The sequence below is a fragment of the Stegostoma tigrinum genome, chromosome 5 (genome assembly GCF_030684315.1).
Source record: "Stegostoma tigrinum isolate sSteTig4 chromosome 5, sSteTig4.hap1, whole genome shotgun sequence".
NCBI lineage: Eukaryota > Metazoa > Chordata > Chondrichthyes > Orectolobiformes > Stegostomatidae > Stegostoma > Stegostoma tigrinum.
The window spans coordinates 90,941,758-91,158,147 of record NC_081358.1 but is presented as its reverse complement, the minus strand read 5'-3'; the positions used below and the strand labels follow the sequence as shown (position 1 = coordinate 91,158,147).

General features: G+C 40.7%; 2 protein-coding genes and 1 long non-coding RNA gene across 4 annotated transcripts; 2 read left to right on the top strand and 1 right to left on the bottom strand.

Annotated features, from left to right (window-relative positions):
- The first annotated feature begins 1,412 nt into the window (after positions 1-1,412).
- On the top strand, positions 1,413-32,917 carry LOC125452001 (GTP-binding protein GEM). The gene is made up of 7 exons (XM_048529850.2): positions 1,413-1,429; positions 1,825-1,920; positions 2,238-2,446; positions 3,206-3,547; positions 17,856-17,932; positions 20,219-20,423; positions 29,455-32,917. Exons 4-7 carry the CDS (start codon positions 3,226-3,228, stop codon positions 29,730-29,732), a joined length of 882 nt encoding a protein of 293 aa, XP_048385807.1. The 5' UTR covers positions 1,413-1,429; positions 1,825-1,920; positions 2,238-2,446; positions 3,206-3,225; the 3' UTR covers positions 29,733-32,917.
- Positions 32,918-77,683: 44,766 nt separating this feature from the next.
- On the top strand, positions 77,684-189,442 carry cdh17 (cadherin 17, LI cadherin (liver-intestine)). Of its 2 annotated transcripts, none has more exons than XM_048529621.2 (18): positions 77,684-77,817; positions 83,314-83,383; positions 100,214-100,315; positions 104,057-104,191; positions 113,223-113,361; positions 122,817-122,975; positions 126,990-127,180; positions 148,231-148,368; positions 149,467-149,617; positions 152,747-152,965; positions 154,104-154,180; positions 155,843-156,034; positions 162,878-163,122; positions 166,719-166,846; positions 175,436-175,666; positions 177,634-177,753; positions 185,797-185,913; positions 186,035-189,442. In XM_048529621.2, exons 2-18 carry the CDS (start codon positions 83,327-83,329, stop codon positions 186,151-186,153), a joined length of 2,520 nt encoding a protein of 839 aa, XP_048385578.1. In that variant the 5' UTR covers positions 77,684-77,817; positions 83,314-83,326; the 3' UTR covers positions 186,154-189,442. The 2 variants fall into 2 exon arrangements, with proteins under 2 accessions (XP_048385578.1, XP_048385579.1); XM_048529622.1 differs by lacking the exon at positions 77,684-77,817 and adding an exon at positions 77,825-77,948.
- Positions 87,697-215,712, bottom strand: LOC132209591 (uncharacterized). Its single transcript, XR_009445778.1, has 3 exons — positions 215,583-215,712; positions 189,544-189,638; positions 87,697-88,087 (listed from the first exon to the last, which is right to left on the bottom strand). It is a non-coding gene; the product is annotated as an uncharacterized LOC132209591 (long non-coding RNA).
- Positions 215,713-216,390: the final 678 nt, after the last annotated feature.

The window sequence follows — 216,390 nt, the reverse complement described above, 5'->3', positions numbered from 1 at the left end:
CAGCTTGGAATATTGAGGAATTCCGCATCACCACGTGACTGGGTGTTGCATATCATTGAGGCTTATTTGCCAGAAGTGGAATGAGTCAGCTTTGTAAACAAGACAGCTGTGTCCAAGTTAATGAAGCCTCCCCGGGCAGGTTTCATGGCAGTTAGTCATGGATATCAGATGACTATAATATTTGGCTCTGAAAGTAGTGTTGACCGGTATTTCCAGAGTCCTACATGACCTCTGTGTTGTGTCACACGTATCCCAAGGCACTTTCAGAGAAAACTGTAGGAAAGACACCTGCTCTCCTCACTCAGGATGACAGCATGCATGCCTGGTCAATACTGCCCTTGTTAGGTGCCACATAGACAGCTGGAGTAAGCTGCACAGTAAAAGGCAAAATGCTGCAGTCAGCAAACAGGGCTTGAAGTCACCCACCATGTGACCTCACTGGAAGTTCCATCTTTTAATTCCCAAAAAGAATCAGTAGTAGCCCGTAGACTTACTCGGACACCAACACAGGTTTATTTTTTAGTAAAGACAATTCTAGATTGAGAGGAATGGCCGAAATTGTGAAATTTAGGGTTCCATGTCCAAATATTTTGGCTTTTTTATTTTTAGTTATTTTGATAATGTTAATTATAATTAAAACAGTCCATTAATGAATTTCAATTCAGTGCAAGTTCTGGAAGATATTGAACATTTTTTGATCACACATTGTCTTCTGGCATTGGTCGAAGATTAAATTTGACACTTTGTATTTCACTGACTTTATTTACAATTATTTCAAATTCGAGAATACCACAAAATATAAATTCTCACAAATGTTTTGCTATAAACGGACTCTACTACCTACAAAACAATTAAAATTGAACTCTACCATAACTATTACATTGCTGAGAATGCTTTGCTCTTTCGCCGTCTTGCACAAATGTACTTTTCCATGGATTAAAGTACCACTCAATGCCTCGCCCTAATTGGCCTTTCTTCTGTGAACGTAGAAGTCTATGTTCAACGTGGAGGGACCAATAATGGAAAGGAACCTGGTCCTGTCCTCCGCCAGGATTCGCATGTCCATGGATTAAAGGCAGGAACCTCAGCTCACCAATTCTTACAAGCATCAGATTGTTAAATCTGACCGTACAGCTCTCAACTTTATGTGTATTAATCCAGGTTCCTGCGGGATCAGCACGGGAGTCTATGGCGATACAATTTCCTATTAACAGAAAGGATAAAGATTTGGTTTTGTAGTAAGCGTTTGACGTTCTATTGACGCCTGTGGGGCGTTAAAAAAACGCTATGGGTTTGCTGATCAGAGATAACCTGAAGAAGTTACCCTCCTCCCTCCGGAGATGAAGGTCTAGGCCCGAAACGTCAGCCTTTGTGCTCCTGAGATGCTGCTTGGCCTGCTGTGTTCATCCAGCTCCACACTTTGCTATGGGTTTGCTTCCCAGTCGTTGTCTTTAAGCTGTTTTACATCTGGGTTTATACATTTCTAGATATGAAAGCTTTCGAAGAAAGATGTTTGATTTCGATTTCTAGTCTACACAACCACTGTATTTGTTCATTTAACACGAGTTTCGTTAAGTCTCAATTGTTGGTGAGCGTGGGGGGTGCATGTTGTTCAAACCGAGGGTTAACGTGAAATTTGGTTTCGTCAAAGCATAGAGCATATTTATAATTAGAAACACAAGTTAGATGTGGGTCTGCAATTTTCTGATCCCAGCTATTCCAGTCATTGCTAGCAGTGTCTTCCCAAACAAGTGTTTTAATGTAAATTTAAACAAGCTGTACTTGTGTAAAATAAGCATCTAACAAAGAGCCGATATCTTTCAGGAAGGCTGCCCGTTCAGCTACACAGCGCTTGCTGATTGGGAGGCAGGCTGCGCGCTGACCACGACTGCTGGTCAGGAAACCGCCTTGGAGACTGAGGTACAACTTTTGTAGACTTGTTCCGGACTTCATCAAAATCGTTGCTAACTACGTTGTCTAACTCCATCTGGCCACTTTCATCGTTAAACTGAACGTTTTGCTAAAATGTGCATTCATATCGTTTGAACGTTATAGGGTTATTTAAGGTTTAATCATACCACGAACTGCTTGCACCATTACTTTTTCTGTTCTGTTTCCATCGCACATCAGAACCATCTTACAACTTTTTCACATCCTTCTGAAAGGGGAGGGTGGGGGTATTGGACGAGGAGAAGGAGGAGACAATGGGATTTGTGGTCTGTTTTTAAAATCTCCAGAAGCTGTCAGGGGAGCTTTAGTGACATCACGGAAAAGCCCTGTTGTGATCTGATCTGCTTAATATAAACCAGAGGAGAGATCAGAAAGAATTAGAGCCAGAACGACAGCACCATCAGGGAGGATTACGTATAAATCAGCAGCTGCCCCCCAGACTTCGGCAACAAGAAGTAACCCAGAACGGCAGAGTGCACTGTAGAAATACTGCAAGGTAAATGTTTTACCCTCAAACTAGTGCCTTTATAATGTTCTTTGATTAGCTTTTTTCTTTAATAATGTATAACATATCTAAATGCAATTGTAAATCACTTAAGGGCTTTTTCTGTGAAGTTACGAATGTCGTTAAGTGCTGCCTTTCACCAATGCAGACAAGACTTAATATTTGTGAAATTTATAAACTTAAGGATATAAACTGTTTGCAAGATATTAGCGAGTCGTGAAAGACGGAGGTTTGGCTTTTCAGTGTTAGTCTCCTGACTTTTTATTCCCCAGTGGAGAAATGTTTTAGTTTTGACCTGTAGCAGTTAACGCTGTTTACCCAGAAGGCTAACCCCGGTGAATTTACTGAAACTTTCCTGAAGGCGTCCTGGAAAAAAAGTTTACGAACTGAGAACTTTAATCAGAGAGATCTGGAGAGAGGATAGCCAGTTCAATCAAATTGCAAATGTCATACTGGACTCGAAACGTGAATGCTGTTTCTTTCTCAACACAAAATCCTTGCTTAGTTTCTCCATCATTTTCTGCTTGTTCCCTGAGTAATTGGGTCTTTTTTTATTCCGTGGAGCCTGGGGTTTCCATTCTCGGTGTGTTAATGATAAATCCGCAGTGAAAAGAGCTCCTCAGTGAATTGTTAGTTGTCTGTCTCCCAGACACAACCGACTGCTTTTGTATCGTTCGCTCTGATCGGTAAAATTGAGCCGTTTATCTGTGGTCAGTGTATTAAATCGCTCTGATTTTTTTTTGTTGGCAGTGCTCGGTGTGGAGTGAATCATGACTTTAAACGACACCAGGCGGCGCAGTAGCTCGTCGCTGACGCCAGCGCCTGTGCAGCAGCGCTGGAGCATTCCAGCAGACGGCAAGCAGCTGTGGAGAGGGAGCACCCATGTGGTGCGATCGAAATCCTGCCTGAACCCTGGAGAACCCTGCAGGGGGAGCTGGTCCTCTGAGTCCTCCGACTCGGTCACCTCCACTGATTCCGGCAACAACCTGTACAGGGTGGTCTTAATCGGAGAAACAGGAGTCGGAAAGTCCACATTGACAAGTATATTTGCTGGATTGCAAAACAATCTGGAGAACTGGGGCATTTTAGGGGGTAAGAATTCTGATACTGTGCACCCTTCATCTTCGGTTAAAGAAATAATTTGCATTGGCTGTGAAACATTAAAGTGCAATGAAATAAGTCTAAATTATATTCGCTGTTGTAAAGTGGGAACACGCCACTTACGTTCAGTGCAGAGCGAAGTTCCACAGACTGCACTGAGATCAACCGACAGGCCTGTCAGGACTGTGGACCTTACATTTGATTAATTGACTGTGGGATAGTTTAGCTGTGTCAATGATATGCTGCTGTCCCTGCTCGGCATGTACCTTCACCAGGTTGACACCTCATTTTAGGTATGCCCTTCTGTTCTCTTCATTGAAACAGAGTGGATCTCCTGGCTTGGTGGTAATGTGAGATATGACTGTTCATGAGATTACAGACTTTGAATACAATTCTGCTGATGTTGATGGGCTTAACCACCTCACGGATGTCCAGTTATGATTTGCTAGGTTTGTTCGAAATTTATACCATTTAGCATGGTAATAGTTCAATGCAACATGATAGAGGGTATCCTAAATGTGAAGGTAGGACTTAGTCATTCCAACCAATACGACATGTGCAAATGCATCTACTGCAGATAAATTAGTGAGAATAAAGTCAAGAAAGCTTATTGCCCTTGTTGGTTCCTTCACTTCGTGCAGGCCCAGTTTAGCAGATATGACCTTTAGGACTTGGCCAGTTTAGTCCGCAAATGGTCTTAACAAGAAACTCCTGGCTGACATTAAAGTCCCCTACGCAGAATACATTCTGTACTCTTGCTGCCCTAAGTGCTTCCTCCAAGTGGTGTTCAACATAGAGAGTACTTACCTAAAAGCTGAGGGGGAGTGATAGATAGAAGCAGGCAGAAGGTTTCCTTGCACATGTGTGACCTGGTGCCTTGAGACTTCACGGTGGTCAGGGGTCATTGTATAGGACTCACAGGGCAGCTTCTTTCTACGTGTAACTATCGTGCTGCCACCTCTTATGAGTCTGACCTGCCAAAGGGAATGTAACCAGAGACAGTGATGGTGGTGTATGGGACATAGCCATTCTTATGGAATGATATCTGACAGACAGGGCCAGGTTTTTTTTTTAAACTTCCCTAGTCTGTGGATCAGCTCTCCCAGTTTTGGCATACACTCCTAGCTGCTATTAAGGCAGACTTTACAAGGTTGTCATTTGAGGTGAATTAGTCAATGCTAGGTGGCCCATGTATTATCATTCATTTTTTTCAGACTTTGTAACAGGTAGATATGACTGAGGGGCCTTCTAAGCTATTTCAATTAAAGTTAACCGCATCATTGTGGGTCTGGAGTCATGTGTAGATCAGACCAGGTGTGGATGGCACATCTTACTTCCCTAAAGAATATTCATGATGGGCTTTTATGATAATCAACAATTGTTTTATGGTCACTATTAACCTATTCAGATTTTATCAAGTAAAATTTCTCCATTGGCACCTACCGGGTAGCTGGCACAATTTCATGAAGGATTTTCTAGTTGGCCTCCAGATCCTTGCAGATGACACTCACCAGTTGGACTACTTGGTTGTCAGTGGCAGACACAGAGACTTGAAGTCCAGGTGCATCTAAAGGCAAAACTCTCTTGCCCGTGCAGAGGAGCTCTCTTCCCCTGCCTCTGATTTTGCCTTCCCATTAAAGAGCCCATTCACCTTACTTAATTTGACAGCAGGCCCAGTCTTTGGCCATTAATTAGCTGCCCAATTGAAAATCAAAAAAAAATGACTGTTTTCCACTCAACAGATGTATCTGATCCGCTTTTCAACCTGATGATGGGCTTCAGAAACTCTCAGGAAAAAATTCTGTCCAAAATATTATTTCATATCTGGACCTTACTTCCCATTATATTGTCAGATATTTCTGCCTCTAACAGGCCATGTTTGCTTTTATTGATCTCTTCCTTTTTAAGTAACTATAGAAAATTTGAAAATCTCTTTTTGTCTCTTACTTGTCTTCTCAATTCTTTCATTTTCTTTATCACTGTAATCCATTCTGAAATCTAAATTCTAAAACTCTCCAAACTATTGTGCTTACTTTTCTTTATGGCAACATTAACAATGTCTTAACAACATCTCTTAATTTTATTAACTTTAACTCTTTTTGTTAGCTACATTTGGGCCACAATTTTTGTGAAATATTTGTGGCTATGAGGAATGTATATTTCATGGAATCATAGAAACTATAATCTTGAAAATGTGGAAACAGGCCATTTGGCCCGTTGAGTCCACACTGACCATCTGAACAGCATCCCACCCAGACCCAGCCGCCTACCCTACCCCTGTACTGCTGCATTTCCCATGGAAGAAACCCAGCAGACAATGTGTAAACTCCACACAGACAATCACCCTTCAGTGGAATTGAGCCTGAGACCCTGGTGCTGTGAGGCAGCCGCGTTATTTATTTATTCTTTAAATGTGTACCATTATACCTTTTAACATAATTTCCCAATCAACCTAAGCAAAAATGATGGATACCGTCTCTAAGTTAAACCAAACTGCAAGTTAAACCAGCACCTCATTCACTGGCACAACATTCATTCTTTCAGTCCATGGGGCAGGCAATGGCTGCAATTTTCTGTTTACAGCGTGAGATCGTTAGAGCTTCTTTAGCAGTGCCTCCAAAACACTTACAGTACTGGTTTTGACATCTGTGCCCATTATTTTGTTGTCGCTGAATATAATCCCAGAAATCTCTACATATCAATATTGTGAAAAAAAATTACTGCGTGGAATTGTAGCAGCTTGTGAATAGGTTCGATCACCACATTCTCAAGGAGAATTAGGGGTGGCCACATGGTGCTGACCTTAACAATAATGCCAATTATCAATAATTAAACATTTAGACCTTCTTTCTGCCTCTGAAAAACCAGTAGTTTTTTTTTGCAAGACATTAGCACTATATCTGACAAATCTACAAGACATGTGAAAGTGTAGAAAATTCAAGCTTTCAAAGAAAATTGAATAGACTCTTGAGAGAAATGAACTTGCAGGATGAATAGTTAGTGCAGAGAAATTGGATTTGGTAGCTCAACAAAATGCTGACATGGACTCAGAGGGCTGAATGGCCTCCTCCTATGCCATCATGACATTTTTATATCCAACTAGCTCAAGGAGAACTTGCTATTGAATAAATAATCAGATCCATGAGTCTGTATTCCTATTGGGAGCTTCTTGCAATGTTATGGCCTCAGTCTGCGAGATCTGTATATAGGCGTAGCTGTTTTCTCAGCCGTCATTTTTCAGTGACAGTATACTATTATGGGATAACTTTTAAATCTGAGAGTTCAAAAATTCATTAATACAAATTCAGGAGGCTGAGATCAATATTCATATAGTTGTTTGTACTTATTTTAATCGTAGACTGTAACATTCTAACTAACACTTTAATCAATGTTTGAATGAACACATGTGAGTAAATTGACCACTTCGTTTAGTATAGTGTGTTTAAAAGCAACTTTTGAAAGCAGAGAGCATCTCTTAGTTTTTTTTTATTTGTGGGATATGGGTGTCGCTGGCTGGCCAGCATTTCTTGCTTATCCCTAATTGCCCTTGAGACGGTGGTGGTGAGCTGCCTTCTTGAGCCACTGCAGTCCACATACTGTGGGCTGACCCACAATGCTATTAGGGAGGAAATTCCAGGATTTTGACCCAGCGACAATAAAGGAATAGCAACATATTTCCAAGTCAGGATGGTGAGTGGCTTGGAAGGGAACTTGAAGCTGGTGGCGTTCCTGTACATTTGCTGCTTCTGACCTTCCAGATGGAAGTGGTCGTGGGTTTAGAAGGTACTGTCTGAGGATCTTTGAATCTCTGCAGTGAATTTTGTAGGTAGTGCAACTACTAAGGGTTGATGGTGGAATGAGTGGGTGCTAGTGGATGAAGTGCCAATCAAGTGGACTGCTTTGTCCTGGATATTTTGAGTGTTGTTGGGGCTACACTCATCCGGGGGAAAATGGGGGGTATTCCATCACATTCCTGAATTATGCCTTGTAGATGGTGGACTGGTTTTGAGTAGTCAAGAGGTGAGTTACTTGCTGCAGTATTCCTAGCTTCTGACCTGATCTCGTAGACACTCTGGTTATGTGGTGAGTTCAGTTGAGTTTCTCTTCAATAGTAACCCCCAAGATGTTGATAGTGGAGGATTCAGTGATGGTAACACCATTGAATGCCAAGGGTCAGTGGTTAGTTCGTCTCTTATTCATGATGGTTATAGTCTGCCATTTATGTGACATGAATGTTACTTGCCACTTGTCAGCCCAAGCCTGGATATTGTCCAGATCTTGCGGCATTTGAACATGGACTGCTTCAGTATCTAAGGAGTCGCGAATGTTGTGGAACATTGTGCAATCATGAGCTAACATCCCCACTTCTGGCCTTTTGATGGAGGGAAGGCCATTAATGAAGCAACTGAATGTTGTTGGGCCTAGGGCAGTACCCTGAGGGCCTCATGCAGAGATGCCCTGGAGCTGAGATGATTGACCTCCAACAGCCATGGCCATCTTCCTACGTGTCAGGCATGAATTCAACCACTGGAGAGTTTGCCCCCTGATACCCATTGATTTCAGTTTTGCTGAGCTGTCACTTACTCCTCACCACTGAAATTCAGCTCATTTGTCCATGTTTGAACCAAGGCTGTAACGAGGTAGGAACTGAGTGGTCTTGGTCAAACCCATACTAGGGCTCACTGAGCAGGTTATTGCTGAGCAGGTGCTGCTTGATAGCACTGTTGATGATATCTTCTATCACTTCCCTGATGATTGAGAGTGGACTGATGGGCAGTAATTGGCCAGTTTTTGGATTTGTGCTGCTTCTTATGTTCAGGATATACTTGGGCAATTTTTTGCATTGCCGGATAGATACCAGTGTTCTAACTGTACTCGAACAGTTTGGCTTAGGGGAGTAGCAAGTTCCGGAGCACAAGTCTTCAGTACTATTTGCCAGAATGTTGTCAGGTCCTGTAGCCTTTGCAATACCCAGTCTTTCCAACCGTTTCTTGATATGCCCCTTGAATTGATTTGGCTGGAGACTGGTATCTGTAATGCTGGGGATCACTGGAGGAGACCAAGATGGATTATCAGCACTTGTGGCTGAAGATTGCTGCAAAAGCTTCAGCCTAATCTTTTGTACTGATATGCTGGGCTCTTCTGTCATTGAGGATGGGTATACTTGTGGAGCTGCCTCTTCCAGTGAGTTGTTTAATCGTTCACCAGCACTTGGAACTGGATGTGGCAGGACTGCAGAGCTAAGATCTGTTGTTGTTGGGATCACTTAGCTCTGTCTATCACATGCTGCTTCTGCTGTTTGGCATGCTCGTAGTCCTGTTTGCTGGCTTCAACAGATTGACACCTCAACTTCAGGTGCTGCTCCTAGCATACCCTCCTGCACTCTCCAGGTTGATCACCTGGCTTGATGGTAATGGTTGAGTGCGGGATATGCCAGGCCTTGAGATTACAGACTGTGCTGGAGTATAATTCTGCCGCTGTTGATGGCCTGCAGTGTCTCCTGGATACTCAGCCTTGAGTTGCTAGATCTGTGGGTAGTCTGTCCCATTTAGCATGGTGATAGTGCCACACAACGCAATGAAGTTTATTCTTAATGTGAAGGCGGGACTTAGTCTCCACAAGGGCTGTGCATGGTCACTTTTACCGGTACTGTAATGGACAGACACAACTGCACCTAGCAGATTGGTAAGGATGAGGTCAAGTATGTTTTTCCCTCTGTTGTAACTAACATATTTTGCAATTGAAAACTGAAAATAACTAGATATTTTTAAATCAACTTGTTCACACGTGTTATAGTGCCAGAAGATTGGAAAGAGGCAAACGCCATTCCCTTGTTCAAAAAAGGGAACAGGGATACCCTCGGAAATTACAGACCAGTTAGTCTTACGTCTGTGGTGGGCAAATTATTGGAATGGGCTCTGAGAGACAGGATTTATGATCACTTGGAAAGGCACAGTTTGATTTGTGATGGGCAGCATGGATTTGTGAGGGGTAGATCATGCCTCGCAAACGTTATTGAATTCTTTGAAGAGGTGACCAAAGTTGGATGAAGGTGGAGCAGTGGATGTGGTATACGTAGACTTAAGTAAGGCGTTTGATAAGGTTCCCCATGGTAGAGTCATGCAGAAGTTAAGGAGGCATGGGATAGGGGGAAATGTGGCAGATTGGATTCAGAATTGGCTGACCCTTAGAAGATAAAGGGTAGTAGTAGATGGAAAATATTCAACATGGTGCTCAGTTATGAATGGTGTACGACAAGGATCTGTTCTAGGTCCTTTTTCTATTTGTAATTTTTGTAAATGATTTGGATGAAGGAGTGGAAGGGTGGATTAGCAAGTTCGTGGATGATATGAAGGTGGGTCACGTTATGAACAGTGCGTGAGGGCTGTTCTAGGTTACAAAGGGACTTTAATAGAATGCAGAGCTGGGCTGAAAAGTAGCAGATGGAATTTAACCCTGAAAAGTGTGAGGTGATTAATTTTGGAAGGACAAACTTGAAAGCAGAATACAGGGTTACCGGAAAGATTCTTGGCATTGTGGAGGAGCAGAGGGATCTTGGGGTTCACATCCACAGTTCCCTGAAAGCTGCCACCCAGGTGGATAGAGTTGTTAAGAAAGTGTGTGGTGTGTTAGCTTTCACTAATAGAGGGATTGAGTTCAAGAGCCGTGATGTTATGCTCCAGCTATACAAAAGCCTGGTTCGGCCACATCTGGAGTATTGTGTCCAGTTCTGGTCACTTCATTACAGGAAAGATGTGGAAGCGTTAGAAAAGGTGCAGAGGAGATTTACCAGGATGTTGCCTGGAATGGATGGAAGGCTTTACGAGGAAAGGTTGAGAGAGCTAGGGCTTTTCTCTTTAGAACAATGAACGATTAGAGGTGACTTGATGGAGATGTACAAAATGATCAGAGGTATAGATAGAGTAGACAGCCAGAGACTTTTTCCTAGGGTGGAAGTAGCTTTTATGAGCGGACAAAGTTTTAAAGTGAAAGGAGGTAGATATCGGGGAGACGTCAGAGGTGGGTTCTTTACTCAGGGTGTGGTAGGGATGTGGAATGCATTGCTGGAGAGGGTAGTGGAGTCGGCCTCATGAGGGGCATTTAAGCGGCTATTAGATAGGTATATGGATGATAGTTTAAGGTAGCGGTGGAGGGTAGATAGACCTTAGGTTTCAGGCAAAAGTTTGGCACAACACTGTGGGCTGAAGGGCCAGTTTTGTGCTGTACTGTTCTATGTTCTTAAATACCTCTAGATCGGGTGGGACTTGAACCTGGGCCTTATGGCTACTGTGCTACAAGAGCCATTGCCTGAAGATACATAGGTATTTTCTGATTAATCTATTCAGAGATGTTATTACTTTATATCTTTAAAGCAGTTGGGACTTGAACCCAGGTCTCTTCCATCAGAGGTAGAGACACTAGCCTTACAACTCAAGAGCCCTTTCACCTTGCAGGAAGTTTTGGAGTCCTCCACAGGTTTACCTGGTTTCTTCATAGACCACTTGTTGTTTTGAGTAACAGACGTACACCTGGATGTATTTGATTTAATACAGTTGCCATTGTTGAATGAAATCATTTTAAGAAACAATTTTTTTGACAGGCCTGAATAATTGAATATTGTGGGATATTGTATGGCCTGTGCAGATTACTGAAAGGGACATTAACATGCCCATTTTCATGTCTGATTTAGCAGACCCAACTTAAAATTTCCTAACCACTGTGAGTCATTGAATAATGCTTAGGAAACGGAAGCAAGACAGATTATTTCCTACCTATACTAATATTGGAACCCTGACTGAGCTAATTCAGCAGATAGAGGATGTAAATAAGAATCTTTGATTCAGCTGTACGATTCAGCTATAAATTGGTTTAATTCTAAGCCACTGAAAAAGTGTGATAAGGTCATTACTAGAAGTTGCAGTAGGAAACTGCAAGGTCATTGGGGTCATTTAAGAGATTGCTGGACATGCATATGGTCACAGAAATTTGAGGGTGCATCCATGAGGATCAATGGTCGGCACAACATTGTGGGCTGAAGGGCCTGTTCTGTGCTGTACTGTTCTATGTTCTATGTTCTATGTTCTATGAAACTGACTGATGGAGGGGATCAATGAGATCTTGTGGTGCTGTGCTCATGTTCCTGCCTCTGCGCCAGGAGGCTTGGGTTTAAGTCCCTCTTCCTTCAGAGGTGTGTCCTGACACACTCGGCATGACAAGTTAATTTATCCCCTTCTTTTCTTAAATTAACTTGCCATTTCAACTCATTAAAAGCACCCGAGGGACTAATACTGCTCAGTAACTATAGATTATCTATTTGACCCTGTACTGGGTATAAAATTTAAAATCTTTCTCATATGCTGTAATTCTGATTAGCATGACAAAAATAGAAGCTACAAGTAATAGGATGTGAATGTCACGGGCAAAAGCAGCATTTGTTTCCCATTCTTAATTGACATTGCAAAGATGTTGATGAGCCCTATTCTTGAACTGCTGCCGTCCATGTCGTGTAGGTGAACCTTCAGTGGAGAGTTCTTTGACTTTGACAGTGAATGAAGAGGTGATGTGGCTCTGAGTAAGGGTGGTTTGTGACTTGGAGAGGAAGTTTTCAGGTGGTAAAGTTCTTTTGCAGTTTTAACTTTGTCCTTTTGAGGTTTTAACTTTGTCCTTTTGAGATGATAGAAGTCGCACTTTAACAATTCTGTCAAAGGCATCTTGAAGAGTCACTGCAGTGCAAATTCCAGACAATATGTACAATTATGCGCCACTGGTGAAGTGAGTGAATATTTAAACTGGTGGATAGGATTATGATCCGATTGGCTACTTTTTCCTGAATAGTGTTGAACGTTTGTCATTCATGCTCACAATCATGACTTGGTGTATTGATGTGGGAAAATTCAGCGGTCAGGTGGTGAGCCTCAGAATTCCCAGCCTCTGACCTACTCTTGTTTTAGGGACATAGGTTCAAATCCCACCATTGTACATGGTGTAATTTGAACTTAATAAAAATCTGGAATTAAAAGCTAGCTTGTAGGTGACAGTGTAACTGTTGTTTGCTGTAAAAAAAGAAATGTCAAGTTTGCAAAGTGCCCTTTAGGAAAGGCAATGCATCATCCTTACCTGGTCTGGCCTACATATTCATCCAAAGCTGTATCAAAGTGTTTGATTTTTAACTGTCCACTGAAATAGCATTGTAAATTACTCAGTTGTAATCGAACTGCTAGAAAGTCAAAACAAAAGAATGAAAAAAAGACCACCCATCATTGACCTAAGTACCAGAAAGAACAATGGTAAGCTCAGTGCAGTCATTCCTGCACGATTTTTCTTCGTAATATCTCACATACTAGTCAAGCATCAGCCTAACACAGTCGTAATTACAGACAATGGCTAAGACACCATCATCACCGTCTCACTTGCAGGACAGAGCCACCAGAAGTGGATGTTCGATGGTATACAATCAGGAAGGAAGTGCGCAACATTGTCTTCAGACCACACAGTGTCTCATAGCAGCAAGTCAAATGGGACACGGAAACCTCCTGATTACAACTGCCTGCACTCTGTCTCTCTTTTTCTATCTGTCTGCCTGTCTCTTTTTTTCTCTCTCCCTCCCACCTCTTACCTGGCTGCCCTACCTCCCCACCACCTGGCTGATAAATCAGTGCTCCACCATTTTCCATGTAATTTGGAGGAAGCACGAAGAGATGAAGGGTATAGACTGTACTCTGGCTTCATTGTCCAAGCGTGGCTCACTGCACCAAGATGGACTGAGCTGGTCAAACCCTAGAGAGCAGCTGTGTTTGTGGTAGGTGATGAAGTAATCAACAAGAGGAAAACAAAATCTATTTATCCTCGTCCTTGCCAAGCTTTAAATTGAGGTTATTTTCCATTCCACTATTCTAAATGGACCAGCTTCAAACAGATCTAGCAACTCAAACATGGGTTTATATCAGGTACTGTGGGTCATCAACAGCAGCAGCATTGTATTCATCACCAATCTGTAACTTCCTGGTGAGATGCTGCCGTTACTATGAAGCCAAGTGATTAATCTTGGCTCAATTAGGAGTGCAGGAGGGAATGTCAGGAGCAGCACCACCATCAGGCACATCAAAAAATGAGGTATCAGCCTCATGAAGCACTACTTCCATGCCAAACAGCAGAGGCAGCGTGTAATAGGGCTTAATGATCCGAAAATCAATCGAGCAGATCTTAGTTCTGCAGTCCTGCTACATCCAGTCACAAGTGGTTGTGGGCAATTAAATAACTAACAGCAGGTGGGGCTTCACCAATATCTTCATATCCAACAGTGGAGGATCCCAGCAAATTGACACAAATGACAAGGCTGAGAACTTCAATCAGAAGTTCCAATAATGTATCTCAGCTTCTTTGTAAGGTCTCCAGAATCACGGTTGGCAGTTTTCAGCCAATTAGATTCACACCATGTGATATTAAGAATTGACTGAAGACACTAGATCGTGCAGCAACTATGGATCCTGATGACCTTTTCAGGAATAGTACTGAAGATCTATTTGCAAGAAAGAGCCACACCTCTGGACAAGCTGTTCCAACTACAATGTTGGCATCTAGCTGACAATGTGAAAAACTTCCTAGGTACATTCTGTGCACAAATATATTGGGATGGATTCAATCTGATTAATTAACACCCATCAGTCTATTCTCGATCACCAACAAAGTAATAAAAGGGACCATGAATAGTACCATTTCCAAAGTACTAATTTGCTGAGTTTCTGCCACCTCACTCCTTACTTCATTTGCAACCTTGTGACCAAACATGGACATAAAGAGCTGAACTCCAGAGTGAGTTGAGCGTGTGTACCCTTGACATCAAAACAGCATTTGAATAAGTGTGGCATCAAAGAACTTCAGTAAAACTGGAGTCAGTGGGATTTTGGGCAAGCCGAGGTCAATCACCTCGACCACCTCAAAAGACTGTCTGATGTCCAACTATTAACTGATTCAAAAATGACCTTGCCCTTTCACATCAGAAGGCCAAATTTTATGATGCTTGGTGTTGGTTGCATGATATTCAACACCATTCATAACTCCTCAGATACTGAAGTAGTCAGTGTCTACATGCAGCAAGACCTGGATGACATCCAGGCTTAAGCCATTAATTGAGGAAAATATTTATGCCGCACAAGTGCCGGTTAATGATCATCCCCATAGAAAGAGAATCTAACCATTCATCCCAAATCGTTTAATGACATTGCCATCACTGAATCCCCCATAATCAACATGCTTGAGGTTACCAATAACCAGAGGCTGAATTGAACTGACCGTATAAATGTTTTGACTATGGGAGCAGTACAGCGGAGTTGTCTGGCATTCAATAGAATTACCACTGTCAATTTCCTGGGACTACCAGTGACCAGAAAGAGAACTAGACTAGTCATTTAAGTACTGTGACTACAAGAGCAGGCCAGAGGTTAGAAATCCTGATGTGAGTAATTCTGATTCCCAAAAACAGTTCACTGTATACAAGGTCCAAGTCAGGAGTGTGAAGGAGTACTCCTCCACTTTCCTGATAGGTGCAGTTCCAACAACACTTAAGAAGCTTGACAGCATCAGGACAGGGTAGTAGATATTTGGCAGCACCATTAAGTTTCCCCCTAAGCCACAGGTCATCCTGATATGGAAATATGCATCATTGTTTCTTCACTGTTGCTGGGTCAGAATCCTGGAACTCTTTCCCCTACAGTGTTGTGGATGTTCCTGTGTGCTGAGGATAGCTGCTGTTTAGAATGCAGCCCATTATCCCCTTCTCAAAGGCATTTTGGGATATGCCAGAGATGCTGATCTAACTAGTGATCCCCACGTTGCACAAATAAATTTAAAAAAACACTCTTACAAAACTGATCTGGTTAATGGTGACCCTCAGAATATTAAGAGTGGGGGATTCAGAGAAGTCAATACTGTTGAATGTCAAGGGGAGATAGATTCTCTCTCTTAATGGTGGTGATTATTGACTGGCATGAAGTTATTCACCTAAGACTGAATGTTTCCCAGGACTTGCAGCATGTGAACACAGACTGCTTCACTAACTTGCGAGTCATGAATGTTCCTGAGTGTGTTGCAACCGTTAACTGACATGTCCCATTTTTGCCTTTACTTTGGAAATAAGATAATTGATGAAGCAGCAAAAGATGTCTGTACCTTAGACACTATCCTGAGGAACTCTTGTAGTGATGCCCTAAGACACAGATGAATGACTTTCATCAGTCACAACCATCTTCTTTTGATAGTATGACTCCAGTGGAGAGTTTGCCCCTGATTTTTATTGGTTTTAAGTATAGGAATAGGAGTAGACCATTCAACTTCTGGAACCTTTTCCGCCAGTCAATGAGATTGTGGCTGATCTGTGGCCTAAATCCATAATACCATTCTTAACCAAAATCCCTTAAATCCTTTGTTTAACAAAAAAAACCTATCTCAGATTCAAATTTAACAACGATCTAACGTCATCTGCCATTTATGGAAGAAAGTTCCAAATCTCTGTTGCCCCTTGTGCCTTAACATCTCTCTTGAGCAGTCTGGCCCTGATTTTTAGACTGTGCCCCTTAAACTCTTTCCACTGGTTGAAATTTCCAGAATTGTCTTTAGCTACTGTCTTTCCCTGATAATATCTTGAAGATTTTGATTAGACCACCTTTTAATCTTCTAAATGCAATACTTCATCAAATGCTGCCTTCCTGAAAAGATCAGATCAGGCAGGAATGAGATGTGGAACTGTGTGCTCGTTTGGATTCTAAACAGAGCATCAGTTATTGCTGAGTCAGTATTGCTAGATAATACTGTTGATGTCACCTTCCATCATATTGCTGATAGGGCTTTAATTTTATGGTTTGGATGTTGTCAGGTTCCATATTCTTTACTGTGTCCAATCTATTGTACTGCTTGGAGTTTTATCATACGGCTTCCACAGTGTACCTCTGTCTTGTACATTTCTTGCTGAAGCCAGATGTCAGAAATAGAGTTGTCCAAATGTATTTTTCAAAGCCTCTCCTAAAAAGTTATTTAATTATACCATCAGTATCCAGTGTTTGACAGTGTTTAAATGTAATTTCTTTTGAAATGGCATATTAGAACATTATAGTTTAGCTATAGGATGGATGAAATTGTGCCAGAGAGGGAGTAGAAGAGATTCACCAGGATGTTACAGAAACAGAAATTGCTGGTAAAGCTCAACAGGTCTGGTAGCATTTGTGGACAGAAATCTGATTCTCTCCACAGATGCTGCCAGACCTGCTGAGCTCATCCAGCAGTTTCTGTTTTACAGCATCCACAGTTCTTTTCGTTTTCACCAGGATGTTGCCTAGTCTGGAGAAAATCAGCTATGAAGACAGGCTGGATAGTCTGGGGCTGTAGTCCCCAGAACGCTGAGCGGGAACCTGATTGAGATGTACAAAGTAATGAGAACCATAAATTGGTAGATAGAGAGAAACCTTTCCCATTTGTGGCAGTGTCAGCTCCCAAGGGGCGTAGACTTAATGTAAGGAGCGGGACGTTTAGAGGGCATGTAAGAAAGACATTCTTCACTCGGAGATTAGTGGGTATCTGGAATTCACTGCCTGAAAGGCTGGTAGAGATGGGAGCCATCACAACATTTATGAAGTATTAGATGAACACTTGAAACACCATAGCATGCAGGGCTATGGGCCAAATGCTGGAAAATGAGACTAAAGTAGGTAGATGCTTGATGACTGGCATAGACATGATGGACCAAAGGGTCCTCTTGCAGTGTTTTGAAACACTTGTGACTCTAAATAACATGATGGAACCCTCTATATAGCTATACATTGTTGGCAATGTACCTTTAAGTATGACTTGTTTTTTTTCTAGTGCACTACAGGTAACTACTGAAACCTTACAGTGACTTAAACACATGCATAGTATCATAAAACAATCCCACGGTGTTGCTTAGCAAGACTTCCCAAAAATGTGTTGCCTGACCACATAAGGAAACATTAACGCAGGTGGCCAAAGCTCAGTCTGTAAGCTCGATTTCAAATTCTGACTTACAGCACAAAAAGAAGAGAAGGGGATTATTGACAGAGAGCTATTAATAGATGGCTGAAAGCACAACAAGTAACAAAGCAGCAACCAATTTTGGGAATGAATTGAAGACCAAATATGTCAAGGACATTTATAGTAGTTTGTCAGTGCTGTAAAGTATATCTCAGCAGCTATCTGTTAGTTAATTAATATTGATCCACGACATGGTTTTTTTAATTAAAATGCTGAATTTCCATAATATGTTCATTATCATTTTCCTCCCTCTTTGTAGAAGACACTTATGAGCGAACAATCACCGTAGATGGAGAGGGAGCTACCCTTATTGTGATGGACACGTGGGAAAATAAGGTAGCACAGCAATTTTTTTGATGCTTAGAATGCAAGTGTATGTGTTGAACACATAATATTCAACAGAGATAGTAGGAGCTGCCGATGCTGGAGAATCTGAGATAACACGGTGTGAAGCTGGATGAACACAGCGGGCCAAGCAGCATCAGAGGAGCAGGACCTGAAACGTCAAGCTTACCTGCTCCTCTGATGCTGCTTGGTCTGCTGTGTTCATCCATCTTCACAGCATTAGCTATGTAATATTCAATGGTGGATTTCTCCTATGCTAAGCCTGGAAAGCTACCTTCCTGCAAAAATTCTATCCCCTATTCCCAATTCCTTCACCTCCGCCGCATCTGCTCCCAGGATGAGGCATTCCACTCCCGCTTGTTCTTCAAGGACCGCAACCCCCCCCCCCCCCCCCCCCCCGCAGTGGTCGAGAACGCCCTCGACTGTGTCTCGTGCAACTCATCCCTCACACCCCGCCCCCGCAATAACCGCCAAAAGAGAATCCCCCTCATTCTCACACACCACCCCACTAACTCCGGATACAACACATCATCCTCCAACACTTCTGTCATCTACAATCCGACCCCACCACCCAAGACATTTTTCCATCCCCACCCTTGTCTGCTTTCCGGAGAGACCACTCTCTCCGCGACTCCCTTGTTCGCTCCACACTCCCCTCCAACCCCACCACACCCGGCACCTTCCCCTGCAACCGCAGGAAATGCTGCACTTGTTTCCACACCTCCTCCCTCACCCCCTATCCTAGGCCCCAAGATGACTTTCCACATCAAACAGATGTTCACTGCAAATCTGCCAATGTGGTATACTGCATCCGCTGTACAGTTGTGGCTTCCTCTACATTGGGGAAACCAAGCGGAGGCTTAGGGACCACTTTACAGAACACCTACGCTCATTTCTCACTAAACAACTGCACCTCCAGTCACGAACCATTTTAACTCCCCCTCCATTCCTTAGACGACATGTCCATCCTGAGCCTCCTGCAGTGCAATAATGATGCCACCGAAGGTTGCAGGAACAGCAACTCATATTCCGCTTGGGAACCCTACAGCCCAATGGTATCAATGTGGATTTTACAAGCTTCAAAATCCCCCCTCCCCCCACTGCATCCCAAAACCAGCCCAGCTCGTCCCTGCCTCCCTAACCTGTTCTTCCTCTCACCTATCCCCTCCTCCCACCTCAAGCCGCACCTCCATTTCCTACCTACTAACCTCATCCCACCCCTTTGCCCTGTCCGTCCTCCCCGGACTGAACTATCCGCTCCATACCTCCCCACCTATACTCTCCACCTATCTTCTCCTCTAACCATCTTCAGTCCGCCTCCCCCTCTCTCCCTATTTATTTCAGAACCCTCTCCCCATCCCCCCTTTTCTGATGAAGGGTCTAGGCCAGAAATGTCAGCTTTTGTGCTCCTAAGATGCTGCTTGGCCTGCTGTGTTCATCCAGCTCCACACTTTGTTATCTCGGATTCTCCAGCATCTGCAGTTCCCATTATCTCTTAGAGCTAAGCTGCATGTTTTATGTCCCTGGTAAAGTAACCTAACAATAAACGTTAACCCTGCTAACGTAACAGCCACCACATCTGGAGGTAAAAATTGCTTTGTAGAATATTGAGTTGCTGCAGCAAGAAAACTATATAAACACAAGAGGTGGCCATAAACTTCTCCAGAAAAGGAACCATTGATATAATTGTGGCAAATTCCTTCCAAAACCTCGCCGAGTTTTGTTTTGTTTAGAAGAAATTTCATATAATGCTGCCCACCCTCCATCAACTGCTGATGACTGTTGATGCTGATGACACACACAGTACGCAGATTTTAATTGTGTTTTCATAGATAATGATTACTTAAAAGAAAAGTGCAATTTGATCATGAATTTTCAAACCAAACACCCTAAAAGGATGCAGTATTTTGATGTTAATGACTGTGAGGAATCTGTGTACAGAAAATAATCCAGAAAAGCCACATGTTAGGGACAGGTGTGAAAGGGTTGAATATGTAGTACATTTTTGCGTCATGAGGATTCTGCCAACAATTTCTCGATCTAACGATAAATTAGTTGATCTGAGTAAATAATACCAGCTGCAGTTTCTGTACAGTTGTTTCCTTAACAGCTGGTTGCTCTTGCATTGTAATTCACAGCAGCCTCCAAACTGTAAAACATATTCTTTCAGTTGTTGCATCCAATATCTTTTCTAGAAATAGGGTTAGGGTTAGATTTTCTATTTCTAAAATTAGAAGAGAAGCTGATGTTTTAGTCTTTACTTTTGTCTGCTGGTAGGATGAAGATAACTGGAAACAGGATCACTGTATGCTGATAGGCGATGCATATCTCATTGTCTACTCCATCACTGACAGAGCAAGCTTTGAGAAAGCTTCTGAGCTTCGCATCCAGCTCCGGAGAACACGACAGGCTGAGGATATTCCAATTATATTAGTCGGGAATAAATGTGATCTTGTGCGATGTCGAGAAGTTTCTGTGGCAGGTATGTCTTCTATTTTACTCAGTACTCTAGAATGGGATGTGAATAAGTTGATTCTCATTTTTTTTTTAGGTGCAACATATTCCTCCTAGTACTTCTGGTGTCAATGACAAATATGGAGGCATAGACAGCACTCAGGTTCAGGCTTGGAACTTCATTGCCATATAGTGATAATTCTGGACGAGTAATCCAGAGATCTGGACCAATGCTCCAAATACATGACTTTCAAATCCCACCACAGCAGCAGGGGAAATTCAATTTTCTTTATTTTAATATTCTGGAATGTATAGCTGGTATCAGTAAATTAAACTACCAGATTGTCTTAAAAATCCCTTTGGTTCACTTCAGTCCTTCAGCAAAAGAAGTCTGCCAGCCAGACTCTATCTGGTCAAATGAGACTCCAGATCCCCAGTACTTTGGTTCTGAAATGACCTCGCAAACAAATTGTGTCAAACTGCTGCAGAAAAGCTGAATGAGAATTAAACTATCCAACATTGACTTAGATGTAAGTCACAACAAAGACACGTAGCCCAGTTGACCCTGCCAAATTTTCCTCACTAGCATCAGTGGACTTGTGCGTTCCACAGATTTGTCAAGCAACAGCCTGATGTATTAATTTAAGGCCAATGCAATAACGCCAAATGTCAGGGAGAAGTAGGAAGAGAAGGCAGGGAACAGTTAATCAGAATAGGTCCAGTAATGATTGAAGGCAGGTAATAGTCATTGGATGTTCATTTAAGAGCTTAGCTTATTTGTTGCCAGGCAGCAGGGTTCCCAAATGGAGGGCTCTGTACATCTGAAGCCTCCCTTTTTCCGTCGGAGACCCGCAATGGAGGGCATTTCGCGCAGCAGTCCCTTCCAACTGCACGTTGTGGCAGTTCATGGACTTCCAGTCCAACTGTTCATTTTGTGGCAATATGGAGTCTGTGGACCAGGTGTACATTGGTCGTGGGCATTTGCACTCACATTTTAGTTATTTGGGAAATCTTTTGTTGTGTTTTTGGCTGCACTTCAGCCCCATGCTCCTGATCTTTGGGCATCCAGTGTGGAGGAATGTGGGTAGATGGGAGGACCTCCTCATGAGTCTGCTCCTAGGCCTGGCCAGGTTGGCTATAAACGGATCCAGGCAGTGGGTTGTGGAGGGGTTCACATTTTCCAGCTGCCTGCCCCTCTTCTGCGGTTACATTTGTGCCCAGGTGTCCTTGGAGAGGGAGCATGCAGTATACATCAATGCTCTCACTGCCTTTACAGAAAGGTGGGCACCATGGGGGAATACAAAGCTTTATTTCCCCCCCCAACTCTATTTTGATTTAGTCCCTTCCTAATGTCCCTCACCTTTGATGGATTGCATTACCCATAATGGGCTTTGTTTGTAAATATTCAATTGGCTACACAGATGGTAATTACTAGTGTAGAAAAAAAAGCAATACAAGACATGGTGATATTGGTGATGGGATGGCCATTCAGTTGTGCATAATAGCACTTCTGGATAGGACAAAAAAGATCTGTCTTCTTTACTCCTCTTCCACAGTTACATATGTCCCCGGCTGTCCTTAGAGAAGGAGCATGCAGTGTCTATTAATGCTCTCAATGCCTTGAGGGATACAATGCTTTATTTTCCCCTCCACTTCCATTTTGAATTAGGCCCTCCCATCTCTCCCTCCCTCCCCCTCACTTTTTTGGTGGTCAGTAAGGGCTTTGCACATAAATTATTCAGTTAGAAACATGGATGATTTGCAGGTGGTGCTTAGTAGATAGAGAAAAATATTGTTGGTGATTTGGTGGTGGGAAAAAGCCATTTGATTGCGTGTGACAACACTTCGAAATAATGAACAAAAAGAAAAGGAGCTGACTTCTTAGTTAGATCAGTTTGTACATTGATATTTGGACACATTTTTGAAAAGGAACCTTATTCTTTATCAGTATGGATTTTGGCTTCTGGACAGAGAAGAGAAGGCAAAGATAGGCACTGGTTTTTGTACTAAAGTATAGGTTTACAATGAAACCATTGTAAAGGTCGAAAGCCTTTTGCTGCCTGATTTAACATATGAATATCAGGCTTTTAAACACTACCAATGTAAACACCAGTTAGAAGACATGTTGATAGTGGCAATGACACAAAATATACTCGGGGTGGGGAATTTCAGTGTCCATCACCAAGATGACTTGGACATTCCACTCCCGCACATCCCAGATGTCCAAGTTCTTCAAGGACCGCAACTTTCCCCCCACAGTGATCGAGAACGCCCTCGACCGCGTCTCCCGTATTTCCCGCAACACGTCCCTCACACCCCGCCCCCGCCACAACCGCCCCAAGAGGATCCCCCTCGTTCTCACACACCACGCCACCAACCTCCAGATACAACGCATCATCCTCCGACACTTCCGCCATCTACAATCCGACCCCACCACCCAAGACATTTTTCCATCCCCACCCCTGTCTGCTTTCCGGAGAGACCACTCTCTCCGTGACTTCCTTGTTCACTCCACACTGCCCTCCAACCCCACCACACCCGGCACCTTCCCCTGCAACCACAGGAAATGCTACACTTGCCCCCACACCTCCCCCCTCACCCCTATCCCAGGCCCCAAGATGACATTCCACATTAAGCAGAGGTTCACCTGCACATCTGCCAATGTGGTATACTGTATCCACTGTACCCGGTGCGGCTTCCTCTACATTGGGGAAACCAAGCGGAGGCTTGGAGACCGCTTTGCAGAACACCTCCGCTCAGTCCGCAAAAAACTACTGCACCTCGCAGTCGCAAACCATTTCCACTCCCCCTCCCATTCTTTAGATGACATATCCATCATGGGCCTCCTGCAGTGCCACGATGATGCCACCCGAAGGCTGCAGGAACAGCAACTCATATTCCGCCTGGGAACCCTGTAGCCTAATGGTATCAATGTGGACTTCACCAGTTTCAAAATCTCCCCTTCCCCAACTGCATCCCTAAACCAGCCCAGTTCGTCCCCTCCCCACACTGCACCACACAACCAGCCCAGCTCTTCCCCTCCACCCACTGCATCCCAAAACCAGTCCCACCTGTCTCCGCCTCCCTAACCGGCTCTTCCTCTCTCCCATCCCTTCCTCCCACCCCAAGCCGCATCCCCATCTACCTACTAACCTCATCCCACCTCCTTGACCTGTCCGTCTTCCCTGGACTGACCTATCCCCTCCCTACCTCCCCACCTATACTGTCTCCACCTATCTTCTTTTCTCTCCATCTTCGGTCCGCCTCCCCCTCTCTTCCTATTTATTCCAGAACTCTCACCCCATCCCCCTCTCTGATGAAGGGTCTAGGCCCGAAACGTCAGCTTTTGTGCTCCTGAGATGCTGCTTGGCCTGCTGTGTACATCCAGCCTCACATTTTGTTGACTTGGTAGTAGGACTGGTCAAGTTGATCAAATTCTGAACGACATATCTGACAGACTGGACCTGCATCAGGAGGTGAAGGAACCAAAAATGGGGGGCTGATTTAAAAAAAACTACTTCATTCTCATCAACCTACCTATTGCAAATTCATGTGTGCATGGCACTTCTGGTAAAAGATTCTGCTGCACAGTCCTTTTTGAGGCAAAGTCCAGTCTCACGTCATTGTGTGGCAGTACCTCTGTTGGACCTCTACACCATTTTGTTGACCCTACCAAAGCTTTTGATGCAGTCAGCAGTGAGGACCTTTGGAAAGTAATCGATAAATTTATTTGCTCTGAGAAATTCACCTAGATGATTTAAGAGACAACCTGTCTGTGCTTGTCTTGGATTATGGTGTCTTCTGACCCATTCGTAGTCACTAATGGAGTTAAACAGGGCTGCATGCTGGCACCAACCCTCTACAGTATGGACCTTTTGGCCATGATGGTCCAGTGCCTTCCATAACAATGAAATCATATGTCACATGGATGGGAAGACGCTCAATCTGAGAAGATCAGGCAAAGACTAAGATCTGCAAGAACATACGTTGCAATTTCCTGTTTGCCAGGAACTGTGATCAGTTGCTCATCCAGAATTAAACGTGCAATGTAATATGGATTTTTTTCTCCAATGCATGCAATAACTTCAATCTCAAAAAAAGGGAAAACTAAAGCAATATATCCCGCTCCAGGACTGCACTGTTACATGCACAACACTTCAATTCATGCCCAGACAATGATGTTAGGAAATGGCTGAGGACTCCCAGCAACCTGACAGTATCCCAGTTATTATTCTGAAGATTTATCCTTCAGAAGTAGCTGCTCCAGTAGCCAAATTGTTCCAGTACACCCATAGTGCTGGTAATAATTAACCTTGAAATCCAAAAAAATTTACCCTGGTGTGACATGCCCATGAGAAGCAGGTGAATGTATCCAGGCAATTATCACCCTGTAATCTATTCTCTAAACCAGCAAAGTGATGGAGGGTGGTGTTGTTAGGGTTAGCAAACAGTACAGTCAAATGCCAACCTGCTCATCAGTAGTCAGTTTGGATTCCTCCAATGCTACTGTTCGCCACACCTAATTTACAACATTGATTCAGACATTTGGAAACGAGCTAAATTCCAGAGGTGAGAAGGGAAGTCAGTGAGACTTTCTGTAACACCATGGCAGCATCTGATCCAAATGTGACATCAAGCATCTCCAGCAAATTTAGAATCAGTAGAAATCAGGGCTGGGAGGTGTTTGGTGCAATCTCTTAATTGGTTGGAAGTGACAGAATAGAATGGTTGTGTCTGTAGGAGGTCAGTCATCTCAGCTCCAGGACATAGCTTTACTACTGCAAGTAGTATCCTCTGATCAACGAAGTTTATGCTTTGTCAATGACCTTCCCTCCCACATGATGTCAGATATGTGCAGATGATGGCAGAACATTCAGTACTATTAAAACTTCTCAGAAACTGTAACAATCAATGTATACCAATGCGGATGGCTCATCACTCTGAAAGGAAATATAACAGTGAGCAGGCAGACTCCAAATAAGTCTGTTTCACAGCCCTAACATGCTGTGGGTGTCTGGGTTGGTGCATAGTGTGGGGGAAAGTTGCAGAGCTGGCAGTACCATAATGTAAACTGTTGGGGGTTGCAATCTGTCCCAGCATGAAGGCTGCATGAATCCTTGGACCTAGATAGACAGGGATCCTTGGGCAGATTGGTTTTGTTGAACCCAAAGTGGGATTCAAGAGTCTAACGGGCAAATTTGAAAGATAATGCAGGAAGAAAGGATACATGGGTACTATCTTCTGGGGATTCCTCTGATGTGCAAAGGGCACACTTCAAAAATAGTACCACCTCTCCTGCACTTTTATAAACTCAGAAAAACAGATTGCCCACTCCTGTCCGCTTGTCCATGCCAGCTGTATTAGGTAGGGTAATACTGGGTCAGCTGAAGTTTTAACAAACATAGTAGACCTTTACTTCTATGTGATGATGTTGCCTGCTGAGTTTGGCACCCACTCACCCTCTTTATAATGGTTGAGTTCTGGTGTAAATGGAAGGTGATGGGCTGGACACCTGCTTTATTGTATTTTATATGTTGCCTTCCACCCTCCCCTCACCCCCACCCCTTCACCAAAAACAAACCTGGCAGGTTGAGAGACCACAAGACCTTTTAGACTTGTGACGTTTCTCGTGGCCAGTGACAGGTAATGCTCAAGAAAGAATCCAACCATCTCCCCTTGGCATTTACCAATGCTGAATCCTCATTTAAAAAATGCTGGGGTTCACCATTGACCAGAAATCTAACTTAATCAACCATGTAAGTACAAATACAGTCACAAGCTGGAAATTCGATGAGGAGAAATTTACTTGCTGATTCTTATCCAGCATTTACAAGGTACTTGCGCAGACGATTGTAGCTCAAAGAACATTCAACAAAGCTCAAAACCGTACAGACAAAGCAGTTTGCTTAACTGGCTGTATGCACCAACTTCCTCCACCATTGGTGCACAGTGGCTGTAGTGTGTACCGTTTACGTGATAAACTGCAGCAATTTGTCTAGGCGTCCTCAACACTACCTTCCAAAGTTTCAAACAGCAAAGACAACCCAAATCGTTATCCCATCAAGGTAAAGATACCCAAGATCTGCAGAAAATTTCAAATCTACAAACCCATTCCAAGTTCAGCATGAAAATGACATTTTAAAATGTCAGTCATGTGAACAAGTCAAGCATTTTAAACCTCTTGCCGTGCTATGGTGACATGGTATTTTCTTTTCCTTTATTTGTTAACGGGACAAGGGCGTCGCTAGCTAGGCAGTATTTATTTCCCGTCCCTGATTGCCAGAGGACAGTTCAGAGTCAACCACATTCCTGTCGGTCAGGAGTCACATGTAGGCCAGATCGGGTAAGGATGGCAGTTTTCTTCCCTAAATGACGCTAGTGAACCAGATGGGTTTTTCCCGACAATTGGCAATGGATTCATGGCCATTGTTTGATTCTTAATTCCAGATATTTTTATTGAATTCAAATTCCACCATCTGCTGTGGTGGGATTCGAACCCAGATCACCAGAATGTTATCCAGGTCTCTGGATTAACAGCCCAGCAATAATACTACTACACCATTGCTTCCTCCTTTTGCTTATTAGGAAACAAAATTTGAAAATTGTGAAGATGTATAAGAATACTGGCAATTCTAATGCCAAGCAAAGACTCAGTCAGCTCTTAAGAACTTCAAGATAAATCTCTGCCACGGCTACAGCCTGTTGGAGAGATTCATCTTAAATTCCGTGCTCCTTTTTTTTAGCTGACTGTCTCATCCTGTGAACAACTGGGTTTCAGACCAGGGAAATCTTGTACAAGGTAACTTTTAAATCCCATCTGATGTATTGAGGAAGGTTGCCTGATAAAACTAATTACAGGCTCAGCTTTGGTGGATTCATCTGCTCACATAAAACAGTCAATAATCAGATCTTTGCACAAGGTCATTCCATATCATCGAAGAAACCAGATTGCCTGCACTGTTACGCAGCATACTAGCCAACAAATATTTCTCGTTGACCAAAATTACAAGGAAAGCAACTGGCACATATGGAAAAGTGGCTTATCTAAGATAGTGCTCTCACAACCTTATTGTTTGCTGTTTGTACCAGTGACTGACCCGTTCATCCACATGGTTATCTTTATGGTGATGATCTGCGAATAACATCTCAGAACCAATCATTAATGAGAGTAGAGAAATGCCTAGGTGATGCTCTATCTGACCTAACCAACTGCTATGCAATTATTCGTCTGCAGGCCAAACCTGAAAAGTCACATCAGTTCTTTTAATCTTGGGAATATGGGTGCAAAGCATGAACTTTATATGTGCCTGTATGAGAGAATGCCCCCTCACAAAATTAAGCCTATATAACTTGGCATAATGTTGCCTTGCATTCCAAGTTTCAAAGATCATGCCATCAAAGTGGTGACAACCAAAATCAAATTTTTATGGAAGTAACATTAAATGAAAAACTGACTTGAGAGCATTGCGAATAGCTACCCATGCTCTGTATTGCATAGTAGCTGAATAGGCTTGTCCAATGTGAGAATGCTCTCTCCATAAAAAGTTTGGATCCCTTAAGTATTGCAGCTTGCATACCTGTTAACTCTAAGCCTGAAAGCTGAAGTAAATCATCTGCATATGCTTGCTGGCATTGTTCAACAGACCCGGAGAAGGTAAGTCACTCCAAAGTAGCTAGGAAAAAGCAGGCTAGTTACCTTCATCATTGTTTCTTCCAGTGAAGCTCAACTACAGCTTCTTATTTAGTCTGTAGTCCCTAGACTGTAAGTTCCATTGCTCCAACGTTGCTGATTAGTGAACATGGCTGCAGATGAAGACACAGGAATTGTCTAATGATCTAGATCAATCCATTCGATCAAGAGACTGTGAGATATGTCTCAATCACTGCAATAAATAAACAATAAAAATTTGAAAGGGTTTTAAAAGCTATTCAGTACCTCTCTTACATATAAGAAGAGTCCTCTTTGCAAGACCCCTTACTCATTATCTCCAACCCCCCTCGTCCAATACCCATTAGCTAATCTTACCAACCATTTTAGAGAGAAGAGTACTCCAAGCTGGGTCTTAAACCACCAAAAACACATATATTGTTGGATTTCCCCTGACCCAGTAGAGTTTGGTTGAATCAGGATGAGTGTATTTCAGAACCTATGCTGAGCTTCCAATTTTTAAGCTCTGTTTTTGTTAGTTTACTTGGAGGAGTACTGTTATAGTAAACATTCATAGCCAGCATTTAAATTGTTATTATTGTTACTGTTTTTATTGCCTAGAGAGTCTGAACTCTAAAGTAATTTCAATCAAGGTCACAATAAGGAGTTGGATGGGAGTCCACGCCAGTTAAATGGCCTCCTGATGCCTGCCCTCAGGGGTCTTGAACCATTTGGGGAAATAACTAAGAAAATTTGGTGCTGGTCAGGAGTCAATACCTCAAAATTTACAGGAATGGTCAAGATTGGCCAATATTTAGACAAAAGACGAAACCAATTAAAGTGGGGGCTTTATAGCATGATGGATCTGCATTTTTCATGTCAGTTTTCAAACAAAAACCAACGACTTCTACTTTCCCCAACAAATACACTCAGAAGTTGAATTGATTCATCATTCCTCTCTTCAGATTGGCTGCTTTGTTTGTGTAACTGTTATTGTACTTCAGAAGTAATTTGTTGTGCATGACAATTTGAGATATTCTGACCTGATAAAACAGAACAGAAATGCAGGAATTACTTATTAATACACTGCCTATGCATGTTGCAGCAGTTGATGTATCAGTAAATGCAACATTCATTAATGTTGCAATAACCAATGCCGTGGTCACAGTTCACAGTCCATGACCGGTAAGTCCCAATTATTCCCAATTGCAGTTGCTTTATTTGGGGCAAAACCTAACTTCTAACCAAAACATCAAAGAGTTTGCAATTTATATAAAAAAATGCAAAGAATTCTGGCAGTATTTGTTAAGGTACAGATTGGCAAGAGCCAAAGAACAAGGTACAACTTATTTTGTTAAGCAGAAGGCAGATGTATGTCTTTTCTAAACAGTGAATTGTTTTTCATTTGCAGAGGGCAGATCTTGTGCTGTTGTTTTTGACTGCAAGTTCATCGAGACCTCTGCTGCAGTCCAGCACAATGTGCAAGAGCTCTTTGAAGGAATTGTGCGACAGGTACGGCTCAGGAGAGACAGTAAAGAAGTAAATGAACGAAGAATGGCACGGTACAAAAGAAGAGAGAGCTTCCCTAGGAAGGCCCGACGCTTTTTGGATAGAATAGTTGCAAAGAACAATAAAAAAATGGCTTATAAAGTGAGATCAAAATCTTGTCATGATCTTTCTGTACTATAAAATGTATAGATAGACATGATTAAAATAGTGACTGTTAATTGTTGACCTATTATTGTGAGGGATAAAAAACTGAAAATGCTGGAAATACTGGCAGTATGTATGGATAGAGATATACTTCAGATTGATGTCCTTTCATTAAAACTTCCTGCATTTGGATTATTGGAAGGTTATGGATTAATCAATCTATATTAGATGACAACGTATTGGAATCAGTACATTTACAATATGTTTGAATTAATAATGACACAACTTCCCGTGTTGGTGAATTTCCTCTATTTTCTGTCAGTAAGGCTTCTCCAATATAACATGCTATTGGACCTTAGTTACATGTTCCAAAAGAAATTGTGGCAGGGAAGTCTTAAACTGCAGGCATTTCTACTGTTGAAAAGAATGTTCAATCTTCTGATGAATGTCTGCTTTTTAAAAAAAAAGAGGGAAAGTTAATGGTAAGATTAAGTAGAGGTTGATTGTGCTTGTTCTATTCCATACTGCGCACTATTGTTGTTACCCAAAGGTCACAATTGTGTTCTGACATGACTTTCTATTGTCGCAGATGGTGGAACATGACAACTGCAGTTCCACTACATAACCATATTTATCACATTAAATTAATATTTTCTTCCACTAAGTGAAGAAATGTTGAGGCAGTGTTTGATTACTGTTAGAATGACAAAGCGCTTTACCAGACATATCAAAAATAGACGTATCATTTGGTGTGGTTGTGTAAATATCCTCCAAATGAATTGTGTTGAGTTTTTAACCAAAAAAAACCCTGTTGGACAATGATTTGCCATTGCTAGAAGATTGATAATTTCCATCAATTGTCCCACTGAAGAAAGTAGAAAAGAAATATGTTTCAAGATCTGATATCATTGGACTGTATCAGCCATTAGGAATCACGAGGGAAACATTTAGCAGTTTCTGTCTCCTTCCTTGACAAAACAAATGTTTTACTGCTCAAACTATCTTCAGTAGTTTACGTGGTATAGCTGGGAAGAGAGAAGGGATGAATCCTTGTATTTGGCACTTTTATAGCTCAAAATGCTGTGCCCTGATCATATTAGCTACCAGAATGGATGAAAAGAGCATGAGATCTAAAATTGAATCACCAACTTCATGTTATTGGAAATATTCAACAAACTTAAAAATTTTGTATCTTTGTTCCAGAGCCTGAAAGCTATTATTCATTTTTGATTTGTTTTAGATTTTGTAATGTTCCATCCTTTTTACTGTCACTATCAAGAGCATGCTGTATTTAAAATGCCATTGTTTATAAGAACAAACAAGATGAACAAACTAATGTCTTTCTGAACTGCATTATATCCTTTTTAAATAAGTTTAGTTTTTACTACATTGTATGTAGCCTTCTATATTTTTCCAAATAAGATGTGTATTTATTATGAACAATCCAATCAGACATCTTTTATAATGAAATGTTGACAATATTTTGTATTTATTTTGTAAGTTTCTACTTATCATATTCTACTTTTAAGCAAAACAATGTACTTTATTAATTTTACTACAAAATACTTCCATTACCTTCAAAGTATTACTTAGTGTAAAGTATGCTGGTTTGTACTTTGAACAACCTATGCGCTATTGTGAATGAAGATCTATTGAAACTGTAAGAATCTAATCATTAGAGTTAATAACCTTGTTTCTCACATTAAAACTATTTCTATATGTCCAGACAAACTAAATTTCAAAATTGCTCCAAATTGGTTGCAGAGAACCTTTTGCTCATGAAGTAAATGTATTATTTTTCTTTTTGCTCATTAATCAACAATTCCATCTTTTTGTTAATACAATATTAGCTCTTATGGATTCTTGACATTAAATGTTGTAGAACTGTTTAACTTATTTTCAAGGATGTGCAATTTACTCACAAGTACAAGCCGTAAAAAGCACCTTGATATGAGGTTCTGCAGCCTATGTCCCGTTTTGATAGAAAAGCTCTTATCTATTTCTTTTCCTGCTCTGATTGAACCTGTCTCAGAGGAATTGACTATTTCAGTCAGTCTACTCTTTGATGTTTGGCTAAATATGCTGTAAATGTGAGATGAATGTGAGTATTTCTGATTGGCTGGGAATGAGATAGAAGCTCGTCTCAGCTAGCGAATAAAAGGGCTGATTAATGATTCAGGTTATTGAGACAATCACTAACCAATGCATTCATGAATAAATGACTTGCGTGAATGGCAAATAATTTTTGGATTATTGATGATTTCCTTAACTATGTCATAAGTCAATAACTTATAGAGTACATGCACGGAGGACTACCGTAGAATACCTACACTGTGGAAGCAGGCCATTCAGCCCATTGAGTCCACACCGACCCTCTGAAAAGCATCCCACCCTGATCCACCCTATCCCTGTAACTGCACATTTCCCATGGCTAATCTACCTAGCCCGCACATCTCTGGACAGTATGGGTAATTTAGCATAGCCAGTTCACCTAACGTGCAACTTTGGACAGTGGGAGGAAACCGGAGCACCCAAGGGAAATCCACACAGACACAGGGACTTTGTGCAAACTTCACACAGTTCCCCAATGCTGGAATTAAGACCAGATCCCTGGCTTTGTGAGCCATCATGCTGTCCTAAATGAACAGTGACTTCCTCATTGATATTCAAAAACCTGGTTACCACTTTGAGAAACAAAGGGAGAAAACTATATTAGTCGTATCAAAGAAATCTCACGCAACTTAATGTGGCAGAAAAATAATGCATGGAGAATCAAGGAATGTGTTCAGAAAAACAATGCAATGATCAATTCCTTTTAGAAACCCTTAGGAAATCAAACAGAAGTTATTTTGATCCTGTTGAAAGTTTCTTTAAGTTTGTTATTTTATTTTGCAGTAATCCTCCTGCATGATGTTTTAATAAAGAGAGTGAGATATGAATGTGACTGAATGAGAACCATAATCCGGTCTTGAAATCAGTCCTTTATTACTTAGTTGTGTTTTGAAATTGCCACTTGTAACTGAACAAAATTAAATTGTTTCAGTATTATTTCCTCGGTTTCAAGATCTTCATTCAATTTGGTTTATTTCAATTTCATACTTTGTATCTACAACAATGGGGAAGTAATGTGGCTCCATATTTGTACTGGAACATTCTTGCTTTACATCATCATCGAAGTATACCATTCATATAACAACTTACAGATATTTAATAAATTTTTTTCAAGACAAATGTGCCCTTCTGTGGGTTTTATTATATGTTATTGTACATGCTGTTTATTTCTTCATTACTTGTGACAACTGAGCATGAGTGACTTCACACACCTTAAGTAAATTAAGGGGATGCTGAGTGGAGAAGTTTCCCACCTTGACAAATCTATCTTCTTTAAAAACAATTTGGATCTGGGCTGGTGGAAAGAAATGGGATCAGACTTGCTGCAAATGGAGGTGGCAAGACAGCTGGGCAAACAATGAAACCAACAGGTGAGATGACCCACCTCTGTTTACTTGGATATTGTCCAATTACAATTGCGACATGAATGTCTGGATGAATTTGAAGAATAGCTGTTATACTTAGAGAGATCAGTAAACTATACAGAGGGGACAGTTAAACATACAAGTCATGAACAGAAGTAGGGCATTCATCTCCTCAAGCCTGTTTCACCATTCAATAAGACATTGAATGATTTGATTGTCTTATGATTTCCACAGCTCCGATGTACTACCAATTATGCTTGACTCCCTTGCCTAACAATAATGTTAATACCCCTGCCCTAAAATTACTGAATGACTCCACTGCTACCAGCTTCTGAGGCAGATGGTTCGAAAATTAAACAACCTTCAGAGAAAAACATTTCTTCTCATCTTGGTACTAAAAGGTGACCCCCTCATTTTTAAACGGTGTTCCCTAATTCTGAACTAACCCACAACAAAAAACATCCTTTTCTGAAGAAGGGTCTAGGCCCGAAACGTCAGCTTTCCTGCTCCTATGATGCTGCTTGGCCTGCTGTGTTCATCCAGCTCTACACCTTGTTATCTCTTTCCACACCTACCTTGTTAAGACCAGTCAGGATCTTATATGCTTCAATCAAACCATGCGTCTCTCCTCTAATCTCCAATGGAAACAAGCCCACATAGCCCCTCCCTCATAAGTCAACCTGCTTATTCCATGTATCAATTTAGTAAACCCCTTAAAATGCCCCCAATATACTTAACATTCTTCTTCTAGTAAGGAAACCAAATGTGCACACATTATTCAAGATGTGGTCTCACCACTGCCCTGTATAACTAAAGCATAACATTTATTTCAGTAATGTCTTTGGGGAAGGAAATTTTACATCCTTATCTGATCTGGCCTACATGTGACTCCAGATCCACAGCAACATGGTTGGCCTAGCCTTCTCAGCAATTAGGGATGGGTAATAAATGCTGGCCTACACACTGATGCTCACATCCCACAAATTAATTTAAAAAAGAAACACTTATTTATCAAATTCTATTAAGAAGAGTTGAATTTGTTTTAATTCCTGCAAATAGTGCAATGAGTGCTGACAAAGCGGAATGATAGAAAAACATGCATGTATTGCACATTTTTAATCATTGTTAATGGCTTCACAAAATGAAATTTGCTATCCAACAAGAAATTATGAATGAGGATTTCCATACCATGATTTGCTTTAATGCTTTCAAGGAAATTTCTCCAGAAATGACTCAAGGATTCATTTGGTTTGATTTGGATGTTTTTATTGAAGTAGCAGTTGACCATGATACCCATACAGCAGGAACAATATGCTGGGATCGTGGAATTTAGAATATTAGAGAATACACAACGTTGTCCCTTGATTTCCACAAATCATATAAAATGCTTTTTTGACTTTTCTTCTGTCTTCCTTTTTCTTCAGGAAATGAAATATTGAAGTTGCAAAATATGACAGAATTTTAAATATTGAAATATTGAAGTATTCTGATTTTGTCTTCTTATGCCTTCATTTAGTTTTTGAAGCTCTGTCAAACGCCTGGAATCAAACTGAATACTTTTGACCAGAGCTATGACTCTGTGAGCTGGAACTGAAGGTATGGCTTGAGTATAAGCAATGCACTGAATTTATCAAGATGCTTTTGAAACTGTTTCAGGACATTGCATCCCAGCCTTTTTTTTTGTTTTTATTGCTTTTTCAGCTATTCTTTCAATAATCTTGAGAAAGACAGGAACTTATTTCAACATTTTATGAAGTAAACATTATATTAACTGTATATCTTATAAAAGAGAATTTGTGTGTGTGAAATGGAAAATTACAATTGGCAAATTTAGATTAATCTGCCCAAAGACCATTTTTTAAGTTTGGGCTGGCCATCTGTTTTAATTTTCTTTACAAAATAACAAAAATAATAAAAGCTCTTGCTGAAATCAGATAGATCAAACTATATTTCTATTTTTTTGTGGATTTCAGATAGGAGGGGAGTGAATATGGCAAACTATTGGAGACAGACAGGTTTCAACCCTGTTGCTGCCCTGCTGTCCACTCAGTACAATTAGTGTGAATAGAAATGATTTGTACAGAGCATTTCAGATGAGGTGAGCTGAAGTAGTGAAGGAGAAAAGAAGCCTAATGGTTTGGAAAATCATCCAAAGGTAAAATAGGGTCAGTGATGGGATGAAGATGAAGGACTAATGATAGAACGTGTAATGTTTCTGACAGAAATAACATTAGGGATTCATTAATCTTCACCTAGGATAGAACAGGGATTCGAGTGAAGAAAAAGGTCGAACAGCTTACTTTTTTGTGGAGTGAAGACCCATATTCCTGGACATCTTGGAGAAAACAGTTCTTACGATACAGAATTGTTTGCAAGCTGTAAACAATAAATCACAAACTGAACAAGGAAATACATTATTCGATTCAATAGAACCATGAGCTGTTCATATTATAGTTTATTAAGGCATAAAAGAACACAGAGATATCTTTGATAAAGCTCTCTGAGCTTCTAATAATTAAGTTAATCTGAACAGAAATAAAGTTCTCTATGGAACAAATTTTAACAGAACAGTTCAAGACCCAGTGACTCTGTAAATAATTAATTAACAATATTTATAAATCAGCCAAAAACTAGACCATGGAGCTTTAAAATCAGAATTTATAAGGTACAGAATTGTTTTAGTTTCCATTGAGTCTTTGTCAGATTTATTACCAAATAAAACTTAACTTTGGAGTAATCTATTCAGATAACGCAGGAAGCAGAAAGCAGGGAACATCACAGAAATCCTGAGGAGAAGGAAAACCACATCACAGGAAATCAACAAGATCCATTTAGTTTATGAGGTATGAAAACTCCAAAGACATGCATTATGTCAACACAAAGCAGGGGACACATAGCAGATACAAAGAGTCAGTGTTAGCACTGTGGGACAAAGCATCTCATAAGCAGTGTTCAGCTATGAAAATGAATGCCAAATCTGTAAATCTATTCCTTTCGAGGAGATGGGTAGAAGTAAGACAGTTATAGGGTAGCAAAAAGTCAGATAGCAATTTATGCAAAGATGCTAGTGGGATAGAGCCATTCACATTTGAAAAGTTATCCAATACACTCCTCGTGAAATTGGTGATCTTGTCAACCCTCAATTTTAAATATGATAAAGGGACAAGTATCACTGTCTTAGCAGACCTTTTCCATCGTTGAATAAACAGAAATTACTACTTACAAAATGAAATGATGTGGCCCATGTGGATCAGGTCTTAAGATTAAAGGCATACTACATAAACCTCTGCAACACAAAGAGATTATCTCCATTGAGATTAGCTGTGATGGCATTAAAAAATGTGTCGTAGTCAAGAATATGTCTATAATTCATAATTGAGAAACGTCAATCTGGAGCATGCATGTCTTGATCTCAATCCTCTTAAAGTAATAAAATGAGTTCAAACTAGTTACAATGGACAGCAAGTAGGCCTAGAGAGATAAAATTATACCAAACTTGTCCGAAGACAAGGCAATCAATGTTTTAATATAGGAATGCCAAGGCAAACCAAATTGGCTATGTTATCTCTAGATTTGCAACACAATGAAAGTAAAATATTTCAATGATCCTTGGAACCGTCTAATTGTTCCTAACCAAACTTTCTGAATAATAGACCTTGGGCACCAACTGTATAACTTGTTGAAAAATTAACAATTTATGAATAGTAATGTTACTTTAACAGAACATAGATAAACAACAAGATAATCTGATTAATATGTATGATCTAAGACTTTGATCATTACCCTTATTCACACATAGGTAGCCACAATTAAGGGATAAATTAATGAAAATAAAAAAGTTGTAATTTGCCAGTTCGATAAACAGTTTCCAGTGAATGATATTAGGCCTTTATGAAATCCTTAGACAATGGGTTATTCACAAGCAGTAGGAAGTGTACATCTTTCTTGTATTCTGAAGTCATAAGTTACTGTAAACAGTTTCAGCAGCCTCCTAGAAATGATTACTTATTTCCTTCAGACCAGGATTCTTTTCTCAGAGCTTTCAATAATTCAATGACTGGAGAAAAAAAGAGAACAGAGCAAAATATCTCTGTTTGTAGAAATTTTTTAAAAAATCATGCAGTCTCCTGTCAGCCAAGTCAGAACTGATTCTCTCTTGATTAACCAATTCAAAATCCGACCAGTCTTCAGCATAGCAACAGCTCAGTACTGATTCATCTGTACTGTTCTTGGATCAGCAAGTAAGTTGCACTATTTTTCCAGACCAGTTCCCAGCAAAAGACACCTGACTTTGTTCTGTTCTGTTTAAAAACAAACTAAAATTCGAAGTTCAATTCTTAACTTCAACTCACAGTTCCAAACCAAAAGATATTAACAATTGGTAAAGATACCATTGTTGGCAAATTTCATCAAGCTTCCTAAGTTTATAATGGGTCAAAAAAGGAAAGAGAATCCATTGAGATTATTTGTGATGGCATAAGAAATATTTGTTGTATTGCCAAGAGAAACTAATAGTCACTAGACCAAAATAGGCTCAGGTAATTTAATAAGAGCAAAGGATTGACTGAGATTTGCTGCCATTCATTGGTAGCGTGTTAAAGGATGGCCAGGCTAAAAGTTCATTCATTTGGCTGAGAACATATATTCTGACCACTAACAGCATTTCCCATTCTTGAATGACTTGGAATCGTATAGTACAGAAGCAGCCTTTTGGCCCATTGAGTCTGCACAGACAAAAATGTACTGTAAATCTACGCTGGTCACACTTGCAGCAGTTGGCCCATAGCCTTGTATGTCATGACATTTCATGTGCTTATTCAAGTAATCTTTAAAGATTGTGAGGTTTCTTGCCTCAACAACCCTCCCAGGCAGTGCATTCCAGATTCTCAACACCATCTGGCTGAAAAATATTTTCCTCAAATTCCCTACAAACATTCTGTCTTTCTCCTTTAAAAAGTGTCCCCTTGTTATCGATCCTCCAACTAAGGGGAACAGCTACTTCATATCCACCCTGTACAGCTCCAACATGGCCTTTTTGCACTTATAATCTGTGCCATAACTAACAATGGCAAATGTCCCATATGCCTTCTTAACTAGCCAATTAACCTGCCCTGTCTCTTTTGGGGATCTGTGAATAAGCATGTCAAGCTTCCTCTGTTCGTCTGAGTTCCCCAGCATCCTGCCTAGCATTGAGTACTGCCTTATCTTGTTACTTCTGCCAAATTGCATCACCTTATACTTTTGGAGTTAAATTCTATTTGCCACTTACCTGTCAATGTGATCAATCTGTCTATACCTCCTGTAACCTAAGATCTTCTTCCTCACTTCACTGGACACTGGCCTCCAGTCATACAAACAGCCTTCTACAACCACCCGCTGTTTCCTATCACTAAGCCAAAGTTACCAAAATTGGATCCAAATTGCCAAGTTACCATAGATCTCATGTGCTTTTACCTTCTTTTACAGTCAACCATGTGGCACTTCGTCAATGGTTTTGTCAACATCAACTACACTACCCTCATCTGCATATCTCCTTGAAAACTCCAATCAAATTTGTCAGGCATGACCTCCCTTTGACAAAGCCATTGCTGGTCAAGCCGTGGCTTCCTAGAGTATGATAGGAGACTAGATATTCCAGCTTGCTTCCGGAAAGCTGGCCTGGAAAGGATACTCCAGGCACAGTAGGAGCCTCCACATGGAGAGCCAGGAGTCAGTCAGCAGTGAGGTGGCCAGAAGGTTCAGGATAGTAACTCATTGTAGAATCTGCAACTGAACAGGATTATCATGATTGGAAAACAATCTATTATTCAGATGCCAGAAACAGAGAGGTTTGTATAGAGATGCAGATGAGGAGAGTATATATGAGCTGAACAATCTACTTGAGTTCATTGATTATGCTTTAAATGAAATGGTTCAGGAACCAACACAGCCTAGTGAACAAATAATAATAACATTCAAATTTAAAGTCAGATATTAAAATGACACAAAGTAGGAGGAATTTTTCCATTCTTCATCTAAAAGGAAATAGCAGTGATAGAACCAAGTCAACGACAATTTTCAAGTAGTATGGCTGAGGATATGATCATGTTGAATTTCTTCATAAGCAGGTCATAGAGAGTGAGTGAAAACCTTCAACCTAGTCTCTAAGTTGCTGTGAGAAGTTTACATATTTCAACACAGATGTGGCAATAAATTGAGGAATAAGATTGGCTTACATAGATTGAAGATGGGCTTCATGCAATGTCTAGAAAGCCAACAGTGAGGTGGAATGATTAATGTCCACAGATTTTTTAAAATTTCTATTGAAAAGGAGAAAGTAAAATATGAGAACTAGAGAGACTAAAAAGAAACCAGAAAACGACGAAAAACCAGAGCTTATGAGTTTCTTTAAGCATGTTAGTTGAAAAAAGAGGAGAGAGACAAAGAGAAGATTGGGCCCTTAGAGAATGAGGCTGAGAAAATAATTATGAGAAATGAGGAGATGGCTGAAGTGTTGAATAAATTATTTGCATCAGTCCTCATGGTAAAGAACACAAATAGTATTCCAAAAATACAAAATTGAAGTGTTACAGTCGACAAGGAAATAATTGCAATAACTATTGCTGGAGGAGAAGTGCTATGGAAATAATGGGGCTAAATGCTGATAATTCCCCTGGATTTGATGGCACTCATCCTAGGATATCTTTTAGCTTAATGTCTGTTATTAGAAAATGTTAGAGTCTATAAGTGAGTGTGTGGGCAGGGTTGGCAGAGGGAGGGACCTTATGGAAACATTTAAGAGCCTTAGGGGCCTTGACATGGTAGATGGGGAAAGGTTGTTTCCCCTTGTGGAGAGTCTAGGACCAGATGGCGTAATCTCAGAATAAAGGGTTGAAAACAGAGATGGAAATAATTTCTTCTCTCAGACGGTAATGAATCTGTGGAAACCTTTACTGTATGGGTTCATTAAAGGGAAGTCATGCCTGACAAATCTGTTAGAATTCTTTGAGGAGGTAATGAGCAATTTAGATGAAGGAGAGCCAGTAGACGTGAGCTATTTGAGCTTCCAGAAAGCCTTTGACAAGGTGCCGCACAGGAGGCTGCTCAATTAGATAAAAACTCATGGAGTTAGAAGCAAGATACTGGCCTAGATAGAGGATTGGCTGACTGACAGAAAGCAGAGAGTAGGGATAAAGGTGTCTTTTTCAGAATGGCAGCCAGAGTTAGTAGACCTTTGTAGGATCCCATGGGACTATAACTATTTATGTTATACATTAACAATGTAGACAAATAAACTGAGGGCATTTTTGCTAAGTTTGCAGATGACACAAAGCTAGGAGGAGGAACAGTTACTGTTAAGGGGGCAGAGAGGCTACAGAAGGACTTGAACAGACTAGAAAGAAATGGCAGATGGAATACAATGTGGGAAATTGTGATGCTATGCATTTTTTTGAAAAAATGAAGCTAGCTTATTTTCAAAACGGGGAAAAGATGAGGGAAACTGTGAAATTATGCATTTTTTAGGAAAAATAGAGATAGATTTTTTCTATATGGGGCAAGGATGAGGGAAGTTGTGAAATTATACATTTTTTAGGAAAAATGAAGATAGATTATTTTCTAAATGTGGAAAGGCTTCAGAAATCTGAAGCACCAAGGGACTTGGGAATCCCAGTTCAGGATTCTCTCAAGGTTAACATGCAAGTTCAGTTGCCGGTTAGGAAAGCAAATGCAATGTTAGCATTCATTTCAAGAGGGTTAGCATACAGGAGTGATATACTGCTGAGGCTGTATAAGGCTGTCTGCAGACAACATTTACTTTATGAGCTAAATAAACATTACAAGCAGTTTTGGATCCTGTGCTAAGTAAAGATGTGCTGGCATTGGAGGGGGCCCAATGGAAGCTTAGAAGAATAATCCCAGAGATGGAGGGTTTGTCTTATGAGGAATGGTTGAGAACTCTGGGTCTGTATTCAATGGAATTTAGAAGGTTAAGAGGCGATCTGAAGAAGGTCACAAAATACTGAGAGGCCTGGATAGAGTGGATTTGGGGAAGATGCTTGTACTAATAGGAGAGACTAGGACCCCAGGGCACGGCTTCAGACTCAAGGGATACTTTTGAATTGAGGTGAGAAGGAATTTGAACAGTTAGGACCCAAACTGGAAAAAAAAACAGAACTAGCAAAATAAAAATGTCAGGATTTGAGACGTGGACAAACTGGCTCAAGGTAAATAAAGTAAAGGAATTAAAGTATTGGTCAAAGATTGGAGTAGAAGACTTGGTTTCATTTCATGGGGTACTGACCTCAGCACTGGGGTAAAAGGGAGTTGTTCTGGTGGAACAGGCTTCAGTTGAACTGTGCTCACCTGGTGAATTGAATAACTGGAGCTATATAGAGGGCTTTTAGTTAACTAAACGGAACAGTGTTTGGGAGAAGGGCAATGTAGATTTGCAAGACAAAAGGATGTGGCAGGGCAGTTATTTTGATAACAAGCTGGTGGAACCTGAAGGAGGCAACCCTACCAATGCTTCCTCAGAAGTTTCTTTTCCTCAGAGGTTGAAGAGGTAGCTTCTGTTGGAGGATATGGATATCCTGTTGGTGCCTGCAAGACACAACAGAGAGAAGGCATTGCTGCCAATAACATACAGTGGTGTGCAATGATTGACACTGAGAGAAGGGCTACTGTGAGAGTTTCTGTGGAATCAGCAAGATTCTTACTTGGTTGGTTACACGTGGGTGTCTTGCCGCACTCCCCCCCCCCCCACCCCCCACCACCCCGTCCCCAGTGTGGACCCAGTCATCTCCTGCGCGGGCCAGCATTCCCTCCTCATAATGGATGAAGTGTCTGAAAGTAGACAACTCTTCAGCGATCCGACCTCTTCCTGCCTTATTGTGAGCTGTCTTCTCCTCCTGAAACGAGAGAAAAGGAGGGACTGAGTGAAATGAATATGGGTGGCATGGTGTTAGTGCTGGTGCAGGTGGCTGAAAGGTGGTGAGGTGTCTTGCGCAAGTGAATAGGCAGAGCAGAAACCATACAGAGTTATTCTTGTGGAAGGTTGAGGATGGGAAAAAAAGTGAGAAAAAGCAGGGGAAGATGTTGTAGGCAATAGTGAGACTGGAAGAGCATGAGCCTAGGTAGGAAGTGTGTACAGCAGCAGAGATAGAGTGAGTTGAGGTAGCATGTTGAAGAGCGTGGTACTTACCCTGGCACAGCAGAGAAGGTCGATGACCTTCTTACAACATTTCTTGCTGACCCATCGGACTGTACACAGTATACTGAACTCAGTGGTGACCTTAGTCCAGGTTGTGATAGGGTTAAGGTAAGGGTTAAGGTGAGGGTTAAGGTAAGGGTTAAGGTGAAGGTTAGGGTTAGGGTTAAGTTTAGGATTAGGTTTAAGTTTTGGATAAGGTTTAGTTTTAGGGCTACGATTAGGGCTAGGGTTAGGGCTAGGTTTAGGGTTAGGGTTAGTCTTAGGCTTAGGGTTAGAGTTAAGGTTAGGATTAGGTTTAAGTTTTGGATAAGGTTTAGGTTTAGGGTTAGGCTTAGGCTTAAGGTTAGGGTTAGGGTTAGGGTTAGGGTTAAGGATAGGGTTAGGGCTTGGTGTCATGGCCTCCTCTGCCAGTCCTCCAAGAAGAGGATGCCACTCCTCTGCACACCCCACCAATTCAGCAGGGACTTCAGGTCCCTGTCAGAGAATCACAGCTCAATTTTCCCCTTCTTAGATTTCTTTTGACTGAATTTTAACACTTGCCTAGTTACATAGCAGCCTTAGAAATGTAGCCTGAGTGCTAGGGTTGCTGGTTTTTAAAAATATATTTAAGTCAATTGCATGGTGAGTTCTGCTAGATGTGAAGACTTAGAATCAGAAACATAAGAACATAAGAACTAGTAGCAAGACTAGGCCATCTGGCTGATCTTTTTGAAACTCAGCTCCACTTAATTGCCCATTCACCATAACCCTTAATTTCTTTACTGTTCAAAAATTTATCTAGCCTTGCCTTAAAAGCATTCAGTGAGGTAGCTTCAACTGCTTCACTGGGCAGGGAATTCCACAGGTTCACAACCCTTTGGGTGAAGAAGTTCCTCCTGACCTCAGCCCTACATCTGCTTCCCTTTATTTTGAGGCAATACCCCCTCTTCCTAGTTTCACCTGCTAGTGGAAACAACCTCCCTGCCTCCACCTTATCTATTCCCTTCATAATCTTTTCTGTTTCTATAAGATTTCTTCTGAATTCCGAAGAGTATAATCCCAGTCTACTCAGTCTCCCCTCATAATCCAACCCTCTCAACTCTGGAATCAACTGAGTGAATCTCCTCTGCACCCCCTCCAGTGCTAGTACATCTCTTCTCAAGTAAGGAGACCAAAACTGAACACAGTACTCCAGGTGTGGCCTCACCAGGACCCTATGCAGTTGCAGCATAGCCTCCCTGTTTTTAAACTCCATCCCTCTAGCAATGACAGACAAAATTCCATTTGCCTTTTTAATTACCTGCTGCACCTGTAATCCTACTTTTAGTGAGTCATGCACAAGGGCGCCCAAGTCCCTCTGCACAGCAGCGTGCTGCAATTTTTTACCTCTTTTTCCTGTTATCCCTACCAAAATGGATGACCTCACACTTATCAACATCATAGGACTGGGGTGGGTAGAAAATAAGAAAGGTTTGGTCAGATACAGTGATTGATCTCATTAGGCCTCATGGCATTAAAAATTCTCCAAAAAACACAAAGTTGACATTTAGCCAAAAATAAGCAAGATTCAGTCTTTAGTTTATTTTTCATGTCCAACTCACAACTCTGATACTGCGGTTTCCTTATTGTAATTGAAGATATGTTTTGTGGGTCGTCACCTTAGCCTCCAATTGTTAACTTCAAAGAGTAAGAAAAAGATGTTTTATATTCTCATTTGGAAGGCATCGTGTAAGAAGTCCAACTTACTACGTTGTGCACTGATCTTGTTTTGAAAGTATCTAACCTTTTACGAAACCAGCAGCACAATGGAGCAGTTTATTTTTCTTTAGTAGTCTGGCTGATAATATTTTATTGACTGTTAACAACGAAGTGAAATTCTGGCATTTTTCTGAGATCAAGAAGAAAATGATTTTGTGATGGTACCTGTATGATTTGTTCATAGTGGGCCCTGACTTGTGAGATGTACAATCTTATCTGGTACTCAGTGGTATCCGATTTCCTCATTCACAATTATTGTGGCTCTGACCTTGGAGCCTCAAAGCATTTTTGGCTAATGTCACACCGTGTGTGATAGTAACAGATCTTTCAATATAGCAAAGATAAACAATGGGACTAAAGTTCAATCAGTGTGCATTGAGATAACAATTCTGATTCAGAGTCTCACTATGAGATTGATATGTGTGTGCGTATGCCATTTTACAACTGACTTTTGATCCCCAAGGTATAACAAAAAGTAGCAAAACAAAATTTAGCTGGTTTAATTTCTGCACTTTACTTCATTTTTTTACAAAATGATTTTCGATCTTTCATTTCCTATGCATTGCAGAATCACAGGATCTTCCAAGGAGAACAGGTCTAACCCATCCAATCTATCAAAGTAACTGAACTTCCGTTTTTCTGGAACCATTCTCAAGTATTATTTCTTAATTCTGATGTCTCCACATATTTCCTAAATTATAGCATCCAGTACTGCATGCAATACTCCAGGTGAGATGGAACCTGTGTTTAATATAAATTTAAGTCCACTGGGATCAGTGTCGTGACCACATTGTTTACAATACATATTAACAACTTGGAGGAAGGAATGTAATGTAGCCAGATTTGCTGACGACACAAATACAGGTAGAAAGGCAGGTTGTGAGAGGGATACTAACAGTTTACAGAGATATATTGATAGGTTAAGTAAGTAAGCAATCATTGGCAAATGAAGTAGAATGTGGGAAAACGTGAAGTCGTTCAGTTTGAAAGAATAACAAAAGAACAAAATATTATACACAAATGGTGAAAAGTTGCAGAAAGCTGCAACACAAAGGGACTTTGGGATACTTGTGCACAAAACACAGAAAGTTAACACACAGATGTAGCAGGCAATCAAGAACGCTGATGGAATGTTGGTTCTTATTTCAAGGGGTTTGGGAAGAGTAGGGAAGACTTATTACATATGTACAAGTTGCTGGTGTGAGAAGTTTTGGTTCCCTTATTTAAGGAAAGGTATCATTTCATTAGAGGCCATTCAGAGAAGGTTCACTAGGATGATCACTTATATGAAGGGATTGTCCGATGAACAAAGGCTAAATAGGTTGGAATTCTACTTACTGAAATTTAGAAAAATGATCCCATTGAAATATATAGGATTCTTAACGGACTTGACAGGGTAGATGTTGGGAGGATGCTTTCCCTCCTGGGAGGACCACAGGGCGGGGTCTCAGAATAACTGGGCACCAATTTAAGACTGAGATGAAGACGGATTTCTTCTCTCAGAGGGTTGTAATCTTTGAAACTCCTTGCTACAGAGAGCTATGGGGACACAGTCCGTACGTACATTAAGGCTGAGATAGATAGATTCTTGATCAGTAGGGGTATGAAATGTTCCAGGGAAAATGCAGAAAAATGGATGTAGAGAACGTCGGATCAGCCACGCTAATATTGGATGGTGGATAAAGCTCGAATAGCCAAAAGGTCTCTTCCTGTTCTTATTTCTTATGGTCTTATAGTCTTAATGAAACTTAGACTTTGAAAATCTACGTACAATACATTTATGGCAATACACTGATCAATCCCTACTTTTTCAAAAAACTTATGAAGTTACTTAAGGGCAATTTCTCTTAACCAATCCATGTTGGCTTTCCTTAACTACACTGTATTTGTTCAAATGATTATTAATTGTTAATTAATTGCTCTTAAAACCTTCAAACTGACAAAATTAAACTGTGGCCAGCAGTTGCTGGCCTGGCTTTGTGGAACAAGGCCATAATATATGCAACTTACCAGTCCTCTGGAACCACCCATGAGTCTAAGGGAACTGGAAAATTATGACCAGTACCTCCATAGTTCTCAGTCTCATCTACCTGAATGTCCTTTGAAACATCTCATCTGGTTTTGGTGCCCAAAAATGTAGATAGCCTATCTTATATGCATATTCATTATCAATTTGAAGCCCTTAAAATGAACTCTACCCTCTTTCACCATCATCTGTAAGGCATCTTTTCCTTGATAAAAAACAGATGCAATGTATTCATTACCTCAGCAATACCCTGGCTACCATATATAAATCCCTTTTTGGCCCCCAATCGGCCCAACTCCTCCTTGTATGGATATTTTACTATTTATTATTCTTTGGCAGACATTTCCCTTTCATCTTACTTGCTAGACCCTTTTCATACTCGCTATTTTTCTTATTTATTTTTCTATTTTCCCTCTGAACATTCTATATTCAGCTTGGTTCTCAGTTATATCATTTACCTGACTCCTGTCATGAGTACAACATTTTCTGTTTCATCTTAATTGCTTTCATCATGCAACGAACTGTGGATTTGTTTGCCTTATTTTGCAATTTGTGATTATATACTTTGTCTGTGCCTCACCATCTCTTCTTTCAAGGTTGCAAATTGATCCCAATTTATCTGATCGTCACCCATTCTTACTTTGTAAGAAGAATATTGTCCTTCATTGTTAGAGGGATAGAGTTTAAAAACAGGGAGGTTAAAACTGCTAGAGCTCATAATTAGAACTGAACTAATTATTATATCATAATAATTGATATAATTGTTATAATCATTATAATCATTAATTATTATATCATAAGATTTAGGCTGACTATGGAAATGTACAAAACAAAATCTAAGTAAGTAGAATTATTTGGAAGAAAGCTATCATGACATTTTCATAGTCAGCCTAAATCTTATGATATAATGACTGCTGCTCCCTAAAGTGTTCTTTTACTGACCCTCACTTGACCCATCTCAATTCTAATTATGAGCTCTAGCAGTTCTAACCTCCCTGTTTTTAAACTCTATCCCTCTAACAATGAAGGACAATATTCCATTTGCCTTCTTCTGCACCTGCAAACCAACTTTTTGTGATGGACGCACAAGGACACACAGGTCACTCTGCGCGGCAGCATGCCGCATTTTTTACCATTTAAAAAAATAGTGTATTTTGCTGCTATTCCTACCAAAATGGATAACTTCACATTTACCAACATTGTACTCCATCTGTCAGACCCTTGCTCACTCACCTAATGTACTCATATCCCTCTGGAGACTTTCAGAGCCCTCTGCATGCTTTGCTCTATCACTCATTTTAGTGTCATCTGCGAGCTTTGACACAGTACACTGGGTTCCCAACTCTAAATCATCTACATAAGTTGAAAATAAATTGTGGTCCCAACATTGATCCCTGAGGCACACCAGTAGCTAAGGATCTCCAACAAGAAAAACAAGCATTTTGCCCCACTCTTCGCATTCTGTTAGTTACCGAATCTTCCATCCACGCTAATATATCACCCCGAACAACATGCACTTTTAGCTTCATTAGCAGCCTTTTGTGTAGTACCTTGTTGAACGCCTTCTGTAATACAGAAACATCATATCCACCAGTTCCCTGTTGTCCACCATGCTTGTAGTGTTGACAAAGAATTCCTGTAGATTATAAATCCATAAGGCCATAAGACATAGGAGTGGAAGTAAGGTCATTCGGCCCATCGAGTCCACTCCGCCATTTAATCATGGCTGATGGGCATTTCGACTCCACTTACCCGCACTCTCCCCGTAGCCCTTAATTCCTTGCGAGATCAAGAAATTATCAGTTTCTGCCTTGAAGACATTTAACGTCCCGGCCTCCACTGCGCTCCATGGCAATGAATTCCACAGGCCCACCACCGTCTGGCTGAAGAAATGTCTCCTCATTTCCGTTCTAAATTTACCCCCTCTAATTTTAAGGCTGTGCCCACAGGTCCTAGTTTCCCCGCCTAACGGAAACAATTTCCCAGCATCCACCCTTTCTAAGCCATGCATTATCATGTATGTTTCTATTAGATCTCCCCTCAACCTGCTAAACTCTAATGAATACAATCCCAGGATCTTCAGACATTCATTGTATGTTAGGACTACCATTCCAGGGACCATTGTGTGAATCTCCACTGGACACGGTCCAGTGCCAGTATGTCCTTCCTGAGGTGTGGGGCCCAAATTGGACATAGTATTCTAAATGAGGCCTAACCAGAACTTTATAAAGCCTCAGAAGCACATTGCTGCCTCTTGCGTTAAGTAACAACATTACATTTGCTTTCTTAATCATGGACTCAACCTGCAAGTTAACCTTTAGAGAATCCTGGACCAACACTCCCAGATCCCTTTATACTTCGGCTTTATGAATTTTCTCACTGTTTAGAAACTAGTCTATGCCTGTATTTTTTTTTCCAAAGTGCAAGACCTCGCATTTGCTCACGTTGAATTTCATCAGCCATTTCCTGGACCACTCTCCTAAACTGTCTAAATCTTTCAGCAGCCTCCCCGCCTCCTCAGTACTACCTGCCTGTCCACCTATCTTCATATCATCGGCAAACTTCACCAGAATGCCCCCAGTCCCTTCATCCAGATCATTAATATATAAGGTGAACAGCTGTGGCCCTAACACTGAACCCCGCGGGACACCACTTGTCACTGGTTGCCATTCCGAAAAAGAGCCTTTTATCCCAACTGTCTGCTTTCTGTCAGACAGCCAATCCTCAATCCATGCCAGTAGCACACCTCGAACACCAAGGATCCTGACCTTGATCAGCAGCCTCCCATGAGGCACCTTATCAATTACCTTTTGGAAGTCTCGATCGATAACATTCACTGGGTTTCCCTGGCCTAACCTACTTGTTACCTCTTCAAAGAATTCTAACAGGTTTGTCAGGCACGACCTCCCCTTACTAAATCCTTGCTGATTTGTTCTAATCTGACCCTGCACTTCCAAGAATTTAGAAATCTCATCCTTAGCAATGGATTCTAGAATTTTACCAACAACCGAGGTTAGGCTAATCGGCCTATAATTTTCCATCTTTTGTCTTGATCCTTTCTTAAACAAGGGGATTACAACAGCGATTTTCCAATAATCTGGGACTTTCCCTGACTCCAGCGACTTTTGAAAGATCACAACCAACACCTCCACTATTTCCTCATCAAGGATGTAGCCCATCAGGGCCAGGAGATTTATCAATTTTTAGACCTTTTAGCTTTTCTAGCACTTTCTGCTTTGTAACGCCTACCATACTCAACTTTGCCCCCGACTCTCCTTAATTAATTAAATTAATTTAACATGACTTGCCTTTCATGAAGCATGCCAAGTTTGCACAATGGGACAATTTCCATCTAGATGCCTCACTATTCCTTCCTTGATTATAGATTAGAGCAATTCTCCCACTATAGACGCTAAACTAATGGGCCTTTAGTTTCCCCCTTTTGTGTACCTCATTTCTTCAACAGTGGTGTCATATTTGCTCTTTTCCAATCTGCCAGAACCACCCCAGGCTCCACCAAACTTCGGTAAATTACCACAAGTACATCTGTGATCTCACCTACCACCTCCTTTAGAACCCTGGATGCATTCCGTCCGGGCCAGGAGCCTTGTCTACCTTTAGCCATCTCCCCCGCACCCCCCCCCCCCCATTAGCTTGCCCACCACTGTCTCTTTAGTGATAATGATTGTTTCCAGGTCCTCACCTGCCGTAGCCTCCTTGTCATCAATAATTGGCATGTTATTTTTGTCTTCCATGGTGAAGGATGACACAAAATACCAATAAGCTCGCTCATTCTTCAGAACTGTAATGATTACTGACATAGATTGTTTAGTTTTGTTGGTTCACTCGTGCCCACCGCTGTCTCTAACCTCATCCACACCTAGAACAGATACTTTAAACTTATTGGGTAAGTGCATTGACTGAGACTCCTCCGAAGTTAAATTCTGGATCCCTGTACCTGCCTCACTCACAGTCACACCATTTTGCCCCTAAAAACAAACCAAATTTTGATGTAATTTATCTAGGCAATGTGACTCCCTCCTGAAGCATTGTTTCCAGGTATTTCTCCCCTCTCCCTGACGTGTGACTGTTTCCGCAGCTCATACTTCAACTCATCAATTCTAAGCTGAAGTTCTTCAAGCAGCTGCACTAGCTGTTTATTAGATTGTAAGAAATAGGAACTGGGAAAGGCCATTTCCCCCCTGAGCCTGCTGCATTATTCAATTGGGTTATGCCTGATCTGACGTTCTCACATCTGCATTCCTGCATTTTTACATAACCCTTGGCTCTTCTACCAATCAATAAACAGCCTTAAATATACACAAAGACACACCCCTACCTCTCTCTGGCAAGGAGTTCCAAAGGACACATAATCCACAGAGAGAAGAAATTCCTCCTCAATTCAGTTTTAAATTAGAATCTCTTTATTCTGAAAATATTCCCCCTGGACTTCCCATGAGGAAAAACATCCTGTCTGCATTTACCCTGTAAAGCCACTTAAGAATCCTAAGTTTCAATGAAATCATCTCTCATTCTTCTAAGATCCAGTGCGTAAGTCCCAAACTGTTTATCCTTCGCTCATAAGACAATCTCTCCATACCAGGAATCATCCTGGTAAACTCTCTCTGTGGTTTTATGTGGTCACCATGGATTGCACCTGCATCCACCAGCTTCTACATACTACAGCTGCAACACATCACCTGCCCAGTCACATCTATAATAGTTAATCTACAGTTTATAAGTAAATATAATGGCTGTACTCTTCAGCTGTAATAATATCTCCTAATTTTACCACATGGCCAATCAAAAGAAACACAGAAGAAATACCCACCGACATTATATCTGTTTTCCTGTTAAGTGGCACTTTAGTTTTGACAGCTAGAAACAGGTTGAAGGTGCTCTCTGGGGCTAGTTGTTATCCTGCTGTCCCAACTTCTCATTAGTTCTGCTCTTCTCTTTGTGAAGTTGCTGTCCACAGGCTCTCTCATGCTGTTTGACAAATTGCTGACCCTGCTTTCTCTCCCTGTGCCTGCTTCCTCAAATGCTGGTTCACAGCACAGTGCCTTCCCTCCTTTATCTTTTTTAAATGCTGGGATTGTATCCACAATCCTCCTCTCTCCTGCTGCAGATGCATGTGGATTCTATGTGAATTTGCTTGAAGTAAGAGAACAGGAAAGAGCTAACTTTGCTTTTATGTGCAGTCAGGAAAGCAAATAAAAATTTGAGTGGGTCATAAATTAATCTAAGTTGGTCATAAATACATCCAAGGCAGTCGCACCTGTTCTTTGCAAGGCTATATCAGGAGTAGGTTCTGTCTTTGATCTCTGTCTTAGTGTAAGGATATAGCACTGGCTTCCTGATCCTTCCTCCACTTGAACAAAGTTCATAAAAAATGGAAGATATTTTCCACTGAATCCCCACCCCTCGTCCATGCCCACGCCATCATCCGCACCTTCACTAGATTTCTGTGACTTTGTAGAGAAAGGATCAGGAAGCCAGTACTATATCTTTACACTAAGACAGAGATCAAAGATAGAACCTACTCCTCATATAGCCTTGCAAAGAACAGGTGCAACTGCCTTGGACGGATTTATGACCAACTTAGATTAATTTATGACCCACTCAAATTGGGCATGTATGAGAAGCAGACCTCAAAAACACTGCCTTGTCAAAAAAAGCCTAAATTACAAACTTGCAATAAGTCAAAACATGAAGTTATTATTAAATAAGTAAATGTGATACCCTTGGATAAATGAATGAAAAACAACTGCAGGAGCATTCTCACCTGAATTGTTAATTTACAAAGAATCCCTACAGTGTGGAAACAGGTCCTTTTGCCCAACAAGTCCACATTGACACTCAGAGCATCTCACCCAGACCCATTTTCCTATAACCCACATAATCTACACATCCCTGAACTCTATGGACAATTTTAGCACAGCCAATCCACCTAGCCTGCATGTCTTTGGACTGTGGAAGGAAGCTCCACACAGACAGTTGCCTGAAGCGGGAATTGAGCTACAGCCAATTTCCCATGGCCAATCAACCTAGCCTGCCCATCTTTGGGCTGTGGGAGGAAACTGGAGCACCCAGAGGGTACCCATGCTGACACAGAGAAAATGTGCAAACTCCACACAGACAGTTGCCTGAGGGTGGGATTGAACCCAGGTCCCTGGCGCTGTGAGGCAGCAGTGCTAACCACCGAGCCACTGTACTGTCCCTTTGGCAGCCTGTTTATAAATGCTGTCTTCCCTTCTGAATATTTCCAACAAGTTCTCTGGGTTCTCCTGGTCTTGTGTTGGATTAATAAATAAATGCAATATTGTGGAAAGTTTTAAGTGCAAAACGCAAACATTTCAAACGCAAATGGATGGTGTATTTTGAAGAAGTCCCAGAACAAAAGAAATTGGATAACAAGGTGTAGAGTGGATGAACACAGCAGACCAAGCAGCATCAGAGGAACAGGAAGGCTTATGTTTCAGCTGAGACCCTTCTTCAGAAAGGGTCTAGGCCTGAAACATCAGCCTTCCTGCTCCTCTGATGTTACTTGGCCTGCTGTGTTCATCCAGCTCTACACCTTGTTATCTTAGATTCTCCAGCATCTGCAGTTCCTACTATCTTTGAAACAAAAAAAAAATTGGTTTTGTTTTTAATTAGTTAATTTTTGCTTAAATGGAAGTTCTTTTACATTGATGAGTCTTCACATCAAGAAAGGAGAAAGAGTAACATTTAAATTTTAGTAGACTGGCCAGACTGAAATTCCATAAAATGTACTTCAACATTCTATCGACTAAAAGTGCTTTTCAAAAGAAACAAAGGTGGAGTGAAGATAAACATTTTCACTGAGTAGTTAGGCTACGGAATGCATTTCCTGGAAGGCACATTCAATTGAGGCATTCAAGAGGGTATTGAATGACTAGTCAGGTAAAAATAACCTACAATGGTTTGAAGAAATAATAGGAGAGTGGCACTAGATGATGATCAATTCTTATTTAATGAGCTCGTCCAGGCACAATGGGCTGGATAGCCTCATTATAGCATAACACTTCTGTGATTCTATAGCACTCAAATTCTGTGGATATAATCCATCAATTTCCCCACTATCCTACAGATAAATATTCCTCTGTTTCAACATAACTCAGTATTGAATTGCATTTTGTTCCCTCATCTTTTCCCATTCTTCTTTTTCTTTTACCCTTAGTCAATACCAGTCTGACTCTTGCTGCGGAAGGAATATTGCTGGTGGATGGAAAATATCCCTTCACAAGAAGATCTCTATTCACAACATGAGAATCATTTCACAACAGAATTTATTTAGGAAGAGTGTTCAAAAACAGAGGCAAGGCTCATGCTTGCATGTTTGTCATCAAGAACTGGTATGTGGGTCATCTATCAAAACATGAAATCCCAGAGCCAGTTACCATTGGCTTGTATATATATATTATATATATTATATATATATATATATGTACACCTTGTATATGAAGTCAAACACATGACCTTCTAAATTCCAGGACACAGTTCCTTCCCTTTCTTAAATAATGTGATCAAATAAGCCATTGGAGGAACTAACTCAAGTCCCCATTTGCTCCAGAGATGTGTCATCGGTGTCTGAACAGATTTATTTTTAAACATCTAATCCATGGCAACAACCTTCACAAATAAATATCCCACCTATAACTTCCATTTGCTCACTACTTGGCTTTAGGTTCAGCTTCACTGTCAGCTTTAAGCACATAATTGTAACCTAAGCTAAAACTATTCCTGTTTTTAATTCTTTTAGATTGGTTTTATCAGTATCATTGAAAATTGGAAATGTGCCATTCACTTCAGGACGATTTCAAAATATTTATTTAGCTTATCAGCATCTTCATTCCAGACCTGCCCAGGCAGATCTCTCAAAGGACTGGTGTATACCTTGATTATTCTCCAGCTAGTAACATATAAGTCTTGCCATTATGCCCTTTCCAAATTAGCTTGTCAGCATAAAGTTAGCTTTAGCTGTCCTTAGCTGTTTGGTTTATATTCCTAAGAACTGGTAAAACACAGTTTTTAAGGGGAATTTGGCAAGAATGGAGAACGAACGTCAGCTTTGATTTGGAGATCGTATTTGAAAAATGAGTGACATTCTTACTTTGATTGCTATTCCAAGGCAACAGCTGAAAACTGCTGGTCTTTAAATGCTGGTGCGTGCAAGAGTTGGAATCAGTCCTTGTATTTTTGATAATCAAGCAGCCAACCATTACACTAAGTTGACACAGGAAGAATGCTACTTCAGTGAGATAACAGAAGAATAGTTGACAACTGTGGAGTGCATTAACATTTTCAAGATAAAAATGCAGAAAACTGAGGTGGGTACAATTTTTGTTGCTGGCACAAATGCAATAAAACAGAGCTTCTGACCACCATACACTTAGTTAGGGAAAGCATCTTTTACATTGCTCACGTTAGCACAGTGTGCCTATCAGGGAACATCAATAAAGCCACCAAACACACTGACTAGAGTCTCAGAGCAGTTCTGGCACTAGAGACAAAGTTCTGCCATACAATCCAAAACTTTAGTTCTTCACTTCCTTTCAGCTGACCATGTGATCACCGGCCTAGTCCTGACACCCTGTCTTTTCCTCATCAACTCTCTTCACCTTTCCACTGCTCCACATCCTCAAAGTTCCTGTGTGGCAAAGAGGCCACAGGCCCAAAATTTGACACTCTAAATAGATCCACAGCCAGGGAAATTGGGTCTGACAGAAAATTGGCCAAACTAAATTAAACAGCAGCCAGTGGCTTTTGGCTACAGAGAACAGTTGAAGTTAAGGTCAAAAGCCAGTTAGCTTAACATCTGTCTTTGGGAAAATACTAAAAACCCATTATAAAGTATGATAAAGCAGAGCATTTAGAAAAGCTTAATGCAATCAGCAGAGTCAACATGGTAGTTTCAAAAAGTACTCAATAGGTTGCCACATGGAAGGTTATTGCACAAAATAGGAGTTTGTGGTATTAGGGATGACATGCTACCATGGACCGATGGTTAATTAACACACAGACAACAGTGTTAGGATTAATGGGCATTTTACTGGTTGGAAAGATGTAACGAGTCAACTGGCACAAGGAACAGTCCTAGGACCTCAATTATTTACAGCCTATACCCACAAGGAGGAGGCTGCAGAGTGTAATAAATCCAACTTTCTTATGATTCAGAAATGGGTGTGAAGACATGTTGTGATGAGGATCTCGGAATCCGTAAAGGGAGATAGATAGGTTGGGTGAGTGGGCAAAAACTTGTCAGTTACAGTTGAACGTGAGGTCATGCATATTGGTAGAAAAGGTGAAAAGTTAGGGTCTTATTTAAATGGAGAGAAAGAGGCTCCAAAAAAGTGCAGCACATGAGATCTGCGAGTAGATATGGGTGAAACACACAAAAAAAATAGAATGCAGGTTATGCATTTGACCTTAATTAGTAGGGGATAGAAAAATGGGGAAGCCTTATCTATGCAGAGTGTTGGTGAAGCCACACCTGGATTACTGTGTACTGCTTTGGTCCCCCTCTTGAAAAACACAAATGTACTGGCATTGATGGGCTTTTATGGCACGTTGATGGCGTCCCTACCTCTGAGCTAAGAGAATTGGTTTCAAGTACCACATGCTCCAGAGATGTATAATAACATTACTGACTAGCATTAGAGGCACATTAAAAGGGAATCTCTAGGCTGAGTTACGGGATGAAGGGATTAACTTGTCAAAAATGGCTAAAAGGGCTTAGCCTTTCTTTATTAGAATTTTGAAAATGATGCAGAATCTTAATGTAAAATTCTGAAGGGAATTGGTAGGCTATGTGTTGAGAAGATGTTTCTACCCAATGGGGGAATCTCAAACTTGGGGACATTAATTCAGAATAAGAGGACAGTTATTTAAAACTGAAATGCAAAGGAACTTCTTCTGACAGAAAGTAGTGAAAATATCTTCATTTCACTATTCCAGAGAGTTGTGGAGGCTAGATCACTCAAAATCTTTAAAGAGAGTTTGGTCAACCATGACCTTATTGAATGGTAGGCCATGGTTGATGGGCTGAATAGCCTACTCCTTCTCCTGCTTCTTATATTCTTGCCCAACTGCTACTTAATTTCAGGACTGCACATTTTAGATTATAATGCTTGATTTCACTGACTGCCACAATCAGTTTGGTACTATTTGCAAATTTAGACGTCTTGGATAATATTTCATCATACAACATTGCAACTACTTTTCCTTTTCCACATATCTTCCATGAAGAGAATCATCATGGCAGTACTCAGATGGTTTTAATAACCAGAGCTCATTTACAACCTGCCAGTCAACATTCTGCCTACTTACAGAGAAGCGCAGGTCAAAATCGTGGGATCCAATTGCGGTCTGCCAGCACTTAGGTAGGTTTGGAGGGAATGATAGGAGCAGCATGGACGAAACACACAGCTGTAGAGATTGAGACTTCTGCTTTGATGCCTTGAGGTGCACTCATCTGAGTTCTGTCTCCACTAAGGCAAGTGTTGGACTTTGATGACCTTCTCTTCTTCCCTGACAGGTTGTGAATCCATAAGACGCAGCATTCTCTTTAGGCGGTTATTATTCCATCAAAACTCTACCAATGTTATAGAAATCCAATCAGTGTAGGTTACTGAGAGTTCCAAATGTACCTTAATAGGTTAAGAAGTGAACTGTGTTGAATTTGCAGCAAGGGAAAAACCAAGCAGACATGCAGCCAGAAAGCCTTTGCGAAACTCTTGTCACCAGTCGTGGTGTGGTTTAAATTTCTTGTATGCTATCAGATATGAAGCTTCACAGGTCACAAGATGCAGACTTTTATCTGGAATATACATTTTACCGTTGGTTTCAAATAACAGTCCATCCAGTTGCAGGCAATCTGCCACTTTTGCTGACAGAATCCCAGCCATGCATGAGAGTTCCACAAAAGGTTAGTCTCAGAATAATTAGCGCTGTGTGAAAATTGTAATGTCATGCTCTTTGAGTGAGGCTGGGGGGGTGGGGGGGCGCTTCATGGAAAATGTGATCAAAACACTATTAAATACATGGAAGGAATGTTGTATGTAACCTTAATCTCACTCCGTTGAAATCTATATTGGCCAAAAATTCTTGGGCATTTGAGTGGGAAAGGTATATCCAGCTGTAGGTGGTGGAGTGCTTCTAATATAGACATCTAAGGCTGATTCTTACAGCATCTCAAAAATCTGGGTTATAATTTAAACTCCAGTGGTGGGATTTCCTACACTCCTTGCTGGCCTCTCCATGTTGGTCTGGCCTGAAAATTTCATGCCTTTGTTCCTCTTATCTAAGCCCTTCTTGTGAATTGAGGCCCTCGTTCAGACTCCATTCATCACAGCCTGCCATTTCGATTAAAACCTATTTATGCAAATACGCTGTTTTCTATCAACAGCTAATCTTCTATCCATGTTAATACATTACCTCCCACACTATGTCACTCGATAACTTTTGATGTGGCACCTTATAAAATGCCTACTGGGAGCTGTAATATGTCTACAGGCTCCCCTTTATCCAATTTGCATGTTACTCTTTCAAATAACTCCTACAAATTGGTTACATATGATTCTCTGTGGAACACACTGATATCATTCCTGAGGCTGATATGCTTTGCCCTTTTGCTGCATGAGAGCCTCTTATTATACTTTCCCAGGCTGAGAGTGTAAAATCTCCCAGGCAGTGTACTGACTCCCAAAGCGTTCACTTCGCTCATGCTAATTGCTTTTGTTTAGGGCAAACTAAGACATGCCCCTGGCAATAATAAGGGCGGGTTCTGAGCACTATAATTATCAATGCTTTTTATCGTAAGGATCATTGAATGTGTAACCCATGTGGTTTACAAAGAGTACACAATGTTGGTGGTCCTTTGTCGGGTGGTCAGGGCTTCAGGTGGGAGCCAGATCAGCTGAATTTCAATCTTCTTTAGAGTGTGTCATAAGCTTTACTGGCAATGGGGGAGAGGAGAAAATACAATCCCCTTCCCACAATAAACTGTTAAAAATCAAAAGGGGTACGTCACCATTCTAACCTTTTCTCCTTCTCCAGCGCACTTTTATTAAACACTGTCGGCTGCACCACTGCAAATGCAGAACTGTAGTCCCAAAGGCACTTGTTTTCTGATTTGATTTGATTTGATTTATTATTGCTATGTGTGCCTAAATACAGTGAACATTTTCATTTTGCATGCAGTGCAGGTGGATCATAACATACAAAGATCACAGGCTGATTGAATAGAGCAAGGAATACAAAGTTGCAGCTGCAGAGAAGGTGCACAAAAAACAAGATCAACATTAGATTTGAAATTTGAGAGATTCATTCAGAAATCTAATAACAGCAGGGAAGAAGCTGTTCTTGAACATGTTGGTGCACGTGTTTAAGCTTTTGTATCTTCTGCCCGATGGAAGAGGTTGGAAGGGATTATAACTGGGGTGGGAGGGGTCTTTGATGTTGGCTGCCTTTCTGTGAAACAAGAAATGTAGACGGAGTCAATGGATGGAAGGTTGGCTTGCTTGATGATCTGGGCGGTGTTCACAATTTTCTGTACTTTCTAATGGCCCTGGGCAGAGCAATTACTGTACCAAGCCGTGATACATCCAGATAGAATGCTTTCAAAGGTGCATCTGTGAAAGTTGGTGAGGGTTCTTATGGTCCATGCTGGTCCTGAAATTTTGCAGGGAGGAGGGCAAGGAGGACATGATGTGGGGGCTCAGACTTCAGCAGCCAAGAGCCCTGACAAGATGGCTCTCACAGACATCCAGCCAAAGAAATTGACTTGAAATTTTCTTTCAGGCCAGGCAGCCTGAGAGGGAGTTCGCAATTTTTAACAGGAAAGGATGGAAAGCCAGGCCATAGGCAATGTCACAGGCTGGGGGAAACAATGTGGCTTGGTGATGTTGTGAGGTGGGACTCCAGATCCAGGGACAGCTAACTTGTGGGGTAGACAATGTTGCGGAGGAATTTACAGATTTTGATAGCGTACTACTATCATGGATCTGCCTGGCAATCGGAGCAGAGGGAATTATCTTGCTCACTGTAATTAGACAGGGTGATAGGTCACTTCAGGGTAGTTTGAAGTCTGGGAAGACACACTCTTACCCCTCTGGCACACAACAATGCTGAAAAAGCACCTGTTTGCTGGATTCTGACTCATTTCCCTCCAAATAAATCTGTTTTTGTCCAACCTTGGGAAATAGGAACTGTAGAAATTACATGTAAAATGCTATTGAAATATGAAGCAAGCAGGCCCAATAGCATATTTAAATTATTGAATTGCCCCTCAAGGACCCTCAATCAGTGTACCCAATTTAAACCAGCACAGTCTCCCAACTGTCCTGAAGGTTTCAGTGTCCCCAGTGCCTCAGGTATACAGCTGCTCCTGTAAGTGGTCCAAATGTATCTTGCCATCCAATGTGTAATAATTTTGGGGTTTAGCTGTACAACTCTTTTGTTTTCTATGCTAGATCTTGCAATCTATGATTTCAGCTGTGCAGTGCTAGAGTTCTCGCCAACCGACAATGAATTGCAGGTTAATGAGATTCTCTATAATGTAGCTGGTCACATGCTTCTGACATCAAATAGGGAGAACAGAGCAGTTTAGAATGAGTACATTAAGAGAAAGATTTGAGAGACTACAGATGAGCTGTGTTTGAGACCCTACTAAGTACACATGTTGAAAAAGGAATGTAGCACTACATAAGGAGTCGAAGAGCACAATGCTTAGATTCCTTTTTTTGGAAAGGAAACCTCTAGAATGCAGCTGGGAATCCAAAGATTCTAGTTGTGACCACAAGATCTACTTGTATAAGCAGTACACATCCAGGACAGATGCAATATTCAGATCTGCCATTGAAATTCTACCAGTAGGCCACAGAAGATTGGCCAGAGCAGTGCCCCAGTAAGGCAGCGATGAAAATATTCTTTGAACACAACAGTCAATTTTCTATTGTGGTTGATTTGCTGACATGTGACAAGATGCTGATGATTCTGATCTCAATCCAAGCAACTATGAAAATACACGATTGGATATCACAAAATACTGAGCACAGGCTTAGTTGTTTGTGTGCTAATTGGAAATATTGAGACGTATGGAAGAAATCATTTTGGGTTGTCAGGTATGTACAATGCACAAACCAGAACAGAGGGAACTCTGTCAATTTCCAATCAGGTCTGGGAAATATCTCGTAACAGATTGATTTAGGTTTAAAGGAAAGTCCAATCTATTTTTCATTGTTTTTTTTCCACTTTCATCAAAATCAAATGTTTGTGCATAGTGACCACTGAGGCAGCCATTTGAGGTTTTTGACCTGATCAGCAGATCACTGATAATGATCTACAATTTGCATGTAAATACTTCATGTACTTTTTGGAAAGCGAGGGACTTTGACATTTTAAGAGTTCCCTAAAATAGCCCGAGTCCGTTGGTGAAGCTAAGAGAGAGGAGTGAGAGCTGTTAAAAACACTGTTAATAAGAAAAAAAATCTTACTAGACCTCAATCCTAAACTGTAGATCTACTCCATTGCTATGTGGATTAACAACATAGAACTACTATTGAAAAGAAAGCTCAGAACACAAATTCCCATCCTACTCAAAGATATTATTTCCAGTGGTAGAAGTACTGGATTATCTGCGAGTTCATACAGAGAAATGTCTTGTCAAAAGCAACTAACTTATAATTATAACAAGAAGTATTGCACCAACAACCTATCAAGTTGATGCAAAGAGAAAATGCATTAGTCTGTGATCAAGGCAGAGAAAAGTAACTGCCCAGTCTGATGATAATCAACAGAGATCATATTTAATTCATACTTCAAATAGTGCTAGAAAAATAAATAGAAGGAATATTATTTCTATTTATCAAAGACTTCAGCCCATCATCAAATTAGATGAACCAGATGCTGAACGTGAAATTTAGAGAGAATATGATTTACAAACCTCACTAAAGCCCATCCAAGTCAAGTAACCAGAGTTCAGAGAAAGACTACTGATCTTCAGAACTTGACTAGAAGATGGACAGGGAGAGTTGGACACTGCTTAAGAGATGGAGTTTGGAATGTCAGAGATTTGAGGAGCAATAGGGTAGTATGTAAAAGTAAAGAAAAAATGTTCAAAGCTGTAGATAAAGATTTGGGCGGTGATGTAAAGATTCAAAAGTGTTAATATCAGGGATATTGTGAGTAACACTTATGGTAATGTTCAGATCACATGAGAAACTTGAGAGACAATCATTGTGGGTTGAAGTGGAGTTAGCCGTACTTCCAATAAACTCTACACACGGATTGATTAACACCCCGGATTCATTTATTCAAAACAGAAAATTGCATTATACTATACAAAGCAGACATTACAGGAAGCAAGTTGACTTTGATATGTGCAGCATTCAGACCCACAGCAACTTAACTGCCAAGAAGAGTCACAACAATACAATCTGCAATTCACGGGCCAGCATACACCCACTCTATGTAACCATCCAATCAGGGGAACAACCCTGGTCCAATGAAGAGTGCAGGAGGGCATGCCAGGAGCAGCACTAGGCATACATAAAAATCAACTGTCAACCTGATGAAACTACAAAACTGGCTACTTGTGAGCCAAACAACATAAGCAGCAAATCATAGACTGAGCTAAGTGATCCCACAACCTTTCACATTCTATCATGAATGACAGTGCACAATTAAACAACCCACTGGAGGAGGCGGTTCCACAAATGTCCCCACCCTCAATGATGGAAGAGCCCAGCACAACAGTACAAAAGATAAGGTTGAAGTATTCGCTGCAATCTTCAGCCAAAAATGCTGAATGGAATATCCATTTCGGCCTCCTACGGAGATCTCCAGTATCACAGATACCAGTCTTCACTGAATTTGATTAACTCCAAATGATGTCAAGAAATGTCTGGAAGCACTGGAGGCTGAAAACACTATGGGGACAACTGGGGTGGCACGGTGGCTCAGTGGTTAGCACTGCAGCCTCACAGCGCCAGGGGCCAGGGTTCAATTCCAGCCTCGGGTAACTGTGTGTGCGCAGTTTGCACATTCTCCCCGTGTCTGCGTGGGTTTCCTCCGGATGCCCCGGTTTCCTCCCACAGTCCAAAGATGTGCAGGCTAGGTGGATCGGCCATGCTAAATTGCCTGTAGCGTTCAGGGGTGTGTGGGTTATAGGGGGGTGGGTCTGGTTGGGATGCTGCAACGGACGGTGTGGACTTATTGGGCCGAAGGGCCTGTTTCCACACTGTAGGGAATCTAATCTAATCTAACTCACGGACAACATTGAAGACTTATGCTCCAGTACTTCCCACTTCCTTTGCCAAGCTGTACCAGAACAGTTGCAACACTGGCATCTACCCGACAATGTGGAAAATTGCCTAGGTATGTCCTGTACATTAAAATCTGGCCAATTACTGCCCTATCAGCCTACTCTCGATCATCGGTAAAGTGATGGAAGGTATCATCAACAGTGCTATCAAGCAGCACCTGCTCAGCAATGACCTGCTCAGTGATGCCCAGTTTGGTTTCTGCCAGGGCCACTCAGCTCCTGACTTCATTACAGCGTTGGTTCAAATATGAACAAAACAGCTGAATTCCAGAGGTGAGGTGAGAGTGACAACCCTTGATATCAATGCTGCAGTTGAACAAGTGTGACATCAAGGACGCCCAGCAAAACTGGAATCAATGGGAATCAGGAAGAAAGACTTCTGCTGGTTGGAGTCATACCTGACACATAGATAGATGGTTGTGATTGTTGGAGGTCAGTCATCTTCTGCAGGAGTTCCTCAGGGTAGTGTCCTAGGCCCAATCATGTTTAGATTAGATTAGATTCCCTACAGTGTGGAAACAGGCCCCTCGGCCCAGCAAGTCCACACTGCCCCTTGAAGCATCTCACCTAGACCCATCCCCCTATAAACCACACACCCCTGAACACTATGGGAAATTTAGTATGGCCAATCCACATAGCCTGCACATCTTTGGACTGTGGAAGGAAACCGGAGCACCTAGAGGAAACCCACACAGACACGGGGAGAATGTGCAAACTCTGCACAGATAGTTATCCGAGGCTGGAATCGAACCCAGGTCCCTGGCGCTGTGAGGTTGCAGTGCTAACCACTGAGCCACGGTGCCACATCATTGTGAGCTGCTTCATCAATGACCTTCTCTCCATCATAAGGTCAGGAATGGGATGTTTGCTGATGATTGCACAATGTTCAGCATCATTTGTAATTTCACTGATACTGAGCAGTACATGTCCAAATGCAGCAAGACCTGGGCAATATCCAGGCTTGGCCTGAAAAGCGACAAGTAATCTTTATGCCTGGCAAATGTCAGGCAGTGAACCTCTCCAATAAGAGAGGATCTAATCACTCCTTGACACTCAATGGTGTTACCATCACCAAATGCACAATATGCACTGAAGACATTCACCAAAGATCCTTGAACACCTTCCATATCCACAGTTGTTATTATTTAGTAGGATCAGAACAGTAAATGTATTGGAAGAACATCACCCACAAGTTCCCCTCCAATCATCCACACTTGGAAATACATCACAATTTCTTCAGTGTCATTCTGTAAAAATCCTGGAATTCCATTCCTACTGGCATTTTGGGTTCATGTACAGAACATGGAATACAACAGTTCAAGTGGGCATCTAGGATGGGCAATAAATGCTGTTCTAGCCTGTGATGCTCACCTCCCATGGGTGTATTGAACAAAAGTATGCCCAGCCCATGCAGTCCTTAAATGTGAACTCACTTAAATACAAATGACATGTACAACAGCTTCTCCTTAGCCAAACATGTAACAGGAAGAGTCACAAAGACAGTTTATTTTGTCCAAGTTGTCACACTCAACTTTTGCGCATGAAGCAGTTTAAACAACCATCTTTTGTAAGACAATTTACTGAGTCACTGCTGTTTGACACATCTTTATGGCAGTTACAGGATTTCATAATGAATTGAGCAACACCACGCTCTTGCTGACAAAGCTCCTAAATGTCTGAACCGAAACTCCCACATGTTCTACAATTACGTCATAACAGGTACCCGCTCCATCATGTGACTGCAGAATCTGCTGGTAGCCGGTGTGATGCAACTTCCAAATCCATTCTTTCTGTTTTGCAATGGTGGGGTGGTGTTGGCACTGTTGGCACTAGGAATCCAGAGAGCCAGACTAATGCATTAATAAGTCCGTCTGTCATTAAGAGTTGGGGTAAATGTAGCCAGCTTTGATTATTATAAAAACCCATTTGGTTTCTTCATGCGTTTGGGTAAGGAAATCTACCTTCCTTATCTGGTCTGGCTCAAATGTGACCTCAGATCCATAACTGTGGTTCACTGTTAGTTAACCTCTGAAATGGCTCGGTAAGCTACTGAGTTCACTCAATTAGGGATGGTCAACAAATGCTGACCTTGCCAGGAGTGCTCAAAACTCATGAAAAGCTAAAACAAAGTCAACTAAATAAAGCAATAGGTTGCATTTATTAAGAATAATTTTGGAATGTTCAAAGTTGCTTCACGAATAATAAGTTAGGTCTTCATCTGTCACAAAAATCAAACTACTTCCTGGAATCCTTTCTTATCTCTGCAACAGTGTCACTCAGTAATCTTCTGTTTATCATGATCCTATCTATAGTTTAATTAATTTGCACACTTTACCCGCTGAGACCTTGGCAATCTAGGCCCTAGTGCCCATCCTGACCGTCCACTTTCCCATTATTGAGGTTACCTGGACTATCATCTTCCAAGACCTTCCCTTAGAGACAGTGTGCTCTCCAACTCCCACCTGACCAGGTCTACCTTACCCTTATGGCTGTGCGACTGACTAGCACCATGAGGCATCAGCACACAGGAACTTCCTACAGCAAGGACTACACTTTTGACAGGCATCTCGCTGTGACTGTCCTTTACTAGCCATCACCCAAATGTGCAGGACCAGGCAAGCAGCTGAGGGATCACTGTTCACCCTTGACCAGACTGTATCTCTTCCTGGAACAGACAGTTTCCTACCTTGTCCAGAACGTACCTCATCACTTGAGAGATAGTAGCCCACCCTCCCTAACTTTAGCAGATCCACAGTGACTTTAACTCTCCTTTCCCTCAGGTGCCTTTGATTCAGGCCACACCACCAATGAAGCCACTGTCCTCCCGTTCAACACTTTGACTATGTTTGGGGGATTTCAACACCGTTCAGCGCATGCATTAAAGAAACCCATGTCAGGATAAAGGCAAAGCAGAAAGTATTTACCCCAAAGTTCAGGAAGAAATTAAGCTCACCAAGTACAAATTTGCTATGGTTTTCAGGGCAAAAAATGTAGCTCTTAACAGCTCTGGTTCTCTCCTATACTCTAAAGATGTGCAGGTTAGGTGCATTGGCCATGCTAAATTGCTCTGGAGTGTTCAGGGGTGTGTAGACTTGTGGATTAACCATGGGAAATACAGGATTACATGGATGGGGTGAGTTTGGGTGGGATGTTATTTGGAGATTCAATGCAGAATTGGTGGGCTCAATGGCCTCTACCTGCACTGTGGGGATTCTATAGTTCTATACTAACTTTAACTAATTGATAAGAATGGGTCTTCTCATGCTAAGTCATAACATGTGCTGCTTTAGAAAGACAGGAGAATTATAATGCTTAATGCAAAACTTTCGTGATAATGATCAGGCATATGCATTGCTAAATTGTAATTGTTCGCATTCTTAAAATTAGTAATTAGCTGTCTACAGGTTAGACTGTCTCTCTTTCACTTTTTCCGCTTTTCTCTGCCTCTCTCTCTCCCTTTTTTAAGGTTGTAAAGGAATTATTATGAAATAAACGAAAGCAGACGTGACTCAAGAGCTTTCTCAGTGGACATATTGCGCAGGTTGGAATGCTTTAGCTGAGAAATATACAACCATCGTAAGTTGCTCTGAAGCTGGGGTAAAAATGCGCCAGACAAACCAATGTATCATATACAGCAGAAACAATAGGACTCTTTAAGGTGGTAAAATTTCCCATTGAAATTTACAAAATCATAGAGGTTTACAGCATAGAAACAGGCCCTAGTTTTCATAATTAATCTAGTCCTATTTGCCTGCACTGGGACCACATCCCTCCATACCTATCCCATCCATGTACCTAACCAAATGTTTCTTAAATGACAAGAATATATTTGCCTCCATCACAACACCTAGCTGCCTGTTCCAGACACTCACCACGCAATGCATGAAAAAATTGTCCCTCGAGACCCTATTTCTCATCTTGAACCTATGCCCTCAGGTTGTAGAATCCCCTACCGTGGAGAAAGGCTGTTGGCTACGTGCCTTATCTATGTCTCATGATTTTATAGTCCTATATAAGATCCTATGCTCCAGGGAAAATATACCAGCCTATCCAGCTTCTCCTTATAAATCAGACCTTCCAGTCCAGGTGGCATCCTAGTAAATCATTTCTGCACTCTTTCTAGTTTAATAATATCCTTTCTATGGTAGGGCAATCATAACTGCATGCTGTACTCCAAATGGGGCCTTATTAATGTCTTGTACAATTTCAGGGTAACCTCCCAACACCTATGCTCAGTGCTCTGACTGATGAATGCAAGCATGCAGAAAGCCTTTTACATGACCCTGTCTACCTGTGAATCCACATTTAAGGTGCTATGAATCTATACCCCTAGATCTCTTCGTTCTATAACACAAAGTCAGAAATCACATGACACCAGCTTATTGTCCTGTAGGTTTATTTGAAAGCACAAACTTTCAGAGCCTCAGTCCTTCTTCAGGTGTTAGCAAGAGATAGTATCAGACACAGAATTTATAAGAAGATCATGGATTCACACCATTGATGAGGATGTACTAAACAAGCCTATAATGCTATTAAATCTTTAATTAGTTAGAAGATTTTAATTGATTATTACGGATATGTAAATGCCCAAATTCATTTCAAGTCACAGTCCTGAAAGAATTAAATTTTTTATGAGCGTAAAGAAGAGGCAACATTTTAGGTCAGACAATGCATGTTAGGTGTGAGAACTTGTTTAGAATCTGTTTGTGTTTGGGTTTGGAGTCTGACTGGTTTTATTTCTAAAGCAGGAACTTGTAAAATGCCACATTGACTGACAGTCTGCAAATTGTGTGCTTTTTGAATGAAATAAAGTGCACCTGCAAATGCAAATTCACCCCGTAAATTTACATGTGCGTGTATGGTGAGAGAGAATGTGTATGTGTGTGCAGAAGAGAGAGTGTGTGCGCTTGAGGGCCTGTGTGTTTGTGTGGAAGAGACAGTGTGTGTGTGTGTCTGTGTGTGTGAGAGAGTGCGTATGTTTGAGTGTGTGTGTGTGTGTGCGTGTGTGTGTGTGTGTGTGTGTGTGTGTGTGTGTGTGTGTGTGTGCGTGTGTGTGTGTGTGTGTGTGTGTGTGTGTGTGTGTGTGTATGTGTGTGAGAGAGAGAGAGAGAGTGTAAAGTGTGGTGGGGTCACCTGTAATGTAACATGAGCCCAAGATCCTGGTTGAGGCCGTCCTCATGGGTACTGAAACTAGCTGTCAGCCTCTGCTTGGTGATGCTGTTTTGTTGTGTATCCTGAAGTCTGCACTGGAGGGTTTTTAATTGAAGATTGGAGGCTGAATGTCCTTGACTGCTGAAGTGTCCCCCCCTCTGAGAGAGAACATCCCTGCCTGGTAATTGTTGCATAGTGCCCATTCATCCATTGTTGTATTATCTGCACAATTTCACCAATATACTATGCCTCAGGGTATCCTCGCCTGCAACATACGAGGTAGACAATGTTGGACGAGCCACATGAGTATCTGTCGTGCACATGTGATGGTAGAGTCCTAGTCAAAGACCTCACATGTCTCGCAGAGGCTGCCATGACAGGGTTGTATCGTGTTGTTGTGAATGTTGTCCTGAAGTCTGGGTAGTTTGCTGCAAACAATGGTTCTGTTTAAGGTTTGGTGGTTGTTTGAAGGCAAGAAGTGAAGGCGTGGGGAAGATCTTGGTGAGGTCCTCATTGTCAACGATCATGTATGTGAAGAGCATGGTGTAGTTTCTCTATTCCCAGGAAGTACTGGATGACAAAGGGCACCCCATTGGTTATATCCAGTCTCTGTCTTCTGAGGAGGTCCTTACAGTTTTTCGCTGTGGCATGTTGGAACTGGTGATTGATGAGTTGAGCCTACCATTGACTGCGTAAGTCTTGCCCCTGTTTGACCCACCAAAATGCACACCTTGCATTTATCTAAATAAAACTCCATCTGTCATTCCACAGCCCACTGGCCCAGTTGATCAAGGGATCTCACTGTATTCCTAGATAGCCCTGTTCACTGCCCTCAATAGGTCAATCTTGGTGTCACTCACAAAAGTACTAACAATACCTCCTAAATTGTCAGCAAAACCATTTATATAAATAATGAATAACAGTGAGCCCAACAGCGATTTCCGTGGCACACCACTAGTCACAGACCTCCAGTTTGAAAAACAACCTTCTATCACTATCCTCTGTCTTCTATACTCAAGCCAATTTTGCATCCAAAATGGCTAACTCTCCCTGGACCCTGTGAGGACCCTTACTTAACAACCCACCATGTGGTACCTTGTCAAAGGTGCTATGTCCATGTAGTCAATGTCTACTGCCCTGGCCTCATCTACTTTCCTGGTCAGCCATTCAAAAAACTCAATCAAATCCAAGAGACACAATTTCCCATGCACAAAGCCAAGCTAACTATCCCAAATGAGTCTTTGCCTCTCCAAATGCCTGTAGATCCTGTCTCACAGAATCCCCTCCAACAATTTACCCACCATGGACGTTAGGCTTTACTGATCCATAGTTCTCAGGCATTTCCCTGCAGCCTGTCTTGAATAATGGCACAACATTAGCCACCCCTCAATCATTGGGCCCATAGCTGTCGATGACTCAAATATCTCCGCTGTGAGTCCTACAATTTGCTCCTTATGATCCACAAAGTCCTGCGACACATTTCATAAAGTCCCAGGGAGATTTCTATTTTAATCCATTTTAAGGCTTCCAGAATCTCCTCTTCTGTAATGCGGACTCTCTGCGAAACATCACTGTGGAACATTAAGTTCCCTAGAATCCTTGCCTTTCTCAAAGATAAATACTGATGAGAAATATTCATTTAGGATTTCATCTACCTCTTGTGGCTCCGTACATAGACGACCTTGTTGATCTTAAAGAGGCCCTTTTTCGCTGAGCTGCACCCCCTTTTTTAAAGAGACTACCATAAAAACATTTTCTGACCGCGTGATTTATCTGAGAGTCCCGGAGCAGAGGCTGGCACGGGGAAGAGAGTCCTGGAGTGGAGGCTGGCACAGGGAGGTGAGTCCTGGACTGGAGGCTGGCACAGGGAAGCAGTCCTGGAGCAGAGGCTGGCACGGGGAAGCGTATCCCAGAATGGAGGCTGGCACGGGGAAGAGAGTCCTGGAGTGGAAGTTGGCACGGGGAAGCGATTCCTAGAGTGGAGGCTGGCATGGAGATGCATGTCCCAGAGCAGAGGCTGGCATGGGGAAGCAATTCCCAGAGCAGAGGCTGGCACGGGAAAGCATATCCTGGAGCGGAGGCTGGAATGGGGAAGCTGGCCCCAGTGCGGAGGCTGGCAGGGGGAAGTGAATCCCAGAAAAAAAACTTACCTTGGAGCAGCTGAGAGCTGGTGTGGAGCAGACTTGAGGATTGGACCAGAGTGGGGACAATTGTTGGTCTGGTCTGGCACAGACTGTCAGACTGCATGTGGAAGTCCCTGAGCTACTGCAATGTAATGTTGATTTATAATTTGTTTATCTGACTTCAATGTCTATCCTCTTAATTACGTCATATTTCTAATTTATATAATGAATCACTGTAAAACAATACAAATACTTTTTCTTTTCTAATCCTCTTTTTTAGTCTAAGATTTGTGTCTAGATACTTTGTACCTAAGATGGTGCCAAAACAGGCAACATCATAAACTTTTCACTGTACTCCTGTACTTGAGTACTCATGACGCTGCCACTGCCGACATCTACTGGCATCAACGTTTCTGTTGCTGATGCTGTGGAGACTGATAACGTCACTGACTCCACCTCTAACACCCAGCTCCAGCTCTACAATCATCTCTACACTCAGCTCCAGCCCCAAGCCCAGCCAAGTCTTCACCATCCCCCAGGACCTTCCCCTCACTGAGGATGAATGGTCAGTCCTCAGTAAAGGACACACCTTCATTCCCCTGTGCCCACACATCAATTATTACTGTTCACGCTTGGACGTCGAACACTTTTTCTGCAATCTCTGCTCCTATTTCTTTAACCATGAGTCTAACCACCCTCTACAGGTCCCTTCTCCTCGCTCCAACATTCTCCTGGACACTACTCCAAGGCCTCCTACCTTCCCTCAAATTCTTCTTCTCCAAGGGCAATCGTAACATCAATTGTCTCAACCTCTCCACCCCTCTCACCCCCTCCAACCTCTCCCCCACAGGATGTGCAGCCTTCCACTCCAACCCTAACCTCACCATCAAACCTGTAGATAAGGGTGGGGCACAGTTGTGGTACAGCACACTGACTTCTACATCGCTGAGGCCAGGCACCAACTCTCCGACACCTCCTCCTACCGCCCCCTCGATCATGACCCCACCCCGACCACCAAAACATCATCTCCCTGACCATCTACAACCTCATTATTTCAGGTGACCTCCCACCCACAGCCTCCAACCTCATCATTCCCCAACCCCTCACCGCCCATTTCTACCTCCTTCCAAAATCCATAAACCTGGTTGCGCTGGCCGGCCCTTTGTCTCTGCCTGCTCCTGCCCCACTGAACTTATCTCCACTTACCTCGACGCTGTTTTTGGCTCCACCCAAGTATGGGACACCATCTACGCCCTCCACCTCCTCCAAGACTTCTAATTCCCTGGCACCCAACACCTCATCTTCACCACGGACATTCGATCCCCATACACTTGTATCCCCCACACAGATGGCCTAAAAGCCCTCCCCTTCTTCCTCTCCCGCAGGCCTGACCAGTCCCCCACCAATGATACTCTCATCTGCTTAACCAAACTCATCCTTACTCTAAACAACTACTCCTATAACTCCCCCGCCTCTCCCACAGACTAAAGAGGTGGTCATGGGCACCTGCACGGGTCCAAGCTATGCCTGCTGCTTTGTAGGGGACTTGGAACAGTCCCTTTTCTGTTGTTAAACTGGCATCATCCGTCACCTCTTCCTCCGCTACATCGATGACTGTATCGGTGCTGCCTCATGCTCCTAGAGAGAGTTTGAACCGTTCAACAACTTTACCAATACTTTTCACCCCAGTCTCAAATTCACCTGGATCATCTCTGATACCTCCTTCTCCTTCCTGGGCAATGAAAGATGCCAGTGTACTTCAAAGTTCAGGATTGAAGTGCAGAACTGCCCTGGAGATGTGCAATGATCATTAAGATAAGTTGGTAAGTATCCAATAACAGTGCCCTAAGATGATAGTGTCAGATGCTCAATCACACAGCTCAGCGATTGGACCAGGCTACATCTCAAGGTTGTTCACTCCTTCCCTTAGCTGTCATTCACTTTCTATTACCTGGATGCTTACAGCAACCATGCCTTGTTTTGCCTTGTCTTTTTGAGCTTTTGTCTCCCATCCAGACCCTTAAAGGTTCACAGTAGATAGTTTTATCTTGTCCTTTAATGCAGAGCCAGTTTGTTACATTTGCTAGCAGTGATCAGTCCAGGAGGTGGACAAGTTTCTGTCTGGCACCATGTTATGTCATGTCACACCTGCAGCATGAGCTAGTTGCACACATGGAAAACACATGTGCTTCAAGTGAAAGACTATGTCTCAATTTCAAAGAGGAGTAGTCCTCAGTCAAGTCCAGGGAGCTACTTTTCAGTCAGCCTCCAACATTAGCGCTTGGGAACAGTCAGTTGGCACTTGGGGCAACCAAATTCAGGTTCCTACCCTCATAGGGGGTGAGAAGTTCAATATGCGGCACTCTACCACTTAGCTGTTAGCACTGTAACAAAGAGAATACTTTGGTATTTACTTGGAGGAGCAGAGAAAGTTATTGGCTTTCATTTGGCATTGCTAGAGATCTCTCTGTTCCTTGGAGACTGTACTGAGCAGATGACAACCTCAGCCCAAGCTACGGGCTCTAAAGTTTTGACTTCCACTACCATTCCTCTGCACCAGCCCATCAACAGGGACCTCGTGGTTCTTGCCCATAAAGCTAGACTTCAATGTCTGTCATGTCTGGGGCAAATGTTTCCAGTCATGAAGGACAACTCCAGGTTGCCAGCTTTTGACTGGGTGCAAAACAGTAGCTGGTGATAGGGATCCTGGGATATCGCAGGATGTCCCAGCAATAGGGAGTCCTTTGGCCCATGGCAACTTAGAGAATTGAGCAAGCATTGGATGAAAGAGTGCTATGGGGGAGTATTACCTAATTAATAAGGTGAATTTGAGTTGATAGTGTGAGAAAACTTTCTAGGTCTGTGGAGAGAAATTCTCCAGGAAACTTGAGAAAAATGACACTTAGGAACATGGGAACTGAAGTAGACCCTTCGAGATCATCAAGCCTACCCCACTATTGATTGTGATCATGGTTGATTGAACACTTGAATGCCTTTTACCTAAACTACGCTCATAACCCTGTATGCCACTGATAATCAGAAATCACTACTATCAACTTTCCAAAGACTGTGATTCATTTGTATGTTCCAATAAGATCAACTCTCACTCTTTGAAAGCCTAAACAAGGTAGACCTAGTTGGCCCATATTTCTTCACAGCACAGTGCTACCTTCTAAGAATAAGTCTGGTGAGCTTTCATTGCAGTCACTCAATGAAAATAATAACTTTCCTGAGATAAGGAAACCAAAACTGTGCACTGTATTCCAGGTGTAGCTTAAAGCTCCTATATGATGGCAGCAAGACTTCACTTTTCCTGTACTCACATCCTCTTATTAGCCTTCCTAATAGCTTGTTGCAACTGAGTATCATTGACAAGGACACCCAGATCGCTTTGTACATTTACATTTTCCAATCTCTTACCATTTAAGAAATAATCTGCATTTTTGTTTCTCGCACCAAAATGAAAACCTCACATTCTTCCACATTATATTCCATCTACCATATTCTTGCCTGCTCACTTAACCCATCCAAATCCACTTGAAACTGGTTTACATCTTCCTCACAACAGACAATCCTACTAAGCTTTGTATCATCCAGAAATTTGGGAATATTACACTTGGTCCTCACCTTCAAATTATTGATCCATAATGTGAACAGCTGAGGCTCAACTGTTGATCCCTGTGGTACCCCACTAGTCACAACCTGCCAAGTGAGAATGACCCATTTATTCCTATTCTCTGCTTTCCGCCTGTTAGTCAGTCATTCATCAATGCATATTGCTTTCTACCCCATGTGTTTTAATCTTTTTAGTCAGCCTCTGTTGGGGGACTTTTTCAAAAGGCTTCAGAAAGTCAAAGTATATTATGCCTATCAGCGCTCCTTTATTCATTTTGTTAGAAGCATCTTAAAAAAAACTCCAACGTTTGTCAAACATGATTTTCTATTTGCAAATCTATGCTGGCAATGCTCAGGTAGATCATTATTATCAATTTTATAAATTTATCCCATCCTTTATAGTTGAAGCTAACATTTACCCTACCACTAATGTGAGACAAACAGACAAACAGGTCTTGTTTTCTATTTGCTTTATCTTTTGCTCGCTTTTATAAATGTTGGGATGATTATATTACATTCCAATCTGGAAGACTCATTCTGGAATCTATGGAATTTTGATGATAATCATCAATGCTTAGGCTATTTCTATAGCAACATGTAGAGAGTTTTGCAAAAATTGAGTCTTCAAACCTGAGTAGAAAGCAATAAATCAAATTTATTCAAGCTCCTTCAACACATGCAGGAGGTGTCTCTAAGCCTAGCTCAGAGATATTCTATCATTTATGGCTCAAAACAGCATGGTTATACATTTTCACTTCATGATGATTACATGCCACATTGGTATAAATTATGCACAATGTCAATTATTTGCTTCTCAGTTCCAGTTCATGTTTTCACCAGACCGTCTGTTTCACTGTTCCCGTACAAGGCAAATCTGATTTCACTGTTTGGCTTCCTCATACTGTACTCCTGTATACAGCTGACTGTATTGTGCTATGCCAATGATCCGTGATCTAGGGGTCATATAACATGACAATTTTGCCCAACACTGATAAAACTGCTCCTTCAGTAACTGCTGATTATTCCCTTCCAATGTTGCTGTGGTTAAATTGCCAATGTTGCACTAACTCTTCAATGAATGCATTTCGCCCTTAACCCTACTGTCTACTGCACAGCCAAGCTTATTTTCTACAGTGTTCATGTTTTACAGTATTCCACTTCTTTCCATGTGGATTTACCCTTTTGCTCCCTCCTACTCTCGCTACCCTTTTTCAGCCACCACTTTCAACACTCTGGGATATAGATTATTAATTCCTAGGGATTTATTAAGTTTTAGTTCTATTCATTTCTTAAGTATAATTTTCATCCTATTGCTAATTTCCGTCAACTCTTTAATCTCCCAAGACACTTGGGTTTCTAGTATTTAGAGATTTCTGGCATCTTCTTCAGTGAAAACAGACACAAAGTAATTATGTAGCTTCTCTGCACAGCTCTCTATTTCCCGTTATATATTCACCTGACACTACCTGTGATGGATCCACATTTGTTTTAGCTAAGTAATTCATTTTTATATACCCATAGAAGCTCCTTACAAACTTGTTTCCGTGTCTTTTGCAAGATTGCATTCATATTCTACTCTCCCTTTTTTTAAAATCAATTCCCCAGTCCTACCTTGCTGCATTCCAAAAGTCTCCTAATTCATAGAATTACTGCTGTTTCAGCCATCTTTATAGGTATCAATAGCTGAAAGAGAAATGGAGGAAGAAAATGATTGAAAAGGATGGGTAAGAATAGGACAAAATGGGTCTGCTCTGCTGCAGGCAAAGCCAGAATGATGCAAAGAAGACTTGGCTGGGGAGGGGGGTTGGTGGGGGCTTGTAATCAAAAATTCTTCATGACCAGTAGCACTTTGTCTCTCCACAGATGCTGCCTCTTCTGTTGAGTTTCTCCAGCATTTTCTCTTTTTATTTCAGATTCCCAGCATCCGCAGCATTTTGCTTTGATGTGATGAGTGGAGATCCACAGGGGTCTATGCTGAGGTCTCAATTATTTTACAATTCACATCAATGACTTACATAACAAGAGTGAAAGGAGAGAGCAAAATTCATGAGCAATACAAAGATAGCTGGTAAAGTATGCTGTGAAATCGTTAGATATAGATTGGTTGAGAAGGTGGGGACATACCTGGCAGAGGGATTATAATGTAAAGTCCTTCATTTTGGTAGGAAGAATAAAAGAAAGGGCATCACATAAATAGAGAACAACTGCAGAATTCCATGGTGCATAGGGACCTAGGTGTCACAAAATTTAGAATGTAGGTACGTGCATGTAATCATAGAATTGTTGTGGTGCAGAAGTAGGCCATTCAGCCCATTGCGCCTGTATTGATTCTATTCCCCAGTGCCAATTTACAGCCTTTTGTTCATATTCTTGCACACCATTTCTATCCAAATAATCATCCAATGTTCTTCTGAATGCCTCAATTGAACTTGCCTCCAGGTTATAAATTCCCCTGACCTTGCCTGTGATAAACCTAATTTTGTTTTAGTTCATTGTCTCTTTTTTATATACCTATAGAAACATTTATAGTCCATTTTTATTTTCCTTTGATAGACTGCTGCAATCAAGAACGTTAATGGGATAAGATCCTTCATTATGAGAGAAATTGAGGGTATTATGCTTTAGCTGTATAGTTCACTTATCAATATCACTCTCGAATACTGTGTGCATTTTGGCCTCCGTTTTTAATGAAAGATGTAAATTCATTGAAAGTATATCAGAGGAGGTTCACTACATTGGTATCTGGAATGAGAGGCTGTTGAATGGGAATAGAATGGTCAGGCTGGGCTTGTTTCACTGGAGTTTAGAAGCTTGAGTGTTGATTTGATTGAAATGTATAATGTTCTGAATAGTTTTGGCAAGGTGGACAGGAAAAGACTATTTCCTGTTATGGGCGTACAGATCAAGGGGACATTACTTTAAAGTTAAGAGTTGCCTTTTTAAGACAGAGGTGAGAAGAACCTTTCTCTCTGAGAGTTGTACAACTTTGGATCTCTGCCTCAGAAGGCCACGGAGGTAGGCTCAATGAATATCGTTAAGGGAGTGTTGGATAGTTTCTTGTTAGGTAAAGGAATCAAAGCTTATTGGGGATATATGTAATGTAAACATAAACAGATCAGCCATAATTCTATTGAATGGTGGAGCAGGTTCGAAAAGTCAAATGGCCTACCTCTGCTCCTATTTGGTAGGTTTGTATTTTCAAATCCCACTACAGCAGGTATTTTAATTCAGTTAATAAACCTGGAATATAAAGCAAGTTTCAGTGACCATTGATTATTACAAACTCCTATCTGGTTCACTAATGCCTTTTAGAGACGGAAGTCCAACATCTCTACTTGGTTGCATCTACACATGGATCTACAACAACAGCAATGTTTAATTCCTAATTGTCCTCTAAAATCAGTTCAAGGCATTTAAGGTTTGGCAACAAGCATGGGCCTTGCCAGAGATGCTCATATTGCACAAAAGAGTAAAGACATCAAAAATCAGGGAAATATAGTAGACCACACATTTCGACATTTATACTTAGAGTGCTCAGAAAGATCACTGTCTTGAGGTCACTTGCTAGAGTACTAATTGGGCAACAACATATCAAGATATCTCTTCACTGGAATAACCTGACGAAAAACCCATTTTCCAGTCTTCCAGCTGACACCATAAGGTATAATAATTAACTAGGATGCATTAAAATTTTCATTTGTTCCCCATTCAATCCCCCTACTAGAGACACTTTCAACTCAATAATGTTGCATTAAGATATAGCAGCAAGTTTTCTTCAACAGAAACTTTGTACTTCCTATCCAACTCAGGCCCCCAACAACTCCCTCTCAGATAGGCATGTGATGATGACTCATGTGCCTGCCCAAAGTATTTTGGTTTTGCTGATAACAAAGTGTGGAGCTGGATGAACACACCAGGCCAAGCAGCATCTAAGGAGCACAAAAGCTGACGTTTCTGGCCCAGACCCTTCCCCAGGATTGCAGATTAAGAAGGGACATTGACAGTTGGAATAGAGGCATCCCATTGTCACTGAAACTGCCCACTCGCCAAGACCACCAAAGACTACTGTGGGTAGATAGGAGACTATGTTTAAAATAGATTAAAGCAAGGTGTGTGCTTTTTCTGAAACAAAAGGCAAGCTAAAAAAGAAATGGGAAGATTTTGCACTCAAAAAAAAATAAACTGGCTTGGATGAAAAAACATGATAGGGATAATTTGTGTTGTTAATCGTGGGAGGAAAGGGATAGGGCAAATTGTGCAACTGTGTGAAGTTGTAAATTGTCAAGCAATACGGAAATTCAAATGATTATAGCAAAGGGGCGTGCCTTGATAGTTTTACTGTAGGGTTTGACAAAACTGTAGACTGCTGTTTGTTCACCTTTCTACATGACCGAAGCGATTTGAAGGAGGGATCTTTCCACTTTATTTGTTAAAAGTACACCAACTGTACTTTATGAGGTATGGATCATTAGCTGCAATAAAACGACGGTTAAAGTTTGCCAACATCTATTTCATATCAGATTTTATTTAGTTACTTTCAGTCTCTGGAACATAGGAAATAGAGCAAAAGTGAACAATCTGATTGACAGGTAACTGAATTTTTACTTTACAAGTTGCAGCTGCTGTTTGTGTGTGGTATGAAAGTTTAAGATTTTAAGTAAAGTAAAGACGAAACTTAGACTGCATTTGAAGCACAACCTTTTATCAAGGTGAAAACTTCAAAAGGGCCGTAGTTCTTGGTTAATATTATGCAACTGACAGTTGGTGGCAAGCTTAGACTACAACCTAAAATATATAGGAAAGTTTCTGTTTTGGGTTTAAGCAACATGTCCTAAAATAACTGCATTTAACAGTGTGGAAGCACACTGAAAAATGTAATCACTTCACAAGTTGTCTCGGTGATATCTTCAATAATCTGTGTAAGAAAAGAAAATTAGCTCCATACAGTCATGCAATCAATTTGTATTTTTATTCGGGAGCTGATTGAAATTTTCTTTATCTAACTGCCGACTAAGTGGCTGCTTTGAAAGAAAAAGAATTGCTAAATAGCTCTTGTTAATGTAAAAATGGTGACTGTCTCAGGTTGTTATTGAGACCCACCCGATTAATGCAGTCTGTTACAATCAGGTCCAACAGGTTTGCAGAAACTTGCTTGCTACGCTTCTGCATGGATTCATGCGTTTATAAATGATGACAGTTACTACTGCTATAGCAAGCACATTCTTTAAAAATGTACCTCATATTTAGAATTTAAAGTTATGGAAAGGTTGCTGTGCTTTTTAGATGTTTAAAAAACATATAAGCCTCGGTATGATTCTGTTTGGTATTGTATGATAAAGATAAACAAGGTTACTATCTCCTGTAAAAGAGCAGATGGAAGAGTTTGTACAAACATTGAACACAAAGCTACTCTGTGTTTGGATAATTTTGCAATATAATTTCCATGCTACAGATTATTTAGAATGATTTAATTTCTATGCTTTTGATCGCTGTTTTTAAGTACTTTTCAAAAAAGTCCTGGGTTTAAACATTAAGCAAATTTTCATGAATTTGTGTGGTTCCATTTGGAATTGTGTAAAACTTTGTCAATTGCGTACAAAATATGATTGATTTTATGAAAACGGAATGAAGTATGGCCTACTTCAGCAATGCATAGGCCTCTGAAATAGTGCAGGTGGAGGTGACATAAACTTGGGTTTTTTTTATGGAGAGTGCAGAGCTGCTACAGTCAGTGAAAAGACAATGAAAAAGGAAGGAACTTTAGTTTGAAAGAACACAAGTTACTCTTCTCGTTACAAGCAAATTGTCAATGAAACTGTGTGCTTTAATTCCATAAATTCTAGCCATTTCATATGTCAATTTGCAAAGACTCAAAACCAGCTTCCTCTCAGAGCAGATTTAAAAATGGAACTTCAGTCCCGCCCAAAGAAACCAACATGAGGCTACCCTCATAATAAATCACTTTGTAGTAATTAAAGGAGCAGTATTCCTGATAATTGAGACGTAAAGTCTCCAAACTGTCACAGCTATCTGGGAAATCATGTGCATCAAAAGTCTAAAGAAAAGGGAAAACTAACTGTAGAAATTAAAAGCAAAAAATAAAACAGGTTGTGTATTATTTATTTTCCAAAATTGAATCTCCACAAAATGCACACTCATGTGTTATGCTTTAACTCTGATAATGTAGAAATATTCAGATGTGAATTACTTTTGTTTACATGTGTATACTTTTGTGTATATCTCACTGCTACCATGTTTATGCAGCCCTAATTGAAAAATGAAGTCATTGGGCTATAATCCTATCTTCCTCTGTTTGGTGTATGCAGGAATCTGTCATGTTGTTGTTGAAGAGGCAAAAGAATATTTTGTTTAGCAGCCCTGCCAGTAGATCCTGTTCACCTATGGCATTACTACCAGTGCTGTATCCTGTTGCGTAAATATATCTTGAATAGTGCTGTGGAATCCATACCACAAAAGTGAATTTTTGCCGTCTGCTTTCCTTGGCTGTGATGGCCTAGCTGAAAGTTACCAGGCAGATACTTTAACATTGTCGTAACAAATAATAGTGAAAGATCAAGTAGTTCACAGAGTGTGGTAGTTCCTTGAAATAGGGTTACCACCGTTTAACACAATGCTAGTTGTTTAGAACATCTGATATCAATGTTAAGTGTAATATACCAGTGTTTTAATTGACTGTTTTTGATGGTAAACCACACATGGTTGATAAAATATAAGTGAAATTGTGGTGTTGATGGAAATGTGAGGCTTGAAGGTACATTGGTCTATCAGGTCAGTTGACAACCATTTACGGGAGCTAACTTGTACACTAACTCTCAAATATGGCAGGATTGAAATGTGTGTACATATTTTACTGGAATGTATAAGTTTCTGAGGGGATTTGATAGAGTGGAAACCGGTTGGATACTTCCCCTTGTGAGGCAATTAGAACTAAGGAACACAGTTGAAGGGATCTGCTTTTATGGAAAAAAAATGAGAATAATTGTTTTTCTATTAAATGGTTGTTGGCCTGTGGAATTTCCTTCTGCGGAGGCTGGCCATTGTATTTTCTCAAAACAGAGTTAGATTTCTGATCAAAACCAAGGGTTAAGATAGGCAGACAGCACAGTACTGTTGTGGCCACAACCAAATAATACCAAAGCAAGCTTGAAGGACCAAATTGTATCAGTGATAATGGGAACTGCAGATGCTGGAGAATCCAAGATAATAAAATGTGAGGCTGGATGAACGCAGCAGGCCCAGCAGCATCTCAGGAGCACAAAAGCTGACGTTTCGGGCCTAGACCCTTCATCAGAGAGGGGGATGGGGTGAGGGTTCTGGAATAAATAGGGAGAGAGGGGGAGGCGGAACGAAGATGGAGACAAAAGAAGATAGGTGGAGAGGAGAGTATAGGTAGGGAGGTAGGGAGGGGATAGGTCAGTCCAGGGAAGACGGACAGGTCAAGGAGTTGGGATGAGTTTAGTAGGTAGGAGATGGAGGTGCGGCTTGGGGTGGGAGGAAGGGATGGGTGAGAGGAAGAACAGGTTAGGGAGGCAGAGACAGGTTGGACTGGTTTTGGGATGCAGTGGGTGGAGGGGAAGAGCTGGGCTGGTTGTGTGGTGCAGTGGGGGAAGGGGACGAACTGGGCTGGTTTTGGGATGCAGTGGGGGAAGTGGAGATTTTGAAGCTGGTGAAGCCCACATTGATGCCATTGGGCTGCAAGGTTCCCAAGCGGAATATGAGTTGCTGTTCCTGCAACCTTTGGGTGGCATCATTGTGGCACTGCAGGAGGCCCATGATACACTTGCCCCCACACCTCCTCCCTCACCCCTATCCCTGGCCCCAAGATGACTTTCCACATTAAGCAGAGGTTCACCTGCACATCTGCCAATGTGGTATACTGCATCCACTGTACCCGGTGTGGCATCCTCTACATTGGGGAAACCAAGCGGAGGCTTGGGGACCGCTTTGCAGAACACCTCCGCTCGGTTCGCAATAAACAACTGCACCTCCCAGTCGCAAACCATTTCCACTCCCCCTCCCATTCTTTAGATGACATGTCCATCATGGGCCTCCTGCAGTGCCACAATGATGCCACCCGAAGGTTGCAGGAACAGCAACGCATATTCCGCTCGGGAACCCTGCAGCCCAATGGTATCAATGTGGACTTCACCAGCTTCAAAATCTCCCCTTCCCCCACCGCATCCCAAAACCAGCCCAGTTTGTCCCCTCCCCCCACTGCACCACACAACCAGCCCAGCTCTTCCCCTCCACCCGCTGCATCCCAAAACCAGTCCAACCTGTCTCTGCCTCCCTAACCTGTTCTTCCTCTCACCCATCCCTTCCTCCCACCCCAAGCTGCACCTCCATCTTCTACCTACTAACCTCATCCCACCTTCTTGACTTGTCCGTCTTCCCTGGGCTGACCTATACCCTCCCTACCTCCCCACCTATACTCTCCTACCCACCTATCTTCTTTTGTCTCCATCTTCGTTCCACCTCCCCCTCTCTCCCTATTTATTCCAGAACCCTCACCCCATCCCCCTCTCTGATGAAGGGTCTAGGCCCGAAACGTCAGCTTTTGTGCTCCTGAGATGCTGCTTGGCCTGCTGTGTTCATCCAGCCTCACATTTTATAATCTTGAAGGACCAAATTGCCTTGTTCTGCTCATAAGTCTACGTTCCACTATTCACTAGATTGGGAATTTGCAAAAAGTGACATACTTTATCTATAGCTTAAGCAAGCTTCTTGCCTTTTGCACATCTTGAGATTTTGTCTGCAGAGTCAGTTTACCATGAAGCAGCCAACGGTTATAGGTAGCATCACTGGTTGGGGAAAGATCCATTCAAATCCCTTGCCAGTCAGAAAGCTTGAGTTGATTGTAGAGCCTCTTTCAATCGTAGGTCAAGGCATCCTCTACCAACTTCAAAAAATGCCCCTGTGATTTCACAGATCCCCGTCTGCAGCCTAAACTTGATCCTGGGCATGAATCCCAGGCCAAAACCTCAGGCCCATTCATCTGAAACCCATCAACAGTAGCCTGAAATTGTCTTACAGTCTTCTTCCAAGGTTGCTTTTGCTCCAATATGAAGGTCTGAGCCCCAGAAATTACGGAGGCTAAGGCTTTGCCATTCAGGCATCAAGAATAGTCCTTGTGTCAAACACGTGCCCAAAAATTGGAACACCCACATTTCTGTGCCTTGACTCTATTCTAACTCTTGCTCATGCCCCTTTACGTATACTTCACCTGCATAATGGTCTTATTGTTCCACATTCCCATCTGTTGAACCCAAATGCTCGTCTTATTTAATAAAATATGATTTAATTCTAATTTATTTCTACAGTTTATTCAGATATATGTTTGAGCCCACACCCATGGCTAAGTAGCAGAGCCTTCGCCCTCATCAAATCCTCATGCTTCACATCTCTTCCTAAATGTTGTGACTTGTTGCATCTCTGTCCATCTTCAAAAGCCTTTCATTATCTTTACCCTCTCCTCTTGTAACTTTGTTTATCCTCTGAAGCACCTTCAGTACATGTTTGTTCACCCCTCAGTTGTAAAGCATCTTGTATTCGAGGAGTTTAAATTGTATATTGCTTAATTGATTTGTAGTTTAATAATAGGGTAGATATACTTTCTTCAGCACCTGGCTGGGAATCTGGCAGGATAATTATATACTCTTTGCGGAACATGCTTGATTTCCTTTCCATTTATTTCAGTGGAATGATAATCAGGTTAATTCTATAAAGAGGCTGTGATCCATCCTTTCAGATGAAAATGGAATCCATCCCTAATATTTTTTCAAGCAATGAAATACAAGCCAAAAAATCCTACATGGATTTAGCATCGACTACATGTAATGTAATCAAAATTTTCCTGATGAAATATGGGAGGTTCTTTTACCATGCAATTGTTGCAGTTAACAATTTTGTTAATAATTTGTGTCCACGTTACAGATACTGAGACATCATGAAGACATCCAATCACCAAAACTCTGATAAACCGATGTTACTTTTCTTTATAGTGGTAAGTTTTCATGCTGCATCAATTTTACTTCATAATTTATGTTATTAATGAACAATTAATGATGTCTTAATTTGAGTTGAAATATATAGTTCATTTGCAGAATGTTTTTTCATTGAGTAGAAGTGAAGTTGAATAGAGTTGTTTGAATGTTCTCCAGATCTTATTAGCAAAGTGAGATTGCCAATCCCCTGTTTCTAATGTCTATGTTTCTTGCACAAATATTTACCAAATTATCTTTTGCCACACCTTCAACACTAGAAGCCAGGAATAGATTGCTTAACTGGAATTTGAATTTGGAGACAGATCTCTTTGTTCAGTGATAGGAAGGCGGCAACTGAGAAACAGTTTGCCTGAGGGAATAATTTAAAATTTCAGTAATTTAGCAACTGGCAGTCAAAATATCTTATTGGACCACCAGCTACAAGTTGACACTAAATCTCTGTTAAGACTGCTTACGTCACTTTTAATTGTATTTAATGAAGCAAGGGCCAATAAGCATTTTATTAAGCATTGGATTTATTGGAAGGTGTAGAGATTATTGGAAAATTTGCTGTGCATTTGAAGCTGGAAGCTTACTTACATGAGCCACCTTAAAAAACAAGTATCCAAAGGGGTGACAAGTCTAAAAAACAATTTTAACGATATAGTTTATTATATTCAGAGACAAGTTTTTGCAAGTGGCTTTTTCACAAATTAATATCAATAAACTGTTAAGTAAAGATAAAACAATTAATCAATGAATAACACAGGACAACAGGTATTAATAGAGTGATATAGTCTTGAACCTACCAAGGAATTGATAATTTTGTATCTGGTAATGTGTGATAAGACAATATTTATTAAAGTCTTCATTGTAATGGATCCTCTGGGCAAATTTGATCATAGCTGAAAAGTTTGCATTCTGTTTGAGAGTGAGAAGTGCAGGTCCACAGCTAATGCCTTAAACTTAAATAAAAGAAATTATAAGAATATGAAGATAGAGTTGGCTAAAGTGTTCTGGGAAAATAGTTTAAAAAGGAAGCTCACAGAGAACCACATGGTAGATATTTAAAGAAACATTACTAACTCTCAAAACTATATATTCCATTAAGGAAGAAAGACTCTACCTGAGCAATAGGCCACTGACTCAAAAGCATTAAGAATGTGTCAAGTTGGAAGAAAATGCCATAAAGATTAATAGTAGCTCAGAAGATTAAGCTAGTTTAGAATCCAGCAAAGGATAAAAAATAATGCAGAAGGAAAACTTGGAAATGGGAGAAAATTATCAAGAAAAAGAAACAGTCAGAAATTACTTCCACTAACATAAAAAGAAATTGAGAGCAGCTAAACAGAGCATTGGTTCCTTAAAGGATGAAAATGGGTAATTAATAATGAGCAATGAAGAAATAGCAGAGGTTTTGAATAAGTACTTAGTATCTGTTTTCACAGAAGAAGGTGTAAAAAGGACACCAGGAATAGAGAAAATTAAGAGGCAAGGGAGATGAACTGAGAACAATGGGCAAACTAATGGAAATTAAAGTGACAAACACTTGATGGCCTGCATTGTAGAATCTTAAAACATAAAATAAGGGAAACATTCATTATAATCTTCCAATATTCCAGAGGTTCTGGGAAGGTCCCAGTGTATCAAAATGCAGCAAAATGTAAAACTGCTGTTCAAAGAAGGAAGAGACAGAATATAAGCCGGTTAGCCTTAAGTGTGTCAGAGATAATGGGAACTGTAGATGCTGGAGAATCCAAGATAATAAAGTGTGAAGCTGGATGAACACAGCAGGCTAAGCAGCATCTCAGGAGAACAAAAGCTGACGTTTCGGGCCTAGACCATTCATCAGAGAGGGGGATGGTGAGACGGTTCTGGAATAAATAGGGGGAGAGGGGGAGGTGGACCGAAGATGGAGAGAAAAGAAGATAGGTGGAGAGGAGAATATAGGTGGGGAGGTAGGGAGGGGATAGGTCAGTCCAGGGAAGATGGACAGATCAAGGAGGTGGGATGAGGTTAGTAGGTAGGAAACGGAGGTGTGGCTTGAGGTGGGAGGAAGGGATGGGTGAGAGGTGGAACAGGTTAGGGAGGCAGAGACAGGGTGGGCTGGTTTTGGGATGCAGTGGGTGGAGGGGATGAGCTGGGCTGGTTGTGTGATGCAGTGGGGTGAAGGGACGAACTGGGCTGGTTTTGGGATGTGGTGGGGGAAGGGTAGATTTTGAAACATCTAAAGAATGGGAGGGGGAGTTAAAATGCTTCGCGACTGGGAGGTGCAATTGTTTAATGTGAACCAAGCGGAGGTGTTCTGAAAAGCGGTCCCCAAGCCTCCGCTTGGTTTCCGCAATGTAGAGGAAGCCATACCGGGTACAGTGGATGCAGTATACCACATTGGCAGATGTGCAGGTGAACCTCTGCCTAATATGGAAAGTCATCTTGGGGCCTGGGATGGGGGTGAGGGAGGAGGTGTGGGGGTGATGACCAGTCCCTCTCCACCAACACCCTCATCCGCCCAGCTGAACTTGTCCTCACCCTCAACAACTTCTCTTTCGATTCCTCCTACTTCCTACAGACAAAGGGGGTGGCCATAGGTACCCACATGGGCCCCAGCTATGCCTGCCTCTTTGTAGCTTATGTGGAACAGTCCCTCTTCCGCACCTACACAGGCCCCAAACCCCACCTCTTCCTCCGTTACATTGATGACTGTATCGGCGCCGTCTCTTGCTCCTCAAAGGAGCTCGAACAGTTCACCCACTTCACCAACACCATCCACCCCAACCTCAAGTTGTTGAGGGTGAGGACGAGTTCAGTTGGGTGGATGAGGGTGTCGGTGGAGGGGGACTGGTTGGGCCTGCGGTTCACCTGGACCATCTCCCACACATCCCTCACCTTCCTGGACCTCTCAGTCTCCATCTCAGGTAACCGGCTAGAAACTGATGTCCAAATCAAGCCCACCGACTCCCACAGCTACCTAGAATACACCTCCTCCCACCCACCCTTCTGCAAAAATTCCATCCCCTATTCCCAATTCCTCCGCCTCCGCTGCATCTGCTCCCAGGATGAGGCATTGCACTCCCGCACATCCCAGATGTTCAAGTTCTTCAAGGACCGCAACTTTCCCCCCGCAGTGATCGAGAACGCCCTTGACCGCGTCTCCCGCATTTCCCGCAACACATCCCTCACACCCCGCCCCCGCCACAACTGCCCCAAGAGGATCCCCCTCATTCTCACACACCACCCCACCAACCTCTGGATACAACGCATCATCCTCCGACACTTCCGCCATCTACAATCTGACCCCACCACCCAAGACATTTTTCCATCCCCACCCTTGTCTGCCTTCCGGAGAGACCACTCTCTCCGTGACTCCCTTGTTGGCTCCACACTGCCCTCCAACCCCACCACACCCGGCACCTTCCCCTGCAACCGCAGGAAGTGCTACACTTGCCCCACGCCTCCTCCCTCACCCCATCCCAGGCCCCAAGATGACTTTCCATATTAGGCAGAGGTTCACCTGCACATCTGCCAATGTGGTATACTGTATCCATTGTACCCGGTGTGGCTTCCTCTACATTGGGGAAACCAAGCGGAGGCTTGGGGACCGCTTTGCAGAACACCTCAGCTCGGTTCACATTAAACAACTGCACCTCCCAGTCGCAAACCATTTTAACTCCCCCTCCCATTCTTTAGATGACATGTCCATCATGGGCCTCCTGCAGTGCCACAATGATGCCACCCAAAGGTTGCAGGAACAGCAACTCATAGTCCGCTTGGGAACCCTGCAGCCCAATGGTATCAATGTGGACTTCACCAGCCACAAAATCTCCCCATCCCCCACCACATCCCAAAACCAGCCCAGCTCGTCCCATTCCCTCACTGCATCACACAACCAGTCTAGTTCACCCCCTCCCCCCACTGCATCCCAAAACCAGCCCAGCCTGTCTCTGCCTCCCTAACCTGTTCCTCCTCTCACCCATCCCTTCCTCCCACCTCAAGCCACACCTCCTTTTCCTACCTACTAACCTCATCCCACCTCCTTGACCTGTCTGTCTTCCCTGGATTGACCAATCCCCTCGCTACCTCCCTACCTATACTCTCCTCTCCACCTATCTTCTTTTCTCTCCATCTTCGGTCTGCCTCCCCCTCTCTCCCTATTTGTCCCAGAACCCTCTCCCCATCCCCCTCTCTGATGAAGGGTCTAGGCCCAAAACGTCAGCTTTTGTTCTCCTGAGATGCTGCTTAGTCTGCTGTGTTCATCCAGCTTCACACTTTATTATCCTAGCCTTCATTGTGTCATTGGGAAAATGCCAGAAAACATTCTTAAAGAGGTAGTACCAAGACAGTTAGAAAATGCAACCAGGCAATATCAACATTGTTTTGTGAAAGGAAAATTGTGCTTGACACATTTAGAAGACTCTTTGAGGAATTAACAAATGGGGAGGATAATGAGGAGGTAGATATGGAGAATGCTGGATAACTCGTTAGTCAGGCATCATCTGTGGACAGGGAAACAGAATTAGTCTTACAAGTCTAGTATGACTGTTCTTCAGACCTCAGAAGGAGAGTCATTTTCACGATGGCAAACTGTGACCGGTGGAGTGCCACAGGGATTAGTGTTGGGCCCTCGATTATTTGTGATCCAATGATCTGGATGATGTGTGGTATCCATGTCTTCTGATGATATGAAGCTAGGCAAGGAGGCAGGTTGTGACGAGGATGCAAAGAACCTGCGGAGGAATAGAGGTAGATTCAACGAGTGTCCAGTAGCTGCCAGATAAATGTGGGGATGTGGGACCTGTCTTTTCATTTGATTTTGAAAACCCTAGGTTCCATCCCCACAATATCTGCGTTGCTGGTGGGACATAGCTTTTAAAGGTAAATGCTCTAACTGAGCTGGCAGTAAGCTTGGTGCCAGTTAGTAATACTAAGCATTATTGGGGGGGGGGGGGGGGGGGGGGGCGGGGGAAGGTGGGAGCAGGCATCTTAAAAGCAGTCAGCAGCCATGAAAGGACTGACATTGCTGCTTTGCAGAAGAGAGAAGGTAACACCTCAACGGTCAGCGATCGCACCATCAAATGAACAGTTGTGGGGCTTGGCACCTGATATGGAACAAAATCCTCTAGTTTCAATATAAACATGTCTTTATTTTCTGCTTGTATTAATACCATTGAGCACTGATTTATTCGGGTTTGGTGATTTACAAATTGAAAATTGCCTCCTAGCCCTTCCTGGCCCAGAAGCAACCTTTTAATGGAGCTTAACCTGAGGGTGAGCAGATTCCATACTCCCATCTCTTGGACTTCACTTCAAACATTGCAGCATGTGCTGCTGATGTTGGGACATAGCCATGCCGTCTGGGAATATGATTTGCAAAGTGTATCCAATCCTCTTTTTGCCCACACAAGCATCTGAAAATATTGAGAGAACCTGGGTAGTGCTGACCCTCCTGCCCTCACAAAGTGGAGCTATTCAATTAGTGCCTTAGGCTGCCAATCTTTTTCTCATTTAATTTCAAATGGCAGCACAAACTGTTGTGGCTTCCTCAGTCAGTCAGGGGTTAAAATTGTAATCAGGCCCCTGACATCATTGTATACCAATTCTCATACGAAAAGAGGAATATGTGCTGCTGCAGGTGGATGCTTTAATCATCCGCTTAGAAACCTGGTTAAAATTGAAGCTGTCAGGATCTGGGTGGGACACGGTGGGTAAATCAGCTGATTAAGTTGAACTGACCACCCTCCCAATTCCTGTTGTAAATTTGAAATTTCTCCCCAAAACTCAATATTTCCACTGTTAGAAACAAAAATTGTTTAATTCCTCAAACACAATATCAGAATCAAATCAAACAGAAACTGCATTATTATTCCTTTCTACTCAGTTTCAAAACTTGTCAAAATTTGAAACCTCTCCCTTGAGGATTGTCAACTCCAACTTTTACTGCAGTTATGTGAACAAAGGTTATTTCCATTTATGGTCAATAGATCAAACACTGGATTTATTAGTAGGTAGAAGATCTGTTGGAATGTTTGCTAAAGGTTTATCTTCCACCTAATCTGACTCATCTCTCTGTTATTCTCCTGTAATTAAAAGACTACCTCTCTGAGATAACAAGGTGCAGAGTTGGATGAACATAGCAGGCCAAGAAGCATCAGTGGAGCAGGAAGGCTGATGTTTCAGGCTGGACCCTTCTTCAGATAGGACTTCATTTTTGAAGAAGGGTCTAGCCTCGAAACGTCAGCTTTCCTGCTCCTCTGATGCTGCTTGGCCTGCTGTGTTCATCCAGCTCTACACCTTGTTATCTCAGATTCTCCAGCATCTGCAGTTCCTATTATCTCTGAAACTATCTCTCTGACTTAGTTTTGATATCTTTACAACCTGTTTAGATTATTTTTGTTTCAAGCATTACATTGAGATTCCCCTGTCAGTGCCATCCTGAATTTTGTTCCCAAGCCTTGTGTTTTCATTGGATGATTGTTCTGCATGCTTCAACTACCACATTCATCAAATTACTTGATTACAACTTCTGCATTTTTGTAGTATTTTTCAAAGTTTCAGAATGTTCTAAAATACTTTAGTGGTAATGATGTACTTTTGTGATGTAGTAACTAGGCGAATGTAGTAGTGTGTACATTGTTTCGATACACTGCAGTTTGACTTGTTTTCCTCATTGCATTTTTAATTTTTCAATATTATTGGAGGCTCAACCCATTGCTCACCATCATATCTTAGCTACAAGCCCTAAATGTGGGGTGGACTTTCTGCTTTAAGATCAGTTGGTATTATAAACCCCTTACAGCCAACATTTCCATTCTCTGCACAGGCTGAAGTTTTATAAGTCTATTTTAATGTTTTTTGTTAAATTTCATTGACATCCTATTCTTGTTTCTCTTTTCATTTCCTTGGTTGTCCTTTGCGAAAACCACCTAGTCTTCAGATTTATTATTACTTCTGGCGACTTTATAAATTTTTAAAATATTATGCAAATCTTAACTTCCTTTGTCAAACACTGTTAACTCAACTTTTTGAATATTTGCTCCTGAAAGGAATGTACAGTTGCTGTAAGCCATGCCAATTGCTTATATATAATCAAGCCCTTAATGTATTCTTCCTATTCAGTTCAATCAATTTGTGCCTCATGCCTTCATAATTTCCTTTGTGCAAATTTGACATCCTTAATTCAGAGTGAACTGCCTCACTTTCAAACGTAATGTAAAATTCTATCATATTCTGTAATTCATCCCTAAAGATTCTTTTATAACATTTTCTTTTGCCATAACAACACCAAATCTAAAATTGTGATCAGAGATAATGGGAACTGCAGATGCTGGAGAATCCGAGATAACAAAGTGTGGAGCTGGATGAACACAGCAGGCCAAGCAGCATCTTAGGAGCACAAAAGCTGACATTTCAGGCCGAGACCCTTCATTAGACCCTTTTGTGCTCCTAAGATACTGCTTGGCCTGCTGTGTTCATCCAGCTCCACACTTTGTTATACCAGATCTAAAATATCCTGTTTTCCAATCAGTTCCTCAACATGCTCCTCTGGTAACACAAACAAAACGCATTACAGGAACTCATCTTCCGCAGCTTTAGTTCTCATTTTATCCAGTCCAGATACAGAGTGAAGCCTCCATGATTATTGTGTTGCCCATGAAATGCCTTTGCGCAAAGTAATTGCAAATGTATCAAGAAATGTGAGAAAAAACATGTTTTCACTCAGTGAGTAGTTAAAGTATGAAGTGCATGGTCTGGAAAGGTTGTGGAGGCAAGTTTAATTGAGACATTCAATAGCCATTGGATGGAATTGATGTGCACGGCTATTGGGAAAAGTAAGGAGATTGGCAGCAGATAATATAACTGGTGCAGGCAAGATGGGCTGAATGGCCTCCTTTTGCTGTGTAGCAATTCTGTGAAGGACTGTTATGTATTTTTCAGGAGCACAGCACTAGGGTAAAAAGCCAAAATTGCCTATTGGACTGCAAATTGTGAATTAATGAAATTAGAAACAATATAGATATAATATTCATTAGCACTGGATTGATATCCATACACCATGCCAGCCCTTGTAAAATATTTCAAACTGTTCTAGTAATAAAAACAGAAAATGCTTGAAGTACATGGCAGAACTAGCAACATCTGTGGAATGAGAAACAGTTAACATTTGAGTCAAATATGATTTGTTTTCAGTTGAGCTCCCAGCCAAATCTTGATTACAAAGCAGCTGAGTAAGTAGCTTCTTGTTGAAGCGGCTCCAGCCTCTGTTTCATAGCTACCAACCCCATCTCTCTCCCTGGCAACAATCTGAGGTTAAACCACACTGCTGATAACCTTGGTGTCTCATCTGATCCTAAGGTGAGCTTTTTGACCTCATATCAGTGCCTATTTCTACCTCTGTAACATTGCCCAGCCTCCCCTTGTTCCAGTTCATCGGCAGCTGGAACCCTCACACCTGAAGATTATTCCAATATCTACTTCTACTTTTTTGCCACATTCTAGCCTATGGCAACTCGGGATCCTTCAAAATTCCGCTCTCTGTCTTAATTCACTGAAAGTTTCATTTTCCTACTGCCCTGGTACATGCGGTTTTATACCAGCTTCTTGTAAAGAAGCATCTTTAGTTTAAGCTTTTGTTCCTTATTTTGAAATCCCTCTCTATCCTAGCCCCTCCCCATCCCTCTAATTTCCTCCAGTCCCACCACCCTCCATGATATTTGTGCTTCTCCAATTCTGGACTCCTATGAATTCCCAATAATAAACCACTAGAAGTCATACATTGAAGTTGCCTTGGTTCTAAGTGCTGAAATTCTCTTCCCACACCTCTCTGTCTCGACATCATCTTCGTCCCCAAAGAGATTCCTTAAAACTTACATCTTTCACCAATTATTTGATCATCTGACCTGATATCTCCATGTGCAGCTTGTATCATACTTTGTTTTGTAATGTTTCAGTGAAGTTGCTTGGGATGGTTCATTACTTTTAAGGTACTATGTAAATATAAGTAGTTATTGTTGTTGGAAAGCCTCTAATTCACCCTCTGCCTTCATCGGCCTGCCTGCCACTCTGGTCTAGGAATCCATCTCCGTAGCAAATGGGGGACCACATGAATGACTTGATTTTCCCAATGAAATGGTGTCAGGATCTGAACAAAAGTCTTAACTCTTGCTTACTGTGTCCATGAAAGAAATTCATCCCGTGTTCACTCATTTAAACCACCCAAATTACACCAAGTGCATCTTTCTGGACCAGACAATGACAGCCTGAGCATGAAATAAGATATAGAAAATTTCTATCTTTAGAATTGACACCATTGCATAGTTATCTCTTTCTGTTTAATCTTGTCCTTTGCTGTTGTGGAAAGTAATGGACTGAGACATGTAATGATTTTCCTTAAATCTATGATTTCCTTACACTTTTCTTTGAAGCACATGTCTCAGAAAACAGAAAATCCTTCTTTGATTGTTGGTCACAAGCTCTTGTTCTGCACAGACCAACTGTAACTGCTTGCTTTCCTGGCAGGAAATTGGGCATGGTAATACTTGTTGCTTTGGTATCTATGGGTGCTATTTGAGGAGAAAAATAACATCTCATGTGCATGCACACTGGACTGGTGAAAGCATCAGCACATACAAAAGTAAGTAGAGGAAACAGATCATGTCAACATTATGGAAGTCTGAGTTGACACCACCATTGGTATTTTAGAGCTCCACACTCTAGGCACTCTCTTAATGTTGCACAACTGAACACATTAAACAGCGTGAAGAACCATTGATCATTGCTATTTAAAACAGTCTCTTAAAAGCGTTAATTGCCGCTTGATTTTTTTTCTCCACTGATGGTGAAATCCTACAACCGGTGATTTCCATAGTTTTTGAAAAAAATGTCCATGGGATGTAGCAAACAAACTAAAATCAACATAGACTAAACACTACTTTAGAGACAACTAATACATCAAAGAAAAGATAAAACTTATTTCTCCATTAACTAGCCAACATAACTGAAATACGTTCAGTTTATGCTCCCAGAACATATGCAGTCTTGAAGATTAAATGCCTCTCAGCATTTCAGTAGGCCCCATTCTCCCTGCTAGACCGGGGTGACTTTCCCAATGTTCTTTGAAAGGCAAAATGGCTTTGTTCTCTGCCGTGTCACATCTGTGATTCTGAAAGATGTCCTGTCAATCCTCCGAATATCTCCAGGGTTCATTTCCAATAACTCCTTGGTCCTTAGATCCTTACAAGTTCTATCTCTTTGAATAAAGAACCAGTTCTCACAGGCCCCTTGCTTGGTGACTAATAAAATATGGGACTTCTTTTTTCTACTTTTCACAGCAGCAGCTTTTCCTGTCTTCCTGTTTGTATCTCAGCATCTCCATGTTCAATATCCAGAAAGCTAACTGCCTTTCTTTTATGTCAGGTGTAAACTGTTTCTTTACATTTTTTCCATGAGTTTTTATTATAGATCTCTTAGGACTGTCTCTTGAAAAACAGAGTTGAGTGTGACTGCCATTACTTTCTTCAAAACATTCTACCTACCTTAACTAAGAAACTTTAAGAATATAATTATTCTGTACAATCTCACATTTGCAATAGCTTCAGCTCAAATCATTTGTTTCCAGAAATAGGTGGCCTAGTCAAGATTCCTCTTTATATTGAGCATCACTGAGGTAATGAAGCTTTGAAGAGGTGGTCAAATCTACAGAGTGTCTTTTTGGAACACATCTGTTGGAGAACAGAATGCAGAAGATTTGAGATGCTTTCAGAATGCCTTTACATTCTGGTATTTGGAAATGTGATGGAAGTGATGTATACTTCCACGTCAGCACTCAAATTCTACTCATTCTTCAAAGAAGCTGAGACGTTGATTTTCAACATCATTGTTGGGTACAGATGTCTGCTAACTTAGTCGGCCGTTTGGCTCATGGCATGCACGCCTTCATTTAGTAAGATCATGGCTGATCTAATTGTGACTTCACTTTTCTGCTTGCCTGCGATAGTCATCAATGACCATGTCTAATCTTATTGTGAATTCAGCTCCACTTACCCACCTGCTCACAATAACCCTTCATTCCTTTGTTGTTCAAAAATCTACCTATCTGTGCGTAAAGGCATTTAATAAGGTAGCCTTAACTGCTTCACTGGGCAGGGAATTCCACAGATTCACAACTCTTTTGGAGAAGAATTTCCTCCTCAAATCAGTCCTAAATCTGGTCCTCCTTATTTTGAGGCCATGCCCTCCAGTTCTAGTTTCACTCTCTATTGGAAACAACCTCCCTGCTTATGACTTACCTATCCCCTTCATAATGATTAATTTATTTTAAACTATGTCCCCTAGTTCTAGTCTCTCCCACAAAGGAAAGCACCCTTTCGGAATCCACCCTGGCAATTCCCTACAGGATCTTTTAAGTTTTAAAAAGATCACCTCTCGTTCACCTAAACACCAATGGCTACAGGCTCCAACATTTCCTCATAAGATAACTGGCTAATTCAAGAAATCAGTCGAGAGAACCTTTTCCTGAATAGTTCCTAATGCTACTGTATTTTGTTTGACGTAAGGAGGCCAAAATTGTATATGATACACTGGATGAGGTCTCAACCATGCCCAGTTCAATTGTAGCAAAACTTGCCAAGGGGTTTATATTTCATCCAACTTGTACAAACTGGCAATTTTCCATTTGGTTTCCTAATTGCTTGCTGTACTGTGTGCAAACATTTTGTGATGCATGTGCAGGGACACACATATTGCTCTGTACTGCAGCATCCTGCAACCTCTTTCCATTTACATGACGCTGAGCATCTTATTCTCCTCACAAACTGGCCAACCTCACATCTCCCCACATTATACCCAACCTGCTAATTTTTTGCTCCATCACTCAACCTTTCAATATCCCTTTACGGACTGAATAGTCTTGAGTTTTGCAACTTTGCAATGAAAACTCCTAGCGATGTAAAGAATCAAAGACCCAGCCTTGTATCCAGAATTTCTAGTTTCCACAGGGGCAAGATTGTGGCATGGGCCACAGTTTGGGTTTGCCCTATTTTTAGAGACAGCTAGCAACTTAAGTGACCATCTGTTTCCAAATTGGATTTTAGAGTGCCTGGTGTCTGGCAGACAGTGTGGAGATTAGACAAGATAAGAGCAGGGGTCTGGTCTCAGTTCATTTCTTTTGGATAACCAATGTATCCCTTTAGAGATTTGAGGTACTCCTGAAGATAATATCCCAGTATAACTTACAGGGGTTAGGGTTAGGGTGAGGGTGAGCGATCATTTGGCAGGGTGACCATCGAGTGTGCGCTGGGGGAGGGGCAGGGAAGTGAAACAAAGATCGTTTGGGGGATCTTTAGGTGTCTTTTGGAACTGTTAACTGTGGAGAAGATTGTGCATGTTAGGTGGATTGGCCACACTAAATTGTTCGTAGTGTCCAGGGATGTGTAAGTTAGGTGGATTAGCCATGGGAGGTGCAGGGTTACAGAGAAATGGTGGGTGATAGGTCTGGGTCGGAGGTTCTTTGGAGGGGCGGTGTGGACTTGTTGGGCTAAATGGCTTTTCTATGATTCTGTGACAAGCCACTAGTCACAGGTAGACAATTAGAAAATTATGCATTTATCTGGACTTTCTATTTCCTGCTGATTTGGCAATCATTTGTCCCTACTCCTATATCTACACCATTACCATAACCTCCTGCAGAGAAACCTTTTATGTGGCACTTAACAAATACCTTTTGGAAAATCAAATATACTACACCCACTGGTCCCTTTTGTTCTCTATGCTTTTTTTTAATCCTTATCAAGTTTGATTTCCCCTTCACAAAAATATGTTGACACTGTCTGATTGTACTATGATTTTCTAAATATTCTGCAACTACCCCGTTAACAATGATTCTAACATTTTCCCAGTGGCAAGATAGTATTTTAACTGTTCTATATTTTCCTGATTTCTGTCTCCATCCACTTTTTATTAGTGCTATTATACCTGCAGCTTTTCAAACCACTGAAATCTTTCTGGAATCTCAGTAACTTTGGAAGCTTTCAAAAGATACATCCATTATCTTAGCAACATTTTCCACTAAGGCACTAGAAAGTAGGCAATCAGATCCAGGGGGATTGGCAACTTTTAGCTCCAATAGCTTTTGACAAAGAAATGGTAGAGGCACAACGAGGGAAATAAGTACCAGGGGCACGCTAACATCACCTGTAGCTTGTAAGGCAGGAGAGATTGTGGGACCGGGCTAATTGGGAAGTGGGGAGGATTGGATAAGAGGAAATTGCCATTGTAAATGGTTTCAACTCTGCCATTAGTGACCTCTCTTCACCAACGGCTGTTCCTATAATGGACGCCATCTCCAGGATTTTCACGGGGTTTACGACATATAATTACACATGTCCTTCTGCCAACTCTATATGTGTATCGCATTGTCCTACCACAAAGAGAGAAATTTGTCAGTGAGTGTTGTGAATGCGGCTGCCATTTTTGAATAGCTAGGAGCATGAAACCCTGTGAGGTATGTGTGTGAGAGATTTGCAGCTGCTCTAAATGCATGGGGATGCATTGGAGTACGTGAATATTGAGTGTGAATTGTGATTAGTAGAGATTGTTGATAGATGAGTGTTGAGGGTGTGCTGAATTAAGAAATGGCCAATGCAGGCCAAGCACTTGATAGGATATGACATATGAAGATCCATTGACTGGCCTTGTCCACTCATTTGAGCCCATTTCACTTCTTGCAGCGGCACCTCCAAATCTTTGGGGCTTGGCTGCTAGCAGTAAGCTCCACAGCTATCTGCTCTCACTCACTGCCTTTCAATAATGTGTTTTGAGGCTCTCTCCCTCTCTGAGCACCTCCATTATAGGGGAAGAAAGTCTTGAAGCTCCTTTGGTCTCTTTTGTACCTCTTGGTTCTTCTTTATTATGTGGCTCTTCGTTTCTCGTGTCTGACTCACCACCTGTTAGATTTCTACACTTGTGGAATGACACAATGCACATGCCCTTTAATAGGTGCAGGGTAACTTTGTGTTGTGCTGAAAGTAGCGATTTTGAGCCCCCTGCAAATTTATGCTACCAATGAACAATGCAACTAGGAATCATAAAAGCAGACAGCAGGAAGATGGTGTTTTCAGCAGATGTACAATTAGGTCCCTGTGTCTCTTCCCTTACTCCCCTGCACTGAATAGGATCCCAGCATCTCTATCACATCTTCTCCTACTTTATCAATAAATGAATGGATTGGTGAACGTGAAAATCTGCTCAATCTTCTCCCACAAAGTTCATCACAGTCACTTAACTACTTTAGATGTTTCAAAGGCAAATAAATTGCAATGAAATGAGTAACAATTTAATATGCTTTTTTTTATATTGGTCATAAATGTGTTGCTTCATGAATAAACCCAGGGGATTTTTATATTGAACAGGCATTTGGCCTGAATACCAATCTTGGTTCAGTGTCTGTCGTTTCACTCTTGTGTCATAAATGCAAGCCTCACACTAGCACTGAAGCCTAAAGTTCAAGATGGCATTGCAATGCGAATAAAGTGCTGCACTGCTGGAATTGCCATCTTTCACAAGAAATGCTGAACTGAGACTATCAGCCCACTCAGGTGGAATTAAAATTTTATGGCTTGATAACATTAGTTATTCAAAGACAGGGTGGTGGGTATGTTCATGAAGCCATAGCCAATATCTGCTTCAACAGATAGACAGGTCAGTTTTTCCATTATTATTTATGAGATCTTCAGTATAAGTGGTTGACCCTATTGTCTTTTAATTAAGAAAGCTACATCTAAATCAAGTCTGAAACTGGGCTCAATGATACCAATTGTAATTTTCCCTGAAACTTGTCATTAGCGGGAATTATGCATCAGCTTGTCATTTTCAAGCACAGACATGTTTATTTCACAACGATTGGAAGCTTCGTTACTTCCCTCATAGAGTATCCATAGCCATAAATGTTGCCTGGAGGAGTTTATTTGCATTACAGGATTTTACAGGCCCATACTTTACTGTTAATGTGTGAAGAAGTTTCTAAACTTAATTTACATTGGGTCTATCAACATATTTATTGTTACCATATAGATTTTGAATGTTAACAATAGATGCTTAGCAGCTTACTGCCATCATATTTAACTCTACCGACCTTGTGAGTCATTAAATTTCTTCATGCACAAAATAGGTTTTCAATGTTAGCAGTTATCCATGTACTGCCTTGATAATTTTCAACTGATTATAATTGTCATAATATTTAGGAGACCTCCAGAAATAGTTGTTCAATTCTTAACTCCCCATCTAAAGCCTTGGTAGTAACAATTAATGATGGCTACTTATTGAGCATTCAGTCATGGGCAGGCCACAGTTTCCTCCAATGTTTTCAAGATAAGACAGTAAACTGAGATCCTGTCTCTGGTAGGTGTAAATATCCAAGCACATTACACAAAGTTGAGCAGGAAAGTTACTCTTTGAGTTTAGGCTAATATTTATCCATAAACCACAAGCATAAAAAGAAATTGTATCAGTGATAATGGGAACTGCAGATGCTGGAGAATCCAAGATAATAAAATGTGAGGCTGGATGAACACAGCAGGCCCAGCAGCATCTCAGGAGCACAAAAGCTGACGTTTCGGACCTAGACCCTTCATCAGAGAGGGGGATGGGGTGAGGGTTCTGGAATAAATAGGGAGAGAGGGGGAGGCGGACCGAAGATGGAGAGAAAAGAAGATAGGTGGAGAGGAGAGTATAGGTGGGAGGTAGGGAGGGGATAGGTCAGTCCAGGGAAGATGGACAGGCCAAGGAGGTGGGATGAGGTTGGTAGGTAGGAGATGGAGGTGCGGCTTGGGGTGGGAGGAAGGGATGGGTGAGAGGTGGAACAGGTTAGGGAGGCAGAGACAGGTTGGACTGGTTTTGGGGTGCAGTGGGTGGAGGGGAAGAGCTGGGCTGGTTGTGTGGTGCAGTGGGGGGAGGGGAAGAACTGGGCTGGTTTTGGGATGCAGTGGGGGAAGGGGAGATTTTGAAGCTGGTGAAGTCCACAGCTTCACCACTTCAAAATCTCCCCTTCCCCCACCGCATCCCAAAACCAGCCCAGTTCGTCCCCTCCCCCCACTGCACCACACAACCAGCCCAGCTCTTCCCCTCCACCCACTGCATCCCAAAACCAGTCCAACCTGTCTCTGCCTCCCTAACCTGTTCTTCCTCTCACCCATCCCTTCCTCCCACCCCAAGCCGCACCTCCATCTCCTACCTACCAACCTCATCCCACCTCCTTGACCTGTCCATCTTCCCTGGACTGACCTATCCCCTCCCTACCTCCCACCTATACTCTCCTCTCCACCTATCTTCTTTTCCCTCCACCTTAGGTCCGTCTCCCCCTCTCTCCCTATTTATTCCAGAGCCCTCACCCCATCCCCCTCTCTAATGAAGGGTCTAGGCCCGAAACGTCAGCTTTTGTGCTCCTAAGATGCTGCTGGGCCTGCTGTGTTCATCCAGCCTCACATTTTATTATCATGAAAAGAAATTACCTGGTTATTTATCTCATTGTTATTTTTGAGATTTTGCTCTGTGCATATATTCTACTGCTTTTTCCTATGTTACAGTTGTGATTACAATTCAAATGGATTTAATGAACTGACTTTGAAAGAGACAACATAAAAGCCAATTGTGTCTTGTTAAGTAATTTGGAATTATTTTGAAAATATCTGCATTCTAAATTGACAGGGCATGAAGTATACTTTATTTGAGGGTTTTGCAAACGTGTGTTTGATAAAATATGATAGCATGATTTTAACTGTGATATTTTGATACATATTGACATTTTGATATGAACATAGCTTCTGTACGTGTGTGATTTCATTTCTTAATGTTAACTACAGATTTTAACCGCTGGAGTTAATGCAAACTTGCCCAAAGGCCAGTTGAAGACAATGGAACTTTCCGTTACTGAGGAAACCGATGTTCCTTTAATGATATATAAGGTAACATTCATAATTATGATTAAATTTGTTTCATCTTGAATTTTACACAGTGAATAGTAAATAAAAGATTAAGTTTTATGTCATAATAATTGTTAACAGACATATCTTACTCCTTTACTCAACTATAGAAGACCCCACTTCCAAACTGATTCCCTAAGTTGCCTTGTGCTTTTTATCACCACATATCATTTTCTTGTCCATACTATTTGTTCTACCTTAAGTGAGTGCCAGGTTGCTAAATGCAGGGTATGGGTTGGTGGGCCATTACTGGCATTTCTAAAGGCAGGAAAGATCTCACTTTTTCATTGAGTTTCTCCATTGTAATCTAAATTTGAGTCTCAAGAAGAAAACTATAACACTGTTAACTGTGGAGTGCATTGAACAGCATACCATCCCAATCAGAGATAGTAGGAACTGCAGATGCTTGAGATTGAGATAACAAGGTGTAGAGCTGGATGAACACAGCAGGCCAAGCAGCATCAGAGGAGCAGGAAAGCTGATATTTCGGGTCTAGACTCTTCTTCAGAAATGGGGGAGGGGTAGGGGATTCTGAAATAAATAGGGAGAGGGGGGAGGTGGATAGAAGATGGATAAAGGAGAAGATAGGTGGAGAGGAGACGGACAGGTCAAAGAGGTGGGGTTGGAGCCAGTAAAGGGGAATGTAGGTGGGGAGTTTGGGGGGATAGGTCAGTCCAGGGAGGACGGACAGGTCAAGGGGGTGGGATGAGGTTGAAGGAGGGGATAGGTGGAGGAAGGACAGGTTAGGGAGGCGGAGACAAACTGGGCTAGTTTTGGGATATGGTCAGGGGAGGAGAGATTTTGAACCTTATGAAGTCCACATTGATGCCATTGGGCTGCAGTGTTCCCAGATGAAACATGAGTTGCTGTTCCTGCAAGCTTTGGGTGGCATCGTTCTGGTATGCAGAAGACCCAGGATGGACATGTCGTCTGAGGAGCGGGAGGGGGAGTTGAAATGGTTCGCAACTGGGAGGTGCAGTTGTTTGTTGCAAACGAGCAGTCTCCAAGCCTCCACTTGGCTTCCCGATGTAGAGGAGGCTACTGAGCAACTCATATTTCGCTTGGGAGTCCTGCAGCCCAATCGTATCAATGTGGACTTCACAAGCTTCAAAATATCCCTTCCCCTACCACATCCCAAAACCAGCCCAGCTCATCCCTGCCTCCCTAACCTGTCCTTCCTCCCACCTATCCTATCTTCCCATCTCAAACCCTACACCCATCTCCCACCCACCAGCCTCATCCCTCCCCCTTGACCTGTCCGTCCTCCCTGGATTGACCTATCTCCCCCCTAACTCCCCACCTACACTCACCTTTACTGGCTCCATCCCCACCTCTTTGGCCTGTCTGTCTCCTCTCCACATATCTTCTCCTTTATCCATCTTCTATCCGCCTACTCCTCTCTTCCTATTTATTTCAGAATCTCCTTCCCCTCCCCCATTTATGAAGAAGGGTCTAGACCGGAAACGTCAGCTTTCCTGTTCCAATCTCTTAGCTTGTGCCATATGAGAAAAGTGATTGCTGGTGCTGAAATTTAGAATAAAAAGTAACAAAAGGTGTATGTTTTCACAAGGTCAATGAAGGAACAGAAGTCTCCATATCATGATCTGAACCTGCCAGTCCAATTATGCGCTTTGCTTCCTTTGCATGTGGTATCAAATCCTGAATAAAACATGGATGCACCTAGAATACTGTAAACAGATTTGGTTCCCTTATCTAATGAAAGATTAACTGGCATTGGAGACACTCCAAAGATGTTCACTCTGCTCATCCTAAGTATGCTGGGACAGTCTTATGAGAGGAGGTTGAATAGATTTGGCCTGTACCCATTGGAATTTAGAAGAATTAGATACAACCTTGTTGAAACATATAAGATTTTTGACAGGGTAGATGCAGAGAAGATATTTCTTCTTGTGGCAAAGTCGAGGACTAGAGCATGTAATCTCAAAATAAGGGATCACTCAGTTGAGACAGAGATGAGGAGCAATTTCTTCTCAGAGAGAGTGAATCTGTGGTATTCATAATCACAGAAGGCTGCAGAGGTGAGGCTGTAAAGTGTATTCAGGACTGAGGTAGACATATTTTTAATCAGTTATGGGGAGAAGGCAGGAAATTGGAGTTGAGGACTATCAAGTGAGCCAGAGTCAAATTGAATGATGGGGCAGATTTGATGAGCTGGATGGCCTACTTGTGCCTCTATGTTGTATGGATCTGTATTGTCATATATTTCTGCTGTATCCTAGCGTTCCTTAAATCGTTACGCTATGCCTTGCATGAGGACTGTATGTTAAGAAGTCAACATTCATGCATTTCCATATTGCTGTGGTGAATATGTCAGATCTTTTAAATTAATAATTATTTTTTAATCTCTGGGGTGCCAGGGAAGGGTGTGCCCAAATATCACTGCCCAGTTTTTATCCCCAGGTGAGATCAGCTGAATTAAAATTGACCAAAGATCCACACTGGAGCGTTGCTGAGTTACACAATAAATTGAGTTTTATATTCCCAGCTCAGTAGGTTTGAAAGTAGGCATGTGTGCATAAAATTCACTGTGCGATCTGCCTGGTTTTTACTTGCCCACCATCAACCAGTGCCAGCTGTTATGGGGAAAATGGAGGTGATGGCAATTAATGGTCTTTTTAAGGGGCTTTACCCTGTTTTACCTGTGGCGGGAAATCACTCTCGTCAAATGGTAGCCTGTTGGCTTTAGGTGTATAAGCTGGTGCCAGGAAAAAAAGGAATCCTTCATTGTATAACCCTGGGCTCAAATGAGGCACCATTCCTCCATCAGTTGCCCACTCCACCAACTTTCCCTCAGCCTCTCCAAATCGGGCTGTCCAACCCCGTCTCTCTTCATCCAGGTTTATCAGACTAACCACTGATTTATATCTGTCGGTCAGGGCTCCAAAGGCTCCTCTATTCTGGGGCTAGTAAGAATTGTCGATGCTGGAGTCTGAGATAGCACAGTGTGGAGCTGGATGAACACAGCAGGCCAGGCAGCATCAGAGGAGCAGGAAAGCTGATGTTTTGGATCAGCACCCTTCTTCAGAAAATGCTTCGCAGTGTGGTTATAACTCAAAGAACTGCTGATGCTGAAGTCTGTGATAACTCAGTGTGGAGCTGGAGGAACACAACAGTGACAATTGCCGGAACTAAACAGTCCCAGAATAGAGGAGTGTGGAGCTGGAGGAACACAGCAGGCCAGGCAGCTTCAGAGGAGCAGCAAAGCGGACGTTTCGGGTTGGGACCCTTCTTCACCTGCTCTGATGCTGCCTGGCTTGCTGTGTTCCTCCAGCTCCACACTCCTCTATTCTAGGACTGTCTGTAGTTTCGACAATTGTCACTGTTTGAGCCTGGAGCTGCAGGGACTATTGCGCTGCTACTGGTCCTATGTCTGCACCAACACCATCACCCTTCTGCCCCCCCCACCGCACCCCCCCCTCCAAACCACCACCCAAAATATGGTGCTTGGGGAGGAAGGGGTTCCACCTTAAAGCATTGAATATTGCTCCCAGCACTCAATTGCTGAGGGCAGCAGTCAGGTTGCTGAGGACCAAGCTGCCCTGTAACATCCAGACTTCTATCTCCTAATGTGCTCGTGCAGATCAATAGATTTTTACTTTAGTTATTTGTATGGCTGATACCAGAATAATTTGGCACTTGACTATGTAGTTAACAGTGGTGCATGCACACTAAATTTTGTATATCGTTCTTTTTTCACCGTAGTTTACATCAGAGAACGCTGATGTGAAGTCATTTGCAATAACTAGTGAAACAGACGGCGTGTTCAACATTTTTGACGATTGGCTGACTGCCAATAAGACACTGGACCGTGAAAAAAAAGCATCTTATGAATTAAAGGTAAACAGAAAGGAAGAAGTCCAATCAGTGATGATGCAAACATGCGGGTTGAAGAGAGATAAAGCCAATTGCATTGCTCTAAGGATAATGGTTCAAATTATATATAAATTCAACCAAAGTAAAAATCAGGAATTAAGAAAACTACCCCAATAGTAACTGTGACAAGAAATTTGAGCACATGGTTGGCTAAAATTAGACATCGAAGACATCTAGTGTGAATATGGTTGATCCTCTATCTCAATGCCATATTTCCACTTTCTCCCCATACTCCTTAATGTCTTTAATATATAAAAATCTATTAATTTCTTTCTTGAATATGCTCTGCGACCTCGGCACCACAGCCTTCTGTGTTGCAAGTTTTACATGTTAACCACCCTGAGTGAAGACATATTTCCTCATCTCAGTCTTAAGTGATATAACCAATATCCTGACACTGTGTCCCTTGGGTCTAGAATCCCCATCATCAACAGATGCTCAGTAACGCCACTACTGATCTAAATGGTCATTGCCCTAAAGGTCATGGTCTACAGCACATAGTGAAGGAACTAGTAAGATGGAAAATCTATTGTCCTCTCCAAACTACCTGTCACATAAGTGTCCATCAATGCCAGTATCAGTAGGCACAGTCGTTGTGGAGAAAAAGTCCCATCTTCGCATTGCTATTGTATGGCATTACCACCGTGTAAAATGGACGGACTTCAAACAAATCTAGGAACTCAACACTGAGTATCTATGAGACACTGTGGGCCACCAGTAGAATTGATCCAAACGCAACCTATAACCATATGACCTAGTGTAACCCACATTCTACCATTGACATCATGCCAGAAGCCGCATCAGAAATATTTTAAAAGGAGATGTCAACCTGTGAAGCTACAAGGCAGTATAACTAGCACGCCAAGTAGCAAAAGCAATATGCAGAGCATAGGGCTATACAGTCTCAAAAGCAATGGATCCGATCTAAGCTCTGCATTCTTGCCACATCCAGTCATGATTAGGTGGACAATTAAACAAGAAGAGGAGGCTCCAGAAACATCTCCATCCTCAACAATTTGGGAGCCCAGCACATCAGTGCATATGACAAGGCTGGAGTATTTGCATCTAGTTTTAGCCAGCAGTGCTGAGTGGATCACCCATCTCAGCATTTCTCCGTGGTCACACAGCCATAGAGTCATAGATGTCTATAGCACAGAAGAAGATGCCTTTGGCCTATCAAGCAAATGTGCTGGTCAAGAGCAACTACCCAATTGTTCTAATCCCATTTTCCAGCACTTGGCCCACAGCCTCATATGCCTTGGCATCACAAGTGCACATCTAAACACTTAGCAAATGTTATGACTCACACATCTGTTTTAAACCTATCCCCTTGCAGCTTGAACCTGTATCCCCAAGTAATTGACCCCTCCATTCTGGGGAGAAAGCCTCATACTTTCCACTCTATCCATACCACTCACAATGTTATCAACTTCTCTCAGGTCACTCCTCACCCTCCTGCGTTCAAGTGAAAACAAGCCCAGTCTATCCAACCTTTCTTCATAACTAAAATCCCCATACCAGGCAACATCCTGTTAAACATTTTCTGTACTCTCTTCGAAGCATCCACATCCTTCTGGTAGTATGGTGACTAGAATTGCATGCCATATTCCAAGTGTGGCCGAACTGAAGTTCTATTAAGAGGCAGCAGAACTTTTCTACCTTATACTCAATGCCCTTTTGAAAGAAGGCAAGCATGCCATTGGCATTTTTTACTGTCTTACCTACCTGGGGTGCCACCTTCAGTGATCTGTGGACCTGCACACCCAGACCCCTCTGTGAAACAAAGGGTCACTGAGAGTCATCACAGTGGAATTCTGGGAGACATCCACAGTCATCACAACTGTACAGCAGGTCAAAGAGAGCTGGCGTTGAAGTGTGATTAAACTTGAAACGCTATTTGGTGTTTCCCACCCTGCTTCCTCTTGAGACCAAATAAAAAACAGCTCTGTGCAAAAGAGAACGGGCAAGATAAAGGTGTACAAGGGAGCTGCCATTAACAGAGCGGGCCCGTGTTAGAGTGGAAGTGCAGATGCCTTTGCTTGAGAGTTTTCACCATGAGAAGGCTGAGCAGGGGTACAGTTAAGTACAGATAAGGGCTGTTTAAGTCTCTTTCTGTCCAGACAGAAGGCAATAGGGATGGCAGTTAGGACATGCTCCACTTGCATGATGTGGGAGATCAGGGGAAAATCTTCCAGTGCCTCTGAGAAGTGCACCTGGCTACAGCTCCTGACAGACTGTGTTAGTGAACTAGAGCTGGAGCTGGATACACTCAGGATCGTCTGAGATGTAGAGAACCTCATTGATAAGAGCTATAGTGAAGTGGTCATTCCTAAGGTGCAGGCAGCAAGTAGCTGGGTGACCACCAGAAGAGGTAAGGGGGCAAGGCAGATAATGCAGGATTCTTGCATCAGAGATAATGGGAACTGCAGATGCTGGAGAGTCCAAGACAACAAAGTGTGGAGCTGAATGAACACAGCAGGCCAAGCGGCATCTTAGGAGCACAAAAGCTGACGTTTCGGGCCTAGACACTTCATCAGAAAAGGGGGATGGGGAGGGGGTTCTGAAATTAATAGGGAGAGAGGGGGAGACGGGTGAGGGAGGAGGTGTGGGGTCAAGTGTAGCACCTTCTGTGGTTGCAGGGGAAGGTGCCGGGTGTGGTGGGGTTGGAGGGGAGTGTGGAGCGGACAAGGGAGTCCTGGAGAGAGTGGTCTCTCCGGAAGGCAGACAAGGGTCAGGATGGAAAAATGTCTTTGGTGGTGGGGTCAGATTGTAGATGACGGAAGTGTCGGAGGATGATGCATTGTATCCGGAGGTTGGTGGGGTGGTATGTGAGGATGAGGGGGGTTCTCTTTTGGCAGTTATTGCGGGGGCAGGATGTGAGGGATGTGTTGCGGGAAATGCGGGAGACTTGGTCGAGGACATTCTCAACCACTGCGGCGGGGGGATGTTGTGGTCCTTGAAGAACGAGGACATCTGAGATGTGTGGGAGTGGAATGCCTCATCCTGGGAGCAGATGCGGCGGAGGTAAAGGAATTGGGAACAGGGGATGGAAGTTTTGCACTGAGGTGGGTGGGAGGAGGTGTATTCCAGGTAACTGTGGGAGTCGGTAGTCTTGAAATGGATATCGGTTGCTAGGTGCTTGCCTGAGATGGAGACAGAGAGGTCCAGAAAGGGGAGGGAGGTGTTGGAGATGGTCCAGGTGAATTTGAAGTTGGAGTGGAAGGTGTTGGTGAAATGGATGAATTGTTCGTGCTCCTCTTGGGAGCACGAGGCAGCGCCGATGCAATCATCGATGTAATGGAGGAAAGGTTGGGATTTAGGGCTGGTGTAGGTGTGGGAGAGGGACTGTTCCACGTAACCTGGAGGGTGGTCATTCCTCTCAATAACAGGTGTACTGCTTTGGATACTGTTGTTTGGGGGTTGGGGTGGTGCGGTGAGGGTGGGGCGGGACTTACCCTCTAGGGGCTAGCAGCAGCAGTGTGGTCAGTGACGCTGTGACCGGATCTGAGGCTCAGCGGGAAAGGGTGCAGTCAGACGGAATGATATGCTAGTAGGGGAACCAATTGTGAGGGGGACAGACAGGAAACTCTGTGGCCGCAGAGGAGGAACCAGAATGGTATCTTGCCTCCTGGGTGCCATGGTCAAGGATGTCTCTGAACAGTTGTAGAACATTCTGAAGTAGGACGGTGAACAGCCAGAGGTCATTGTACACATTGTACAAATGACAGAGGTAGACAAAGGTTTGGAGTCCTGCAAAGTATAGGGAGCTAGACAAGAAGTTAAAAAGCAGGACCACGAGGGTAATGATCCCCAGATTGCTCCCAGTGCCATGAGCCAGTGAGGATAGATATAGAAAGATACACCAGATGAATGCATGGTTGGACAGCTGATGTCGGGGGCAGGGTTTTCAGTTTTTGGGTCTTTGGGATCTCTTCTAGGGTAGAAGAGGCCTGTACAGGAGGAATGGGTTGCACTTGAACTGGAGGGGGTCCAATATCCTTGCTGGAAGTTTTGTTACCCAGGAGGGTTTAAACTGGTTTGATGGGGGTGGGACTTTGAATAAGAGAGGGGCCGGCGAGAAGTCAAGCGAAAATACATCGGCCATCGAGAGTAAATTTACTCATCAGGGTAGTCAGGGGACCAGTAAAAGGAGGGAAAATCTCGTTTAAAGTGCATTTATTTCAACGTACAGGGCCTGACTAGTAAGGCAGACGAGCTCAGAGCATGGATTAGATCTGGGAAATGGGATATTACAGCCGTAATGGAGGCATGACTGAGAGAAGGGCAGTATTGGCAGCTCAATGTTCCAAGATACAGAAGCTACAGGTGTGGCAGAAGTACAAGTAAGCGAGGAGGGGGAGTGGCCCTTTGATGAGAGAGGACATACCAACAGTGCTTAGAGTGAATATTCTTAAGGGGTCATCAAAACTAGGCTATATAGTTAGAAGTTAAAAACAAGAAGGGAATGGTCACTGAAATGGGACTGTATTATAGACCCCTAAATAGCCAGCAGGTAGTAGAGGAGCAGATGTGTAGAGAGTTTGCAGATACCTGTAGGAATAATAGAGTAGTATTGGTTGGAGGTTTTAATTTCCCTTGTATTGACTGGACCACCCAAAGTGTAAAAGGCCTGGACAGGGTGGAATTTGTCAAAAGTGTTGAAGAAAGTTTGCAAAATTAATATGTAAAGGACCCTATTTGGGAGGGTGCAACACTGAACCTCCTCTTAGGAAACAAGGTCAGGCAAGTGACTGAAGTGTCATTTGGAGAGCACCTTACGTCCAGTGGCTATAACTCTCTTAGTTTTAACATAGTTATGGAAAATGATAGGTCAGATCTACAGGTTAAGGTGCTAAACTGGAGCGCGGACAATTTTGGGGCCATTAGGCAGGATCTAGCAGAGGTCAATCGAATGAGTCTGTTTGAAGGAAAAGGAACGTCTGGCAAATGGGATGGTTTTAAAAGTGTGATATCAGGAGTCCAGGGACAGTACGTCCCTGTTAGGGTGAAGGGAAAAGCTGACAAGTTTAGGGATCCCCGGCTGACAAGGGATACTGAGGCTCTGGTCAGGAAAAAGAAGAAGCCAAGGTTTAAGCTGTCGGGCTCAAGTGAATCCCTAGTTGAATATATAAAAAGTGCCAGAAATCACACAACACGAGGTTGTAGTCCAATAGGTTATTTGAAAACACAGGCTTTCATAGCTTTGCTCCTTCTTCAGGTGTTAGTGAGAGAGGTAGTATCAGATGCAGAATTTAACGTTAAAAGATTAAAGGGTCACATAACTGATGTGGATGTATTACACAAACCCAAGATGCTGTTAAATCTTTAATCCGTTAGAAGGTTTTAATTGATTAATATGTATATGTAAATCCCCAAATTCATTTCAAGTCACAGTCCTGAGAGAACTAAAGGTTTTATCAGTGTAAAGAAGAGGTGACATTTTAGGTCAGACAATGCATGTTAAGTGTGAGCTGTTGTTTGGAATCTGTGTTTTGGTTTGGAGTCTGACTGGTTTTATTTCTAAAGTAGGAATTTATAAAATGCTGCATTTACTGATTATTTAGAAATTGTGTGATTTTTGAACAAAATAGAATAATCAGCAAATACAAATTCAACCCATAGATTCACGTGTGTGTGTGTGTGTGTGTGTGTGTGTGTGTGTGTGTTTGTGTGACAGAGTGTGTTTGTGTGCGTGTGTGTTGGTCATCATGGATCATTTTGGGCCGAAAGGCCTGTTTCCATGCTGTATTACTCTATGACTCCAAGACTCTATATCTCTGCTCCCAAGGGTTCTGCCATTCATCCTTACTTGACTTTCCAAAATACATCACCTTGCATTCGTCTGAATTAAACTCCATCTGCCATTCTTTCGGCCATGCCTCCAACTGATCTATATCCTGCTGTATTCTTGACTGCCCTCTTCACTATCCGCTACTCCACCAATCTTTGTATCATCTACAAACTTCCTGAGTAGACTAGTTACGTTTTCCTCCAAATTGTTTTCGTAGACTATGAACAGCAGAGATCCCAGTGCTGACCTCTGTGGAACACCATTCATCACAACCTTTCATTCTGAAAAGGATCCTTCCACCACTACTTTCTGCCTTCTATGACTAAGCCAGTTCTGTATCCATCTTGCTGGCTCACCTCGTTACCATATAACTTCACCTATTGTACCAGTCTGCCATGAGGGACCTTATCAAAGGCTTTACTGAAGTCCATGTAGACAACATCAGCCGCTTTTCCTTCATCCATCATCTTCATCACCGCATAAAAAAGACTCGATCAAATTAGTGAGTTTTGATCTCCCCCGCACAAAACCATGCTGCCTATTGCTAATAAGTCCATTTGCTTCTATATAGAAATTGTCCTTGAGAATTTTTCCAAAAATTTCCCTGTCACTGGCATAAGGTTCACAGGCCTGTAATTTCCTGGATTATCCTGCTGCTCTTCTTAAACAATGGGGCAACATTGGCTATTCTCCAGTCCTCTGGGACCTCAACTGTGGCCAAAGAGGATACAAAGATATCCGTCAATGCTCATGCCCTCCCTCTGTCTCTGCTGCTCCAAGGAAAACAACTCCACTCCGATTTCTCTCCCTAGCTAAACTCTCCATCCCAGGCAAATTTCCAAAGCGCACTTTCCAGTGCAGATGTGTCCCGCCTGTAATGTGGATTTCAGAATTATATACAATTGTCTAGCTGTGGCCTAATCAACAATTTCTATAGTTCCAGCATAGCCTCCCTGCTCTTAAACTCTACACCTCAGCTAATAAAGGCAAGTATTCCATATGTATTCTGAACCACTGCATCTACCTGACCCGCTAGATTAAGGGATCAGTGAAATGCACACCAAGATCCTTCTGATCCTTTGTCCTTTTAGGATTCCTCCATTCTTCATGTATTCCCTTGCTTTGTTTGTCCTGCCCAAGTCCATCGCTTCACATTTATTTGGATTGAATTCCATTTGCCACTGATCAGCCCATCTGACCAACCTGTCTATCTTCTCCTATAATCTAAGGCTATCCTCCTCACTATTTACCACCTTACAAAAGTTTACGTTATCTGCAGTTTTATTGATCAACCCGTGATAGTATCCAGCATCACGGATGCCAGTCTTCAGCCAATTCAATTAACTCCATGTGATTTTAAAAAATGGCTCAAGGTGCTGTTATGGCAAAAGCTGAGGGCCCTGAAAGCTTTTTAACAATTGTACTGAAGACTTGTGCTCCAGACTAGCTGCTTCAATCCTTCTATCCAATAATGTGAAAACTGACCCAGTGCATAAAGAGGACAAATCCAACTGGGCTAATTACTGCCCAATCAGCCTACTCTCTATCATCAGCAAAGTGATGGAAGGGATCATTGACAGTGCTATCAAAAGGCATTTGCAAAGGAATTAGCTGCTTACTGATGCTCAGGTTGGGTTCCACCAGGGTCACTCTGTTCTAAACTAATTTTGGCCTTGTTCTTAAAATAGACGATACATCTGAATCCCAGAGGCGAGGTGAGAGAGTGACTGTCCTTGGCATCATTGGCAATCATACCCATTTAACTGAATATGGCATCAAAGAGACCTAGCAAAACTGGAAGTAATGTAAATTAAGGAGAAAACTCTCTGTTGGTTACAGTCATACCTGGCACAAGAATAAATAGTTATGGTTGCTGGGGATGTCTCTGCTGGTGCCCCTCAGGGTGTTTCTGCAGTCCTAACTTCCTTCAGCTGGTTCATCAATAACCTTACATCCGTCATAAGTTCAGAAGCAGGGATGTTCACTGATGATCGTATATTGTTCAGCACATTTGAAACTCCTCAGATGATGAAGGAGTCCATATTCAAATACAGCAAGACCTACGTAATGTCCAGGCTTGTGCTCACAAATTGTAAGTTCCTTTCATTCCATGCAAATGCCATCTCCTATCAACGAGAAATTAACAGTTGCCTCTTGAAATGCAAGCACATTACCATTACTAAATTTCACCAGTCTGCACAACTCTCAGCATCCTAGGGATGTCCATTGTCCAGAAACTGATCTGGATCAAATTTATGAATGTAGCTGCAAGTTCAGTTTAGGGGCTGGAATTTCTGTGGTGAGTAACCCACCTCTTGTCTTCCTGATGGAATGCTCCCCACTTGACTAGCTGAGTGCAGCTCCAATAATAGTAGTCAAGAAGTTTGAGACCATAAGGACAAGTCAGTTCTCTTGACTGGCAATGCATTAATCACATTCAACAATCACTCCCTTCACAATTAATGGACAATGGTAACAGTGTGTATAATCTACAAGATGCAGTGTGATAACTCAAAGATGTCCCTTCAACAGCACCTTTGAAACTTGGATGCGGTGCTCATCAAATTGCCTGCTTTGTCCAAATAATGTTGAGCTTCTTAGGTGTTCTGGGAACTGTACTTAACAAGGCTAGTGGAGAAGTGGGAAGATGAGATGCGAGTAGGCAGTTGCAACATTCGCAACCTCTGATCTGATCTTGTAGCTGCAGTATTTATATGGATAGTCAAGTTCAGTCTCTGGTCAGTGAAAGCCCCAAATGTCAATACTGAAGGATTTAGCTATTGATTGTCAAGGGATCATGGTTAGATTCTGTCCGTCAACGATGGTGAATGACTTGCACTTGTGTGGTGTGAATGTTAATTATCATTTCTTAGTCCAAACCTGTCATTATCCAGGTCTAACTGCTTATGGACACTGTTGTAAATTATATTGACAATGGTGCAATCACATCCCAACTTATGATAAGGAGACAATGACAATCATGAAGCAGTTGAAGCCAGCTGGGACTAGAATGCCACTCCACAATGTTGTCCTGGTGCTGAGATTATTGTGCTCCAACAATGACACCATCTAAGTGAACATCTTTCCGAGACTCTTAGTGGAGAAGTGATAGATTTGAATGACTTCATTTCACGCTTTTATCTATTTGTGAATAGAATTGTTAAATTTTGTAAGTAATTGTTGTCTCACCCTCTTTATTTTTAGATAGTGGGTCTAAATGATGCTCAAGAAACAGTGGAAGGACCTGAAGTTGTCACTATTTTACTTCGTGATATAAATGATAATCAACCAATTTTCACAAAAAACCAGTTTGATGGAATTGTACGGCAGAATTCCAGGCCTGGTATGTGACATTTTTGTTGCTTCCAATTATAAATTTGCATAATTTTGATATTATTTCAGTTTGAGAAAGCAGCTCACCTTTCGCACAAGGGCAGCTAGGGATAGAAAATAAATGTTGGCACAGCCAGCAAATAAATGAATGAGAAAAACAAGTGGATGACAAATAAGTGACTTGCTAGAGCTATTTCAGATGCCACATTGCTGTGCGTTTGGAGTCAAATAAAGACCAGGTAAGGATCACAGATTTCCTTCCCTAAAGGGCATTAGTGAACCAGATTTTTTATTGCATTTGCCAATGTTTCTATGGTCATCATAAGGCTAGATTTTTAAAACTAAATTCCATATTAGTACTGATTTCAAATTTTATCATATGCCATGGTCAGATTTGAACTCAGGACCACAGACAATTAACTTGGGTCTTGGGATTTCTGCACAATGACAATACATTACTACATTACTGCCTCGCCTAAAATTTAGAGTGTGAGATGCACTGAGGGAATGCTTGTACAATCTGCCTGGTCCTCCTTGAATGCTTGGCTATCACCATTCTCTATCTACCTACACACTCTTAAAGTAGGGAATGGGCATGTCCAGAAAATCAGCCTCATAAAACTGCCAATGTTACTATGCACTACAGCAATGCTAGCAGCTACTCAAGCTCCAAAACCTGGAACGTGACTTATCGAGGCTACTACATTTTCTGCACATGTGGTTACCTCTGACACAAAAAGCATCTGTTGTTCTGCCACGCAACAAGATTATTATTCCAAGGAGTTGAGATGTTCTGCCTTGCCTTTATTTATTACACCATTAACTGATTTAACAGAAGTGAACTTCAGACTCAAATAAAAGCTCACTGACTAATCAGCTCATTTCCTCAATCTACGCTACGTTATTTACCATGGTGATTAAATTCAATGTGTTACTTAACTCCCGCTATTTACAATTACTGAATGATTCAGAAATCTTTAGAATTGCATTCCCTTTCTTTTTCATTTTAAACATCCTTAAATTTGATTTATTTTGAAAATTGTGATGATATGATAATTATCAAATTAGGTTGTACTAATGCACTCATTTGGACTTACTTTATAGTTAGCTTAATTAAAGTATGATAAAAATGAAGAACTTAATTTAAAATGAAAAATAAATTATGATTGTACTCATCCCTTGTTCTGTGGCATGAATTTTTGGTATACTTCTGTGTCTTGCCTCTATTCTTTCCTCCTGCAGTGTTTTACGGCTGTCATTCTACCGGTGTTTCTCCTGCTGTTTCTTAAGGGTTTTCTCTCTTGTTGTACTTTTGTTGTACTTCCTCCATTGGTTTTTTCAATGTTGCTTGAAAAGACTATTGTGGTGGGCCAATTGCTGCTTTGCTACTCCCAGTGTTTCCTGCACTCTATAAAAGGAGCCCTTCTTAGCGTTGTGCTTTTCTGCTTTTCCCAATGATGTTCTTTTTGTTAAAAAAATGTATTTGAGACATATATGATCCTGTCAAAATCATATTCATTCCTCACTTGACTCCACATGATAGTTCTGTGCCCATTGTAATGATGGACTTCACACAATTATAAATGGGATATTGATCCAGTTTATTGATCCAATAATAATGCATTACATAGAACATGCTGCACAGAAAAAGGCCAATAGATTAGTTCTTCTGTGATATATGTCCATTGGTATTGTTTCTATTTTGCCTTATCTAAGTCTGTTAGCATAAGCTTGCCCTAATGTCTACCCGTGAATGTATCAACCACTCTCTAATTTACCAAGATTCCATTTAGATAAATAATTCCCATTTGATTTTTTCATGATTATCTTACATTGATGGCTTCTAGCTTGTATTCACCCTAAGTGAAAACATTCTGGTCTCGATTTTAATTCCTGGATTGAGGATCAGAAGTAGGAAAAATCCCAGTTCTGTGAATCTAATCTTTACAAGTCTCTGCAGAGAACAATCAAGGATACAGACTGGATTGGGAGCCTGACCATGTAAGTCAGGACGAGCCTGAAAGACTGAGATAACAAGGTGTAGAGCTGGATGAACACAGCAGGCCAAGCAGCATCAGAGGAGGAGGAAGACTGACATTTCAGGCCTAGACCCTTCTTCAGAAATGGGGGAGGGGAAGGGGGTTCTGAAATAAATAGGGAAAGAGGGGGAGGCGAATAGAAGATGGATAGAGGAGAAGATAGGTGAAGAGGAGACAGACAGGTCAAAGAGGCAGGGATAGAACCAGTAAAGGTGAGTGTAGGTGGGGAGTTAGGGAGGACATAGGTCAGTCCAGGGAACCGGACTATCTCTGAGCCTGAAAGACTGACTGGCATATACGTTGAGAAATAAAGAAAGAAACAGAAAACATCCTCCTGCTTCCATATTTATACTTTTTACCTTGTATTTACCAACTTTCAAAGGGACATCAGTGGTGTAGTGGTAATGTCACTGACCTAGTAATCCAAAGGCACAGGCTAATGATCAAATCTCAACATACCAGCTGGTAGAATTTGAATTCAATGAAACAAAAATCTGGAATCAAAATCTAGGCTAATAGTGAAAATATAACCACTGCTGATAGTTTTAAAAATTGATGTAGTTCACTCACGCCTTTTCTGGAAGGAAATATGTCATCCTTACCCAATTTGGCCCACATGCCACTCCAGATCCACAGCAATATGGTTGATTCTTAACTGCCCTCGAAATGGTCTAACAAGTACTCAGTTCAAGAGAAATGGGGAACGGACATCCTATATAAGAATAAATAATCTACCCTCCTGTCATCAGCTCATAACCCCTTTGCCACACACACACATCCCCATGTCCCTTATACATTCTACGCCAGCCCATGCCTCTGTGCTGAGCACCTTGGCACCTCATAAACTTTGTACAAGTCTATGCCCATTTATTGCCTCTTCATGTCACCTTACGTCCATCTCCCACTGCCCCTCATACAATAAGTTCCAGTTATCCCTATGGATCTTTAAAGCCCTTATGAAAACCTCACTATCTCACCCACCATCATTTTCCCTTCCCACTTAATACCAACCCACTTATTACCCAGAATGGGCATTGATAGGCAGTACCATGACAGAAAATAGAGTTACCACAACATTGGTTATGTTATTATTGCAAAAATAACACTCTTATTAACACAAAGCAAACATCCAAAATGGCGAAATTGTTTCAACAAATCCTCTATGATAACACTTTCATTTAAGTGTTTAATAATTTATGTAAATAAACATTTTGCTAAGATGGCTAAAACATCTTATGTCAACAAATCTGTCACTGAAGTATTAAAACCTTATGTCAGTAAACAGATCCATTCAATAAACAGGTGTAAAAGGTTATGAAAATGAGAGCCTGGAACATCAATCAAGTAGCACAAATCCAATCACGTATTTATACAAACAGGTACTCTCAAATAAGCACTTTTACGGCTGCACATTTTGTATCATTTTTGACAACTTTTCAAGCACCACTAAGTTAATGTACGTACTTTTCTACACATAAGCATGCTTTTTCACAATCACAAAGGGTAACTTACTTCCACTAAAGAGTGCCTAACCACCACCAAAGTTGTCCCAAGACAACATTAGGCAATCACTTCTCACACTCCTTCACTTTCCCTCATCACCATTCAATACCTTGCCTTACCTGTGCCCAGCCTTACAACCCAATCCCCTCTAATAGTCTGGCACCTCATATCCCTGTATACCAACTTAGTGCCTACTTCCATCTGCATTTTCCCCTTCACTAACCATGCTGACTAATCATATATTCTGGAGTGCAGTTCCAACAACAAGAAGCAGTGTACCACCCAGAATGAGACAATTTGCTTAATTGAGGCCCCATTAGTTGCCAGCACCAGTTATTCCCTCCACCACTAATGAACAGTGGCAGCAGCTTGTACCATCTACAGGAGACACTGCAACAACTCACCAAAGCTCCTTCAATAGCACCTTCCAAATCTGCAACGTGTACTGTTGAGAAGGACACGGGTAGCTATTGCATGGGAGGATCACCACCTGAAAGTTCCTTCTAACCACATACCATCCTGATTTGGATAATATTATCATTCCTTTACTGTTGTTTGGTCAAAATCTTGACATTTCTTCTCTAAAAACCCTTTGGATGTCACTAAATGACAAACACCATAAGCAGTTTAAGATGGCAGGTCACCATTTCTTTCTCCAGGGCAATTAGGGATGAATAGTAAATGCTGGCTTATGCAACAAAGATGATATCCCATGAATGAACTACCTGTGCACTTAGGAGAAGAAAAGTATTTATAGTACTTGAACTTCTATATTGCAGATTGCACTCTTGAATAAAACATTGCTATTCATAAATGGATATTTTGATACTTCCAAGGCACTTCTTGACAGGTCAAGCTGTTGTTGATAGCTCTTGATAAATTTTCAAAGGGTTTATGATACCTACAACTTTTACCAAAAGATCCCTGACCTCCAATCTGTTCTAGGCCCATATATGCAGGCGTAGCTCAGCTCTTCAAAGAAGTACTCTGCCATCCAAAGGAAACACATTGAAAACAGATCTGCTGCTGTCCAGTCTAATCTCCATGCTCTAGCTGCTAGACTCCAAAAAAGTGTCAGTGGAGGTAACAAAGTGTGGAGCTGGATGAACACAGCAGGCCAAGCAGCATCTTGGGCTGCTTGGCCTGCTGTGTTCATCCATCTCCGAATTTTCTTGTCTCGGATTCTCTAGCATCTGCAGTTCCCATTATCTCAGTTGAGGTAACTGGTCACTTAAAGGATTACCTGTGTCCTAGAAGTGGCTTATCCCCAATCTCACCCGAGTATTAAGAGAGAGGCTGGGATTTTGGGCACAACTTGCAATTTCTGACAAGTGACTTTGGCAGAGATGATCTCCAACTTGGTGGAAATCAGGTCCCTTTCCCTATCTACTCAATGCAAACCACTCCCAGTTGTATGGCTGTCAAATTAGATAATCGCTCAACAATCCCCTTCAACGGACCCAGCCTGATAGGGATAACCTTGCATTACTTGCCATTTTCATTGCCAATCTGCTGAAATGAAGCCAACATCTGCCAGTTTTCATGATTTGTGCATCCCGAGGTGACTCACCAGGGCAATATTGAAGCTAGATATTCCTGGGCAGAGAGATCGAGAGCTGTCCCATGGAATGGGGACATCTTGTGTTGAGGAGGCCTGATGGAGTACTTTGGTCTTGCTGAAGTTGAATGAGAGACTAACCATTTAGTATACAGAGATGAAGAGGTTGCTTCTAATATGGGCCATAACTGTACAGTTGTCAGGATATTGTAAGTTGTGGATGACTTGGAGGATCAACTTAGTGTTGGCTTTCACCTTGGTTGAAGTTGAAAAACTTCAGTCTGGGTGAAACTCAATCACACCTTGTGGAAGTTGAACTCAAATAGCCATGAAAAGACAATAGTAGATATTGCAGTGAGTTGGAACAATCACACAGTCTTACCTGGTGCTCATCTGAACCCAAAAATGCTTATACTAAAATCTATTGCAAAAGACATCATACTACTGTACAAAAATTGCAGAATAGTAACACATTTTGCTGTACATGCATGACACTGGAGCATTCTTGAAAGGGCTCCCAAGGATGATAATTACAGTAGACAGGTGGTCATGATCAAAAGAGCAAGAGCTGTTCTTGAAATGATAGATAAAAGATTTAAAACATGTAGGTTAGGAGCAGTAGCTACTTAGCCATTTTTCCTAGCACAAACAAACTAAGTAAGGGACAAACCCTAAAAAATGTAAGGTAATTGGTCACTCTGCTTTTTATATATCAATAAATATCCTGTAGAGCAATTTGTGTTGTTCCAGACACTTGCCTTAGAATTATTGAGAAACAAATATCATATCTGTCATTCAGTGGATGATCAGAAACTGCATTGGAATCTTCAGATGTAAATCTTTGTTGATGGACAGTGTGTTCTTCAGGAGTATATGTGTGGAAACATTCCCCAGAGAAAGGAGGTGCTTCTGCAGATTTCACAAATTAGTTTCTTGAAAAGTGAAGCATTGTGGAAGTCATGAAGTAAATACCTGCTCTTCACAGATTTTTGTAATGTGGTCTGAGATTGAGATTACGAACACCAGCTTTATGAATGTTGTTTATAATGAACGCAGGAATGCTGTGGGGACCACACAGCTTGTTATTCTTCATCTGTAGAATAGATATTTATAATTCAACAAGTGTCGGCAGCCCACCCAAGTTTGATCTTCCAAGTTGATGAAAGATTGTTTTGTCTGATACGAAAGACGCCAGGTTGAGAGATTTCGACTTTCTTGGATAGCTGCTTCGACTTTAGGAAGCATATTGCTATTTTCAGCTAAGTGGTGGGCGGGTACCATTTGCTTTTGATTTCTAGATAGATTTGATCACATGGAAGATGCAAAATTTGTGTTGTGCAGGACTGCGTAGCATCGCATGTTTTGACCTTCTTTACCTACTGAGCCAGCGAGAACAGTACAGGAAGAATGTTGCACCTTGTATTGTTCTCTTATCGCTATATCTTGAAGAATGTAGATGTTAAGTTTTGTCCTCAATTTCTTTGTGTATATCCAATGTTTTGATGCCAGGTGCAGGCTCATGGTGGAGTGTAAACGCCTGTGGCCTGTCCTGCAGTCATTTGCATGCTGAATGGTGTGAATGAAGTCCAGAGCCCTCCCAGCCCAGAACCCTCCCAGATGTCATTGCTTGGATCAGGGCCTTACCCGATTGCCTTGTATTTATCTTTCCAATGAAAATGCATTTGAGATGATAAGACTGTATTTAAAAATGATGGATGTGAACTGATTCCTGATTCTTACCCACATTTCCAGTTCTCTCAATCCACTTGGTGAGGAGGTTGGGGGCTATTGATATTTGATTTCTCCACCCTGCAATCCTGATGGCATCCTTCCAAATGGTGGAGGTGAATCCAAACTTGGTGTTAAAATCCTCCAATAGAACCAATTAGTCTTATTTTTTGGATGGTGCCCAGTGCAGAATCTAAATCTGTATAAAAGCTCTTTGGTTTTGTCAGTAAATTTGAGTGTGAAGGCATAATCACTGATTAGTGTGGTCCATTGCATGACACTAAGCTGAAGTTATAGGGTCGTGAGTTATTTGTTAATGCTAATTAGATGCTCTCTAAGCTTTTCCGTGATTTAGCTTGCAATGGCAAACACAACTCAATGAATACAATAACCCTCATCTGGTTTCCCCTTCCAGAAGAAAGTGTATCTCTGCTCTTCCTCTCTAAGTTTGCTTTCCACAGGGAGTTGCACTGAAAGCAGCAACATCAATATATATTGCAACCTCCTGCAGCTGTTCCATGTAAATCATTTTTGCATCCTCCCCAGTGTCTTTATAGCCTTTTTACAACATGGCAGCCAAATGTTACTAGCTCTACCTCTTTTGATAATGCTGAAGTAAAATAATTATTCAATATTTCCGCCACTGCTTGTGATTTCATCTTTTCCAACTTTGATGGCTCATGTCTCATCTCAAGTCTCCTTTCCTTATTTATGTGTCAGAAGATTATTAGTATGAATTTAAAAATAAGTTAAACAACAGAAAACAAATAATAGAAGTAATCATATCATTTATAGATTGGCTGGTAGTTACTAATGGGATGCCACAAAGATGACTGCTGCTTTCTTAGCTTGTAATTCTTAGTGGGATATAAGTGTGATGATGAAACAAAGCAAATGCATGATGAGGCTGTTGGACATCCCACCCTTCCATTATTTTGTTGAAACAGATGCACAGAAGCGAAAACATAACTTCTCTGCTAGTTTTGCAGGCCGTATCGAGTTTAATTTTGTCACCGTTAAACGTTTAATTGCAGAAGTTAAAGCACTGCCAAATGCCTTTAGTTTCACTTTAAAGTTCTGATTGATAGAGAGTTTAATAGGGTTGTAGCTGCACTTTTTGAAGAAAGGTAATACCTGGCTTTTTATTAAAGCATATTCGTCTGTACAGTTGTTACTGTATGGTTCATTGAATCTGCGCAGAGTGTATACTGGATGAAGGAACATAGGGTGTACTCTGTGTTTTCATGGAGGGAATGAGAGGCCATTAGGGGTTCGTGTAGGGCATGGGTTTGCATGAGGTTATGAGGGGCTTATGGATGTGGGTCAGAGAGCATGCATTGATTTGGGGCATAGCCCCAAGACCTTCTGAAGTTGTCTCTTTAAAAGTCCCCATATCTGGACAATAGTTCACTATTCCTCTTAGAGGAAGTGAAAAATGAGTCCTTGAGAAGCACCCCATACTCCCTGATAATTGTTGGTGGTCAGGAGATACTGATACCCACAATGTAGCCAACCAGGTCCAGAATGGAAGTGCTTGGATTTCTGCCTGCAGCCTTCTCTCACACCACCAAAGAGTGAGAGAACTGGAAATGTGGGTAAGAATTAGGAATCAGTTCACATCCATCATTTTTAAAGCTCTGTTGCAACTATACAACTCTGTGAAAATTCAGCCCCATAATTTTAAGATCATTTAAAAATTCCACATTTTAAATCTCATACCTCCCTTTCTTCTCATTATTTTTCCTGCTGCCAGGCTTTTTTTAATCTTTCTTTGGCCTCGAGTAATATACCCTTGAAAGTGCCAATTCTTCCTACACAGTGCCGTTCTTACTCTCTTGTTGCCAGATTTAGTTCTGCTTTAAATAACTTTGCATCTCCCTTCTGTATCGACAATTTGTTCAAGGCTCAGCAAACTCAACTGTCCAAACCTAATCTATTCAACATTTTCCTAACCCATGGGCCACCAGAGCTCATTCTTGCCAACTCCTTTCTATTCTGCTTACTGCTTCCATCTTTGCCCTGGTGGACTGACAGGTTGGCTATCAGTGCTCCCTGTCTCACCTCTGCCGAGAATAAATGGTCCCCTTGAATAAAGCCTTTGCTATTCTTGGGTTTACTGCTGATGGACATGGTGATATTATGGCTTCGGCAGAGATATAACTATGATCTGATGATACTTATCGTTCAATGAAACTTCTATCTCTTTCTCCTGTTTGAGATGTCTTTTGAAAAAGGCTTTTACTTCAACCAAGCTTTTAGTTATCTTTCCTAAATTTTCCTTCTATGCTTTGGAGTCAAGAAATGTCAAAACAGTTTTGGTTTTGATCATTTTGTTATTGAGCTTGTTGGGAGCGCTACTGCATTAAGTGTATACTTAGTTGCAGTTGAATGATTAGACTTTGAGCTGACTTCACAAACATATACTGTCAGTGGGGAGTGACAGCCATCAGTTATGCACACGAACATGTTGCAGGCCTGTTCCCACTAAATTCCATCCACACTCTGACCTGATGAATGGCTGCTTGGATGAGATATTGGGGAGGTTAAGGTAAAGCAATGAAAAGTGGACATTTCAAAGTGGAAAAGGGGAAGTTATCTTTGTATGCTTACAATGTAATTTTTAAAATCTATTTACAGGCAAGCCTTTCATGTATGTTACTGCAACTGATCTGGATGACCCTGAAACTCGTAATGCTAAAATCTACTACAGCATCTTACAACAAATCCCAAACAATAATGACATAATGTTTTTCCAGATTGATAATCAATCTGGAAGAATCTCCACAACTGAAGAAGGTATGTTAACCCTAAGATGAACACTTTCTTCTACTAAAAAGCTATCTGAACTGTAGGACCTCTCCATGTATCATTATTATTGAAATCACTAACTTTACATTTCAGTGTAGGTACTTTCAAAGGATTCTGTTGATATAGAAATTAAAGTGCTACCAGAGTTCATAGATTTGACCTTATGTTTCTCTCTAGTGTCTGGGGCTTGTAACATTAAAGCTGTTTTCCTACAATCTTTTTGAAATTTCATTTCAGGATGCCAACTTAATTCAATTGAATTTGATTTATCAACTTCAATTCATTGTCGGTGTTTGATCAAACTACTGAAACTGCCTGCCATTACAATTATTGAGATGTAGAGAGCACAATTTGCTCAAAACAGAACGGGTTAATCTGACAATTCATAAACATAAAAGTTCTTATAATACTCAATATAAATACATTTGGAAAGTTGTGTGTTCTGTTTTAACTTTCTGCCTGTCTGAAAGCTGGTGGAGCAGAAGTTCTCAGATCCAATAGTCATGATGTCACCACCCCTTCCCTATGAAAATGGAACAAGCCTTGTGCAATGGAATAGCCTAAATAGATATTGCTCAAACAAGTAAGGAATTTGAATTTGAGAATTTTTAGAATGCTGTTTACCAACAGTGCTTCAAAGTTTCAAGATTTCTTTTAGATTTCTCTGTCAAATTCTCTTCTTTTTAACAATCTGAACTGAAAACACAAGAATTGATTCAAACTCAAACAATTTTTCAATTCTAATTAGTGGTATCCAATATTAAATGAAAACTAAAAGAACTGCAGGCACTATAACTCAGAAATAAAAATAGAAGTTGCTGGAAAAGCTCAGCAGGTCTGGCAGCATCTATGAAGAGAAATCAGAGTTAACATTTCAGGTCCGATTCTGAAGAAGGGTCCCCTAACCTGAAACGTTAACTCTGATTTCTCTTTATAGATGCTGCTAGAGCTGCTGAGCTTTTCCAGCAATTTCTGTTTTTGATTAAATGTCACCATTTATCCTCAGTTGCAAATTTATATCCAGATTTCAATTCCCTCATTTAAAATGTGTTCAGCTTGTGCTTTTCAACTTGAAATCTCAAAGTAAATCTTATAGTGAAAGTTGTAGTTTGCTTTGTTTGTTTTTAATCTGTCCCAAGTTCCTCATTGTGACTCTCCTTTAAAAGAGCTGATGTTCCTGTTGTATAACCAATCTAAAGGGAAGAATCCACACAAGCTTTCTTCTACTTTTATCTTTCCAATGGCATGTTGGTTTACTCTGGCCGCCCTGATTTACTTTTCCTTAACTATGCTAGAACCCATAGAAGTGATACAGCACAAAACCGGGCCATTCAGCCCATCTTGTCCATGCTGATCCAAAGACACTCGATGCCCTTTCTAATCCCATCTTCTTGCATACGGCCCATTACCCTGCCTCTTCCAGTACTTAAAATGCAGTTCCGGTTAATTTTCAAAAGAGTTTAGGGTCTCGTTCTCCCTCTCACCTCCAGCCAAGGCAGTGAATTCCAGCAATCCGCCATCCACCAAAAAAGGTTTTCCTCATGTCACCTCTAATCGTTTTGCTACTTAGTTTGAGTTTATGACCCTTGGTTTTTAAACTCCCTGCCAAGAGAAATGGGCTCCTCCTGTCTGTTCTATCTCTACCCCTCACAATGTTGTATGCAGTACCTCAATTATGTCACCCCTCAGCCTTCCCTGTTTCAAGGAAAACAACCCAAACCAATATATTCTCATAGCTCCAATTCTCCAGCCTTCTCCAGCCGAGTAAATCATCACTGCAGTGTCTCCAGAACAATTACTTCCTTCCCATAATGTGCTGGCCAGAATTGCTCAAAATGCTCCAGTTGTGGCCTGTAGTATTGTTTATATTTTCACCATTATATCCCTACTTTTTTATTCTATAACTCTGCCATTGAAGGAGAGCATTCATATGCTTTCTTTACAACCTTATCTTTCTGAACAGCGACCTCTGGAGACCAGTGCACTTGCATGCCAAGATCTCTCACTTCATCTAACCTTCTCAGTATATTCCATTTATTGCTTGGCCTCCTTAAATGCATTACCTCGCACTTACTAATGTTGAGCTCCATCTGCCACTTTCCTGCCCACTCCACCAAATCATCTACAGATTTTGGAGCTTACAGCTTTCCCTGCACAATCCAATCCATTGCCAAATTTTTATGTCATCTGCAAATTTCCCAAGTGTGTCCCAAAAAGTTCAGGTTAAAATTGTTAATGTATCTAACAAACAGCAGAGGTCTCAACACTAAACACTGTGGAACAAAACTAGAAACAACTCTCCATTTGCAAGGATAGCCATTGACCATTATCTTTTGTTTCCTATTACTAATCCAACTTTGGATCCAATTTGACATAGTACTGCTTATCCCATAGGCTTTCACTTATTTTGACCAATCTGCCACGTGGGACCTTGTCAAATGCCTTACTAAAATCTATGTTGACAAATCCACAACACTACCTACTTGTCACTTCCTCAAAGAATTCGATTCAATTTGTAAAGCATGATTTTTCCCTTAAAAATGCTATGCTTATTATCCCTGCCTTTCTAAGTGACAACCTATCTGATCTCCAAGGTTCTAACAATTTGACCACCCCAACAGCTTAGGACAGTTCCCCAAAATGTTGAACAACTCCAAATTAATTATTGCTGACCTTCTTGGTTCTGGGCTCCCTGTTTTGGGAGTGTCCTTCCTACATTTGTCCCGCCTAGTCCTGTTAGAATTTCATACATTTCCCATTAAACTTCCCCATCATTCAGTGAATATAGTCCTAACAATTCAGTTCTGTCTTTCCAGGATTCTGTCTGGTAGCTTTTGAGATTGATTGTTGACGAGTTTTGAGAACATTTGTAGCTCAGCTTGAGGCTCTGGATGTGAGTTTGCTCGCTGAGCTCAGCGAGCAAACTCACATCCATTGATTGTTGATTTACACAATTACATGTGCATGGGGCACACAGCTATGACTTACTTTTCTGGTTTATTCTTTGGTTCTTTCTGGCCAATCCTTCTGATGGACTACAATCTGCTCAGGGTCCCAACCATTCTTTTGCTCAACTTTTGTGTTAGCTGAACTGGTATTCAGTGAAGGGCCACTTGGGCCCATCTCTTTCTTTCATTATGTTCTCAGGTTATGTTTTGTAACACACCTGACACTTCAGTGCTTGCAACACTTTTCAGTATTCTTATCTCTCTCTTGTACAAAATTCTCTTCACCTTTATGCCTTAAATTTTCCTACTCTGACCAATCGATTGGTCAGTGTGCCTAGACTTCAGTCCTGTTGCTCCTTAACCCATCAACATACATGCTAAGACACCTCCCCCAGCCTGTTTGTTAGCAGATGATGATTCTAATACAACCCTTCTTTCTCCTTTAGTCTCTCTGGCCATGCCTTGGCTCATAATCTCTGAGTTTCCAAAGAGGCCCCAGCCTTCAGTTGGATGGAAGTAAACTTGGGCTGGTATAAAACAAGAAGTATTAAACTTCTGGTATCTACTGATCATGGGGGCTCCCCCACTGCCAAAGCAGTCAGTGGTCCAGAGAGAGAAAAACAATTTTAATATGAACCCTGGTAACCTTTTACTTCCCACATCAACTATAGTAACAGAATATATTTACCACTATATTGGTACATCTACAATACAAGTATTATCAAAATATAACATTAGATAAATTCATGATGAAACATAAATATTTGCCATTGCACAAAGAATCTCTAATGAATACTATGCTCATTTACGCCTGAGGGACTGTAAGATGAATTTGAATTTGGTATGCTCTGAAGTTGTTCACAGGTGGACAAATCTTCAAAGGTAGAAATTTGTCTTGAGCGGCAGTGTAAAAGTGGATTTCATTCCATTCACTGCCTGTAGTACACTGCTTAATAGTAAAGTCAATAGTGCCTTCTGCCTTTGTTGCCTTTGAGTCAGGAAGAGTGATGAATAATAAAGAGTGACATTTTATTAAACATGTATTTTTTTCCAGGGTATCAGTTAATTGATCCAAAAGAAGAAGAAAGTTACCAGCTGATAGTGAGTGCAAAAGATTCAGCTCCCTTGCCACTGAGCACAAATACTATAGTAAAGATTGCTGTAAAAGAGAATTTGTGGAAGTCACCTGGTGAAATAGAAATTATGGAGAATTCTACAGATCCTCATCCCAAGATAATCACAAGGGTAGGTTTTTTTTAATGTCTATTCCAGTGTCCATCTGAATGGAACATAAATCTAGCAGATAATACAGAAATGACAGTAAGAACTTCTTCAAATACATAAAAGGGAATAGGCAGACCAAAAGTGAATACGCTCTAAGAGTCTGGTGAAATAATAATGGGAAGCAGGAAATAACAGATGAGTTGAATATGTATTTTGCATCAGTCTTCACAGTATAGGGCACTAATAGGATTTCAAAATTATGTAATAATCAACAGGCCAAAGGTTGGTAGAAAATAAATATAATAACTATCATTACAGAAAACATGTGAGGAAAACTAATATGGCCAAAATCGATAAATCCCCTGGAGATGAGGAGCTCCATTCTAGGATATTAAAGGAAGTAACTACAGAGATAATGGATACATTGGTAATAATCCTCCAAAAATCCTTACATTATGGAATAGTTCCAGAGGACTGGAAAGCTGCTAGTGTAAAACACTTATTCAAAATGGGAGTAAGGCAGAAACAGGTAACTATAGGCCAGTTACCTGCATATGTGTCATTTTGAAACAGTTATGGCATATTATAAAGGATGTGATAACAGACCATTTAGAAACACATATTTCAATCAAGCAGAATCAACATGGTTTCAAGGGAGAATCATGCCTGACAAATATTTAAGAAGGTAACAAACCGAGTAGTAAAGGGAAACCAGTAGTTATAATATATTTGGATTTCCAAAAAGGGTTTGATAACATCACACATATATGGCTGCTTAATAAACTAAGAGACCATTGTGTTAGGGGTAGTATTTAGCATGCTTACAGTGTAGGCTACAAGATAGAAAGTAGAGAGTTGGTATAAAGGTGGAATTTTCAAGATGTCAACCTGTAATTGATAGAGTTTAACAGGGGTCAGTGCTGAGGCCACACTTACCTACTATTTATACAAATAAATTCAATGAGAAAAGTGAATGTACTATCAGAAAGTTTGTGGATGGCACAGAAATTTATAGGGATGTAAACAGAAAGGATACTACAAAGAGTCTACAAACGGATGTAGGCTGGTTGACTGAGTGGGCAAAATCTTGAAACATGAAATACAAAATAGGGAAAATGTGAGTCTATGTACTTTGCAGATGGAGAATAGAAGAGCTCAATACTATTTCAATGAAGAAAAATTGAAGAAAGCTGAAACACAGAAAGACTTGGAAGTCCTTATGCATGATTAACAAAAAGCTAGCATCCAAATTCAGGGTGGTAGTTTATTACTGTTGGCTCTTATTTCAAAGGGAATAGGTTATTAATATAGGGAAGCCTTATTAAAAGCATTAATCAGGCCACGCGTGGAATAATGTGAATAGCTTTGGTTCCCTTATCTAAGGAAAAATATACTCGCATTGGAGGCAATCCAGAGAAGATTCAAAAGATTAATTCTGAGAATGGAGAGATTTTCCTATGGAGGGAGGTTGAACAAGTTGGACTTGTACTCATTGGCATCAAGAACGAGTGGAGATTTTGTGGAAACATATAGATTCTTAATGGGATTGACAGGGGACACGTGTAGAAGTTGTTTCTCCTGTGGGCAAATCTGGGACAAGAGGGGTGGCACAGAGGCTTAGCGGTTAGCACTGCTGCCTCACAGTGCCAGGGGCCCCCATTCAATTCCACCCTTGGGCGACTGTCTGCTTGGAGTTCTACATTCTCTGCTTATCTGTGTAGGTTTTATTTGGGTGCTCTGATTTCCTGCCACAGTCCAAGGATGTGCGAATTCGGTGGATTGACTGTGCTAAATTGCCCATATTGTCAAGGGATGTGCAGGTTAGATGGGTTAGCCATGGGAAATGCAGGTTTTCAGGGATAAGGTAGGGACTCAATAGGCCAAATGGGCCGCTTCCATATAGTAGGGATTCTATGAAAAAAATGAGCATAATCTCAGTTTCAGAGATTTTCTAGTTAAAGCAGAGATGAAGAAGAATTTCTGCTCTGTGAGGGTAGTGAATTTGTGGAATTCTTTACATTAGAGGGTAATAGAGGCTCAGCCACAAAGTATATTCATGTCTAAACAGTAAGGGATTCAAGTATTATGGGGAAAGAGCTAGAAAGTGGAGTTGAGAATAAGCAGATTACCCATGATCTTGTTGAATGTCATAGCAGACTTGATGGACCGAATGGGCTATATCAGCTTCTACATCTTATGGTCTTAAAGTCTTACAAATGAGTGGAAAGCCTAGATCATGGGTCTCCACCTCTTTTTCCAATCCAATATGACTATTTACTGAAGGACTTTGGACTCCACTTTATATTAAAACTGAAATCAGTTATCAAAATAAGATTGCTTCAGATTTTGCTCGAAGATAATGGCTCCTGAATGTATGCTTTAATTAGTAAACAAATTGGTCATCAGCCTGATGTCAGTAAGAGGTGTCCCGTGACAATGACTCATGATAAATTGCTTTGTAAATTCTGCTTCATGAATGTAATGTCCCTTTAACTTTCCATGAATTGATATATTTGTCACACATTGACTGCCCCAGAAAAACCATCTAGTAATTAGTAGCAGAAATACCATTAAAATGATAGTTTTGATAACTGCCACTCAATATCCTTGTTCAAAAAGTGAACAATTATAAAAGTCTTATTTCTTAGGATTGAATATTTGTTGGTGGGTGTTGGTGATTTAAAAATTTTACATTTTAAGTTTTTGAATACCTTTAACGTGAATTCCTTTAAATTCCTTATTTTGCTTTCCTGATAGCTTTATCTCGATCTTTACTAATTTTTCTTCCTCTTTACTTTCATGCATAAATTAATGTTGAATTTACTTTGATAAAATTCTTCCTATGGGTCTTTCCTTTGGTCATTCCGCTGTCGTTTAATTTCACTGGTAAATTCTTTTTGTTCAGAGACGTCTCAGATGTCCTATTGCTCATTCACCATGATTATCAACTGCATGGACAAAAATTTCTTAAAAAGTGCACAAAAATGTGCAATGAGCAGGGCATGTTGCAATATTTCCTGCTGCAAAACAAAACATACGGGCCACAGTTTTACTTACTGGCACAGGAACTCCCCAGACATTCTCCTGGTCGCCAAATAAAATTTCAAAAATTTACATAATTTTCTTGGGAGTCTACCAAACTTGAAATAGATAAATGGAGAACAAAGCAGAATTAGTGCCATTGGTTTTAGTTGCTGTAATTCACCAGCAAATGGATATACTCGAAGAGTTTTCTCTGTGGAGGAACCCTTAGAAACAAATAAATCTTACAGGAACAATCCATTTAACACATACAGTTATGCGAGTCTTTAATTTGCACAAAAGCAAAGTGTCACAATTACATTTAATTACTCTGTTCCCATTTCACTTTCCTCCCTTTGCCTTCATTCACCTTTCCAATCTAATTTTGAGTGACGGCATATTATTTGAACTAACCACTTTCACTTAAGGTGAACTTCTTCATTTTAAGTCTCTAATATAAAGAATTTTCAATGATTCACAGAATTAATGAGCTTCTTCAGCTCTTTTTGTTTTCGTTTCAGATCTCCAGCATTCATTGTACTCTGCTCCTGTGTTCTCTGTTTATTTGCGTTCCATACACTGGATAGCTTTGTAATCAATCTGCATTGTATCTCCTCTAAAACTCAATATTCTTTACACTGTGGAGTTCAATACTGTACCTAAGTAAGGTCTTAGTAACATTCTATATAGATTTACCCCTTGGCTTATTCATTATATAACTTTTGCAACAAATTTGAGTTGTTCTAACTTCAATGGGAAGTAAACTTAGATGTTAAATAACAGCTGGTTTGATTCAGTTAGTTTCCATCTAGTCTGTTTGGATTAAAATGGACTCTTAGAATTCCATTAGAGATAATGGGAACTGCAGATGCTGGAGAATCCAAGATAATAAAGTGTGAAGCTGGATGAACACAGCAGGCCAAGCAGCATCTCAGGAGCACAAAAGCTGACGTTTTGGGCCTAGACCCTTCATCTGATGAAGGGTCTAGGCCCGAAACGTCAGCTTTTGTGTTCCTGAGATGCTGCTTGGCCTGCTGTGTTCATCCAGCTTCACACTTTATTATCCTAGAATTCCATTGGTATTTTTTATAATTTTATCAGCTGAAGCTTCTGAGCTGAACTTATGTTTATTATTTGGCAAAAGCTGCATTGCCACAATGCTTTTGGAGAGTTTGTTACTGCAAGATCAAGCAAGGTCTGTTGCTGTATCTTACCAAACTTTTCTCATTATTTATCAACCCCAAACGTCATATCTGTTGCATTCGATTTATGCGCAGTCTCACCATGCACTAGTCCTGGAACAACTGGCCACAGAGCAGACAGCCATTGAAATGTCTGCACTACCTTCGAATGGCCATTGTGCAACTGGTCAGTCCAAAGATGTCTTGTTCTGTTCCTGATATTTGTGCTAGACATGGCAGACAGGGAAATCAGTGCCTGGGTTTGCGGGCGGCATCTTGGAGGTCCTGTTGGAGAAATTGGAGCCAAATGGGGCTTCCTCTTCCCTTAGGACCAGAGGTGGAGACCACAATAGCAGATCAAGCCAGCCCTGTCTGAAGTTGCCACTCAGGGAGAAGCAGTCTTAGCCATCTGGAGGAGTGCCCGGCCATGTAAGAAGAAAATCAGTTTCCTCTTTCACACCACCTGAGTATGTGGCATCATCTTCTTTCTGATACATCACGTTCAATCTATCCTTCCACCAAGGGTCCTGCTCCAACTTTCTCACTAATGCTTGCAACATCATCGCCTCTTGCTCTCACCTACCCCAACCTACATCTCCCAATCAGCACCAAGAGTAATAGATGTGCCATCCACTTTCATCTCAGGTGATAGCTGTGTTTCTCACATTCCAGGGGGAAAGCAAACCCTAATAGGACAGGAAGCATCAATACTACTTATGGGTGCCCTTCATTAGGCTTCTTATGTAAAGGGGGTCCTGGATCTGACTGCCCTGTATGACTGACTCACTGTGTGCAAGCCCTTGGACTGGTTTGGCAGGCTGCTCTTGATTGGAGGGATAGACAGGATAGGCTGGGACTTGTTTCGGTCAAAGGCTGAGGCATGACCTTGTACTCATTTATAAAATCTTGCGTGGCATAGATGAGATGAATAGACACCGTCTTTTTCAAGTGGTGTAGGGGAGTCCAAAATTAGCAGGCAAAGGTTTAAGGTGAGAGAGCAAAGATTTAAAATGGACCTGAGGGGGCAACTTTATCACACAGACAGTGATACAAGTATGGAATAAACTGCCAGAGGAAGTGGGAGAGGCGTGTACAGTTATAACACTTAAAAAAAAATTTGGACAGGTAAATAAAGAGGAAAGGTTGAGAGGGATATGGGCCAAACGCAGGCTAATGGGACCAGTTCAGTTTAGGAAACCTAGTTGGCATGGATAAGTTAGGCTGAAGGCTTTTTTTCCCTGCGGTTTGACTCTATGACTGTACTGAGTGAAAGCTATCCTTCTTGGCTTGACTGAGGCCTGCTGACAACCACGTTGGGCTTCCTGGCTTTGATGGCAAGATGGGACGGAAGTCATGTGAGCCTGATATCTCTGGCTGTGGGAGCAAGTGCAGAAAGGCACGGCAACATGTGGAAGGGATACTGTGAGCATCCGGATAGGCTCAGAGTGAGTGTGTGCTAACAGAGCAAGCAAAAAAGACTGGAAATAAAGCTGGTCCATTCTACAAGCTGGTGTGTCTTTCTGAGTGCACCGTGTCCAAGTAGCAGAATTTCAATGATAGTTGTCTTTGACTTGCCTCGGTCACTTATTTTTGAAAACAAAAAGGTACTAATCTGTGACAGCCAGACGGTGTTAGAAAAGCTTTTTTTATGTTAAACCAAATTAATGTTATTTTATTGCCCCTCATCTAATTTCTATAGTCCTTCCACTTAAACAGATCATATTTCAGCTTTCTCTTTCCTTTGGAGACATTGGCAGCCACATATGTCACATGCTCTAGTCCTACAATAGCTTCCAAAAAAACCCAATATGGGTTGAACCCCTCAAACTAAATTATTGGAACTGTCCAAGCGAAATAAAGGTTTCAATTGTGTCATATTGTATCCAACTTTTGTACTGTGTAAATGTGCATTTTCAGTTGTTCATTAATGTTGGGCATGTGTAGAAAGTGGGGGAATTCCTTCATCCGCGCATTGAATTTTTTTCTTTAAAATATTTATCAAGGGAAAGAAATTGTGTTATCTTTTAAGAAATGGATCCTTTTATTTATAAAGTTGTAAGTTATTCATCAAGTTATTTGGTTTTAGGGCTTTGTTATTCATCCAATGTGTCATGATATTGTTAATATTTTCAGTGATAAGTTATGTAAAACAAGTGCATAGAAATGAGGTTGTTAAATTTATATTTAGTTTAGCTTTAAACTGACTTTCTGTTCAAAGTCTTCAAAATTAAGTTTTACTTCTTTTGAAAAAAAACAGTTTTCCAGAGGTTTCAACATGTAGCTACAAATTTTCTTTGCCTTAACGAGTGTTCATCTAGGGAGGTGTTAGGCAAGCAAACACTCATGCAATTGTGTGACTTGACTGACTACTTTGTCAAAAGAAATCCTTGATAAAATGTGTGGGAAACTTTTTAAAGACTAAAATTAATTGAATGAGTAAGGGACCAAGTATTACTTAGAAAGATATAAATTCTCATGTAACTAGTGTGAAAGGTTGGGATGAAAAGGAATGACTATAGAATGGATACTTCAGAATTTGATAAGGTTTGGGAAAGCAATGGCCTGGAGCTTGAGCCTATCAACATTGAAATTCTGTGGTAATTCATATTATTGTAAGAGTTAGGTTAAATATTTAAGAAATTAGTATTAAGAAAGTCATTATTTCATGTTTACTTCATGTGCAAGCCATAACACATTTTTAGTTGTTAGCTTGTGGAATAAGTTACATATTTATGAGCATTAGTACATTCCCTGAAACATGAAAAGGTTTAATTGTGGTCAGGTCAGAATCCTTGAGTGTCCTATGCAACTCCATTTTGAGAGCTCCATAACATCAACAACTGAAGGCTTTAGAGAGAGTGCTAAAGCACAGTCTCGGGGGGACTAAGCAAAAAATGTAACCTTGCCAGTGATATAAGGACGTGTTTAAACCCTGATTAGAAATTGTAAATGGTTTGTATACCTTTTCATTTTCGTGCATTTGTTTGTAACATGGTCAAACAAAAAGCAGCGTGTGTGAGTGTTTTTAGTTACAATGGTTCCACCAATTGGTTCTTGGCTGGTGCATATACTGCTCGAGACAGATCAAGGTTTAATATTGCATTAACTAACAAAATGGCCCCTTCATTAAACAACCATTCCATGCTTTCTATTTCTTCTCATAACCCCATCTATTAGTGCTCTGTATTGCACCTCTAAATGGCACTATGTATAATTGCTATTCCAAAATAGTGAAACAACACAGTGTCAATATGAAAAGCATAGCTGTTATGTGCTTAATCTATTTTCTGTTAAAGGTAGTACATGTCGCTACAATGGCTCAACCATAACCCATAATAAATTGAAGTTGGTGATTTCTGTTTGGGAGCACTGCACAATTTCATCCATTGCCAGTACCTGTGTTAAGACAATATATCACATTATGAAAGTGTTTTGCTTATCCCTGAGAATAATCTTTGTACCTTCCTGAAACTGGTTCCACTTTCAGAGCTGTCTAACTTTACATGGCTCAAATAACTTCCTCTGATTAGTCTACATATCTCTTTGGCTGTCGACTATGTAATATAAATTATGGCAAGACTTATGCCTGTCTCACGTTGTAAAATCTACAATTTTAGCAAGATGAGAGGAAATGTTATTGTAATATTCACAATCTAGGGAATAGATACTATTGGAATAATTTCAACTTTGATAACAGAAAAAAGGTCCAGTCATAATGTACGATGAGTACTGGAAGTATTAAATAAATTTGAGAGTTTTTGAAAGATAGTATTTAATATTTTTACTGAGTACAGAAGAAACTATCAAATCAGTATTGAGATAGGGTAAGAAGGATCCTGACCCGAACATCAGCTTTCCTGCTCCTCTGATGCTGCCTAGCCTGCTGTGTTCCTACAGCTCCACACTATCAAACCTATACATTTTCTTGAGTTTTGAGTTTTTCCCATTAAGAAGTAAGAAACGTCCATCTTAACCATAGAGGGCAAGAAAACCTGTAGGTATTAGGAACCAATATTTTGATCGTTTAAAATGCAAAAATGCCCCGTGTAAGCAGTACAGAGATAAGGTATTGCAATTTTCGATCTAAAAGGGTAAGAAAGAAAGGTAGAAAAAAGTTTTACAGCCATCATGATTTACTGCCAATGATAAGACAAATGGATTGAAAATTGGACATCTTGATGAAAACAGCTCTTAGTATAGTGCACTGCTTTAAAATTAAATACTAAATATTAAGCTAAGCAAGTAAATATTTTGTTTCATTCAGTAGGTCCTATTGCAAATGACTTTATAAATCAACAAAATATAAAAGATGGCATAGATACTTTTGAAGAAGTTTTTACAGCTTTTAATTGCACTTCAATTGGAGAACACATAACATTTTAAAAAAATCAAAATTTAACAGAAGTGCTCAGCAGGGGAATCTGGAAATAAATTCATTAAAGACTTCTGCAGATTATTGGAAAACTGTGACTGGAGAGCTCTGAAGTCAGTACTTATAAGAGTCAGAGCTCTTGTTGCAATCACTGAAGAGCCTTTGTCAGATTTATTACAGTCCAAGAAAAATCTGACTTTGAAGAAGACTATTCAAATAGTATCGGAAGCAGAAACTAGAAAGACGCACAGACAAATTCTGGGAAGGAAATCTTATCAGGGCAGACCAACAGACCTATCTACTTAATCAGATACCAAGCATGCTACATATACAGATGACAAGCCATTACAAAGAGTAGGCTAAACAGCAAATATAAACAGTCAGTGCCAGTGCTGTGGAAGAAAAAGGCCTCACAAGCACAAGCAATACCCAATACAACCAAAATGTTGCTACATCTGTAAAATAATAGGTCGCTTCCTTATGATGTGCAAAATCAGGATAGTGCCAGAGTAGCAAACATAGTGGAGGTTACATGTGCATAGAACTTGAACTAGTAACACAATCACCACTGGAAAAAATACCAGTGGTTGGTACTACAGCAAAGGACAATTAACAAGGTCAACGGTGTCAAAGATTTCCTAGAGATTGGGAAGGGAGAAAAATGAGGCTTTGGAGGAAGGGAGTGTGCAGGAGAGGTTGAAAATGCTGAGGAACCTGGTAAGGCTAGGAAATAGATGTCCTCTAACTCTTGTAGATGGTCAAATGGATTGGCTGGTTTACAAGTGGAAGGGAACAGTAATTACAGGAGGGGGATGCTGGTGATAGATCCCTATGCACAGTTCCTGGTGATTAATAGCCACAGGCGCCCATAATTAGGAGCTTTTGTGGAGTTTGGTGATCAAAGCTTGGTGCATTAAGATCAGATATGGATTGTTGGTAGAAAGAAATCCACACCTTTATCATCAACAACATCCATTAAGTATACACACTTTATAAAAGAGAGGGAAAAAAAGGAGATCTTGGAACTCTTGCTTGGATGCTTGGATCTAATTCCATTTGATCTGACATCCTCATGTATGTAACGTTTAATCCTCTTTGCCCAAACCCACTCCTGGGCCCTTTGTAGTAGAAGGCCTGACTGTTACAGGATGAAAATCTGATACAAGCTGGAAGATTACAAAGAAGGAATTCACCAAAAAATAAAGCACAGAATAAAGACCTTGTGCAGTGAAAACACTGAAACCTTCAGGCAGTGGTTGGTTATGATTTAAGAAATGAAACATCTGAAACACTATTGACTAAACTAATGCAAAAAAGAGAAAATTATGTGGATAGCATGAAATGCAGAATAGACCCAAAAATAGACTCTAACTAAGCTGTATATTACGAATTCCAAAAAACAATCTATTGTGTCCTGTGGAAGAAACGCTCAACCAAAGCCTTCTCTATATGTGTAAAATAGATACATTGATATTGAAATTCTACCCCAATATTTCGTGGAGTCATAGAGTAATACAGCATGGAAACAGGTTCATTGGCCCAAACTGGTCTATGCTGACCGTGGTCCTACTCGGTTAATTCCAATTATCTAGTTTTAGTCCACATCCCGCTGATCCCTTCCCATCCATGCACCTCTCCAAATGTTTTTTCAAATGTCGCTATTGTACCTGCCTCAAGCACTTTCTCTGGCAGCTTATTCCATATTTGCACCACTCTCTGCATGAAGAAGTTGCCCTTAGGTCATTCATAAATCTATCCCTCATTCTCCTACGTTCCAAGGGATAAAGTCCTACCCTGGCCATCCTCTCACTGTAACTCAGGCCTACTAGTCCTGGCAACGCCCTCAGAAATCTTCTTTGCTTACTTTCCATTTTAACTATGTTTTTCTTATAGTAGTGTGACCAAAACTGTACACAATACTCCAAGTGCAGTCTCACCAGCCACTTAAACAACTGTAAACTAACCTCCCAACTCCTATACTCAATGACTTGACTGATGAAGGCCAGCATGCTAAAAGCCTTCTTTGCCATCCTGTCTATATGTGATGCCGCTTTCAATGAACTATGTACTTGTACTGCTGCGTCCCTCTGTTTCACAACACTCCTCAGGACCTTTCCATTTGCTGCATAAGTCCTACCTTGGTTTTACTTTCCAAAGTGCAACACTTCACACTTATCTGTGTTGAATTGCATTTGCCAATCCTTAGCCCACTTCCCCATCTGATCAAGATCCCTCTATAAGTTTTGATAACCTTCCTCGCTATCAACAATACCTCCTAATTTTTTATCATCCGCAAACTGACTAATCATGCCTTGTTCATTCACATCCATTCACATCCAGGCCATTAATGTAAATTCTTTTTCTTTATTCATTAACTGGACAAGGGCCTTGCTGGCTAGGCAGCATTTGTTACCCACCCGTAATTGCCCAGAGGGCAGGTAAGAGTCAACCACATTGCTGTGGGTCTGGAGCCACATGTAGACCAGACCAGGTAAGGGTGGCAGTTTCCTTCCCTCAAGGACATTAATGAACCAGCTAGGTTTTTTCCTGACAATTTGGTGATCAAAGCTTGGTGCATTAAGATCAGATATGGATTGTTGATAGAAATGGATTTATGGTCATCGTTAGACTCTTAATTCCAGATATTTATTGAATTCAATTTCCACAATCTGCCATGACAGGATTTGAACCAGGGTCCCCACAACATTATCTGAGTCTCTGGGTTAACAGTCCAGTGATAATACCACCAGGCCATCACAAATAATAAAGTTCCGAGCTCCACCCCCTGTGCCACATCTCCAGTCACAGGCCTCCAGTACGAGAAACCAGCACCCTCTGCTTCCTATCATCGAGAGAATTTTGAATCCAGTTAGATAGCTCTCCCTGGATCCCATGCAACCTAACCTTCAAAACTAGCCTGCCATGCAAGCCCTTGTCAAAGGCCTTACTGAAGTCGATATGGACAACATTCACTGTCCTACCCCCATCTATCTTTGAAAGACTCTAAAGGATTTGTCAGACATGACTTCCCATGCACAAATTCATGCTATCTCTAATCTTGACTCTTCAAATGTTGGTTGATCCTGTCCCTCATTATTCCCTCCAATAACTTGCCTACCACTGGTGTCAGGCTCACTGGCCTGTAGTTCTCTGGCTTGTCTTTGCTACCTTTTTTAAACAATGGAACATCATTAGCCACTCTCCAATTTTCTGGAACTTCATCAGTGATTGAAGATAAAACAAAAATCTCTGCAAGGTCCTCTACAATTTCTTCCCTAGCCTCACATAACATCTGAGGATGGACTTGATCAGGTGTAGGGGATTTATCCACCTTAATGTGCTTTAAGGCTGCATAATACACATTACCAGAGAGGATAATCAGAACAGAACATGCTGGAGTCAAAGATAACACCGTGTGGAGTTGGATGAACATAGCAGGCCAAGCAGCATCAGAGGAGCTGGAAAGTTGACGTTTTGGGTCAGGAGGGTCCTCTGATGCTTTCTGTCCTGCTGTGTTCCTCCAGCTCCACACTGGTTACCAGAGAAGAGGTGTTTGCAGCCATAAACACTGAGGAGAAATATTAAAAATCTCCCCGTTCTCCTGTGGCTCCACACATAGGCGGCCATTCTGATCTTTCATTATTGACTTGGGTAAAAGGATTAAAAAACAGTCCCTTATTTATTGGCAATTCAAGTGTATGAATAAGACAGAACCAATTGGAACAGATTTAGAGCAGTTGGATTGAAGAAGGTAGTAAATACTGCTTATTACCTGCAGGTAGGATTATTATAAAATGTATAAGGATGTTTTTCATTCAATATTGAATGATGAGCAATGATACACAATAGCCTGATGTCAAAATCCAGCATTAAATAGACCTATGTGACAATAGTGCATTACTGTTTTATCCCTTGCATATCAAGCCCCTTCACTGCACCCAAGGAAGGTAATTTTATAATTCTTTGAAGTTTGATGCCCTCACATTGAGACTAGCAACAACATTTATCTTCCACCAATTGGAAATTCTCCAGTCAAATATTAATTTTCTTGGAATTGTTCCCACTTGTTTGGTAACCAAGTAGACATGGCATAATACAGCTACTAATTAAAAATTAGCAAACTTTATCTGAGTCGTTTACTTTCTGGGAGTTTAAAAACTGCAGTCACTCTGCATTCACTTAAGCAAAAAAAAATCCTGTAAATGTTGGAAAAATGAAATAAAAACAGAAAATTCTGGAAGAATACAAAAGAATACAAAAGTATCTGGCGTTGTGAGAAACATGAGCTAAAATTTCAGGGCGCTGACCTTTTGCTGGTTTTGACTAATCAGGAATGGTGCTGCACAGTGAATCATAGAACAATTTGTGATTGTGCTTAGGGCAATTCCAGTTCTACAGCAGGATCAGAAATCTGATTGAAAAGAATTATAAAGTTTTGAAAAAGCTGGCCACATCTTTATGATAACAGCATATTCTAAGATATTGAAAGGAAAAGAGAGATTAGTGATGAATGGAGATTTGCAGTGGAGAGACGCATAAAAACCACGAGCAGAAGTAGGCAATCCAGTCCCTCCACCATTAAGTACAATCGTGGTTGATCTTATTTTGGCTTCAGCTTCACTTTCCTGCCCAGTCTTCATAGCCCTTCAATCTATTAATAATTAAAAATCTGCCTATGTCCTCTTTAAATTTATTTCCAGTATCCATCACACTCAGGGGTAGTGAATTCCACAGAATCACAACTGTTTGCAAGATAAACTTTTTCCTCAACTGTTTTAAATCTGTCACCCCTTATTTTAAAACCCATGAACTATCATTCTAGATTACTCCACTGGAAGAAACATTTTTTCTGTGCCGACTTTGTCAATCTCTATTAGCGTCTTATATACTTCAATTAGATTTCCTTTCATTCTTCTAAGTTCGAGAGAGTTTGGCCTTAAGAGTCTAAAGGGGCTAAAGGAATGAAGGGTTTTTCTTTTTTGTGGAAGGGGTAATGATGCAAAGTTTAAAGAGTGGGTGAAAGTCTCTGAGGAGAGGAAAACATTCACAATATCACTGTATCAGTGACACAGATCCCAAAAAGAAATAGTCAGTTTAACTTCATAGGTGGGGAAGTTTCTAGAAACAATGATCCAAGATGTGATTAATAGTCACATAGAAAAAGGTCAGTTGATTAAAAAGAGCTAGCCAGGATTTATAAAGAGGAACTCATGTTTAACTAGCCTGCTGATTCTTTGAAGAGGTAGCAGAAGGACTCAATGCTGCAAACGGTATTGATGTTGATGTACACAGATTTTCACAAGGTATTTCGGTACAAGGTCACATTACTGACATGTGGGAAGGTTATAGATCATGATTAAAAAGGTCTGTAGCAACATGGATTAAAAATTGGCTGAGTGATAGACCTTTATAACTCAAAAGTGATTTGCAAAAGAAGCATTTCCATTTTCAATCAGCGAATGGTTGACGTATGCAGTGCAGTTCCTGGAATTATGGTGGAGACAAGTTCAAATGAAGAGGGTATTGGATAACTATTTGGTTAAGAATAATATCTAATAGTGTTGGGGGAAAGCAGAAGGTTAGCACTAGATAATAATGCTCATTTAGTGAGTCAGTGCCGGCACAAATGATTTCCTTCTGTGCCATGAGATTGTGTGAATCTGCAAAGAAGGGAAATCAAGTGGCTTACAATTTCATGGAAATATGTTTGAGAGAGCAGAAGGTGAATTCTGTGGTTGATGAGCTTAGATAGGGCATGAGGGCAGATGAAGAGGCCCTAAAGAAAAATGTAAGCTCAGGGGCAGGGCAAGAATAAAGAACAGAAAATAAAAATGACCATTTTCAGGGCAAGAATTAAAAGTAAAGCGGTGAGGAATCATCAAGGGATATTCATTAGGTTGTTGAATCTTCAGATGCCAAAGACCTGGCTCTGAAATTCCAAAAATTTGGATAAAAGGAGGGCATAAGAACAGGAGGAGTTTTTGCAGCGGTAGTATGGGGAGTTAATGTCAAAACTACTGCACAAGATTCTTAAAGGAGGAATGTCAGGGCTATTTCATCATATGGGTTAGGCTTAGATGGATCAAAGGTGTGGCTTTAGGGTTTTTTAAAAAAAAATCATTCAAGGGCTGTCAGCAACACTGACTGAACCAGGATTGATTGCTGATTCTTAATTGTCCAGAGGGCAGTTAGGAGTCAATCACATCCTAAATCACTTGGGAGAGACTTCCTTACAGGAAGAATATTAGTGAACCAGATAGGTTTTCATAACAGAGATAATGGGAACTGCAGATGCTGGAGAATCCAAGATAATAAAGTATGAAGCTGGATGAACACAGCAGGCCAAGCAGTATCTCAGGAGCGCAAGCTGCTTGGCCTGCTGTGTTCATCCAGCTTCACACTTTATTATCTTGGGTTTTTATAACAGCAGTTTTCATTAAGTTGCAGCTTTATTTTTGAAATAAATTCAAATTTCACCATCTGAAAAGATGGGATTTGAACACACATCCCAACATCATTAGTTTGGATTTGTGAATTTATAGCCTAGTGATATCATATGCAGGAGCATGAGACTGAGCAACATATCGACCATGATTGAATGGTGGAGCAGACTTAATGGGCCAAAAGGCTTAATTCTGCTCCTCTATGTTATGGTAAAGGGTAAATCAGGAAATGAAGTGGATTTAAATTAATATGCCAGGGTTAATGGAAAGCAATAACAGTCGATAGATCATGAATTAGGAAAGAGACAATAAGAATATTAAAAAAAAGGTAAGTTGTGCTTATATGAATGCAAGGAGGGAAAAGAAAGTTTTAAGTCTGGAGTCATTACTAGTCCTATTTATCCATAGCCTGAGTGTTTCTTGACTTACTTTGGCTTCCAGTTAAGTAGTGAGTGAATTTTATAATTCTCATCTTTCTTTTCTCAATCCTGCATTACCTCACCCCTCCCCGTTTATAATCTCATCCAATTCCACAACACTCTAAGATATTTACAATCTTGCAATTTTGGTCTCTTATTTTGAGCATTTCTGGGTGTGTCTTTAATTACTAAGCCTAAGATCTGGAACTCCGTGCATAAAACTTTTCACTTCTCATTCCTTCTTTAAAATGGTATAAAATCTATTCTTTGACCAATTTTTTGATCATCAGCCTTAATATCTCCGTTTGTGGCTCAGAATCAAATTTTTGTGCTCCTGTGGAGTACCTTGCTACATTTTAGTATGTTTAATATTCCATATAGATGAAATATGTTATTGATGTTGAGAGGTGTAAGAATGTAGGGAACAAGTAAATGTTTTAGGATAACTGGAACTTTATTGATATCAAGTGATTTGTGTTTTAGGAAGGGAAAGCAGGAAGTGAGGTAGAATTATTTGAAAGGAAGGACTGAGTACATTGGAGTGGAAAGCTTGAAGCAGTTCAGAGTCCTTGTGGATGGCAAGAAAAAACATTTGTAATAATAATATGCAATAGCCCAAGAAATAATCACAGTTAGGCGAATGCATCTTTGAGAGGTGTGAACATGGATGTGCATAAAAATATTAATTCTGGGAGAAGATATGGGAATAGGAATGTTGGAAGGGACACTGAATTGAAAATATTTGAAAGATGGATAAAGGAGTGTCATTTTATTGAAATTGGTCAAAGAGAGAATAAACAAATGAGATCCACAATACTTACTGAAAGGCATTAGGGAGGAAGAGAAATTTAAATAATATTAAAATGTTCAGGATACGGACACGTTGGAGAGTGTTATAAAGACAGATTCAGGGGTGCCAAGAAACTGAGAAGGGTTGCAAAAATGGATTGTGAGAAAAATATAGTTCAAAATTTAAGTGTTCAATCATATCAGGTTTAAAGAAAGACTACAAAATAGGATGGACCATCAAAAAGCAGTGTGATAATAACTGGTGACTGAAAATGTATAAATTATTGAAGTATCCAACTGTTAGTTTTCACAACAGAAACTGAAAAAACGTCAGAAATTGAAGATAAAAATGAATATGGTTAAAATATTTCAAAATCTCTAAAATAACGTTTTCAGAAAATTCAAGAAGGAAGTAGATACATTCTTGCCAACAGCACTGCAATGGAAACAACAGCTGGGTCGGGTACATAAAGTAAAGATCTTATTCAGCCTGTGGCTATTACCAGAGGGGAACTTTTATTTCTCAGGAGGGAGAACCAGTAGGAGGATAGACTGCCTACTTGGGAGGCCAACTGACAACATTTCTCAATATCAACAAATCATAACAGTCAGGCCTCCAACTGAGACTGTCAGGTAGGCAGCCTATTTAACCTACTCACTTGCTTTCCTGGAATTTAAAGTCCCACCTGTGGAGGAACAAATGCAGAATTAACTATTTGCCAGCAAATGAAGACTGGATAATCTGTAGATGGCTCACCATCAATCAGTTAAGTTATTGATTTGATTTATTATTGTCACATGTACCTAGGTACAGTGAAAAGTTTTGCTTTGCATGCAGTATAGGCAATTCATTCATAAAAAGTACATTAGTGTAACAGGGAAAAGCAAAGAATACAAGGTTACAGCTCAGAGAAGGCACTTAGAGAACGAGATCAACATTTGGGAGGCCCATTCAGAAGTCCACAACAGCATGGGAGAAGCTGTTCTTGAATCTATTTGTGCGTGTATATAAACTTTTATATCTTCTGCCCAACAGAGGAGGGTGGATGAGAGTATAACCAGGACAGGAGGGGTCTTTGATTATGTTGGTTGGTTTCCTGAGGCAGCAAGATGTATAGATGGAGTCAATAGATGGAAGTCTGGTTTGCGTGATGTTTGGGGTTTACTTCACAACTCTCTGTATTTTCTTACGGCATTGGGAAGAGCAGTTTCCAAACCAAACTGTGCTGCATCCTGATAGAAATTGCTAGGAAATGGTTATACCAGAAGCTTTCCTAGATTTTCTGGCACCACAAAGATATTTTCAGAATCATCACAAAAGTTAAAGATTTTTAAAAAGTATGAAATGTTCCCAAATATAGCAGTCTTTTAGATCGAGGTTGTAAGCAAGCGTGGATCGTGGTTCTGTACGTAACAAGATTGAATATTTATTAAAAATATATAGATTCTAACTACAAGTAAATAATTATGAACCGGAATCAAAACTTTCAACACGCAGATCAACAGATTCAAGAACGGCTTCTTCCCCGCAGTTATTAGACTTCTGAATGGACTTTTCGAATTTCAAACCTAATGTTAACCTCACACTTTGGACACCATCTCTGCAGCTGTAACATTGTATTCCTCGCTCTGTTCTTTTACCCCTATGCACTTTGTATCGTATCATCTGCCTATACTCCACACAAAACAAAAACTTTTCATTGTACCTACATACATGTGACAATAATTAATCAAATCAAATAAAATATAGCTCTATTATATAACTCTAACCTTATTAACACCCTCCACGCACATGAGCAGAACCAGGCTGGTACATAATAATTCGTGAACATTGTGAGTGAATAGAAAGTCTGAGAAGGGAATTTAATGTCCATTAAGGTGTAGAGCTGGATGAACACAGCAGGCCAGGCAGCATCAGAGGAGCAGGAATGCTGACGTTTCGAGCCTAGACCCTTCTTCTTCAGAAAAAAAAATGTCTATGGGGTTTGCTGGAAGATCCTTTGGATTGTTAAGACAGGTAGCTCTTTAATCTTCTTTCTCCAGATAGTTTTACTTGCTTGCATAAGGCTCAGAGTAACTGGTTCACAGTTATAAAGTCTCTGAATTAGGGGTTAAAAGCGACAACCTATGTCAACTGATTAAGGAAAATAAACTGGTTGACTTATGTCCTATTGTACTTAATGTGGACCCAAAGACAGTTCTTTCATTTCCAGAGATCTGATGGCTTTTGACTAATCATTCACACTCACAACAAGTTCAGCTACCTGTCTTTCATTCATTCTCGGGATGAGAGTTTCTCTGACCAGGTGGGAATTTATTTCCCATTCCAAATTTCCGTTATGGCGGTTAGGGTTAACCACATTGCTGTGGGTGTGGAATCATACGTTGGACAGAACAGGTAAAGATGGCTGTTTCCTTCCCTAAAGAACATTCATAAAACAAATGGGTTTTTCAACAGTCAACATCGTCATCATTAGACTCTGAATTCAAGATTTCTTTCATTGAATTGAAATTTCACCATCTGCCATGGTGGGATTTGAATCTTGGTTCCAAGATTACTTGGTTGTCTGGATCATTGGTGTAATGATACTCCCATAAGCCATTGCCTTGAGTGCCAATTACATATTTGTTGGCAAGCAAAAGGTCTTTGCCATCAACAACTGCTTGTTGCCTTCTGATCCTCCATCTTTACACAATCTCTAGCTCCAGCCTACCTGCACCTAAACTTTCCCACCACTTGAACAAACAGCAAAATAAGCAGCACTTACCATGAGTGTTCAAAACCTGCTTTTATAAAGTGCCGTAACTCTTTCTACCATTCTTGGTTTTCAAAATAAATGTTTTTAACAATTTAGTCCACAATCAAAATTGTGGGAAATTAAAAATATGCACTTTTTGCAGAACCTATAGATTTAATTAGCACTTAATAATGAAACTTCAAACAGACATAGAAGGGTATGTACTTGATAAAGCAAATAAAAAAACACAGAAAGTGCTTGAGAAACTTGACAGATCTGGCAGTATTTGTGGAGAGAGCAACATTAACCTTTTGAGTTTGATACATTAACTTTGGTCCAGATTTCCCAATGTCTACATAATTGTTTCTGCAGTGTAGGTGGGAGTTGCCCATCAGGACTCTTCAGAATCCCTGTCATTGCTGATCCACGAAATTGCCTAGGAAATTGAAAATACTGCTGGGCGATTACTCTTTGCCTGAAATTGCCCCTGGTCTGGAAGTGCCCATTTAAGTCAAAGAATATGGAAGGTTCCACTGACATTAAGTAAATAGTTACTCAAGACAAGTTAGCCAATTAAATATCCAGTCTAACTCTTGAGTCCTAACTTACCTCAAACATCCCGACTACACCTCTCCAGAATCCCTCTCTCTCCCAAAGACCCAAAACCTCTTGTAGATCAATTCCTATCACACCCACCCTCCTTTTTTGCTGGACCTGGATCAACACACCCACCTACTCCGCCCAGGACCTGACACTTCCTCCATCCTGGCTGGGAGATGATACCTGAAAACACCATGACCATTGGACCAAACATGCTCCTTGAGACTCCCTTCCCAGGAAGTGACAGCTCCCTCTTTGTCCTGGACTCAGCAGACCCCCTAGCTCATGAAGCCCAACCAGCCTCCTGATGTCTTCTACCCACTTTGACCTCACTAAACACTCTATCACTTTTTCTGAAGAAGGGTCCCGACCCGAAAAGTCAACTTTCCTACTCCTCCAATGCTAGCTAACATGCTGTGCTCCTCAAGGTCCATGATGTGTTATCTTCGTCAGTTATCTGGTCGCCTTCTCTCCTTGTGCCTTGGCAGCCTACCGATATGGTATCATACTTCCTTGGCACAGTACCTCCCTGGTGCCCTACCTACGTGGAATTCTGGTACCCAACCCCTCTTGTATCTTAATGTCATACTTAAGTCACATGCTTACCATTCCACAGTGCTATCAAAGTGGCTGGCTGTAATGCTAGCTATTTAACTCAGAATATAGCAACTGGCTGCTGATAAAAATGGGGCGTGGTTTGCCCTTCTACATTGTGAGGGACCTGTCAGATTTAGGGTATTCTTTGCAATTCTGAAGGAGCCCAGATTGGAATTTCTTATCAGAAATGCAGAGTGTTTTCTTAACCTAAAAAAGAAAGGAGTAGATTGGTAATCACAGTGTGATTGTCATTCTTCAGAAATCTGGCCTTTATTTCTCTTTTCTGCCAGGTCTGCTGAGTTTCTCCCCCACTTTATGTATTTACTTAAGCTCTCTTTTTAACATTGTTCTGAGTACATGGAGTGAGACTTTGACAAAGTGTTATCATGTAAAATGGATGATAGTTATCCATTGGTAATGTCTTAAATATTTCTCCAATTGTTTTATAGCATAGGTTGCTGATTTACAAAAACAGTCTACCAGCAGTCTGGTTTTACATTATTTTAAATGTATAGTTTTTATTTATTTATTAGGTGGGCTATTGCTCATTTCCAGTAAAGCTATTACAAAGAAGATTGATCACTTTACAGGAAACTTATGGGTAAACTGTGACTCATCACTTTAGTGGCACATGTTACATATGTCATGATGAAATCATTAGCTTCTCACCAACTATTAAATGACATTTTATATAAAAATAAAATAAAATGAAAATTACTGTGATTAGCTGCTCTCATGTTGCTTTTGCTAAATTATTCGCATTTTATAAAAATATGTGTTGGTAAACTGTTTTAACTGGTAGGAGTTAAAATGTTGACAAAAATGAAGGTTTATTAACTTAACTTCTAAGAAAGAAAGTATGGACAATAATTCCTTAATTATTATAACTCTGCATTGTTTCTCTAATTCAGGTGCAATGGAATGAACCTGGTGCAATATACGAACTCAAGTCAAAGGTCAAGATTGCTTATCCCAAGTTCCCATTTACAATTGATGCAAATGGTAACATTAGTGTGACAGAGCCATTAGACAGGGAGGAGATTAGTGAGGTATGTTCCTGTCAATACAGGTTACAAAACATAATTTCTTCAAAGTTTCAAACTAAGTTCTTTCAGGTGGTTGAGGAAAGGAATTAATTGTTATTTTTATATTTAGAGACAGAGATTCACCAATTTGCGATAATCATGGCAGAGAATATTTTCTGGCCATAGTAGAACCTGCATGATTTTGATTCTGTTGATTTCTAAATATAGCATTTCATTGAGCTATTATACAAAAACATTAAAAAAAATTGGAAAAATTCAAATAATTTTGGGTGGGGAATTTATTTGCTATAAATGTGATGTTGCCTTCAACCACACCATTTCTATTTTTTATTCATGTTCAGCGATCAAAGGGAAATTGGTTCAAATTAAGTTGTAAAATTTAACATGTCGAATCAGGGAAAGAGAAGACCACAAGCACTGTAAAGATTGACTTCTTAAACTTCATTTCTTTATTTTTCTTCTTGTATTCTAAGAAAACTTTAGTCCTGAACTTTTCAACTTATTTTTCTATTTTTCTAATTCTGTAACTAAAAATTTTGCACCTAGGAATATTGACCTAGGATGATGCCATGTGTGGCGACATTGCACACTTTTCACTCGTGCTTGAATACACATGACAATAAACCCTCAATCTAAATTTAAATCCAAGTATTCAGAACTCCTGTGAGTGAATTCATTGTAGAAACTGTGCCTGTTCTTACAACCTTGATGAAGCTTCCTTGCTGCAGAAAGTCCCAGAATAGTCACTTTCTCTGAGGTGGGCTGCACCCTGGTCATTATTGCAATCAGCATTTCAGCTGGTACTCACTAAGGTCATGGAACTGATTTGATGAATATTTGTAATTGGCAAATGAAACTGTTGCAGAGAAGTTACAGTTATTGAACAGAAAATGCTTTGTCTACCTTTTTAAGAATTACTATTGACGCATATTTCACAGCTGTAACCATTGTTTTTGTAAGTAATGTAGTAATATTATTAAATCTATAAGAAAAGATGCGGTGATCTGTATAAGACTACATTTTGGCAGTGTTACAATTGTGCAATTTTCTATCTACTGGTTAATACTCCTCATTATCTCGTTTCTTTTGCTATGTGGTTAGTATACACTTTTGGCTTACGCGCTAGATGAAAACAGAGAGCCACTGGAAGAACCATTGGAAATTGTGATCACCGTAAAAGATATCAATGACAATCACCCCACTTGTAACTCAGAAGTAACATTTCTTGAAGTGCAAGAAAATGAAAAAATAGGTGAGCATAGTCACATCATAAAATGTAAGGTGTCATTCGGTTAGAATTAACCGTCAGTAGTCAAGCCCACGAAAATGAATAATTGATAAAAACAATAAAATATTTCAGGTAATGCAATTCTTTTTCTGTTTTTATTCCACCAATGGGTGTCCCTGTTAAATGAGTAAAATGTTCAAATATGTGGGGCTGGATTTATTCGTTTAAAGTTGTGCTGCCTCACTGAGATTAAATCTCTTAAGTTCATTTTGAAAATGATATTTATTGAGGTAAACGACTTTTTATCTAGGAAATTTGACTGGCAACCAACTTAGTTGCTGATTCGGAGTCTTTCAGCTCATGAGATGCTGGGGCACTAATAGTTTTGTAATCAATTTGCCAAGCACTGTGGTTTAGGTATACAAACTGCTAATGTTAAATATTTGTAATGTTTATAACTTACTTTCTTTATGGGCCAATTTTTAAAAATGTTTTTCAAGGTTTAAGACTTTTTTTAAAGATGTTATGTTGTAAATTAAACACACATTTGTGCAGCTGATCTGCATCTCACATCTGCATCACGCGATGTCAACAAAATAGAAGCTTTAACTGACCCACACAGGTGGTTTCATCAGAGCCAAAAAGCATTATAAAAATATTGAACTTTTAACATTCTTGCATAGGATGCGGACATGTATGGCAAGCCAGTATTTGACACATGTCCCTAATTCCCCTTGTGTGGGAGTACCTTGCAGGCCACTTCACGAGGCAGTTAAGAGTCAGCTACATTGTGGTGCGTCTGGAATTACATACAGACTAGACCAGCCAAGGACAACAGATCTTTTCCCCCCAAAGAGACGTTAATAACACAAACAGGTTTTTACGACAAATGAACGAATTTATATGGATGCCATTAGACTAACTTCTAGCGCCAGATTTTATCAAATTCAAACTTCACCCTATATCAAGATGGATTTCAAATCCATTCCGTTAGATCACTAGCCTTGGGCTCTGGGTTATCAGTCCAGAAATATGAGCACTGTGCTGTGCTCAGCAGACCCAATGGGCTAAATTAAATGCCCTCTCCCCAGAGGAGTTTGGTGGTTAGGGCATTTAATTTGATGGGCAGTGGCAGGTGAGGACCCAATTGCTGGCTTCTGTTTCAGTGGTGGGTGAGAAGACTGCACGGTGGAAAGTTAAAAAAAAAAGCACTGTCAGAGATAGCTGGCATCTCCTGGAGGGGATAATGTAGGTCCCTTGTTAGATACTCAGTATGTGATTGAAGGAGCCGCCATTAGAAAAGAAGGGAGAGCCAGCTGCATGTCCTTGCTGCCAACTCTCCTTCCCATGACTCTCGCCCCAGGACTGTCTCTCCTGTCATCACTAACCTGTGACTGATCCAATCAGCAATCCTGGGCCTTAGTGGATCTAGTACTGACAGCAGCCACTTCTTCCCTGGTGACACTGCTGAGCATCAAAGAACAGATAGATTTTCAGTTCCAGATTCCTTGATTCCAAGGCAGATCCGAGACTGCATTTATGTCAGCAAGCTTTCTGAAAAGTAGCTCGTGTATGCCTCTCAGTTCTCCATCTGGCAGTAACACCCTTGTCACCTACATCGGGGCGGCACGGTGGCTCAGTGGTTAGCACTGCAGCCTCACAGCACCAGGGACCTGGATTCGATTTCAACTTCCGGCGAAGGTCTGTGTGGAGTTTGCACATTCTCCCCGTGTCTGCATGGGTTTCCTCCGGGTGCTCCAGTTTCCTCCCACTGTCCAAAGATGTGCAGGCTAGGTGGATTGGCCATGCTAAATTGGCCATAGTATTCAGGGGTGTGTGCGTTATGGGGGATGGGTCTGGGTGGGATGCTTCAAGGGGCAGTGTGGACTTGTTGGGCCAAAGGGCCTGTTTCCACACTGTAGGGAATCTAATTAAGTCCCACCCAGCAATTAATTGGGTCATTATATTAAAATAACAAATCTCTGAGGTGTCCAATGGGTCTTTTTCCATTTTCTTCATCTTTAGAGATAGAAAATATTGATCCTGGGGCAGGAGTACATGATGTAAACTGGAGTTGTGATAATGTCTCTGATAACTGATAATGTCTCATCTCCAACTCAAAGATCACTCGAAAGAAATTGTCACATAGAGGGTTGGGTATGGGTGGTTGCAAGTGAGTGAGTGTTCTGTCGATTCTGCAGAAATCTACAGTAAAAGGTGTACTGTTGGGACGGGGATATCTACCAGATTTTCCACTACCCACGCCTCCTCTGCCAATATCAAACTGACCTGTGACAAGATACTTTTGCACTCATCCCTGAAGTGATATTGTTGGAATTCAGATGAGTGTGTAAATCATGGTGATGCATTTGGCATTCATGAGATAGAAGTTAGCCAATTAAAATCTTTTCAACTTCCATTTGAGTGGGAAGCAAGTGGCATTGTTTGCGCTAGCAAATAAAGGACAATTGAATCCTCCACTGTGTATTTGGGACAGAGGTTGAAGGAAAATGTGACCTTCAGGATATTCCCTTTCCATCTCCTTCACCAATTAGTCTGATGTCAAAGCCCATTTTATTCTCTTGGTCACTTTCCACCAATTCCTCTTCATACTAAGTCCTCATGCCTAACATTACCCAATATTATCTCTTTACATAGTCCAATTGAACCCTGTATTTTCCCTTATACTTACTGCACTGTTATTGACCTCAATATAGTCCAGCCATCACTACATTCATTAACGCTTTCCAAGAATGGGTACTGAGCTGCAAGAATACTCATACCATTAATCAATTTTTCTGCCTTTCTTGATATTTCCAATTCACAATTTCGCTAGACCATATTTGTATTTGTTTACATGCCATGTTAGCCATCTCCTTTGTTCTTGCACTATCAATATTTGTTATTTAATCTCTCCTCCATCTACTGTCGTAAAGCTTTTTGGTGTATTCCCCCCCTCTTCTCCCTGCCCTTGCGTAATGTGTGACAGCTTTAACTCACTGCCATTCACTACAGGTAAGTCACTGACCTGAAATGTTAATTCTGATTCTCATTCCTCAGTGCTCCCTTCTCAGCTGAGTATTTTAAGCGCTTCATGTTTTTATTTTTGAGATATATTTTACTTTATATCACTTGCACATGTTTCAAATTCAGGAAGCTACATTGGAACTGTGATTGCACATGACATGGATGAAGATGGAACAGAGAATACTCTTTTGAGCTATAACATCATTAATCAAGAACCAAAAGTCCCAGGGGATCAAATGTTCAATATTGATGATTTCAAAGGAGACATTAAGCGTTTCAAAGGACGTCTGGAGAAACGCATTGCACCCGATTATGTTTTAACAGTCCTAGTGAGAGACCAACCAGGTAAAAAGGGAGACCTGTATAAATCTCAACAAGCCAAAAATAATATGATATGTCAACACACAGTCAGAAGATCTCATGACCTTCTATGAATGCTTTGCTTTTATTGTTTCATTATTGCTCAGGCCATTCAGGTAATTACTTGGCCCCTCCCTCCTTTCCTTTTTAAACCACAAATAAGACAACTTCACTTTATGCAGTGATCAGTCTTATCTTTGCACAAGCATAGGGCAAAATCTTCCGGGACTGCAGGAAGCAAGAAAGGAGATGGGTGCCTTGGCAATGCGGTGAATTGTCAACAGGACTGATAATGGATACCTTGCCTGTGCAATTAATTTCCCATTGGGGAAGCCCATGGGCAGCCATCCCACCCTGCATCCACTTAGGTGGTCAATCAATGATCGCTTAGTGACCATTTAAGGGTCTCTTCTTGCCTTAGTTACAATATTACCAGCTCCAGATGGATCACTTGACATGCGGCCTGTACAATTGGCAAAACTGTGTGGAGTGTGTGACAATTAGAGTGATGGAATCGAGGAGTGGCAGGGTGGTGGGATGGTGAGAGTCACTGAATCTGCCGTAATTTGTGCATGATTGAAAGCATAAACCTGTGGCAGAGGGATAGCTACCAACAGCAACCTGAGAGGTAACAAGTTGTAAAGTTGGATGAGCCTGAGAGGTGTCCTTGCTACAAAACCATAAGATATCTCTCTCACCCAGATACTCCACCACAAAATCCCCTCAAACACCTGGTACCTTTTTCCTCTGACAAGCTTCCTCCAGGCTGATGTAGAGTCCATATCCTGGGGTCCTCAGTTTGGAGGAAGCTCCATAGAGCCTCACACAGAAAGAGTTAGCCCAGGTACAATTGGCTGTAAAGACTCTGCGTTAAGTTTAAAAATACCTTGCAGAAAGCAAGATTCAAAATTCAAAACTAGTTCACTTCTCCACTCATGGTCCTCTCTGCATTTCGCCATTTACATTCTTGACCTGCCCAGTATTCCCTTCCCTGATGTATAATTTACATGCTCAAATATTTGCAAAGCACATATTATGCCAGATAGAATTGTTGAAATTTCCACTTTGTTGACTATAATAGTTTGTATTATATCATAATTAAAGCTTTTTGTTTCTTTCCTAGGATTGTTCACTGAATGCATCGTCAATATCTCTGTTATTGATATCAATGATATGATCCCTATCTTTGAGAAATCAGAGGTAAAAAGTAAATTTCACCATGCCAGTAATAATTGAAGAAATTAAAGAGCGTCCATTACTGCAGTTTAAAGCAGCAGAATGTAGGACAGGGCCTGATTGTGAATTAGAATTTATTTGTGTTTATGTTTATCGACATACTTTTGTCAGAAAGCTACAAAAACGTGAGTATGGTGCTAACTAACATATATCAAGGCGATTATTAACACATAAGGTGTTCTTCATATTTGGGTCCAGATTTGGCTAAGATCAGCAGTCAGTGTTAAAACCTATTTGTTTGAAATGGTTTACTGTCAAAAATTCTTTCTATAGATCTTTTCTGCCCCTACATTAAACAAATATGTAATATTTGTAATTTAGGATACCTCAACATATTTTGTTTGCCAAATGTAATTTTATGTGACTGTTGTTTGATTCATTTTAAATGGGATTGCTTTTGAAGTTTGTTTATTGACTGAAAATTGCTGATTGTGGTCATCATTTGTTTCAGTCCTTGCAGGTGTAGTGCAAATTAAACAAAATTTTATAAAAAAGATGTTGCAACTGGAGAAATACAACATCTTATAAGCTACATGTTATAAGGTCTATTTTAGAAGGAATGAACCTTGAACACCTTAAGAGTCCACATCAGCAGAAATGACTTGAAAGGAACCTTGTACATGCTAAGGCCTTTATCAACCTTCCGAGCATAATAGGTTAAAAAAAGATCCTGTATACAAGATAAGAGAAATTCTAAGAATGGAAAATTTCTCGTTATTGTACAAGAATGAAGTGTAAACAATGCATGTGCATAAAGATCAATGATCTGCTGGATTTAATGTGGGAGAGCAATGAGAGACAGCCGTCTGACCGAGATTAGACTGACATGGAACACATCCGAAATAGAGTATTAAACAGAATTCGGTTTAGCCAGTCTCAGACTGAGACTGTTTGAGTAAACACAAAGTTAACCTGTGTATTTTAGTCCTCTTGTGGCTTGTGTAAGGAGCATAGCTACAATTCAGGGAATAGCACATTGAATAGTGATGGAACTCCGATGAATTTGTTTAACACCAGTTAGCACAGCAGTTCAGAGTTCAACTGAGTTTTGTGCATCACATGAACACTAACACAATTTATTAAAATTGTTGAGAACTTTCAGTACTCACTTTGCCCATTCACATAACTCTTTCGGTTGAGAGCTATCTCACTCAGTCTTAGTGAATCCTGTGGAGGACCCCTTGTGGTGCAATGGTACTGTGTCCTACCCCTGGAATGGGGCCTAGGTTCAAGTACCACCTTCTCTGAAGGTGTATAATAACATTGATTAGATAAATAGGTTAAATTTTTAAAAAATCATGGAGCTGACTGCAGTGATCTTTATAAACTGTGTGGTTGTGCAGCCTCTCTGAGCTTCCATGCAACTGATCAGTGTGCAGACACAATGATTCCTTTAAGAAGGGTCCTCTCCACAGGCAATGCCAGACCTGCGGAGTTTCTCCGGCAATTTCTGTTTTTGTTTCATTTTGACTTCCAGTTTTGCAGGTCGCTGCCATGCATGGACCTCAGAAGTCTCCACAACGGCAAAAAGCAATTGAGGGACATATTCTTAACCATTCTGAACCCAAAACTATCCATATTAATGTGCCTCTACTTGCTAAAGATTTGTGTTTTGCTTTTTGCCAGTATGGTCCCATCACTTTACCTGAAGATACTTCATTGGGCACAGTACTGATAGAGATTCAGGCAACAGATGATGATGAACCATTCACAGGCAGCTCTGAGATTGAGTATCGTGTTGTAGAGGGTGATGCCAATGGGACGTTCAAAATAATAACTGATCAAAGAACAAACAAAGGAATGGTGCAGCTGGCAAAGGTAAAGTTTTGAAAAGTATCCTAGCTTCTGTGCTTGCAAAATTAGTTGATTTCTTGGGCTGCAATTTTGAAATGTTTTATTAGCAATAATTTCCTGACAGTCAACTCCTAGATGGGATGTTGTGTTCGGTGAGCTAATTTCCTGACAGTCAACTCCTGGATGCTATGTTGTGTTCGGTGAGCTAAGGTTGGGTGGTGCAATGTGATATTTTATACTCTCAGCTCTTGTGTTTATATTACCTCTTGTATTATATTACCTCTTTCTCTTTCACCTGTTCTGTTTTGTTTACGCCACATGTTATGCACAAGAAGAAATCGACAATGAAAATGGGGCTGTCATAAATTCTAACTGTAAAAGTCATTAAGGTGATTAGCTCCTTTGAAAGCATATGAATACATTGCTGGCAGTAATGGAATTTGTGGTCATAGCATTGGACTTAGAAATTAAAATGCTTAAAATGTTAGTGCCTATCTTTAGGGGGGAGCTAAGAAGCAAGTCAGGAAAATGTTTGACAAGGACATCTCTTTTGCGCTGCCTAAGAACTTGGAGTGGAAGGGGAAAGATCCAGTTATCGTGATCCAGTAGGTACAGAACATGGATGGAACTAGGAATGAGGTTCTGCTGACGCAGTTCGAGGCTAACTTAAAAGCAGAACCACAATGGTTCTGAATCTCAAGATTCATACCTGTGCCAGATACAAATTGACATAAGGGAAATAAGTGTAAATTAAATGTGTGGCTCAAAGATTCATGTGGGAAAATATGTTTTGATTCATTAGGGCATTGGCATCTGTACTAGGGAAAGAGACATCTATTCCATTGGGGCTTCATTCGTCCCATTCTGGAACCAGTAGGGGATGCAAATATGGGTTTCATCTAATTAGTGGGAGGGAGAGAGGGCAAGGGTCTAATCAAAGGGAAGTTTAACAAATCAAAAAGAAACAAAAAATCACAGGCGCAGTGTGCTGAAGAGAGAAACAATAATCAAACTGTGACAGACGGGGTAGAAAATTTATGCAAGAGAGTGCAGGATAAATTAGAACAACAGTAACAATGGCTTAAAAAAGATCAAAGTTAAAACCTTTTTCTGAATGCATGCAGCATTCTTAACAAGGTAGATGATTTGATAAGTATCTATGACTTGAAAGCTGTTACAGGGAGCCTGGTTGTAAGTTGACCAAATCTAGGACTTCAATATCCAGAGGCATTTGATGTTCTAGAACAATAGACAAAAAGGAAAATGAGGTGAGGTATCTCTGTTAATAACGGAAGGTATCAGGGCAGTGGTGGTTCGGGGTTTAGTTGTCATAGTTCAAAATGTAGAATCAGTTTAGATGGAAATAAGGAATGGCAAGGTAAGGACGTCATGAATGGGAGATATATACATGCCACTGAAAAATTGCCTCACTGTAGAACACAGTATAAGTTATTAAATAATGGAGGTTACAAAAAGAGCATCACAATTTTCTTGGGTATGTAATGTGCAGTCTATGCACTGGGTGATTTTGTGTACTAACCTGGAAATAGTTCAGAGTGAGGTTGGGCGAGGAAGGGGTGAACTGTTATCCTCTGCAATCTTTGAGTTAGCTGGTTTGAGGCTTTCAACAGTGAACCAGAGATATTCCAAGAATTCTGTTCTCTCCAACAATGTCCTGTGCAATAGAAGAGATAATGGGAACTGCAGATGCTGGAGAATCCAAGATAAAATTTCTTCTTTGCTGCCCGGCTAACAACAGCCTGGTGGTGGGAAGCCCAAGAAGGTCAACCTCAGACAAAGGGAGGAAAACGTTTTACTTTGAGCAAAGAGTAGACGCAACCTGTCAACTAATTCAATTATGAAAGCAGATTCTATTGCACAGGATAACAAAGTGTGGGGCTGGATGAACACAGTAGGTCAAGAAACATCTTAGGAGTACAAAAGCTGACGTTTCGGGCCTAGACTCTTCATCAGAAAACAAAAAATTCTGATGAACGGTCTAGGCTCGAAATGTCAGCATTTGTGCCCCTAAGATGCTGCTGTGTTCATCCAGCCCCACACTTTGTTATCCTGTGCAATAGAATCTGCTTTCATAATTGAATTAGTTTACAGGTTGCCTCTACTCTTTGCTCCAAGTGAAACATTTTCCTCCCTTTGTCTGAGGTTGACCTTCTTGGGTTTCCCATCACCAGGCTGTTGTTAGCCGGGCAGCAAAGAAGAAATTTTTAGTGATGAAGTGCTCAGCAAATTTGTCGATGATATCCCAAAGGAAGCAAGGGGGTGAAAGGTTCTTGAGGATAAGCTGGAATGTGAAGTAATCAGGTCAGCCTTGAACTTACTGAACAGTGGAGTGGGCTCAAGGGGCCAAGTGGCCTATTGCTAATTTGTATGTAAAGTACGTTGCAACTAACCACTTGTGAAATGTGATTCTGGATTTCTGTAGCACCTTGGGAAAGTAGACGGAGGTAACATGGAAATGCTGTTCTGAGCACCTCTGCACTTCTCTCCTTAAAATCTATCTCTGAGTCAAATTAATTATTACAATATCATATGCGGCTCAGTGTCATACCTGTCGATGAGATTTCATAAAGTATTTTGGGATATTTTGCTATGTTAAAGATGGTAACTATATTTTTTCTCAGATGGTGGTGAATCTGTAGGATTCTTTGGCCGTGGAATTCAGATGGCTATTGAGTCTGGACTGTTGAGTGTATTCAAGGGCTGAGATAGACAAAGTTTTACTAAGTAGTTGGAATCAAGAGCAGTGTGGGAAAGATAGGAAAGTGAAGTTGAGGATTATCATTCAGCAATTATCTCATTGAATGGCAGAGCATTCTTGACGGGCTGAATGGTCTACTTCTACTTCTACTCCTTATGGGTGATTTTAATTTGCATTTGGATTGGATAAGTCAGATGGGCAATGGTGGCATGGAAGAGAAATGTGGAGCGCATGAGGAATATATTGCAAAGTTTACACAGGAGCCTGCTAATTTAGATATATTAATGTAAGGTAAAGATAAAGTATCGGCAGTCTTATAATAAGAAGGGTTAATAAGAAATCTCACTGCTAAGGATCCTCTGGGGTGTAGCAATCTTGGCATGATAGAATTTCAAATTCAGTTTCAAGGTACGCAACTTTGCTCTCAAATCATTGTCTTCAATTTGAGTAAGCATGTTAATAGAGATATGAAGAAAGATTTGTTGTAAGTAGGCGAGAAAAAAGGACTAAGGGAGATGTTAGTGGATGAGCAGTGGCAGATATTTCTTAATGTTCATCAAAAAATAATTCTGGTCAAAAAGAAAGTCAAAGTGAAAAAAACCTGGCTGACAGAGGTGGTCGTGGAGAGTACCCAATTAAAAACAACGTGGTTAAAACAATTGATAGGGCAGAATGTTGAAATTTTTATTAGAGACTAGCCACGGATGGCTAAAGAACTAATACAAAGGGAGAAAATTGATTATGAAAGTAAATTGGCAGAAAATATAATAATAACAAATACCAAGAACTTCTATGGGTAAATAAAAATGGAGTAGCTAAAGTAAGTGTGGGCCCTTTGTAAGGGTGCAACTGGGAAAATAAGAACAAGGAATAGGGAAATACCAGATAATTTAAAACAATATTTTGCGTCAATCTTCATGGTAGACTACACTATAAACATCTCAAAGATATCAAATAAGTGAGGCGCTAGTGAGAGAAAAGATCTTGTCATGGACCCATCACAAAGGACAAAGTATTTGACAGACCGATGGGATTAAAGGCAGATAAGTCATCAGGATCTGATGGTCTGCATCAGGGGTTTTAAATGAAGTAGGTGCAGAGATAGTGGAGGCATTTGGAAAAATATTCCATAAATCACAAATTTCAAGAGGGTTCCAGTGGAATGGAAATGGGTAATGTGATGCCCCTATTCAAGAAGGAAGGAAACTACAGGCCAGTTAGCTTAAAATCTGTCATTGGGCAAATCCTAGTATCCATTATTTGAGAAGTAATAACAGGACGTTTAGAAAAGATTGATTAAAAACAAGCAGAATCAACATAGATTTGTAAAATGAAAATCATGTTTGACACATTTGTGAGAAGTCTTTGAGGATATATAAGCAAAATTGATAAACAGTAGCCAATTGGTATAATGGTATTTGGATTTCCAGTAGGCATTCAATATCGTGCCACATGAAAGGTAATTGCACAAAAGTAAGGACTCTCAGTTTTAGGGTAATTTATTAGTGTGGATTGAGGATTGGTTAACACTCAGAAGGCAGAGTGTCTGGATTAATGGATCCTTTTCAGGATAGAAGTAAGTAACTAGTGCAACAACACCAGGGCCTAGGGCCTCTATTGGTTACTATTTTTATTAATGACTTGGAGGAGGGAGCAGAGAGCAATGTTTCAAATTTGCTGACATGTTTTTTTGATGAGAACACAAAGAACCCTGTAATGGGAGATAGAAAAGTTGAGTGAGTGAGCAATAATTTACTAAATGCAGTTTGATGTAGATAGCGTGAGGTCATGCATTCTGATAGGAAGAATCAAAAGGCAGGCCATTGTTTAAAGAGAGAGGAAAAGAGAGAAAAAGGCTCCCAAAAAATTGCAGCAAGGAGAGATCTGGGTGATTTTACGCATGAAGCACAAGAAGTTAACATAAAAGTAATTAAGAAGACAAATAGAGTTTTGGATTTTAATGTTACGATGTTGGAGTTTAAAAGTAAAGAAGTCTTGTTACAATTGTACAAGTTATCAGTGAGTCCACACCTAGAGTACTTTATGAAATTTTAGTTCCTGTGTTTAAGAAAGGATATGGTGGCATTGGAGGCCGTTCAATAGAGATTAATTAGGCTGATTCCTGGGAAAAAGGAGTTGACATATCAGGAATAGTGAAGCGGATAAAGCCTTTATTCTTTACATTTTAGAAGAAAGAGGGGTGATCATATTAAAACAGATAAGATTTCGGGTAACAAAGTGTGGAGCTGGATGAGCACAGCAGGCCAAGCAGCATCTCAGGAGCGCAAAAGCTGACGCTTCGGGCCTAGACCCTTCATCAGAGCTCTGATGAAGGTTCTAGGCCCGAAACGTCAGCTTTTGTGCTCCTGAGATGCTGCTTAGCCTGCTGTGTTCATCCAGCTTCACACTTTGTTATCTTGGGTTCTCCAGCATCTCCTGTTCCCATTATCTCTGATCAAGATTTTGAGGTAGATATTGAGAAGATATTTCCATGAGTGAAAAATATATAACCAAGGGACATTATTACAGCACAAGGGGAGGCTGTCATTTATATCTGAGTTGTGAAGTAATTTCTTGCAGAGGTTAGTGAACATCTAGAACTCTCACCCTGGAGAGTTGTGGTTATTTCACAAAAGTATTTAAAACAGGCGTTTTTCTAGGATGTCAATTTGCAGATGACCTGAAGCCAAGGACTGTGTGTGAATGGAGCTTTGGCTGGCAGCAAGTAGCTGATTGATCTGTGGGTTAGTGATCAGTAATTGATGACAAAGGCCTTCTGCCTGCCAACAACAATGTCATTGGCTCCCAGGTAGCTGAACAGCTTAGCAGGTATGAATGTTTGGGAGAAGTAATTGGGTCTCTGCAACAGCAGAAGCTGTCTCCTTTCTCTGAAGTAAGAAAAGACACAATAAGCCTGAAAAAGGCCAGTATATTTTTATCTCAGAGGTTCCTGTAGGCTATGATATTTAACAAGGAAGTCAGAGATTTTATAAATGTGAAGCAGCCACCTTTCAGAAAAATCAAGGAGCAACATGTTCTAACAAGTCAAAAGGATCATCTCGGTGAACCCTCCAGTCTTTCCCACCAGCCATCACCCCCATGTTTCATTTCCTGTCTGTGACTGTCCGTGTGTGTGTGCGCAACAGTGGAGTATATAGGGGAGTTAGAGTTTTAATGAGCACAGTTGTTGCTGGTGGCTCATAATTGTTTATCTGTAGCTAGAATCTATTTATTTATAGCAATTCTCCCTGAGTCTGGGTACCTGGCCCATATTTTCTGTCAATCCGGATCTAAGAACCCAGTTAATTTGGGAATTGTTCATACTTTAAAAAAAAAGCTTTTGTGATAACTCCTGCAACAGCAGGACTTGATTTCCAACACTCCACCCAGTGAGTGTAACAGATTCTGGGGCTTGTTTGTGAGGTATTACTAAATAACAAAGGTGAAAGAAAGCACTGGATTATGTACTGCAATTAAATCATTGCACTGGAATTGGCAAAGGATTTCTTGGCAATGGGAGCATTGTCAAAGGCAGTCTCAAGGAAACTTTCAAAGCTCAGGTTGGTTGAATTGGTGGTAATTGGTAAACTGGAAGTAGCATTGCTTGGTAACTCAAGAACAGCAGAGAAATTCAACTGCTAACATCGAGGAAATACTAGAGAGACCAAATACTTCAGTTACCAAAGCGTCAGAATCAAATGATATTCAATTATAGTAAAAGGAGCATGAGCAGTAGGAGAAAAATTAAGAAAATGGGGTTGGAAGAAAAGGAGAAGGAAAGGACAGAAAAAGGTAAGGCAAGGGATTTGGAATTAAGACAACAAGGAATGGAATTAAAAAGGATGGAAATTAGAACATTCAAATCAGAATTGCAAAGAGAAGAGAATGGGATGAAATATGAATATTAGTTTAAAAAGCTGCAGTTGAACATGTAGGCTGATGTAGACCTTGGTAGGGAGAATATTGGTCATAATTTGAAGCCCAGCAAGAAAATGTTTACATTTGCAAAATGCACTACCCCAGCAAGGTATAACAATAGCGGTGAATGTGTGAACCTCAAAGTTGTTATTGAAATTCAATTCTCTTGAGGAATGGAGAGACTTATTCCATTTGAGTTATTTAATTGTTTTTACTGTCTGTTCCCTCAGCCACTAAACTTTGAAGAGTCTTCATTTTACAAGTTAAAAATCAATGCCACAAATCCGGAACCACTTGTGGAAGGCGTGGAGTACAACTCAAGCTCTTTCACCTTCCTGATTGTTAATGTGACTGATACTGATGAACCACCACAGTTCTTAGAATCTTCGTATCGAACATGGATATTAGAGAATGCCTCCAGGGGTGATACCTTGCTTAAAGTGGAAGCCAAAGATCCTGAAGGTGGTGAAGTGAGGTACTAAATAGTCAGATTCTGCTTACTAAAACATATTTAAAGGTTTACACGGGCACAATGCTAGTGGATATTCAAGACTACAGCCTCAAAGAAATTCCTCTTTTTATTCATTCATGCTAGGCAGCATTTGTTGCCTATCCTTAATTGCCCAGAGGACAGTCAAGAATCAACCACATTGCTTGGGTCTGGAATCACATGTCACCAAAGCTAGGTAAGGATGCTAGTCCCTTCCTTAAAGGATATTAGAGAACCAAATGAGTTTTTCCAACAATGAACAATGGATTCATGGTCATCATTACACTCTTAATTCCAAGCTTTTATTGAATTCAAAGTCCCCCATTGGACATAAGAATCTAAGATTGGATATTTGCATAATTATTTTTCAGAAAGTTAGCTGTAGCCAAGAGAGATATACAGTTGCTTCCATAATAAACTACAAAACCCAAACAACAGCTGAAAGCTAAAGTAAAACGCTCGTTCTATAGGAGTCTGACTCTACCCATTCATGCTGCGTCTCTTGTTCTAACATAGAAAGAGAAAACCCCAAGGCCTCACAAGCTGTTTACTTTATTGTCTTGGAAGAGACAGCTTTCCATCTATGGTTTAAAACGTCTCTTCCAAAAAAGGACAATATACATCTCTTTAAAGCCTAGTATCATAGACTTTTTATCTGAAGTCTCTGTTTTCTATTAGTTAACCAACTCACCATCCATCCTAATAAACAATCTCCAACATTTGCGCTTGTATCTTATTAACTAGCTTTTTGTGCAGTATCTTATCAAATGACTTCTGCAAGTGATGAAATAGAATGTGAAATTAACTATTGAGAAACATAAAAAATGAGCAGTAAGAGCTTCTGTAAGTATACAGAAAGTGAAAGATTAGCAAATACAAATGTGGACTCATTATAGGCAGAGGCAAGCGAATTTCTAATAGGAATAAGGAAATGCCAGAGATATCAATCACTATCACAGATATAAATGTAACTGGCCTGTAACCTCATGCTTTCTGTTTCCCTACCTTTTTGAGTAAAGGAGTTATAATTGCTTTTTTCCAATTTAATGGAATCATTCCTGAATCAAGGAAATTTTGAAAATCAAAATAATATATCAACTATCTCAGTCATAAATTCTTTAAGATCCCAGGGTGAAGGTCATTGGGACCATACACTTGTCAGTCTGCAGTTACAAGAACTTTCTTAGTAACACGTCGCTAGTAATTGTGAGTTTCCTCCCTCTCTTCCACTTCCTGATCAATTACTGCTTCCAGAATGTCATTTGTGTACACTATAGTGAAAGCCAATACATAACTCTTGTTCAAATCATCTGCCGTTTACTTATTTTCCATTATTAATTCACCACTCCCACTTCTTGTGATTTAATGTTAAATTCGTTAATGCTTTTCTATTTTAAATTTTGTTTTTATGTCTTTGGTTAGTTTCGTCTTGTACTCTAATTTTTCCCTACTTATTAATTTTTTTGGTCATTCTTTGCTATATTCATATCCTGTTCAAACTTCTGGCTTGCCACTTGTCTGCAAAATTATATGCTTTTTCTTTAGGTTTGATTTTTTTAAACGTTTTTAGTTAGCTACGGGGAAAGTGGCTCCATCCCTTGGACTTTATCTCTCTCTCTTTAGAATGTATCTGTTCTGTATCTTCTGAAATTCCTGTAAATGTCTGCTACTGAATCTCTATTGATCCTTTCTTTAAGTTAATCTGCCATCACTTTAGCTGGCTCTGCTATGAGACCTTATTCATATTCTAACAGGTAGTCTTGGACCCATTCTACTCTTTCTCGTGCTGAACACAAAATTCAAATATCTTGTAGTTACTGCCTCCTCATTTGCTTTGAGACATTTAATTAAGTCTATCTCTTTGCTTATTACCAGTCCAGTCTGTCTTCTGGTAAACTTCAGAAAATGCTGTTCCATGAAAGTATCCCAAAAATATATAAACTTCTCATCTCAGCTATATTTGCCTATGTGATTTTTCTAGTTGATATATAGATTAAAATCTCTCGTGATTATTACTGTGCTTTCTGACAAGCTTTCATTATTTCTTCCTTCATGTTTCAAGCTATTGTGTGTTTATTGTTAGGGAGTCTGTACATCACCCCCACAATTAAGCATTTATTTTTTCTTATCTCAACCAAACTGCTTTCACATCTTCATTTCCTGAATTTAGGTCATACCACTCTATTGTACTAATATCATCTTTAACTAATAGAGAGACTCTCCATCCTTTCCTAATTACCTACAATTCCTAAATGCCCTGTACACTTCAAGATTCAAATCCCTATTCATGTCATTCAGCAGCCATAATCTCTGTAATGGTTACCTTATTGTATTATTTGCATTCTCAGTTTATCTGTTTTGATTCAAATGCTATGTATATTTAGATATGAACAATTAGATACAGAGCTTTTACTTTTATCCTTTTGGAAATTCTAGTCTTAACTGTTGGTTGACTTTTATATGCTCTATTCCTTTCTGTCATGGACTACTTGTCATTTCCAATAGTAATGTTCTCTTTTGTCTTGGCTCTACTCTTTGATTTATCATATTTTCCCAGATTTTATCCATTGACTATTTAGTTTAAAAATCCTCTTTACTTCCCTATTTGCCCAGTTAGCAACAGCACGGGGCACAAGTTCAGGTAGACTGTCCCTCTGGAATAGATTGAACTTTCCCTAGCACTAATGCTAGTGCCCCATGAACTGGACCCAACTTCTCCCACACTGGTCGTTTAGCCATGCATTCTAACCTGATTTGCCATGTGTCAATATGTATATAGTTCAGATATCTAAGATTATTATTCAGGTCAATGTGCCTGAAATCTGATATCCTTGGTAACAGCATCTGATATCTGAGGGCATAACCACTAAACTATGACTTAGATGTTCAGGGGCATATTTTCTGGATGCACAATAGGTTGCCTGTTGGTGAAAGATCAGGAACCTACACCCAAGAGCAGAGCTATTTTTATACTTATGTAAACAGGCAATGTCAGGAAGAATAGCAAAAGGGTGGTGCAAATTCTCTGTGAATGCAAGAAGATTTTTTAAAATTGTGGAGCAGGTGTGTATGTCAATGAGTAGCAGGATATGAATCATTCTTCTGTGACAAGCCTGATAATACATATATAAAGTAGGTGATATTTCAGCGCACTGATGCTTTTGACCAGCCAGGTTGGATTATTATTGGAATCTGGTGGGATAAGCCTGCCACTGAAATTTAGAATTCTTCCCATTTTAACCATCTGTTGCCCAGTATCCTTAAATATGGTCGTTACTCATAATGTCATGGCGTTCACAATAGTCAATGTGAGTGAGCTGCAAACATTTTGTTGCTTAAGCAGTATCTATATAATAAGGGAAGTTACAATGAAGAGAAATATTCTAAATTGAAGTACATTTAGTAACTTTTATTAAAAATCATTTTACCCTTTAGCTGTTCTTTTGTTGTCAAAATACCATTTCAGATTTTTTGGGAAAATCTAAACATAACTGCTTAAATTTTACCATGTGCCTGGTGCTGGCAGATGGAGATTATTTGGGTTGAGAAACAAAATTAATGATCTGCATTTGATTATTTAGATATAGCCTACAAGATCCACTTGAATGGTTCAGGATTGATTCTAAAACTGGAGAAATCTTTGTTAAGGATGAATTGGATGCAGAAAAGCAAAAATATCTTAAGATTATGGCTACTGCAATGGAAAAAGGTAAGATCTATACACTCGTGCTTTGAAGAGGAGAATAATAAGACTAAATGAACATGAGGATTGAAGTGGGAGTAGGCTTGCTCTCAAGCCTGCTCTCCCATTCAACAAGATCATGGCTAACCTTCTACCTCAACTCCAGCACCCTTCACTTTTTCTACATCCCTTAATTTCCGTAAAATAAAAACAAATTTGAGGTTACACCAGAGATACCATTCTCCATTTCTGATCATGGAGGAACCTTATGGAGGAACAACAGCGGATTAATATAACTAAACAATGTTCTGTGGCAACACATATGTATGATGGGATTTCAAAACTCAATTATATTACATTTTGTTCAGGTTTCCACCGCCACCACAGTACAAAAATTGTTCTTAACAAATTTACAAATTCTTATTCTTGTTTTTAAATCCCTTCATTGCATTTTTCTGTCATCTCCCCTAGGCTCACAACTTCTAATCTATTTGTGTTCCTTGAAGTCTGGCTTCTTGTACATTCCCAATTATAAACACTGTGTATTTGGTAACTATGTCCCAAATTGTCCAGGCCCTGAGCTCTGGAATTCACTCCCAATACTTCTCTACCTTCTCACTTCATTTTTATTTTTTATGATTCTCCTTAAAACCTACCTTTTTGTCCAAACATTTATTTATTTGAGCTAATGGCCTGGACTTTCATCCCTGAAACCTGTCTTGAAAATTGTAAGTTCCACATCTCCACCTTGGAAAACACCAGTTCATGAGATGAGATATTTATTGAAGGGAACTCGGTGCCTGCTGACATCAGGTCAACCAACTCTGCAAAGGTTTGTGCACAGTTTCAAGGGCTGAAGACTGTAGAGATAGGACTTTAAAAAAAAAAATCCACCTTAGTACTGTTCATCTCAGCTGTTTAAAAAAAAGACCAGCAGTTCAAATCCATACCCTCCACATACCATTTCTATATTACTTCCTAATCAACACATATATGCCCGTGCCTCCATATACTTTCAATCCTGATGTATGCTGCTCCTCCCATCACGCACACCTCCCTCCAAAAATTGGGCAACTCCTCAACTCATTCCAAAGTATGGTTATGTAGATATCATCATGACCCATCATGCCCCCACAACAAACTTTGTATTCTTGTCAAAGAGCCCAGACATCATTCAATTGTTGAAACAGTAGCACTCCAGCTTGAATGACAGCTCTAGTTGTCTAATATCTCGATTTTACATTTTTTTTCACAGATGTTAAGTGATCTCAAGTCCCCTGCTTTTGCAAATATTGCAGCTTAAAATATCTGGACAATTGATGCTTTTATCACATGGTGGGACAAGGGAGCTTTACAAAACATATTCATTTTAACATATTGGAAAATTATAAACAATTCTCTTTCAAAAGAAAACTTTTTTTTAACTCAAGCAACTGTCATGCAGTCGAGATGTTTTGCTTCTATATAGTGTGTGATTCAGCATTAAAGTGCAATACGTTAGCATGGTGGCACGAGGAGGCAAGGTGAGATTTTGGGGGCATACTTTGGCATGGAGTGTGTGAGGCAGATCTTTTGATTTCAACTTTCAAAGGCTCCCTCATGCATGTTCTTTGAGAAGGTGACCAAACAGGTAGATGAGTGTAAACCGGTTGATGTGGTGTATATGGATTTCAGCAAGGCGTTCGATAAGGTTCGCCACAATAGGCTATTGTACAAAATGCAGAGGAATGGAATTGTGGGAGATATAGCAGTTTGGATTGAAAATTAGCTTGCTGAAAGAAGACAGAGGGTGGTAGTTGCTGGGAAATGTTCATCCTGGAGAGCAGTTACTAGTAGTGTACCGCAAGGGTCGGTGTTGGGTCCACTGCTGTTTATCATTTTTATAAATGACCTGGATGAGGGCGTAGAAGGATGGGTTAGTAAATTTGCAGACGACACTAAGGTCGGTGGAGTTGTGGATAGTGACGAAGGATGCTGTAGGTTGCAGAGAGACATAGATAAGCTGCAGAGCTGGGCTGAGAGGTGGCAAATGGAGTTTAATGCAGACAAGTGTGAGGTGATGCACTTTGGTAGGAGTAACTGGGCTAACGGTAAGATTCTTAGCAGTGTAGAGGAGCAAAGAGATCTCGGTGTCCATGTACACAGATCCTTGAAAGTTGCCACCCAGGTTGACAGGGCTGTTAAGAAGGCATACAGTGTTTTAGCTTTTATTAATAGAGGGATCGAGTTCCAGAACCAAGAGGTTATGCTGCAGCTGTACAAAACTCTGGTGCGGCCGCACTTGGAGTATTGTGTACAGTTCTGGTCACCGCATTATAAGAAGGATGTGGAAGCTTTGGAAAGGGTGCAGAGGAGATTTACTAGGATGTTGCCTGGTATGGAGGGAAGGTCTTACGAGGAAAGGCTGAGGGACTTGAGGCTGTTTTCATTAGCGAGAAGAAGGTTGAGAGGTGACTTAATTGAAACATATAAAATAATCAGAGGGTTAAATAGAGTGGATAGGGAGAGCCTTTTTCCTAGGATGGTGACGGCGAGCACGAGGGGGCATAGCTTTAAATTGAGGGGTGAAAGATATAGGACAGATGTCAGAGGTAGTTTCTTTACTCAGAGAGTAGTAAGGGAATGGAACACTTTAGAGTCGCCAACTTTAGGTACATTTAAGTCGTCATTGGACAAGCATATGGATGTACATGGAATAGTGTAGGTTAGATGGGCTTGAGATCGGTATGACAGGTTGGCACAACATTGAGGGCCGAAGGGCCTGTACTGTGCTGTAATGTTCTATGTTCTATGTTCTATGTTATTGTTCATCCCTGATGAGCGATGAATCATGACTCTTACAAAATTTGGTTCAACTCCATGAACATTGCGGAGAAGAATGCCACACCTATTTCTGTAATGGAGCCAGTTGGGTGTGAGCTTGCAACATTGACCAGCCCCAAAAGACAGTCCTGAAGGAGTGAAGCCCCAGGCATAGGGTCAGAAATCCCACAATTGGTTCCCAACCACCATTTTAAAAAATGTTACCATATCTACCTGACTTAGTGAAATTCTAAGCCTTCTCTTGATGTGGTTCATGATCATATTTTGTTGTATAATGCTCCTGTGAGGTGTCTTTGGCTATTTCATTATTTGAAAGGTGTGATTTAATTATAAGCTGCTATTATTCAGTTTGATTTTATTTTGTTCCAAATATTTTTGATTAATACAATTTAATATCTGCTTACATGATGGCATAATTACAGATCAAGTTTTAATCCATGTGTTTAAAAAGATATTTTTAAAGCCTCGGTATTTTTAAAATTTTATTCCAGATAATTTTCTTCAGTTCAGCATTACTTTTCGATCTCTAAGGAGAACTTGCATCCTCATGTATCAAAATGTGATTTTAACTTCCCAGCATTTTGCCTGTTTTATATCAATTTTTGAATGAGTCATAATTTGAGAATTGTCGTTAAAAATCTAACTGGTTCTTCAGGGAAGGAAATGCTCCAGACTCTACCTGGTCCAGTTTTAATGGGATCCTAATTCTGCCCTAATGTGGTTTTCTCGGCTGTTAAAATGTCTTACCATACCACTCAGTGTACATACTATTTCACCATCATTTCAGGCAATTATGTATTGAAAATAAATGGTGGCTTTGTCAATGATCCCACAACCTAAGAATGAATAAAATCTTGATCTCAAAATAAAAAGTTATACCTCTTGGTATATCATGTTAGCTCTTTATGACTTCTAAGATCATTTCTTGCCTCACACAGTATCAGCATTGTATTTTAAGACTTAGAGTCAGCTTGCAGATCAACTTGGTGCAAATCAGTGCATGGATTGTTTAGCCTTTTTAACAAGACACAAATGTGAATGTGAAGCACAACACTCATGTACAGTAATCTAAAATTCAATCTAAAACAAACTGATAAAAAAAATCATATTTCTGTTTGAAACCAACATGACCACAGCAAACACTTCAGAGTGATTCATGCAGAATCTGATCACAAACCAACATCACAACCGACTCAATATAACTTTAACAATTAGTAGATCCTCCTCCTCCACATAACTGTCTCTTGATTTTGTCAGCAAGGACTTCAGCTGCCTTGGCAAAGTTTGAACTTTCTTTTACACCCCACCTTACTCCAGTCTGTCCAGTGCTCCTCCTTCTTCCTCGCCCTAGCCCAGGCTCAACTCTCTTCAGTGCTGCTCCATGCCCACCCCATGCCAAAATGTCTCTTTTTACGGATTCTACAGTGTTGGTCCTCCAGTGTAGATATGACCACAAAGTTAGTTTTCAACTGAATTGGATTGCTAAAATCAGAAATTGGCATGCATGCAGTTTACTCTTTGTGATGCTCCGAGCTCTGGGTCTGCAATAGTAATGGTCTCCTACACCTCCATGGAATTGCTCTGAAGTGAGGAGGCAAATCATAAAGCAAGAAGGAGGAAGAGATTGGAAAATAAAAATAAATATAAATTGGAGAATTCAAGGACCATTCCTATGCTTTGAAACTTTCTTGTTAGATAATATTTTCATTAAAATAAATAATTTGATTCACCTGCTCATGCCTCTAATTTTCCATGCTGTGAAAAAAAAACTTGCCTCTCATAGGAGTTTGTCATTCATTCAATACTTTCTCACAAGGAATGCTGCAGTAATGGAAAAGCCCTGATTTTCTGGGTATGGCAGCTGACAGGTCTCTCCAGTAATTCAACTAAATGAAATACATTTTGATAATCACCCTGCATCTTCCAAGTGTTGCATGTAGACTCAGTGTTCTGCTGTAATGCAGAGTGCCCAGTTTCTACTATTACGTTCTGACTCATTTTCATTTTTGTTGTGAAATATTCTGTTTCCTCCACCCTTCTTCTTAGCCACGAATTGCTAGCTGAGGGAAAGGTCAAAGTCCATCTAATTTGTTTTCTACCATCCTGAGAGACATATGACTCCATGATAATTGTTGACTAATAACAAAAGACAATGTCTATCAATTAGTCTACAATGCACCTGAATACTGGGAACAGGCTACATTAGAAAATATGTAAGGAATGGTGTTTGATAAAGTAGCCATTAGAGTAAGCGGGCTTCCTAGTTCCATTTCAATATGTATAGTAGGAGATGTCATATCTATTAGGAATGCACAATAACAAAACTTTATAGTTTTCTCATTAATCAGCATCCATTTAAACTTAAAGATATATTGAGGTTAGGAATACTGTGACATGTAACTCATCGCCTGACTCCTGAATGCTGTCTACCATCTGCAATTTACAAGTTAGAAGTGCAATAGAATACTCTTCACTTGCCTGGATGAGTGCAGCTCCAACAATACTCAAGTAGCTTGACAGCATCCAGGGTTAAGCATCCCAATTGATTAGCAAAGGCAAATGTGTGAGGCAAAGTTTTTACACAGAGGATGGTAGATGCTTGGAATATGCTACCAGGGGAGGTGGTAGAAGCAGATACAATAGCAACATTTAAGGGGCATGTAGATTGACATATGAAGAGGCAGTGAATGATGGGATAGGGACCATGTGCAGGGAGATGGAGTTAGTTTGGAATGGTGGGCCAAAGTGTCTTTTTCTGTGCTGTAAAGTTCTATGTTCTCTGCTCATATTTTAATGAAAGTTGTTAATTCACATTTATTATCATTTTTGGAAACTGGGCTTCATGATAGAGGCAGATGAGTGTTGGATATTTCTGTGAGAGTTTTCTTAAAAAAAGTCAGAAAATTCTTGTAGAACAGTGACTAAAATAATTTTTCAGAAATCAAATAATTGCAACTCCCCTGTGATGTTAATGGAAAGATATTTATACTGTTATGTTTAAAAGAAGAATGTAGGATTTTGCAACTTTTTAATGCAGTACAGAAAATACTGGAGTTGAGTTCTGAAGCAAGTTTAATTTGTTTCGTCTCCAAGGTGTTTGGGGCAGTTCAGAGAACCAGTTATCTCAGCTGAAGTGTTTAGCTGGTAAAGCTTCCTAACCTCATCACTTTGGTTAGAAATTTGCAATTTATTAAAACTCGGGCAGTTTTGGCTCAACTGTTTTGAAGAGTTTATGGTGGCAGGTTTGAAAGGATTCATTGAATTGTCTTCACAGTCTACAGCAAAGAAATTGTAGTGAGCCAGTTAAGTAGAAGCTTGAAGAGTTGAGATAATAGTGAAATTTCTCTGGACTTGGGTCTCTTGCTAACTGTCTTTGATATTTAGATAGCTGATTTTGTATTTTTCGATTGTGTAATAAACTTCTGTTCTGTTGTCAAAGAAAACCTGCGGTAAGGTGAATCAAGTCATGTTTCAGTGTCTTGTAGTATTTAGACATGCATTTGTGATACCAAGGCATACGATCTTTGGGCCAAGTGCTGGAAAATGGGATAAGAATAGTCGGGTGGTTGTTTTAGACCGATATAGGTTAGATAGGTTGTGGAGCTTTCTTCTGTGTTGTAAGTTGCTATGATTCTATGATCCTATGACAATCAGCTGAGATCATAACAATGTGAAAGTTAGTAGGAACTGCAGATGCTGAAGAATCTGAAATAGCAAGGTGTAGAGCTGGATGAACACAGCAGACCAAGCAGCGTCAGAGGAGCAGGAAGGCTGATGTTTCGGGCCTAGACCCTGCTGCATGTATCTAAAGTACGGACATCAGAGTGTTCATTGTGTCGCAAGTGTGGATTAACTAAACTTCTGTGCTAGTCTGAAATAATTGCATTACTTTTTGATCTATCTCTCAAGGACTGAACTCCAGTGTTTTGTTCATTTATGATCTTACTACCCAATTTTGACACTTTTTTTTATGTGCTGTGTATCTGCATTCCCAGTTCACATTTTTTCTGAACCTCTTTTAAACATATAGGACAGATGTTGTGGTCCCAGTAATTGGACTGCAGTTGCAGGAAGTGCAGTGAAGGCATGTTCTACTGAAGCATTCAAGGGTCATTGAATGATTACTTAAACAGAAATAAAGTACAAAGTTATGGGGGAAAGGCAGAAGTTTGGCAGTAAGTCCGAATGCTTAGAGGTTGGTGCAGACATGTTCGTCAGTCTTTTGCTGTCAAGTAGTCTGCTTATTTCATTATGTGCACACAGCTCACTATTGGGATGCTAATGAGGCCCAGATTTCAAAATAGCCTACATCTCAAAATGATACGTCAGGGAATGGGGCTATTGCTGGTGCACAGGACATTGTCTTTCCTGCCAGCAATTTTATTTTGAGTAAAATAACTATATTACAACTTCTACATTTTACTTGATTCTTAAAATCTACAGCCAGCACTGAGACGCCTTTTATCTAAATGCACCATTTTGTTTACTTACACCCCTACATTATATTCTGTCATGCTGAACTCCCAATCAATTATATTTTCATTATCTGGAGAATCAATGGTGGGCAGTTTCAATGTTGCCTCTCATTTTTTTTGTCTCTGAGTAGATTACCTACTCTACATGGTTACTGCCCAATCAGTAAAATATTAAATTAGTACAAATGATACAAATTTATTTGACATTCTCACACTTTAGCTATAATCTGTGAACTACACAAAGTTCAGTGCATTTAAGTGTTTCTGCTTTCTATGATCCAGCAGTTTGCTTACAAGATTTCATTTGTCATGTTTACATTATGTTATCTTCAGGATGCATCTTTCCTTTTCTTCACTCTGAATTGTGGTTTGTTTCTTTCCCTCTAACACGGCAGCATGTGGCTTGGTGATCAACACTGCTGCCTCACAGCACCAAGGACCCGGGTTTGATTCCAGTCTTGAGTGACTATGTTGAGTTTGCACATTCTTCCTGTGACTGTGTGGGTTTCCTCTGAGTGCTCTGGCTTCCTCGCACAGTCCAAAAATGTGCAGGTTAGGTAGGTTGGCCATGCTAAATGGCCCACAGTGTCCAGGAATGTCCAGGCTGGGTGGATTAGTCATGGGAAATGGAGGGTTACAGGCTTGGGGTTGGAGGGTTGGGATGTATTTTGGAAGGTTGATGTGGACTCAATGGGCCAAATAACCTGCTTCAACATTCTATAAACACAATTAACCATGATTCTTCAATCCTCTGAAACCCTATTGCCTTGAATTCTCTGAATGATTTTCTAGCTTTCTGCCTTCAACATTCTTTTAAAAACTTGCATCTCGTTTAGTGACTGAGATCTAAATCCATTTATGTCCTGTTCAAAGACAATACAGTATAGAGCTAGAGGAACACAGCAGACCAGGCAGCATCAGAGGAACAGGGAAGTTGACATTTCTGGTCGGGACCCTTCTTCAGAAATGGGGACGGGAAAGGGAGCTGGGAAATAGATAGAGGAGGGTTGGGGCTGGAGAAGGTAGGTGGGACAGTAATAGGTTTATGAGTTTTGTTGGAGGCAGGAGAAGTGGATTAGATTCCCGGTCAAAGAAATCAGTGTGGAGCTGAAATCTAAAGGAATTGAGAATATCAATGAACAGAGGGTCGGTACATAAATGTCCACTGCTTTTGTTCATAAGGATGTTAAGAATTTCTTTACAGTTTTCTGCAATTGTTATTTCTCTAGTTGTTCCAATTTTACTTCAATTGGTCTCACATACAAAACACTCTTAAAGTTCAGTCTTAACTAAATATTTGTTTTGTGCTTTTTTGTAGATAGACCTAAAAAGAGTTCTACGGCGGAAATCTCCATTTACTTTAAAGATGTTAATGACAATGTTCCCAAATTAGCAAAAGATTCCTCTCAGTTTTTCATTTGCCTACCAGCTGAAGAAGAGAAGAAAATAATAATCCATGCTGTAGATGATGATAAAGAAAATGGTCCTCCATTCAAGTTTTCTTTTCCAGCAGATCCAGGCAAGGAATGGAAAGTTGAAAACATAAATGGTAAATGAAGACAAATATCTCCATTTGTTTAAGCTTAATAACACAAGTCAATGTTTTGTATTTGAATCTATACTGCACCTTGGATTCATTGTTTCATGTATAGTTCTCTTAGATTATAAGAAGTTAAGTTTGGTCAGGGTAGGGTAAAATCAAAGTAGTCCTTCTGCTTTGTGAGAGAGAGGAGCTGGTTTAACCTAAGCGTCAGAACACGTCACATGAGAGGCAACTTTGAGAAGGAATCCTTCATGGTAATCTGAGCCAGTGTGGCAATTGAACCCACGTTGTTGGCATCATTCTGCATCACATACCAGCCAAATGAGCCAATTGACCCCATATGCTATTAGCGATATCCTTGTTTAAGAGCAAGAAAATGGCAGCTTATGTTGAGGTTTAGGACCAAAAAGGTTTGGGTTGGGTCTTGTAGTCACAAACTTTTACTCATGTGATCTGACATTGCTATGATATAGCTCCTTTTGCACAAGCTCATTCACTGTCCTCAGAGAAACCCTTTATTCTACACCCTCCCCGAGTTCTTTAAAGATAATACATTCAACGCTGAACTTTTAACTCTTTACTCATATCTCCCCAAAATTCAATAAGTCTCTTTGGTTTCAGTCATTAATCGTGAATAATAGCCTCAGCTCTCTTAAAGGGTGCATATGTTGCATGGGGTCCCCTGTTGAACTCAGGGTGACCATAGGGTTGGAGTCTCTACGGACAAAAACATTCCTGGAATTCTATCAGAAAGTAGAAATGCATCATTGTTTGAGAGGAAATAAACTTCTGGGGCAGAATCTACAAGATGTCCCTCATAACACAAGGATCTGCAAGCTGGATGGCAATTTGCTTTAATAGCCCTTACCTTTCTAAGCCTTCTTTTCCAAAAATCACCCTTAGGCAGCAGATGAGCTGTGTGTATTCTAAATAAGGGCTTGCTTCTCTGCAATAGCATCTTGCAAACAAAAAAGGAAGTTTTTTTTATTTTTTTTCTCTTAGGAGTACCTATTTTAAACAGAAGATCATAACACAATAATTAAGGGTGAATGTTTTCCTCATCTAACAGCACACAATGATGTTGAAATTTTGAATATTCCCTTTAAGGAGAGGGTTTATTACATACTATATCTCTTTTTTGTGTTAATCACTTGAGAACATTGTGTTGTGCAGAGGATTTCTGGAGATCTTCTATGGCCTTTTATATCTCAGTTTCGAAAGCTTGATTATGTCCTGTAACTTCTGATTGTTGGACTTTTAGGTAAGCAGATTGTTTCAGGTAGTTAGACTTTCAGTTCTTGTTTAACTGCAATCGATTTAAGGTCTTTTTTATGCTTGACTTTAATCTTCACCAACCTTTGATGTCTCTAGAACCTGTATAGTTGCTTGTCTTCATCGTTGCTGAGAGGAGGTTAGTTATTTCCATAGATTTATGTTGGTGTTCAGCTGGAGGTTCTTTCTTTTATCTCTAGACTAACAAGCTTTGAACTTGAAATTAGCCATGATCTAAACTTGTCTTAAAGATATAGGGTATAAGAGAATACACTTTTTAAAAAATGCACAATAAAATCATCTTCCTCCACTAAACATGGGCTAACTGTGGAGTATGGGGAGCACAAGCTCACTCACAACTAAAGGGAAGATTGCAAACTCAAAACAGCTGTCATCTGCCTTGGCTGAAGACTGAAAACTTCACTTCATCTACTCACATCTGGATTTATGTTTAGAGCTCAGCATCAGTGTTCCTTTGTCTTAAAGCACTTCTAACCTTCGGAAATGAATCTATTTAAAATCGCAGAGTCTCATTTTTACTGCATGACAGCAAAATTGTCGAATTGGAATTTGATGTAAAAATGACAGGTATTTGGGATTAATGAGTAGGAATTTAAATTAGAATTTTGGAATCCTTGTAAAGTAACTGCAAATGTTTGTATTGTACCTGAATAATGTCACTACATTTGTGGTCTTCACAGGTACTCATGCCTTGGTCACCATGAAATTTGGCCGACACAGTGAAGAAACAAAATATAATCCTCGTGTGCTAATCACTGATAGTGGCTCTCCACCCCAACAAGGAACTGATAATATAGCAGGTAATTTTTCAATGGTATCGTCTTAAAATTCCAGCTGGTTCTTCATAAATGATAATGTGATCTATGACAAATAGCCATTTTAAGAGTAAGTCTTCAGTTTATATCTCATAATTCACAAACCCAAAGTCCTTGAGAAAGGAAATGGCAAATATTTATCAATGTTTATCTGATTTGTCCCAAAAACAAATATCTCTGAATTGTCTGCTCTTTCATGGATCTCTGTTAATTGTTTCCATGCTATCTGTCTCCAATGCTTCTCAGAGTTTGTCCCCTACAATTGCTTCACAAGGTCATAATTTTAGGATAAGGGGTGGCAGATTTATAACACAGATGAGGGGAAATGAAGAGGGTACCTTCTCTCAAAGAGTTGTTAACCTGTGAAGTTCGCTACAGCGTGCTGTAGGAGGCCAGGACATTGAGTAAATTTAAGGAGGAATAGACAGATTTTTAATTAGAAATGGGTTGAAGGGTTAGAGAGAGTGGGCAGGAAGGTGAGTTGATGCTGAGAATGAGATTAGCCATGATCGTATTGAATGGTGTAGCAAGCTCAAGGGGTTGAATTGCTGACTCCTGCTCTTAATTGTTATGACCTTATATAATTAATTTAATCGATGTGGATTTCACTTTTCAAAGCATGAGCCTGCTTCATTGCTCTATTTGAATCTTATTTTCACACTTCTAACTGGGAGTAGAGGGCAAAAGGGACTATGTGCACAAATTGTTGAAGATAGCAGGGCTGTTTGAGATAGTTAATTAAGGAGAAATGTGGGATTTTAAGCTCTATAAATAGTACCAGAGCAAGTAAGTTATGGCAAACTTTATAGAACCACTGATATTGTGACCAATTCTAGGCACGATGCTTTAGTAAAGACCTGAAGGCATGAGAGAGAATTCAAAAAAGGATTCGGTAAGAATGGTTTTTGAGATATGGGACTTCCCCTCAATAGTTTGAAGAAGCTTGGATCGTTCTCCTTAGAGTAGTAAGGTTTGAGAGGCAATTTTATTAATGGTGTTGAAAATTGTGAGGGATGTGGGTAGTGTAGGTGGAGAGGAAATATTTCCATAGGTGAAAAGGTCGCAACTCTAAAGACAATGACAAAACAAGAATGGCAAACAAACCAAAGATGACAGAAGAAAAAAATATTCATACAGTATGCTTATAAAATCTGGAATATATTACCTGGTCAATCTCTAAGGAAATGAAAGGTTTTACAATGTCAGTTAGCTAAATACCACAAAGGAAAATTGGATGGTCAACAGTTAGTTAGAAATGAGGGACAAAACAGGAGGAAGTGGGTCAGTTGGTAACATGTGTTTAGATGAGGCATGGAAAGGTTCACAGCATGGGGAGTGAAAGTCTGAGGGATGATTGTCTTGGGAGGCAAAGAGAGAGGGTAAAATCAGCAGACTAACCTACTGCACAGTCTATACTTAATAAAGAATTTCTGGATCTCTCTCGCTTATTGATATGAGGAGAAAAGTGGGGCATAGAAAATAAGAAAACACAGCGTGGACCTGGAGGAACACAGCAGGCCAGGCAGCATCAGAAGACCAGGAATGTTGATGTTTTGAGCCAGGACCCTTCTTCAGAAATGGGGGAGGGGGAAGGGAGCTCAGAAATAGAGAGGAGAGGGGTGGGGCTGGGGAAGGTAGGTGGGATGGTGATAGGTGAGTACAGGTAGGGAGTGGTGGGGATTGGTCAGTGAGGTGGGAGGAGAGAATAGGTGGGAGAGAAGATGGACAAGTTGTGTCAGGTCAAGGAGGTGAGGATGAGAGGGAGGATTGGACGTGGGATGAGGCCAGGGATGGGGAGATTTTGAAACTGGTGAATTCCATGCTTAGGCCATCAAGCTGCAGGTTCCCGAGATGGAATATGATATGTTGCTCCTCCAGTTTGCTGGTGATGTTATTGTGACATTGGAGGAGACCCAGGATGGACAAGTCACCCAGTGAGTGGGAGGGGAAGTTAAAATGGTTGGCAATTGGAAGGTGTTGTCAATTGTCACGTTGAGAGTGCAGATGATTTATGAAATGGTCTCCGAGTCTACGCTTGGTCTCACCAATGTGGAGGAGGCCGCATTGGCAGTTGTGGATATAGTAGACCAGGTTGATGGATGTGCAGGTGAGCCCCTGTCTGATATGAAAGGTTTGTTTTGGACCTTGGATGGAGGTGAGGGGGGAGGTGTAGGGGTAGGTGTAGCACTTCCTGCGGTTGCAGGGAAAGGTGCCCAGAGTGGAGGGGTTAGTGGGGAGTGTGGAGTGGACAATTCTAGGACATGTTTGGCGATTTGGAAACAAGTCACATATTCAACCAATGGTCAGTATAATCCTAGAATAGTGAATGGGTCTTGTGGCACAGTGATAGTATATCTACCCCTGATCCAGGAGGTTCAGATTCAAATCCTACCTACTGCAACATTTTTGAACAGATTAATTAAAAAAAAGAATAGTGAATTATTTCAGCAGCGATTGAGGCCAGTTGGAACTTGTTATGTTTGATCAAGAATGGGAATGGATGTGTGCCACTTGTGTGGCAAATATTCCCAAATCTCTCTTCGTCAGGTTGAGTTGTAATTCATGCTTACCACAAATTCTATGTTTAATCCAGTCTTTTTCTGGTTGCCATTTCTCTGTAGATCCCTGTTGACAGGTTCATTACTTTTGTATGTTTGGACATGTTTCAAGATGGGATAATTTAAGCATTTCATGCATTCCTTTCTAATGTTGCCCAAGCTAAAATTCTACCTCTTACCAGTTCTTTGCCTCTAAACATACTAATCTGAAATCAGTTTCCCATATGGGTAAGCCGCTATTTCTATGTTGCACTTTTCATTTATCACTGATACCAAAACTCAGACTGCACCATTTAGTTCACTATCAAGAGAGATTAAGGAAGTTAATTTATTTTCTGGCATTAAGTTGACAAATTATCCAAAATATGCTGGCCTGAAGGCGAGGTTGATACAACAGGGTTTCAATAGTCTCCTCCCCAGTGCACTCCAAGCAAACGTCCAAAGCATGAAAAACAAAATGGATGAATTTAAGCCTAGCCTTAGAGAGAAAACTGAGAGGCTATTGTGTGCCCTGCGTCAGGGAGATTTGGCTCACCCCTGCCTTTCCCGAATGCACCCTACGAGCTGATGGATTCTCAATAAACTGCATGCACTGCTCAGTTAAAGTGAAGGATGGTGGGTTATGCTTCCTGATCAATAACGCCTGGTGCTCAGATATAGTGACCCTGGCAAACCATTGCTCCCTGGTTCGAGACAGCCTTATATTAAAATGCTGTCCCTATTACCCACCGCGAGAGTTTACCTCTGCCATCCTGACACCAGTCTACACACCACGCCATGTGCGCTCTGGATGAGATTTACACCGCCCCAAACACACTAGAGACAAATTTCCCTGAAGCTCTATTCATTGTAGCAGGTGACTTCAGCCAAGCCAACCTCAAGCGGGTGATGTTAAAGTGGCACCAACACATCTCCTGACCCTCCAGGGGACCGAATTTTCTGGACCACTGCTACACAATCACCAAAGATGCCTATCACTTCAGCCTCTGCACACACTTCAGCAAATCAAATCACAGCACTGTGTTTCATCTCCCAGCTTTCAAGCAGAAGCTGAAAAGGAAGAACCCTTCATGACAAGAAGCCCAGTGTTGGTCCGAGGCAGCGGAAGACTCTGGCACTGCTGAGGATCGGTGAACTAGACCTTGTTCGAGCGTTCAGAGGAAAACCTAGATGAGTACGCCATCACCGTCACAGACTTCATTAGCAACTGTGTAGAGGACTGTATACCAAAGAAGTCAGTCTGGGTGTTCCCCAACTGTAAACCTTGGATGAACTAGGTTGCCCAATCCCTACTGAAGACCAGATGTGCAGCTTTCAAGTCAGGTGACCCGGACCAACAAAGCAAATCCAGATATGACCTCCACAAAGCCATCGGGGTACCAAGGGGCAGTACCCAACTAACTTAGAGGCACAACTCTACCAAACAGACACCTGCCACCTATTGCAAGGGCTAAACAACATAGCAGGATGCAAAATGAAACAATGTAAGATAGTGGGCAACAACATCAGCTCTCCCGTCATGTTCAATGCTTTCCAGGCTCGGTTTGAGCAGAATGCCAGTGGCGCGGTGAAGCCTGCCTTGAAAGTCCCGGGCACACCTGCAACCTCTATCACTATGTCAGAAATCAGATCGGTCTTCCTGGGAGTCAAGCCAAGGAAAGCGACAGGCCTGGATGGTGTCCCTGGCCGAGCATCCAGTCCAGTGGGACCAACTGGCAGAGGTATTCAACAATGTCTTCAACCTCTCACTCTTACAAGCCAAAGTCCTCACCTGTTTCAAGAAGCCCACCATTATCCCCGTACCTAAGAAAGCACATGTAACATGCATTAATGATAACTACCTAGTGGCTGGGGCCTTAATTATCATGAAGTGCTTCGAGACGCTGGTCATAGTCAACATCAACTCCAGTCTCCCAGCCTGCCTCGATCCCCTACAATTTGCCTACCAATATAGCAGATTCACAGAAGATGCCATATCCCTACCCCTGCCATCATCCCTGGAATATCTGGACAACAAAGACACCCATGTCAGACTCCTGCTCACTGACTACAGCTCCACCTTCAACACCATTGTACTCTCCAGACTGATCTCCAAACTGCGTGACCTTGGTGTCTGTTCTACCATCTGCAACTGGGTCCTCAGCTTTCTGATCCATAGACCACAATCAGTGAGGATAGGTAACCACACCTCCTCTAAAATAACACTCAACTCCAGATCCCCCCAGGATGTGTCCTCGACCCCACACCATACTGCCTTTACACTGACATATGTGTTGCCAAATTCTGAATGAATGCTGTCTATGAGTTTGCTGATGATACCACTGTATGGGGATGGATATCTAACAGCGATGAGTCAAACTACAGAAAGAAGATAGAGGACTGGTTGATGTGGTGGAATGAAAAGAGTCTGTCTCTCAATGTCGGCAAAACTAAAGAACTGATCATCAACTTCAAAAAGAAAAGAGGAGAACACACCCCCATCTACATCAACGGAAGTTGCCACATGCTCTAGGAGAGACGTTGATTTAGCACAGTGCCATTGGCTGATTGTTGCTGACAGCTATGACAAGCTGCCTGTTTTTCTCAAATTAATTCATGGAATGAGAGTGTTGCTGTCTAGGTCGGCATTTATTGCCCATCCCAGAGGGCAGTTAAGGTCAACCACTTTGCTGTAGGTCTGGGCTCACATGTTGATCATTTCCTTCCCTAATGCACATTAGCAAACCAGATGGGTTTTTCCGACATTCAGCAACGGATTCATGGTCGTCATTTAGACTCTTAATTCCAGATATTTATTGAATACAAACTCCATCATGTGCCATGGCAGGATTTTGAATCCAAGGTCCCAGAACATTAGCTGGGTCTTGGATTAATATTCCAGTGGTAATACCATTAAGCCATCACCTCCTACTCAGTAAGACAACAGAGATGTGCTGTGAGCCTTTAGGGTCTGAATGAAGCGGCAAAAGGCAAAGCAAGGTAGAGATACTGTGAACATCCAAGTAGACTCCAAGTGAGTGAGCATTGAGAGAGCTAGCTGGGAGCTTGGCGATGCACTGCAGTGCAATCCACAAGAGGGGTGCTTGTCACTGCACACAAAGTGACCTGCCAGCACCATAAAAATGCAGGATGCCGTTGATCTCCCAAGTGTAGCAATGAAGTGGGGAGCCATATTCTATGTGAGTTAGAGATTTGCCATGAGGATGTAATGAATATGGCACCATAACATGTGAATGGGAGTCGTATAGGCACTTGCTGCCTTTGGAGTGCAACAGCTATTGCAAGGGACTATTGCCCAAGATGGAGACATAGTAGAGCAAGTGAAGAATCGGAGCCAGCAGATGCCTGCTCCGACTTTTATATTGGGAATTGTCGCTGTGTTTCTCTTCAGCGTAAGGGAGAATAGGAATTTGTACATAAACGAGGTGAGGTTAGGTACAAATGACATGTAAGAGCATGCAAATATGCATCACACCACTCACAAATGAGATTATTGTCTCGCTGTTGTAGAATTCAACTATTTTATAGACATAAAATAATATTTTGCCATACACTCCCAACTCACCCATCATTACCCACATTGTTTGGGGCTCGGAAAATTCAGTTCTGAGTAAATATGTTGCTGCATTACTACTTTTTCTCACATTTAGTAGTAATAAATTCAGTCTTTTAATTAGTTCAAGGTGCCTATTTAAATGGGGTCCATTCAAAAATATGCATTTATTTGGGTCTGGGAGAAAGGCATCCACAGAGGAGGTGAACCTTTTTAAATTAACCATGTTATGGCCAACTGAGGGGGAGTGAATAAACACAAACAGACAGTTTATCCTGCCACATATGGAAGCTTAACATTTGGCATGACCACACGTTGATGTTAATGATATTTCCATCCTAGCAGGTAGACCTTGCAGGAATTGTAAAATCTTTGGTCCTTTGATCATTTGTCAAGATTGGTTGGATAATTAGGGCAGATTAGGAACAAATAGAACATATAGAACATAGAACATTACAGCACAGTACAGGCCCTTCAGCCCTCGATGTTGTACCGATCTTCATACCAATCTGAAGCCCATCTAACCTACACTATTCCATGTACGTCCATATGCTTGTCCAATGATGACTTAAATGTACCTAAAGTCGGTAAATCTACTACCGTTGCAGGAAAAGCATTCCATTCCCTTGCTACTCTCTGAATAAAGAAACTACCTCTGACATCTGTCCTATATCTTTCACCCCTCAATTTAAAGCTATGCCCCCTCGTGCTCGCCGTCACCATCCTAGGAAAAAGGTTCTCCCTATCCACCCTATCTAACCCTCTGATTATTTTATATGTTTCAATCATCACCTCTCAACTTTCTTCTCTCTAACGAAAACAGCCTCAAGTCCCTCAGCTTTTCCTTGTAAGACCTTCCCTCCATACCAGGCAACATCCTAATAAATGTCCTCTGCACCCTTTCCAAAGCTACCACATCCTTCTTATAACGCGGTGACCAGAACTGTACGCAATACTCCAAGTGCGGCTGCACCAGAGTTTTGTACAGCTTCACCATAACCTCTTGGTTCTGGAACTCGATCCCTGTATTAATAAAAGCTAAAACACTGTATGCCTTCTTAACAGCCCTGTCAACCTAGGTGGCAACTTTCAAGGATCTGTGTACATGGACACCGAGATCTCTCTGCTCATCTACACTGCTAAGAATCTTATCATTAGCCCAGTACTTTGCCTTCCGGTTACTCCTACCAAAGTGCATCACCTCACACTTGTCAACATTAAACGCCATTTGCCAACTCTTAGCCCAGCTCTGCAGCTTATCTATGTCTCTCTGTAACCTACAGCATCCTTCGTCACTATCCACAATTCCACCAACCTTAGTGTCGTCTGCAAATTTACTAACCCATCCTTCTATGCCCTCATCCAGGTCATTTATAAAAATGACAAACAGCAGTGGACCCAACACTGACCCTTGCGGTACACCACTAGTAACTGCTCTCCAGGATGAACATTTCCCATTAACTACCACCCTCTGCCTTCTTTCAGCAAGCCAATTTCTGATCCAAACTGCTATATCTCCCACAATCCCATTCCTCTGCATTTTGTACAATAGCCTACTGTGGGGAACCTTATCGAAAGCCTTGCTGAAATGTAGTAAGTCTCCAATATGCAGTTCCTTAAACTAGTTTTAAAGTTTGGTATTCCTGGTGTATTATTTCCTCAATGTTGGGGTATGATTTCATACCTTTTTCTTAATTTTCTCTCAGTGACCATAGTAAGGTTGCATCTGTTGCCAATCACATCTTGTCTTCAGAATTAACCTGCGTATCATCCTTAAACCTCATTTAGGCTTCTCAGTGTTCAGGCATGTGGTAATATCAAATGTTACATGCAAATTATCACATTGACTTCAGCATTTAACATGATCTTATCAGTCAAATATATGTTTTATACTATTCTTTTTCTTTTTCTCCTCAGTTACTGTCTGTAAATGCACAGATAAAAATGTGTGCTTCATTCCAGTAGAAGGTTTATCTAAATCATCAAAAATCGCACTTGCAGTTGGACTATTGCTTGGAACCTTTGTTTTTATAGGTATGTGTTGACCAAGACCCAAGCTGCATGTCTGATAAAAATTTCTGTGGCTAAAATGTCATTTCACTTTTTTTGAGAATTGACTGAAATAATAACATTTATTCTCAAAATGTTCCCATAGGTTTGATCCTTGCAGTGGTACTTATAAAAATGAAACGCAAGAAAGGCGGAAAAGGTGATAAAATAGATCCAAAAGCAGCAAGGACTGTGAAAGAAACAATACCTCTGGCTAATGCATAATACTAGAAGCTTGAATATCCCACACCCGAAGGAAATCATTTTTTAGGGTCAATTTTGCATTCTTTCAAAGATCCTTTTACATATCTCTACCTTTTAATGAGTGACAAACATTTTGAATGCAACTTAATTTGGTATTAATTTTACTCATAACATTTATTTATAACTAGAGAATTTTATACAGTCCTTAAAAATAAAATCAAAGGATTTGTGCTTAAGAGTGTGTTCATTACATTCTATTTCTCCATCAAGAGTGCTGGATAATATTTGGATTGCTACTCATCAATCTCACTTCTAAGAACCTTAATTTGAAGCTTGTTTTGAGTGAATGTGACCAGTGAATTCATTCTTAGAGTTCTCTTTGTCGGAATTTGTTTGTTTTTTTGTAAATTACAATTAAAATTTGATTTATGCCAGTCTGCAAATACTCCTTGCCAAAATACCAACATGGTCATTTTGTTATTTTCTTTGCCGTTAGTAAAATATGGAGAGTGGAATGACTCCAAGTGAACATAAGATGAACCCCCTTTCATATAGAACAAACTAGTGTACCTGTTGTACATATCATAGGGGCACTGACTTCATGAAGTATACATTAACACCCAAAATCTATGGACCAAGCTTTTCAATTTTTATTTTAAAACATGCTTCGGTCTTCAGTCAGATAGTTTATGCCCTGATCCTTCATTTAATGTGTGATATAAGCCATACACCTTCTCCAATTTTATTGAGGTTACATGACGGTGATGCAAGGATACAGCTTTTCCATATCAACTCTCATCATTGTGTTTCATGTGTGCTAAGAATAATGCTTGATAAATATGTGCTATTATCTCTGATGGGTGAATAATGCTGAGTTTGACGAGGTCAACAAATGCAGGAATGCAGGCACTGCGGTTAGGAAGTGCACCACTGGACTAAGGAGTGGAAAAAGTGGCCAGGAGTTTTAGTCCTAACATTATCCAATAACCTCTTGTGCAAAAACAGACGTGTGAAAATCAGATGAGACATTGTTAAAGCTTGGCTCTAGTGCTCTCTGTTGTGAACAGCTGGACAGCATTTTATTGTTTAGGTATTATGCAGAAGTGCTTCAGGGCTAAATATTGGATTAACATTTCCAGACAAACATCAGTGCTTTCAAGAAAAGAGGGGTAAACAGCAAAGATAAATAGGTGGGTGGGGAGAAGGAGAAACAGTTGCTGTTAATACTCCACTTCAGTTGCACTCCAGTCAAGCAGACTTTGTTGTTTGTTGAAATCATTTTTGTTCCAAGGATATATTCTCATATTCCTTTTGAGACTTCATGCCAAAGAAAGTGCTCTGTAAATAGGATTTATGTTTGAATGATGGTGTTTTTGTACCAGCTGTTTTTACATGTCTTTCCACAACATTCATATTGAACTGAAATATTAATGACAGCAAATTAATGCTATGTTGTTTCTGCTACAGCAAGAGAGGATCAAAGGACAAGTTTTAAAGGGAAAGGCAACTTAAGTCAATTTCTTTGTAACCTATTGTGATCATATTTGAGAAAGCAGAAGATTTATCACTGATTGTGCATATGGAAACCCTTCTTGACCTCAGAATATTTTCTCCTTAGTGTTGTACATGATAAATTCAATGTAAAAAAAAGGCCAGTCTGACTTTTTGTGTTGCACTGATCATTTTATTTTGCATATCATCTTCTGATGGGGCTCCTTTTAATGACAACTCAGGGATGACTGGTACTATTGATAATTAACAGTTCATGCTCAAGGATCTGGTGAATGGAATGATTAGTTTGTTAAAAATTACTCAATTATTTTATAACATGCTGCAAAAGCATTCTTGAACTTTTCAAAAATACTAAGAAAACTTTGTGAGGAGAATGAGCAGAATAAGGCCTCGATCATCTGATTACTAAATTAGCACCTTTACTTTCCTGTCATTATAAATACATCATTATAAAGGCTTTTAAAGATACATTCTACCTCTGAAAGCTGATGCAATTACTGTTCAAAGTCAGCACAAAACCTTCTTATGTGGCATATTCCACTACTTGTGAGAGTAAATGTTTTGCAAGACATATATTTGAAATATTTTGAACTTGACATTCTCTAAATTGTGATTTACACTTGAAGATTGAAGCATAGTTCAGTATGTTTATTACATTCAAGTAAAGGTCTGATTACTGTATAATGTATTCGCTTTTCTGATGTGGTGATAGGAAATCAGAGTAGAATATTATATAACTGCTTTTCAGCCAGCATCACATTTAGCTTTTTAATTGAATTGAAATATTTTCTCGATGTCCAACATCAAATTACTAGAAAACTGTTGCCGTCTCCTGTTCTTGTAAGGTCAAATCTATATAATTGTACCTTTGCTTCACCTTTGGTTCAGTTGGTGATGTGGCAGTAAACTACACAAACCAGAAAGGTTTCATTTTGAACCCATATTATGTGCTGTTATTGGACTTTAGTTAAGATGAGGATCAGTCCTCAGTAACGGCCTGAGCATCAATGCTCTTAGGAGGATGGAAACTGGTCGTGATTTCTATACCCAGTGAATACAGATTCCTAGATTCAGATTAACTAAATCAGCACACGCAAAGTTGGGACTTTCAAGGTTGATGTATCTCAATTCCACACTGATCGTTGAATCATAGGAAGAACACAGATGAAAGACGTAGAGGCTGAATTGTAAATATTGCACTTTGCCATCAGGTTTGCCACTACATAGAAATCAGGTACTGCAATGACTTTGCAAATTATCCTTTTAGCAGTGGTATTTGGTTTCAAATTAATGGGATTAATTTCCTCTTTCTGCCAGCTTTATGGATTTTGTTTAAAATAAGTATGGATAGTTTTAGCTCTTAATGCAGCACAAATTGGGAAACCCTGGAAAGAATGGCCACAAGGATAGCCAAAGTGAATAAAATCAAGCTGCTGTAATAAATAGGTTGTTGGCCAGAGTATGAAAGCGTTGCTCTGTGACAAACTTGCTATCCATGAGACTTGAAAGGTGTTTTGTACAGGCACTGGATGCCAAATTAGGAGCAGTCACAAGACTAGAAGCATATTCACAAGTGAGACTGAGCTGTTTTACAATCCCCCAGTTTTATTGTACTGCCGCTGTCATGTTTTTGTACAACTATATTGATCATATGATTCTAATCTGTAATGTATTTATACATGGTCAGTACTAGGGATGGTGAAAACTGCAAAGAGCTGAAAAGCTACTAAGCTGCACTGTTGTAACTTTTTTTTTACGATCTGGGTATTAAAAAATAAATTAAAAAATGAGAAAAAGATTGCAAGTCTTCTTGAAAAATTATTTTAGAAGTATTTTTTATGGGGTCTGATTTGATTATTCTTATCTGCTTTTTAAAACTTAGATTCTCTTTACATTTACCTTATTGATTTTCTGTTTACATCTGTGTTCTTTCTTCAAATGCTGATGCTTTAATTTTCTCATTAGTTGTTAGATTTCTGTATGAGTGTACACATCTATGTGGAAAAATTCAAAAATCAATTTATAAGAAAAGTATCAGGAGAAATTGAGATTACCTTCCATAAAATGAAATGAGCCTATTTCTAGAATGACAATGTGATTTTAGCAATTAATTACCATTGACAGATTTCTGATTTTGAACATTGTTCTCAAGAAGACTTCTGAGCTGATTATAATTGGGATGTGAAGTGACTGTGCAGTGGATCTGGAATAGAATATATTTTGAAGACAATTTCATGATAACATCATATCAGCTGCACGGTTACCTAAGCCTGATGAAGAGTCAAGTGTTAAGAAAAATTCCAGATTGTCTGGCACAAACCCAGATTTTACCTCAGTGCTGATTTCAGTGAGAAGGAGGCGGTAGAGTTCTGAGGGTTAGCCTCAGTGCTATTAACTTGGCGAGGAGAAAATTCTTCCGGTTTCCATCTCTGATCATTCTGTCTGGGCGCCAGACAGTGATGCTACCCCAAGGTTGAGAAGCATGTTGACATCATTACAGCTAAGATTAGAAATGGGAACAGATTCCTTTCTTAGATCCACTGCTTCTCTGGTCATAACAAAGTTTGAATTTAAAAAATATTACTGATGTCGCCAAATATATAGATACCATAATGTGTTCAGGATCAGAAATAAGTCTGCCAGGTTTCTTTGGTTAACAAATTACTTATTTTCAATCGAACATATGATGTGGAAGTTGTTGGTGAGGTCTGCATTTGTTGCCCATTCTTAATTACCATAAGTACTAGCTAGGAAGTTTCAATGGGTAGTTAAGAATCAAGCCCGTTGTTATGTGTCTGCAGTCAATGTAGGTCTGACCAGGTAATGTACTTTCCTAAAGGACATTAGTAAGCGAGATGAGTTTTTACAACAATTTGCAATGATTACACATCATATTGGACAAGTTCGTAATTCTAGGTTTCAAATTGCCGTGATGGGATTGGAACCATGTATCCGGAACATTACGTGGGGTTCTGGAGTACACACACAGTGGCACTACCAGAATGCCACTCACTCCTGAACTCATTTATTATAACCAAAACCTACTTAAGTAAGAATACACAGATTATTAACCAAAGATTTTGACTGCATATATATATATGTATATATAAAATACGTATATATAATCTGGAATTTTTTTAACAACTGACTCTTCATCAGGCTAAGGTAGTAGCACAGCTGATGTGATGCTATCATGAAATTGTCTTTGAAATGTATTCTATTCCAGATATATATGAAAACTAACACACATGCAACTCCCGAATCTGAGAAAGGAGAAGGCTTATTCATGGATTGTCTGAAAAGTTGATGTCCAGCTGAAGTTATGTTGGACACACAAATGGTTGACACAAAGGTGTCTTCCTGAATCATTTGTGGCTGGCTGACTTCTCTCTTCTAAACACAATGAGGTAGATTCTGAAACCTTCTTCAGGAACTCTGGAAAGTGTGGACAATGTTTTCTAGTAAGCTTATAATTCACACACTTGAATTGTCAGAGAAGGAGAGAGAGAGAAAATGGCAGGTTATTTCAGACACCCTGACAAACTTTCAAAATGACTGTACAGTAACCCTTGAAATATTCTGATCTATTGACAAGTTAGCCTTGAGCCTCCACCCATTACAAGGAGGAACTGAATACAGTGACCAGAAGTAGAGAACGCCATTCTCTGAATGTTATGATACTCACAGATTGCTGTTTATGCATGTATAAATGGACATAAGGCTTACGGATTCAGAATTGCTGAATACTGGAGGCAAATGCCTGTGCAATTGCATCTGAGCAACAATTTACACTTTGAAGAGAGAGGGAACATGGCAGAAAATTAGCAAGAGAACTATTTCTAAAATGTCTATGGAGCATTTAAACAAGGAACTCATACACAGTGTAACGTTTGTACATATGTCTTTAATCTAGATGGTAATAAACTAAATTGAAGCTGCAAGTTGGAATAGGCAGTATTACTTAGTGATTTTGTACAATTGCTTTAATTGTGTTCTCATTATTTTCACTTTTACATGAATGAATGAAGAAAACAGTTTTGTTACAGTAGCCTTGATATAAAATTATAGACACTCTTAAACCTGCAAAATCAAAATATTGGGCACCAGGATCACCGGTAAGACATGATAAATTTTTTTGCAGAATCATGAAAAATGAACACCCGCGTGAAAATCTTCCTATCCTGCTCAATCTCCAATTCTCACGGCTTCAGAACTTGAATACTACTGCAAGCTATAAATAAAAATTGTGAGATAAAGAAAATCCTTTCCAAAGCATGTAACAGCAATTGGCCACTCGGTATAATACCTGCAACCAATGGAAGATGAAACTTATCTGGAAAGAAATGTCACAATGAGGACTAAGAAGCCGTAACAGTGTAGTGGAAGACTGGTCTTGCGAGATTAGGAGACGGTACAGAGAAAGAGAAAGAAAAATCGCTCAATTAACCATGAAAGGAGGGGAATTAATGATTAAGACAAAATATTTTAAACAATCACAGTTATCAACAAATAGTTCCAGAACATTTACATATAATATGATTTTGATTTACAATCCAAATATAATAGTTCCTGAACTTGAAATAAAAGACCTACACAATAACCAGACTGAAAAATGGCAAGCAAGAGTCACACCAAGGAATGCCATCTCCAATAAGAGATAGTCGACTTGACATTCAATGATGTTGCGATCACTGAATCCCCCTCTATCAACATCCTGGAGTTACCAATGGACTAGACATATAAACACAGTGATTACAACAGCACGTCAGAGGTTGGGAATATTGCAGGAGATAACTCACCTTGACTTGCAGTTCGGCTCCAACACATTTGACACCATCGAGGACAAAACAGCCCACTTGATTAGTATCACACCCACAAGCATTCACTTCTTCTACCACCGATGCTCAGTAGCAGCAGCGCATACTATCAACAGAATACACTGCAGAAATTCACTAAAAATCCCCAGATAGCACCATTCAAACCCAAGACACCTTCCACCTAAGAAGGCAAGGGCAGAAGATACATGGGAACACCACCACCTGCAAGTTGCCCTCCAAACCACTCACAATCCTCACCTAAAAATACATAGCCAATCCTTCAGTGTCAGTGGATCAAAATTCTGGAATTCCCTCCTCAATGGCGTTGTGTGTCTACCTATAGCACATGGCCTGCAGAGATTCAAGAAGGCAGCTTATGACATTTTCTTAACTAGGGATGGGCGATAAATGCTGGTCCAGCCAGTGGTGCCTACGTCTCAGAAGTGAATAAAAAGAATTCTAATTTGCTGATTACATACATGGGAATGTAAGTTGTTATGAAGTTGCAAAGATGGTTCAAGAGAATTTGGACAGGCCACGTGAATAGGCGAGAGCTTAGTATGTAAAATAAATGTGAATAAGTGTAAGGTAAGGAGGTGGAAATGGTTGTTATCCAGAGAGCCTGGGCTATCATTGTTCACGAGGGACTAACAGCTAGCTTGCCCGTGCAACAAACAAATTGGTAGGTATAGTGATTAGATCCCTCCATCCCCTATTCCCAATTCCTCCGCCTCCGCCGCATCTGCTCCCATGATGAGGCATTCCACTCCCGCACATCCCAGATGTCCAAGTTCTTCAAGGACCGCAACTTTCCCCCCACAGTGGTCGAGAATGCCATTGACCGCGTCTCCCGTATTTCCCGCAACACATCCCTCACACCCCGCCCCTACCATAACCGCCCAAAGAGGATCCCCCTCGTTCTCACACACCACCCACCAACCTCCGGATACAATGCATCATCCTCCGACACTTCCACCATCTACAATCCAACCCCACCACCCAAGACATTTTTCCATCCCCACCCCTGTCTGCTTTCCGGAGAGACCACTGTCTCAGTGACTCTCTTGTTGGCTCCACACTGCCCTCCAACCCCACCACACCCGGCACCTTCCCCTGCAACCGCAGGAAATGCTACACTTGCCCCCACACCTCCTCCCTCACCCCTATCCCAGGCCCCAAGATGGCTTTCCACATTAAGCAGAAGTTCACCTGCACATCTGCCAATGTGGTATACTGCATCCACTGTACCCGGTGTGGCTTCCTCTACATTGGGGAAACCAAGCGGAGGCTTGGGGACCACTTTGCAGAACACCTCTGCTTGGTTCGCAATAAACAACTGCATCTCCCAGTCTCAAACCATTTCCACTCCCCCTCCCATTCTTTAGATGACATGTCCATCATGGGCCTCCTGCAGTGCCACAATGATGCCACCCGAAGGTTGCAGGAACAGCAACTCATATTCCGCTTGGGAACCCTGCAGCCCAATGGTATCAATGTGGACATCACCAGCTTCAAAATCTCCCCTTCCCCCACCGCATCCCAAAACCAGCCCAGTTCGTCCCCTCCCCCCACTGCACCACACAACCAGCCCAGCTCTTCCCCCCCACCCACTGCATCCCAAAACCAGTCCACCCTGTCTCTGCCTCCCTAACTTGTTCTTCCTCTCACCTATCCCTTCCTCCCACCCCAAGCCGCACCTCCATCTCCTACCTACTAACCTCATCCCACCTCCTTGATCTGTCCGTCTTCCCTGGACTGACCTATCCCCTCCCTACCTCCCCACCTATACTCTCCTCTCCACCTATCTTCTTTTCTCTCCATCCTCGGTCCGCCTCCCCCTCTCTCCCTATTTATTCCAGAACCCTCACCCCATCCCCCTCTCTGATGAAGGGTCGAGGCCCGAAACGTCAGCTTTTGTGCTCCTGAGATGCTGCTTGGCCTGCTGTGTTCATCCAGCCTCACATTTCGTTATCTTGATCTCATTGACTACAAGGTTTTTGATTAGCTTTGTTAACCTGGGCCAATCAGGACAGAATCTCCACAGGTCAGGCCACTGACTCTGAGTTGGCTGGGCCACCACTGGCGTGCAGTGCACAAATAAATAAAGGGTGACACGGTTAAGATAACAAAGTGTGAAGCTGGATGAACACAACAGGCCAAGCAGCATCTCAGGAACACAAAAGCTGACGTTTCGGGCCTAGACCCTTCATCAGAGAGGGGGATGGGGAGAGGGTTTTGAAATAAATAGGGAGCCAGGGGGGGGCGGACCAAAGATGGATAGAGGAAAAGATAGGTGGAGAGGAGAGTGTAGGTGGGGAGGGGATAGGTCAGTCTGGGGAGGACGGACAGGTCAAGGAGGCGGGATGAGGTTACTAGGAAGGAAATGGAGGTGCACCTTGAGGTGGGAGGAGGGGATAGGTGAGAGGAAGAACAGGTTAGGGAGGCGGGGACAAGCTGGGCTGGTTTTGGGATGCAGTGGGGGAAGGGGAGATTTTGAAGCTTGTGAAGTCCACATTGATACCATTGGGCTGCAGGGTTCCCAAGCGGAATATGAGTTGCTGTTCCTGCAACCTTCAGGTGGCATCATTGTGGCACTGCAGGAAGCCCATGATGGACATGTTGTCTAAGGAATGAGAGGGGGAGTTAAAATGGTTCGCAACTGGGAGGTGCAGTTTATTGTGAACTGAGCAGAGGTGCTCTGCAAAGCGGTCCCCAAGCCTCCGCGTGGTTTCCCCAAGTAGAGGAAGCCACAACGGGTACAGTAGATACAGTATACCACACTGGCAGGTGTGCAGGTGAACATCTGCTTAATATGGAAAGTCATCTTGGGGCCTGGGATGGGGGCGAGGGAGGAGGTGTGGGGACAAGTGTATGCTTCGGTGCAGTTATTTCAGTCGGCACATGAAGATAAGCCTTGATTAACAAAAGATTTCAGTACATGACATAAAGTTATTTTTTACAGCAATTTTATACCCTCTTGCTGAGACCACATCTAGACTATTGTGTACAGTTTTGGTCTTGCTGCCACTGAAGGAGTGCAACAGATATTCATTAGGCTAATTCCTGGAATAGCAGAATGGGCTTTTGAAGAAAGATTGCAGAAACTGTGTCTATACGCTTCAGATTTTCAGAGAAAATTCTTACAGGACATGCCAAGGCAGATTAGATAGAATAATTTCCCTCGCTGTAAAGTCTGAAATCAGGATTCATGGATGCATAATAAGAGGAAGCCATTAAAATTGGGATGAAGAGGAATTTATTTGTTCAGAAGATGGTGAACATTTGTAATTCATGACCTGCAAGGACCATGAAAGTTCAATCATTGAACAAGTTCAAGGCATAAATTGATAGATTTCTGGATACTAATGACATTGGGGGATATGTGGATACTGGGGGAAAGGGATGTAGAGGCAAATGATCAACTATGATTTAGAATGGCGGAGCAGGCTTGATGGGCTGATTGGCTGACTCATGCTCCAATTTCTCATATTTGTAGGACATGGTTCCTCAGCAAAAACAAAAGCAAGTTCTGACTGTTTTTGTCACCATATTCGACAATTTTCAGATCCCGGCTGCTGTACAGGAATTGAAAAGTTGTACAAATGACACACCCACATGAGGTGGGGGAACCTTCTGCAAAACTCAAACATCATTTATATGAAAATTATTTTACGTAAAGGAGAGACAGGATTTCTGTGGCCCAACTTAACAACGTCCTTTTCAATAAAATAGTATTCCGATTACACAGGAAATGTTTGTGTCCAGTACAGAAAATTAGTTCCCAGCAGCAATGACTGCCATTTACTATCATTCGATTTTTATTTGTAACAATGCTGAGGAATCACACGCAATAGAAACTTTTTCCTGCCATACCCCTTGATACAATTGTGACTTCTGTCACTGCAAGGACGTAGGTGCAATGAATTTAAAACTTCCTTCAATCTATTCTGACAGTAGATTTTAAATTAGTGGGCTAATCAGCTACACAGTGGGCTCCCTCTTCTACCTTTCCTGCTGATTTTTTAAAAAATTACAGTGTTGGTCTTCTGCCGTTGAGTAACCACCAGCCAGGAAGAGCTGTTGTTTAAAAGCTTCCCACCTACAGTTATTGACGACCAGTAAGGGGTGATATAACAGGAAAATGAAGTAGCAACAGGATCCCTGACTGAATTGGAGTCATACAACAAATAAAAGTTCTTACCACCTTATGGTTATATTTGCATTACATTTATTTCTATCATTGTTGAATTTACAAGACATATTTCTACATCACTTGGCTCTGTTTGAAAACACAAAATCTCAGCTGCAATAGAATCATGATGTTGAGGTACCAGTGCTGGACTGGGGTGGACAAAGTCAGAAGCCACACGACACTAGGTCATTTGGTGAAGGGGCTATGTTCTGAAAGCATAAGATTTCAAATAAACCTGTTGGGCTATAATCTGGCAATAGAAACAGAAAGTGCTGTAGAAATTCAGCAGGTCTGGCAGCACCTGGAAGGGAGAAACAGAGTTAATGTTTTCAGTCCAATATGGCTCTTCCAAAGAAGGGTTGAGGAGGACCAGTCATTGAGCATATTCCAAGCTGAGATCAATAGATTTCGACAAATTAAATATATCAAGTGATACGAGGAAAGTGCAGGAAAATGATGTTGAAGTAGAAACTCAGCCACAATGTCATTTCTGTTGAAAATTATATCAACTTTTACTGTTGTGGGTTACTAAAAGTTTGAGGAGGAATGTTGACATCAGGTGACTTTCTCAAGACACATTGTCAATACTTCACCGAAAGTCTATTAATGTCTAATCTGAACATACAGTTAATTTCACTGGTAAAGTTTAAATACCTTGTAGTAGTCACCATTACAGAGGGAATGCTTCATCACTGGTACCTGACAGAGCTCATAGAAGCAATCATGCAGTGGAAAAGAGGCCTTTTTAATCTATCGTAAACCTAACCCTAACTTGATCACAAGTCTGCACTGACAAAAAATACACAAAACCTACACTAATTCCACTTTCCAGTACTTTTTACATAGCATTGAATTTATGACATCTCAAGTGCTCATCCAATTCCTTTTTAAAGGTTGTGAGATTTCCTGGCTCAACTACCCTCCCAGGCAGTAAACTCCAGATTTCCATCAACATCTGAGTGAAAAGGTTTTCCTCAAATCCCCCCTAAAACTCTTGCCTTTCAACTTAAAATTATACCCTATTGTCTTGATTCTTAAACTAAGGGCAAAAGTTGCTTTCTATCCACTCTATCCATGACTCTTGAAATCATATTCACTTCAGTCAGGTCCCCCTCAACCTTCTCTGTTCTGAAGAAAATAACATGAGCTTATCCAGCCTCTCTTCATAGCTAAACTGCTCCATCTCAGACAACACCCTGGTGAATTTCCTCCAATGCAATCATATCCTTCCTATAGTGTAGTGAAGGGAACTGCACATAGTATTTCCTCCCCCTCTCTCCCTATTTATTCCAGTTCCCTCCCCCCATCCCCCTCTCTGATGAAGGGTCTAGGCCCGAAACGTCAGCTTTTGTGCTCCTGAGATGCTGCTTGGCCTGCTGTGTTCATCCAGCCTCACATTTTATTATCTTGGAATCTCCAGCATCTGCAGTTCCCATTATCTCTGATAGTATTTCAGCTGTGGCTTAATCAAAATTTTGTACAGCTCCAACATAACCTCTCTGCTCATACAATCCATGCCACAACTGGTAAACTGACCTGTCCTGCTGCCTTCAGGGGTCTGTGGACAAGCACTCCAAGATCCCTCTGTTCCTCTAAGCTCCCTCATGTCTTCCACTCTCTGGGTACTCCTTGTCTTGTTACTGCTTCCAAAGTGCATCATCTTATATGTATCAGGGTTAAGTTCCATCCACCACCGATCTACTCACCTGGTTAATCCTTCTGTATTATCCTGTAACCTTCTTCCCCAATGTCAAGTGCCTGGCCAATCTTCATGTCACCAACAAACTTACGTACGACTATTTGCACATTTTCTTCCATATCATTTATATGTATCACAAACAATATGGGATCTGGCACTGATCCCTGTGGTACATCACTGGATGCCAGTTTCCAGTCACTCAAACAGCCTTCTACCAGCATTCTCTATCTCCTCCCACTCAGCTAGTTTTGGATTCAACTTGCCAAGTTACTTTTGACCACATGTGCTTTTACCTTCTCCCATGTGAAAACTTGTCAAATGCTTTGCTAAGTCCATGAAAACTACATCAACTGTGTTACGCACATCTATACAACTGATCACCTTGAAAATTTAATCAAATTTGTTCGCCATGATCTCCCTCTGACGAAGTTATGCTGACTATCTTTGATCAACCTTGCATCTCCAACTGGATATCTATTCTCTCCTTCAAAATTTTCTCTAGTAGTTATCCTTGGTCTGAAGGAGCAATGAAAGGAAAACACGATTCCAGACAAAAAAAAAAGACGGGAAGAACAAAGCGGACGTCATCACCTGCTCCAGATACAGGACCTCCTCCACCAGGACTGGTGCCATATCCGAGAAACTGTGCTTTCTCTGTCACCCCTCGGCCTTTCTGAAACCTAACCTTATGTGTTAAACAGCCCACTCCACACCTTTAGCACGAGTGAGTGAGTAAAACTTGAACAGGCATTTCTAGGAAATAACCAGCACTTGAGATCTGAATCTACTATTATTGGTTTTAGCACTTTAAAGGCATGTTTAAATCCTGCTAATCATCATTTCCCCCAAATTATGAGCTAAATCTGTAATTACAGCAGTGAATTTGTTATTTGTATAGTATTCAGGTAATGCATGTTTTCATGTTTGGTTAAAATGACATTTTGACCTTATTTAAATCTGCTTGGAAATCAAGTAAGATTCTTGTTATAAACATTACTGTTACCTAATTATTCAAAGAATAGTGGGTACGAGATAAAGGGACCAGGATTGTGACTAATGTTTAATCCACACCCATTCAAAGCGATGCAGTCTGTAAGCAAACTTTGTGCTGTCTGCTAATTATAATTAGTGAAGTGGTAGCTCAGTGCAGAACATGTTTTTGAGTGACTGCAAGCCTCAGCAGGCACTTGAGGTTAGTATACACTGCTAAAATCAAAATTGCAGAGACCTATAGCAGGAGTGAACTGATTACAGAAAAATTGAGATCCGCATCCCCCTGATCACCATCTTGCCTTTGGGGTTGGCACAATAATGAACTAACTGCATTGGCACTGAAAACAACAAATGTTGGGGATCACTGTTCTCAGGATGAGAAAGATGTTTTGTGATATGTGGCCGAATAAATTAGGTCGATGATTTTTGGATTCAGGAAAATAGAGAAGTGGTTTTGTTAAAACGAACAAGTTTATAAAGGATCTGACAGGGCAGATGGATGTGGAACAATTGTCTCTCTGGGGTTTTGATCTTGGAATCCCAACAGTGTGGAAGCAGGCCATTCAGCCCATCATGTCCGCACCGATTCTCTGAAGGACAGCCCACCCACTACTCTATCTCTATATTTCCTATGGTTAATCCACCCAGCCTGACATCCTTGGACACTAAGGATAATTTATCACGGCCAAATCACCTAAGCTGCATATCTTTGGACTATGGGAGGATATCAGAGCACCTAGGGGAAATCTACACAGACACAGGGAGAATGTGCAGATTCCACACAGGCAGTCACCTGAGGGGGAATTTGAACCAGGGTACCTTCTGCTGTGAAGCAGCAATGCTAACCACCAAATCACCATGCAGCCCATGATCATTACTGAGTGGGATGAGAAATCTGTTCATTTAAAAGGTTAGGAATCTTTTGAAATTCTCTGCTCCACTGTTTGGATGCTCTGTTGTTGCATATATTTAGATAGATTGTACTGTAATCTTTCAGAGAATGAAGGGAAACTGAATTAGTGTTGAAGCAGAAGATCAGTATATTGAGGGGCTGTCCAAACTGCTCATATATCTTATATTTTTATGTTATTAGAAAAAGCCATTCAAAATAACACAATAATTCAAAGATTATGCATCAAGGTTTTTTGAAATGAGGCTGGAGATCTTCGTGTAGAAGATACACTGAAGGAGAGAGTTTCATTTACCTCAAGGGCTATGGAGGCTTACCAGACAATGAAGGTGAATTCGGTGAGACTCAGTGGAATTATCCCTGTAGACAGTCAGTAAGGGGGACATGATTCCTGCCAACAAGGCCAGCATTCACCAGCATGTGGTCACGGAGTTGCTGGTAACTTATGTGGTTCCAGTAGATTAAAACATTGAGACACAACACTTGAAAAGTCATGTCTCTACAGTTGATGGCACCATGTACCAAGAGGAGGCCTGCTACCTTGGTAAAAACATCCATATACCTCTCTCCGTTTATGGAGAATGAAACAATGTTCCATCACATCACAGAGCTTTGGTTACCTCACTCGTGCAGAAATGAAGCAAACTGAGAACTGCTGGAAAGTATAACACCTCTTCTTCCTCAGGTGGCTTAGGAAATTCGATAAGTTCATAAGTTTAGATCATAGAATCCCTGGTGTGGAAACAGGCACTTCAGCCCAACAAGTCCACACTGACCTTCAAATCATCACAAACAGACCCATCCGCCTAACCTACACATCTCTGGGCACTATGGGTAATTTAGCATGGCCAATCTACCTAGCCTGCACATCTTTGGACCGTGGGAGGAAACCGGAGCACCCGGAGGAAACCCACACAGACTCAGGGGGAATGTGCAAACTCCACACAGACAGTCGCCTGAGCGTGGAATCAAACCTGGGTTCTTGGCCCTGTGAAGCAGCAGTGCTAACCACTGAGCCATTGCTCCACCCTAAACTTGACTCTGGCAGAATTTCTTCACCAACTTCTACAGCTGCACTATAGAAACCATTCTATCTGACTGCATAATAGCCTGGTACAGCAACTGCTCTGCCTAGGGCCATAAAAAACTACAGAAAGTTGTGTGCACAGCCCAGACCATCATGGAAGCCAACCTTCCATCCATGGACTTTATTTATACTTCCCATTGCTGTAGAAAGGCTTCCAACATCATTAAAGACCCCTCCCACCCCAGTAATGACTTCCTACAACCTCCTCCATCAGGTAGAAGATACAAAAGCTTGAACATGCACCAACAGGTTCAAAAACAGCTTCTTTACAGCTGTTTTAGGCTGCTGAATGGACCTCTCCAACTTCGATTAATGTTGATCTTGCTCATGTTGATATTGCTTTGCACATCTCCTGTACAGCCATAACCTCATTTGCCTTGCTCTGCCTAAACACTCTACAACTGTATGTCCTTGTTTGCTATGATCTGCCTGTGCTGCTTGCAATACAAAACTTTTCACTGTAATTAGGTACATGTGCCCACAATAAATTAAATCAAATATGGCAAGCTGGAGGAATTTCAGCAGATAAAATTGTGGGCTGTGGTCAACTTATGCACTACTTACACTGTTGTCCTTGCTCAGCTCTGAAAATAAGGGCTAACTACAAACAATGTGAGTTAATGTAAGTAGAGAGAAGTACAAGTTCTGAGGAAGTGTTACTGGTTCAAAACATTAATCTTTTTCCCTCCGCTAATGCAGCCAGTTTCTCCAGCAATTCCTGTCTTTGTTTGTTTCAGATCTCTGGCACACACGGTTCTACTTTTTATTCAAGGCTTATTAATGTGCCTTTATTTTTGATAATGTACAATATAGTCTCTTACCTGGGCCCAAAATGGTACAGTTTTAAAGGAAGTGTTGAAATGATACAACTTTCCAGTGTAAAATTCTATACTTCCACCAATTTTCTCTATTTCATTGTAATTTTCAAAACTTTTTTTCAATTTTCTTATTCCAGAACTTCTTGCATACCAGCATTAAAGGGTAAAAGTAGTTTTTCTAAAAAATGAAAAATAGGATCAACTGGCATAGTAAGATCCACTAATCTGCATGATAAATACGCAGTAACCTAGCTAAAGTTGGTTACAGTCCGTGTTCCATTTCAGGATGTGAAATTGCTTTCATCTCATAAGAGGGCAGCTGCACAGCATGGTATAGGATCCTTTTCAGGACTGTGAGTTTAATCAGTTTGCAGATAGCCGTAATTGGTTCTTATCACATCAATAGAAAATATTATATCTGGTCATCTTTTCTTGTTGTTTGATCAGGATTGAATTCCAAGTGCTCGATAACAAGCAGAAATGTATACACAGGTTGATGTGATCTTACCTGACTCTCCACATGTGCTCCTTTTCAGATTCAAACTTTAGTCCAGAATCTCAAATCAAGAAAACCAGATCTACATCATAGCTCTGCTCACACTGTTTTTAGTTGTTGGTTTTTGTGCACTTTGGAGTGTGCCCCTGATGCCTGTCTCTGGACAGAGCAGCGAAGCGAAACTTACCCAGTGTTTTACTAATGTTAAGAGCTAAGGCATATTATCGAGGATGCTTTAATCTACATCTGGCTGTGTTGGCTTGCGCTAGATGTATTTGATGCTGACACTGGAAATGAAAAGATACAAACAGTTCCCAGTACTTAAATTCGTCATTTCAATGAGAACTTAAATGAAGAAAAAATAACATCTGGCATCGGAGAACTTGGATAATCAAAGAAATCCAAATCATTGAGGTAATCGAGGCTTAAATACGATTATACATTTGGCCAACATTAATTCAGGTCATTTCAAAGGTACAACATGTACAATTCCAGAGCTTATCCTCTCAACCAAGCAAATGGCGCATATGTTGTTCTACTATTCTAATCTCTTCTGTCCATTTAATAATCTCACGTAATCTATTTTCCAAAAGTGTTATCATTTTTGATTGAGTAAAATGTTAGATCATGTCAAAATATTGTGGCCCAGCTTTATTCCTTTCACCTCTGATATTTTGTTGAGTTCTCGATCTTAGTGCTTATACACTAGCTGTTATCTCAACTCATACATCAGCTCATAGCCTTGAGCTACTGCTGAGCTCATATGGAAAATATTTTGAATTCGAACATGCCTAGGAAGACAACAGGTCTTTTTTTTAAATGCAGCAGGAAAGAAAGAGCAAATTCAAGTAAGCACACAAAATGATGGGGCTGGGAGAAATAAAATTGAGGGGTATGTTCCTGAGCATCTCCTATATTTTGTATCTAGTAACTCCAAGTGATTCCTAGAACTATGTTTGCTGTAAGTACTGTGCAATTTTAAAAAAGGGTAAAGTCAATTAAAAGTGACAGAATCCAGTTTCTTAGCATTCCTATAAATCAAGTCTGTCAAAACTATAAAAGCAAATGGTCTTTATGCATTTACAGCCAGTTGCTTTTCTTTAAACTACATTTCAAATTGCAAAGTAATTTGTTAAGATTATCCAAAAGCTATTTATTTAAGATAAAACAGGAGGTAAAGATCAAAGTGACTAGTTACAGGCATTTTGATGACATGTTAATTTCATTCGGGGCTTTTTTTGTTAGTAAAGTTTCGAGAGTAGAATATTTTAGGGGTTGATCCAGTAAAGGTCATAAATAGCTGACTGGGATTATCTTGCTTTAGGACAGTAAATATCTCCTATTGTTTATCAAAATTGCTGTTGGCAACTGTACTTTCCATTCTATTGACAGCTGCTATTTTTCCAAATCATACTTTTTAAAAAATTTTAAACAGAGATATTTAGGGAATATTGAAGTAGAGTCCAACCTGGTATTTTTATTTCAGTTAACATCAACACAGCTTTAAGCAGTTAATTTTCCATAATTGAACTTAGTGCTTTCCATTACACTGTAAATCAATTATTCTGTCAGCCTTATAATCACAGAGTTCATCTTTCTGATACTTTACTGAGTCACTGGCTGCTGGGTGGCAGGAACAGAGGTGGAGTGCTAGGAAAATAGTGGCGAGTCAATGACGATGGCTTTCAGATTCTGTCCCTTGACAACGCTGTTTGGGGAATGGATTGACTGTCACTTCACTGCTACTTTTACTTCTAAAGATCCTTATCAGGAGTCATAAAATGAACCGTCTAGCATTTTACCAGATGCAGGATGGTCTGCAGCCACATGGAGAGGCTGCCAGCTTCATGAAGACAATTTCCTGTTGCAATCTATCAGGCCATTGCAGCCTGTAGCTCCATGGGCCATAGAGGTGGCTGTGGGCAGCAAAGGCAAGAACAATAATTCCCCAAGAGGGGCTTCCTCTCTGATCCTCCACTCCCTGATTTTGTTTTAATTTGATCATTTAACTGGACTTCCCCCGAGGTTGATCTGCTTATCTCAGTAGTTTCCACCTCCATTGGTCAAGCTGCTGAAGTTTCATTTCTTCATTAGTGCTGACGGCAACAGGCTCCCACTTCTTGTCCTTGATTAGATGACGGTTCTGGGGGTGGTTAATTCGGCAACAATCTCTGATAAAATCACTGGTCCTGTCCCTCGGCGGGGTCTTGGATCTCATGATAAAATTCAATTTATCATTTCAAGAAAGAAAGCTCACATAAAACTAACCATGTTATGCAAAGTCAAATTGATAGACTGTCTTTGGCTTTCCACTATGTGCAGTTCCTTTCATCCACAACTAAACTTGGAAGCTTTGATTATAGTTTGATTCGATTCCAGTCTTGCCGTTTTTATTGTTATGCTTGGAATGCCTAGAATCCCTACAGCGTGGAAACAGGCCCTTTGGCCCAACAAGTCCACACTGACACGCAACGCATCCCACCCAGATCTATAACTCACCTAATCTACACATGCCTGAACACTACAGGCAAGTTAGCATGGCCAATCGGCTTAGCCTGTGGGAGGAAACTGGATCCCCCGGAAGAAACCCATACAGACACAGGGAGAACGTGCAAACTCCATACAGTGGAGGGTGGAATCGAACCAGGCCTCTGGTGCCATGAGGCAGAAATGCTAACCACTGAGCCACCGTGCTGCCAAAAAAGTGAGCAAGGCATTATAATCTGAAGACCATGAGTAGTATAATTGAATCAAAACATGTTTACAGGAGAGAAAAAGCCATCTTGGCCTATTGTGTCTGTGCAGTTGAAAATGGAACCATCCAGTTTAATCCCAATTTCCAGCATTCTGTCTGTAGCCCTGCAGATTATGGCCATAGAGGTGTATATCCAGCCATCTCTACTACCCTCTCAGTCAGTGAGTTTCAGTCCTCTCCCACCCTGTGGTTGAAAAACAATTTTCTTTATCCTCTCTCTAATTTTTCGACCAATACTTTATATTTATGTTCCTTAGTCACTAACTGCTCTGCTAAAGTAAATATAATCAAACCCCCACCACATTTTTACACATCTAATCTAATCTTCCCTCACCTTCCTCTGTTTTGAGGGGAACGACTCCAGTCTATCCAATCATAAAGCATTTTTCTAGACATGGCAACATGCTCCTAAATTATGCTGCTGTAGCAGAGTAAATGTCTCCTATTGTTTGTCTAAATTGCAGTTGCCAACTGCACTTTCCATTCTCTTGACAGTTGTTCTTTTTCCAAAGCACACTTTTTAAACCTTAGACAGAGTATGGCTGAGTAGCGTGTGGGTTCATCTTCTCCGTCTGCTTTTACTTTGTTTCCTTTTCCCTCTGCTTTTTTTTATATGCTTTGACCTTACTTACCTTTTGTGGACAGCTCAGGCTCCAGTCTGTCTGTTGCAATGTTACTTCCGGGCAGCAGTGCCGGTGGGAGTGGCATTTGTGCCACTGGTGGCAGGGAGGGGTAAGATTGTGTTCCCAGCAGGTGCAGATGGAAGCGGGTTTGGGTCCGGTGCCTGGTTGTAGGGTCTGATAGCTTCAGTGGTGGATGCATTGCCAAGATCAGCCCCGTGCAGATTTATGGCAGCATTGACGTTGGTAGAGGCAAGTTGGTACTGAAGAATGGTGACGCAGTTCTGCAGTGTTGGCATGGCAAAGCGACTTGAGGCTGGCAGATTGCTGGTACTGTCCTCCGTGTCTGGGTGGAAGAGTCCAAGCCAGGCACATGGGTAAGCACTTAAGAAGGACTATAATGTTAAACTTTTAAACTTTTATTTATTTTTCTACTTTATACCTTTGTGCCTAAGATGGCACAGAGAATGGTGTCTTTGTACACTTTTCACTGTACTCCTGTACCCCGTACTTGAGTACGCATGACTATAAAATCTAATTTTAATTTTAATTTTAAGGTATTTAGTGAATATTGAATCTGTAATCACTCTAGCACAATTATATCCTTTTCTGTAATATGGAGACCAAAACTGCACACATTACTCATGTCATCGTCAAATTAATGATTTATACAGTTCCACTGTAACCTGCGTGTGTTTATATCTTATACCACAGCCAGTACAAGAAAGAAGTCCATATTCTTCCTTTAACAACTACGGACACATCCTGCAATCTTCAGGCACCTGTAGACATTCACTTTGAGATTCCTCACTTCCTCTATACCTCGTAGTCACCCATTAATTGTACATTCTTTTGACTTATTTGACATCCCAAATATATCACCTCACATTTCTTCAGGTTGAATTCCATTTGCCACTTATTTACCTATCTGACCAGCTACTAACTATCAGTTGAACATTTATTAGTACATATTTGGCTCATATTCTTAGGTCTAGTGAGAAAAAATAATCCAGAGATCCCATACTATTTCAAATCTGTTCCTTGCTTTACATTTTTGAATGCAACTTATGTTGAGGAAATAATTTTGACTTTGCTCATTTTACCAAAGCTTTAACTCAGCAACTCCTTCACATACTCCTTTGCTAAAATAACAGACAAGAGGAAAAATGTGTAGTTTATATTTTGCTCTTCAGGCACCTGTCAGGAACAGGGTACCTGCAATGTACTGCACTTATGGGGAAAGATGTTCTCGCAATTTTCCCATGATAGACCATTTGTAGAATGCAGATGCATTCCAGGTGAAGGTCTGCACCCTAATTGTATTCCCCAGAGGGAAGAATCTGTCAAAAAAAGTACTTGGAGCATATTGGAGCATTGTTTTGAAGTGTACAAGTCAGACAACTACGTGTCATTTGCAATTTATACTGGTTTGTACTTTTAGTTTGTAACTAGCCCACAAAACAGAAGCAAATCAGGACTGGAAGGTTGAGTGGGGAAGGGGGTGAGTTCCTGAAAACTTTCAATGTGATTTCTGTTTCTCTTTAAGGCATCCTCAAACTTTCTTTGGACGTCTACAGACTGGCCAGATTCTGAGGTTCTCAGCACAGACTTCACTGTATAATTACTTGGACAATCCACTGTTGAGAAATGAAGGAACAAAATTTGGAGGTAGGAGGACTTCATCATAGAATCATAGAAGTCCTGCACTGTGGAAGCAGGCCATTTAATTATTTGGCTGCACAGAACTTAAGTATTGTTGAACAAAAGACACATCTTGTAGAAGCTTTCCGTTTTGCACTCAGGACAATTCAGAAGAGTTATTATTATCAAGGAAAAACAACATTTAAACTTTAGAAGAGGAGAATGTTAATTGATTATTAAGGTGATTAAAACCTGAGATGCTTTGCCATGGAGAATGTACCAGGTAGATGATGACAGACAGGTAATTGTTATGCTTTGTTGGAGCCTTAAATCAGGCAAGTTGACTCAGGTTGGACAAAGCATTGCCCTGAGAAATAAAACAACAGCTGTAATCTATTCTGTTGATTTGAAACAGAAGCATGCTTTGTCTGCCTGCAAACGAACAGAGCCTTGTGCATTACTACGGGCAATCTTCAGCGCATGCAAGTGCACCACACTGAGACTGACAACCCTAAAGTGGCTGCCAGCATAATTTTCTGCACACTCAGAACTTTCTGAGTTTAGCATATGTTGCCCATTCTCAGAATGGTATCCAATTTTGAACACTGTGTTATGAGTTTTCCAAGCACAGACTGGTTGGGCATGATCAACAGCTGCTTATTGTGAACAGCCAGAAATACATGCAGTAAACTATGCCTTATTCATCACAAGAATCACTTTCAGTTAGACCCAGAGGTGGCCATTCTCATCCCCACCAGACCATTCAAGCATGGAGAAACATATACCTGGAAGGTATTGGTGACAGTACAGACAACATAGCGTTTGACATGACCATTCAGTTCTTGACAACTGTGATTTCCCATTTGTAAAGCCTATTGTCTCTGCCTGATCATTCCAAATTTTCTAAGTGAATTGTTAAGATGTTCTCTGTAATCCCTTTTGTTCTTTATTTCCCATTCTTTCTCTGCTATGTAATTGCGTAAAACCTCTAGCAACACTAAGCTTTAGCAGTTCTGATGAACAATGATTGATGTGAAATAGTCACTCTATTTCTCTCTCTTAGGGGGCTACCAAACCTGCTGAGTGTTTGCAGAACTTTCTGAGTTTATTTCTCAAGAAATTATCTTTCTTTTTTGGATTCAATGCCTTGGTAGTCGAAGCAGAAACAGATGGCTGGAATTACAAAGCAATGAGACTCTAGCAGAGACCAGTTACCTTATGCGCCAACTTATGGAAAAAGTACACACACTATCAAAGGAATAGGACTCCTGGTGCAGAAAATGGGACCACAGCATTGGCTCAATCTGTAATACTTAAGTGCTCTGCATGCCTTATGCAGGCATCTTCATTATGGCACAGATAATAAAATGTGAGGCTGGATGAACACAGCAGGCCAAGCAGCATCTCAGGAGCACAAAAGCTGACGTTTCGGGCCTAGACCCTTCATTATGGCACAGTTGCTCATGTAGCTGCACACATCTACCAATAGATGGAGTTTCATCTCCTTGTAGCTTTACAGACAGGGTCACTATTCAAGCAGCCTCACACTCTAAGACAATTCCATCCCTTTCTCCCCAATGACATTGTGTTGGGACCAATAAGCACTCACTATTTCTTATTCCTCAACTTCAACTTTCTCCATTTTATTATTTTCAAGTAAGAAGACCTGCTTTCTAACTCAAAAGGTTTCTGAAGACTTCACAATATGTTTTAAAATGCTTTCTTAGTGATGCAAGATCAGAGGAATAGGAACAGGCCATTCAATCTGCCAAGCCTGCTCTATCATTTAATGCAATCATGGCTGATTGAACACTTCAATGCCTTTTAGCCACACTATCCTCAAAACCCTTTACTTCATTGGTAATCAGACATCAGTCAATCATGACATTAAAAATACCGAAAGATTAATCTTCCACAGCCCTCTGGTTCAGAGAATTCTAGATGCATAACTCTGTGTAAAAGTAAAAAGAGAAAATGAGAAACCTCTTCTCATCCAAAATGGCAACACTTTATTTTTAAATTGTGCCCCCTGGTTTTAGACTCCTCAACCAGGGGAAACATCTTGCCTCCATCTATTCTGTTCTACCACCTTAAGTATTTTGTAGACTTCAATGAGATCACCGCTCCTCTGTGAAACTCTAGAGAATGCATGCTCAGTTTATCCAATCTCCTGCTATTGCAGGGTTATTCTGTAAATTGTTGTTACAGTCCATTGATGGTAATAACATCCTTCCTAATCTAAGGATCCAAAGCTGCACAGAAGTGTCTCCAGTTGGCATCTGACCAAGTTTTTGTACAATTGAAGTAAAACTTCAAAATTCCTGTACAAAAAAACTAGGAGCAGAAGTAAGAAAATTAGCCTCTCGAAGCTACTATGCCATTCAATATGATCATAGTTGATCCCATGATGGCATCAACTCCACTTCCTTGCCCACTCTCCACAGCCTTTTAACTTGTTGCTAATTAAAATCAGTCTATCTCCTCCTTTATTCAGTGCCCAACATCCACTTGTTAATTCCACAGATTCATTACACTTTGACAGAATTTCTCCTCATCTCTGTCTTAAATCTACCACTCCTTAACCTAAAACTATGTCGTCTCTTTCTAGATTGCCCCACGTGAGGAAACATCGTCTCTACGTCTACTTTGTCAATTACCTAAAGCAGCTTACATACCTCAATTAGATCATATCTCATTCTTCGAAACTTTAGGCAGTATAGGTGTGAATTGCTTAATCTTTATTGATAAGACAAACCCCTCACCCCTAGAATAAATCTGATGGATCTCTTTTGAACTGTCTCCAATACAACTACATCCCACATCAAGAAAAGGAACCAAACTGGATGTATTACTCCAGGTGCTGTTCTATTAAAGCCTTGTATAGTTGCAGCCACACTTCTCTACTTTTATAATTTATTCCTTTAGCAAATAAATGTTAAAATTCCATTTGCCTTCCTTTTTACTTGTTGTATCTGTATACAAGTTTTCTGTGATTCATGCAGGAGGGTGTCCAGATTTCTGCACTGAAGGACACTGAAGTTCCTTTCCAGGTAGGTCTTAAGTTGATGTTCTATTCTTTCCATCAAAATAGAACACCACACACTTATTCATGTTAATATCTAACTGCCAAATTTTGGCCTATTCACCTAATCTGCCCATATTCATTTGCAAATTTCTTATTTCTTCATTGCAACTTACTTTCCTGCCTATTTTAGAGTCATCTGATCAAAACTATTCCTTTCATTACTCTTTGTGCCACAATGACTACCTATCTTTTAACCTTCCTGACTATTTTGACATCTTGTCAGGTTTTATGTTTTAACATTAGGGTAATCATGTATTTTATGTGCATTTTGTTGGGGAGCGGGTAGGTGGAATTATGGTGCCCTGATCCTTTGCTGAACTTTGCACCATTTATAAATTGTTAGCAAGACTGGTACACTTTAATGAAACCTTCCCTGACCCCCACCCACACAGTTGTTTGATGCCAGCTTGAGCACAGAATCAAGCTTTGCCTGACCTAGGCAGGCTTTAGTTTTTCTTAGCCTCTTGCTGCCAGCGCATTGAAAGAATATAGTTCTGATGTTAGCTTATTAAGAATGTGAAACAGAACATTGCTTTAAATAAAATGCATTTACTGCAGTAATGACAAGTTATTTAGTAACTCAAGAAAATCAAGTTAAACAAAGTTGTTCATGACTTCACACTGTTACTTGTAAATTTCAAGGCACTGATTCCAGCCCTGGCAGAAAACATCTAGGCAGGGGTAGTGACCTATAGGAAAACAATCTCTTTGCCAGTAAAGTGATTAACCTTGGTAAATCTGAACTTCAGTTTCCCATTACTTATGTGTTTCTGACCCAGGAACAGACTCAACTCCTGCTTCCACTCTCCATAGTGAAATTTAACCCCTAGAACCATCACATGTGCAGCTAAATGCATAAATCCACAAGTTTCTGCCCATGATTCTACACTTCTCCTCAGGCGGCATTATCGCCTGATGACTGAAATTGATTAGAAATCAATGAATTTATGAACGCTTCTATTTACAATCTGTCAATTTACCTTAATAGTGAGTACAATAATGAGTCACTGTTTCTGTTTATGACATTTTACTTGGATTTATCTCGCAATGAAGACTATCTTAATTTTTTCTCTGGAAGATCTAAAGCCTAGGATTTTGGATGACCTCCTCAGCCCCAGGAAATAGCTCATTCTGGAGAATGCACATAGGATTTTCCCTTCAATGGATAAAAAAACGCCTTCATAGCTTTCACAGCATGTTATATCAACTTTCTTGATGATTATTAACATTTCTGCAAGTCAAAGGGGAAAGATTTTATCCTCCCAATCCATGGGATGAGTTCACAGAGTCTCAAAGTGAGCAGAAGCTCTTTCTGTACTTGAAGGTATTACATACAATTGGTATGACTGGGTTTTTAACACAAGGTTAAGTTTACAGGTACAGCTAAACATCAGCACTGCCCTGAAAGAGCAATTTATGGTATATCAAATTTCTCCATTAGAATAAGAATATGCCGCATATTTTAATAATGATTATTTTTTAAAGTTCATTTGAGACATTTTGTCTTTTTGTTATTTATTCATTCATGTGATGTGGGCATTATCAGATGGGTCAGCATTTATTTTCTGTTCCTAGGCCCCATGAGAAGGTGGTGGTGAAATACCTTCTTGAATTGTAATCCACTTGTATAGGAAGATCGTTAGGGAGTGAGCTCCAGGATTTAGTGGCAACACTGAAAGAATGGCTATATGTTCCTTAGTCAGGATGGTGAATGGCTTAGAGGGGTACTTGCAGGTTGTAGTGTTACTACATATCTGCTGGCATTCTCCTTGTAGGTGGTAGTGGTCGTGGGTTTAGAAGTTGCTGTCTGGGGAGGCTCAATGAATTTCAGTAGTACATCTTATAGATAGCACAGACTGCTGCTACTGAGTGTCAGTGATGAAGAGACTGGTATGTTGCAGATGTGATGCTAAACAAACAGGCTGCTTTGTCAAGCTTCTCAAACAATGGAGCTGCCCTCATCCAGACAATTGGGGAATATTCCTTCACATTCTTCATTTGTGCTTTGAAGGTGGTTGACAGGCTTTCGAGGGTAAGGAGGTGAGCTACTTGCTGCACAATGCCAAGCCTCCAAACTGCTCTTGTACTCACAGTAACTATATGCTAGTCCAGTTGAGTTTCTGATCAGTGGTAAACCCCAGGATACTGATCACTAAGGATTTATTGATGATAATGATGCAGCTGAATGTTTGAGTGTGTTTTTGGATTGTTTCTTTGCAGATCATTATTATCTGTCACTTGTGTAGTACACATATTACTTGCCACTTGCAAGCCGAAGCCCAGATCTTGCTACATGTTTTCTGTCTTAACTCACTGTAAAATTATGATGAAAATTGAACCATGTTTTTAAGTTCCTTGTTTGGTATCTGTGTGGTGTCTGGATTGACTCCGTGTCCTATTTGGTGACATCACTGCTGCTGCATTCCATGAAAGCCCCTTGACCTGGCACCCATAAATAAATTTAGAATGTCAGGAAAGGTGAAGTCAACACCACAGAGATTACTGTGCAGATTTCCTTCAGGCTATAGGGTTTAAGCATCATATTTCTGCCGAGTTATGTGCTGACTTACGTTGTGGTGTTTCCCTGCACTGGTGTTGAACTATGAGCTTCAGGGCTACAAGTCCAATGTAGAGTTGCTCACAGCATTTGTTAGTTTAATGTTATATTAATTGTTTGGTGATTGCAACACAAACATTGCCACTTGAATTAAGTCATGGCACTGTATTATGGGACTTCGAGAGCTGTTCAATGTCAAATGCACAGGGCTTTTCATATAATGATGTGCAATTTTTGCTGACACTGACCATATGTAGATGCATTGTGAACCAAGTTCATTCACCACTTTAAAAAGAAACTGCAAATTAGGAACCGACTGCATAATTCACCAAATAACATTCGAGGTATTACAAACCCATTGACATTTACAGCATAAAAGGTAGCCATTTTTGCACATCATGTCCCACTCCACTGATTCTAACTTCCTTTTCTTTGCCATGGAGGGTGTGGCAATGCAAATGACTATCTAAATACTTCTTAAATATTTCAAGAGTTTTTGACTCAACCACATTTTCAGACAGCAAGCTCCATCACTTTCTCTTCAACTTTCCTGTTATCCTTCTATGTCTTACCTTGTGACCACGCTCCCTGGCTATTGACCCCTATACTAATGAAAAACGTGCCTTCCTATCCACCCTATCAATTCCCCATTCAATTTTTGCTTCACCAAGTAAGTCAACCCCAGCATATTCAATTTTTGTCAGGTCTCACATGCCTTAGTCCAGGCAGCATCCTGGTAAATGTCCTCTGCGTCCACTCTAGTATAATCATATCCTTCCTATAATGTAGTGACCAGAACTATATGCAGTACTCCTGTTGTGACCTAAACAGCTCTTTTATACAGTTCCTGCTTGACCTCCTTGCTTTTGTATTGGCGAGCGGCAAATACGCCACTTTGCCTTGCATCCCATTGACTCTTACTTGAACTTCAGTCTGCTTTGAGGGACCTTATTAAATGCTTTTCTAAAGTCCTTGTGGACCACATCAAATGCATTGCCTTCATTATGGCTGCTTTTTACGTATTCAAAAAAAACTCTTCAGGTTTTCCTTTATTCTACTTGCCAATGATTTCTTATGCACTTTCTTAGCTTTTCTAATTTCCATTTAAGTTCCTATTGTACATTTCATTCTCCTCTAAAGACTCTCCCATAATTAGTCCTCAATATTTGACATAAGCAACTCTTTTTTTCTTACTCCTAACCTTTATGTTGCTTGACATGCAGGGTCCTATATCTTGGTCCCGCTATTTGTCTTTATAGGAAAATATTTGCCTTGTATTCTCACTATTTCCTCATTGAATTGTTCGCACTGCTCTGACCCTGTTTTATCTGCAATTAGCTGCTCCTATATATTATTTTAGTAAAACTAGCCTTTCCCCAATTAATAATTTTTTATTCTTGGCTTACTCTTATCCATAACTGTCCAAAATCCAACTGTGATATTGTTATTATGTCCAAAAAGCTCCCCTTGCAGAATATTAGGTCCAGAACTGCCCCCTAACTTGTTGGGATTTCTATGTGCTGGGTGAAAGGTTCTCCTGGATGTAATTTAAGGATTTTGGTTTCTGCCTACCTTGCACAATTAAAGTAACAGAGTTTATACTTGGATAGCTAAATTCCCTTATGTTATGGCCTTAGTCTTCTCATACATCTCTGAAATTTGGTAGTATATTTAATCTATTTCTCCCTGGCCATTTGGGTGCCAACAATACTCACTCAGCTTTGGGTTTGCCCCTTTTGTGTTCTTTGCTTCTAACCATATGGCCTCATTTGATGATGCTCCCAAGATATCATCCCTCCTCATTTTTATAACCCATTCCTTGATCAATATTGTGATCCATCTCCCCTCCCATCTCTATCCCCCTCAATATCTCATCTGAATATCTGATACCCATGTAAGTTGAGCTGATTGTATTTCAGTTAAGTCTTGGATTACTTACATTATCATATTTCCATGTGCCATCTGTACCCTCAGCTCATCTGTCTCAGGCTCCTTGCATTTAAATATATTTTATTTAGTGCTGCTAAATTCAATTCTTTCTTATCTAGCTTATGTTTCCCCAGCCTTCCAGGCTCACTTACTATAAAGGCTGTATTGTTATCTGTGTTAAGCAAATATCTAGAAACCATGAACTCTACCAAGGGAAGAAATTTAGTTTTGAAGTTTTAAAATATGAATTATCAATGTAATTCCTTAAGCTGTATTTATAGGCTTACTTTAAATCAGCGTCTAGTCACAAGAGACAAGAGAGAAATTCCCTTTACTTACTCCCTGTTCTTCTCTCCAAAACTTTGTCTTTGCTGAAGCAGCTCCATCTGTTTCTGGGTTATCTGTGTTGTTCAGTCCCTTCTAATGCCATTGTTGACACTCCTGAGCTCCACATAGGCCAACTGCTAGTCTGCCTGCTTCTGTTTGGAACAACTTGAGAAAATGCACTGATTCTTGCACTTCACTGCTCCCTGGGCCAGCATGAAGGTTAATGATTTGTTCAAAAGATGCATAGTTCCAAATTAATCTGTCTGATTGAGTTAGGTTAACAATAATCATTGACCAGGTTTATTCACTTAATGGTAACTACAGTTTCTTACAAATAAGTAAGATAGAGGTAAACAATACTATGAACTATCAAGTATAGAAACTCCACTATCTGAAACTCTAACCCCCTTTTAAACCCCTAAACAAGTAAAGTCAGCATAATCACAGAGGGCCATAGGGCTGTTCTCTCATTAGAGAAAGACAGTTAGTGGTGTTTTGATGTAGAGGTCACCATGCCTCGGGTGAAGAGTGAGTTTAAGAAGGTGGGATTTTCATGGCAAGTTCAGCTGGTGCAGAAATTGACCCATGCTGCTGATCTCATTCTGCATAGCAAACCAGCAATCCAAACAACTGAGCTAACAACTTCCCTCCAATCCCCTAAACACATATGCAGACACGCAGGCAAATAATTTGGTATTATGGGTGGAACAAAAAGCAGGATAGGTGATTGTGGAGATCTGGGTGGGATGCTCTTTGTAGGCTGGTGCCGACTCGAAGGGCTGAGTGGCCTTTTTCCACACTCAGGGAATTTTAAGTTTGA

Bases quoted from the DNA above. Each gene is read 5' to 3' on its own strand.
- cdh17 (XM_048529621.2), top strand. From the start codon at position 83,327: ATGAAGACATCCAATCACCAAAACTCTGATAAACCGATGTTACTTTTC. The intron at 113,362-122,816 runs GTATGTGACATT...ATCTATTTACAG, and splicing joins ACGGCAGAATTCCAGGCCTG to GCAAGCCTTTCATGTATGTT. The intron at 175,667-177,633 runs GTAAATGAAGAC...TGGTCTTCACAG, and splicing joins GAAAGTTGAAAACATAAATG to GTACTCATGCCTTGGTCACC.
- LOC125452001 (XM_048529850.2), top strand. From the start codon at position 3,226: ATGACTTTAAACGACACCAGGCGGCGCAGTAGCTCGTCGCTGACGCCA. The intron at 3,548-17,855 runs GTAAGAATTCTG...CCCTCTTTGTAG, and splicing joins GAACTGGGGCATTTTAGGGG to AAGACACTTATGAGCGAACA. The intron at 20,424-29,454 runs GTATGTCTTCTA...TTTCATTTGCAG, and splicing joins TCGAGAAGTTTCTGTGGCAG to AGGGCAGATCTTGTGCTGTT.